The following is a 222,359-nucleotide window of genomic DNA, read 5'->3' on the forward strand; positions in this document are numbered from 1 at the left end:
CAGCTTCCTGAGTAGCTGGGATTACAGGCACATGCCACCATGCCCAGCTAATTTTTGTATTTTTAGTAGAGATGGAATTTCACTATGTTGGCCAGGATGGTCTTGATGTCCTGACCTCGTGATCTGCCCGCTTTGGCCTTCCAAAGTGCTGGGATGACAGGCATGAGCCACCGAGCCCGGCCCCCAATGTGTAGTCTTTTATCCCTCACCCCCTCCCATCCTTCCCCCCTACTCCCCAAAGTCCAATGTATCATTCTTATGCATCTGTGTCCTCATGGCTTAGCTCCCACTTATGAGTGAGAACAAATGATGTTTGGTTTTCTATTCCTGAGTTACTTCACTTCAAATAATAGTCTCCAATTCCACCCAGGTTGCTGCAAATGCCATTATTTCATTCCTTTTTATGGCTGAGTAGTATTTCATGGTATATATATCCCACATTTTCTTTATCCACTTGTTGATTGATGCGCATCTGGGATGATTCCATATTTTTGCAATTGTAAATTGTGCTGCTATAAACATGCAAGTGCAAGTATCTTTTTCATATAATGACTTCTTCTCCTCTGGGTAGATACCTAGTAGTGGAATTGCTGGATCAAACAGTAGATCTACTTTTAGTTCTTGAAGGAATCTCCACCCTGTTTTCCGTAGTGGTTGTTTTAGTTTACATTCCCACCAATAGTGTAAAAGTGTTCCCTTTTCACCATATCCATGCCAACATCTATTTTTTTTTATTTTTTGATTATGGCCATTCTTGCAGGAGGGGTAAGGTGGTATTGCATTGTAGTTTTGATTTGCATTTCCCTGATAATTAGTGATGTTGAGCATTTTTACATATGCTTGTTGGCCATTTGTATATATTCTTTTGAGAATTGTCTATTCACGTCCTTTGCCCACTTTTTGATGGGGTTGTTTTTTCTTGATGATTTGTTAGAGTTCTTCATAGATTCTGGGTATTAGTCCTTTGTTGGATGTATAGATTGTGAAGACTTTTTCCTACACTGTGGGTTGTCTGTTAACTATGCTGATTATTTCTTTTGCTGAGCCAACTGAATTATACAACCCCTTTTAAAAAAATCTTTTTTACTAACCTTATTATGACTTACATAGAACATTTACAACATGCTTAGACTTTCTGTTTTGTCCTAAATATCCCTTTTTCTTGAACAACCCATTTTATTGTAGTACAAAAATTTACCAAACAGGATTCTTTCTAGTATAAATTACTTTCCTTTTTACCTTTTCTATCAAAAGTACCTCTTTATATTTTTAACCTTTTTACATTTCTTATTTTTTGGTTCCTTTTATCTTGTTTTATAAATAACCCTTAAATAAGCTTTCAGTTAGACAAATCTATTTACCTTTTAATAAGAACATTAAAATTTTTTTCCTATAATTTTTAATTGGAAATTACCCAGATACTTAATATTTATTAATATCATTAGATTCTAAATTATATAACATGTTTGTTTACAGGCATTTATTCCATTACATTTACCTGATTGATTTATTAAATAATTTACCTAGATTATTTATAAAAACTGTGATAGTCATTCTTTATTTCCCTGTTAACTATTTTTACAGCTGTGAATTTTAGGTGTTTACTTAAGTAAGAAACTTAAGGTTAAATATAAGGGTATTTTTACCAATAACTTGAGATTTAGCTGTTTTCATTAAACCAAGAATATTCCATGTCTTACTTGTCAAAAATTATACAAGCAAAGATCATTCTGTCTTGAGCTGGGTTTATAGTTTTATAACCCTTATGGCTTATAGTATTCTGTAGGAGTAAGCACAAAACCAGTCGATCAAAAATGCTAACAATTTTTAAGACATCTCTAATATTATTTTACCAATAATTTTAAAGCCAGATTATTTTATTAAAATTTTTACTTAAATCACATTAACTTGAAAAAGCATTTGACTAGTCTTCTTTTGATTATCCGATTTAAGTGCTTTTATATTTTAGCCAATTAACTAGAGCTGTTTTATTTATTTTTAGTACTGAAACACTGTGTACACAACACATAAATACATAGACATATTTGTGCATACCAATAGAAATAAATCTTATAGATTTAGCTATGAGATAAATACAAATTCCCTGGGATGCAAAAAAAAAAAAACACCTGTTAGATCTAAACAGTGGTTTTTCTCTCAGTGGAAAAGTAACAGCAGATTTAAAGTAGGAAAAATGAAAACAGAAAAAAAAAAGAGAACTTAGGAACTCTGTCGTTTGCAGGTCGACCTTAAGGCTCTTTTTCCTTAGTGTAAATGTGCACAAAGACCATATTACTTCCATTTTACACAAACTCTGGCAAGTAGAGTCACCAGTGCTTGAAGAGGGGCTATTCTCCTTGTTTTCTCCTCATGCTTAGATTATTTGTTTCCCATACTTTATTTTATTTTATTTTTTTTAAGGAGGAATTGAGCTGTGGCCTAGGGCTTTTCTGGAGTGGATTGAAGTGTTTGCTGCTTGCGGGCAGGACTCTACAGTGAGTCACCACTGAGTCGTTGCCACTGTCTTATGTGTCTCAGTTTTTCTCTCTGGAGATCTAAGCCCCTCCAGATGGGCTCAAAGTATGAAGTGACCAGCTCCTATATGTCCTTCTTGGGCAAGCTTTTTTAAAACCAATTTTGTTGGGGGTTCCCTGTAGGGCTGCCACACCCCAGACACTCCCATGAGGCCCCTGGCCACCCAGAGGTGCCTTTCAGGTGGGAGGAGCAAATACCCTTTCTCTTTGGAGCTGAAGAAACGCAGTCTCTCATTTACCTATGGAAACAACAATTCACTTCCTTACTCAAATGTGCACCAACAAGCCAAATTGGGATTAATTTTTGGAGAAAAGCAATGGAGAAGACCCTTTGAATGCTAGAATTAAATTAGGATCTGAACTAGAATTAGGATCCTTAAACAACAACTTCCTAGGAGAAAAAAAACCAGCTCAGAATAAATCAAGGACCCTCAACCAAAGGGAGGTGCAGGGCTCAGGAAGACACATGAGCTCCACCAGAGGAGAAGCTCAAAGTCAGGGAGGCCTCAATGGGCCCCTGCTGGTACTTTAGCACTGAGTTTGGGCAACTCCTGTGGGGTCCTGAGTCTTCTCTGAGGCCCAATATGTTTGGGTGCCAAAATATTAATGAAAATAGTCAAACTGTAAAATATTTTGAAGAGATTTATTCTGAGCCAAATATGAGTGACCATGGCCCATGACACAGCCCTCAGGAGGCTCTGAGAACATATGACCCACAACTCATGTATTGATCTAACTTTATATTTTCCCGCTGTTCATCATCCCTGTATAGAAGTCCCACTACCAACTCAAACTCAGTATGACCCAAGTTACACGTCTCTCACTAATTTAAAAACCAGTTTTGTTCCCCTTTATTCCTGATCTCATTATCCACTCACTCAGGATATAAAATTGATTGAGAGCTCTAAGCTTTTATTTTCACTATATTGGGCATCTGCTGTTTTTGTCTACTCCATAGGATGGTTTCTTCTAGAAAATTATACTTATTTCATGTCAACCATGGGGTCCTCTCTTCATAGGAATGTGAATGTTACCCATACAGAACCAATATGTTTAATATACAGGTTGGATCCCTAATCCAAAAATCAAAAATGCTCCAAAAGCCAAACTTTTTGAGCAACGACATGATGCCATGAGTGGAAAATCCCATACCTGACCTCATGTGACAGGTTGAAGTCAAAATGCAGTTAAAAACTTTGTTTCATGCACAAAATGATTTAAAATATTGTGTGAAATTACCTTCAGGATGTGTATAAGGAATACATGAAATGTAAATGAATTTTGTGTTTGCACTTGGATCCCATCCTCAAGATGTCTCATTATGTATAAGCAAATAATCCAGAATCTAAAATCTGAAAACATTTTGGTCTTAAGCATTCTGGATAAGGGATATTCCCCTAACTTTATACTATACCAATGCTGGGAAAGAAAAGGCATTATTGTTTAGATTGTTAAGCTGGGAGGATGTAAACTTGTCATATGGAGACAGCCTGTTTGGCAGAATACAGTCAAATATATGAATAGAATAAGGATTAATATGTAGAGATATCCATCCTTGGATCTATCTAATCCTAAAACCATGTCCAACCTAAATTTTCTAGTTCTGTGACCTAGTAAGTTCTGCTTATTTTTTCTTATGCTAGTTTGAATTGGGCTTCTATCACTTGTATTATGCTAAAGAGTCTTAACACTTACCAAATTCTATAGATCTTAACATTCAAGTATCTGACTTGCATCCTTTCTTTTTTCTTCCACTGCTGATATACTATTGAATGACTTCCTGTCATTCTTCTACTACAATAGTCATCTCTATGCCAATCTATTGTTTCTCCAACACATCCATCACATTAGTATTAAAGTTACCTTATTAATAAAATGTGGGATTATATTACTTCTATCTTTAAATATCTTCAAGTTCTCCATTGCATAATAAACAAAGCCTGTATTTCTTAAGTGGCATTTAAGGTTTCCCCAAATAAATACAATCTGATCTGAACCTACTATTTATTCATTTGTTCACTCATTCAGCAAATATTTATTGAGTACCTACTATATACGAGGCATAATGCTGGATATAGTAGATACAGTGATGACAAAATCAAAATTCCTCCACATATAGCTTACATTCCAGTGGGAAAGTTGTAACTCTTACTACATCTTTCCATAACATCTGGTCTAGTATGACCTGGGGATAATTTCCATGGAAGCCTCTGCTCAGGCTGTTCTTAGTTCTCAATGACCTTCCCCATCTGTTAAACATCAAAATTCAATGCTAAATTATCTATGATTTAATGGTACTTACTTTTATGTTTCCTGAGTAATTGTTTACATTTATGTTATAGTACAAATTTATCTTATATAATTACTGATTTATTTATTCATCTTGCCTTACACAAAAACTTCTTGAGGACAGGGAACTGATTTTGTTCATTTTTGTCTCTTTCATAATACTTTGCGTATAATACAAACTCATTATTATTCTATTTGTTGTAATCAAATTTGTTGAATGATTGTTGTTGAAACATACACATGAGAAAATAGAATGTTATTGAGGACTGGGGGACAGAGTTATAGTTACTGAGTGCCTATCATATAACAAAAGTTATCCTAGGTGTTTTTCATAGACTATGTGATTTAATACATATAACTTTACACTACAGGAAACTAAGTCAAGGGAAATGAAATAATTCAGATATTTCGTAGATATTTCAACGTAGATAGTGGCCAAACCAGAACATGAACCCAGATATTTCTCACTAAAATGCTCAAAGCTTTTCTACCTCACTACATAACATTCTATTTTGTCACTACCAATCATATAAATGTATTAATAATTTAAATTTTGTGGACCAGATTCTCCCCTTTTCACCTTTATCAAAGATAATCTGATTATAAAGGCTGAGATTCTGTGGAAGCTTTTGTGCCATGTTTGATTTCAAAAATCAGTAAATATTTTGTAAATTTGGGTGTTATTTTTGTCTTACAGGTACATGTCAAAAAATGCATAACACAACACTGAAATAACAGAGATTTAGGCATAGTTTTTATAAATATACTAGTACAATTAGAATACCCCAAAGAAACATAAACTTTTCTGAAAGAGAGAATTTCATATTGAGAAAAAAAGTTGGTTTTGTGGCTCCTCACCCTGGCATAATATATATATATATATATATATTTTTTTTTTTTTTTTCCTTAAAGCTTTCAGTTTGTATCCCAGTCCCTCTGTGAAAGAGAGAAGCTATAATTCCACTTTGGCACTAGGTCATTTTTGTTAATATTCTGGTTACTCAACCAGCGTCAATTGTTTTAGTTTCCCTATCTGTAAAGGAATATCCAAAAAGATGAATACTGAAACTCAGATAAAAAAAATTCATCACTGAACAAAAGGATTAGAATTATGCCCAACAAGAAAACTTTGTACTGTATTAGAATGATTTAAAACAATTATCATATTTGTAATTTATTGGCCATAAAATTACTTCATCATTTTGGAAATACTACTTTGCCCTTTGCCTGGTATTTAATGTGGTATCTTTTGGTTTGGTATATACCATACAATAATAAAATATTAGACAACGTGGATGATTATCATTCAAAAAAATTGTAATTCTATGATGATTAAATAAATTCTCACTTGCATTTATTTCATGTAAAATATGATATAAAAACAAAATTAGCTTACTCCTGCTTTGGTTTAAGGAAGGTTATACTTTACAAGTATAGTTTGCTAAATAGTTTTTAATGAGTTAACATCTACAATCATGTATTTGTGATTACATACAAGTTGTTTTTCATCATTGGTCACTCTAAGAAAAACAAGTACTTCCGACATACTTTGTTTGAGGGTGTTTTACTTTAAAAGGACTTGGAAATCAAGTTGGCAATATAAGTAGAAACTACAAAATAAATTTGAATAAAAATTTACTAACTTTCTCCCCTTTTCTCACTCCTGAGTAAAGAGGTGGCTCTAGAAAGAAGAGTGCCAAGGTTCTTTGTTAATAAACCTTAGTTTTCTCATCTGCAGAATACAGATTTAAAAACCTCATCTTAATGAGGATTAGATTGTTTGTTTCAGAGTGACAGCATATAATCTAGAGCTCTGCCTCTTACCACTTGAGTGACCTTGGCCAACTTACTTCACTTCTTTGAACCTTTGTTCTACTCATTTGTAAAAAGGGGCTAACATAGTTATCTGGCTTATGTAGGTTTACACCTACCACTGGTATAATTTTCCCTTTTACACAGTGCTGCATGTTCTCAGATTAGCAAAAATATTATATGGAAGGGGACTCAGTCTTTTCTCTGAATGAGTCCCCTCTTACTGCATCTGCTTTCCTAGGGAAACAAAATTACATAGTTCCATCTCTGTCTTTGTCTAGGGTACACCAGTCATTCGTGGCAAAGGATAGAAACTGCCCCATGAAACCTCCAATTATCATGAATAACTGGACAGTTGAAATTCCTGCCCCCTCCAGAATGTTAAAAAACCAGTTCATAAAACATAGTCTTTTAGATGCTACATAAACAACGAATTCCTATAGAAAACTCTTCTAATAATGAAAAACAACTTGTTTGTAATTACAAATAAATGATTGTGCATGTTAACTAATTAAAAACCATTTACCAAACTATACTTTTGAAGTATAATCTTCCTTAAACCAAAGCAACAGCAAGCTAATATAAGAAGCTAATATAAGAAAAAAGTGGTATAAAGAAAAAAGAAAAATAGCAAGAAATTTAAATTGCTGATCACTTTTTCTCTATTATTAACAACTTATTTCCTTAACCAATAATAAAGTTAAATTGAGAAAGAAGGGGAGACAATTTGTGAAGCTGAATTTTTTGCTTTACTTATTAATTTTTCAGGCATAGTTATATTGTATCCATTTTTGTAATAGCTCTCAATTGTCTCCTTTGTAAATTAATGATTTACTAAGTAGATGTCTGCCCTCTTACTAGAGACCTAGAATTCAAAATTATGTTAAAGTGCCAAATTATGCACACAACCACTTTTATTATTAAAGTGGATTTATTTAAAAAGGTATACATTTAAAACTCATCCCAATGACAGTAGTATGAATATTCTGATACTAGAAAGATTCCCTCTAGAATATATAATATCAAAAGTTGTCTTTAATTTGGTATATATGTGGTTCAGTGCTATTTATTGAATTTTCTATATATGTATGGCAAAATATTACAACCACAACACAAAACCAAACGTGGAGATGACATTGTTGTGACACTGTTGCATGCTGACACAAAACCTCACAGCATCTAGTCCAAATCCTTGCTTCACTATTTTTATTTTATTTGAATTAATTGAAACCCAGAAAACAATATAATACATTTCCTTGGGACGTATACTCACTATGCATCTATCTCTTCTAGTCAATGGGATTTCAAATGAGAGAAAGCAATTTACCACAACATCCACAAGTTTTTGGTCAACATTATAGACAAAGGATCAGACTTTGGAGCCCAATTGCCAGGGTTCAAATCCTGCTTCCACCAGATAATAGCTGTGTAACCTTGGGTAAGTCACTTCTTTGTGCCTTAATTTGCTCCTAACTAAAATGATGACAGTAAACCCACCTCTCTCATAGGGTTCTTATGAGGAGCAAATGAGTTACTGCTTGTATAGAGGTTGTAATGCAGTATACATTATTAATGGAATTGGCAATAACAGGAAGTTTACTAAGAATCTTTTTATCGCTCCATTTTTCGTCAGTAATGAAAAATTTTTTAAAAGTCTGAGAAATTTCAAGTCAACAGGTATTCATAAAACACCTACTATACCTGGTGCCTTGGGAACATAGAATAAATTGGTAAGTTACAGTCTATTTTGAATTTGGAATAAATGGAAAACACAGAGCAAAGTTCAATGTAACATGCAACAACAAAAATGTTAGAGTGCCACATAATTTACCTAAGTAAAGCTAACAGCAAAATCAAGTACTCTAAGATTTATATTAGTAAAAACGCAACTAACAATTGGTAATGTATTTTCAGATCTACACAGAAGTTGCTAAATACAATGCTGTACATCAACAGAAGTTCTGCAGAAATAGTAAAATTTTTCTTTATCTCCACCTGGGAAATCTGAAAACATCATAGGGCTTGTGACTGGAGCCTAATAACCCCGAGGACAACGTGGTGGGCTGAGCAAATACCTCAATGCGCGAGGGAACGAAAGGCTCGAACCACGACCGTGCCTAGGGACCAGGCTTTTCCTGCGGCCGATACCAGGCAGATGCAGACCCAGAGGCCATCCTTGCGCGCGATCTCCAACCCGACGGTGCGGCTCCTCTCGGACCTGGAGCTGTAGGGAGAAGGCAGCCTTTTAGTGAGGAGCCGCCGCGTGGCGGGACGCAAGGAAAACCACCTGAGTCGCTGAACAGTATTCCGCGACTCCACTCCAGGGCATCGGGAACGCCAGGGTGAGGAGGGACTCTGCGTTCTGCAAAGCTAGCGGTTCCCACTCCACCTCCCACTATCTCAGCAATGGGCACCCGAGCGCCAGCCCGCGCAACCGCGGCGGAGGAGGCGGTCCACGCCACCTCAGGCCCCCGCCCCAGGCTCTGCCAGCTGGGGGTCCACCGCCCGCCCCCGGGGTCCCGGGCCTTACGTCACTTCCGGCGCGCGCGCCCGCCTGCAAAGATACAGTCGGGCCAGGGCCTGGCCCGGGCGCGCGGCTGCCCGGGGGCGCGCAGGGAGGGCGGGCCGCGCGAAGGGGGAGTGTCTGCCCGCCGCCGCCACTGCTGCCGCCGCAGCTGCCGCCGCCGCTGCCGCTGCCAAGGAGTTCGCTGGAGCCCTTTCCTCAGACCCGGCCCGGTCTTCGCGCCCGGACTCCTGGCGCCAGCGCTAGGCGCACTCATCGCTCTGACGGGTGCAGAAGCGGGAGTTGTCCCAGACTGTGGAGTGGCGGGCACGGCCCCAGCCCCCCCCCTTCCCTGACCCCTTCTTGCCATCGCCCCAGACATGGGGAACGCGGCGACCGCCAAGAAAGGCAGCGAGGTGGAGAGCGGTGAGTTGAAGGCCGGGTCTGGGTATCCGCTGGGCGGGCCGGCGCGGGGCACCGAGCGCCCTCCGGGTCGCAGCTTCTGAGGCCGCGGGCACGGGCCAGGCCTAGCAGCGGCCGCCGAGAGTCGTTCTAGGGGGACCAGCTGCCTTCCTCCTCCATTCCGACCCCCCAGCTCCGCGTTGAGGGCTGAGTGCGAAGGGCCGGATGTGGGGATCCTGGGAAGAGCGTTCCCTGGGATTCCCTTTCTCACTCCAGCGAGGAGGACTTGCACACGTTCTGGAACACTTCCCCAAATATGGTCCGAGGAAAGAAGTCCCTAGGGCCGTCCCACCCCTGCTTTCCCCCCTCGCCGACTCTTTGGGAGCTACAGGTAGTGCTGTGGGTAAGGTTGGCCCTTCTCCCTCCATCACTTGGGTCCGACCCAACCTTATCATAAGGCGGGGCTGCTAGTCTGGCTCTACGCAAGTGAGGCTAATCCTGAGTGGACAACCCTGCCTTAGAGATCCTTCATTTCTTCAGATTAGGAATGGAAAACATAATGAGACCAAACAGCAACTTTATCCATTAGAGAAAAAAGCCAGGCAGGTTTGCCTTTTCTCTAGACATTCAAGGATCTGCTACAATGCCTATAAAACTTAAAGGTCATTCGGAGTTGAAGTGCTTCCAGAACACGGTTAATTTCTTCTGAGAGCTGAAGGTGCGGGTACTCCACACTTTACATCAAACAGTAAAAAATCATGAAAATGGAATTTCTGTATGGCGATAAGGTGTGTGTGTGTCTGTGTGTTTGTGTGTGCATGTATACACATGCATATATATGTGTGTATATATGTGTCAGAATGGTTGTGAAATAAAAATTGGTTTGCCTTTGTAAAGTTCGTATATTTTTATAATTCAGAATGGCCAAATAACAGATGGTATTTGTTATATCACCAGGAGTGAATGACATGTTAGCACTTAAAGTGGGCCTGGTGATTTTAGTTTGTGTAAATATTACTTGTAATGTTTTCATGGTTGTAACATAAGAATTAGGCTAATTTTATAACTTTGCATGAAGAAAATAGCTTTCTTCTGTATTAATAAAGTAGAATTCATTTAGAAGGATTTAGTCATTCGTTTTGTTTAACATAAATAGATCAGATTATGTGGTTTATGTTTCATCAGCAAGGTTTTGGTGTTAATTTTCAGGAGCTCCAGAAAAGTTTGATGAGCTATTATATAAACCAAGAACACACAGTATGTCATACGGAGATTTAAAGAAGCCAGTGTAGAGGTAGAATATATGTTATTATTATTATTATTTTTTGAGATGGAGTTTCGTTCTTATCGCCCAGGCTGGAGTGCAGTGGTGCAATCTTGGCTCACTGCAACCTCCGCTTCCCAGGTTCAAGGGATTCTCCTGCCTCAGCCTCCCGAGTAGCTGGGATTACAGGTGCCCACCACCACACCCGGCTAATTTTTGTATTTTTAGTAGAGATGGGGTCTCACCATGTTGGCCAGGCTGGTCTCGAACTCCTGACCTCAGGTAATCAGGTAATCCACCCACCTCGGCCTCCCAAAGTGCTGGGATTACAAGCATGAGCTACTGTGGCCGACCTATGTTATCCTTTTAAAATTGCACAAATATAGTAACTAACTGTACAGGAAGTATAAAGAATGCAAAAAGTATAAAGAATTATTTTTACCTGATATGTTGTCATTTTTCATGTTAATTTAAAGCTCTATTAACTTAAAACGTGCTAATTGTGTTACAAAGGAGTGTGCTTGGAGAATGATTATATTAATAGTTTTCATTAGCAAGTGCTGACCTGTATAATGTTTATATTTTGGATAATGATAGTAGACTCTTCTGTGACCTATATATTTTTTATTAAGTTACCAAAACAATTCTCCCTTAGTATTAATTTGCAACTCATAGCTGTGAAATAACCTTGGAATATTTACTGAAAACAGAATGGAAACTTTAAATGTTTATCTGAACACATTTAAATTATTTCTATGGATAAATTCTTTCCTATGTTTTAAGTGTTAATGACAAGCTAGTTCTTAAGTATGTTAGTCTGCTTTTTGTGTAACTTTATTTATGGAAACTGAAGGTCATTATAATAGTTTAAAAAGCTGTTGTGAAATGACCAAAAAAAAAATAGCATGTTGTGTGTCATGGGGAAAATTATTTGAAATGTCATGCGTTGATTACTGTTTGTAATTTCATTTGGAACAATGTTATCAGGTATATGTTGCTGTTCTGTAGTGAAAAAAGAAATTGTATTTTAAACTTAATGAAAGAACTCTTATCATTACGTACCTAACTGTTGTGTGTATTTTTTAAAAGAATTATTCTTGAAAATTTGTTTTTCAAAACTTTTAGAAATATATGATGTTAGAGATCAGCCTGTACATTCATTCCCTTTCAAAGATCCTGACCTCTGAAGAAGCTGGAGTTGAGATCATACTGTTAGTAATAACAGAGTAAGGAATAGAGTCTGATGCCTGGACTCCATTCAGCATCAATAAATAATCAATTAATACGTTTATTTTCAAAATATTCACCAAATGTTTTCGTTTCAATGAAAGACTATAAGTAAAAGCTAAAAATAGTTACTGTCTAATGGGAAAGAAAATATGTATATATAAGAGTTACTTGAAAGGCAAAAATACAAGTGCTAACATTATGGAAAGTGGAATTAGAACTCTGAAAATTGCTGTATGAAAATGTTTGATTTGAAAAATTGATTAAAAATATCAAGTCAGTTAAGATTTCAGGTTCAGTTAGCACCAAGCTTCAGAAAGGCAGGTGATTCCAGAGCTTAGTTCTAAAAGTATTCCAAAAGAATGAAGTTAGGCATAAAGATAATTTAGAAGGGTCTTGGTTAGCTTTAACTATCTGATGCCTGTATTGTACTCTACTGAACCTTTTCCTTCTATTAGAATTAACATTTTCTGGGGTAAGACCTAAAAGCTAGGTGAGATTCCATCTTCATCTCCACAGGTTTTGGAGATAACATTAACGTAGGTACCTGTTGTTCTGGTGTATTGAATTAGGAAATGGTATTGATGTATCTCAAAACTTAATGAAAGAATAACTGGTACTATTATGTACCTAACTGTTCTGTGTGTGTTTTTAAAATTACTCTTGAAGATATATTCCTTTTAAAATTTGGGCATAGTTATTTAAACATCAGCTAATACAGAGAAACATAAACTTTTAGAAATATGATAAAATTCTCAGAAGTTTTAAACTCTTGTCAGTTAAGTTTGTTTTTCTTATCCAGTCTTTTACTTTTACACCAGCCCCAGTCACCAACACACCAGACAAACATGCTACTTCTTTTAACCTGGGAGGGGTTTTTATTTATTTCATTTAAAAAAAATACTATACCTCCAGGTTGCCTATGGGGCTTTGTGTTATACATTCATTGCAAAAATGTTGAGGCCTATGGGTGAAAAGTGTTAGTAGAGATTTGAATGTAGATTCTTTCATGACTGCAACTTGTAAAGTTATCATGTGACCTAGTATTCCCATATGATCTTTGAATGTTTTCCAGAGTATCTCTCTGTCCTATGGATTTGAAAGTCAATAGGAATTAATCAAAGAAAGCCACCAGTAGACTAGGTTCAACAAAAATGCGTTTCTTAACAACTGACATTTTTTGAGGACTAATATGTGCCAGGTTCTCTAATGCTTTCCGTGTATAAACTTTTACTTAATCTTTTATACTGTAAAGCGCTTGAGTTATTCCTTCATTTATGGATGAGGAAATGAAGGCTCTGAGAGCCTAAGTGACTTGCTTAAGGTTGCATAGCTAGTAAGTCAAGAAGCAACATTTAAGTTGAGGCAACTGTAACCCCAGAACCTGAAATTCTAACCACTTTGCTGAACAGCCTCTATATCCAATAGAATAGCCGATGCTAAGACACACAGAATAGCTTAGACAATTATAGCACATTTCAGTTTTCAAACATGACTTTATTTGGGGTATTAAAATCTTAAGTGAAAAAGATTATTTTTTTCTTGTACCATTCTCTGGATTTTTATCATCATTATCTTTTCAGATTCAATATAGTAGAATTTCAAATTAAACCACATAAAACTAATTTTATGTACTTAAAGCCTTAATTACTACAGTACTTATATTTATTTTTCCCATTTGTAAATGTATACTTTTCCCTTCTTGCCCAATAGTCAATAAAAAAAATTATTATTTGAACTTGTGTTACCATTTTAAAAGTATTGGCAAATTCTCATTTCACCATGATTAGAGTAGCCCTCTCCAATCAAACATTCTGTGATAATGGAAGTCATCTCCACCTATGCTGTCCACTGTAGTAGCTACTAGCCACATGTCTATTGAGCACTGGAAATGTGACTAGTAACACTGAGAAACTGAATCTTTAACTTACATTTGGCTAATTAGTTTTTGGTATATCGGACAACACAGATTTAGAACATAGTTGTTTTTACATTTAATAAAAATGCCAACCCATCTTTCTGTCATCTTGGTTATTTGTGGATCCTTACAAGTGTGTGTAGATGAACAGAATGCTGGATTTATTTTTTCTCATTTAAGAATTAACTTATTTCCTCAGAATAAGCGTTTATAAACTTAGTGAGCAAATTATTATAGTTCAATAATTTGTGTTTATTAACTACAAAGTTAAATTATTTTGGGGGCTGTACTAGAATTAAAATTTCGTGATTTTTAATAATCTCAGTGAATATTCTTCTATTGAAAAATTTTTGTAGATTTAAGTGCAATATAGTGATTTCTTATATCTTACTTAGGTCTTTGCACCTTTCAATTATCAAAGGAAAATCAGTAGCAGATATTTGTTCCAATTCAGTAGAATGCAGAGGTACTTGGGAAATCTTTCTTGGGTGTAAGACAAAAAAAAATCAAAACAATCAGTTATGCAATTTTGATGATAAATACATATGATCTCATCCAGTTCCATGATTCTGTGATTCTGTCTGTGGAGATTGTGTACTGCCTCAAATTATCTCATGTTCAGGAACCATTTTTCTTATTCTCCTCCTCAGTGTCCTTCACTTAGGCTGTAGACAGATTGTTGCTTTTTCATTGCCAGCAGCAGGATAATTAGAGGCATGAAAGCCAGCTTAGGCAAGTAAGCCATGGCTGAGTGACAGAAGCAGCACGTGAGAAGGTCCTAGGTAAGCCAGGATGGCTATTAAGATCCTGTCAGATAATTAATAGTTGACCATAATTCATTTTGGCATTCTATTAAATTAATTTTTTAAAATTAGTACAACTTATGAAGTTCTATATCTAGGTGATCAAATGTTTGTATATGTGGGTGATCAAATTTCCTCAGATTAATAAATCCTAAGTTCTTAGTGAATAACGTTGTGTTAAATAGAAAAGTGTGAAATTTATGAAAGGTAAATATGCTTAGGTCACTATCATTTTGGGTATTTAATCTTACTTTTAAGTGTATTCCTTCAAGAATGTCCTATATAGTTGTTTGTTCATTGCTTCATTCATTCCTTAATTATTCAGTACACATAATTGAGCTCCTAAAATGTGACAGACTCTACACAAGACTATGGGAATAAAGATTGAATAGGACACAGTACCTGCTCAGGGTGCCCATATTCCAGAAGGGGAAAGATAGACATGTCAACAAACACATGAAACCTGCCACAAATCCTTTCATTAAAGTTCAGCTGGGGAACCAAGGAAAAGAATCATCATTTCCACTGGGATTGGGAGGAAGAGGTTCAAAAAGGACTTCAAAGAGGAGTTGAACCCTGACTTGAGCACTGAAGATGATAAATGTTCATCAGATGGATTATAGGAGGAAGGGTGTTCTGAGTAGACAGAGCATTGATAAGTGAAGATGCAGAGGAGTGAAACCATGTAACATATTCAGGATAAGGAAGTAAGTTGCCCATTATTATTAAATGATGGAATGTGGGGTTGGTGATAGAGGGGACATTGTATAATGACAGATGAAACTGAAGAAACGTACAGAGGGCCACATAATGGAGAGAGTTTGAATTTTATCTTTTAGACACTAGGGAGCCATCGTGCACTTGGAAATAAGAGAGAAACATGATACAATTTGGGTTTAAAAGTGGTTACTTTGGTGGTGATGTGAAGATAAATCATTATGGAGCAAGTGGAATAGAGGCAAGATCAATTATAAGACTCCTGTGATAATCTGAGTGAGGGATTTTAAGGGTCTGAGCCAAGGTGGTAGAGGTAGGGATGGAGAAAAGGATCTGAAATGGGAGAAATTTGAAAAATTGAGCAGAATGTATTTTACTGATTGCATGTGGGAAATGAGGAAAAGGAGGATTGGGGATGACACATTAAGTTTTTAGCTTCAATGCCGTGGTAGATGGGTTGTAACGCCAGTAATAGAGTCAGGAAATGAATACAGAGGGCAGGAGTACATTGGGGGTTGGGGTGGGGACATACTGAACTTGGGATACCCGTGGCATTTCTGGTAAATGATAGCTGATTGGTTATTGTATGTGTGGATTGTCTTTTATCTCCCAGCCATGGGGGAAAATGACCTTGGATGGTCAATGGACCTTTTCCACATTTTATCCTCATTTTACTCTTTTCAAAGACAACTGTTTAGAAACTATAGAAACTATAACATCTGGCATAACTTATATAAATTAAGAATTCTATATACTAAAAGTTCAGCCGTTTTGTTTTGAAAAGAGGAAAGCCAAAGTACTGATGAGAACAATGTAACTTTTAAAGAACAAAGTAATTTAAAATCATAAAATATTACTTTTATAATTTAAGTGTGCGTCCTCTAAGCTATTCAGTTTTGTAGTTATACAGCGTAGTGGAAAGAACATGTAAAAAATAGCACCAACATCTATTATGTACTAAGTAAATGTTTTATTCCCCTAGAGTTCTTTAACATAGATGTTTAAAAGTTCAGATGTAATTTAGTAGTAAAATCATAAACTTGAGAGTAAGAAAAATCTAAATTGTCTTTTTTCTATTACATTCTAATATCTCACTTTGGACAAATGTTTTAATATCTCCGAGAGATGGTATAAAATCAAGAGGGATGGATTGGATAATGACACTGTGATCTCTTCTTCCAGCTTTATAATCCAATGCATCTATTATATTTATTAAAACAAAAAATACACACTTAGGAAGCAGCAAGATGAGGGAATAAATCATAAAAAGTGCTCACAAAATGTGTGGGCAGAGAAGTGGCAAATGATCCTCAATTGAGCAAATAAATATATGGTAATGTATTTAGGGAAAACTTTTGATCTACATTTAAGGAATGATAATAAAGGACAGGAGTGCCCTTGTCAGGCAGGGAGGGCTGGGCTGTGAATCCCTCTGCTCGCGCTGCAGGGAAATGTCTCAGTGACTTTTCCTGAGGAGGTTCCTGGCCTCGGTCGTCTCCAGGAAGCCCTCTCAGGATCAGTGGCCACCTTTCACTTCCGGAGCCCTGCAGACCCCACAGTGCAGTTCTGGTGGCCTGGCTGTAACACCCAACTCAGCCCAGACAATATACACTACCAGGATCTCCTCGATGACCGTTAATATCCAAGATGGACCTGACTTTCAAGACCAACAGTAAGATGCCAATGCCTGTGGATTTCCACGCACAGTGGTGTGGACCCTGCAAGATCCTGGGGCTGAGGTTAGAGAAGATGGTGGTCAAGCAGCATAGGAAAGTGCTGATGGCCAAGGTGGATAGTGATGACCACACAGACCTCGCCATTGAGTATGAGGTGTCAGCGGTGCCCACTGTGCTGGCCATGAAGAATGGGGATGTGGTGGACAAGTTTGTGGGCATCAAAGATGAGGATCACCTGGAGGCCTTCCTGAAGAAGCTGATTGGCTGACAAGCAAGGACAAGTCCTGGTTCCCTTGCCCCTGTGGGACCCCAGTAGAACTCGGCCCTTCCTGCTGCCTCCCTCCTGTCTGGCCCCTGGGGCCCAGGCTCTACCCATGAGTGCTTCCGAGCTGGCGGACTGCCCAGGGGCCATCAGAGGATGGTGCTGCTGCTGATCCAGGGACTGCCTTCTTCCCTCCCACATGCCTTTCGTCCCCTCCCTCTAGGGCCTGTGGCAGTTCTCTCAAGATGCAGAGAGAGCTCAGGCCAGCCCACAGCACTTCTGGTTAGGCAGCCACACCTTGGTTCTCATCTCTGGTCCCTTCCGATCTGAAGCCTTGTGCCTGGCTCATCTGCCACCTGCATTTCTCTTTCCTGCTGCTGTTTTGTAAAAAGAAAAAGAGAAAAGAAGCCCAAACTAGTGAGAATAATATATAACTCTCTCATTTTTCGTAGGTCTGTAATAAAGAACTTAGTCATCCCTTCCACCTCCTACTGTGAAGAGCAGACCCTGGGTGCCACACTCAAATCCCCTGTAGTCACCCATCCCCACCCCTCAGGAAGCCCCCTCCCAGCTAGCCTCCCAGGCAGGGGGCACGGAAAATGAGTGGTGGGCTGGGGAGCCCTGGAGAGCCTTGACTCTGGAAGGCTTGAGGCACCTCCTTTGCTCCTTAGCTGGCCTGTTGGTCCTCTGAGCAGGGGGCTTAACTGTGAACAAATCAGACAATAAAGCAAGGGTCTGCACCTAAAAAGACAAATTTATGAATCACTATACTGATCTTCGAAGATGTTTTCATGTTCTACTGCAAGTAAAGGAGCCATCAAAATGTTCGCCATCGGGCAGAGTCTTGAAAATGAAACATTCTACTCTTATGTGAAACCATTAGCGTACCATGCGTAGTTGTGGTGTTTTGTGTATGGCAGAACCAGAGGAAGTTTAGATCAGGGGCAGCTAACAGGAGTAAGAGCATGGGAAGTCTATTGTGTGTGAATAAAGTATATATATATATATATATATATATTATATATATATATATAATATATATATTTCATTTAATCTAGAAAAATTAAAGTTACATGATTAAAGTGTATAAAATCAAGTGGCATAGACAGAAAATCTGGGATTGCCCACCTAAACTTGAAACACTAGAACTCATGGACTATTCTTCCAAACTTATAAAAGCTAGCTGTAGAACAAGTAAAATGAATTATTGTAAAACCTTGATATAGACTGGGCTTAGACAATAAATGTATTTAACTGATTAGTCATTTATGTTTAAAGGTGAAACATGTGTTTACAAATTTAGGCAGTATTTTTAGCAATTTCAAAAGCTAGATAATGCTTTTTTACTCTTTAAAATAATTTTTTATTTTTACTTATTTATTTTGAAACAGAGTTTTACTGTGTTGCCCAGGCTGGACTCAACTCCTAGGCTCAGGCAGTCCTCCTGCATAGCTGGGACTGCAGGTGTGTACCATCGAGGCTTGTTTTTTTACTCTTTATAGGTTTTATAATCTCTCCAGCCCCCAGCACTTTCCAAAAGAGTCGTCAGTATTTATAAGATAAGTCTTCCTCTTGCTAATACTAAGGTTTACTACTATTATGCAAATAAATTGTTTCCCCTGATACAGTGGTATAGCTTAAATTGCTTTTAGTGGATTTCTTTATTTTAATTTACTATAATTAATTTATTGATTTAGTTCATTTTTATTCCCTAACCAGTGAAATAAGGAGTAAAGAGTTGTCTTCATGTAGCTTATAGTCTGGTAAAAGATTTAGACAAGTAAAAGCGCAATTATGAGAATATTGTAGGAAGTGGATTATAGGATGTGTTTTTTCGTAATGTGAATTAGATTCAGTAATGCCATGTATCTACGCAGAAAATTTTGCGAATCAAATTTGGGATTCTTATAAGTTAAATTGATACACTAGCATAATTGAAATTAGTTCTGCCTTAGAAAATCCAATGTAGATGCCAAATTTTTTATCTGGCCTGGTGTAACAAGGTATAAAGTCCCAGGCTCTGTGGCCATAGTTTAATGTTATATTCACTGTTGTCTTCTATTCATATGTTAACTTTTCAGGGACATCTGAAACTTGTTTTGTTGTAAGACAGCTGTGGAATCTAAACCTTTAGGTCTATGACAAGCCTGTTTTCTTGATCTGGACTTTGTCCTTTGAAAATTAAAGAGACTGTTCTTGTGATCTTATTAGTTTAGAGTCCTGTTTAGTAAAATGAATATTCCATTTCTATACTGTATTCTTCTTAAGTAGATGACCATATAGCATCAGCAGGCCATTGTTGTATGTGAGCCACAAACTTGAGAGAACATGTTGGTGTACATATTACTTCTTTTACAGGGTCTAGCTGTACTGGTAACTTAGCTCTTTCAATCTTAGCTCAGCTCCCTCTGAGGAGGAGCCATGACAGGTTAAACTGTGGAAGAATATGAGCCTCACTTTAGGCTATAGTCTTGAGGTCATGAATAAGCCATAGTTCAATTCGTAGAATGACAGGCAAAACATTCACTTATTTGTCTTCCATTCATTCTTAATCAGTACTTATTGAGCACCTGCTTTAAACCAGGCACTATGCTAGTCTGTAGACGCAAATAAAAATAAGACTTGGTTCCTGTCCTTAAATTGGGAGACAGATATAGATATTTATAGTAAGGCATACAATGATACATAGGTGCCTGAGATTAATACTAGGGTGAAAATGTAGCATAGGAGTTTATATAGGAGTAGTATAGAATTTCTGAGATCATCTTGGGAAATAGACTGAAACTGACTGAAATGGAAACTTGCTTTGAGTCCATTTTGGAGATATTTACATCTGTAATTGTACTACATTGCTTTTTCAACTCTTATCCCCACTACAGTGTGATCTGGCAAAGGAGCGTCTATGTTGTTTAGTGTTTTAATCTCTGGAATGTGGCACAGTTCTTGGCTCATGTCATGGTGGAAGCTAAAATCATGGATAGTTAAATAGATAAAAAATTCAAACCTCTTGTAGAAGTGTACATCCTCCTCCCTTTTCCTCCATTGGCAGGAACTTTGTCAGTAATGTATTGACTATTTGGGGGTAATAGTTGATTAATGTGATAAGAGAGTACCTCTTTCCCCCCTTTTTATAGTATATAGTAACTTCTTTGACATATATCAAAATTATATTACAGTTGGTATGGGGAGATTGGTCTCAGGCAGGTAGGAAGAAGACACTGGACTTGGAAAAACTAGAGTATTATGCTCCCAACCTTTTGAAAAATTTGTTATTCGAGGCATATATCATTCAACTGTGCCACTGTGTTTCTCATCCTTGTTGCTGTCATGTACCAGTCTCTTGCTTACTTCTTATTCATCAAATATTTTGGCATCTGGCCCACAATGTTTCTCTATACTCTAAGCTCTGCATTCATCCTGGATGGTTTCAAATTCTATGTTAATGACTCATCTATCATCACTGCACCTCTGTTCTTTGACCATGTTATCTCCTGTTCCCCTTTTGTTCATTCAGATGTCTGGTCTTGCCAAGGACCTTGTCATATTCATTAACTGCTCAAGAATCACCAATGTGTGTGATTCTTTGATCACAATTTCCTCTCCTTTTTGCTTGCTTTTTAAATATTCCCATTATGATCATTCTTCATCAGAACCTCTCATCCATTTATCCATCAGTCCTCTCACTTTCGTTTTTTCTTCTTAACCATTTTAGATTACTTGGTCCCAAAATTCCTTTGCACATCTGCCTCTTTATCAAATCTCTCTAACAAAACAGTAACTCATGATAAACTCAGCTATGTGCTTTCTCAGTGCTTTCAGCCAAGAGCTAAGCACAGCTAGAGAAAGCCACACAGAAGAACACTAGAAATTTACTATCATCAACCTCAAATGGGCTGACAACATGACTTTACAGTTTTACCACATTTCTCTGATAACACTGTCTCATTCTTCACAAGTTCTATTTCATTTCTCTCTCTTCATACCTCTGACTTCTCCATTATCTCTCTCATTCTAAGTCATGATATTTACATCATATTTTATAAGGAAAATAAAAGCTATCAGACAAGAACCCCTTTAACTTCTTCCTATTAAATGTTCACACCTACTGTATTTTAACTTGACCATCTTACTCTGTTATAATAGAGGAGTTGTCTGTTATATTTATCTATTGTTACATCACCTAGGACTCCTAAATTTAGCAGCTTAAAGAGTGACAACATTTATTTTACTTATGAAAGTAAGTAATTTGGGCAGAGCTCAGCTATGTGCTCTATATGACATCAGCTATCTTAGCTCTGCTAATAAATCACTGCTATGGTTTATGGGGACTAGAAACACAAAAAGCCTTGCTCATTTACATGTGTCCCTGTTGATGCTGGCTGTACAGGTAATTTGAACCTTACCTGGGACTGTCAGCTGAAGCACCTACACATGACCTCTACATGTGGCTTGGGCCCCATGTCATGTGGCTAAGTTCCAAGAAAGGAGAGAGCCAGGTATAAGCTGTATCACCTTTTATGACCTAGCCTCCAAAGTCAAGCAGTGTCACTTCAGCTGCATTCTGTTTGTTAAGTGAGTCACTTAAATGAGTCTGTATCAAGGGAAGTTGAATTAGATTCTGCCCTTTGATGGAAGGAGTTAGAAAAATTTGGGGACATGTAGAAATCACATTGTACATTTTTCTCTGCAAGCCCTATCACTCCACTATTACTTTGGATCCCAACCCCTCCTGCTTTCCCAGGAGTCTTTGTATTCTTATCTTTTATACGTATAATAATATGTCTTCTCATTTATTTAAAAAACGTGTACCCCTTTTCCCTTCACTTTCAGTTTTCTCTTTGGCCCTACTTTCTCTTTCCCTTTCTCATCGCTCACCTACTAAAGTGAACTGGCCTGTGATTTACCGTATGTGTGATCAAATCAGTTGACTTTGGTGCCCAGGCAGGTAATTTTAATGTGTCTTGGGTAAAACCTGAGACGAGAAGAAAGAAAAAAGAGAAAAATATTCTTTTTCTGCTCTTGCTGTATTATAGTTACTTACAATCAATATACAGAGAACTTAAATTTAATGTAGTTCAGCTTTTAGAATATAACATGTTTGAATGTTGTGTTCTGCATATTAATATTTAAGTATTAACGTGAAGTTATATGAAGTATGTAACAACAAAAAATGTCAAACTGGGTTACATGCACAACCTGGTTTAATATATAAGAACCTATTCTCTAAATACCTTTAGAATCTTTGACCTAACAATTTCTTGGTTCTTTATGATTAGATTTAACTTTCTTGTTTTTTTGGTTTTTGTTGTTGTTGTTTTGAGACAGGGTCTCGCTCTGTTGCGCAGGCTGGAATGCAGTGGTGTGATCATGACTCCCTGTAACTGCTGCCTCCTGAGGTCAGGTGATCCCTCCCACCTCAGCCTCCTGAGTAGCTGGGACTACAGGTGTGTCCCGCCCTGCCTGGCTAATTTTCGTATTTTTGGTAGAGATGGGGTTTTGCCATGTTGCCTGGCCTGGTCTTGAACTCCTGGGTTCAAGCGATCCACCCACCTCAGCCTTCCAAAGTGCTGGGATTACAGGCATAAGCCACCACAACCTTCTTGTTCTATTACTCACACAAGTTTAGCATGAGAAATAAACACGTTAATGACTTCTTATCTTTAATCTTTATTGTACTCAAGGGCATCAGTGACCCAAAAAATCTTCAAATGTTTTTTCCCAGTGATATCTGTGACAATAACAGTGGGAGCCATAGTGGAGGTAGAGTGGGCAGAAGGAAACTTTTTTGGTTTTTGTTATGATTGGTTTTTGTCGTAATCTACTTTATAATATTCTGTGTAGTAGAATTGAGAAACTATGTTACAGTAGTACTATTTTCAAGTAAAAATTTAAAGTATACAATACATTTCAAAAGTATTCAAATCCTAATTTATAGGCTAATGAATTTGATAAAGTGAACACCCATGTGAATTTTCACCCATACCAAGAAATAGAATATTATTGAAACCCCAGAAACTTCCCTCCTGCCTGTACCCAATCATTACTAGATTTAAAATGTGGAATACTGCATCATGTTTTCCTTTGTGACTGCCTTCTTTCACTTAACGTATTTGTGACACTTATCCATGTTTTTGTCATAGCAGTGATTTATTAATTTTCACAGATATATATCATGGTATGTGTGACAAAACATTTTTTCTATGGTTGATGTAAATTTGGGTTGTTTCCAGTTTGGAGCTCTTATAAATAATGCTTTGAACACACTTGTACATGATTTTTGGTAAATATATGTATGTTTTGGTGAATATGTATTTGATGAATATGTGTTATGTATATACTCATATACATACATGCATATATACATGCATATGTGTCTTTGTGTGTGTGTGAGAGAGAATGATGTTGAATTAATTGCTGGATTTCTGGGTCACAGATCATGTGGTTCTGGTAAATACCACCAAATAAATGTTCAGATTGGTTGAATCTGTTTCTAACCAGCAGTGCTTAGGGTTTTAATCACTCCACATCCTTCCCAAACTTGATGTTTTTCATATTTCTAATTATACCTATTATGGTAAACATTTCCTGGTTATAATTTGTACGTCCCTTATGACTGATAGTGTTGATCACTTTTTCATGTTGGTATTGGTCATTTGGATATCCTCTTTTTATAAAATGTTTTTTTTTTTTTTCAGGTATTTCCCCATCCCTTTTTTGTGGTATTCTGTTGTCTTTTTCAAAAAAATTGATTTGTAGAGTTATTTAACATGGGTACAGGATTTTACCCCCAGACATATGTACTACAAATGTCTTCTTCTGTTTAATAGCTTGCCTTTTCACTTTCTTAACAATGTCTCCTTCATACTGTTTAATAATTTTCAAACTTACAAATAATTTACAAATCATTTCCTTTATGATTTGTGTTTTGTTTGGCCTTCTTCGGTCTTCTTTAAGAAGTTCTCACTGCCCTAGGGTCATAGATATTTTCCTATGTTAGGTTTAGAAGCTTTCTTTTGCCTTTCGTATTTAGAACTACAGTCTGTCTGGAATCAAGTGTGTGCATCTTACTCTCTCTCTGCGTGTGTGTGTGTGTGTGTATGCGCTTCTGTGTGTGTGTGGTGAGGTAGGAGTCATTTTTTAATATCCGTATTTATTTGACACATCACCATTTAAAAGGTAAAGGAAATTGTCCCTTCCCCAAAGCACTGTAATGACATCTTTGTTATCAAAGGCTGAATATATTTGGTTTACTTCTTTTCTGTTCCATTCGTTTTGTCTATTTTAGTGTCAGTACAAAACTGCATGAATTCGTATAATTTTATAATAGAAGTCATCATAATCAGTAGTATGAATCCTAAAACTTCATATTTTACAATAATTTTGAATATTCTTTCTTTTTGATTTTCCTTTAAAAATTTTAAATCAGCTTGTCAATTTTCACATACATAATTATATACATGAACCTTTAGGAATCTTGAGATTGCATTGAATATATAGTAGTTTGAGAATAATTTTCAACTTTATGATATTGAATTTTTAAGTCCATTTATTTAGATCTACTTTAACTTCTTTTAGTAATCTTTGTAATATTCTGTAACTTCTTTTAGTAGTGCTTTGTAATATGCTGTTTAAATTTTAAATATAATTTAAAAATTACATTTATTCTTAGTTTCACATGCTTTTTTATGTTACTATAAAGGGTATCAGTGTCAAAGTTTTATCTTCTAATTTTTCATTGTGAGTATATAAGCATAGGGTTAGAAATTTTATGCTGACCTGTCTAGTGATCTTGCTGATTTTATTAACTGTAAGTTATGTATAGGTACATTTAGATTTTACATATACACAAGTCACTTTTTTCCTTAATTTTGACAGTGTAAATTTTTTCCTTTTAGTCCTTATACATTTTTTTCTTGCCTTATTGCACTGATTAGGACTTGCACTACAATAGCACATAGAAATCATGATAACAGCCACACTTGTCATATTCCTGGTGTCACTGAAAATCTTTCAATATTTTGGAACCAGGCAGAAAATTTTTAAGATATCCTGTTATCTGTTTAAGGAAGGTTTCTTCTATTCCTGGTTTTCTAATTATTTTTCCTTTGAGAATGGGTATTTAATTTTATCAAATGTTATTTCTGCATCTATGAGTTTTGAATGTTAAATTAATATTGCATACCTGGAATAAACCCATTCTGGTTGCAATATATTGTCCATTTCATATCCTTTTTTAATGTAATAGTGAATGTGGTTTGCTAAAATGTCTCAGTATGTTTTCTTTTTATCATTATTCCATTGTTTTTTCTTTGACTAATGGCTACATTGGTTAGTTTTCAAATATTTGGGGGTTTTTAGCTTAGTTTCACTGTGTTCAGAGAACACGTTTGGAATGATTTCAGTTCTTTGAAGTTTGTTGATACTTGCCTTATGGGTCACCGTATAGCCATATACAGTAGTCATTTGTAAATGTTCCAATGACTTTTGAAGAGACTGTCTATTCTGCTTTCGTTGCCTACATGTACTCTCTCTCTCTCACACACACACACACACACACATACACATACTAAGACAATTAATTCACACTGAATTCAAGGTATTCTGTATCATGTTATATTTCTTTAGAGAGGACTTATTTTACTTCTGGTGTGATTCAATATTATTTTTACTAATTACAGTCATGTGGTATGTAACAACATATCAGTCAAAAAGATACTGAATATACAATCATGGTTCCAAAAATTATACTACTATATTTTTAATGTACTTTTTATATGTTTAGATACACAAATACCATTGTATTACAACTGCCTACAGAATTCAGTACAGTGACATGCAGTATAGGATTGTAGCCTAGGAGCAATAGGCTATCCATATAGCTTAGATATGTAGTAAGCTATACGATCTAGGTTTATGTAAGTGCACTCTATGATGTTCGTACAATGACGAGATTGCCTAACGACACATTTCTCAGAATGTGTCCCTGGCATTAAGTGACACATGACTGTATTTAACACTCCATCATGCATTATTATTATTGTTCAGGGCCCTCAATATGTATTTATATTTATCCCATATTTGCTGTTTTTTTTTTCACTTACTCCTTCATGCATTCTTTGGTCTAAGTTACTTGTGCCATAAATAAGTCTTATGTAAAGGTGTCCTAGTGATGAATTATGTTAAGTGATGAATTATGTCAGTTTTTATTTATCTGGATTTGTGTATTTTTTACCTTCACTTTTTAAGGATATATTTTATAAGTATAGAATTTTAGGTTGGGAATTACTTTCTTTGAACACCGAAGATGTTTCATCATGTTTTGTTTTCCATTGTTTTGTTGAGAAATCAGCTGTTAGTCTCAGTGTTGCTTTTTGAAGGCAGTATATCTTTTTTTTTCTTTGGTTGCTTTGAGATTTTCTCTTTGCCTTTGGTTTTCAGCAGTTTCACAATATGCCTAGGTGATTTTAGTCCCCCTACTTTCTGTTTGCAACTTTTTAGAATCATGGCTCAAAATGTTTCATTTATTTAAGGCAGTTTTCAATAAGCATATCTTAATATGTTGCCTCTATCCCGTCTTTTCTTTCCTATTCTTCTGAGATACCAATTACATGTATATGTAAAATTTCTGATATGTAATTTCAATTATTGTATTTTTAATATCTAGATTTTCCAGTTGATTTTTGAGTTTCTACTTATAAATTTTTCTACTCATTTATATTCTTGTACAAATTAATCATAGCTATATTAAAGTTCATGTCTGAATTTACAATTTTTATTACCAGTGTGTTTTTCTGTAGTATGTTTGGTCTCTTATTTTTGGTTATTTGGTCTTATCTTTTGGCATGCCTGGGAATCTTTAATTGAATGTATTTTGTATCATGTTATATTTCTTAAGAGAAGACTTATTTTGGCTGATGGTTAGAGTTGGGTCAGATTGTGTTGATCCAGTCAACAATTAAGATGACTTGTTGGCTGTTCTCAGTCTTTGCGAGGCTTGGTCTATTTCCTATTTATCCTTACTCCTATCGATGGAGCCTTTCAGTGGTTTTGACTGAAAGCCTGGTGGTGTTTATCAGGGCCCTACCTCATGCTAGCGCTGAACTTCAATTTTTCTTTCCTCACTGTGAGATTACTGAAATATTTGCTTAGTTTTCTAATCTCCTAAAAAGGTGCTTCTCACTATCTGTTCTTTAGTGTCATGCCTTAGGTATCTTAAACATCTGAATGTTTCAAGAAGAAAAAGTAGTACAGAATGTTGGGATTTTTAATTCTGGTTTCTTGGCCCTAAAGTCTCTGAATTCCATTTTTTTCCCTTGTCAGCCAAATGTAATGTTGAATATCTGAACCTTAGCTTTTTGCATGTCCTTTCTACCAATTGGGGAAACGCCCTGAGGGCAAAAGCAGTAAAGACTATTGATCTCTAATCATTTCCCATCTTTTCACGACCTTGGTGTTCCTCAAAACCTGCTGACTCCTTTGCTAATACTTTCAAACAACTCTTATCCCCATTCCTACCAATGTTTATGTTATTTTAACTAGAGTTTTTTTTACATGTCACTTTATTGAAGCAGAAATCCCTTGATAGTATTTTTTTCTTTTTGTAAATCTGTGCAGTGAATCATAGTATAAAGTGTGCACATTTTTAAGCTTATAGACTGAAGAGATTTTGCAAATGAATTCCTCATATAATCATGACTAGATCAATATATGCAAATTAACAGCATTCTAGAAGCTTCCTTTGTCCCTCCAGTCAATAAGCATGCTTCCCTCAGATGTAACCACTATTCTCATTTCTGTCACCATAGATTAGTTTCACCTGTTTTTGAGCTTTACATAAGTAGAATAACAATTATACTGTTTTGTATCTGGGATTTTAATTTCAACATTGTTTGCAAAATTTAGTCCTGTTGCTGAAGGTAGGGTTCTTTACTTTTTGTTAATGTATAGTGTTCCATGGTGTGAATACACAATTTATTTTTTCTTTCTAAATTTGATGGTAATTGGGTTGTTTTCCAGTTTGGGACTATTATGAATAGCACTTCTGTGAACATTGTTGACCATTTTTGTGCATTTTCATACACATCTATACTCATTTCTGTTAGGTATATAGCTACAAATGGAATACTGTCATAAAGTATGTGTATCTGTTTTAGTAGATACTATCAAACTGTTTTCCAAAGAGGTTGTACCAATTTGCACTCACAGCAGCAGTGTAGGAGAGTTTTCATTGCCCCATATTTTCACCATCTTTGGTATTGACAGGTATTGTTTTGTTTTAGCCATTTTGGTGTGTGTATTAATAATGGTTCTCCAGAGAAACAGAACCAATAGGAGGGGTTTGTGTGGGGGGAAAGATTATTTCTATAATAAATCTCCTCTTACATACATATATACTTAACTATGGAAATTGACTCATGATTATGGAGGCTGGTAAGTCATATGATCAAGTTGGGGAACCAGGAAACCTGGTGCTGTAATGTAGTCTAAGTCCAAAGACCTGAGGAAAGGGGAGAGAAAATGGTATAAGTCCTGGGCTGAGTCTGAAGACCTAAGAACCAGTGGCACTGACGTCCAATAGCAGGAGAAGGTAGATATTCCAGTCTTAAAAGAAAAGAAGAAACAAAAACAAAATGAGCGAATTTGCCCTTTCTCCACCGTTTTGTTATATTCAGGCCCTCAATACATTGGATAATGCTCATCCACATTAGTAAGGTCGGTCTTCTTTATTCAGCCTACTGATTCAAATGCTAATCTCTTACAGAAACATCCTCACAAACACACCCAGAAATAATGTTTACCAGCTATCTGGGCATCCCTTAGTCTAGTCAAGTTGACACTTAAAATTAACCACCATAATGGGTGTATATCAGATATAATTATGCTTTTAATTTTTGTTTCCCTGATGATTAATCATGTTGAACACGTTTTTATGTGCTTATTGGGTTATTGAGATATCCTTTTTTAGGCCTATTACATTAAATTAAATCTTTTGCCTGTTTTTCTACTGGGAAAAGAAAATAGGAGTTATTATTTTGCAGAAATGTTATACGTACACATAGTTTATGAATAGAAATAAAAATATTTTCTCCAAGACTATGGGTTGCGTTTTATTTCTCTTAATTATATATTTTGATGAACACAGCTTTTAATCTCAATATACTGAGAGTACTAACTTTTTACACAGCCCATTTTGTTTCCCTTTTAACAAATCTTTGCCTACTCCAAGTTCATGAAGATAGTTTCTTTTGTTCTTCTAAAAGACCTATTATCTTTGTCACATTTAGGTCTGCTTGCATGTCTGAGAGCAGTAGAAAGCAATATTATCAGTTGTGAGGAAGAATTATGGGAAAAGTGTTGGAGGTTTGGTAAAGAGGAGAAGGTATAAAAGTCATCTAGAAGAGTGGGAGGTTGGATGGACTAGGGAAGTACAATATGATTGCCAGACAACAGTAAGTACACACTTGAGGTTTCTGGTTATGAACTTCAAATCATAAAAAGTTAGAGTGGTTTGTTTTTCTCCAGTCTTACCCAGCTGCACAAGTGCAGGCACAGTGTAGGTATAGAGATTTCACCAGGGTTCTAGTTTTGCCAAGCAAGTAAAGACAAAATGAGAGAGAGGCAAGTGGCTGAAAATGTATGCAGGAAGTGATTATAATGCTCGGCTTTGGAATTTGTGATTTTTAAGGAGGAAAAAAGATAATATTGGGATATCAAGGATCCTGAAAAGGATTAGAGATCCCGGTAAGGTTTAAAGATTGTTGAAGTTGAGATTTTAAAAGGGAGCGAGCTAAAAAGATAGAACATGGTTAGAGAGAAAGGGTAGAATGAAATGGGCTAAGGGTATGATCTTTGGAGTCAATGGCTAAGACAGGGTAGGGTGGGAATGTACATATTAAATGAATTTAGATATTGTATTAGAAAGGTTAGAGGATATACATATTCAATGAATAGATATATTTTCAATTAACTACAAATAGTCCAATTTTATTTGTAGTGTTAAGTGTGGTAAGAAATATAGGTTACAATACCTGTTTAAAAATTCTACAAAATATTTTAGCAAAGTACTTTTTAAAACTTTAATTTTTAACTTAATGTAATTTTCAGGTAAAAGGATAATATATTCAGTGCGTTTTAATGGCATGAGTTTATAATTAATGTTGTGTAGTCGAAGACATAGTAGTGTCATGTTAGTTTATATATTTTCTAGAATAACATATTTCAGTTTAAGTATGTATTTATTTTTGAATTTAAAATATTCATGCTTGAATAGTTAAATGAGAATGTACCCTTATTTCTGTGGAAATACAGCTTTTATTAACAGCAAATATAAATATATCTAGTTGAGAAAGTAATTGAATTGTCCCCCCCCCCCTTTTTTAATTAAATGAATATCCTGTGAGAATTTAGGAGCTAGCTACTTAGGGGACCAGAAGCTACTTACCTGGGCACTTAATATTATTAACCTGGTATATGGATCACATTGACATCCAAAAAGTAAAAAATATTCTCAAAGAAGCAATAATAGACATAACAGAGGATTTGTATCATAATTCACACAGTTACTTTCAGATTTTTCTCTTTTGCAAAATAGAAATAGTTTCTAGTTGTGAGGTTTAGAAATCCTATGTGATGTGTTACTCTTGGTACCCAGAAGATGCTCAATAAATAGTAAATATTGTTTTTAAGGGAAATCCTTAAGCATGGTCTATATAGATTAGGCTCATTTTAACAAGTTATTTGAATTGTCAGTCTGTGGACAACTAGAAACAACAAATTCATCCACTGGGAGTAATTTTATATTAGATTGTAGGGAATTTTGTATTTGTCCATTTTCACACTGCTATAAAGATACGAGACTGGGTAATTAATAAGGAAAGAGGTTTAATTGACTCACAGTTCCACATGGCCAGAGAGGCCTCAGGAAACTTACATTCATGGTAGAAGGGAAAGCAGGCATCTTCTTCAGAAGGTGGCAGGAGAGAGTGTGAGCACATGAAGGAAGAACTGTCAAACACTTATAAAACTGTCAGATCTCATGAGAACTCAGTCATTGTTACAAGAACAGCATGGGGAAAACCTCTCCCATGATCCAATCACTTCCCACTGGGTCCGTCCCTCAACACATGGAGATTATGAGAATACAATTCAAGACAAGATTTGAGTGGGGACACAGCCAAACCATATCAAATATATTTATATTCATATCCTCAGGATCATCAAGAATAAAAAGATATAAAAGTGAATGGGGACATTTTAGAAAGTTATTCACCAAAACTTTAATAATTACAAAAAGTGGCTTGTATCTCAGAATAACCCTATGTAGTAAGAATACTGAAGCTTAGAGAAGATAAGATCACACATGTAATGGCAGAATTTTGAATGATGCAAACTCCATCAGTCTGATTCTAGGCCCTCTGCTCATAAGCACCATATTATACCATTTCCCTAACACGGTGATGAAAATTTTCTTTTAAAAATTATGTACTTAGAACTCATCAAATCTGAAGGACCTTAGAAGGTCTATCTACCTACCTATCAAGTTTTTAGAGTATTACGTAGCTTTTTCTATGTGTCAGCCACTGTTATCAATCCTATAACAACTCATTTGATCTTTACAACTCTTTGAGGTGGGAACCATGATTGTTCTTATTTTATACAAGAGGTAACTGAGACATAGACTAAGCAACTTCTCCAAGGCCACACAGTTAAAAAGTAGGCAAGCTAGGACTTGAACCCAAACAGTGACTCTAGAGTGTTGTTAACCATGCCATATTGACTGCCTTTCTAAAAATTTGTAAAGTTTTTACTTCATTTAGTTTTCTCCTTATTATAATCTTTTCAATGATAAGAAACTCATTACTCTGTAAGGCTATGTGCCAGTCAAGGTTACACCAGAGAAACAGAACCAGTAGGATGTATCTGAAGAGGTATATTGCAAGAAATTGACTTATTGATTGTGGTGGCTGGCTAGGTAAGTCTCAAATCTATAGGGCAATCTGCAACGAAGGGCAAGCTGGACCTCTCAATCACAGGCTGAAGCTGTACTTTTTTTTTTTTTTTATTATACTTTAGGGTTTTAGGGTACATGTGCACAATGTGCAGGTTTGTTACATATGTATCCATGTGCCATGTTGATTTCCTGCACCCATTAACTCGTCATTTAGCATTAGGTGTATCTCCTAATGCTATCCCTCCCCCCTCCCCCCACCCCACAACAGTCCCCGGAGGGTGACGTTCCCCTTCCTGTGTCCATGAGTTCTCATTGTTCAATTCCCACCTATGAGTGAGAACATGCGGTGTTTGGTTTTTTGTCCTTGCGATAGTTTACTGAGAATGATGTTTTCCAGTTTCATCCATGTCCCTACAAAGGACACGAACTCATCATTTTTTATGGCTGCATAGTATTCCATGGTGTATATGTGCCACATTTTCTTAATCCAGTCTATTGTTGTTGGACATTTGGGTTGGTTCCAACTCTTTGCTATTGTGAATAGTGCCGCAATAAACATACGTGTGCATGTGTCTTTATAGCAGCATGATTTATAGTCCTTTGGGTATATACCCAGTAATGGGATGGCTGGGTCAAATGGTATTTCCAGTTCTAGATCCCTGAGGAATCGCCACACTGACTTCCACAATGGTTGAACTAGTTTACAGTCCCACCAACAGTGTATAAGTGTTCCTATTTCTCCACATCCTCTCCAGCACCTGTTGTTTCCTGATTTTTTAATGATGGCCATTCTAACTGGTGTGAGATGGTATCTCACTGTGGTTTTGATTTGCATTTCTCTGATGGCCAGTGATGATGAGCATTTCTTCATGTGTTTTTTGGCTGCATAAATGTCTTCTTTTGAGAAGTGTCTGTTCATGTCCTTTGCCCACTTTTTGATGGGGTTGTTTGTTTTTTTCTTGTAAATTTGTTTGAGTTCATTGTAGATTCTGGATATTAGCCCTTTGTCAGATGAGTAGGTTGCAAAAATGTTCTCCCATTCTGTAGGTTGCCTGTTCACTCTGATGGTAGTTTCTTTTGCTGTGCAGAAGCTCTTTAGTTTAATGAGATCCCATTTGTCAATTTTGGCTTTTGTTGCCATTGCTTTTGGAAGCTGTACTTTACAGGCTAAGTTTCTTCTGGGAAGCTTCAGTTCTGCTCTTAAGGGCTTTCAACTGATTGAATCAGACCCACCCAAATTATCTATGGTAATCTCCTTTACTTGAAGTAAACTGACTGTGGACTTTAGTCACATCTACAAAATACCTTCACAGCAACACCTAGTTCAGTGTTGAATAACTAAGGACTATACCCTAGCCAAGTTGACACATAAAAATGTCCTATAGGCATATTTTTTCCTTAAATCCTGACAGGTTTGGGGGTTGGTGGTTCATTTTCCCAAGCCAGAAATGGAACTTTCTACTTTGTTTTTAACTTACATTTATTACTCATTCTTGTCACCTCCTCACCTCCCATTACCACAGCCAGAAAAGATTTCAGGTGTTTTTTAATAGAAGGCATATATAACCTTTAAAGCAAAATTATAAATATAAGAGCCTTGAAATCAAAGGAAAGAAGATGGCTGAACCAATAAACCGATGTTGAAGCTAGTTACTGTATTTGAGCATAAAATTTAGCACTACATGGTGAGGGTACTGTATAAAGCCACTTTCCTAGTGCCAAATTGTAACAGGAATTTAATCTATCTAAATACAGGGAGCAGTGATTTACATAATAAATGAGATAATTATTATTTAATAAAGATTTAGAGAACTCTCTAGATTCCTATGTTCAAGAAGGAGGGCCTCAAAGCTGCCTGCAGTTATATTTTTATGATAATTATTAATATCTCATGACTTAAAAATTCTCTTAACAAATAAAATAACTACCTTTTAAAAAATACTATAAGACCCTTTGCTATGACCTCAGATAATTTAAAGTGGTGCCTCACAGACCTTTATTTAGACTGAAAGGCTTATAAAAATTTTGTGTGTGCCTGTAATCCCAGCACTTTGGGAGGCTGAGGTGGGCAGATCACGAGGTCAGGAGTTCAAGACCAGCCTGGCCAATGTGGTGAAACCCCATCTCTACTAATAAATAAATAAATAAATTAGCTGGGCATGGTGACGGGCACCTGTAGTCCCAGCTGCTTGGGAGACTAAGGTAGGAGAATCGCTTGAATCTGGGAGGCAGAGGTTGTAGTGAACCGAGATTGCGCCACTGCACTCCAGCCTAGGCGACAGAGCAAGACTCCATCTCAAAAAAAAACAAAAAACAAAAACAAAAACAAAAACGCAAAAAGAGAATCTTGTGTGTGGCTCATGTTACCCTAAATTAGACAGTTGAGGTTTTTAGAAATCTTAAGGACTTGTCCCATAGCAGTCTTACGTGAGGCCCAAGGTAGAGAAAGCCCTCTCCAAAGGGAATGTGGATGTGGCTTTTTGTCTATTGGAATATATTAGAATTTGATAATATGAGAAGCCCACAGAGTTTTAAAAGAAATTGTATTAATGTTGATTGAAAGGGTCAGAGATAATAAGGAAAAAAAGTGTACGGGCCCTCACCTACTATGGAAAGGAAGCAGGCTAAAAAGCTACTCACCTCTTCACATAGGCCATTTCATGTGGAAGAATGATTCAGAGAAGGCAGCCAAGAAGCCAGAGAGGACAGCTAAGAGACAAGGAGAACCACTCTCAGGACTAATCAAGGAATTAGTGACATGTACCCAACTGGACTTTAGAATTGCTATTGATGAGGGAGTGTTTATACCTCTTGTTTTCCCTCTTTTTGAGTGGGAGTATCCATTGCAATTTCTATTCCTATCTCACCATCGTGTATTGGGTGTGTATTGGGCAGATAACTTGTCTCTTTAGTTCATAAGTCTTTAGATTAAGAGAAACTAAGTATGAGGAGTTGCACTTAGGAAACTGGATCTGAGGGGCCTCTTCTATACCTGCGTTGATTTAGATTACATCCTGGACCTTAGGATAAGGCTTCTTGGGGTCTTGGAAGGAGTTAAGTATATTTTGAAAATGGAGGAGTATTCTGTGACAAAGTGAAGATGGCTACAAATTCTTAACCACCCTTTTCATCTGGAAGCATAGCATATTTCTTCATTCCACTGAATCTGGGCTGGGCTTCTCATTGCTTGAACCAGTATAATATGGTGAATGTGATGCTAGATCGGTTACAGGGTTGAGCCTCTGTCCTCTTTTAAGCGAACTGCTATGCAAGAAGTCTGACTATTCTGAGATCAACATGCTGTTCAAAGCCCAACTAGCCACTTGGAGAGAAAGAGACAGAGAGATGTGGAGGTGGGGGGTAGAGAAAGAGAGATTGGTAGCACTAGATAAGGTGAATTATTTCATGGGTCTTTTAGTCAGCCCAGCCTTCAGCTGAAGACAGATGAGAGAGTGACTCAGCAAACAGTGTGAAGTGAGCCAGCAGACCTATGACCTCATTTGGGCTGTTCCAGCTTCTTGCAGCTGTTGAGCCACCCAGCTTAGACCCCAGACATTGTGGTGTAGAAATGAACAGTTCCTACTGTGTGTTGCCCAAATTCTTGACCCAGAAAATTGTGAGCAAAATATGGTGATTGTTTTAAAACTAAGTTTGTTACATAACACAGACAACTGAAACACAAATAGAAAAATTCTATCACCTGCCCAACCTCACAGAGCCAGTAAGAACTGGTGCTCTCCCCTTCCCTTTTATTTTTAGTTGACACGTAATAATTGTACCTATTTATAGGATACAGAGTAATACTTTGATACATATGTAATGTGTAATGATCAAATCAGGGTAATTAGTATATCCTTACGATAAACATTTATCATTTCTTTGTGTTAGGAATATTTAAATCCTCTCTTGTAGCTGAAAATGTACAGTAAATTATTGTAAATTATAGTTACCATACAGCGCTATAGAACACTAGACCTTACTTTTCCTATCTAGCTGTGAGTTTTTTGTCAGTTAACCTCTCTCTAATCTGTAGTAACCCACAATTATCTAATTTTCTTCCAAACTTTTAATAACCACAATTCTTCTATCTACTTGTATGAGCTCAACTTTTAAAAGCTCCCTCATATGGGTGAGAATATATGGTATTTTTCTTTCTGTACCTGACTGATTTCACTTAACATAACATCCTCTAGGCTCATCCATGTTGCCGCAAGTGACAGGATTTCATTCCTTGTTATGTCTAAATAGTAGGTCATTGTTTATATACATATATATATACACTTTCTTTTTCTGTTAATCTGTTGATAGATGTTTAGGTTGATTCCATATCTCGATTATTGTGAATCGTGCTGCAATCATGGGGTGCAGATATCTCTTCAATATACTGATTTCCTTCCCTTTGCATTAATACCCAGCATTGGGATTGCCGGATCATATCTTCTATTTTTAGTTTTTTGAGGAAGCTTCCATACTGTTCCATAGTGGCTGTACTAATTTACATTCCCACCAAAAGTATATCAGAGTTCCCTTTCTCTGCATCCAAAAAGACTATTGTCTTTTTAACAATAGTCATTCAAACTGAGGTGAGATGGCTTTCATTTGCATTTCCCTCGTGATTAGTGATGTTGAGCATTTTTTCATATACCTGTGGCCATTTGTATGTAGAACCAATGCTTTTAATCACATGTCAAACTGCCTATGTCCCAGTCCTTTCCAGAGAGCCCTCTGGAACCCTTTTTCCATTGTAAACAAATTTATTTAAACCTACAGGTTTTCCATGGAATAGAAGTTTATTCTTTAGTACTTTGCATCTACTAGTTGGGCAGTCATGGTGAGCATATCTTTTTGACTTAATTCTATAATTATATAATCGGACATACAGCTGGGAAGCATTCTTTAGTTAAAAAGTCTCAAGTGAGACTCCCCTTGGAGTGTTCTCTAAAAAAAAAAAAAAAAATCATTTTCTTAAAGGCATTTAGTTAGCAGAGTAGAGCTGACTGAAAATTTCTTAACTACAATTCAGGATAGTTGTATAAATACCAAAAGGTAAATAAGCAATGTAGTCCTCATGAGACATTAAAGTTTTTTTTCAACTGTCTCTCTGACTGCACTGTTAACTGGAAGTCTTCTTTCTTGACCATTCTCTAGAACAGAATACAACTGCGGTCACTCCTCTCTTCTGGATGTTTTTTTCTGGACCATCCAATTCATTTCCACCCCCTTATTATGCAGAGAAACTTTCCTCTTTCATGGAAAAGTCATTCTGACATCAAGGCACCATGACTTGCTTTTGACCTAGAGTAAGCATATCAAACTATTTTTCTCAACACAATAATTTTCAGAAAAAATATTAAGAAGGTGAAAATTTCCATTCATCATTATGTACATGTAAGAAAAAAAGAAAAGAAGAAAAATCTCTACCAGAATCCCAGCATTTACAGATAACCACTGTTAGCATTTATTTATTTATTTATTTATTTATTTATTGAGACAGGGTCTCCCTCTGTTACCCAGGCTGGAGTGCAGTGGCACGATCATGGCTCACTGCAACCTCCACCTTCCAGATTCAAGCGATTCTCCTGCCTCAGCCTCTTGAGTAGCTGGGATTACAGGTGCACGCCACCACAGCCCAGCTAATTTTTGTTCTTTTTAGTAGAGATGGGATTTTGACATATTGGTCAGGCTGATCTCGAACTCCTGACCTCAGGAGATCCACCTGCCTCTGCCTCCCAAAGTGCTGGGATTATAGGCATAAGCCACCACACCCAGCTTGTTAGCATTTTTTGAATACTGTTGGCTTTCTATATCCACAGATTCAAACAATCAAGGATTCAGCCAGCCATGAATCAAAAATGTTGAAACAACAAAACAATAATAAAACAATAAAGTAGTAGAAATAATAATAACTATTTACATTACAGTATAGTAGGTATTATAAGTAATCTAGAGATTATTTAAAGTATACAGGAAGATGTGCATAGGCTATATGCAAATACTATGCCACTTGACATAAGGGACTTGAGCATTCATGTATTTTGATATCCAGAGGGGCCCTGGAACCAATCTCCCATGGATACCAAGGGGTGATTGTATATCCTGTTTAAAAGTATATGAGTGAGTTTCCTCCTAGTCAACATAGTGTTGGAAGTCCTGGCCAAAACAATCAGGCAAGAGAAAGAGATAAAAGGCATTCAAATAGGAAGAGGGGAAGTCACATTATCCCTGTTTGCAGATGACATGATTCTATATCTAGAAAACTCCGTAGTTTGCCCAGAAGCTCCCTGATCTGATACACAACTTCAACGAAGTTTCAGGATACAAATAAATATACAAAAGTCAGTAGCATTGCTATACACTAACAGCACCCAAGCTGAGAGCCGAATCAGGAATATAATCTCATTCCCAATTCCCACAAAAAAGGATAAAATAGCTAGGAATACAGCTAACCAAGGTGAAAGATCTCTACAGTGAAAATTACAAAACACTGCTCAAAGAAATCAGAGATGACACAGACAAATGGAAGAGCACTCCATGCTCTTAGGAAGAATCAATATGGTTAAAATGGCCATACTGCCCAAAGCAATTTAGAGATTCAGTGCAATTTCTATCAAACTACCAATTACATACTTCACAAAACTAGAAAATACTATTCTACCATTCATATGAAACCAAAAAAGAGCCCAAATAGCCAAGGCAATCCTAAGCAAAAAGAACAAACCTGGAAGAATCACATTGCCTGACTTCAACCTGTACTATAAGGCTACAGTAACCAAAACAGCATAGTACTCGTATAAAAACAGACACATAGACCAATAGAACAGAATAGAGAGCCCAGAAATAAAGCCACACACCCAGGAGGAGGGAGCGGTTCAGAAGAGAAAGATAAAAAGGAAAACAAACGAACAAACAAAAAAACCAAACCTGTTGAGTAGTATGCTTAGTACCTGGGTGACAAAATAATCTGTACACCACACCCCCAAGTCACAAGTTTACCTATATAACAAACCTACAGATATGCCCCTGAACCTAAAATAAAAATTAAAATATATTTAAAAACATATATAAAATGGATATATGTGTCAGTTTTGACAAACTGATATTTGACAAGGCTGATTAAACAAGCAATGGAGAAAGGACTCCCTGTTCAATCAATGGTTCTGGGATAATTGGCTAGCTATATGCAGAAGACTGAAACTGGACCCCTTCCTTAAACCATATGCAAAAATCAACCCAAAATGAATTAAAGACCTAAATGTAAAACCTAAAACCGTAAAACCCCTGGAAGATAACCTAGGAAATACCATTTTGGACATAAGAACGGGCAAAAATTTCATAACGAAAACGGCACAAGCAATTTTAACAATAGCAAAAGTTGACAAATGGGACCTATTTAAAGAGCTTTTGCATAGCAAAAGAAACTATCAACAGAATAAACAAGCAACCTACAAAAATATTTGCAAACTATGCATCTGACTAATGTATAGTTAGTCTGGGTCTAATATCCAGAATATACAGGGAACTTAAACAAATGTACAAACAAAAAGCAAACAGCCCTATTAAAATGCGGACAATCGACATGAACAGACACTTTTCAAAAGAAGACATACATGCGGCCAACAAACATGAAAAAATGCTCAATATGACTAATTATTAGAGAAATGCAAATCAAAACCACAAGATACCATCTCACACCAGTCAGAACGGCTATTATTAAAGAGTAAAAAAATAACATGCTGACAAGCTTGCAGAGAAAAGGGAACACTTACACAGCTGGTGGAGTGTAAATTAGTTCAACCATTGTGGAAAGCAGTGTGGAAATTCCTCAAAGATCTAAAAACAGACCTACCGTTGGACCCAGCAATCCCACCAAGTATATATCCTGAGGAATAGAAATCATTCTACCATAAAAACACATTCACTTGTTTATTCATTGCAGCAATATTCACAATAGCACAGAGATGCAGTCAACCTAAATGTCCATCAATGGTGGACTGGATAAAGAAAATGTACATATACACCATGGAATACTATGCAGTCATGAAAAATAATAGGATCCTGTCCTTTGCAGGAACATAGGTGGAACTGGAGGCCATTATCTCTAGTAAGCTAACAAAGGAGCAGAAAACCAAATATCACATGTTCTCACTTATAAGTGGGAGCTAAATAATGAGAACACATGGACAGAAAGATGGGAACAATAGACACTAGGATATACTTGAGGGTGGAAGGCGGGAGGAGGGACAGGTTTAGAAGAAAAAGAAGAAAAGAAAAAGAAAAACTATTGGGTATACCTGGGTGATGAAAAAATCTGTATGTCAAACCCCTGAGTCACAAGTTTTCCTATATAACAAACTTGCACATGTACCCCTGAACCTAAAATAAAAATTAAAATACTAAAAAAAAGTGAGTTTTAACAAATTGAGATTATAATGATAATAATATAGTGCTTATTATATACCAGACACCATTATAAATGCTTTAATCTGTTTATTTAATCCACCTGAAGACCCTCCAATAAGGAGTGTACTTTTATTAACCTCATTTGCAGATGAGAAACTGATGCCCATAGGTGTTAAGTAATGTGCTCAAGATCACATAACTGGGATTTACATTCACATAGTCTTGATTTAAGAACCTGCCCTAGTAACCATTATTCTAACCTGCCATCCATATTATATATTCTGACAAAATTTGCTTTTCTCATTTTTGAATTTTTCTGTGCATTCAGATAATCTTCTGTAAGGAATTTGTTGTACAGTCAGTATGTTAAATGTATTAAAAAATAAGTGTATGGAACTAATTTTTTATTTCCCCAATTCAAGGGTAACCATTCTCTCTACTTTGACAGGATTGATTACATTTGCCTCTTTTATAAATGTAATCACACAGCATGTACTCAATAAGTACTCTTTTGTCCCTGGTTTCTTTTTGCCTGACAGTTTGTTTGTGGGATTCATTCCAAGAGGAATAGGTATAGTTGGAAATTGTTCATTTTCTTTGCTGTATAATGTTCCATTGTGTGAATGTGTCGCAGTTTAAATGTTCTACTATTGATGGGATGTGATGTTTCCTTTTCGGGCCTACTGTAAATGGTGCTACTATAAACATTCCAGTACACATATTTTGGCGAACATATGTATGCATTTCTATTGAGTATATATATCTAGGAGTGGGCATTCAGCTTTAGTACATACTGTCAAATATTTTTCTAAAATGGTTGTATGAATTTGCACTACTAGCATTGCATGAGGGTTCTCATTATTTCACATTCTCATCAACTTTTGGGTTTTCCTTTCACTTTTGCTTTAGCCATTCTGATGGATGTTAGAGTAGCATTTTTATGACTATATAGTGTTCTCTTGTATGGTTATGTACTATCTTTTATAGACAGGAGTCCCTATTGTTGTGCATTTAGATTGTTTCCAGTCTTTCTTTGAAAAAATACAAACCGTGCTTACACTAATACTTTTGTAGACATACTTTTAAGTCTTGTGATACATGTTCCCATACACGATTGAAAAATAACAAGTGTGTTTCTCTGAAACATTATGAAAATGAGTTATAATTTTTGCAACTTCATCCAGTTACTAAGCAAAAGGTAGCCTCTCATATTTTTACTTTAATTTTTTTTATTTCCAGAGAAAGTTGAGCATTATGTTTATTGCTAATTTTTATATTGGTAATTTGTATATATTTAATAAATCACCTTGTCTCTTCTTATGCCCATATTTCTATTGAAGTATATGTGAATATCTTAAGCCCTTTTATTAACCCTTTTCTGGTTATATATGTTATAAACTTTCCCTATTTGTCTTTCAATTTTACAAAAAATTAACTTTTTATATAGTCAAGTGTACGTTTTATGGCTTTTGCCTTTGGTATCATGCTTTAAAAGGCCTATTCTTACTTTCAGCTTTTTCATTCTTCTCTGTTCTTCCCCAAAGTGCATGTGTATGTGTATGTGTACATATATACATGTATGTCTATTCAAATTTTCCCATAAAAACATGATACAGATAGCCCTCCATATCATTGGATTCAGCCAACCAAGAGAATTCAACCAGCCATGTATCAAAAATATTAAAACAACAAAACAGTAAAAGATAACAATACAACAATACGAAATAATACAAATAAAAACAATACAGTATAACAACTATTTACATAGCATTTACAGTGTATTAGGTATTATAAATAATCTAGAGATGATTTAAAGTATATGGGAAGGTGTGCATAGGCTATATGTGTGAGAGTGTATGTATGTTTACATATATATATATAGTTGAGTTTTTCCCATAATGTTCAATTTTCTCTGGAAAGAAAATGTAAACTTGCTTCCTCTATGATCTTATTCTCAAATTCTCTTCAAAACCAAACTTTTTAATTAGTAGGGTAGCACACTGCTTCCATTTTCTTACTTTCTGTTTACGCCTCAAATCCTCTGAGGCTGATATCTATTCCTTCCTGCCGTGGCAAACGTCATCAATAATTTGTTGTGAGTTTTTTCCTTTACTCTATAGTAGAGTTTCCCTAATCTATATTGTTTTCCCCAAGTGACTTATTCACTAATTACTTCATGTTCTGCCAGTTCCAATTACTTTCTATCTTTGTGACAACATATATCTCTTCTGTGCTCTGAGCGTATCTAATTTTTGCTGGATATGAACCCTGCAAAGTTAAATTGGGGAGATTATCTTTTCCTGAATCTATACTTCCTATTTTGGTGAAAATGATGCACCTCTTTAGTCATATAAGCCAGAATTTTGGGTGTCATCTTAGATTCTTTAATTTTCCTTGTCCTCTACCTCTCCTTGTTGACTGAGTCTTAGGAATTTGTCCCATCATTTCTAATTTCACTGATTCTAGCTTAGTTCAGGTCTTTATCAACCCTTTTGAGGAGATCTACAACAGTTTCTTAGCCATTCTCCCTGCCTTCAATTTCCCTAGTCGATCTTCCAAATCTATTCTAACTCCCTGCTTAAAATTATCTTTATGGTGCTCCATTGCATATAAGATAAAATCTTTTCTTAGCCTGACATATAAGATGATTTGGCCCCTTTATCTTGTTTCACTTTTTTCCCTATCACTTCTTAAAGTACTTCTTAAGGCACAATAAGATTTTGTTATTACTATGATTGCACCAGCATTGCTATGGACTTTAACACCCAAAATTTTTATATACAGAAATGTGCCCCAAACACAAAATGAGTCTTTCTGTACTGCTAGCTAATGTTTACTAAGATCTTACAAATTACTTCTTTTATTAGTTTGGAAAAAATATGGGGTTAGTTCAATGCTAAATCAAAATCGTTTGTCTGTTTTCTGCTTAAGATAATCTATAGTAATACCTTACATTAGTATGGATTATTAAAGATTTACTGTACATAATCCTTCCATTATTTGATTTTATAGAAACATCTCAAAGGAATTAACCCAAGGGTAAAATACTACCCATACATAATTTCCAACATTTTGATCAGATTCTACCGGGTAAGTATATATATTTTTTTAAGCTGTAATTCCTATAATCTGTGCAACAAACCCCCATGACACAAGTTTACCTATATTACAGACCTGCACATGCACCCCTGAACTTAAAATTTAAAAAAAAAAGTACATGTCCATGCCATAGAAGACAAAGAAACGCCGTAGAAATTTTCTAGGTTAAAGGCAGAGTAAAAGATATAACAACTAAATGCAAGACCTGATATATATATATAAAAAATATACACATTGTATGTATTTTATATATATATAATATACACATTGTATATATTATGTATATATATACATTGTATATATTATGTATATATTTATATATATTATGTATATATATACATATATATGTGTGTACATTTATACACATACATATATACACATACATATACACACATATATATACACATATATACACACATATATACATATATATACACATATATATACATATATACACACACACACACATATATATATATATATATATATATATATGACTGCAAAAGCATCTCTACTGACCCCAGAGAATGGTGTGGCAACTATTGTTTACAATTTTTATTTAGTATTTATATCTAATATAAGATTGGGAAAATAGCATCAAAATACAGCTGCTTAGTAGTCAAGAAGACTAATTGTGTCCCTGGAAATAATTACAACTGTGTACTTCACCTTCAGGCCAGAGTTTACTTATTATATTAATAAGAAACCAATATTGCAAGTGAGTCTTATGAGCCTAACTCAAAGACACAAGATTAAATGATTAGTTTTACAGAATGAGAATATAGTGATGCAGTAATGTATATCCATTGGTGACATTGCCATTAGCATGGGAGGCAAGTGTCCATTTCACAATAGATGGTGTCCTATGTTGGACTACTTCTTTTTTTTTTTTTTTTTTTTTTTGATACGGAATCTCACTGTCTCCCAGGCCGGAGTGCAGTGGTGCGATCTCAGCTCACTGCAACCTCCACTTCCTGGGTTCAAGCAATTCTGCTGCCTCACCCTCCCAAGTAGCTAGGATTACAGGCATGCACCACAACACCTGGCTGATTTTTGTATTTGTTTTCAGTAGAGATGGGATTTCACCATGTTGGCCAGGCTGGTCTCAAACTCCTGACCACAAGTGATCCACCTGCCTCGGCCTCCCAAAGTGCTAGGATTACAGGCGTCAGCCAACATGCCTGGCCGTACTTTTTAACTATGTCTTGCCTCATTTGGTTCCTGGCTAAATCTGGTTTTTCATTCTTCTCATCCATTCCATATGTACTCAATCTAATAAATTCATTTTCCGCTTAAATTGACTAGCATCAGTTTTTATTTTACATTTTTGCAACTGACAACCCAGACTAGTACAAGTCCTAAAGGGGACTCTAATTCACATGTCCTCCCAAGAAAGGCAGGTAGCAAGGTATCTTATTTGTATGTGTCTGATAGGGTTCCCAAGAAACCATTGGAAGGTACTCTTAGGACTGATAGTTAAAGTCTTAGGCACAGGAATCAAGGAACCTAAGACTGAGTGACAAAGGAATGTTTTTTCGAGGGAGAACTCTGAGATACAGTGTTTGAAATTCCTTAAGGAGGTTAGTAGGAAATATTTTCCAAGAATAAAACTGACAGAGGATTAATATCCAGAATAAAGAGCATTTTATAAGTCAGCATAAAGAGACTAAAAATGAAATAGAAAAACATAGCAAAGGATATAAATGGATAAATTACTAAATATGAAATTTAGATTATCAATTAACATATGAAAATATTTTATTTCACTAGTGACCAGTGAAATATGATTTAAAATGAGGTACCTTTTTTAATTCGCCAAATTAGCAAAGATGAACAAGTCATGTAGTATCACATATGACAAGCATGTCAAATGTAAATTGGGATAGCCATTCCTGAGACAATTTGGTTATATCAGTTAAAATGAAAATGGGCATAAACTGTGACCCAGGAATTCCACTGTTAAGTATCTTCTGAGTAGAAACATTTACACATGTTCAAAAGGAAGTATGTATCAAAAAAAGACATACTGTTGAGGATGCAAAGACATGGGAGCCCTCAGACATTGCTGGTGGAAATATAAAATGGTACAGCTGCTTTGGAAACAGTTTTGCAGTTTCTTAAAATGTTAAGCATCAGATTGCCATACCCAGCAATGTGTACTTCTAGAAAAATAGCCAAGAGAACTAAAAACACTCCTCCACACAATAATTTTTACTTGAATATTCATAGCATCATTATTCTTAGTTGCTATACAGTGGCAACAATTGGTAAATAAAGAGAATATCGTTTATCCATACAATTCAATACTATTCAACAATAAAAAAGAACAAGGAATCAATACATGCTGCAACATCATAAACCTCAAAAACATGCTAATGAAAGAGGTGAGACACAAAAGACCACACATTGTGTGATTTCATTTATATGAAAAGGAAAGGCAAATCTGTAGATACAGAAATATAGACTGATGCTTGCTCAGGGATAGGGGAGAGAATGGAAAATGACCACAAATGGGAGTGAGGCTTCTTTTTTGGGATGATGAGAAAAATGATACAGTATTAAATTATGGCAACCATTTCACAACTTATTTAAAATCACCGAATTTTGCATTTAAAACTGGCGAAATTTGTGGTAAATAACTTATCTCAATAAAACTGTTAAAATGATTAATAGCTAGGGACTTTATAAACATTGCTGTAACCTGGGATGGTAGACCAAGACTTGTAGGAAGGATAGCTGGAAGAAATCAGGCGTGTCATGTTAGGAGAAACAAAATGGAAACAGAAAGAAACAGACATGAACATGATGTCCATTATTGAATTATTTGTAATATTGGAAACTAGAAATAACCTAAAAGCCTATCAATAAAGAAACAGGTAAAATATAGTACATTGGAAAAAAGTAATTTGCAAAATATGTAGAGCATGATACCATCCAGGCAAATTACAAAAGTAAAGCAGTATATGTTTTCCACATAAAGATGTATGTAAAAGTATAAAAAAGACATTTGAAGGTTATAAGCAAATTCAGAACAGTGGTTGTTTCTAAGGGCAGAGAAGGAGAGTCAGGATGTGGATAGTAATCAGGAGGGCCTTTAGTGTTATTTGTAGTTTTTTTTTTTGTTTGTTTTTACAAATGTATGGGGTAACATGAATTTTGTTACATGTATGTAATTTATAGTGATCAAGTCAGGGTATTTAGAGTGTCAGTCACCCAAGTACAATATACTTTTGCTTACTTACCCTACTCTGCTATCAAACATTAAATATATTCCTTCTATCTTACTGTATGGTTGTACCCTTTAATTCACTTCTCTTCAGCCTCACCGTCTCCCTCCCCGCTCCGTCCTAGTCACCCTTCCCAGTCTCTGCTATGTATCTTTCCATTCTCTTGCTTCATGGGATCAAATATTTTAGCTCCCATCATATAAATGAGAACATGTGATATTTGTCTTTTTGTGCCTGGCTTATTTCAGTTTAAATAATGACCTCCAGTTCCAGCCATATTGCTGCAAATGACAAGATTTCATTTTTATATGGCCAAGTAATATTGCATTCTGCATATATACCACATATTCTTTATCCATTTATAAATCGGTGAACATTTAGGTTGATTCCATATCTTTGCTATTGTGAATAGTGCTGCAGTAAACACACAAGTGCAGATATTCTTTGATACACTGTCTTCTTTTCCTTTGGGTAGATACTCAGTAGTGGGATTGCTGGATCATATGATAGTTCTGATTTTAGGTTTTCGAGAAATCTCCATGCCATTTTCTCCATAGTGGCAGTACTAATTTACATTCTTACAAAAATATATAAGAATTCCCTTTTCTCCACATCTTGCCAATATCTGCTACTTTTTTTGTTTTTTTTTAATAATAGCCATTCTGACTGGAGTAAGGTGTTATCTAGTTAAGATTTTGATTTGAATTTCTCTGATGATTAGTGATGTTGAGCATTTTTCATAAACCTGTTGGCTGTTTGTCTTCTTTTGCAAAATGTCTACTCATATCATTTACCTGCTTTTTAATGGGATTATGTTTTTCCTATTAAGTTTTTTGAGTTTCTTGTATATTCTGGATATTAGTCCCCTGTTGCATGCATAGCATGCAGGTATTTTCTCCCATTCAACAGATTTTTTTCTGTGCAGAAGCTTTTTAACTTAATTAAGTTTCATTTGTCTATAGGTGTTTTTGTTGCCTGTATTTTTGAGGTCTTAGTTGTAAATTCTTTGCCTAGGCCGGGCGTGGTGGCTCACGCCTATAATCTCAGCACTTTGGGAGGCCGAGGTGGGCAGATCACCTGAGGTCTGGAGTTCGAGACCAGCCTGACCAACATGGAGAAACCCTGTCTCTACTAAAAATACAGAATTAGCTGGGCGTGGTGGTGCATGCCTGTAATCCCAGCTACTTGAGAGGCTGAGGCAGGACAATCTCTTGAACCCAGGAGGCGGAGGTTGGGGTGAGCCGAGATCGTGCCATTGCACTCCAGCCTGGGCAACAAGAGAAACTCTGTCTCAAAAAAAAAAAAAAAAAAATTCTTTGCCTAGAGCAATGTCCAGTAGAGTTTTTCCTAGGTTTTCTTCTAGTATTTTTATAATCTGTGGTCTTACATAGTCTGTATTCCATTTTGAGTTGATGTTTCTATGTGGGGAGAAATAGGGTGCTAGTTTCATTCTTCTGCATGTGGCTATTCAATTTTCCCAGGACCATTTATTGAAGAGAGTGTCTTTTCCCCAGTGGAAGCTCTTGTTAGGTTTGTCAAAGATCAATTGGCTGTAAATATTTAGTTCCATTATGTGTCTTTTTTTATACCAATACTGTGCTGTTTGGGTTACTATAGCCTTCTAATATACTTTGAAATCAGGTAATGTGATGCCTCCAGCTTCGTTCTTTTTGCTCAGAGTTGCTTTGACTATTTGGGCTCCTTTTAGGTTGCACATGAATTTTAGAATTATTTTTTCTAATTCTGTGAAGAATGATGTTAGCATTTTGATATGGATTACACTGAGTCTGTAGATTGCTTTGGGAAGTATGGTCATTTTTAACAGTACTAATTATTCTAATTCATGAGCATGGATGTTTTTTCATCTTCGATTTCTTTTATTTGTGTTTTATAGTTTTAAATGCAGAGCTCTTTTACCTTCCTGGATAAATTTATTCCTGGGTATTCTTTTTGTAGCTCTTGTAAATATGATTGGCTTTATTTCTTTCTCAGCTAGATCGTTATTGGTGTATAGAAATGCTACTGATTTCTGTATGTTGATTTTGTCTCCTGCAACTCTACTGAATTCATCCATCAAATCAGGGAGTTTTTGGTGAAGTCTTTGGTTTTTCTAGGTATAAGATCATATCATCAGCAAAGAGGGACAATTTGATTTCCTCTTCTCTAATTTCGATGCCTTTTATTTCTTTCTCTTGCCTGTTTCCTCTGGCTAGGACTTCCTGCACTATGTCGAATAATAGTAGTTAAAGTGGGCATCCTGGTCTTGTTCTATTTCTTAAAAGAAAAGTTTTCAACTTTTCCCCATTTAGTATGATGTTAGCTGTGGTTTTGGCATGTATGGCCTTTATTATTTTGAGATATGTTCCTTCTATGCCTAGTTTGTTGAGTTTTATTATGAAGGGATGTTGAGTTTTTTTTTTCAGATGTCTTTTCTCATCCATTGAGATAATAATGATTTTTTCTTTTGATGTGGTGCATCCTACTTATTGGTTCAAAGTATGTTGAACCATTCTTGCATTCCTGGAATGAATCCCACTTGATTGTAGCTTATTATCTTTTTGATGTGCTATTGGATTTGGTTTAATAGTATTTTGTTGAGGATTTTTGTGTCTGTTCAGCAGGGATGTTGACCTGTAGTTTTCTTTTTTTGTTCTTTGTCAGGTTTTGGTATCAGATTGATGCTGACCTTGTAGAATAAGTTAGGGAGAATTCCTTCCTCTTTGATCTTTTGGAATAGCTTCAGGAAGATTGGTATTAGTTATCCTTAGTACATTTGGTAGAAATCAGCTGTAAATCCATCCAGCCTTTGTCTTTTCTTTATTGAGATACTTTTTATTACTGATTCAACCTCTGTGCTTGTTATTGAACTATTCAGATTTTCTGTTTCTTCCTGATTTCATGTTAGTAAGTTGTATGTTTCCAGGAATTTATCGATTTTCTCTAGCTTTTCCAGTTTGTCGGCATTTAGTTGTTCATAATAGTCTCTGATGATCTTTTGTATTTTTGTGATATCAGTTGTAATGTCTGCTTTTTCATTTCTGATTTTGTTTATTTGCATCTTCTCTTTTCTTGGTTAGTGTAGCTAGCAGTTTATCAATTTTGTTTGTCTTTTCAAAGAACTAAACTTTTGTTGATCCTTTATGTTGTTTTTAAAGCCTCTATTTCATTTAATTCTGCTCTGATTTTGTTTCTTTTCTTCAGCTAATTTGGGGCTTAATTTGTTCTTGCTTTTCTGTTTTCTTGAAGTATATTGTTATATGTTAATTTGTAATCTTCCTACTTTTTTGATAATGGGCATTTATTGCTGCAAAACTTCTCGTGATGACTGTGCTCCCAAAATGGCACATTGCTGCAGCTGTTCATGCTTAGGTGGGAGTGAGTGAGCCAGCATGAATTCCTTGTCTGATGCAATGCCTTCACACAATCTCCAAGTCACCAACCATGCTAGTTTCAGCATTCCTGTTGGTAGAGGAGTTCTACTGAGGTTTAGTTCACAGCAGTCCATGGCAGAGATGTGAACTGCTAAAGTTCTGTCACTTATGCTGTCCCTGTAATATGGAGCCCTTCTAGGCTCCCAGCCAATCTTGACCAAGTGGGCCACTTGCTTCCTTTTCCTTCTGTGCCTCAAATGTTCCCTGTGTGTTCTCCATTGTACTCTAGTGTTCTTTCCTAGATGTTCTATTTATAGTATGATTTTCTATTCATAATTGTGGTTCTTCTTTCTGGAGAGAGCAAGTGTCTCACATCTCTAGTCAGCCATCTTGTACCAAAATCCCATTATTTGTAATTTTCTAAATAGATAATAGATAATATATTCAAAATGTATACATTTTAACATTACAGACAGAAATATGGACTTGAAGCAAATACTCCAAAATATCAATAATAGTATTTCTGGGTGCTGGGAATAAGAGTGACAAAAGAAAAAAATCTAAGAAACAAATATAAAACAGCCATCATTCTCTTTGGTTGCCTAATATAAAGCTTAAAGTGAAGAAGAAAGCCTGGAAAATGGCATCGCAGACCTGAGAACAGCAGAAAGAGTGAAACAACAGCTCCCCACCAAGGACACTGACCTTTGAAACACAGCATCAGTGACTACAGTAGGAAAACCTAGGACTCTGCTTGGAAACAGAGGGGCCTTAAGGATCACTTAAAATAATATTTACTTCTTCAGTTGAGGAAGGTGAGAAGTCATTTCTGTTGTTACCTAGCAGCTCTTAGAGATGAGTTTATATACCAAAAGTAGTTGACATATATATCAAAAGTAGGATAATCTAAGAAATACTCTTGTTTTTGGAATATGTATTCAATGAGTTTCTTTCAGTTGCAAGAAGCAGAGACCCTATTCAAACTGATTGAAACAGAAAGGAAATAATTTTTTAAGGTAACTTCAAAGTTCAAGTGGTGAAACAGCATTTAGGCATTGCAGTATCCAGGACCTCAAATGATGTCATTAGATTTATGTGTTTTTCTCCCTCTTTCTGTGTTTGTCTCTCTGCCTCTGCCATATCTTTCTCTGTCTTACAGTATGAATATAATTTTTTTCATTGTTCAGAAGCTGGAGCTGGAAGTGACTGAAATACTTCTGAGAAACCTTATTTCCATGACCATGCTTGTCATCAGAAATACACATTCAAATATCATAGAAGAGCATCTAGTGGGGAGAACTTTATTTTTATCCAAAACTTTAAGAACAAGGAGTCCAGGAAATATATTTTATAGCTTTCCAAGCTATCCAACTATTAAAGAAGGAGAATGGAAGGGACATTGAATGAACCAATTTGCAATATCCAGCATGGTCCACTCTTTTGGCTATTCATCACCTATTTATACCCTTCTACTGATGCTTTCAAAGAATGGCAATTACACTATGCTACAGCTAACTTAATGCTACTGTCCTTCCTATAAATGAAAACACTCAACTTCTACCCAAAAAGAGAGATCTAAAAATCCATCAGCCCCATATCAATTTCTGTTGATATGATATTCACTCATATCATTTAGCCATAATATCACCTTGACTTTCTGCAGCCCTGGTACTAAATTATAAAGTTAATGACCACGCCTTATGTAAAGTTCCTGGGGAAAGGCAAGAAGGAAATTGATGTGTTTATATATACACACATACATAGGCACACATATAGCATAGCAAGGTGGCATTTATGGGTAGCTGCTATAGTCCTTGTTCTGTTTGAAAGTTGCTATAAATTTCCCACTGCAGCATGTAAGTGTAGAAGGGATTCTTTTTCAGGGTAGTAGTTTAGACCATCATTCTTGAATCATTGAGACCTTGGTAGTGTTTCCTATATTGGAATACTGATGTCTTCTCTGTTTTTATACTCAATATGCAAATTACAAGAAAGTACCCCACCTCCATCTATAACACAACTTTATGTCTCAGTAATAACCAGGATTAATCACTCAAACAGAAGTAACTTTCCTTTTTGGCCTGTATTTTTCAGTGAAATGTGACCAGAATGCCCAGCTGGCACTCTAAACTTCTGGTTCAAGGGATTAATTGTTACAGGTACTCCCCATACTTGAAGAGCACTTCTAAATTCATATTTCTTGAAGAGTACTTCCAAGGGTATTAAAATTTCTCAACTGTTAGAGTCCAAAGTTACAGAGACAAGAAGTAGAAAATTTTCAAATGGGTAACTTATGATACTGTAGTTCATTAATTTTAACATACATACTTTTGTCTGACATTTTAGTGTATTTGAAATTAGGATGCATCCTAAAATGATGACATCAGTCAGGCAATTCTTGTGATGTGCTTGTTATTGTCTATGCATGCACAAACATGAAAATGAGTATCAGCAGGGGTTGGAAGAAAATATAGGAGATGGTAGTAGAGCGCCTCAAAAAATACTGTATCAATATTTTTGATATCACAAAGAACAATAATTGTGTAAAAACACACAATAATGACTGTGCACCAGAAAATAGTCTGGAAGAGTCAGACTATGAATATGAAAGCATTTTAGGAATTTCTTAACAAATTTAAATTTTTTTTTCACTTTATATGTGTACAAGAGTGATATTAAAAAGTTATGTCCAAATAAATCAAAAATAGTTCTCTGTTAATAGGGAAAAAATTTATAACTGACAAAGTATCTCATAGTTTAATTGCTGTACGTTTTTCTTTTTTTTTTTCTTAGTGGTACATGATATAATGGTGATTTTTATAATTGATAGTCATAGATTCAGTGAAATAGGGTGGTGATATCTACCACTCCCACCTCCACCTTCTGGTTCCCAGATACTTGTTTTTTATGGTTGAAGAAACACCAGGTAATGGTCCCTGAGAAGTTTCTTTTGTATATGAGCTACAAGATTTCAAGACTTTTCAAATCTTGATCTTAGGTAAATTTTGAAGTAACAATAATCACTAATAGTTTATCTCTAATGTTCTTGTACTAGCTATCATGAGTTTTATGTATCTTTGTTATTGTTACTATTTTGTGTCAATTGCCAAGAGACTTAAACATCTTTTCTAACATGTTCATATTCTCTTGATTAATTACATTATGAAACAACACGCCTATTCATTATTTTTATTTGGAATTTTTCCTTTTTTCATGATTTAGTGTATTTGTTATACAAAATAACTTGAATTCGCTTTTCTATATAGGAACATTTTTATTGATTTTATGTCTCATCTTTATAATCTGTTTCATATTTCATTATGTTTCTTCCAAATTTATCTTGTTTTTTTATACATAAATTTGAAGATGAAAAAGGGGGTACTCCTCATATACATTCATGTATTATACATATATATTCATATACATATATATGTACACATTCAAATCACAAGTCTGTCATTTTTTTACTTTTTAATTGAAAAATCCCCAAACTTCTTGCCAATCGTAGCTAAAACTGTACATTACCCCTCAACTTTCCCTTATCCAGATCTCTAAAATGCCTGGCGCCACTCCATTAGCACCTGACATAATGGAAAGTGTGAAGAAGGGGAAGTTGGAGAGAAAAGAGACAGCAATCTCAACCAATTGCTATTAAAATATCTTACTTTTGCAAGTCTTACAAAAGCATGTGTCCTTGTGAACACAATGCTAGAATCTCTCCCAGGGTATTAGAAGGGTCGCCTGCACTTGAGAGGTCCTGAAATTTAATCTATTAGCTTCACAGTAAACCTGCTGTGGCCCTCATATTTCAGTTCCCTTTGTGAGAGAAGACCTCTCCTCTGGCTGGCCATTTATGATTCCCTTGCCCACACTCTCTTTTCTGGGGTCTATAGGACATAAATGTATTTTCCCTGCTATTCCAAGTTGAGCCCCCTCTCAACACAATTCTTTTCACTCTGCCACTGTGCAGAGGTGGTTTTATCTACCATTTAGTACCTTTACATTTTGTACATTTGGTGAGTCCCCCAAAACAGTCCCTAACTCTTATAAACCCTAGCAGATAGGGTACATGTTAAGTCTCTGAGTGGTTCCCTTGAAGCCCCTCAGTTGATTTGAGGTAAGGGTGACCTCCTTCCCCGGATGTGTTGCATACCTCATAACTCCTCCAAAAGAATTCTCTCCAGCACTCTTCAACCTCTCCCTCTGATGTAAATTGGCTAATGTTGGCAGATCTGGCTTTAAAATCTTGTTTCTGTGGGTGGTTTTATTTTTCATTTGGGAAGGCTGGTCACCTGATAGAAAAATAAAAATAACCATGTTAAGACAAATTGGTGTTTTAGCTGTCTGCTTAATTGCTTTCGGACTTCAGTTTTCTCTTTGAAATCTTATACTCAATTGAGCAAATGTTTCTCAGTTGAGGGTTTATGTGTTCTAAGTCCTGTGATAGGTACCAGGAATGCAGAGATAAACAGATCCACTGTAAACAGTCAAATGTAATAGAAGAATCATATGGCTAATCTGCCATATATTAAGTCATAATGTCTAAACTCCATTAAACCAACTCAATATAAGAACAACTGTTTTCTTAAAAGTTATATGAGATTTTATAAAAGGTTTTACCTTGTCGTTATATAGTAATTATGATTGAACTTACCAAATTAAATGTAATGTAACATTTACTAGTATTTTTCCATTAAATTGTTAGTGAATTAAAAGGACATTTTGGAATTATATGGGGGATCTTTGGAAGACTTAATTTTTTCATGGGTTGTATAAATAGATTTATGAGAGAGGGAAAATGGGTATTAGTTTCTGATATGGTAGTTTATGTGAGAATTTTATAGTTTGATTTGTATAAATAAAATAATGTTATTGCATATTTCTAGTACGTTACATTTTTATTTGTATAATAAGCTAAAATTGTGTTTATCTTATATTGCCAAAATTTAAGGTAATGACAATAAAAGATTTTTCTGGTATGTATGTGAAGCCTAAATGGCCCCATTCTGCCACCTTCTGGCTAACTCCATAGCTTATAATACTGTGAGGTAAGTGTCATCTAACCGTTCTGCCATGGTTGGCAGCAGACCATACATTTGGGGCCTGGGTGATTTAAAACAGGGTCAGTTTAAGCAATAATGTAGTTCTAGTGCCTCAGGCTCACATTTATTTCATAGTTCTAAAATGTGTTAGAATTTATTGGAATAGGATACCACATAGTGATGTATGAGATTGTTTCTCCCAGAGTATGGAGTTGTAGTTAATTTTGACTTTTCTGCAATACTAAAGTTTCTTCAGATATTACTTGATAATTAAAACTATATCAACATTGTTAGCTATTTATCAGAATCACCATAAGATAGTTGCTTGGAGAGTGATATAGAAATGGAAGTTACTGAAATCAGCACCAATTCCTTATAGAGAAACTAATGGGTTCAGTAATCACTTACTGGAGTTCTAAAATAAAAGGAGAAACCATATGTACAACAAAAAGTACTAACAAAATCTTAGTAATTTAAACCTCTAGTTTTGTAACACTTCTATATATTGCCATTTATTTAAAAAAAGAATTTGGGAAGGCTTAAAACTTTTGGAAATGTAATTCATTTAAAATTGGTTTGATAAACTTCTTGGAGAGCGATAGAGAAAATAAAGTAGAACGCTATAAAATGTTGCAATTTGTGACCTTTTGCAACACACTTTACCTCTTTGTCACTCTGGAAAATGGGATAATAATATCCAATATAAAGGTAGATTGTTGTGAGTAATAAATGCTTTATTTACTTCATGTAAAACACTTAGAATGATATCTGACATATAATAAGTTAGCATTGTTATTATAGTCAATCTTACAACATTTAGAATATGTTACATAGTCTAATATAAGTGGATTCCAAAATATTCTAGGCAGTAAGCTTTGTATTTTCTTAACATTTTTACACTCAATAATATTAAATTAAAATAGAGAAATTGAAGACTGGAAATGCATAGCTCCCTAAAGTAGTGTAGAAATATATGTGATATATTGGGGCCTAATAAAGGGCCTCTATTTCTGTCTGTGACTCATCTTTTAGATACCTAAAGCTATCTCATAAAAAAGCTATGGTATCTTGAAGTAATTAATCAATTCAAAAACATTTATTGAGTGCATACTGTGTGATCATCAGTGTGTTAGATTCTGGTAAGAAATGATATGAGAAGCTCACAAAAAGAGTTGGAAGTATAAACATGCAATTACTACAATGTGGTCAATACAATAATGTGGGTGTTAATATATTTTAGGAACTAGAAGAGAAGAAATAACATTGAACTACACTTTGATTAACAAGTAGGAATTAGCTAGGAGAAAGTCATCTTACATAAATGGAACTTCTATGCATGATTTTTGACTACTGGTTTACCTGAAGTTTCTTACATTTTGTATTAGTATAACTTTACAGCCTTTCATATCCAGAATGCTTTTTCACACATTATCTGAAGAGTGAGGTTTTCAGGTTATTATCTGAATGGTGAAAATAGGGTTTCTATTGTAGTAATTATGGGTGAAGGGGAAATATGTGTTTTTTAAAACTGGACACTTGTAATGTTGCTGTCTGAGCCTATAGCCCCCTACCTTCACCTCTTTATGCTGTGGAGTCAGGGCAACTACACTAGCAGTCAAATAAATGTCTGAAGTTTGCAGTTTGCCCTTATCGATGCTCTTGAGGGTTCTCATGTGAGTGAAAGGAGTGACTATCCCATGCCCTGCACCATTTCTGTGGTGGTAGTGGTGGTTGAGGGGAAAAGTTTCATCTTCACATTTCAGGTATTTCGAAAGCCCATCTGGAGATTTAGTTATGGGACTACCTGGCTATAGTCTTGGCTAGGGCGTTAGTAGATCAGTGAAATTTTCTCATCAACACGAAGGGCTCTAAGTGTTAAAGGGAGACAGTGCCCACATCAACCATGACCACATGTCCATATTTTGTACATTTTAGTACTCTGGAAATAGAATCCCAGTTTCCTCATCCCCATCACCTTATTACATTTAAGTCTTGTGTTAATTTTCTATTATTGCTATAACTAAATAGTGGCTTAAAATAACACCCATTTATTATCTCACTGTTCTGTAGGTCAGAATTCTGGCAGGCTCTTATCTGGAGTTTCTGGGGAAGAATTTACTTGCAAGCTGATCCATATTTCTGGCAAAATCCAGTACCTTATGGTTATAGGACTAGGGTCTCTGTTTCTTCATTGACTGTCATCTAGGGGGCTCCCTTAGCTCTTAGAGCCCTCTCTCTGGTGCTTCTACATAGGCTGTAATATCTCAGAGCCAGTAATGGTGTGTTGATCTTTCTGACACATGGAATTTCATGACATCTTGCCATGGCTCTCTTCTGTTCCTAGCTGGACAAGGTTCTCTGCTTTCAAGAGCAAATTTTTTTAGATCGGGCCCACCTAAGTAATCCAGGGGAATCTATTTAGTCACTAATTAGTAGCCTTAATTACATCCTCAGAGTCCAGTTAGGCATATATTGAAACATATCCACAGTTTCCAGTTAGTAGACGGGATTAATAGGGGGAGCATTATGCTTATCAGAAATCCATCGGGAGTTTAGAAAGAAGAGGAAGTACAGAGAGCCTGTGACCTGTGGTATGCATTTCAAGACTCAGTCACAATTAAGAGGAGGATCTACTTAATAGTTAAAGAAAATTTAAACCATCTTTCTTCCCTAATACAACCAGAAATAGAAACTAGTTGTTAACAGATATGCGTATGATTAAAATAAAATTTAGAAGGCAGTGATGTGTTTCAGACTCATATTCAGCTATCTTTTTGAAATCTCCATTTGTATGTCTCGTAAGCATCTCAAATTTAATATGTCCAATAGAATTTTTTATTACAACACCCCTCCAACCCCTTCCTTCAGAAATGGGATAGTTCCCTTGACCCCTTCGCGGGACTCACAAAGGAATTAACTTGTTTACTCAGCTCGCAGCTCTCAACCCCTCACGGGACAGGGAGCATACAGGTGAGTAGGTACGGGGACTGGGACAAGTGCTTCTGGGCGTCTGCAGTAGTAGAATCCTGTGCAGTCCAGTGGCAGCTTCCTTGGGATGGGTGGGGAGAGGAGGGGAACCTGTGACCTCCGGAATCCTAGAGGGCATGTGTCATAGTGTGCTCATTTAGCTTTGCCATCCACAGACAACTTAAGTGTTTAACAGATCAGTGGAGGGTCAGAGTGACAGCCTTTTGCACCCACCCTCTTGGTACCCGAGTACTTGTCTGGCATCCAGGAAGAATAAGGTCACATGAATGAATTGAAGGGTGGTGAATGTGGAGGATTTTATTGAGCAGTCGAAGTGGCTCTCAGCAGGATGGGGAGCTGGAAAGCAGATGGAGTGGGAAGGTGGTCTTCTCCTGGAGTTCAGCCGTCCCCTGCCGAACTCTTCTGTGAAGTCCCGCTGTCAAGCTGTTCCTCTGAAGTCAAGCTGCTTCTCTTTGATGTCCTTCTGCTGCTTCTCTTCTCTCCTCTGCCACTCTGCCACTCTGCTGGTGGGGCTTGGGGTTTTTATGGGTACAGGATCGGGGAGGTGGGGCCGGCCAACGTGGTTTTGGAAAAGGCAAATTTGGGCAGGAAAACAGGAATGCATGTTCTCACTTTGGACTGCAGGTCCAGGCTTGAGAGTGTGGCCCTTGTTGGGGTCTGCCCTATTCTACCCAGTATTTCCCTGCCTCCTGTCTATATCACTTCCTCACCCTTCCCCAACTTAATAATAACTGGCATCACTACTTATCCACATGCTCAAGCCAAAAAAATATAGGAAATATCTTTTATTACTTTTATTAATTTTCTAGGTTCAATGAATCATCAAATCGCCCTGTTTTTCAAAAATATATATGAAATCTGTCTGTTTTTCTTTCCCACCACAACCTCAGTTCAGGTATCCATCATCTCTTGCCTGGACTTTTGCAGTAGTCCTTAACTATTTTTCATGTTTCCCTTGTTACCTTCCACCTACACAGAAGATTCCTGAATCCATTCCCTTCCTAGTAGTCATACTCTTTTTGCCTTATTCCTCTATCTGGGTCTTTAATTCTCAGCTTCATCTGCTTGGCATACTCTTCTTCTATCTTTCTATAAGTTCCTCTTTTCTTTATACTTCAGGTCTTGATAGCTGTGTATGTTACGTGAAACACATTATAGAAAATGTACATTTGTACATGAGATAAATAGGAAGACCAAAGAGTAGAATTATCTGCTAAGTTGAACAATTACAAAATAGTAATCAATCAAATAAAATCTTAAAATAGCTGTATGTAATTTAAGCTTATCATTGACAAGCTTCCTAATTTTCCCCTGCTCCTTAAAATTACCTATACAACATTGAGCTAAAGCATTTCTTTGTTGGAAAGAACAAAAATTGAAAACAAAAATGCTTGTGTATTCAGCTCTGCAGGAGGGATATTCAACTGTATCAGTATTAAAAGTCTATCTTTCCAGAAAAGAAGTATTTACCTGCTGGTATTACTAATAGTTTAATTAGGTAAACAGCATGAGTTCAAAACAATTAATCATCTGCCATAAAAGTCTAATTATTCCTGGCACATTACTGAGCTATTTTTACTGTGTCTGTGAGATAAATATGAATTTTGTGGGTTTTTTTTCTTTTTCTTATGTTTGATAGCTATAGACAATAAATGTAGTTCTTATTTTCTGTTGGACTCTGACTTTTGAAAAGTTATTTTGCTAACACATTCAATTGACTATATTTACTGTTTTCCTAACTTGATTACTACTTTATTTTACTTCTAGTGAATATATTTTATGTTTTGAAGAAAATATAATATTTCCTATATTTAAATCATAAAATTATTTTAAGGATAAATATGTAGTTAGTGGGAATTTTTTGTTTAAAGGAAGCCAATTTGCCAAATTTTACATTGTGTAAAAAATAAAGAGGCTTTGCTCAGGATTCCTCAGATTCCAGTCTATTCTTTGTTAGAATTATTTATTTATATATATATTTATTTATTTATTTATTTATTTTGGAGACAGAGTTTCACTCTTGTCACCCAGGCTGGAGTGCAATGGTGCGATCTCGGCTCACTGCAACCTTTACCTCCCAGGTCCATGCAATTCTCCTGCCTCAGCTTCCTGAGTAGCTGGGATTACAGGCGCCCACCACCACGCCTAGCTAATTTTTGTATTTTTAGTAGAGACTGGGTTCCACCATGTTGGTTAGAATTATTTCTGTAACGTATGTACCTTAGCTGCAAAAAAGCACAATTAAAAAAAAAAGATGTTTTAGCATACAAGATTTTTAGACAGTATAGGACACATAGAACTGACAGCTTTCATGTTGAAGAACAATATTGTCTTGATTTCACTGGAATTGTTCATTTGGGTCTATAGCATTCTGTCCAAATTGCAGAAATTGATTGTTATGGCATACCCACCACTTTCATCCTCAAATGTTATAACAGAATAGTTTTTAAAAATCTTGTTTGAACAGTTTGATTGTTTGCATGCTTCCAGTGTTTAGACTTTTAGAAAATGGTTTGAAAAAATATGTTATTGAAGTGTACTTTGATTTTCTTTAATTTAAATAAATAATAGTCATATACTTATTAATCAGATGTATGACTGTAATACAGTTTACAAAGAAATTTCATGTATATTCTCTTAGTTGAGCCGTATACAAAACTAGTGATATAGTCAGGGAAGTTATTAATGATTTCGTTCAGCAGAAGAGGAAACCAAAGATTATAGAGGTAACTGATTAGTTTAAAAAGTGGCATATCTGTCAGTATTATGTGTGTTCCTATTGCCCAGTTTTGCCCATGTAATTTTCTGTGATTATAGAAATGTTTGGTGTTGGCACTGTCTACAAATGTAGCCATTTAGCTACATGTGGTTGTTGAGCACTTGAAATCATGGCTCATGTGACTGAGGAACTAAATTTTTAATTTTATTTAATTTTAATTTACAAAACCATGTGTCACTAGTGACTATAATATTGGACAGTGTACTCTCGACTCAAACATATGAATAAAAGCAATTTGAATTCCTGGAAGAAAAATTAGAGAATACTTACCTTTCAATGTACAGCATATGTTTTGAGCAATTGAATATTCTTACATTAGAATTGTGAGATTAAATAAATTTCCATTTCTCTTTTTATGTTGAATGGTAAGATCAGTGTTTTTGCATATTGTATTAACTTATTGCTTAATATTCAGCACAGTTATAAACTTTTTTAGTTTACTTTGAGATATATATTAGTATTATAATTATAGGTATTCTGGTGAGTCCAAGGATAAAAAACATGGAGTGTAATTGTGGAAATTTGTTTATATATTTGAAAATATATCAGTTTGCCAAGTGTGAATCAATTTCATGTTAATAATGACACCATACTTGATAGTAGTAATTATGAAATTTTGTATAAAAATTACATTTTTTTAAAGAAATGTATGCATGTAACTTTTTGTCTCATAAAGTAGTGTGACAAAAGTACTACAACTTTACTGTGGATTTACTCAGAAAAATGTACGTCAATTTCATACTGAGATTAAGGTGAAGCATGTTGAAAGTAAAACTTTATCTTTTACATTTTGTATTTCTAAATCTATTATTAAATTATTAAAATCAGAAGTGATGAGATTAGCTTCTAGTTCCAATTAAGATGGAGTAAGTAAATGCACATCACTCTATTCCTCCCACTGATTATGCCTAAAAAAAAATTCTGAACAGAATACATAAAGTAGCTGTGGAAAGACTTTGAAAAGTAAACATAGTAGGAAGATTGGAAAGGGAAATCAAAACTTGAAAAGAGACAAATACAGTAGTGAATTTCCTGCTTTTAACAATTTCTTCCTACATCCTCCAGCTTAGACTCAAGGCAGTCCGAATTCCAGAACTGTACAGTGGATTCAGACAGAAAATGCTGTGGCTCACTCCTGTAATCCCAGCACTTTGGGAGGCCAAGGCGGGCGGATCACAAGGTCAGGAGATGGAGACCATCCTGGCTAACACGGTGAAACCCTGTCTCTACTAAAAATACAAACAATTAGCCAGGTGTGGTGGCAGGCACCTGTAGTCCCAACTGCTGGGGGAGGCTGATGCAGGAGAATGGCATGAACCCAGGAGGCAGAGCTTGCGGTGAGCCAAGATCACGCCATTGCACTCCAACCTGGGCAACAGAGCAAGACTCTGTCTCAAAAAAAAAAAAAAAAGAGAAACTGTCTTTCTCTAATGAGAGATCCTGTAAGGAAATCCCTGGTGACAAGGAAAAAAATGAATGAAATTCATTTGTTTGTTTGTTTTCTGGTCCTGCTTTGAGACAAGATATACTCCTAAAACTGCACTCCTGTGTCAGTGGCAATAGCTGCAATGACCAAACAAGTACCTCAAATTTTGAGAAAGAATGGAGATGACCCAGAAAAGAGTCAGTGAATTAGAACAGAAGATCGGAAGAAATTGTCTATTATAAACAACAGGAAAATATTTGTTTAATAAAGGGAAAAGAGCCTTAAGAATCTGTAAAACAATATAAAAATGTCTAACCCTACAGGTCTTTGAAATCACAGTAGGAGAGGAAAGAGATTGCTGCAGAAATTTCTAAAAAATTGAATATGTAATGGCTGAAAACTTCTCAAATTTGACAACTGACATAAATTTACAGATTGAAGAAGCTTAGTGAATGCCAAGAAAACAACATCCAAAGATATAACCAAATTACTGGAAACCAAAGAGATAATTCATAAACAGCAGTGCTGCTTTAAAAGAAATGCTAAGGAAAGTTATTTAAACAGAAAAGAAGTGATACCAGAAAGAAACTTGGAACTTCATGAAGGAAAGAAAAGCAACAAAAATAATAAATATCTGGATAAATATAATAGATTGTTTTTTCTCCTCTTAAGTACATTAAGATATGTATAATGGTAGAAATAAAAAGTTACAATATTGTCTGTTGGGGTTTCCAATGTGTGTAGATTGGAAACAACTAATAATATGAAGGAGAAGACTTTAAAGAGAACCAAATGTCTGTAAGGTTTATAAGTTACCCATGAAGTGATAAAATTTTAATTATAGCTGGGTGCAGTGGCTCACGCCTGTAAACCCAGCACTTTGGGAGGCCGAGGCAGGCAGATCACCTGAGATCAGGAGTTTGAGACCAGCCTGACCAACATGGAGAGACCCCCCTCTCTACTAAAAATAAAAAATTAGCTGGGCCTGGTGGCGCTTGCCTGAAATCCCAGCTACTCAGGAGAATCGGTTGAACCCGGGAGGCAGAGGTTGCAATGAGCCGAGATGGCGCCACTGCACTCCAGCCTGGGCAATAAGAGCAAAACTCCGTCTCAAAAAAAAAAAAAAAAATTAATTCTAAGTAGACTTTGAAAAATGAAGTACATATATTGAAATCTCTAGAATAACATCAAAAAAGGGAAAAAAGCAACTATGCAAATATGCAGATGTTCAAGTAATTCAAAAGAAGGCAGAGAATGAGAAATGGGAATGAAAAACAGAGAGAAGATACTCCATTTTCAGCACTGACGTGTAAAGAACCTAGAATTTATCAGTAGCATTCTTACAAGATAAAGCTAAAAAATTGAGAATCAGTGTTTTGTTGTTTTTTCCCCCCATCAGAGAACTGAGATTGCAGGGCAACCACTAGCCTGAAATCTGGAGAGAAAAGCAAATCCAGAAACTCATGGCAGAGATCTGCTTACCTAGAGCCAAAGCCACTGGAGCCAAAAATTGGTGGGAACATTTAAATGATAGTTTCGACAAATTGCTGGAGGCTGAGTGTGGACTAACGTGGGAGTGTGACACCTCTGGGAGCAGCAGTCTTAGGGAGGCCCCCACACTTTCATGGATTTTGCTTCTATGTATTTTATCAGGTACTTCATATTTTCATGAAGATCCTGGAAAAGGTCCCCTCGTAGTTCTTGCAGAGGGAGGGAGGGTAATCATTATGAAATATACCCAGAGTATTCTCCAACAAAGGTCTACTCTGTAAGGGAAAATACATTATTAGACCCCTATCCTGGTTTGGGGAGGGCATTTCTCCCGCTTCAGCTCCCTCTAGCCTTCCTGTGTCTGTTCCAGTGGGGGAAAATGTATACCACTGGAGAAATGCCCATGAAGGTCACAGCTCAGAGAAAATAGGCAAAGTAAAAAATAAAGGTTTAATCCTAAAATTATAGACTGTTTTTCATTCCCCATACCTTACTACCATACCAACAGAGTTCTGGTATAATAACAATGCATTTCAGCTGGAAGAGCTGCAAGGATGGACTCTTTTCTGAGGAATAGTACTGAGACAAGCTCAAAGTCAGTGGATGAGACAAACATAAGGATACTAGAGGAACTTGAAGTTTCTGACATCTATAGCAAACATTAAACACAGCTTACCTCCTGGCCAGATTAACAAATCCACATCATATGTTTACCTTTGTTCTTATTACTCAATGCAACATGGTGAACCTTCAACAAAAAAAATTAGAAGGCACACCTAAAGGCAAGAAAAAACAGTCTGTAGAGATAAAACAAGAATCAGAACCAGACTCATATGTTACAGATATGCGAATTATCAGCTAAGGAATATAAAAAAACCATGATTAATATGTTAAGGGCCCTAATGGAAAAAATAGACATCATGTAAGAGCACAGGAGATACATAAAGCAGAGAGACACTAAGAAAAGATCAAAAGGAAATGCTAGGCATAAAAAACACTATAACAGAAATGAAGAATGCCATTGATAGGCTTATCAATAGAATGGGCACTGCTGGGGAAAGAATCAATGAGGCAAAGATAGGTCAATAGGAACTCCCTAAAGTGAAATATAAAGAGAAAAACTAATGAGAAAACAAAAACAGAGCATCCAAGAATGGTGGGACATTTTAAAAAGGTATATGATTTATCTATCGTTGGAATACCAGAAGAAGAAGGAGGAAAAAGAAGAAATATGTGAGGTAATAATGGCCAAGAATGTTACAAAATCAATGACAGACTTTAAAATATAGATCCAGGAACCTCAGAAAATATCAAGCAGAATGAATGATAAAGTAACTAAACCATGCACATTATATTCAAAAACTGCAGAAAACCAAAAACTAAGAGAAAATCTTGGAAGAAGCAAGAGCTTGGAGGGGAAAATAAAAACTTACCTATAGAAGAACAGAATAAGAATTATGGCAGACTTCTCATTACCATGCAAGCAAGAAAAGAGTAGAGTAAAATATTTTAAAAGTTGAAAGAAAAAAATACCAACTGACCTATAATTATATATCTGTGAAATTAACCTGGAAGCACGGCCCAAAGTGAGAACATACATTCCTGTTTTCTCCAAAAAGTCTTATCAATCCTAAATATATGAACTTAGCAACAAAGTATCAAAATATGTGAAGCAAAAGCTGACAGAAGTGAAATGAAAAACAGCCAACTCCACTATTATAGTTGAAGACTTCCAACACTCCTCTTTCAATAATTGATATAGATTAAGCAGGCAGAAAATCAGTGTAAGTATATAATTGACCTGAACAGTACTATCAATTTGATGTAATTAGCATTCATTAAATGCTCCATTTAACAACAGCAAAATATACATTTTTTTCTTCAGCTTATAGGAGCATTTACCGAGATAGACCACATTCTTGGCCATAAACCATATTTAACAAATCTTTTAAGATAGTAATCATGCAAAGTATGTTCTTAGACTACAGTGGAATTAAACTAGAAATCAGTAACAGGAAGAAAGCTGGAAATTAGTTAAAGAACATATTTCTAAATAACACATGGGTCAAAGAAGCCTCCAGAGAAATTTTAAAATATTTTAAGCTAAATGATAATCAGAGTACAGTTTATCAGTTTTTTTTTTTCTTGCAATTTAGTAAAAGCAGTGCTTAGGGGAAATTTATAGCCTTAAATGCAGATTCTAGAAAAGAAGAAAGGTCTAAAATCAGTAACAAAAATTTCTACCTTAGAAAACTAGAGAAAAAAGAGCAATTTAAGCCCAACGCAAGCAAAAGAAAAGAAATAATAAAAATTAGAGCAGAAATCATTGAAATGGAAAACAATAAATTCAACAAAACCAAAAGTTATTTGAAAAAAATAAAATTGTTAAAATTCTAGCCAGGATAAGGAAGAATAAAAGAAGATAGAAATTACTAATGTCAGAAATGAAAGATGGATCTTCACTGAAGCATCCATGGGCATTAAAAAGATAATAAAGGAATACTATGAAAAACTTTATGCCCCAAAATTTGATAAATGAAATAGACCAATTCCTACAAACTATCAAAACTTACACAAGTGTAAATGAATCTGAATGCTTCTATAGCTTTTAAAAATTGAATCAATTATTTAAAAATTATAATTAATAATTTTGAGAAAAAGAATCAGGACCAGATGAATTCACTGGTGAAATATACAAAATAAAAATCTGTTCTAAGATAACAAACAACCCTATTAAAAAGTAGGCAAAAATTTGAATAGCCATCTTATTAAAGATATAGATGTCAAATAAGTATATGAAAAGATATTCAATATTATTTGTCAAATTGAAAATTAAAAACAATGAGATACCACTGTACACTTACTAGAATGGCTAAAACCACACACACACACACACACACACACACTCACTCTGACTGCCAATTGGTGACAAAGATGCAGAGCAACATAAACTCTTTTTCATTGCTGGTGGTAATGAAAATGGCACAACCACTTTGGAAGACAGTTTGGCAATTTCTTGAAAAATTAAATATAGTTTTACCACACAATCCAACAATCACTCTTGTAGGTATTTAACCGATTTAAAAACAATATCCACACAAAAACCTGCACATGAAAACTGCACATTATAGCTTCCTTCATAATTGCCAAAAACTGGAAGCAACCCAAATGTCCTTCAGTAGGTGAATGGATAAACTGTGATATATCCATTGATATGGCTAGGCTTTGTGTCACCACCCAAATCTCATCATGAATTGTAATCCCCATAATCGCTATGTGTCAAGGAAGAAACCAGGTGGAGGTAATTGAATCATGGAGGTGTTTTCCGCCATGCTGTACTCATGATAGCAAGTTCCCACAAAATCTGATCTTTTTATAAGGGGCTCTTCCCCGCTTTACTTGGCACTTCTCCTTCCTGCCACCTTGTGAAGAAGGTGCCTTGGTTCCTCTTCACCTTCTGCGGTGATTGTAAGTTTCCTCAGGCCTTCCCAACCATGCTGACCTGTGAGTCAATCAAACCCCTTTCCTTTATAAATTACCCAGCCTCAAACAGTTCCTTATAGCAGCATGAAAACAGACTAATACATCCATATGATCAAATATTATTGAATTATATAAAAGAGCTATAAAGCCATAAAAAGACATGGATAAATTGTAAATACATATTACTAAGTGATAAAAACACTGAAAAGTCTGTATACTTTATGATTGCAATTATATGACATTCTGGAAAAGGCAAAACTCAGCAATGGCAAAAAATATCACTAGGTGCCAAGGTTCAGGGAAACACAAGGGGATTAATTAGGGTTGTAAAATTATTGGATACATGGTATTATGCATTTGTCCAAATCCACAGCACTTACAGCACAAAGAGCAAGTCTTAATGTATGCAAACTTAAAAAAAACTCATTTAGAAGGTTGATGGATCTCAGGATGGAATGCAGGAGATGAGAAAATAATCTAACTGTAGTACAAATATATGAAACAACCTACTGAAGCAAATGGAGATGGAATGTGTTGACTTAAGTTACCTTGAAAATAAGTGGAGTCTGTAAGACTGGAGGCAAAAGAGTACTGCAGTCTAGTTGATAAAGTTATTTTCCATGGGAATAAAGTTGTTAACCTACCTACCAGGTTAACAATTCTGATATTTCTGTATGTATATACTGAAATTGAACAAGTAAATAAGTTGATGGTGGATGGTGGGAGCCAGGTTTCTCTCTGTTGGAGTAGGATTTACAGATAAGCAAGGGGAGGCAGCTAGAAGAAATCATGTAGTAATGCATTAGAGTTGGAAACCAGAATGAACTCATGCTTTGCTTATAGACACAGTTACATATGGAAATACTTATAGATAAGGGAATAGGCAAATGTTAGTATACATGTATATTTCCTTGCTCTCAGAGAAGAGGGCCTAGAAGCAACAACACCCCAGTAGATGAATGTACCCACTTGCTAGATCTTGATTTTTAAGACCGTTCTCCAGTAAAAGGAACTAAGGCTCCTTGGAGAAAGGCTGATTCTAAAAGGGCTGGGGCAGGAAATACACAAAGTGAGCATGGGGCATCTTGCAGTGCTAGAAAGTAAGGATGTGCTCAAACACATACACACGTATACACACATGCACACATACACAATGATGGAGGTATATCAAAGGGACATAGGAGAAAGTTGATGGAGCTTCTCATGGTCAAAGTGGAATAATTTGGCCAACAAAATAAATAATGTAATGTTGTATACATGCTACAGGCATTAAAAGAGTAATAAGTGTATATTAGAAACAACTTTATTACACAAAGTTGACAACTTAGTTGAAATAGACCATTTCTTGAAAGACACAAACTAACAATATTCATTCGAGATGAAATTGATAACTCAATAATTATCTATTGAAGACATTGTATTAGTATTTGTAATCTTCAAAAAAAAATAAAAAACAAAAACGAAAAACAAAACACTGTCCCAGATAGTTCTGGGAAATTCTACAAAACATTTAAAGAAGAAATGATACCAATTCTCACAGTTTCTTCTGGAAAAATATAAGACAGAATACTTCTCAACTTATTTTGTGAAGCCAATCTTAACCTGCTACCAAAATCATGCAAAGATGGCACATGAAAATAAAACTACCAAACAATGTATCTTTATGAACACAAACAGAAAAATCCTCAGTAAAATATTAGTAAGTTGAATCCAGCAATATATACAAGGAATATTACACCAAGACCAAAAGATGTTCATTCTGATAATTCAAGGCTGGTTCAATATTTGAAAATTAATCTGTGCAACCCACCATATTAGTAGACTAAAAAGGTAAAAACCACATGATTTTATCAACAAATGCTGAAAACACATTAGGTAAAATTCAGCATCCTCCTAAGATAACTCTCCACTAACCCAGGAATAAAAAAGGAAACTTCGTTATCTCAATAAGGGGCATATACAAAACAGTGTCTACAGCTAACATTATAGTAGTTAATGATGAAAAACTGAATGCTTTCTTCCTAAGACTTGGAATAAGGCAAGAATGTTCACTGTCACCACTCTTGTTCAACATTGCACTGTAATTCTTGACCAATGCAATAAGGCAAGACAAATAAATAAAAGGCATACAGATTAGAAATCAATAGTTTCTGTTGAAAGATGACATGACTGCCTACATAGAAAATTCCAAGAAATCTATAAAAAGAAAGTCTCCTAAAACTGAGTTTAGCAACAATAATATATAAAAATAATATATAGTAGCAATGCACAATATATTAGTTTGGCACAAAAGTAATAGAGGTTTTTGCCATTCAAAGTAATGGTGAAAACCGCAATTACTTGTGCACCCATCTAATAAAACATTTTTAAAGAACTGTTTACAATAGCTTCAATTTTTAAAATACTTAGGTATAAATCTAACAAAATTATGTGCAAGATCTGTGTGTTGGAAACTATAAAACACTGATGAAAGAAATCAGAAGACCCAAGTAAATGAAGAGACATGCTATGATTATGGATTGAAAGACTCAATATAATTAATGTCATTTCTTCCAATAAACATAATCCAAATAAAATCCCAGAAAGATTATATTTGTAGACATAGATAAACTGATCTTAAAATTTATATGGAAAGGTGAAGAAACTGTAGTAGCCAAAACAACTTCGAAAAAAAGGAAAAAAGGCCGGTCACTGTGGCTCACGCCTGTAATCCCAACACTTTGGGAGGCTGAGGCAGGCGGATCACGAGGTCAGGAGATTGAGACCATCCTGGCTAACACGGTGAAACCTTGTCTCTACTAAAAATAAAAAAAATATTAGTTGGGTGTGGTGGCATGCATCTGTAGTCCCAGCTACTCGGGAGGCTGAGGCAGGAGAATAGCTTGAACCCAGGAGGCGGAGGTTGCAGTGGGTCGAGATCACACCACTGCATTCCAGCCTGGGCGACAGAGTGAGACTCCGTCTCAAGAAAAAAAGGAAAAAAAAATAGAAGATTTACACTATCAGATTTCAGACTCACTAGAAAGCTATGGTAATCAAGACAGTATAGTATTGGTGAAAGAACTGACACATATATAGGTCAGTGAAAGAGAATAGAGAGTCCAGAAATAGACTCACACAAATATGGTCAATTGATTTTTGACAAAGGTGCAAATGCAATTCAACAGTAAATGGATATATAAATTGTGGTAATTCCATACAATAAAATTTAGCCATATAAATGAGTGAACTATTAAGATACACAACATAGATAAATCACAATTGCCTACTATACTAAATGAAAGAAGCCAATCTGAAAAGGTTACATAGCCTATAAATCCACTTATATATAACATTCTGGAAAAAGCAACACTATTACCCTAAAACCTTTATTTGAATAGCAGGAGTTATAGTCATGTCATTTGTCCTCTACGTGGAGCAAATACATCATTTACACGTTAAATATGTTTTCATGTTTTTCTTTTATTTAACCTTTAAACTCTAAAGTACATAGTTCTGCTTGGCCCCAAGATGATTGTAAGAAACATGGAAAATGAAATTGAATGGCTATAGGTGACCATCTTAATTAAAGCCTTCTCATAGCAGATTTTCAGACCTGGGACAATATACCCAAGAACGAATCTTACCCACCACTATTTTTTCACCCCCACTTCTTCACCCTTATTTGGAAAATAACTGCATTTAAAAATAAAATGTTTACTTCATGTGGTAATCAGTGTCTTGCAGTACAAGGAACCCTGATCTAGTAGTTTGAAGACCTAGGTGACTTTGGGCAAGTCACTTAATGTTTATAAGTTTATCTTTTGCATCTTAAAATAAGGATAATAATACCTGTGCTGCTTACTTTATTTGTAAGGATCTCATGTGTATTACAGTAATTTCACAATGGTTTTACAGAGCAAATCACTTTATATGTTGTAAAGTGCTTGGTAAATGTGTCATCACTATTATTAAATAAAATCAATATTTTGTGGTATTTTATGGCAATTAAAACTGGTTCAACTCTGAAAATTTATATAATTTTAAAAATTAATGCAGAATGAATGAGGAATAAAATCAACCTCGTGAAGTTGATTACTCTCTAGTTTTAAAATCTTATTTACAAGATAAGCTATTCTGGTAAATTCTGGGTGCATGGCGAGACGTTTAGTGCAAATTAAAGTTGTGGAAACACCACTAGGAAGAATAACAAGCAATATACTTCTTAAAGTTAATTGCAGTTATGAAGGAATTCATAGTTTTAGTTAAAACTGCAGTTGTTTCTTTCTAGCAGTAGATGCCAGTAGAGTTCTTCTTTTTATTTTTATTTTTTTAATCAAAAATCAAATATCCGAAGCACTTTTATAGCAATAGCTTCCTGGTCACATTACCATATATAGAAACATTGCTTTAAAGATTAAATATTCTATTTTCTGGAAGGACTTGATAACAGATTGAAACAATTTTATTTTTAAAACAGTGCAGATTTAAAATACAGTGTTTTCAAGATACTCATCTAGTGAAGTTTACTCTTTTTGCTTCAGTAATTTTGTTTTAAAGCTTATGCATTGTTTTAAATAAAGTAATCTACGTGTTCTAGTTAGGAATCTGCAACTTCTGTACTTGAGCAACATTGAATATAAATAAAAAATCTGGCTAGATGTGTTAAAAATGAATATGGTCCAGCTGAAATGTTAGGATTAGTTTGTGTATTTGGCAATGGAATACCATGAGTGCAATATTTTGGGGAGGTTAATATGTCAGAGACGTGAATGATTAAAGGGAGTAATCGGAAGCAGGGAAAACAAGTTATTTTAAGAATTCCACATTGGCACTGAGTAAAAATGTAATTCAAAGAATGAATAAAATTTACTAACAAATAGAGAAAAAAGGAGAAGTTCAATGATAACAGTTCTATTACTGTTGTCTCTATATATATGCAACTTGGTGCTTCTTGGATTATCTATAAATATGGTCCCATCGTAAATAAAATTCAAACATTTTCAAGTATTTGATGATTCTACTTAGACCTTTAAATTGTTAAAAATGAGTGAATACTTTTTTCTTTTAACATGTTTATTGGGTATGTAATACATGCATTTCATTTATGAATTCAAGTAACTCACAATTTAGGGTCATATAAATTCATAAACAGTACCTTTTAACATAATATTATGAAATCAGTGAAAACAAAGCAGCAAAGTTTGTTTTCCTAGGAAGTATGTTGCAGACTTCACTGAAGAGGTGACATTTGAACTGAGCCTTGAAGATGATTAGAATTTCCTTCAGTAGAGCAAATCAAGGGAATTCAGTAATTTTATCCACTTCTTCCCTTACAGAATCAGTCCATGCTCTGTAGATATTTATTGAAGACTACAGATACTTAATAAGTGTCTGTTTTGTGTAAGGCACTACCAGATGTTAAGAAACAAATTATTGTTATGCACACATAATATTTATACATAAAGCTACAAATTTAAGAATTCTGTCATATAGATGCTGTTGCATATTTGTTTAGATTGATAGAAATTTTATTACACAAAACAAAGTATACAGAAATGAGCTGTTACATGGCAAAATTCGTTGGTCAGTGTTTTGTTAACTGTTATTCGCACATAATATTTATACATAAAGCTATAAATTTAAGTTTATCTTATAGATACTGTTACATACTTGTTTAGATTGATATGAATTCCATTACACAAAGTATACACAAATGAACTGTTAAATGGCAAAATTCATTAATCAGTGTTTTGTTATTGGCCTTTTATGTAGTCCTAATTTGATTACATTATTGTTCGTATTTATTTTACTTGTCAGTATTGTTTCTATTTTTATGTTTGTCAAACAGTTGGCAGTAAATCTGAAGTAAGGTTTTTTCAGATAGATTGTTTTAGATAGATCTTTTTCTTTCTTTCCTTTCCTTCCCTTCCCTCCCCTCCCCTCTGCTTCCAAAGAGAATCACAGAAATTTCTTATCCTTTAGTGTCAAAAAACAAGTGCTCAAAATTTTTGTTAAATGCCACAGGTTACTTTCTTTCCTGAAAATTGACAAGGCAAGTTTTACTTACTTTTAATCAAAAGAGATGTTTTGGCCAGGCGCGGTGGCTCACACTTGTAATCCCAGCACTTTGGGAGGCCAAGGCGGGCATATCGCTTGAGGCCAGGAGTTTGAGACAACTCCTGACCTGGCCAACATGGAGAAACCCCATCTCTGCTGAAAATACAAAAATTAGCTTGGCATGGTGGCGCGCGCCTGGAATCCCAGCTACTCGGATGGCTGAGGGGTGAGAATCGCTTGAACCTAGGAGCGGAGGTCACAGTGAGCGGAGGTCGCACCACTGCACTCTAATCTGGGGGACAGAGTGAAACAACATTTAAAAAAAAATAGAGAGGTGTTTCTAAGTGAGATCACTGAATCAGGGGTTTAGGTAAGTAGTAGTCTTCAGTGGTAAGATTTTAAAATTAACATGTCTCAGCCAACTAGAAGGAACTTTTTTCTCTCAATTCAAATTTCTTGCTATGGTGGATTTTATCTAATTTAAATCTTGTATTTTGTTCTTTTCAAATTTTAGAATGTTTTAAAATGTACCCCTGGTAATAGACATATGTCAGCAGATTATAAGTTTGATAAGCAATACTGACGTACTAAGTGTATGTAGTTCCTGTATGTATTAGGCCTAAATCAATGAATTAGAAACATTCAATTTTTTAAAGTGCTTTTTCACATTGTTTTATTTATATGTGTTATAAATTTGTTTTGCAAGAGTTTTTTCATACCCATTTCATACTAGTTTTTTTTTATGAAAAGTTAGCTGCTTATAAGGATTCATAAAATCTGTGTATTAGTTGATTTCCTAGAAAAAATACAACCTGTCTTTAGCATGTTATGTTTGGAGGACGGCTTGGCCTTCAGTTGTTTGCATAGACTTGTCATACATGTTTAACTAGTTTTCCTTTATTTAAAAAATGTTTAGCCTACTATATATATAAAGCTTTATGTTTAATGCTCTTATTAGCCTATATATTAATATTAAAACACCCAAACATAAAGCCTTTTAGGCAGATATCACAAGTTTTTAAAATCCTCATCTCTAGCTGAAAAGTGTTTTGCTAAGAAAAGCTCAGTAATGTGCTGTTTTATATTAACAGGAAACAGAACAGCAGTAGTGGTTTGAATACCCTGCAAACAGGAAGTTTGACACATGCATAGCTCTTAGCTTCTGTGTAAGAAGTTGTGAGCTCCTTCTGGAAACATTTGCAGTTACATTAAGTAAAGTGTAAATGCACATGAATGGCAGCTTATAGAGAACCACCTTGTAACCAGTATACAGGTACAACTACAGCTCTTCAGAAATTGGAAGGTTTTGCTAGCCGGTTATTTCATAGACACTCTAAAGGTACTGCACATGATCAGAAAACAGCTCTGGAAAATGACAGCCTTCATTTCTCTGAACATACTGCCTTATGGGACAGATCAAGTAAGTTTTGTTTTTTAAAAGATACATTATAACTAGCAACTAAAATGATAATTGGAGTTTTACAATCAAACATAAAGAACCCTCTTTTGTTTGTTGTTTTCTGATTTTCACAAGGACATTTTGCAAGATGAAGTTGAAAGAATTCCATAAAAACTTGATTATAAGTTGAGCTGAATCATTCAGCTTTCATCATTGTATGGTTTTATTTTTGACTATTTAAGTTCAATATCAGTGACAAGGTTTTCTATAAAATTCTTACATCATTTCTAATGTACTTTTTTTGTTGTTCTTACATAAAAATGAAATACTTAAGTTTCAGAAACAACCATCTGTTTACTTCTTAAAATGTCTTGTATTTATAAGCTTTAAACTTTGAAAGGGGCAACAAGACTCTTGAATTTATAATTACATTTCTATTGTGTTTGCCATGGTTTTATTTTTAAATGCACGTGTGAAAGTTATTTCAGTTTTACAAACAGGAATTTCTAAAATAAAACATAATTATTCTATCTAAATTCTTACACTTATAACATTATGGATATCAAAAACTTTATAATTTTATGTTATTTATACATATGACTCAAATGCAGGAAAAAGTTGGTTATGCATGAATCACATTCTTTCCAGGCATGTTAAAATGTTTGGACTTACAGCTTTGCTAAAATGGTGCTGTGGAACCATTTTTGGTGCCATACACTCTAAAAGATAAATTGCATATATAAACAATACTAGTGCCGCCATTCTACATCTCACCTTGGACCCTCCTCAAGGTATTTCTGTGACTCCAATTAGAGGAACAATAGAATTACCCTTGAAACTTTTGCCCTCTTTGGTGTGTTTGTTTGATCATCAAATAGCACTAGGGTTTGACTCTTTCTGTTTATGTATTTGGTAGCAGTTAAGGAAGAAAACTCAGACAACCACAACAGCAAAATCAAGAATGGCTTACAAAATTTACTCCTAGGTTTATACAGCACCTTGACAGTGTTATAGAAGCTTATTTGAATTAATTTTTTATTGAATCAGAAATTTTTTTACATTCTTCAAACTATTTTTGGGAGATTGAGGAAGAACATGTATTTGTGCATTTTTTCCACTTCAAAGGTTTTGGGTTATTTATAGTCTTTACTGTATAGCAAGTTGATGGATGAGGAATATGAATATATATCTTCAAGTTAATGAACTGTTGAATATTGAAATAGTGGTATGTTATTAAACTTTACCATGTCACAAAAGCTTGTTAATTATTGTCCTTGCCCTATTCTTTTAAATTGCAGTCTTCTAAATCCTTTTGGAAATTATTTTTATGCATTTCAAATATCTTTTAATTTAAAGTTAAATGAGGAATGAAGACAGAATTGAATTAATTTATGTTTCATTAATACCTGCTCCTCATATAGTGGGTGTTTAGTAAAAGTGTCTCAAATAAATGAATGTTAGGGGTTTTTAATAATTAAAAGTTATGTTTGAACTAGACTTTCACCACTTTTTAAATGTATGGGACCTGTGATGCTTTCTAAAACATATTTTAAAATCTAATAATGGAAAATAGTATCATGAGCCATGATTTCTATTGGATAAAATGCTGTTTTTTTTTTTTATTGTGAAGTCAAAACAAATAGGATCCTTGTACACAAATAAAATTAGGAGCAAACCATGTAGCACTGCAAATAATATGCATGATGTAAGAAATACTTAAAGAGTAACTGAATGTTCATTAATTAAGTATTCCTCTACTTGACTCTCCTTCTTATATCCCTGAATACCATAATAGAGATAATAATTTTACATCTAAGGATGAGTATGGTAGCATGAAGCTATAATTTCCTATTATGAAATGTGTTATTGTAGAGGAGAAAACACTGATAGAGCTGAAATAGAGGAATCCGATCATTTCAAAATTCCAAGGTTTATTTTTGTGGTGAAAACACAATTTTTATTTATTTGGCGAATGAGTTATAGAAGGAGTTCTGACTGTACAAAGTTTCATATGAACCACATTCTTCAAAGCTACTTAAAGCAGTTTACTTGCATGACTCATTTGACAAGGGAATGTAATGTCTCCTGATGATAAACACTGAATATGTTTATTCCTAAAGTGTTTTTATAATGAAATAAACTAAGCATAGAAACTACATCAATTTACAAAAAAAAATTCATAAACCTTTGTATAAAGATCAGTTACCAATTTAGGAGACATGAAATGCAGCATGCTTTAATCCAAGTTTCTTTCGTGTCCAGTGACATATATATAGGAAGAAACACAGAACAAAGGCCACATAGTGGTCTCCAGGTGTTTCATCTTTTACTATTAAACTAAGTAACAGAAATTCCTGTTTGATTAAATAAATATGTAACAGCTAATTGCATGCACATATAAATACATGAAGTTCAAAGAAAAGCATGGAGGAATTCTGCTTTTTGTTCCAACTCAGAATGAATGAGAGCATTGACATGCGTTAAGTTCTCTTTCTAGCAAATTTATTATAGTTAGCTTTTTAATCTTTCTTTGATCTTAAATGTGTAGAGTTATACAATGCTGACTTAATGAAGGTCTAACTACAGTATTTTAGGAAACAAGTAGGTCAATACCATCAAATACTTTTTCTTCTCTTTTCCTATGAATTGACAGGCTGTTTCTCTTGTAAATACAAATCCATATTAGTAAATCTTAGATTTAAATATGACATTAAACAAATGAGCAGTTTTGATTATGGATGTCCTCTAGCAAAATCATAAAGTGATTACAGTAGACCACTTCAGTCAGTTTTACCTTTGCAAATTTTATACAATCTCTCAGACAGTTTACCTCCTATTTGTTAGCCCATTGAATCTGTATCATTTTAACTTCTCAGCTAAAAGACTTTCCACCTTTGTCTTTTTATCTGCTTTTTCCACTTGAAACTATTCCGTAAGCTTCTTGATAATAGTCAATTTCTACTCATTTGGTAAAACTTTTCTGAGTATTTACTATATCATAGTAAGTAAGCAAGTTTCCAGGAAAAATAAGATCTAGTTCTTACCCCGAAAAAGAAGAGTAGGAAGAGCAAACATAATATAATATTCAAGGCATAATGAAATAGTTGCTTTAAAATGTCTAAGCTTACTGTGGGAGCTAAGTGTAAGAAAAAAGTTGTTACTAAAGAGATAATGGGGGACTTCAAAAATATTAAAGAATGAATAGAATTTTGAGACCAAGAGAAGAAGGTTATTTTAAGAAAATAACGTACACAAGTATGTGAAAATATGAACATTTAGAACTTACTTAAAAGGTTTAGTAAGATACTGTCTAGAAAATTAGTTTCTGGATTTAAACTTTAAAAGTTTTCTATTAGACATCCAGAATTTTGTACTACGCTATATTAGTGGGGAGCCAATGCAGTTTTTTAAAGTGGAAAATAATATAATGCAACTTTTGTTAAAAGAGCCTAAAGATTTTAACTATCATAATACAGGATAAGTTAACTTACTTACTTTACTACAGGAAAATGTGTATAGCTACTATACATCTTCCGTTTTTGCTGGGCATTTAATTAGAACTAATGCTTTTGACGTGACAGTCAGCGTGGCATTGAATAGTCAGATAATGGATTCCTTTTACAATAATGCTTGTTCAAGATGCTGCTTCTGTCTGGAATTCTCTTTCTTCACTTCTACCAGTGGTGAGATTTGCCCATACTTTAGGCATCCTCTCAGGTATCATCTCCGTAACAAAACCATCAATGCATCCTATTCATCTATCCTTCATCCTTATTAGAGTCTATGCTCTTCCTTATGTTCTTATATCACCTTATACTTAACTTTTATTGTAGTTTATTTATAGTATTTATGTAGTATAGTTTATATACTATATATTATAGTTTATTTATAGTATTTAAAATGTATTACTATTAATCCTTGTGTATCTATCTCTCATGTTTGATTTTGAACTCCTTGAAGGCAAATAACTTGTCAGTTTATTTCCGTATTACTAGCATAATTTTCAATAAATTTTGAGTTATTTGTTAAATTAACATTAAACATCACTGCATATTACACAAATGAGCTTCTTACTAATTTGTTCTATTGTGATCTTTGCAATTTATTTTAAAAGCCCATGGCCATTAACCAAAAGCAGTCAAATGCTGACCTGGCTCTAGTAAATACCAATTTTCAGTGTTACCTGTGTATTTTTATCATGATTTTTAATAAAAATTTAAGTAACAAGCAGACTTTATAGTAAAACTAAAATAGTTGGGATATTAAATGATGTTGAAATCAGGAAATCATTCCATGAGCCATTTAGCAATGCAAGTACTATATCAACTGTACTAACATAACGAGAAGCTTTTACTTGCTTGTGCTTTGCAAAAATAGCCATATGACAGAGTTAGAAGACAGCTTGCTACTCAAAGTGTGGTCCCTGTCCAGCATTATTAGCGTCTCCTGGGAGCTTGTTAGGAGGAAGAATCCCAGGTCCCACCTAGACCTACTTAGTCAGAATCAGCATTTTAACAAGATTTCCCAGCTGATTTATATGCACATTAAGGTGGGAGAAGCACTTTTTCCCTAATAACATTTTAATATGATTTCCAAATGTATATCTTCACTGGAGAAAATTTTGAAACTATAGGAAAAAACAAAGAAAAACGTAAAAAAAAGTATACACAATTCTGCCAAAAGGTAATGACTGTTCATTTTTGTATATATACTCTATTTTGTGTATAGACACACAAATTTCTACCAGCTCCAATTTTTTTTTTTTTTTAAACAGAGTCTTACTGTGTCACCCAGGCTGGAGTGCAATGGTAGGATTTCGACTCACTGCAGCCTCTGCCTCCCAGGCTCAAGTGATCCTCCCACTTCAGTTTCCTGAGTAGCTGGGACTATAGGCATGTGCCACTATACCCGGCTAATTTTTTGTAGAGTTTCACCGTGTTGCCCAGGCCAATCTTGAACTCCTGAACTCAAGTGATCTGCCTGCCTTGGCCTCTCAAAGTGCTGGGAATACAGGCCTGAGCCACTGCACCCAGCCCAGCTCCAAAATTTGGATCTTTCAAAACGTAATGTTTAGTTAACATTTTTCTTTATAAGGAGTTGTTCTACAATACTATTTTGTATTAAATCATAAGGATATACTATAATTTATTTAACCAATCATTGGCCATCTAGGCTGTTTTTAATGTTTTGCTATTAAAAAATGCCATGATAAACATTTTTATAACTAAGTATTTGTACATATTTAGGATTATTTTTATATTTCATAGGATTAATTTGAAGAAGTTATGACCATTTTAAGGCTTTTGCATTAAATTAATCGAATCCCAGATAAACATGCATGTCCTTTTGGAGTTAATTATTATAATAATTATTTTTTCATAGATTATAGCACTTGAGAATGTGTGAAAATAATTATATAGCTACTATCCTTAATGATATTTTTAAAAACAAATTTAAGGCCGGGTGTGGTGGCTCATGCCTGTAATCCCAGCACTTTGGGAGGCTGAGGTGGGCAGACCACTTGCAGTCAGAAGTTCAACAACAGCCTGGCCAACATGGTGAAACCCTGTCGCTACTAAAAATGCAAAAATTAGCCAGCCTCCATCTACAGGTGTGGTGGCGCACACCTGTAATCCCAGCTACTTGGGAGGCTGAGGCAGGAGAATCACTAGAACCCAGGAAGCAGAGGCTGCAGTGAGGTGAGATTGCACCACTGCAGTCCAGCCTGGGTGACAGAGTGAGACTCTATCTCAAAATAAATTAAAATAAAATAAAGAAAACACATTTAACATTGTAAAATTTATTCTCAAAACAGTATATTGATATTTTTAAAAACTAAAAATACAATGGCCCATTATACTTCCTTCTGTTACAACTACCAGGGTCATGGTAAGAACATTATATGTTTGTCCCCTCCAAATCTCATGTTGAAATGTGATCCCCAGTGTTGGAGGTGGGGCCTAATGGGAGGTGTTTGGGTCATGGGGGAGGATCCCTCATGAATGGCTTGGTGTCCTCCCAATGGGTAATGAGCTGGTTCTTGCTTTATTAGTTCATGCAATAACTGGTTGTTTTTTAAAAACAAACATAGCACCTCCCCCTCTCTCTTGCTCCCTCTCTTTGCCTGTGACACGCCTGCTCCCTCTTTGCCTTCTGCCATCATTGAAAGCTTCCTGAGGCCCTCATCAGAAGCAGATGTTGGCAGTGTGCTTCTTCTACAGTCTGCAGAACCATGAGCCAAAATAAATCTCTTTATAAATTATTCTGCCAGGTATTTCTTTATAGTAATGCCAAAATAGACCAGTCCATAACAAAAATCTGAATGTGGAAAATATGGACTGGAGAATTTAACTCCATTCTTAATAAGTTGACACTGGAAAGTTTATTTCTTCCTCCCTCCCCCTCAGCTTTATTAAGGTATACTTGACAAATAAAATTGCATTTATTTATAATGTACAACATGATGGTTCAATATAAGTATACATTGTGAAATGACTAAAACAAATAATATCCACCTCACATAGTTGCTTTTTCACGGCAAAAAATTTAAGATTGAATCTCTTAGCACTTTTCATGTATAGTCATACCTCAGAGATACTGCAGGTCCAGTTCCAGACCACCACAATACAACTAAAGTCACAGTAAAGCAAGTCACACACATTTTTTGGTTTCCCAGTGCATTTAAGTTATGTTTACTCTATAGTCTATTCAGTGTGCAATAACATTATATCTTTTTAAAAGTACATATCTTAATTTGAAATTATTTTATTGCTAAACAAATACTAATGATCATCTCAGCTTTCAGCATTTCCCAATTTTTTTGCTGGCAGAGGGTCTTGCATTGATGTTTGGCTGCTGATTGATCAAGGTGATGGTCGCTGAAGGTTGGGATGGCAGTGGCAATTTCTTAAAATAAGACAACAAAGTGACACACTTGACTGACTCTTCTTTTCATAAAAGATTTCTCTGTAGCATGTGATGTTTTGGGTAGCATTTTACCCACAGTAGAACTTCTTTTAAAATTGGAGTCAGTTCTCTCAAACCTTGTTACTGCTTTACCAACTAAGTTGATGTAATATTCTAAATTCTCAGGTGTCATTTCAATAATCTTCACAGCATCTTCACCAGAAATAGATTCCATCTCAAGAAACTACTTTCTTTGCTCATCTGCAAGAAGCAACTCCTCACTCATTATAGTTTTATCAGGAGATTGCAGCAATACAATCACATCTCCAGGCTCCACTTTTAATTCTAATTATCTTGTAATTTTTTACCACATCTGCGGTGACTTTCTCCACTGAAATTTTAAATCACTCAAACGCATCTATGAGAGTTGGAAACAACTTCTTCCAAACTCCTGTTAATGTTGATATTCTGACCTGCTCCCATAAATCACAATGTTCTTATGGCATCTGGAATGGTAACTCCTTTTCAGAAGGTTTTCAATGTACTTTGCCCAGATCCATCAGAGGAATCATTATCTGTGACACCTTTAGCCTTATAAAATATATTTCTTAAATAATAAGACCTGATCCATGCCTGCAGAATGGATGTTGTGTTATCAGGCATGAAAACAACATTCATCTCCTTGTACATCGCCATCAGACCTCTTGGGTGATCAGGTGCCTTGTCAATTAGCGCTAATATTTTAAAAGGAATCTTTTTCTGAGTGGTTCCCAATGGTGGGCTTAAAATAGTAAACCATGCTGCAAACAGATATGCTGTCATCTAGCCTTTCACATTCCATTTATAGAGTACAGGTAGAGTAGATTTAGCATAGTTCTTGAGGGCACTAAGAGTTTCTAAATGGTAAATGAATATTGGCTTCAATTTGAAGTCACCAGATGTATTAGCCCCTAGCGAGAGTCAGCCTGTCCCTTGAAGCTTTGAAGCCAGGCATTGCCTTCTCTCTAGCTAGGAAAGTTCTAGATGGCATCTTCTTCCAATAGAGCAGTGTTAAGTCTGCATTGAAAATCTGTTGTTTAGTCTAGCCACTTTCATCAATTATTTTAGCTAGATCTTCTGGATAACCTGGTGCAGCTTCTCCATTAGCACTTGCTGCTTCACCTTGTACTTTTATGTTATAGAAAGGGCTTCTTTCCTTTAAACCTCATGAACCAACCTCTGCTAGCTTCAGACTTTGCAACTTCCTCACCACTCTTAGCCTTTATAGAATTGAAGAGCGTCAAGGCCTTGTTCTTAATTAGGCTTTGGCTTAAGGAAATGCTATGACTGGTTTGATCTTTTCAGACCACACAACTTTCTCTATATCAACAATAAGGCTGTTTTGCCTTCTTATCATTAGTGTGTTCACTGGAGCAGCACTTTTAGTTTCCTTCAGTAACTTTTTTCTTTTGCATTCTCAGCTTGGCTGTTTGGTGCAAGAGGCCTAGCCTTTGGCCTGTCTCAGCTTTCAACATACCATCCTTACTAAGCTTAATCATTTCTAGCTTTTGATTTGAAGTAAGAGATGTGCAATTCTTCCTTTCGTCTGAACACTAAGAGGCCATTGTAAGGTTATTAATCGGCGTAATTTCAGTATTGCTGTGTCTGAGGGAATAGGAGGGCCCAAGGAGAGGCAGAGAAATGGGGGATCAGCTGGTGAGTGGAGCAGTCAGAGCACACACAACCCTTATCAATTAAGTTCACCATTTTATTTGGGTTCAGTTTGTGGTGCCCTAAAACAGTTAAAATAGTAACATCTGAACACAGATCGCCGTAACAGATATAATAATAATGAAAAAGGAAATGTGAGAATTATTAAAATGTGACACAGAGATATGAAGTGAGCACACGCTGTAAGAAAAATGGCACCAATAGATTTGCTTGACACAAGGTTGCCCCAACCCTCAATTTGTAAAAAGTGCAATATCTGCTGAGTGCAATAAAGCAACACGCAATAAAAGGAGGGGTATGCTTGTATTAATGCATTATTATTAACTGCAGTTACCATTCTATACGATGAATCTCCAGGACTTATTCATCCTAAGTGAAATTTTGTACCCTTTAGCCAACATCTCCTAAATCTTCCTTCCCTGAACTCTCCTATCCTTCAGCCCCTGATAACCAGCATTCTATTCTCTACTTCTGCGAGGTTGATGTTTTTAGGTTCCACATGTGTGACATTATGCAATATTTGTCTTTCTGTGTCTGCCTTATTTCACTTAATATAATGTCCTCCAGGTTCATTCACGTTATCACAAATGAAAGAATTTCCTTCTTTCTTAAGGTTGATAGTGTATTCCACTGTGTAGAATACCATACGTTGATGCCATATCTTGTGAATAATGCTGTAATGAACATGGGAGTACAGATATCTCTTAGACATACTGATTTCTTCCTTTTGATACATACTTAGAAGCTGGATCATATGACAGTTCATTTTTAATTTTTTGAGGATCCGTCATATCATTTTCCATAATGGCTGTACTAATGTATATTCTCACCAACAGTGTGCAGGGGTTCTCTTTTCTCCAGGTCTTAACCAATGCTTGTTATCTTTTGTCTTTTTTATAATAGCCATTCTAACAGATGTGAGGTAATAGCTTATTGTGGTTTTAATTTTCATTACCCTCATCAGTAGTGATGTTGAGCATTTTTCATATGCCCATTGACCATTTTTATGTCTGCTTTTGAGAAATGCCCATTCAAGTCACCTGCCCATTTTTTAAATTGGGTATTTGTTTTCTTGATATTGAGTTGTTTGAGTTCCTTATATATTTTCAATATTAACTCCTTATTAGATATGTGGTTTGCAAGTATTTTCTGTCTTTCTGTAGGTTGTCTCTTCACTCTGTCGATTGTTTTCTTTTTGCACAAAAGCTTTTAGTTTGATGCAATGAACAAACCAATAAGGAATATGAAGACTTTGAATCAGTGATCAAAAATTCCTCCAACAAAATAAAACCTAGTAGTACTTCATGGCTTCACTGGTGAATTTCTATCATTTAAGAAAGAATTAATGCCAGTCCTTCTCAAACTCTCCCAAAATAACTGAAGAAGGGGGAATACTTCCAAGCTCATCTACCAGGGCAACATTGCTCTGATACCAAAGCCAGACAAGGACACTGCAAAAGAAAATCATAGGCCAATATCCCTGATGAACATAGATGCAAAATTTCTCAACAAAATACTAGCAAGTTAAATTCAACAGCACATTAAAGGATGATACACCACAATCGAGGATGGTTCAACATACACAAATCAACATATGTGATACACTATTAACAGAATGAAGGGTAAAAGTTATATATAATCATCTCAGTAGATGCAGAGAAAGCATTTGAGAAACTTTAACATTCTTTTATGATGGAAACTTTTTAGTTATGGAAGTGCTGTACTTCAACATAATAAAGGCTACATAGGATAAGCCCTCAGCTAACATCTTAATAGTGGTGAAAAGATGAAAGGTTTTCCTGTAAGATCATGAACAAGGGAAAGGATGCCCACTGTTAAAACTTCTACTCAATATGATACTGGAAGTCCTATCCAGAGCATTTAGGCAATAAATAAATAAATAAATAGCATCTAAATTGGAAAGAAAGAAGTAAAATCTTTTACATGTGCAAATATTATCTTATATATTAAAGACCCTGAAGACTCTACCAAAAAAACTGTTAAAACTAACAAATTCAATAAAGATGCAGCATACAAAATTAAAATGCATAAATCAATAGTGTTTCTGCATACTAACAATGAACTATGGAAAAAAGAAATCAAGAAATCACTTCTTTTTACAATATCACAAAAAATGCGTAGGAATAAATTTAACCAAAGAAGTGAAAGATTTGTACACTGAAAACTGTAAAACATTTATGAAAAAGTGAAGAAAACACAGTGAATGGAGATATCTAATGTTCATGGATCTGAAGAATAAATGTTGTTAAAATGCTTCTAGTATCCAAAGTGATCTACAGATTAAATGCCGTCTCTTCCAAAGTTTCAATGACAAGTTTCACAAAAATAGGAAAACCAATCCTAAAACTTGTATAGAAACACAAAAGACCCTAATAGCCTGAGCAATCTTGAACAAAAACTTTTTTCACTTTAAAAAATTGGTCAGTGGGTAATAGCAGATGGTCTGAGAGACAAAGAACTTTGAAAATAAGATGTCATTCAGAAAGAAGTAATAAGTTGAACAGGAAGAATGGTATGTGTCTGAGAGATTGAATATTACTTTCATGTCCTGAAACCATGGTTGCTTTCAGCTTTGGTGTTTCATTATTGTTATTTAACAAGAATGGCTCACTTGAGAGACAAATAAGTTGTCATCTTTTAAATATTCAGTTTAATCACCGGCACACTTACCTATTCAAATTAGCAAGAATTCCAAGGAGGTCTTTTCTTTGAGTCTTCATTCAGCTGCTTCAAGTATTGCTATACTCCTAGGAGTTTACTCATTCCAAGGATACTAATTTGCTCTCCAAAAGTTGAAGAAAGAGACGGGGATTTTTATTTTTATTTTTTGTAGACAGAGTCTTGCTATGTTGCCCAGGCTGGAGAGTAGTGGTGTGATCATGGCTCACTGCAGCCTTGTTCTCCTGGGCTCAAGCTGTTCTCCCACCTCAGCCTCCCAAGTAGCTGGGAATATAGATGCATGCCACTGTGCCAGGCTAGTTTTTTTAAGTTTATTTTTTGTAGAGATGAGATCTTGCTGTGTTGCCTGGGCTGTTCTTAAACTCCTGGGGTCAAGCAATCTCCTGTATTGGCCTCCTAAAGTGCTGGGATTACAAGCATGAACATATAAGCTAGTGATATCATTTTTAGCCACTGTTGATTTTACCACTGCTACATTGTTTCATGATTCAAAAGTGGCCCCAACAAATTTTATGTACCTTGTTTTGTTGATGTGGTACCACTGATCCTTGCAGAGACCTCAATGGTTCTTAATGACAGGATGATTCACTCTTCAGTATTATGTTCATTCAAAGGTTATGTCAAAGGATTTCATTTCCTTAATTTATACTCATATGCTTAGTCATCTTGGCTTCCTTGCCAAGTTGGATGTGTGAGAAGGTACTTTCAGCCCATCCCCACACTGTACCAAAATTAGCCTTTCTTTCTTGAAATCTAGTCCAGGGATAGAAAACCAGTGGTCTGTGAGCCAGATGCAACTTGCAGATATGTTTTGTTTAGTTCTCATGTATTTTTAAAAATAGTTGAATTTTATATCATTATATAAAAATATAAAATACCATGATTTTAAGTCAAGAGCTTCATATAAATATCTGGACTTTCATATTCTTGAACCATTGGAGAAACTGATTTCAGTGGCCTCTTATTCTCTCATGAGAAAAAATTGGTTGCACTGAATAATTGTCCTCTTTAATCAGATATACACTATCTGATTTGCTCCAGCATTCAGTATTTCTGTTGCTTTACCTGCCTGGCCTCTGTAGGCACTTGGATTTAGCCTACAATGTCTCTACTTTTCAGCCTGAATCACCAACCCAGATTATCATTTCCCCTTGGATAAAGCCTCCTTAAGCTCATATTCCTACTCGTGAGCCACAGACCTATCACTAAAATCTATGAAAGAGATTTTTGTAATTCTGAACCTTGAAGAGGATGGAGTCTAGGAGTTGATCCCTTTCAGAATTCCTGTTTCATTTTTTTATGCAGATCTATTTACCTTCTTTCCTTTAATTATCTCTGTTTACCCCAGAGTATTGAAAAGGCATGGCCCTTACGAAGCCTCAAAAGATTTTGTTAGATCATTCCCCCGAGGTAATGGATGCCTACCAGCCTTACATTTGCATAATTAAATTGTCCACTGAAATGATTCTTCCCACAGCAAAGATCTATTTCAAGCCAACTGTTTCCTCCTCGGTAGAGAAGCATTTGACAACTTTTTAAAATTGAGGTATGTTTTCATAACCATATAAATCACTCATTATAAGTGTATAATTCAGTATTAATTAGTAAATTTAAGGATTTGCACAACCATCAGCACAAATCAGTTTTAGAACATTTACATCACCCACAAGGTTCTTTTGTTACCCATATCCATTCAATCCCCACTCTCACCTCAACCTCAGATAAACACTGATCTGCTTTCTGTCTCTATAGATTTTCATTTCTGGATGTTTTACATAAATGGAATTATATAATATGTAATCTTTTGCTTTTGGCTTCTTTCACTAGAATAATATTTTTGAGGTTCATCCATGTTATAGAATATATTAATAATTGGTTCCGATTTATTGTTGAATTATAATATGTTGTATGGATATAATACATTTTGTTTATCCATTCTGCAATTGATGCACATGAGAATTGGTTTGTTTTTGGCTATTTGGATAATGTTGCTATAAATATGTGAAAACAAGTCTGTGTGGACATATGTTTTTATTTCTCTTGGATGGATATCTAGAAGTAGAATTTCTAGGTCATATGGTAAATTTATGTTTTAAAGAAATTGCCAAATTGTTTCCCAAAGTGGTGGTACCATTTTACGTTTTCACCAGTAATGTAAGAGGGTTCCAGTTTTTTCACATGCTCATCAACACTTGGTATCATCCGTCTTTTTTTTTTTTTTCCCCCTGAAACAAAGTAGCACTCTGTCACCCCGGCTAGAGTGCAGTGGCGCAAGTGATTCTCCTGTCTCAGTCCTGAGTAGCTGGCATTACAGGCATGCGCCATCACTCCCGGCTAATTTTTGTGTTTTTAGTAGACATGGGGTTTTACTATGTTGGCCAGGCTGGGCTTGAGCTCCTGACCTCAAGTGATCTGCCTGCCTCAGCCTCCCAAGTGCTGAGATTACAGGCATGAGCCACTGCACCCGGCTTATCAGTCATTTTGATTATGGCCATTAAATGAGTGTGAATCCGTTGTTCACAATTGTTTCACTTTGTGTTTTCCTAATAACTTTATGATGTTGAGCATATTTTCAAGTTTTTATAACCCATTTGTGTATGTACTTTGGAGAAATGTATTTTCAAATATTTTGCCCACTTTCAAAATTGAGTCATTTTTCTTTTTCTTATCAATTCTCAAGAATTCTTTGTATATTCTGAACTAAGTTCTTTTCCAAAAATATAAATTTCAAATATTTCCTTCTAGTCCGTCTTATGTTGTCATTTTTTAAAATGATGTATTTGAAGAGCAAAATTGTAATTTTAGTAAAGTCCAATTTATCGTTTTTCCCTTTTTGGATTGTACTTTTGGTACCAGATCTTAAGAAATTTGTATCTAACGCAAGGTAATGAAGATTTTCAATCTGTACTTCCTTCTAAAAGTCTATTTTTTGAGTTAATTTTTATATATGTTGTGAAGTATGAATTGAAGTTCTTTTTTCAACATGTAGATCCATTTTTTACTGTACTACTTGTTAAAAAGAATTTCCTTTCCCTATTAATTATCTTGGCATCTTTCTCAAAAATCAGTTGACCATAAATGAAAGGGTTCATTTCTGAATTCTCAATTCTGTCCCAGTAAACTACATGTCTATCCTTATTCCTATACTACACTGTCTTGCTTACTGTAACTTTAAAGTAAGTTTTGAAATCAAATAGTGTAAGTCCTCCAACTTTGTTCTTCTTTTATCAAAATTGTTTTGTCTATTTTGGGGTCCTTTGCATTTTCATATAAATTTCCGGATCAATTTGTCAGTTTCTAAAGAAAAGCTTTAGTAGATTTTCATAGAGACTATATATTGAGTTCATAGATTAACTTGTAGAGAATTGTTATTTTAACAATATTGAGTCTTGGAATCCATGAACATGAGATATTTCTCCATTTATTTACATATTCTTTAATTTCTTTAGTGTTCCAGTCTTATAAAAATGATTTCTAAGTGTTTTATTTCTGTTGATATTATTGTGAATGGAGCTATGTCTTAATTTTACATTTGGATTGTTTGTTGCTAGTATATACAAATGTTATTGATTTTTGTATTGATCTTATATCATCCTATGATGTTGCTAAACTCATTTTTTAGTTCTAGTAGTTTCTTTATAGATTCCTTATAATTTTCTACATATAGAATAATTTCATCTGCAAATAAAGACAGTTTTATTTCTTCTTTATCCTTTAATATCTATTTTCTTGCCTCATTGCACTGGCTAGATTTCCCAGTACAAAGATGCATAGAAGTGGTGGATGCCTTATGCCCTGTCTTAAGGGGAAAGCATTCCATCTTTCATCATTAAATATGACATAAGTATAGAGTTTCCCCTGCCCCACATGTCCTTTATCAGTTTGAGGAAGTTCCTTTCTAGTCCTTGTTGTTAAGAGGTTTTCTCATGGCTGTTGGATTTTGTGGAGTACTTCTTCTGCATATATTGAGATGATTATTTGGTTTTATACTTTATTAATATAACGTAGTTCATTAATTGGTTTTCAATGTTGAACCAACCTTACCTTTCATGGAATAAATCCCACATGGTCATTGTGTATGATCCTCTGTATATACTGCTAGATTAAGTTTGCTAGCATTTTGATAAAGGTTTTTGCATCAGTGTTTGCAATGGATATTGGTCTGTGGTTTTCTTTTGATCTTTGCCTAACTTTGGTATTAGGCCTCTTAGAATGAGTTGGGAAGTGTTCCCGCCACTTCTGAATTCTGAAAGAGTTTGTGTAGGGTTGGTATTATCTTTGGATGTTCATAAAATTAACCAGTGAAGCCATCTCAACTTGAGCTTTTCTTTGTGGGAAAAATTTTAATTACTAATTCAATATTTGTGTTACAGGTTTATTTACATTTTCTATTTCTTTTTTAGTTAGTGTTGGTAATTTGTGCCTAAGAGTTTTTCCATTTCACCTGTTGTCTTATATGATTGGGATAAGGTTGTTTATAGTATTCCCTTATAATCCTTTTAATTTATCTAGTATCAGTGGTGATAGCATAGTTTCATTACTGATTTCTATAATTCATATCTTCTCTGTTTTCTTTTTGTTTATTTTGTTTTGATATTTGGTCAGGCTAGTGAAAGTTTTATCAGTAAGACTTTTGGTTTCATTCATTTTTCTCTATTGTTTTTCTATATATTTTACTGAATATATTATATGTAATATAATACTATAATATATAATAATATATATAAAGCTTAATTTACTGATTTGGAACTTTTCTTCTATTTTACTCTAAATGGTTAAAGCTATGATTTTTTTTTTCTAAACCCTGCTTTATCTACATCCAATACATGTAGATATGCTGTAGTTTATTTTCATTTACCTCAAAATATTTTCTAATTTCCCTTGGAATTTCTTTGTGAGTTAATATCTAAATATTTAGAGATTTCTAAAATTTCTCCCTGTTTTTATTTCTAACTTAATTCTGCTGTGATTATAGAATATATTTTGAAAGCTTTAGCAAACCCTTCAAATTAATTGAGACATTCTGTTTTCTAGCATTTGCTTAATATGTAGAATATCCATGTGTGCTTGATAAGAATGTGTATTCTGCTGATGTTAAATTCTGTATTTTATAAATGTCAAGATTTTTTTGATGGTGTTATTTAAGTTATTTGTCTCTTTTCCGATTTCCTGTCTAGTTTTTCCATCAATTTTTGAGAGAGAAGTATGGAAATCCCCAACTATTAGTATTAAATATTTTTCTCCTTTCAATTCTGTCCGTTTTTATTTTAGTACTGTAGGGACTCTTCTGTTCAATGCATATGCATTTCTAATTGCCAAATTTTTCAGATATATTGGCCTTTTATCATTATGAATGTCCCTTTTGTCTCATAATTTTTCTAGACTTAAAGTCTATTTTGTCTGATATTGATATAGACATTCCAGCTGTCTTACGGTTACTGTTTGCATGATGAATCTTGTTTTTCTCTTTTTACTTTAGCCTATTTATATCTGTGAATCTAACATGTGTCTCTTATAGATGTTATATAGTTTGATCTTGATTTTTATCCAATTTGATAATTTCTGCCTTTTGATTTGTGTTTCTTCCATTCATAGTTAATGTCATTATTGATATGGTTGGATTTGTAGCTTCCACTTTACTGTTTTCTGTCTCATAGTTTTTGTTGTCCCTCTTTTCCCTTTCTACCACCTTCTTTTCTATTACATATATGTAGTGTGACATTTTAATTATTTGGTTTTGATTTTTAAAAATAAAATTTAAAAGGCATTTTCTTAATATTTCTTTAGGGATTATAATACACAAGATTATAATTTATCTTGTCATAGTTTACTTGAGGATAGTACTGACTTAATTCTAGTGGAATAGAACTGCTTTGATCCGATATAGCTTCATTTCTTTTCCAAATTTGTGTTTTTTCACATATATTTATATATTTTATAAACCCAGCAACATAATGTTGTAATTATTGCCTCATACAACTTTAAGTCTCTTAAAGAAATTAAGAGATAACAGAAAGTTGTGTATTTATATAGTCTTTTATTTATATATTTACTATTTTTAGTGCTCTTCATTTCTTTCTGTCAATTTGAGCTATTGTCTAGTGTTATTTCCTGTCAGCTTTAAGGACTTCATTAGGTATTTCTCCTTACAACAAATATCCTCAGTTGTTTCTCTGGGAATGTTTCATTTCACCTTTATTTTTGGAGGATAATTTTCCTGGATAGAGAAATGTTGGTGGACGTGTTTGCTTTCTTGTTTCTTTTAGCACTTCATTTCTCTGCCTTCTGGCCCTTCTTATTTCTAATGAGAAGTCATTAATCATATTCTTTTTCCCCTGGACGTGATTCGTCATTTTTCTCTTGCTGTTTTCATAACTTTTCTCCTTACCTTTCAACAACTTGACTATGATATGTCTCAGTGTGGATCTTCTGGGTTTTATTCTAGTTGGCATTGGCTGAGCTTCTTGGATCCATAGGTTACTGTTTTCCATCACATTGGGACATTTTTCAGCCATTAGTCCTTCAAATGTTTTTTCATCACCCTTTGTCTCTCTCCTTTTTTTCTAATTCCCATGAGATGTTTGTTGGTTCCCTTGATATCCCATAAGTTTCTCAGGCTCTGTCCACTTTTCTCCTGTCCTTTTCTCTCTGTGTTCTTCCAACTGGATGATTTCCATTGATCTAGCTTCCAGTTCACTGATTTGATCTTTTGCTCTTTTAAATCTGCTGTTGGGCTTACTATACTGAGTTTTAAAATTTTGGTTATTATACTTTTCAAATCTGCACTTTTTATTTTTAAATAGTTTTTCTTTCTGTATTGAAAGTTTCTATATGTTGTTCATTACTGTCATGTTTTCCTTTAGGTATTTAACACAATTTTCTTTTAATTATTTTCGTATCTGTATAATAGCTATTTTAAAGTCTTTAAAGCCTTTGTCTGCTAAATTCTACACCTGGGCCCATTCAGGGACATTTTTTATTGACTGCTTTTTTTCCTCATTGTGGATCACACAAGTTTTTGTCCAAAATGTGTTTTTTAAAATAGCATGTGGTAGTAGCTCTGGGTTTTGATTATTTTTTCCCTGAGGGTTGTTTTTGTTTTTTTTTATTAATAACTTCCTTTGTCTTAATCTATGGAATCTGTATCCCTCATGATATGTGACTGCTGATTTCTCTGCTTAATTTTTTTTTCTTATTCTAATTTTTATTTTTTAACCTGGTTTCCTAGGGATTGCCCTGTGTCTCTGTAGCTTAACTGTTATTTAACGATTGATCAGAGGTTGTACTCAAACACTGGGACCAGCCAGTGCTGATGGAACTGTGTGCGAATTGAGGAGCACATGCAGTATTTAGGCAGTTTGGAAGTCTGTACCAGCTTTAACTTTACACTGGGCCCTCTTTCGTCTCCTTTGTGCGTGTCATTACCTCCTAGTCAGATTGCATAGCAAGGTGGGCAGACTGGGTGGCCTGGTGAACTTCAGTAGCCTCTGTCTGCCTGTCTCATCTTCATTTACCCCCTGCTATGTTTCTTGCTATACCACCAATGTGTTGCTTAGCTCTACCAAGTTCATAGCCTTAGACTTGTTAATTTCTTTCAGTTTGCTTTTTTCGTTGACAATATCACTAATGAGTTTTTTGGCCTCCACTCCAAATCAAATCAGCTCCCTCTGGTGTCAGCCCCTTCCAGAAGTGAAGCTGCTAGTTTTCATGACCAGCCCTACCCTGGTAGAAGTACTCTCCTGACTGAGCTATAAATGAGTGGGAGCAGCCCCAGGCAAGAACATCTCTGACTCCCACTGTTTTTAGGCAGAGTTCAGTGGTTCCTCACAAATAAATGTTTCTCAATTTGTTGTTTATGACTGCTCGATTTCCAGAGCCATGAAATCATTGTTTTTGATAATTCTGTTCAGCTTCATAGTTGTTTCTTAGGGAGATTTCCTGACTGACTTCCACATCACCAAAAGTCCTGCCTCACATGGCAACTGTTAAAATGGCAAGTTCATGTGCTGAAGTTCTACTTAACAAGGAACCATTCTATAGATTATTGGTACCATTTTGGTACAAATTTTGGATCTCTGGTAATCAGAACAATCTGTTCACCATGCTACCCAGTCAGCCCACCTTGCTATACAATCTGTCATCTTAGTCCTGTTTCATGTGAGGCATTTTACATTTCTGCAGTAATTGCCAGTAACTTTTTTGTGTATTATTTTCTTTTGAATACCATATGGGTGGCATCTGACACTGTTTGTAATGCTGAATTTAATGGAAGTTTACAAATAGGTTATTCTATGATTCTCCTTTAAAAATGCAGATATACATATATGTATATAATATTATTCTCTTCCATAACACAGAATGTTTAAATGGTTAACATTTTTGCTGCAGTATAGCTTTCTGGCTCATGAAAAATGAAAGCTATCAGCGATCTGGGCAATAAGATTCATCGCCAATAGTCACTAGCAACAGCACACAGCATTTTAATATCAGTGAGGTCCACAGCTAGCAGTAAGAGCTGGTGTAATTGAAAGACGTTTAGGTGCAATCATTCTGCTGTTTGCTCCTTGCCAGGTTCAACATGGGATTGTGTGAGTATTTGAAGAAAACAGCAATTTTTTCATATCTTTGAAAGATGTAAAAAGCGTAGATTAGTGCTTAAATTTAAGAAATGTGGTAATTTAAAATCATGTGGCTCTAAAATAAAAAGGTATTTTATTTGTCTGGTTGATTAAAGCTTTAGAAAAGCTACGCCTTGGATACAAGTGAACCGATAATTCTGGTCTAATGTTGCCGTGGTAACAACTCATGCTGATATAATTGAGAACATCTTATACATCCTGGTTCGAACATTTTCTCCCTGCCATTTTGAGTTGTTCTAGTGGTATATGAAGGAGGCTGGGATTACTAGCTTGAAAGAAATTCAGTCTAGTTATAGACATCTTTGGCATTAATCTGATGTTTACTAGTGATATCTCATGCTAGGCAGTTATGCTTTGCTTCTAGGGGCTTCTCTTTTTAAAACAAAAGAAAGCTCTTTTCGTTTTCTGTGTGCTGCATGCTCCAGTGTGTGTGTTTACACCATCGGTTCTTCTCCCTCTAGAGATTAGCATAACTCCCTTTGCTGTTGGATTGTTGTTTTGAGCAATATGTTTTGGAAAGGTTGGTTTTCATCATGAGTGGTAAGTATGCTCTCTGAGACTCTGCAGCTGTTTATTTAAAAAAATATATTTATAAGAGGGAAAGATATTTTTAAAGGGACAGTTATAAAGCCACAGCTACTGTGAATTATATTTTGTGGTGACGCTTTTGTACTTAGGCATTATAGTAAATTGCCTTCAAAAACCAGTAAGAACTGTAAACAATTAATGGCACTATTAATAATCAATACCAATAATCAGTTTCTAATTTTCTTTATGGTTCGATTTATTGTATTTGTTGGGCAATGTTATTAATCGTGTTATAAATTAGTAAATAGACTAACCATAAGAGAGTATTTTCTTTTAGTATCTGATCCTGAAGATAATTAGTTTAACTTTCCTTTGATTAGCTTTGTCATCCTAATGCTAATTTTTATTAGATTATTTTTATTAGATTTTTTAAATAGTAATTTTGAAAATAAGATGCTGCCAAAATTTTGTTGATGTCTTGGTTGCTTTTACCTACAATTTATTGAGAAATAAGGATTTAATGATGAAATAATTAGATCATTTTGGTTTTGTAGGGTTTGTTAAAATTTTTAATAAACAGTTTTTTGGGGGAAATAATTTTTTAGAATAAGTACGCTTGTGACAACTAGTCTTTTTTGTTATAATGTGATCTATTTTTTCTAAATATTTCCAAAACTGTTTTTTTGAAAAAATATACTACAGTATGTACTGCAGTTTATCATAGGGTAAAAGCTGTCACTTCAAGCCAAACCTGCAGCTAAAAATAGATATCCTGTTGTTAGAGTGAAAAACATTTGCTTAGAGCATAATTCATTAGCATCTTTTGCTTAACTGCAGAATAAGATGCTTGGAAGTTAACCTTTGATTCAGATATTTTTCAGAGAAGTAGAATATGGTTTCTCTGATAACATAACAGTCCTATAATTTGCATTTATAAGATTTGGAATTGGAATTTGGAAACTGAAAGGTGGATTTTTGCTGTATAATGATAGAATTCAAAATTGACGAAGCTTTTCTTTCGTAACTGGAGATCACCTCATTATAACCAATAAATATTCTTTATCCTGCTGCAGTACAATATAAACCTCTTAAACACTGTTACATATTTGTTTATGGAATAATATTAGATATTAAAGGGACATTTTAACATGCAAAATATTAAGAATTAACTGGATTGTTATTTTCCTGTTACTGAAATAGATCTTTCTAATCTGCTGTTTTAAATTTGAACTAATATTACAACAACAACTTAACATTCCTTAGGATTTCTATGGATATCAAACTGAATATACCTGGTTATCATACATATATTTATTTGAATCAAGCCAATGTATATTTTCTCTTTGAAAATTTGGCATATAATCTAGAATCTTTAGGTAACCACCGTGGTGTTCTGGAGGTTTTACAACAGGATGGATTGGATTTAGCTGAAGGAAAATGTTATTGCTTCACTATTGCTTTATTTTTCTTTAAAAAGCTATGCATTGTAGATAGCATTTGATATATTTGATCATATTGGCCTTCTTTTCTAGCCATTTTATCCCACAAATAATCATAGTAATCACAACTAGGTGTTCTGACTTTGTCGAGAATGCCCAGTTTCAACTGATTTTAATCATGTCATAAATGGTTAAATGTCCTAGCCATTTCAACTTGGAAAATTACAAGAGAAGTGTGGTTTTATCTGTAAAAATAAGCAAATGCTAGGCCTTTTAATCTAAGTCTGTAACTACACATGTGGTATTTATGTGTACGTGGTACTTTTCTCATTATATGGGTATTCCTTTTATCCTTTGCCAATTAAATGTTGGTTTTCTCTGAGAATCTATCTTTGGCCTTCTTTTGATGCTACATTTTCTCCAAAAAATCTCATCCATGCCTACATCTTCAGTCATTACCTGAACATTCAGTTCAAAAGTGGATTTTCTTTTATCATCCCTAAATCTGCTCCATTTTCATTGACTCTGATATCTGTTAATGATCTCACTGCCCATGCAGGAAGTGAACACAGAAACCTTGGTCATTTCTAACTTGTTTCTTACCCTCAGACATGTACTCAGTCGTTAAGTTCTATTGATTCTACATCAAAAATCACTCAATATTCTCCAGTCTTACTGATACTGGGATGGCTTCTAGATCTCTTCTCAATCCTATTACAATAACTGCATTACTGGTCTCCCAGCTTCCAGTTTTATATCCTTCCAGGCCATTTTCCACACTGAAAATTTTAAAATGCAAATATGCCCATTTTTTAACCTAACATGAAAACTTTCAGTTACTCCCTATATTGCCTTTAAAATAAAAGTTAAGCTCCTTATTAAGTCACATGCAGTCGATGACTTACCTTTTTGGTTTTGTTTGCAAAATCTCTCTCACGAATTTTGATCTAGCCATACTATATTACATATAATTCCTTGCTACCTTTCCATATAGTCTTTATCATAAAAATTTAGAGAACCAGTCAGTACCTCCAACACTGACCCTGTGGAATTAGGTGATTTCTCTGTACTCCCAAAGCAAACTTACAAACTATAACAATTATTGTATTATGTTGAAATTATAAATTTGTGTGTCACTTTCTAATCTCTAAATGTTGAACTCAAGTCAAGGATAGTGCCTTGTTCATCGTATGTTTCTAGTAGTCACCCCAGTACCCCAAACACAGCAAGGTACCCAATAAATACTTAGAGAATTAATGATAAACTAAATATAATTCATTTTTACATACTTGAACAGTTTCCTTACATTGCCAGTGAAAAACATCAGTGTGGGTTTTGATTTGTTTTGGTTCAGAAAAATACAATAACCATAGTATTTACTTGTTCCTTTATCAACTTTGTAGGATGAAGTCATATAAAATGCTTAAGAAACTAAGTTGTACCAATCAGTACCTTTATCTTTCTAGTATTTAAAAAATTGGTTATAAGTGTGAAAAGAGCCTTCACTTTCTAAATATTTTTCTTACTCATAACCCTTTTTGTGAAGTTTTTGCTCTTGTAAAGCAAACAAGGTCTATAAAGAAATACTAAAGGAACTTCTCTAAAAATCAGTCAAACTATTGTAAGGCCCTCTTGTTTAGAGGATGTAGCAACTTACTCAAATGAGCTTAAGCAGAAGAAGATACAGGTATTATTAGGATGCAGAGGATGTCATGGAGCTCAAAGGCAAAAGTAGAGTTGAGCTGTCCCAAAGAATAGAATTGATTTGGAAAGCTGACTGGAATCATAATAGTACCTTTCTCAGTTTTTCTCTTTGAGATCACATGACATCTTTACTTTTTTCCTTGTATTTGCTTTATTATCCTCACTGTGTAGTGAACAGGTTTCTCTGATGCTTGTGCAAAATGGAGCTTAGTCATCTGAAAGTTTCAAAGTTTATGTGCTCTCCTAGTTCATGTGCTTTTTGATGTAACTAGCATCATTATATCAAAATCCTGGGTGAGAACCCTGGCCCAGCTGTAGTTGAGGGCAAATCTCTGAAGAAGAAGGTATGAATCTGCTATGAATTACAGCACCATACAGACTTGAATACTAACACTTCATTAATTTCCCTTTCTAGATCCTGACTGAAAATACTGTTAGAAAAAAAAAATTGGGAAAACAGTACATCATTTCTGAAATTAAAGATGGTTATTTGCCCAAATATGTACAGGATTTTGATGCTCAGACTCCAAAGTCTAATTAACAGTTTTAACTTGAGTAGCTTTTCTTTATGGAAAAGAAAGAAATAATAGTTTCACCCTCACTAACTGGGAGGGATGAGGAAAATAAGTGGAAGATCCAACACTGCTCATTACTTTCATTCTAAAACTGCTACAGTGGGACAACCAAGAATGTATTAGGCCTTTTCAAGTTGAAAAGTGGCCTCTCTTTAAATATAGAAGACTCTTTCCTGACACAGAAGGCATCACTACCAGCAAGGAATCCTACAGTCCTGGCCACATTCCCATTTATGAAAGTGACTGGATTACTTAACTGATAATGTAAATATGTGTACACTAAATGATGTGAAGAGTTTAGTCTAACAGCACCTAAACAGGAAGTGAGAAGGGCCAAAGAAAAACCACTTACCTTATTTGGGGCATTTGTAAAGTTTTGAAAAGCTTGTAATTGTGCTTGAATGAATATAAAAGAAAAGCAACAATGTGGAACCTATAAAAGAGGTTATACACCATAAAACGATAAAGTTACAGTCTCCAAGAGTTAGAGAATGAACTTATGTTTAGAAAATATTTGTGCAGGAGAGTATAAACACAAAAAATTATAGATGCCATCTGTGTTAATTCTTAAAATTTCAAGTGAGCATGGAGTTAGTGAACTAAGACATGAAACAAAGATAAAACAAGAAGCTAGAATGAAAAGATTACTGGCTGAGAGGCAGGAATGGAAAAGAAGCATAATGATGTGATAGGAAAAAGTTATAAGAAATAAACCTGGCATTTTTCGAACATAAAGCTGCATTAGAGGCAATAAAAAGCAGAATAATCACTGCAGAAAAGTAAATTAATAATGTGAAGATCTCTACAGATAGACCCTAATAGAATGTAGAGGAAATGGACAAGATAAAAATTATAAGATGAAAGTATGTTAAATAAAAGCAGGACAAAAAATTATAAAAGAAAATAAAAGGACATTTTACAAATTGAGTGGATAGCATTCCACAGAACTGAACAGATATGATTTATAGAACAGAAGCAATAATCAAAAATATGATTCAGGAAAACTTGTTAGTTGAAGAAAAACTTGAATCTTTAAATTGAAAGACCTCATTTTGTCTTAACAAGATTAACAAAGATGCCAATACCTAAATATATCCTGGTGAGCATTTGGAATTTCCAGCATAAAAAAATGAAATCCATAAACATTCTGATGTCTTTGCATCTTACAATCTAACATGAAGCTTGTCCTAAAAAGAAAAAAATCCAAAATTGGAGACTAGATAACTTAAAAATCTTTTGAGGGCAGAAATTATGTAAGATCAACAGCACCTTGAAATGCTGAATAAACTGTAACAACTGCCCCTTTAAATAAATACCTGAATTTACCCTTTAAGTGAATTCTAATTTAATTAGAATTAAATAAATTCCCAAAGTGCAAAAATTGAAGTGGTAAATGAAAACCAGAGCTGTAAGGGGGAGCATACTTCAACTGCCCTGAGGACATTTTTAGACCTCGGTGGGCTTTCCTTTAAAATGGCCTCACAGAGATGGGTGATAGGTTGTTTAGTGCATACAGTTTAGGATTTCTTAACCCCCTGTATAAAGCCAGGATCCTGCAAGGATCATAACCTCAGTGAAAGCATAGATTAGAAAATAAAACCTCTCCATTGACAAAAGGAGAAAATAAGGAAGCTTGTGTTTCTTGGCTTGGGTTCCTGGGAACAGGGGAGGGATGTGTGTGCATGTGTAGGATGCCTCTCCTGAGAATTTTTAATCAACTGCCTCCTCTCAAGCAGGTTTCAGTTTTTAATCTGTATTAATTGTGTGGTCTAGGAACAACCAATAAAATACATTATCAGAAGAGTTGCGGGCTTGTAACATACACTCTACACCAGACAGAAGCTAATACAAAACCCTATACTGGGACACATCCTCAGACCAAGACCTCCAGGTTTCTCACAGATAAAGCCCCAATGAACTTTTTGTTCACAATCCAAAAACAAAATACACACACACTTACACACATACTGCAAATGATATTTAGATACAACAGGATTAGAACCTGCCAATAACGTCAGTAGACATAGTAAAATTATCATATATGACTACTATATTAGTAACATAAAAATAAATATGAGGAAAAAATGTATATAATTCTAACAGAGCCTTAAAATATACAAAACAAAATTGACCTATGTAGGAGAAATTGTATAGATATAGACAGAGAATTCTTACCCAGTAATTGAAGAATACACAGGAATAGGTAGAACACTTACAAAATTAATTATATGACTAAAGGTATTCAACAAATTTCAAATAATTGATATATAGGCTACAGTATATCAATTCTTAATTACTTAATTACCACAAGGCAATTAAGTTCAATCAGTAATAAAAAGCTTAAAAAAACAATCACACAAATGTATACATTTGGAGATTTAAAAATTTTAAATAACTTACCAAAGAATTAACTCGTAAATTTAAGGTGTAACTATGTATCAGAACTTGTGGAGTGCAGCAAAAGTGGATATAGAGTTAAATTTTAAGTGCTCAAATTAGGAAAAAGAAAGACATTCATGATATAAGAAAACAAGTTTAAAAAGCCACATGGTTAATCAAAAGAAGAAAGAAACTAATAAAGACATGAGCAAAGATCAGTGGGTGGAATAGAAAATAAAGATACATGAGAATCAAAGGTTAGTTTATGGAAAAATATTTTAAAGTACTAATTAGAACTATACCTATTTTAAAAATTAAATCACAGAATCTTTGAACAAAATTAGGACTGGAGAGTTTTACATACAAGTTTTAGGAAACATTCAAAGAACAAAAATTTCAATCTTGTATGGAATTTTCCAGAGCATTGAAAAAGAGAAAATACTCTTAAATTCATTTACTGATTCTAGGATAGTTTTACGAGTCAAGCATAGGAAAAGAAAATTAGTTAGATACATTTTCTCTGAAGTTGGGAATAGGAAAAGGATGTCCACTGCCATTGTTTCTGTACATCATTGTACTGTTAGTCATAACCTGAGCAGTAAAACAAGAAAAACGTGGAGAGAACCAAATTGTCATTATTCACAAATGATTTGTGATTGGTTACATAGAAGACTCAAGTGAATCTACCAGTGTGATTTCAGAATTGACAAGAGTCTGGCAAGATTGCCAGATAATAAAAAAAAATCAATATATAAACATCGACTATGTTCTATACATCAGCAACAAACAAAAAAGGTAATTTTTTAAAATCTCTGTTTTACAATAGCAACCAAAGTGCTAAAGAACCTAGGTATAAATCTAATAAAAGTGTAATAGGACCTTTAAGGGAAAAAGTATAAAATTCTACCGCGGGATATTTACCTAATCTTTTAACAATCAGACATGATTTTTTATACTCATTATATTAGCAAAAAATGGAAAGTCCAACATTAACAAATTTTGTTGAGGATATAGAGCATCGAGGATATGGTGGGACAATAAATTGATGCTACCATTTACTGAGTCATTTGCTACCGCAGAAGTTGATACTGTGTATTCATTATCATCTAGAAATCCATTCTTAACTCTATATTGTCGGGCAACAAGACAAAATATTTGAATTCAGGCCTTTCTGGAAAATCTTTGACATATGATTGTAGTAGATATAATACTCCTACAGGAAAAAGCCTCATTGAACAATTAAGGAAGTAAAATATACTTCAAGGAGCATTTCAAAGATTGCCTGGGTCATTAGTTTTATGACTATAAATTTACTTTGAGTTTTCATTACAAAATTATGTAGGAAACATCACAAGTCAAACATGGCATGGATGGCTGACGAAATCCACAGCATCACCAGATGGAGAGGTATTGGGAGAGAAACATGTACAGATGATTAGTTGTGAATGAACACACTGTGTGAATTCATAGTGTATCCATCTATCCTTGTAGATGCTAGTCAAATAAGTTAATGTATTTCTTTCTAGAATGATTATTTAAATATTTAAATATATGTCTCATTAAAAGTGTTTATATTTTTCCATATAAAACTATAATAAAAATTTTTATTTTTCACAGTTTAGTGAGTCAGTCAATTATGCTGTTCACTTGTAACTAAGACTTGATGAAAAATTAGCAAGTAATAAAACACATCTACTGAGAGGAAAGAAGAATAAAGTAAATTTTGTAATAGGAAGTGTAACTTTCATTGCCTATTAAACTTCCAAATACTCATATATATGTGACTTTAGTCTTTATAGAAAGACTAATTAATCATCTTAGAAATCAAAAGTAGGCATAGTCCAATCCAATAAACTGTACAATTACAAACTGAAGTATTAAAGTTGTTTTTTATACTCACTATCATTTTTAAGGTTATAGTGAATTTAGTTTGAATCAGTATGTTTAATATGTTGAGGCAAGTGCCCCTTCAGCAAAGTGAACACAATTATTCTTCAGTTTCAAAGGACAGAAGATGATAATTTATTAACATATTTCCAGAGAAGAGTTTTGGGTGGTTAAAAAAAAGGATATCCAAAGAATTTCTTGTAATCCTTACATAAAACATTTTTGGTATGTATGTTCAATTGTTTTATCATTCTATTTCTATGTGCAGTACAGTAGTGAACATGTATGGATGGGTAACTTCTTGTAGGTATGTTATTTTATATGTTATTTAATCTCTGTTTATTCTTTTTGATCAAGCACGCAAATCATCAGATGCATCTGGTAGGAAAACCTTTTTTTTACAGAATAATTCTGTTACTTTGATTATCGTAAGCTAAATTTTTATGAGATATTTTGTGGCAATTAGAATATTTTGTGCTGAGTTTTTACAGTTCTGTTTACTGAAAATATTTTTAGTGTGTGTGTATGTGGGGAGGGGGAGAGTATTTTTAGAAATACCAAATAGAGGTCTAAAGAGGTAGATATTTGAATAGGGGTGGAAGAAGATGAACTAATGCATTCCCCTAGATTTACACTTTCCAGAGATTTTTCTGCTGTTATTTAATGATAGAACTTGGTATTTTCATAGGTAACTTACCTTAGTTTCCATCCTGTTTTGTTCTTTCTGGCATACGCTAAATAATTCATAATAGAATAATGCTTTTATTAAGGTAAAAGAGGGAGATGAAAATAATGACAAAGACAGTAGAAGGAACATGAATTTTTATCTTTTCAGTAACAAATTTTTAAACTGTTATTACAAAAATGACACTATTAAAAACATATTATTGCTTGTGGTTCCTAATATTTTATCTTTCTCTAATAGAAAATTTGTAATAGCCCTGTTCCTTATTCCCTACAAAAATAGCCATCAAGGTCTAACGTATTGAGACCTCTAATCCTCGTCATCCCTCATTATTTTATCCTATTCCCCTCTCCCTTAGCAAAAGATCTTGCCTTCTATTTCCCGGAAGAAATAGAATCTAGCAACTGTGAACTAACTCAGTTTACTCCTGTTTCTACCCATGCATTGAAAAGCATCACTATGCCAAAAAATACCTCCCTGATTCAGCATCTGCTTGCCTATGCACTTCATCTTCCATTGGTGTTTTACATGTACCCGATGCTGCGGTTATTACAAGTCAGTTGCTGTTTCCTGGATAAACCATGCTCTTCTTCCATGCCATTTATGTAAGATCACCTCAGCCTAGGAGGTCTTTTTCCCCAACTTTATCTGCCAGAGGAATTCTTTATCTTTCAAGATTCAGCACAAATGCTGTATTCTCTATTATGCCTTACCTTACTGTCCAAGAATTTCCCCCTCCCAGCTCTCACAGCACCTTATGATTGCCTTTGTTGTAGTCTTTGTCCTATTCCATTATGATGATTCATGTAAGCTTCTCATTTCCTTAACAGTGGAAATATGTTTATTCTATTTAGTATTCAGAGTCTAGCTCAGAATCTGACACCACTAAATGGTGCTCAATAAATATTGTTGAAAAGATTGTTAAACCAGCACTGAGGAAGTGGAATGACTGAAAAATACTAAAGTCTTTCAAAAGGAAGAAACCAGGTGTTATAATGCATAATGTCTTTCCTACAGTAGATTTTGACTGAATAACAGAACTCCAGAGATGGTATTGCAATAGTTACAGGATATGTATGTCAATATTTGCTTCTTAATATTGTTATGAGGACTATGGTTGTGAGAACGTAAAGTTTTTGTTAGTTGTTGTTTTAAGGAAAATAAGAAGGTTATTGATTTTGGCACTAAACGGTAGTTACTGATTTTATTTCTTTACCATTTAATTTGAAGATAACTTATTTGAATACATACAATCAAATAATTGAATTTCTATATTAACATTTTATTTCTGTATATAGTATTCTAAAAAAATGCATATTGGTGACTTCATGCTAATATGTTACTCATATAATTTAATCATTGTCTAATTTATTTTTTGGACACAAGCTTGCTCCTCTTCAGAAATATCTGGTAGGCAATTACTTTTTAATAAAACAAATATTACCTTTAAAATTTTTTATTGTTTGCAAGTTTTTATTTTCCTTATAAAGTTATATATTTTTAAGTATATCAAGTTAATGAAATATTTTCATTGATGAAGGAAATAGTTTGTTTAGTTTTGTTGGGTTTTATCTATATAAATGATTTATATTGCAATTTCTTGTGTGATATTTTAGAAAGAATAACTATAGCACCATGAAACAGTAGAAGATGTACAAGGTAGTAGAAGAAAGATTAATAAAGTAAAAGAAAGATAAATAAGTAGAAGAAAGATTTATAAACTCATAATACAAAGTATGAATGATACTCTTTTAAGAATTGGATAATGGTATACTATGACTAACAACATACTCTTTTTATCATAAGCAGTAACCTAGTTTATCTTACACAGCAGCCAAAAATACCTAATAAATACATTTGTTAAATGTTAATAGTGAAACATTCTTATAGTAGAATTACCTGAATTATATGGGATGAAGTTATGATGTGCCTGAATTTTCAGTCAGTTTTCCTAATGTTTAAAATAAACTTTAAAATATGATTTTTAAACTATGTTCTATGTATAAATACATTCAAAAATTTGAGGGGGGATAAGAACTAAGTTGTGTTTTTATGAACTTGTGAAAATGCATAAAAATTGTCTCTCTTTTTTTTTTTCATCTCTTGAATGTGGGTGAATGTTCCTGCAAACAAATCTTGGGTGAACATGTAGATTCCTTTGGTATGCTCATTTCCTTTAGAATGCAATGTGATAGACTCTTTAAATCATACAAACAGAAAAAATATATAATTGAATAAATTAATTTTTTGTGTGTCCTCTTTTTTGTAGTATCTACTTTGTTCAATTATTTACCAATAGAGAATAAAATGTATTTCAGAAAAATCATTCTTCGAAGTATTTTTTTTCTTAAGAAGAGTTACTAATCACTGTTAGATGCTTTGGAGATAGGTACCTATGATCACACAGCTAGAAAGTATTAGAGCTAATATTCTAACTCAAATGTGCCAAGCTCCAAAACCATCATAATAATTTAAATGGTTAAATGTAGATATGGCTTATATATTAGAACACAAGAAGTAAACTAAATAATTGGGAACTTCACACTATATGCTTTATAGGGAATTCTGGGTTGAATGTGGAGCAGTATTTGAATCTAGCTGTCTCTCTCACATCTTATTTTATTAATTATCTGCCAGCACTTTATTTCAGTGGATAGAAATTTTTTAAATAACCAGAGAAGAGAAAAGCATTTAGAAGTGACATCCACCAATATCTAAACATAATAAAATTCAAAGCAAATACATATGGTTCTAGATTGCTTATTGTTTTAGGGTTACACATAATCCAATATATTGTGAAATATTTTATTTTTGGTAGATTTGTTATTAAAAGATGTATATTTTGATTAACTTATATTTTTACAAAGAATTAACTGTGTTCATCTTTGCATCTACATAGTACACATAAAAACTAGAGATTTCATATGTGTAGATATTTTTATATGACAAAAAATGTTTCAGGAACAGGTTTTCCTCATAAAACTATTTAATAACATCATACTTAGTGCCCATCCTTTAATGTACTCGAAAAGAAAATCCCTTTATATTTTCAAGTAATTCACAAAATGTAATATATTTGATTAATACTCATTTCTGATAATTTTCACATAAGACCTTTATAAAAACTTTTACCTACTTTCTACAGTATTATTTGACAGTAAACTCAGGAATATTGATGAGTACAGAGAATATTTTAAAGAATTTCTTGCATATTCTATTAGTGAATAAAATTAAATAATACCTGAAACTTTTCTTTTAGCTTATCACCAGGCAGGGAAAAGGAATTTTTTTCAACTTACCATCTTTGACATATACTGTCAGTCCTTCCTTTGATCAGTTACTTTTTTCTTAACTCCAGATGCACTTAGCATAAAGTGACAGGAGAAGCTGAAACAGGATGTTAAGGTTGTTTTTTTTACCTTCTCTGACTCTTTTCTTTGTCTCTAAATTATGTATACTCATATAGGCATCTGGAGAGTTTATATTGCAACTTGATGTGCAAGTTCTGTAAATAACAGATAATTAAAAAAATTTTTCAGAAGAAACAAGAGGTATATTTTGGGAATCGCAAGTTGTTTTTTCTTAAATGCCACAGTGCATGTTGCAATAAATTATGTTTTTAATTTAATTTATAGCCATCATGTCCAAGTGAATGCCACGTGCAGATATGTCTGCTCCATGCGAAAAAAGAAAATCTTACCTATAAAATTACTCTTTTTCTGTTGTAACTAGCACATTAATTTTTAGAAGCAAGGATGACTTGAACCATCCTAAATTCCAAGAAAAAATAACAATTTGGCCAGACACAGTGGCTCACACCTGTAATCCTAGCACTTTGGGAGGCTGAGCCAGAAAGTTCACTTGAGCTCAAAAGTTCAGGACAAGCCTGGGCAGCACAGTAAGACCCTCATCTCTACAAAAAATAAGAAAATTAGCCAGACATGGTGGTGCACATCTGTAGTCCCAGCTACTCGGGAGGCTGAGGCAGAAGGATTGCTTGAGCCTAGTAGTCTGAGGCTCTAGTGGACTGTGATCATGCCACTGCACTCCAGCCTGAGTGACAGAGCAAGACCCAGTCTTAAAAAAAGTAATAGAAAGAAAAGAGAAAATGTGAGAATTTGCCACCCTTAATCCACCCCTCAGGAAGAATTAGATTATATTTGGATGATTGGGTGAAATTCTTTGATTCATTGTTTTAGTGCATCAGATTTTCCTACAATGGGAAAGTTCTAAGTTTAAAAATTCTTTTTCTCAGTTTTTCTAAAAAAGGCATTCTGAGAGTATTTTACAGTAAAATACAAAGGACAGTTTATAGAAAGTACTAAAATAATGTCTTCAGAGATTCATACTCTAATGTTACTTAAAAACTAATGTCTGCTCTTGGTGCCTGTCATCATCATTTTGAAATCTCAAAACATTTAAAATGCCAAAAGCCTTTTTGGTTAGTAACAGTATTTTCCCAAAGGTATGACATTGGTATGACATTTATAAACGAGGAAAAATAAAGTATGTTTTAAAATAGGTACCTATCTCACTTCAATACTACTGTATCATTGAGAATCTTAAATAATTTGTGAGCCCTTCACTAGTATAGTCAGGTTTTATTCTTATACCTAAAGATATGAACAACAGTACATTTTGTTAATGCTATTTTATCTCTTTGAAATATTTTTCCTATTTGTTTTTAAACACCTGAAGTTGTTTTCTAAGATAGCTTTTGAAAATGGGGAAACTTTTAACTGGTTCATCATTTAATTTACAAATTTAAAACTTCAAACCATAGCTCTATAAAATAATGTGGCTATTTTATACCCACATTATTAATCAATATACAAACATTTGGTTTTGAATTGCTTTACTTTAGTGTGCATTTTAAATTGGGTACTCAGACATTTAGTTTATGCTGCAAATTTAGAATGAGATTGTTAAACTGGATTTTTTGTTGTTGATGTTTTGTTCTGTTTTTAAGTCTTTGTTGGTGTCCTTTATGTGCTAGTCTGTGCTTTTATTTTTTCCCTTTGCCATTAGTAAAGAGAATACAAATCTAATACATAACATAAATCCTTACACCTGAAAACAGCTCTTTATCAACATCAACTATTTTTGAAATTCCACAAATCAGTAGGTTAATGTTCTCCAGATGTTTTCAATTCTTGTATCTAAAGGCTCTATTAATATTACTGATGGTCTTTTTACAGTCACTATTTTGTCCTAAATTAATTTCTGACTTTCTTACATTACTTTCTGGTATGTTTTCAGGAACAGAATTTTTGTTATGACATTTGAAATTATCAAAGTGGTTTCTTTATAGAACAATATTAGAGAATCTTAGAGATTTGAGAAGGTTCTTAGAGATACTAAATAGCTCTTTAATGTATCATGGTGATAAATATACATTTTATCACAATAGATGACATGTCTTTTTATATTTATATGCAATATAAATATCTTATACATAATATAAATATTCTTACAAGATAAATTTGTTTTTATATGTATATTTTCAGTGAAAGAGTTTCTAGCCAAAGCCAAAGAAGACTTTTTGAAAAAATGGGAGAATCCAACTCAGGTAAGGAATATTTAGGTTTTTCTACAATTAAAAATCTTGTGTTAATAAAATCAGGATTCTTGCCTAAGAAATTTATTACTTAAGAAATTTTAATTTTTATGTGATACTAGTAAACAGAAGCTTAAAATGGGAATTTTGCCATAGTTATACTCTGATGTATTAATAATCTTAATGTATGCCTAAATTGCAGAGGGAAATAATTGCCAGTATAATACCTAATTATAAACTTGATACTGATTCCAAGTTGCTATAAAATCTTAATATTTTCAAATATATTAATTATTTTAAATTTTAAGCCATGAAATCAAAATATGATGAAAACAAGCTATAAGTAAAACAGAATTGCCTGCTCTCTGTAATGATCCAACAGGAAGCTAAAATGGGTCTCAAAAGGCAAGATTTGATTTGCAATACAGATAAAATCCAACTACAGTGAACTGTAATACCTATACAGATTCCTCACTGGACAAAGAATCATATTGCATCACATTTTTCTCAAGCTAAACACTACGTATTGGGCCTTCAGAATATTTTTCTGATATTGTCATGGAGTTGTTTGCAATGAAACCTATTAAACAAATGGGTCAGCAATTACTACTTGTTGCCGTTTAACACATAATTTGTTCCTAATAATTTTCATTTTGTTGTGGCAGGAACAAATTTAATAGATTGATGCCTCCAGTTATTTGCTTCTGTGCTGTAGTCAAAGCCAAACAAAGATGTTTCCTTATAACAAAACATCTATTCAAGAAAAAAAGAGTCTGATTATTGTTCTGGGATTCTGGCTTTTGGTTCTTTGTAGAATGAGGAACTCTTCTTTCCTTATTGTTGTTGTTTTAGATAATACTGTGTTTTTATAATATAAAGAGAGAAAGCCACTAGGCTCTGTCATGCTGCTATTATCTAGTTCTATAAGCTTATATAAAGACAGAAATGAAGCAAGACTGATTTCTTCACAGGTAACTTTAGTGAAAGAGCTCTGATCCCTCAGTTTATCTATTCATTACAGTTATTTGCAAGTGCATTAAGTCTGTATGGCTTCTATGACTCTTTGTCGGTATGCCTCTGGTCAGTTTGTAATTATTAAAATATGAAACTAATTTATTGGAAGTTCAGTACTAAGATTAAAGTCCAATACTAGGAATGCATACTGGAATATAATCTTTAATATTTCAGCTGAGGCTCTTATTTCCTCCTATTACTATTATGCTCTGTTTTCCAATACATTCTCTCCTCAGATATTAAATCCTTTCTTATTCAAAGGGAAAAATAGAACCAATAAACTGGAATCTCAATAGCCTTTTTGTATTGCATTTAAATGGATAGTTATAAATGGGATTATCCATTATGATTATGTATTATTAAAGCATTTATAATTCCCGTAGAGTTTTTATGAGAATTTTAAATTGCATTTATGTATTTACATATAGAATAATGCCGGACTTGAAGATTTTGAAAGGAAAAAAACCCTTGGAACAGGTTCATTTGGAAGAGTCATGTTGGTAAAACACAAAGCCACTGAACAGTATTATGCCATGAAGATCTTAGATAAGCAGAAGGTGAGCGTATTTGTTGTTATTTACCTTCAGGGTAAACTTTAGTTTTATCAGCTAGACTATTAAACAGATTCAGTATAATCACTTACCATTGACAGCTTCAAATAATTTTATTATTAAATTTAATTTTTATTGTAACTAAATTTTTATTATAACTATATTATGCATAGTTAATATACAGTCAGCACTTCCATATCCATGGACTCCACGTCCATGGATTTAACCAATCACAGATTGAAGATATTTGGGAAAAAAATTACATCTGTACCTAACATGTACAGACTTTTGTTTCTTGTTATTATTCCCTAAACGATACAGTGTAACAACTATTTACATAGCATTTGCAATATATCAGGTATTATAAGTAATCTAGAGATGATTTAAAGTATATGGACAGTGTGTATAGGTTTTATGCAAAGCCTCTGTCATTTTATATACGGGACTTGAGCACCTGGGCATTTTGGTTTCTTCTGTAGGTCCTGGAACCAACCCTCAGGGATACTGATGGACAACTATAATTTATTGTGACAATTATGGACTAATTTGTTTTGTAACTATTACAGAAGTTAAAATGTATACAGTAGTGACCCAACCACTTCATGTTACAGATTTTGAAAACCTGAGGCCCAAAGATTTGAAATCATCTCCAGAGTCAGAAAGTTAGTTAAATAGAAGGCCTAGATTAAAACACAGATCAGACTCCTACTCAATTTATTTGCTCAATATTATCAGTATAGTCCTAATTTTATATATTAATACCTGGCTCGTATCTTTAATTACTTTTCTTATTTATATTTAAATTCTTGACTTCTGTGACTATCCTCACATTGACCATTAGACTCCAGCAAGAAAGAATGCCACCTTCTAATGATTTACACATACACAAGAAAATTATTTATATGTCTTGCTAAAGTCACCACTTCTTAAATTCAAAATAGAATCACATATGGAATAGAATCACAGTCTTTGTGAAGTCAAGATAAATTACTTTCCCCTTCTATTGAATAGAAAATCTAAAGGAAGCTTAAGTCTAAATGACCTAGGATACAAAGATAGTTTTTGTTATAAAGATAGTTTTTTCCCCAATATTTTGTGTGTCCCCTTCTATGGCAATATAAAATAAATTTTTAGAATTTATACCTATATTTATTTAGATATTATAAAATGAAAATTGTTCATTTTTACTCACTATTTTTCAATTATGGACTTTCTCTTCATTTTTAATTTTCTTACTCATCTTCTGAAGTATTTAAAATCACTATCTACTTATTGCAGAGATTTGAGCCAGCTTTTATAGAGGACTTTAAGTCATTAGGACCTTAGTATTTTCACATTAATTTTTAAATTACTTTAAGTAATTATATATTTGTTTATTTAAGTATAATTGACATAACTAATTTTTAAAGTAATTTCTTATGGGTTTGTTTCTTATTCCTACTCAGCTCTCACTTCTTAATTGAAACCGTAGTTGACCTTCCTAAGACCAAGTTTTAAATCCTCTATTAGGTTTTCATTTGAATCCTGTTATTAAAAGTAATGGCAAAAACCGCAATTACTTATGCACCAACCTAAAAGTTGGTAATTGTTATTATCTTCCTTATCCAATTCTAACAATTTTGCTTATCCAAGTTTATTACTATATGGAAAACTTTTTTTAAATGATAACTTTTTAATTTTGCTTAAATACATTAAGAGATATTTATCTCTCAATTACAGGTTGTTAAACTGAAGCAAATAGAGCATACTTTGAATGAGAAAAGAATATTACAGGCAGTGAATTTTCCTTTCCTTGTTCGACTGGAATATGCTTTTAAGGTAAATTTTAGTAATATGTAAATAAGATATTTTCAAACTAAATTTTTTTAAGATGAAACTATAAATAGGATTCTAAACCAGATGATAAGCCTGAAGAATATAAATAAACAAAACAAATACCTCTAGAGTTAGTGTAATTAAATCCTATTGTGCTTATAACTTAGGTAACGTTTGAAAAGGTTTTGATTCTCCCTGGAGAAATTGTTCAAAGGTGATACATGCAATTCTTCATGAGATGGTGTTACAAAAAGAAATACTTCAATTTATCAAAAACCGTAGGGATATCTTAATAACAATTCTTACGCAAATTCATACACCCAACACATTTTCTACTTTTATTAAGCCCTTTTTGCCACTATCTCATCTTCTTTAACTTAGTAATTTGAGTTCTAGTCTTTTCACTTATACAAAGCAAAATTTTTTTTCCACTATTCAAATGTCTGAAAAATTGTACAAGATTTATTACTTAAATTGTTCACTTTTCAGCTCTTTGGAATGATACTGGCATCTCTCTGCAATATTGAATCATATGAAACATTTTAATCTTTTTTCTCCTTCATTCTTTAAATTAAATGAAGACCTATGTATTTAAAATATTAAAACCATTAATCTTTTATACATAAAATGTAAATATTCTTATTAACTTTTTCAAATTGTTTTTTAACTTTGTTATTCTTCTGCATATATTATAACATTATTTCATTGCCTGAGCATTTAATTGTTCCAGAACTGGATGTTCTCTGCAAGAAAAGGAAGAGCAAAAGTCCCAGACTAGTTTGTTGCAAAAATAACTAGGAGGGGAAAAATATGAGTGTCTCTGTATAGAAAAACTAGAGCATGTTCCATTTATTCTTTATTTTTCAAGGTTATTAATCTGTCAGAGAGATTTTAAATTTTTCTAATTCAGCATTATATAATATTAAAATAATTTTGACCTAAGTTGAATAATTGTATTTCCTTTTTATTTGTTCATAGGATAATTCTAATTTATACATGGTTATGGAATATGTCCCTGGGGGTGAAATGTTTTCACATCTAAGAAGAATTGGAAGGTTCAGGTAACTAATGCTTTTGCTTTCTTCAAATCTTTATATGCTCGTGTTGTTTAACCAGATTTTTAAGTTGATGCCAATGCCAAAAACTTATTTTGTTTGATTAATATTTTGGCCATATGAAGCATCAGGTGGAAACAAAGAGGCCACATCATACACAAGTTTTAAAATTCAAATAAAAGGACTTCGAAGCCAATTTAAATGTTATACTACTGGTAGATATTGTGAGGGTCCACTACTTGAAGAGTTTTCAGAAAATGCAAAAATTAATTGAATTTTAAAATATCAATATTTATTAAACAAATATTAATAATACAACTCCAGGACAGAGGATTGTTTTAAGGATGAAGATGGAAAATAAATATACAGAGAAATAATAATAATGGTATTATGGTAATAAGATTATAAAAGTTTGTTTTTCACAAATTTAATTCTCCTTAAAGTTCTTGCTAAGCTTAGTTTTTAAAATATATACATAATTTAACGGGAGTTTGTACCTCATCAGGTTATGACTAATAAGATCTCACAGTTATTAAAATAGGTTATAGAATCTGATAGTTTTACCTGTACGTAATAGTTTATAAGCTTCTACTGTTCATTAATAATCACTAATAGAATAAAGCTAAAATAAAAAACAGGTACAGCTTCATTCAGTATAGTATGTTGAAGTCAAAATAAAAATGTAGAGACAAATCTCTAAATTCAACATTTTATTGAGGAAGCAAGAATTGCAGTTTGAGGCATATACACAGACTAGGTGGTCTTCAATGTGTCTAGAAAACAGAAAAGGTTGGAGGTTTTATAAAAAGAAATTTTATGTTTATTTGTTTTGAAACAAAGTTTACTAGCACTAGTTAAGTTTTGGGGAGCTGGCAAGCTCTGATTGGTGAGTGATGGTGGTGGGTCAAACTCGTGAAAGAGTCGCAGTAGGTTGTCTCAGTTGCTGTTAGAGAAAACTGGTTTCAGGTTACAATAGGCAGTTTCAGCAACTAGGCTTGTGGAAAATATAATTTTTTTTTTTTGAGATTGAGTCTCCCTCTGTTGCCCAGGCTGGAGTACAGCGGCACCATTTCGACTTACTGCAACCTCTGCCTCCTGGGTTCCAGTGATTCTCTTGCCTCAGCTGCCCGAGTAGGTGGAACTAGAGGTGTCCACCACCACATCCGGCTAATTTTTGTATTTTTGGTAGACACGGGGTTTCACCATGTTGGCCAGGCTGGTCTCAAACTCCTGATCTCAAGTGATCCACCCTCCTTGGCCTCCCAAAGTGCTGGGATTACAGGTGTGAGCTACCACACCTGGCCTTAATTCTTGGAGCAGGTGCTGTGTGCCCTGAGTGTGTTATTCCCCTGGCCCCTCGACTCTGATTTAGTTGGGTACGATGAGAATGACTAATTTGTATAATCAGCTTTCACATTTTTCCCTTTTGATCAAGATCTTTCTCTGAAAGCATTGCTTGTCAACCGTCTTGAAGTTAGGCTTAATTATTCCTTGGCGCTCAGATGGACTTGTTCTAGTTGTCTCTGTCCCACATATGAGAGAAGGTATCGGTTGGGGTGGGGATCTATATAGGGACCTGGGCCACGTTCAAGTAACCAAGAGGCCAGAAGGAAAATTGTTCTCAAAGTAGATTTTTGTCTGGAGTCCAGCCAGCATCAAGTTCCCACTTACCGCTTCCATAGGTATTAGCAGTCATCTTTAAGTGTTGGGCTAACGTTATTCTGTTGGGACAGCTGCCTTTACCAAGATTAGATAGGCACTAAGAACAAAGCTTACAAATGACAGTACAAAAAAATTAACAATATAGTAAAATGTATTTGTGCAGTGCTTTTGAACTGAAGCCCAGGCCTAAGGGTAAAAAACTAAACAAATCAAAGGACCAGGGGAAACTGGCGAGACCTACTATAGCCATTGACTAACATTTTATGACTGGGTTGAACTAAAGCAGAGAATGCCAAACTTTGCAAGAGGGACCAGCAGCACAAATTAAACAAAAAATTGTGTTAAAAATATTGTCAATGTTGCGGACTAGATGAACTGAAAGAATTTCTTAAGTCAGGTTTTGTCAATGGCTATAGCAGGTCTCACCAGTGCCTATAGCAGTTACTGATTGTGAATTTTAAATTACAATATTATTTGGTTAAGTGAAAAAGGCAGGCATTAAGAGGGTTTAGAGTTTCATTACAATATGGAGTCTTGTTCCAGTGTTTTGAGAAAAGCTGTTCACACCATGGAAAACATCAACTTTCTTGGCATTGTTTACAGTGTAAATGTCTCTGGCTAAGGCTTTGGGCAGTTTGATGAACTTTCTGTGTGGCCCATACATCAGGCATGAGACTTGTTTCTTAAAATCTATATAGTTTCAGCTTACAGGGCTTCAGGAACAGAGCGGTTCTCATTTTAGTAATTTTATGGAAGAAAGTTCGATTGGAGGAACCTAGAAGAATTTAGGACCTTGTCTAGTCTATAGGTAGATAACAAGACTCAAAAATAATGTACAGACTTACAGTCTAATAACAGGTATATTATAGTTATTCTTTAGAAACAACTTTTTTCTCTACATTGATTACATAGGAATCTTGGATTTTAAAACCTCTTGAGGCAAGGAAGCCGAACCAAGGCAGTCTTAGACTTTCCTTACAGTCTTAAGGTTCCTGGTCCTGCCAGGAAGTAACAGTTTTTATTTACTCATTGTAATGCTGAGAAACCCTTGAAGTTAGGCATTTTATGCACTTTTTAAATACAACAGTTCAGTTAGAGCCTCAGTAATATAATCAGTGTTTTCGTATTCTGCTATAAAGAGAAAGCAGATTTTTACTGGACCTATACAAATAGTCATATTCCCATAAAAGTACTTACAACTAATTTTTGAACTAAGGAGAAAAAAAGCAAATGCTTTTATCTTTTTTTACAAAAATATACTTGACCAAATTGCTATAAATTATAAATAGCTTAAGAGATAAATTTTTTTTAAATCTGGAAACCAAAATATTTAAGAACTAACAATGTTTTAAATGAAAGTTATGAAAATATTATTTTTATCAGTTCTGCTTGATCTTAATTAGTATTTTCATATACTCATCTTTTTTTATTAGGGTTCTGGAAATTTTTATTTAGTCTATTGATCTTAAAGTTATTAAAAACTTGTATTTAAGAGTACTTGTTGGGGTCTTTTCTTTTTTTTTTTATTATTATACTTTAGGTTTTAGGGTACATGTGCACAATGTGCAGGTTTGTTACATATGTATCCATGTGCCATGTTGTTTTGCTGCACCCATTAACTCGTCATTTAGCATTAGGTATATCTCCTAATGTTGTCCCTCCCCCCTCCCCCCACCCCACAATAGTCCCCCGAGTGTGATGTTCCCCTTCCTGTGTCCATGAGATCTCATTGTTCAATTCCCACCGATGAGTGAGAACATGCGGTGTTTGGTTTTTTGTCCTTGCGATAGTTTACTGAGAATGATGTTTTCCAGGGGGTCTTTTCTATGAATCTGATTGTAAATAATTTTGAGAATTCAAAATAATAACTCTGGATGACAAAAATCTAGAATAGCCATGGGTAAAAATCTGATGAAAGTTTACAATTAACAAGTAAACTTAGTTATTTCTATTTTATCTAGCATTTTAAGACAATAACCAGAATTATGAATAACATTAATTTCTATGAATTTATATAATTTTTGAAACATTCATATGAACAACATAGCCATAAATGCAACTAAAAGATCTAGTATCACATCATTTATACAATGTCTCTTATATAATTTAAAAATAAATCTAATTATTTAATATGTCTACAAGATGAGATCTATGTCTTCAAATGTTTTCCAAGGGCCCAGCTGGAAAATCCCAAAGCTAATTCTAGATTAAGAACGTTTAATTTAGGATTTGATTTTTGGGAAGTTTGTTAAACATCTTAAAAGACTTAAAACACTTGGTCAAAACAGAGTAACAGGTCACTGTAAAATAATACTCATTTATTTAACCAGAGTGATAATCAAAAGACATCAGATGTAATACAGAAAGTTATATGAATGTAAAAACTTTTATTATTTTTAAAGCTCAGTTTTTCGGAGTAATGAAAAACCTGATAAAGACAACATAGGATATTATCTTGATAAAATATAAAATCTAGTTTTTTCGACAAATCACCAAAATGGTAAAGAAAAATCTTCTGCAGTATGCTCATTTTTTCTTATTTCTTTTTCCCACTTAGAGTTTTCCATTAAAAAAATTACCAATCACCTGAAAGTTGATTGAGTACTTGAATTTAATCAGACACAGGAAGAATGTGTCCAGGGTTATGAGTGTACACTGTGTTATAGAAAAATATGAACAAGAAGAAGACTATCTTGAGCAGGGAAATACATGGCTCTCAGTAACAGCATGAGAAATTTCCTGGTTACATGAAATAATACAGACATACCAAGAAGAGCCAAGAATACGGATTCAAATTATACTGGAAGAAAACATTGCTTTTCTAGGCCTTTAAGATAAACATTTCAGCATCAGGCCATAACAAAGTTCAAACTGGAAAAAAAAAAAAAAGTTCTAGGAGTTGAGGAAAAAGGTTGAAGGAGGGAGTTACCACCCCAGCCAAGCAAAAAGATATACCTTTCAAGAAAAAGAAGGGGATGTATGACCTTCAAATCATGTGTAGTGTGATACAGCAAAAGTCGAACTTCTGAAATATAAATTTCAAAAGGAAAACTTTACCTCAAGAAATGGAATTACTATTTTTAATGAAGAGGACAGCATTTCAAACCTAAAACTAGGGAAATTAATTAGATCTCAGGAAGAAATGTGGCAGAAATAGAAACTGCACTTTGGAAGATGGCTGTCAAAGAAACAGATTTTATAATTAAAAATCACAACCTTTGGCAGTATTATTGAGAGCAGATCAATACTTCAAGAAAGCTTTGTTTAAATATAGAGAGCAAGACTCTGGTCCTGTGTCAGTGCACCCTTGACACCAATCATTAATTTTTAGAAAAATATGTAAACAATTTTCCTTTCCAATTTCTTTCCCTGTTTATACATAAAACTTTTTTCATAAGATCCATCCTTTCATTTTTCCAAACCCCCAGTCTTAATCTTATAATTTTTCTTTTCTTCTTCCTCTGTTTTTGGAACAGCCAATCATTTTACTTTAGGAAAAATATTTACCACCCAATACACTTTTGTTACAACATATTGTTTTCTTACATTCATATTTTGACTACTAGACCTCAATATACTTAAACTTTTTATAGACCTTAAAAACCCAATAAGTGATTTATATTTATTTAGCAATTTGTTTTAGTTTTTAATCTTATTTTGATATGGCCCAGACATCTAATAAGTATCTTATTATTTAATTTAATATAACATAACTGTAAGACTTTAAATTACATGAGACGTTGATTTATAAATGTTTATTTAATTAACATTCACCTAATTTATTCATTTTTATTAATTATCCATGGATTGCCTATGAAAATTGAGATATTAGGCAGAGTCATTATTTTAAGTTATTTTTATTAGCCAATTTTATAGCCTGTTAATATCAAATGTTTACCTAAATAAGAACTTAAAGTTAGATACATGAATATTCTGTCAATAACTCAGAAGATACAGATGTTTATTAAATCAATAATATTAAATTAATCTTTTTTATCAAATAATTGCATATATGAAGATCATTTTGTTTTAGTCTGGGTTTACAGCTTCATGACCTTAAGAAATTTATCAGAGGCAAATATAAAACTCTCTGACCAGGAAATCTAGGCAAACATCTATGTTGGCAATTTTGAAGACATTTCTCGTTTTATTTTATTAATAATTTTTTAGTGTAGTTAAGTCTTGTTGAATTGAACCCTTGATCTTTATGTAATGCCCTTCCTTGTCTTTCCTGATCATTTAAGTTCTGTTTTATTGTATGTAAGAATAGACTCCTGTTCTTTTTTGTTTTCCATTTCCATGGTAGTTCTTTCTCCATCCCTTTACTTTGAACTTGTGAGTGTCTTTATAGGTGAGATGGGTCTCTTGGAGATAGCAGACAGTTGGGACTTTTCTTTTTATCCAGCTGCCTTTTAAGTGGGTCATTTAAACCATTTACATTCAGGGTTAGTAGTGATATGTGAGATTTTGATCCTGTTATTATGTTACCAGCTGATTGCTTTGCAGACTTTATTGTGTATTTGCTTTATATTGTCTGTGGGCTATGAGCTTAAGTGTGTTTTTGTGGTAGCAGATACTGATCTTTCATTTCCATGTCTAGGACTCCCTTAAGGACCACTTGTAAGGCTGATCTGGTGATAATGAAATTCACTTAGTGTTCGCTTGGTGTCTGAGAAAGATTTTATTTCTCCTTCACTTGTGCAGCTTAATTTAGTGGGATATTAAATTCTTAGATGGAATTTTTTTCTTTGAGGATGCTGAAAATAGGCCCCAATCTCTTTTGGATTGTAAGGTATAAGCTGAGAGGTCCACTGCTGATGCACCTGATGGAATTCCCTCTGTAAGTGACCTGACATTTCCCTGCAGCTGCCTTCAAGTTAAATGTGGTATATATATACCATGGAATAGTATGCATCCATAAAAAGAATGAAATCATGTCCTTTTGCAGCAACATAGAAGCTGCTGGAGGTAATTATCCTAAGTGAATTAACACAGGAACAAAAATCCAAATACTTCATGTTTTTACTTTTAAGTGGGAGCTAAACATTGAGTGTACATGGACATAAAGATGGAAACAGTAGACACTGGGGACTACTAGAGAGGAGAGGGAGGGAGGAGAACATGGGCTGAAAAATTATCCAGTGGGTGCTCTGCTCACCACCTGGATGATAGGAACATTCATACCCCAAACCTCAGGATCATCCAATATGCCCATGTAACAAACCTGCACATGTACCCTCTGAATCTAAAATATAAATTTTAAAAAATAAATAATTTAAAAACCAATTAATTTATCAAAGATGTACTTAAGTCATGTGAACTAACATATTTTATATTAGCACCCATTTATCCAGATAGCATTCTTTAAGGGATTTCTAGACAACTATGTCAGATTTTATTATATAGACACAGCATACAATATATGTACATATGCATAAAAGCATCTAAACACCTATACAAATGTATAAATAAAAATATTACAGCTTTTATTTTAGAACTTTAGTCATGAGATAGCAAAACAATAAACCCATCAGTTTATAAAAAGAGTTAGATCCAAATTATTTTTCTAACAAAATGGGATGAGGCTAAACTTTAAACTTTTTTTAATAGGTAATATTATGAAGTATGTGAACTAAATTATAGGTAGAGTAGTTTGAGTCAATTAGCAATATACTGGATTAGACAAAGAATTGTTAACTGAGAAAATGTGAATGAATTATGTGAGGAGACCCAAATGATAGGAGTTATTCTAACTAAGTCTGTACAATATTTTCTTGTCTCAATTCTTTGTCCCTGAAGGTAAGATTATTGCCATTTCTTTTAGTATAGGGACAGTGTCCTTTACATTGTAATTTTATCTTAAAAACAAAACAGCATGAAAATCACAATGATTTTCTTTTTTATCTGATGATTTTCAAGTGTTTTTACTTAAATAGTATACCAAAATAGCTGAGGGTTTTTGGGAAAAGAGAGTTTAGTCTAGATTAGGATAAAGAAGAGGAATTGTAAATGTGGAGGGAAAAGCTCCGGAAAGGAACTTGTTTCTGCTAGCTTTGAGACAGTATTTTGTAGCAAGGCAATCTCTGAGTCCTGAAGTTTTTATTAGCCTTAAGATATCAGTTGAGATATGAGTCTTATTTGGAGTATATGATTTTATCACCATGGTCTTTTAGTTTTGTTGTAAGAACAACAGACTGTTTGAATGATTCCTATAATGTTTGAACATGTTACCAGCTGGAGTCTCAGAAAATATCTTGGCATGCCTTTAAACTTTGAGAGCCTATTTTTAACTAAATGTATTTAGGTGATTCGGTTTAATGCCAAATACATAAGAGCCAATTAAACACAAGTGCTGAATACACAAGGCCAAATAAACACAAGCGCCAACAGAAAATAAAGTATGTCCTTACCAGGAAGAACAATAAGCCTTCTCCAAATGAAGGGGAAAGTCTCCTCATCCAAACCTCAAAACTGAGGTCTAAACCTTACAGCTGAAGTCAACAGGGGGAAAATAACCCTCCCCAACAGGAGATCAGTTAACCAGGAGGCAAAAGACCCCTCTCAGACAGGAAGGAGAAAGAGAAAGACACCTTCCCAGCCAAATCTCAAATAAAATAGAACTCAACCAAAATTAAGAGTTTAGTCCAAAAGAGACTCACTAAGGGGAAAAGAGAGGACTCCCCAGAAGCAGCGGGACTGAAAGGGCTCCAATGGGGGTACTTCATGCTGTAGTTCCCAGGGCCAGTGATTCTCCCTGAAGTATGTCAGCTTTAGGATCCCACTTCTGAAACCAAGTATATCAAAGTCAAAATAAAAATATAGAGATGAACCTCTAGATTTGATAATTTTCTTTGAGAAGCAAGAATTGCAATGCAAGGCATACACACAGACCAGGTGGTCTTTGGTGTAACTGAAGAATAAAAAGAAGGTTGGAAGTTTTATAAAAAGGAGAAATTTTACGTTTGGGGACAAAGTTCATTGGCACTAGCAAAGTTTTGGGGAGCTGGCAAGCTGTGATTGGTGAGTGATGGTGGTGGGTTCAAACTAGTCTTAGAGTCACAGCAGGTTGTTTCAGTAGCTATTAGATAAAACTGGCTTCAGGTTACAGCAGGAAGCTTTAGCAGCTAGACATGTGGAAAATTGAATTCTTGGAGCAGGTGCTGTGTGCTCTGAGTGCTTTATTGCCCTGGCCCCTCAACTCTAATTTAGTTGGGTATGACAAAAATGACCCAACTTACACAATTAACTTTCATAATTAAATACTGGCATAACTAAAACACAAGTATGAACTGAAACAGGACTGATGATGGTAATTTGATTCATAAAATGATGGTGGCAGACTCAGAATATCACAAGATGATATCAAGTAATGAGCAAACATTGGAGTCATTTTAATTACCCGAGGCCTAAGCCAAGATTCATTTATTGACTTATTATGTACAGGGCAACTAATATAATTAATATAGTGTCAGGCACTGTGCAAAGTAGCTTCTGCTTATCTTTGAGAATTTTCTTTCCTCTCCTATCATCCTCTCTCTCCTACTGCCCCTTGTTCAAGCAGAATCCTCATATTGCCTTATGGTTATTTAAAGTTTTACACTAAAGTACCACACCTGAACCTGTTCTCAAAAAAGTTTTTGTTAACTTTATATAATTGGTAACTTCTTTGCAACTCCTCATAGTCTTAGTACTCTTTGATATTGACTCTTTAATACTTGACTTGGTACTAAAAGGATAGCAAGTTGAGTGAAGGAATTCACACTGAGACACTTGTCTTTTCTCATCTTTCACAAGTACTACATATACACTTGAACAATTGCCAGTGTCCATCTTAGAAGTTTTGAGGCAATAGGAATATGAGTTATTGTTTAGCATGGCTTTAATCAGAATCAAAGGAAGCATTATAATTCTCTACTTAAAGCTGTCTGGACTTAAAACTGCTACAGCATTAGCCCTTACCATTGTCTTCCTACATTCAATTAAATATTAAGTAGAAATACCCAATAACACTTTGCACTTAGAACATTTTACTTTCACCTTTCAAGAATTCGATTATAGGTTGAGCACAGTGGCTCATGTAAGCCTGTAATCCCAGCACTTTGAGAGGCTCAGGCAGGTGGATCACTTGAGCTCAGGAGTTCAAAACCAGCCTGGGCAACATGGCAAACCAACCCCTCCACACACACACACACACACACACACACACACACACACAAGTACAAAAAATTAGCTAGGCATGGTGGTGTGCAACTGTGGTCCCAGCTACTCGGTAGACTGAGGTGGGAAGATTGCATGAGCCCAAGAGTTTGAGGCTGCAGTGATCATGCTACAGCACTCCAGCCTGGCGACAGAGCAAGGAAAAAAGAATTTTATTATAGATCTATGTGATGTATGTGTTCCTCCAATTAAACACCAGCATATGGAAATTAATATTTTATAAGTAAAAAGTAACAATATTAATGACATTTTATGTTTACAGATGCATGTAAACATGCATTTTATGTTTACAGATGCATGGAGAAAGTAAGAGGGGGCCTCCCAGGTCAAATGTTTCCCAGTTTAAGCATAAATGTTGCAATGACCAGAATGATTATTTTAATCTCTGCTTACAATGTTCTCCTCATTCCTTGTCATTTGGCATACAATGTAGATTGACAGTGTTGGGATGAAGCTGAAACTGGAAGGGTATTACAAAATTTTGCTCCCCAACAGCATTTTTCTTTACATATGCATTCTTTCAACAAATATTTACTGAGCACTTGGGAAATGCAGTGACAAGCAAAAAAAGGCAGCACATAAAATCTTTTGTTGGAATTTGTATTTCTCTTGCTACCAGATCAAACTCATACCAACCATCTTGAGGGAAATCCTATTCATAGTTCAGGTTGTTCACTGAGGAAACAAATCTGAAAGTCATTGCAATTTATCAGGCAGATTAGTAGAATTCAAGTAACACATTAGAAGATAAATTAGAAACTCAGAAAATTGGTACATCCTTTTGGATTTTTCAGATTGTGACATCAAAATTACACTGATCTATTAATCTAATATATACATAAAAGAACTAGCTGGGTGCGGTGGCTCACTCCTGTAATCCCAGCACTTTGGGAGGCTGAGGCGGGTGGATCATTTGAGGTCAGGTGTTCGAGACCAGCCTGGCCAACATGGTGAAACCCCGTCTCTACTGAAAATACAAAAATTAGCTGGGCGTGGTGGTGGGCGCTTGTAATCCCAGCTACTCAGGAAGCTGAGGCAGGAGAATCGCTTGAACCCAGGAGGCAGAGGTTGCAGTGAGCCAAGATTGTGCCACTGCACTCAGCCTGGGCAACAGAGCAAGACTGCGTCTCAAAAAAAAAAAAAAAAAAAAGAACTGTACATATTTATACTAACATAGAGATTATACTTATGTCTGTGTATCTATGTAAACAAGCATAGTAGAAGATTTGGAAATTCCGATGCCAAGATTGTATCTATGGTTTCTGAATGGGATTATGAGTATTCATTATTCTTCATCAATATTTTATGATATTTTTCCATAATGAGCATATGTCATTTTTGTAACAGGAACTATTACAAAATGGGTAAAATGGCATTAATCTGCAGATAAATGCAGCTAAAGAGCTTCTACGTAGGGAAATTCTATAAACACTTGAAATTTGTGAGAAAAGTAGATGGAGCCTGTTAACTATAGCAGTGGCCCCGATAGACACTCCATTTGGCACATTTGCTTTCCAATTATTCTCAAGATCAGACATAATTAGAAAGACATCAATATATTCAAATATGGGCAATAATGATTCACAATGAGCTAACTATTTTAGGTTTATATTTTTCCTCAACATATGTTTCCCCATAAATTTATCAGAGCGTTATTTGAACACAATATAGAGATTTAATAAATATTTGAAAAGTAACAAGGTTCTTTACATACTTTTTTAAAAATACTTTTTGTTCCCAAAGTCCCTCTACTTCATATTAGTTTTTATGCATAATCTACTAATTAGAATGTATTAACTCATTTTTACAGAAAATCAATGGTTTTATTTCTTTGCAGTGAGCCCCATGCACGGTTCTATGCAGCTCAGATAGTGCTAACATTTGAGTACCTCCATTCACTAGACCTCATCTACAGAGATCTAAAACCTGAAAATCTCTTAATTGACCATCAAGGCTATATCCAGGTATGACTTTAACACATTATGTGTAATGTATATGAGAAAATACTAGGCAAGACATTGTATGTATGTAAACCCAACTTGGAATTTTTTTTGAAGAAGGCAATTACTTACTCCTCATAGTTTAAGTAGAGCTCAGAGTTTTGCTGCTATTATAAAGAAGCAAAAATCCTGTTATGAAAGGAACTTGTTTATATCTCCATTAATCTATAGTTGTGAACTGAGTGTAGTCTCTTGCATAAGGAGATATTAATAGCTAAATCTGTGAGCAGTAATTAGTGCCAGGCATATTCCAAGTATTTTACATGTATTAGTTATTTAATCCTGATAAACCTATGAAGTGGAAATACCATTGTTATCTTCATTTTAAGATTAACAAAACTAAGACATAGCAAGGTCATTTAGCCAATAAATGGTAGAGTCAGAATTTGAACCTAGGCAGTCTGATCCCAGAGTCCATGCCCTTTACAACTACAATATAACTGCCAAAGAATCCCTGACTACCAATACTGAACTCGTAGCAACGTTTTCTTTCCACTTCTACTACTAATAAAGTGGGAGCATTTCTTTTTACACAATTATCGATAGATTCTCCCATTGACGTTTTTACACTTCTGATGGTGCAACTAATGGCAGAGGACACATTGGGGTAAGGCAGACATTTAGCATTGTTTCATTTTTATTAATGCTATTTATTTTTACCCTTTATTTTCACTTTTTCATCCCTTGGGTCTAGGATCTTATAATAATGACTGAAAAGGGTTTTGTTGTTATTAATTTGTTCCTTTTCTTTGAGTTGAGGAAGGATTTCCAACTTGGATTGTTTAAACTTTCATTCACTAAATATTGATGAATGAATTTCAATTACGTGGACTTAATTTTTTTTCCATTTCTTTCATAGTTTCAATTTGAATTTTAAACTTCCAATTTAGGTGCAATAAATACATTTATTGTGAGGTAATACATTTTCACTACTATTCTTTTTTTCTTTTATAGGTCACAGACTTTGGGTTTGCCAAAAGAGTTAAAGGCAGAACTTGGACATTATGTGGAACTCCAGAGTATTTGGCTCCAGAAATAATTCTCAGCAAGGTATATTCATAATATCAATACATAAGAAGTAGAAATATGAGAAATGCATCCCTATGGACTTTTGTAAAAACAGTTTATTGATCTAATTTTACATTTTTAATTTGATCTAAGTTATGAATTTAAATCTATTTGTGCATGATTACTAAAGAATTATTATTTAGCATCTACCACTAATCCTGTAACCTCTGTCAATTTTAACTTTGGGTCTTAGAGATATAATATGAATAAATATGACCTCTAGATCCATGTTTTGCAACCAAAAACATAGTCTTTTCTTAATTATTCCTAGTAACGGAAGGGTAGATAAGACTTGCTCTGGATTATACCAAGAGGTAAATCTAGAGATGATATGTACTAGTTGTCCATTCTTTCTTTGTTTCAAATTTACCAGTTAAGTGAAAGGAATGTATGAGAAGTGTTTTTAAATTTTAAATAGGACTATTAACAGCAATTGAATAGTTTTAGTCTTATTGAAGGTAGCTCAACTTTTCGAAATAGTGAAATGTGGTGAGAGAAACTGTACCTATATCCAAAAGAATGGTTAACTTTTCCTCTGCCATCTCTTGGTGGAGAAATCTAGAAAGGAGAACCTAACAATAACCAGGCACAAATAGGAGGGAGGAAAAGGAAGGGGATAAGACACATGCTTCAGTGGTTTCCAAATGGAATCATTGAAATATGGCTAACTTATAGAAGTGTTAAAATAAAAGATTTCTTTCAACTTTTCTCTCATTATCTTTCGTAATTTAAATAATATATAACTTCTTGATGTTTTATAATCTAAATATCATTGCAGTTAACACATTTCTGTTTTGTACTTTAAGTTTTAGGGTACATGTGCACAATGTGCAGGTTTGTTACATAGGTATCCATGTGCCATGTTGGTGTGCTGCACCCATTAACTCGTCATTTAGCATTAGGTGTATCTCCTAATGCTGTCCCTCCCATCTACCCCCACCCCACAACAGGCCCCGGAGTGTGATGTTCCCTTTCCTGTGTCCATGTGTGCTCGTTGTTCAGTTCCCACCTATGAGTGAGAACATGCGGTGTTTGGTTTTTTGTCCTTGCGATAGTTTACTGAGAATGATGATTCCCAGTTTATCCATGTCCCTACAACGGACATGAACTCATCGTTTTTTATGGCTGCATAGTATTCCATGGTGTATATGTGCCACATTTTCTTAATCCAGTCTATTGTTGTTGGACATTTGGGTTGGTTCCAAGTCTTTGCTATTGTGAATAGTGCCGCAATAAACATATGTGTGCATGTGTCTTTATAGCAGCATGATTTATAGTCCTTTGGGTATATACCCAGTAATGGGATGGCTGGGTCAAATGGTATTTCTATTTCTAGATCCCTGAGGAATCGCCACACTGACTTCCACAATGGTTGAACTAGTTTACAGTCCCACCAACAGTGTAAAAGTGTTCCTATTTCTCCACATCCTCTCCAGCACCTGTTGTTTCCTGATTTTTTAATGATGGCCATTCTAACTGGTGTGAGATGGTATCTCATTGTGGTTTTGATTTGTATTTCTCTGATGGCCAATGATGATGAGCATTTTTTTATGTGTTTTTTGGCTGCATAAATGTCTTCTTTTGAGAAGCGTCTGTTCATATCCTTCGTCCACTTTTTGATGGGGTTGTTTTTTTCTTGTAAATTTGTTTGAGTTCATTGTAGATTCTGGATATTAGCCCTTTTTCAGATGAGTAGGTTGCGAAAATTTTCTCCCATTTTGTAGGTTGCCTGTTCACTCTGATGGTAGTTTCTTTTGCTGTGCAGAAGCTCTTTAGTTTAATTAGATCCCATTTGTCAATTTTGGCTTTTGTGCCATTGCTTTTAGTGTTTTAGACATGAAGTCCTTGCCCACTACTATGTCCTGAATGGTAATGCCTAGGTTTTCTTCTAGGGTTTTTATGGTTTTAGGTCTAACATGTAAGTCTTTAATGCATCTTGAATTAATTTTTGTATAAGATGTAAGGAAGGGATCCAGTTTCAGCTTTCTACATATGGCTAGCCAGTTTTCCCAGCATCATTTATTAAATAGGGAATCCTTTCCCCATTGCTTGTTTTTGTCAGGTTTGTCAAAGATCAGATAGTTGTAGATATGTGACATTATTTCTGAGGGCTCTGTTCTGTTCCATTGATCTATATCTCTGTTTTGGTACCAGTACCATACTGCTTTGGTTACTGTAGCCTTATAGTATAGTTTGAAGTCAGGTAGCATGATGCCTCCAGCTTTGTTCTTTTGGGTTAGGATTGACTTGGTGATGCGGGCTCTTTTTTAGTTCCATATGAACTTTAGTTTTTTCCAATTCTGTGAAGAAAGTCATTGGTAGCTTGATGGGGATGGCATTGAATCTATAAATTACCTTGGGCAGTATGGCCATTTTCACGATATTGATTCTTCCAACCTATGAGCATGGAATGTTCTTCCATTTGTTTGTATCCTCTTTTATTTCATTGAGCATTGGTTTGTAGTTCTCCTTGAAGAGGTCCTTCACGTCCCTTGTAAGTTGGATTCCTAGGTATTTTATTCTCTTTGAAGCAATTGTGAATGGGAATTAACTCATGATTTGGCTCTCTGTTTGTCTGTGATTGGTGTATAAGAATGCTTGTGATTTTTGTACATTGATTTTGTATCCTGAGACTTTGCTGAAGTTGCTTATCAGCTTAAGGAGATTTTGGGCTGAGACAATGGGGTTTTCTAGATATACAATCATGTCATCTGCAAACAGGGACAATTTGACTTCCTCTTTTCCTAATTGAATACCCTTTATTTCCTTCTCCTGCCTAATTGCCCTGGCCAGAACTTCCAACACTATGTTGAATAGGAGTGGTGAGAGAGGGCATCCCTGTCTTGTGCCAGTTTTCAGAGGGAATGCTTCCAGTTTTTGCCCATTCGGTATGATATTGGCTGTGGGTTTGTCATAGATAGCTCTTATTATTTTGAGATACGTCCCATCAACACCTAATTTATTGAGAGTTTTTAGCATGAAGGGGTGTTGAATTTTGTCAAAGGCCTTTTCTGCATCTATTGAGATAATCATGTGGTTTTTGTCTTTGGTTCTGTTTATATGCTGGATTACATTTATTGATTTGCATATGTTGAACCAGCCTTGCATCCCAGGGATGAAGCCCACTTGATCATGGTGGATAAGCTTTTTGCCAGTAAAATACTGGTTTGCCAGTATTTTATTGAGGATTTTTGCATCAATGTTCATCAAGGATATTGGTCTAAAATTTTCTTTTTTGGTTGTGTCTCTGCCCGGCTTTGGTATCAAGATGCTGCTGGCCTCATAAAATGAGTTAGGGAGGATTGCCTCTTCTTCTATTGATTGGAATAGTTTCACAAGGAATGGTACCAGTTCCTCCTTGTACCTCTGGTAGAATTCGGCTGTGAATCCATCTGGTCCTGGACTCTTTTTGGTTGGTAAGCTATTGATTATTGCCACAATTTCAGAACCTGTTATTGGTCTATTCAGAGATTCAACTTCTTCCTGGTTTAGTCTTGGGAGGGTGTATGTGTCGAGGAATTTATCCATTTTTTCTAGATTTTTTAGTTTATTTGCGTAGAGGTGTTTGTAGTATTCTCTGATGGTAGTTTGTATTTCTGTGGGATCGGTGGTGGTATCCCCTTTATCGTTTTTTATTGCATCTGTTTGATTCTTCTCTCTTTTCTTCTTTATTAGTCTTGCTAGCGGTCTATCAATTTTGTTGATCTTTTCAAAAAACTAGCTCCTGGATTCATTAATTTTTTGAAGGGTTTTTTGTGTCTCTATTTCCTTCAGTTCTGCTCTGATTTTAGTTATTTCTTGCCTTCTGCTAGCTTTTGAATGTGTTTGCTCTTGCTTTTCTAGTTCTTTTAATTGTGATGTTAGGGTGTCAATTTTGGATCTTTCCTGCTTTCTCTTGTGGGCATTTAGTGCTATAAATTTCCCTCTACACACTGCTGTGAATGTGTCCCAGAGATTCTGGTATGTTGTGTCTGTGTTCTTGCTGGTTTCAAAGAACATCTTTATTGCTGCCTTCATTTTGTTATGTACCCAGTAGTCACTCAGGAGCAGGTTGTTCACTTTCCATGTAGTTGAGCAGTTTTGAGTGAGTTTCTTAATCCTGAGTTCTAGTTTGATTGCACTGTGGTCTGAGAGACAGTTTGTTATAATTTCTGTTCTTTTATATTTGCTGAGGAGTGCTTTACTTCCAACTCTGTGGTCAATTTTGGAATAGGTGTGGTGTGGTGCTGAAAAAAATGTATATTCTGTTGATTTGGGGTGGAGAATTCTGTAGATGTCTATTAGGTCCGCTTTGTGCAGAGCTGAGTTCAATTCCTGGGTATCCTTGTTAACTTTCTGTCTCGTTGATCTGTCTAATGTTGACAGTGGGGTGTTAAAGTCTCCCATTATTATTGTGTGGGAGTCTAAGTCTCTCTGTAGGTCACTAAGGACTTGCTTTATGAATCTGGGTGCTCCTGTATTGGGTTCATGTATATTTAGGATAGTTAGCTCTTCTTGTTGAATTGATCCCTTTACCATTATGTAATGGCCTTCTTTGTCTCCTTTGATCTTTGTTGGTTTAAAGTCTGTTTTATGAGAGACTAGGATTGCAACCCCTGCCTTTTTTTGTTTTCCATTTGCTTGGTAGATCTTCCTCCATCCTTTTATTTTGAGCCTATGTGTGTCTCTGCACATGGGATAGGTTTCCTGAATACAGCACATTGATGGGTCTTGACTCTTTATCCAATTTGCCAGTCTGTGTCTTTTAATAGGAGCATTTAGTCCATTTACATTTAAAGTTAATATTGTTACGTGTGGATTTGATCCTGTCATTATGATGTTAGCTGGTTATTTTGCTCATTAGTTGATGCAGTCTCTTCCTAGCCTCGATGGTCTTCATAATTTGGCATGTTTTTGCAGGGGCTGGTACCGGTTGTTCCTTTCCATGTTTAGTGCTTCCTTCAGGAGCTCTTTTAGGGCAGGCCTGGTTGTGACAAAATCACTCAGTGTTTGCTTGTCTGTAAAGGATTTTATTTCTCCTTCACATATGAAGCTTAGTTTGGCTGGGTATGAAATTCTGGGTTGAAAATTCTTTACTTTAAGAATGTTGAATATTGGCCCCCACTCTCTTCTGGCTTGTAGAGTTTCTGCCGAGAGATCAGCTGTTAGTCTGATGGGCTTCCCATTGTGGATAACCCAACCTTTCTCTCTGGCTGCCCTTAACATTTTTTCCTTCATTTCAACTTTGGTGAATCTGACAATTATGTGTCTTGGAGTTGCTCTTCTCGAGGAGTATCTTTGTGGCATTGTATTTCGTGAATCTGAATGTTGGCCTGCCTTGTTAGATTGGGGAAGTTCTCCTGGATAATATCCTGCAGAGTGTTTTCCAACTTGGTTCCATTCTCCCCGTCACTTTCAGGTACACCAATCAGACGTAGATTTGGTCTTTTCACATAGTCCCATGTTTCTTGGAGGCTTTGTTCGTTTCTTTTTATTCTTTTTTCTCTAGACTTCCTTTCTCACTTCATTTCATTCATTTCATCTTCCATCACTGATACCCTTTCTTCCAGTTGATCGCATCGGCTCCTGAGGCTTCTGCATTCTTCATGTAGTTCTTGAGCCTTGGCTTTCAGCTCCATCAGCTCCTTTAAGCACTTCTCTGTATTGGTTATTCTAGTTATACATTCGTCTAATTCTTTTTCAAAGTTTTTAACTTCTTTGCCTTTGGCTTGAATTTCCTCCTGTAGCTTGGAGTAGTTTGATTGTCTGAAGCCTTCTTCTCTTAACTAGTCAAAGTCATTTTCCATCCAGCTTTGTTCCGTTGCTGGTGAGGAACTGCGTTCCTTTGGAGGAGGAGAGGTGCTCTGATTTTTAGAGTTTCCAGTTTTTCTGCTCTGTTTTTTCCCCATCTTTGTGGTTTTATCTACTTTTGGTCTTAGATGATGGTGATGTACAGATGGGTTTTTGGTGTGGATGTCCTTTCTGTTTGTTAGTTTTCCTTCTACCAGACAGGACCCTCAGCTGCAGGTCTGTGGGAGTTTGCTAGAGGTCCACTCCAGACCCTGTTTGGCTGGGTGTCAGCAGCATGGCTGCAGAACAGCGGATTTTCGTGAACCGCGAATGCTGCTGCCTGATCGTTCCTCTGGAAGTTTTGTCTCAGAGGAGTACCTAGCCGTGTGAGGTGTCAGTCTGCCCCTATTGGGTGTGCCTCCCAGTTAGGCTGCTCAGGGTCAGGGACCCACTTGAGGAGGCAGTCTGCCTGTTCTCAGATCTCCAGCTGCGTGCTGGGAGAACCACTACTCTCTTCAAAGCTGTCAGACAGGGACATTTAAGTCTGCAGAGGTTACTGCTGTCTTTTTGTTTGTCTGTGCCCTGCCCCCAGAGGTGGAGCCTACAGAGGCAGGCAGGCCTCCTTGAGCTGTGGTGGGCTCCACCCAGTTCGAGTTTCCCAGCTGCTTTGTCTACCTAAGCAAGCCTGGGCAATGGCAGGCGCCCCTCCCCCAGCCTCGCTGCTGCCTTGCAGTTTAATCTCAGACTACTGTACTAGCAGTCAGCGAGACTCCATGGGCGTAGGACCCTTCGAGCCAGATGCAGGATATAATCTCCTGGTGTGCCATTTTTTAAGCCCATCGGAAAAGTGCAGTATTAGGGTGGGAGTGACCCAATTTTCCAGGTGCTGTCTGTCACCCCTTTCTTTGACTAGGAAAGGGAACTCCCTGACCTCTTGTGCTTCCCGACTGAGGCAATGCCTCGCCCTGCTTCGGCTCATGCACGGTGTGCTGCACCCACTGTCCTGCGCCCACTGTCTAGCACTCCCTAGTGAGATGAACCCAGTACCTCAGATGGAAATGCAGAAATCACCCGTCTTCTGCGTCGCTCACGCTGGGAGCTGTAGACCGGAGCTGTTCCTATTCGGCCATCTTGGCAGCACCCCTCTCAGTTTCTGACACATTTCTTTAAATACAGTTAACAAATAATGTGACAACAAAATGAGCACTAAAACTTTTACAAATGTGTATATATTGTAAAAGTAATACTCATTGTACAAAATGTCAAAAATACAGAAAAACATAAACAAAACAAAAAAAAACCTATATGTAATCCCACCAACCTAGAGGCAGCCTTTATAAAAATATTCATATCTATATGTACATATATATGTGTATGTATATACACACACATATACACATATATGTGTATATGTGTATGTGTATACATATATATGCGTATATATACATATATATATACACACACACATTTTAGCTTTATTTTAGCTTTTATTTTAGGTTCAGGGATACATGTGAAGGTTTGTTACAGAGGTAAACTCATGTCATGGGGGTTTGTTGTACAGATTATTTCATCACTCAGGAATTAAGCCCAGTACCCATAGTTACCTTTTCTTATCCTCTCCCTCCTCCCTACCTCCACCCTCAAGTAGAATCCCGTATCTGATTTTTCCTTCTTTGTCTTCATAAATTCTCATCATTTAGCTCCCACTTATAAATGAAAACATGTGGTATTTGGTTTTCTGTTCTGTATTAGTTTGCTGAGGATGATAGCCTCCAGCTCCATCCATGTTCATGCAAAATACATGATCTCATTCCTTTTTATAGCTGCATAGTATTCCATAGTGTATATGTACCACATTTTCTTTATCTAGTCTACAATTGATGGACATGTAGGTTGATTCCGTGTCTTTGCTTTTGTGAATAGTGCCACAATGAATAAACAAATGCGTGTGTCTTTATGATGAAATGATTTATAATCCTCTGGGTATATACCCAGTAGTGGGATTGCTGGGTCGAATGGTAGTTCTGCTTTTAGCTCTTTGAGGAATCTCCATACTGCTTTCCACAATAGTTGAACTAATTTACACTCCTACCAACAGTGTCTAAGTGTTCACTTTTCTCTGCAACCTTGCCAGCATCTGTTATTTTTTGACTATTTATTTATTTGTTTATTTATTTATTTATTTATATTTTGGAGATAGAGTCTCACTCTGTCGCCCAGGCTGCAGTGCAGTGGCGTGATCTCGGCTCACTGCAACCACTGCCTCCTGAGTTCAAGTGGTTCTCCTGCCTGAGGCTCCCAAGTAGCTGGGACTACAGGCATGCACTACCACACCTGGCTAATTTTTGTATTTTTTAGTAGAAACGGGGTTTCACCATATTGGCCAGGCTGGTCTTGAACCCCCAACCTCAAGTGATCCACCCTCCTCGGCCTCTCAAAGTGCTGGGATTACAGGGGTGAGCCACTATGCTCTGCCATTTTTTGACTTTTTAGTAATAGCCATTCTGACTGGTGTGGAATGGTATCTCATTGTGGTTTTGACTTGCTTGCATTTCTCTAATGATCAGTGATATTGAGCATTTTTTCATATCTTTGTTGGCCGCATGTATGTCTTCTTTTAGAAAGTGTCAGTTCATGTCCTTTGCCCACCTTTTCATGGGGTTGTTTGTTTCTTGTAAATTTGTTTAAGTTCCTCGTAGATGCTGGATATTAGACCTTTGGCGGATACATATAGTTTGCAAATATTTTCTCCCATTCTGTAGGTTGTCTGTTTACTGTTGATAGTTTCTTTTGCTGTGCAGAATCTCTTCAGTTTAATTAGATCCCACTTGACTGTGTTTGCTTTTGTTGGAATTGCTTTTAGTGTCTTTGTCATGAAACCTTTGTCCATTCTTATATCCAAGATGGCATTGCCTAGGTTGTCGTCCAAGGTTTTTATACTTCGGGATTTTGCATTTAAGTCTTTAATCCATCCTGAGTTGATTTTTGTATATGGTATAAGGAAGGGATCTATCTTCAGTCCTTTGCATATGGCTAGCCAGTTATACTAGCACCATTTATTGAGTAGGGAATCTTTTCCCCATTGCTTGGTTTTGTCAGCTTTGTCAAAGATCAGGTGGTCGTAGGTGTGTGGCTTTACTTCTGTGTTGTCATAGTTGAAATCATAGTAAGTGTATATAGTCTTGTCTCTGACTTTTTTCACTTTTATAATAACAAGCATGCAAACATCATTCTAATGGCTTGTTTGCAAATGTACCGTAAAATATTTAGCCACTCTTCTATTGTTGAGTGTTCAGGTTTTATTTTTGATTTTTTTATTATTATAAATAACTATGATAAACATCCTTATACATAAAAGTTTTTTCCTTATTTTACATTATTTCCTTAGCATATACTCCCAGAAGTAGAATTACTGGGCCAAGGAGTCGGAACATTTTTAAGGCTTTTGATGCACATTGCCAAATTGCTTTCCAAAGTTATTATGCCATTTTACACTTCTACCATTAGTGTATTATAGTGCCTATTTCATAACACTATCACTGGGTATATTCATTTTTAAAAGATGTACTAATTTAATAGGCAATAAATTGTATCTCATTGTTTTAATTCTCATGTTTTTGATTTATTTTTCAAATGGTTAATAGCCATTTGGTATTTCTTTGTGTGTCTGTAAATTATTAGTTCATTTCCTTTGCCCATTTATCTATTGTAATTTAACATTTTTCTTATTGATGTGTTTTGATTTCTATACCTTGGGTATTAACTTGTGTCTGACATATTTACTGTAAACATTAGCACACAATTTAAACATATGAATCAAAAAGTTAAACAGAGTTAATGCCTATTGCTATTAGAAAACAAACTGCTATTCCTATTATACCACTCCTTCCCTTAAAAAGATATACACAGTATCAGGAAAAAAAAAAGAGAAAAAGAAAATCTCTATAGCATTAAAGTATTATATTTTTGCTAGAATTTTGAAAACTAAGTAGTTTGTAAAGCTAAAATTTTGACAAAAGGGTGGAATGCGGTGAGTCGTGATGGTAGAGGGTACCTCTGAGGGCGGTACAATAGATCTGGGTAGAATTCAGCTTATTTCTCTTCATGACAGGTTGTTGGGGTTGTTAAAAAATCTCTTGTGTCAGTTGATACTGATCATAGTTAATAAACTATATTAGCATGTTAATATGAACATGTTATTCTTATTTATTTTCTTATAAATACTTACAGATTTTAATTTTAGTAAGGTGAATATGAAAAAAACATAACCTTTGATTTTTACATTTGGTTTGCAAAGCACTTTTTACACACATTGCTCGCTTTCATTTGATACAGTCCTCACAAAACTCTGTGAATTCATTTTTTTCCTGCATACCTTTTAGATATAGGAAGTAAAACAGTAGATAGCAGAAGTAAAGTATACTTAAATATTTATATTAATTGAATTCTACATTAAACTTTTTGCTTTCACAAAATCCTATGAAGCAGATGGGATTATCCCTAGCACATTCACCCTCCTAATTCCAAAAATATAGAGTATTTTGAAGTCAACTTCATTATTTACTATGTAGTCCAGTTTCTATTATTTTCTTTGAAAACTTTTGATCTTTCTAGGCATGCTGTGGAAAATCTGATTCATAAGATTATGGACCTAGAATGGGCCTTAAGAAGTAATGTGGTCTAACTGCCTTCCTGTTATTGAGCGAGAACTAAATTATACCAGTGAAATAAAGAAAATTTCATTGTCTATAATATTCTTAATCATTTTAGGAAGAAGATTTAATAATCTTTCCTAATATCCAATTTCAATATCTGGAAATCCTCTCCTTTGTTTAATTTAAATCTGAGCTGATACATTTGGTTCATTTTTAAATTCTGTCCTGAATAGCTGCTCAGCAATTGCTTTAAAAAAAATTTTATATGCTTCCAGATCATTCTGAAATGACCTTTGACTTCATTCTCTTTTGAGTAACTTAAGTAACAATTGATATTGGTGTTGGTTTATCTCAGGGCTACAATAAGGCAGTGGATTGGTGGGCATTAGGAGTGCTAATCTATGAAATGGCAGCTGGCTATCCCCCATTCTTTGCAGACCAACCAATTCAGATTTATGAAAAGATTGTTTCTGGAAAGGTAAGTAAAACATTTTATTATTCCTCTCTTATTACTGTACATGAATTTTAAGCTTCATGAATTGAAACTATATTGTGTCATAATTATTATTCTACTTTGGGAAAAATATAGAAAAATCTACAGTTGCTGCTCTTACTAGCATAAGAATTGAATCATTTCAGTCTCTTAAGAAAAAAAGGGCAGTTTTATAAAGAAATTAACAAAACAGTAAAGCAATTTCTGTATTTAGTATTTTTATCACAAACAACAGGATCATAGCCATAATTCTCAATATTCCTTGAAATAAATAAAAATAGTTTATTATTTCATGTCTGTCTTAATGGAGAAAAGCTTTAGGGGCTGTTTTATATGCACTTCCATTTTCAGGAGAGACTTCTTGTTTTAATTTGTCCAATACTATAATATTGGAAGTAAAAGTAAATATAAAATGAATAAGCCTTTTTAAGATGGAAATTTATAGAATTGATTTTAACAGAATTGTTCATATAGATTGTGATTATAATTGTCATTGGTTTTTAGCAAACACGGAAATAACATTAATTTTTCTTGAACATGAGTAGACTTACTATGTTGTAATATTTTACATTTTGTAAATTTCTTCATAAACCTTCCTTCTTTTGCACTTATAACCTCTAATTTGCTTCAAGAGTGTTTTGTTTAGGGTCAGTCATTTGCTCTTGCCTTAGCTCAGACCTCAGATCTTTTTTTAAAAGACCATAGTCAATTCAATGGAAATGAGCTTGAATTTCCTACCATGCAGCAATGAAAAAATAGGCTTTTAAACATTCCCAGAAGGAGACCTTGTATACATTAATGACAAAATATATGGGAAGGGATATTTTACTTATTTTCCCCTCTTTCTGTTTCTACACGTGGTACTACTTTGTCTTTTCTTTCCCACATAGTCCCATTTAGAATATGATCAGGAAATAGAGCATCAATCTTGATATCACATTAGCCTGAGATGTTATATAGTTGAGGTTTTTTTGTTTTATTTTTTATTTGTTTGCTTTGTATTTTGTGACATTCTTAGGCAGAGACAAGCCGGAAGGAGACAGTAGAGGGATAGTCTTTATTTCTTTGTATCTCAGCCATATTCAAGCTCTACATTTAATGTGAAAGCTTACCCTTGGCATCTATCAACTTACAATTTCCATTGTTAACTATTCACAAGGTACCCTGAATGTCTACAATGTGGTAATTTATCTTTTTTGCCAACACTCAAATTGAAATCATAGATGCTGCACAGCTGGGCTGTAGGAACAAGACATTTGCCAATAGAATTAGTCTATCCAATCACCTAGAATATACATTTCAGCACAGTATTGTTCCCTATCTCATAGTACATATGCACTCTATCTGGGTCACAAGATTTTCCCTTATATTTTGCCACGTTTTATGTAGAAAGTTTTATGTATTATCAGTATTCACAAATTAGGAGACTGACTAAAGAATTTATACCCCAACTATGTCAAAGGTAAAAAAATAAATACCTCTTACAGATAAATAAACCTAGCTAGGTGTTGAATGCTGTGTACTGACAAAGGCAGTACAGAAAAGCAGAATGCAGTACTTACTTAAACAAGTATCAGTATCACTGCTGTTCTTGTTACATTTGTAGATCTCTGGCTTCAGACTTCTTATCTTTGTAATTGTTTTCCCCCAGCAGAACTTTTGATATGAACAAAACAAAATTTTGAGAAAAATTAACAGACAAGGCAGTGATTTATTTTTGAAGAATTTGAGAAGTGTAGACTCTCAAGAGGACTAAAGGTCATATGAAGAATGATGAGAGAACCAAAATACATTAAAATCACAAATGGAAGAAGAATATTTTACTAATACAAAAACTAAGGATGTAAATATTATAATAATTGTTTCAAATCATTTAATTGACAGTAATTATAAAGTTCTTGAATCTTTACTATATTTTATTTATACTTCATATAAGAAATCCAATTTTCTAACAAGGATACTGTCATAACTAAATTTACATTTATTAAGAAAAACTGCTTTAGTTAAAATTAATGTGTCTTCATTTTTATGCATTGGCCTCAATTTGCCAATCATTCTCTGTTGGTTAAAAGTTATATTCAGCAGTTTATGAATATATATTCATTTTATATCAAACTTTAAAATTTTTTATCTAATAATCAGCATATATTCTAAAATCATAACAGTCTAAATCCTGGGCACCTTAGAAGAATGACACCATAAAACCTTATTATATCACAATATTCTGTTTTCCCCTTCATTTATTTAGAAATATGACAGGATATTTGGTGTACTTTTGTTTTTTAACCAAAAGTACCGGATTATCTCTCCCATGTGGGATATAAAATTATCCCCATCTCTTACTCCCTTTACTCATCTAAAGTAGAAGTCATGAAAGCGGAATTTTTGCCATTAAAAGGCTCTGTATTTTGTGAAGTTAGATTGTATTAACCATTTCCCAATCAATCATCTGTTTCAACACTCAAATTCAAACTAGAATGTGTCTCTATTCACATTGCAAAAATATTATTGTCTCTCTGGTTAGTGGCTAAAAGCCAAATTGGAAACTAACTAGTTTTTTAAATTTTTTAAATTGTGCAAATTATTAAAAATCCAATTTGGTCTTATATTTGTGGATCCTTATATTTATATTTGCATTTGAACTTTTAATGGTTTTAATGATATATCATTTAAGAATATGCTTTTCATTCAGAATTATTTTTGTTGATTTTAGAAGCATATTATTTTATGCAACAGCATCTTATATTGATTATATCCTCCATTCTGAAGTCACGTTATAAAGATTATAGGTATCAATGACTTATCAAAGTTAAAGTTAAATTTATTAATTAAGTGATAAATTCACTAAAGTACATATATATGAATATTAAATTGTAAAATACTTTCTCTATTACAATATTTTAACTCAAGCTGGTATTTTTAAATGCACACAAAGATGATCAATCAACTTGTTAGATTCTCTCCTACACATATTTTGCCTTTAAAAAAATAGAGGAGGTGGTATTTAAATGTCACATTATTCATGCAATGTTAAGGTTTGAATCTACAAATTCATAGTTGAAAGAAAAGATTTATGATTCCTGCATTAACTATGCCTCATCCTAACAATACATATGCTGAGTTTCTGTATGTAGCCTTTAAATTTCATGCCTCAGTGTCATGTACTCCATGACAAGAATCAGTTATGGTCTCTATAGCAACTTTGTCTGGCTGCATTACCCATGGAAATATAGAAAGTTTATATTGCAGTCAAAAATTATACTTGCAAATAAGGTACTCAAGTTACAGCTACTATGGAAACCATAACTTTAGAGCCCTTGGCTTATGTAATTTAAAAAAAATTCTTAGCTTCAACATATCTAATGTAAATATTGTTCCACTCTTAATGAGTAACAATATATAAGGAGACATTATGCAAAATAGAGAAGTATAAACATAAGTATATACTGAATGATCAAAGAGTTGGTTAATTTTTCCTAAAGGGAAATTCAATATTTACATGAAGGGTAATTGATTATCAGCCCAATTGCTATTCCTTTCTGTCTCAGGAGTCCCCAAGACTATCTCTAGGTTTGATGATTCACCAGGAGGACTCAACAAGATTCAACATACAGTGGTACTTGAGGCTAAGATTTATTACAACAAAAGGGTACAAAGTGAAGATAGCAAAAGTCCAAAAGACACCAGGCACAAGCTTTCAAGAGTCCTTTCCCAGGACATTCGCAAGGGATGCACATAATTCCTTCAGCAACAAGCTGTGACAAGCGTGAAATTTTATCTACCAGCAATACTCATTAAATATTCAATGCCCAAGGTTTTCATTGGGGGTTGGTCACATATGCACCCTCTGCCTAGCACATGCCAAAATCCCAGCCTCCCAGAACAAAAGTAGATGTTCAGAATAAACTATGTTATTTGTACCAACAGTCTAGGCACAGTGAGCCACTCTAATCCTTTAGGGAAAGTTTCATGTTGGTATAAGGGCACTGGTACTATTCAAGTTGCCAGACATCTCTCAAGGGCCAAACTTGTAAGCAGTTCTTTCTAAGGGTAGCAGTCTCAGGCCTGCTATGTTAACTCTTTTCTACACACATTTGGTTTCCTAAATAACATACACTTATGCAGATATTCCACTATACTTTTTCTAAGATACTATTGTTAATGCTTTTGGGGAAATTACAATGTCATTTACTATTTTGCTATGGCCATAGTTAAAGAGACTTAGAAGTATTGAGAAATCAAAACACAAAAGCAGTTTTACTCTTTTCATAAAACCCAGGGCCAGTTTTAAACACTTCACTGTGGTTATTTAAAATTCTTATTAATACCTTCTTTGTGACAGCTCTTGTGGTCCTATGAGCAAATAATTGCAAAACTGGCTTCTTATGTGAGAGCAGGGGGAAGGAGAATGGGGTGGATCATAATCCTCTGCAACCTTGTAGACTCATTATATCTATCACTGTTTTTGCATAGGTAAGGAAACAGATTAGAGAGCCCACAGATGCAGTACCAATATTTATAAATATTTTTAATGTCTTAACTCTTTCTTTTCACATATAGAATCCAGGCTGATTAAAGATGCCCAGGTCTTATGAGGTAGTGTGGAACTCAGCACCATATCTATAACATGCCTAGTGTATGAAAAGTTATTATGCCTGTCGAAAAATTGTCTAATGTTATGTTCATTTTTTATCAATCAGTTCTTTACTGGGATTGCAGATATTTTGAGAACTTACTGTACCTAATTTATAAATAATTTGTTAAAATTTATCTCAACATGCTCGTAGCCAGTAGTTAATAGATTATTGCTTCTTGGCTGTATACAAACTCTTTTGAGTCATGTAAGCCTAATAATTTTATCCTGATTCATAAAAGATAATGTTACTAGTTAAATGATCATTTCTCATGCCAATAATTGCAGAATAGCAGTAAGATTTTTCCCTTTTTTGGAAGATCAACTTTGTAATTTCTATGATTAAGCTTAGTGTAAACAAATTTGATTTGGCCTTATTTCATTTTCTTCTTATTATTTTTATTTTTTATTTTTTTGAGATGGAATCTTGCTCTGTTGCCCAGGCTGAAGTGCAGTGGCACAATCTTGGCCCCCCGCAGCCTCTGCCTCCTGGGTTCCAGTGATTCTCCTGCCTCAGCCTCCTGAGTAGCTGGGACTACAGGCATGTGCCACCACGCCCGGCTAATTTTTGTGTTTTTAGTAGGGACAGGGTTTCGCCATGTTGGCCAGGCTGGTTTTGAAATCCTGACCTCAAGTGATCCGCTTGTCTTGGCCTCTCAAATTACTGGGATTACAGGCATGAGCCACAGCACCCAGTCGGCCTTATTTTATTTCTAAAAGAAAAAAAGTCAGAAAACCAGATAGTGAGTTTAAATCACTCAGTGTGGATACCATGAACAACATGAATGGATTTACTTTTTGGTTGTAACTTCATCTTGAACTTTTAGAAAATAATAGTTATTCCTAAAACTCAAATGTACAAGACTTTATAATCAGTGCTGAAAGCAGAAGAAATATTCTGTTGAGTTTGCTCAATTCAGAGTGAATTTTATAGTTCGTTTAACATATTACATAATGTAATTTGACAGTAGTTTAGGATATCAGCCATATCGACAATGGTGTCTTTATAAAACAAAGTTATAGTAAGACATTTTCTCCCTCACTTTATCAAACTTAGGACCTTAAGAAAAGATGAAAGTGTTTGTTCTATAAATTAACAGGTAGAGCCAGAGACAAGAAGAAAGGAGGAACTTCCTATACTTTCCCAATGACTTTTCTAGCACAGACTGTCCTTGGCGCATCTGTAAAAATAACGATAGATATGGCTGTCTTACAAGTTCTTTCTTTAATTCAAAAATTCAGTTTCAGATCATTAAAATAGTATTCTAATGGGAAGGCTTAAAAAATAAAAACTGTGTTGAATTAATGTCTACAAAATACTAAGCATAATACAAGGCAGTTTCATGTAAGTTACGTAATTTCTTTTCATACCTGCCAGATGAGATATACTCTCATTGTTTTATAAATGAGGAAACTGAGACTCAGAAAAGTTTTCCCTAGATTGCAGAGCATTTATGTAAGTGGAGTTCGGATTGGAACCCAGGAATTCTTTCTACTAAAGAAATAGCTTGGTAGAATTTTTTAGGTGGCAAGGATGTTCCCTTTTATTTCGTTTAACTCTCTCGTCCTATATGTAGGTAAATCAAAACTGAGAATTACCCAAAGACAAAAGGTAGTTTGTGGCAAAGCAAGAGATAGAAGAATCTAGTTCAGTGATTCATTTGTTATTCCTTCACTTGGCTTCAGTGACTTTGTATCACTAATCATTCCGTCTCAATCTCCTTGGCTTGATCCTCTTCTCTTGTTTCTCTGCGCTTCCTCAATGGGTGGTTTCATCCAGTCTCATGACTTAAATGCTCAGGACAATTCCCAAACTCATTTTTCCAGTCCATACTTGATTCCCAAATTCCATACTCTTGTATCTAGTTTCTAACTTGAAATCTTCACTTAGATATCTAATAGATACCTCAAATTCAACCTGTCTTAAACTGACAAGTTTTTGTCCTCTTTCCTACACTCCACCTACCCCCCTCCATGAAGCCTTCCCCGTCTAAACTGATGGCAACTCCACCCTTTCAGTTGGTCAGGCCAAGACACCTTGGAGTCCGCACTTCATATGTAATGCACAGGGAAACCATTTTTGCTTTGTCTTTAGAATTTACAGAATTCAGCCACTTCTTACCACATCCACTGCTGTCACTCTTAAGTGAGTCACTGGAGTGGTTCCTTAAAAATGTTAACTCATATCCTATTATTCTTTTCAAAACCGTGCAAGGATTCCCCATTTTCTTCAGAGTAAAAGTCGAAGACCTTACGATGCAAAGTTTCATGAAAAAGATAGGATAACATTGTTAAAGGATCACTCAGTTACTAAGTTTTAATTGTCTTCCTCACTAGAGTGTAAACTCCCTGAAGGCAGAAATCTTCATCTTATTTTGTTTACTTATATAATCCAAGCACAAATTCCTGAGATTTATTAGTAAGCACATAGTACTTGCTTAATTCAAGCATAACACATAGTAGAGGTTCAATCAATATTTGTCAAATTTCAATTCGTGCATTCATTAAATATTTAGGAAGCTCATAGTATGTGCCAGACCAGTTCCACATGCTGGATACAGCAAGTCAGTTGTGGTCTCTGCCTTCATGAAGCTTTCATGAAGTGTACTCTATCTTTGGTATCTCTCCTGAGAGATACTGACTCAAGAGGTCTTCTGTGGATTCAAAACTTTTTTTTTAAGTATCACAAGTGATTCTGATAAACACCATGTGTTGAGAGCTTGTTTTGTGTATCTGTACCTCACTGGGGAATTAGATTTATTCTCAAGAAAATATAATTAGAAAAATCAGAAGTAATATGGTCTCTAATGGTTGGAAAACAATCCTAAACAATAAATAATATTGAAGAAAAAATATTAAAGAAAACACCTTGGGAAGTGTATATATCACAAACACCTCTTTTATGTTGTACAAATACCTCTTCCATGTTAAATGATGCCAGTTTCCCACAACCTTATCTCTCAGACCTAATGGCTTAATGATTTTAGACGGTTTTTCTCTTTTCAATATCTGGCTCTTTACATTTACTTTCACATTATTTGTCTATCTTGGACTGGCAGAAAGCTCATAGGTATATGTCAGGAAGATTAAGTTATTTTCCCAATAATTCCACTAACGGAGTTGGTAGCCTCACAGGAGCTCAGATTCCTTATCTTTAAAATGAGAGTTTAGACTCAGTTAAACTAAGCTCCCTCTAGCTCCAATATTAGAAGATTCTGATTTCACTTTCTATAGTAGTTATAATTGATAGATAATGATAGAAGTAATACCCTTTTGATGTAGTTTTAAAGGAAAAATTAGATAGTCACTCTTCCCATCATAGAAATCTTTAGTGTCTCCAGGTTGATGTATTACAAATAAAGGTTGTACATTTGAAACAATTTTGTTGAAGTTATTTTCTGTTTTTCACTAATTCCAGTTTGATCATGGCTCTTTGAAAAGTTCAGTCAGCAAGGAAATTACATTTCAGGTTAAATTTCAGAATAATCATAGGAAAAAATACTTTCACAATGACTTTCATTATTTCTCCCCCAAAATACTTTAAATATGTGACGGATTCCCATTATTAACATGGACCACTCTGGGAGTGTGGGCTACCTATGAGAATCTCTGGGGAAGAGGGTGTGATATGGAGGTGAGAAGGATATGTCTATGATTTGAAAAGGTTCCCAAATCGTTCTGGTATCTGCTGTCACAACCCATCACCACTCCCCATTTGAGAATCACTGTCACACACACACACACACACAGTCAAGACCATTACTTTATTTGCATTCCAAAATAAAGAACTACATTATTTAGATGATTTTATTTTTCATGCATTCCACTGCATATTACCTGAATTCCAAAGATAACTTATATATAGTACATTACTGTCTGCCGTCTGAACATAATGAAAGAGATAACTGGTACATTACCATGGAACAGTTCACACAAATTTAATCCTAAACAAATATAGATGTACTTCAAATAAATTATTTCTTTGGAATCTAAATAAAGTTCAGATTTATCACTGGAAAAATCTGAGCTAACATACCCACTGGAAAAATGTCATGTTATTTTTAAAGTAGACAGTGTGCCTTTTGAAAACCCCTTATTCTCTAGTTATTACTTCATCTAGGTAAATGAGGAAATGTGAAGCAAAATATTTTTAAGATGAAAATTTCGGTCTTTTAGAAGGTTCCTGATAATGACTATTTTTAGGTTATTGAATCATGTAAGGAGAATTGATAATTAAAAATAAGTACCCTGAAGTCAGTGTACCCAGTTTGGAATTACACCTTTACTATTTATTAGCTCTGTAATCTTAGGCAAAATAATTTCTGTAGATCTCAATTGCTTCACCCCTACCTATAAAATTTGGATAATAATCATACCTATGTTTTGGATTTTATGAGCTAGTACATAAAGTGTTTAGCATAATGCCTAGCTTCTAGTAAACCATTGTGTCAAGAATAAAACTAGAGAAGGTAGAAGTTCACATATCTTATTGTTTTAGAACATAAAACTGCTCATAATCTAGGATAATAAAGGGCCTTGCAAAAATGAGATTTTGAGTTGCTAATTTATATGAGTTGAGCCTAAATCCTGGTCATTTATTAACTATTAACCCTTTAAATAGTCTTTAGTTGTTGATACAATATTAGTTTTCTTCTGGTATGATAATGATTTCCATTTACTGTACTGTATTATTTACACTTAAAAGTTACGATCTTTTACTAGCATAGAAAATAAAACCTCTGCATAAAGTAGTGAACAGAGTTGAGAATAGTGCTTTTCAAGCTTTTATGTACATATGAATCCCTCGGAGATAAAAGCTCAGATTTTCAGGCCCAATGCCCCCATCATCTGAGGCAAGCCACAGGAATCTACATTTTTATCCTTTTGTCTCCCAGTTTATTCTGATGTGCATGGGTCCTAGGACCAGATTTTGAGAAAATTTACTTATAGACTAGCACAAAAGTGGCAGTCAAAAGCTATGGTTATGAATTTAACTCTACTATAAAACCTATCTGCATGCTGATGATCTAACTTCTACTTTGAGAACATGAGAATGTATGTCAAGTATGTTGAGCTTTTAGAAAGTCAGAATATAAATTAAGGAGTCTATATATTTGAAGACAGTGTAATAAAGAGCAAAATTCATGAAGCTACAAATCATGACTAGATTTTTAGTCCCAACTCTGCCACTTTATGGCTTGATGACTGGGGAAGCTATACCCAGTAACATTGCTGAATCTTAGTTTTTCCATCTTTAAACTAGAGTTAATACCATATTCACTGAATTTGTCCTATCCAACTAGAATGTAAGTTCCATGAAATCAGAGACTTGCCTGGTTTTGCTCACTGCTATATATCCAGCACCTAGAATAGTGCCTGGCATATAGTAGGTACTCAATAAATAATTGTAAAATGGATGAACTACAGTATTTGAAATAGTCTAATAAATACTGATAATAAAAATGGCACAATACCTTCCCTCAGAAGCTCAGAGCCTGGGGGAGACAGAAATATGCACAAATACTATAGCATAGTTGAATAAATAAATATATTATAAAGAGCAACTGAGGTAATGTAATGATGCACTATGTAAGTTATGAAGTGGTGGTAGTACTTGTAGTGGTGGCACTTGTAGAGAAACAAAATAAGAATGCCGAGAGTTTGGGGGTGGGTCTCTTAACCCTTTAAAGTGTTTTCTACAAAGTGCTATGGTCAATTCGTAGTTGAGGCTGTAATAATCCAGATATGTATACACATACATGTGTGCATACATATGTATGTATGACAGGGAAGAGGGTAATGGAAGGGATTGAACACAAGTTGGAAAGGATAGTAGAGAGGTGGTAGTGATGACAAAAAAGAACAAGGAGGCATAGATGCAGCTATTCCTTCATCCTTTGGTGGTACCCATTTTAATTTTTTAGGTACCCATATCAGTGAAACAGTAAGAACCAGAAGTTAGGTTGGTATAGAGGAGAAGAATGTGTTTAAACAAAACAAAATGAAAAATAGACTTAGGTCTCCTATAAATGTTACTTTAACCTTATTGGTTGCCAAAAGTCTTCACTTATTTGGGGGTTTCCATTTGTTTTTAAGGCCAGAGGCCAGTCTAGTAATTGTAAAGTCTTCACAATTTAGTAGGTAGAAAAATGCTTTTAAACCAGTCTAAATCATTTTTATACTGTTGCATAATAGGAGAATTATTTTTAAAAGCCAACTTCTGATAAATGAAAAATGTTTTCCTATACTGTGAAAGGCAGTGTGGGTTTTTACAACCATTTTTAGACTTCCTTTTTGATAGATCTCTTTTCAAAATGTACATACTGATTTCCTTCATATGCTGGTTCTTCTATTTATATTACGAAGTTAAATTTGTGTATCTTTGAGACACAGATTTGTAATGTACGATCCAAAGAGATTGCTCTTAAAGATAGGTGAACTTTCTGATATTTTGCAAAAGTTCTGTAGGTGTGCACATTTTTCTGGGACTGCTCCATGTTCTTAAAGACATCATAACCAAAGCAAGGCCCTAAGAGAACAGGTTTAGTTCATTCACCCAAGTAATTCTCTTCTTTATGACTACTGTGGGGACTGTAACATGTAGTTAAAAGTATGTGAAGGTCATCGCTCCATATTTTTGTTTATATAATGGCTTGTTGCCTTAAAAAAAAACTTTGTGAAATCAAAACAGAAATATCATGAGTCTTAAAATGTATGTTTTACCAAATCGTGTGTTTGTGTAGGTCCGATTCCCATCCCACTTCAGTTCAGATCTCAAGGACCTTCTACGGAACCTGCTGCAGGTGGATTTGACCAAGAGATTTGGGAATCTAAAGAATGGTGTCAGTGATATAAAAACTCACAAGTGGTTTGCCACGACAGATTGGATTGCTATTTACCAGAGGAAGGTGAGACTTTCTTTTTTAATTTAAAAGCTTTTTTAAAGTTGGTGTTTAAATTATATGTGGTGGAGATATTTTCAACTTAACACATAGTTTTAATTTTTTTACCTTTTGAATTAATCTTCTGCAGGATCTAAAGTACTTTACAGCCCATAACTTAAAAATGAGTTTCCCCTTAGAATATTTTTTTTTTTTTTTTTTTTTTTTTTTGAGGTGGAATCTCACTCTGTAGTCCATGCTGGAATGCAGTGGCACAATCTCGGCTCACTGCAACCTCCGCCACCTCGGTTCAAGTGATTCTCCTGCTTCAGCCTCTCGAGTAGCTGGGACTATGGGTGCATGCCATCACACCTGGCTGATTTTTTGTATTTTTAGTAGAGACAGGGTTTCACTATGTTGGCTAGGGTGGTCTTGAACTCCTGACCTCAAGTGATCTGCCCACCTCAGCCTCCCAAAGAGCTGGGATTACAAGCATGAGTCACCACACCTGGCCTTACCTAGCTTAAAAAGAAAGCATATATGCTATTTTGACCATCAACCTGAAATGTTTCCTTTGTTAAATTTTTCCTATCTATGCTTGTTACGCTTCACAAAACTGTGGAAATTATATATTAGACAATGTCCTAAGGGTTTTCAAAACTGATGTGAAGCCACATTAGGAAGATATATAAATAAATGTAGTTGCCCATCCAGAATTGGCATGTGCCAGATATATAATAACATTAAATTGCTAGTTTCATCCCTTTTTAGTCTTCATTTTCACCTCCCTGTGGCATATTGGTCTCTCTTTAGAGATACAACTTTCCTTTATCCATTTGAAAGCTAATTCGAACATAATTCATACAAATAGGGGTTTTAATTCATGCTTTTTTGGAAGGTCAAAGCAAATTATCCGAAGTTACTACCTTTTTCCTTTTAACAATTATTTATTCATGTAAGATTTTTTCCAAATAGTTATCAGGTCCCTGCTTGTATGTTAGGTATTCTGAAAGGTGCTGAGAATACAATGATGAGCAAAACCAACCTTTATTCCTGACCATATGAAGCTTATACTTAAGGGGACAGGCAGATTAGTCAGATGGTCGTATAAATAAATGTAAAAGTCCTATACTGTGAGAAATGTGGAAATTCAGAATAACTTTGCACCTGAGTTTTTGAGATTTGTTTTGTTTGATCTTTTGTTTGACTCTTTGCTCACTAAAGGGATTCTTAGTGTTAGAAATTCAGGCAACTTGAAGACTTGAATATAAGTATAGATCAAGTTAATCGCTGGCATTATTATATTACCATAATAAAATGGAGAGCAAACCCCAGCTAAACTGTAGCATATGTAAAAGAAACTAGTATTTTGTTTTGTTTTGTTTTTTGCTATACAAGTTGCCAATATAACAGTTATGGTAACAGTAGTATATTAATTGATAGTAGTTATCATTTCACTTTTGTAATAATTTGAGACATTTAAGAAAAGATTTTGCTGCACTGAATTACCTTTATCTCTCATTTTGCTTCTTACATGCTTAAAGATAATTTGTATGAATAAAGTGTTTTCATTTTGAATATATTTAATTTTTTTCTTTTTTTCATAAAACCAAAACTTCTAATGTTTTAGAGACTTGTCATCTTTAATAATGCTGTGCGACTACATGATTGAGTTTCCTTAAGGAAAAAAAAAATGTAATGCACTAATAAATTAGAACTTTTCTAATTTATATATTTTACAAATGATTACAGTGACAAGCTGGGTGCCCTGGCTCACACCTGAAATCCTAACACTTTGGGAGGCCAAGGTGGGTGGATTGCTTGAGTCTCACTCAAGAATTTGAGACCAGCCTGGGCAACATGGCAAAACCCCATCTCTACAAAAAATACAAAAATTATCTGGGTGTGATGGTTCATCCCTGTAGTCCCAGCTACTTGGGAGACTGAGGCAGGAGGATCACTTGAGCCTGGGAGATTGGGGCTACAGTGAGCTGTGATTATGCCACTGCACTCCAGCCTGGGCGACAGAACAAGACCCTGTCTCAAAGAAAAACATAAATAAATAAAGATTACAAAAACAGAACAATTAAAGAATTTAAAATGCAGCAAAAAGAAAATATAGCCAGACCAAAACAATGTGAATGTAATACAGCCTATCTCACATGAGGGATCCAGAAACTGTCTGTTAAGTTCATGAATCATGGCTGTTAGCATTATTATCACAAATAGATGTGTTATATAGTCAATAACAAGATTCATAGCACTTTAAAATAGATTTAGATCTCATAAAAACTTTATTTTTTATATTTTTTCTAAATTTGCTAGCACCAATGCAATACTATAAAATTAATAAAAGCAACTCCCTATAACTTCGCTTTTCAGTCTCAAAATAATCCTGTGAAATAAGTGATACCATTTTCCCCATTTTACTGATGTGGATATCAGCTCAGAGAGGTTAATTTAAACATAATCATGCAGCTGCTAAATAATACCTATATTTGATCCCAGGTTCTTCAGATTCTCAATTCCAGGTCACGTTATCCCTTTAAAGTCCTTTTGACATGATTCTTAAAATGAAACTCCAAACCACTAAACAATAAATTGTTTCACAAGATTTTCATGAATTTTACGTGTATCATCTTCTTAACTTTTATGCTTTGAGCATTTTGGGAGTAGGAAGACTCTGTCTCAAAAGGCAGCAAAAAAAAGAGAATGAACTGTGGGGTTAGGTAGACGTTGATCTGAATCCTTGATCAACCAATCATTAGCAGTATGATCATGAACAAATGATTTAACCTCTCTAAAGCATCAGTTTTATCACCCTTAAAATCTGAATTTGGATAGAGAATGCAAAAGGAAGAGTAGTTTGGTGAGAAAGATTAGATAGATTGGCCCAGGCTCCATTTTCCTTTCTGGTTGAGATAAGTTTCATATACTTATAACCAGGTAATTTATTAAGCAAATGAATTTGAAATTATCATAATTCCACCATCCAAATAGAACCTAGTATTTGACATATGTCTTTTTACTTTTTTTCCTGTGCTCTTCATCACTGCAGTTCAGTCCTATGATCTCAGTAGCCAATTAAGATCTACCTCCTCCAACCCTGCACTTTACCATTTCCTTCAGTCTCTTATATCACAGTTGCTACATACTACATAATTACATCTGAATGACTTACTGCCATATTATACAATTGTTTTAAAACAGGCCGGGTGCAGTGGCTCACACCTGTAATCCCATCAATTTAGGAGGCCACAGTGGGAGGATCACTTGAGCCAGGAGTTCAAGACTAGATGGGCAACATAGTGAGACATCATCTCTTCAGAAAATAAAAAAGAATTAGCCAGGTGTAGTAGCACACACTTGGTCCCAGCTACCCTGGAGGCTGAGGCAGGAGGATCACTTAAGCCCAAGAGGTCAAGGCTGCAGTGAGCCATGATCATGCCACTGCACTCCAGCCTGGGCTACAGAGCCGAGACCCTGTCTCTGAAAGAAGAAAAAAAATCCTACTCCACAATAAGTGTATCTAGTGAACTTCTATTTTCTTTTAGTGCTTTCTGAACTCTAACTTATTTTTTGTTGTTGTATAATAATTAACCAGTTGTCCCCTCCATATTTATTAAATAATTCTTATTTGGCCTCTTATTTGAAATTCTACCTTTACTAATATTAAATTAATATATACATCTGTCTATTTCTGAACTTCTTAAATTTTTATTGCTGCATACTATTTTTATATATTCATGAAGTACATGTTATATTTTAATACATGCATAGTATGTGTAGTGATCAAAGCTGGGTATTTAGCATATCCACTCCCTTGATCGTTTATTGTTTCTTTGTGTTAGGAACATTTCAAATTTTCTGTTCCAGTTACTTTGAAATATACAATATATTATTGTGAAATATACAGTATAACCACCCTGCTCTGCTATGAAATGCTAGAACTTATTCCTTCTGTCTAAGTGTATGTTTGTTCTCAGTACCTTAGTTCTCTTCATCCCTTCCCCCACACACACACATCCTTCTCAGCCTCTGGTAGCTGTCATTCTATACATTACCTTTAAGAGATCAACTTTTTTAGGTTCCACATGTAACTAAGAACATGTGATACTGTCTTTCTGTGCCTGGCTGATTTCACTTTACAGAATGATCTGTTTCTATCCATGTTGCTACAAATGACAAGATTTCAGATTTCATTCTTTTTTTACAGCCAAATAGTATTCCTATATATATATTACATTTTCTGTACCCATTCATCTGTTGAAGGACACTTAGGTTGATTCCATATCTTTGCTATTATGCATAGTGCCGCAATAAACATGAGGATTCAGGTATTGCTTTGATATACTGATTTCCTTTGGATTAATGGAATTGCTGAATTGTATGATAGTTCTATTTTTAGATTTTTGAAAAATCTCTGTACTGTTTTCCATAGTGGCTGTACTAACTTACATTTTTACCAACAGTGTATAAGAATTCCCTTTTCTCCACATCCCCTCCAGCACTTGGTATTTTTTGCCTTTTTGATAATAGCCATTCCAGCTGGGTACGATGGTATCTCACTGTGGTTTTGATTTGCATTTCCCTGATGATTAATGGTGTTGAACGTTTTTTCATGTACCTGTTGGCCATTGTAAGTCTGGTTTTGAGAAATGTGTACACATATCCTTTACCCATTTTAATTAGATTATTTATTTTTGGCTATTGAATTATTGGAGTTCCTTGTATATTCTGGATATTAGTCCCTTCTTGGATGAATAGTTTGCAAATATTTTCTTCTCCCATTCAACAGGTTGTCCCTTTACTCTTTTGAATTTCTCCTTTGCTCTGCAAAAGCTTTTAATTTAATATAGCCCCATGTGCCTATTTTTGTTTTTGTTGCTTGTACTTTTCTGGACTTAGCCATAAAATCTTTTTTGTTTGTTAGGTTTTTTTTTTTTTTTTTTGAGTTGAAGTTGTGCTCTTGTTGCCCAGGCTAGAGTGCAACGGTACAGTCTCGGCTCACTGCACCCTCCACCTCCCGGGTTCAAGTGATTCTCCTGGCTCAGCCTCCCGAGTAGCTGGGATTACAGGTGCCCACAACCACGCCCAGCTAATTTTTGTATTTTTAGTAGAGACAGGGTTTCACCATGTTGGTCAGGCTGGTCTCGAACTCCTGACCCACCTCAGCCTCCCAAAGTGCTGGGATTACAGGCGTGAGCCACCATGCCCCACCCATAAAATCTTTGACTAGACCAATGTTCTAGAGCATTTCCCGTATGTTTTCTTCTAGTGTTGTTATGGTTTGGGGCCTTATTTTTAAGTACTTAATTCATTTTGAGTGATTTGGGGATATGGTGAGAGAGGGGGATCTAGTTTCAGTCTTCTGCATATGGATATCCAGTTTTTCCAGCACCATGTATTGAAGAGAGTGTCCTTTCCCCGCTGTATGTTCTTGATGCCTTTGTCAAAAATCACTTAGGTGTAATATGTGGATTTATTTATGGGTTCTCTATTCTGTTCCATGGGTCTCTGTGTCTGTTTTTATACCACTACCATGCTGTTTTAGTTACTATAGCTTTATAGTATATTTTGAAGTCAGGTAGTGTGATGCCTCCAGCATTGCTCTTTTTGCTCTGGATTCCTTTGGCTATTCAGGCTCTTTTGTGGTTCCATACAAATTTTAGGATTTTTTTTTTCTATTTCTGTGAAGACTATCATTGGTATTTTGACAGGAATTGCATTGAATCTGTAAATTTCTTTGCATAGTTGATCATTTTCATATATTTATTTTTCTGATTCATGACCATGACCATGGGATGTCTTTCCATTTGTTTCTGTCCTTTTTAATTTCTTTCATCAGTGTTTTGTAGTTTTTCTTGTAGAGGTCTTTCACCTTCTTGGTCAAATTTATTCCTAGGTATTTTATTTTGTTTTTTTTTGTAGCTATTATAAATGGAATTATATTACTGATTTCTTTCTTAGCTAGATCATTATTGGTGTATGGAAATGTCACTGATTTTTTATGTTCATTTTGTATTCTGCACCTTTACTTAATTTTTTATCAGTTCTAAGAATATACTGGTGGAGTCTATATGTAAGATTATGTCATCTGAAAGGATGGGCCTTGTATTTAGATACCTTGCATTTAGATGCCTTGTATTTCTTTCTCTTCCCTGATTAATCTGGCTAGGACTTTCATTACTATGTTGAATAGGAGTGGTGAAAGTGGACGTCCTTGTCTTGGTCCAATTCTTAGAGGAAAGGCTTTCAACTTTTCCTCATTCAGTATGTTAGCTGTGAGTTTGTCATATATGACCTTTATTATGTTGAGGAATGCCTCTTCTATGCCGAATTTGTTGAGAGTTTTTGTCAGGAGGGGATGTTGGCTTTTATCTAATGCTTTTTTCTGCATCTATTGAGATGATCATATGATTTTTGTTGTTCATTCTACTAAAGTGATGTATCGTGTTAATTGATTTGCATATATTGACCCATCCTTGCATCCCTGGGATAAATCCCACTTGATCATGTTGTATTATATATTTGTTGTGTTATTGGATTTTTGTTAGCTAGTATTTTGTTAAAAATTTTTGTGTCTATATTTCTCAGAGATGTTGGTCTGTAGTGTTTTTTGTTGTGTGCTTGTCTGGTTTTGTATCAGTACTGCTGGCCTCGTAGAATAAGTTAGGAAGAATTCTGTCTTCTTTAATTTTTTGGAATAGTTTGAGATGAATTGATGCTAGTTCTTCTTTATAAGGTTGTGCAGCCCTGGGCTTTTCTTTAATGTTTGATGGTAATCTTTTTATTACATATTCAATCTGTTCCTCATTATTGGTCTGTTCAGATTTTCTATCTGGTTCAGTCTTTGTAGGTTGTATGTGTCCAAGAATTTATCTATTTCCTCTAGGTTTTCCAGTTAGTTAGCATATAGTTGTTCATGATAGTCTCCAGTGATCTCCTGTATTTCTGTGGTGTCAGTTGTAACATATTTTTCGTTTCTGATTTTGTTAACTTTGGGTCTTCTCTCTTTTTTTCTTGGTTAGTCTAGCTAGCAGTTTATCAATTTTGGTTATTTAAAAAAAAACCTTTCATTTTGATGATCCTTTATATGTTTTTTCTCTATTTCATTTAGTTGTGCTCTGATCTTTATTATTTCTTTCCTTCTACTAATTTTGTTTGGTTTGTTCTTGCTTTTCTAGTTCCTTGAGGTACTCTATTAGGTTATTTGAAATCTTTATACTTTTTGGTGTTTATTGCTATAAACCTCCCCTTAGCACTGCTTTTCTTATATTCCATAGGTTTTGGTATATTGTGTTTTCATTTTTCTTTGCTTTAAGATTTTTTTATTTCTTTCTCAGTTTCTTCATTAGCCCAATAGTCATTCAGGAGCATATTTTTTCATTTCCATCTATTTGTACAGTTTCCAAAGTGCTTCTTGTTACTGATTTCTAGTTTTTTCCATCAGGATCTGAGAAAATACTTGATATGATTTCAAGTTTTTAAAATTTGTTGAGACTTGTTTTGTGGCCTAACATAAATGGTCTATCCTGGAGAATGTTCCATGTGCTTATTAGAAGAATGTGTATTCTGCAACTATTGGATAAAATGTTGTGTAAATGTCTCCTAGGTACATTTTGTCTACAGTGCAGTTTATGTCCAATTTTTTTGGTTGATTCTCTGTCTCGATAATCTGTACAATGCTGAGAATGGAGTGTTGAAGTCCTCAACTATTATTATACTGGAGTCTGTCTCTCTCTTTAGATCTAATAATTGCTTTCTATATCTGTGTGCTCTAGTATTGGATGCATATATATCTGTTATATCCTTTTGCTGAATTGATCCCTTTATCATTATATAATGACCTTTGTCTCATTTTACTGTTTTGACTTAAAGTTTCCTTTATCTGATATAAATTTAGATACTCCTGCTTGTTTTTGTTTTCCATTTCTATGAAATCTTTTTCTGTCTCTTCACTTTCAGTCTATCTGTGTGTTTACAGGTGAGTGAGTTTTTTTGTAAGCAGCATATAGTTAGATCATGTTATGTTTATATATTTAGACAGTCCATATCTTTTAAGTGGATAATCTGATTTATTTACATTTAAAGTTATTATTTATAGGTGAGGACTTATTCCTGTCATTTAAAAATCGTTTTCTGGTTGCTTTGTATATCGTTCATTCCTTTCCTTCTCTCTAATTGTTTATCATTATAGTTTGTTGGTTTTCTGTAATGGTAATAAATTTGAGTCCTTTCTTTTTCTCATTTATGTGTCTGCCCTACCAGTGACTTTTATACTTTCTTGTTTTCATGATGGTAAATATCATTGTTTCACTTCCAGATGTAGGACTACCTTAAGCATTTCCTGTCGGGCTGGTGTAGTAGTGATAATTCCCTCAGTTTTTGCTTATCTGGGAAAGACTTTTTTTCTCCTTCATTTTTGAAGAAAGGTTTCTTGGTTAGTCTAGTAGTTTATCTTTGGTGGCAGGGTTTTTTTTTCTTTTAGCACTTTGAATATATCATTGCATTTTCTCCTGGCCTGCAGGGTCTCCCCTGAGAAATCCACATTAGTCTGATGGAGGTTCCCTTATATGTGACTTGATGCTTTTCTCTTGCTGTTTTTAGATTTCTGTCTTTTCTTTGATTTTTGACAGTTTCAGTACAGTGTGTCTTGGAAAAGACCTTTTTGGATTGTATCTATTTGATCTTTGAGCTTCCTGTGTCTGGATTTCTAAATCTCTTAAAAGAACTAGGAAGTTTTCAGCAATTATTAAATTAAATGAGTTTTTCTATGTCATTACCCATCACTTTACCTTCTGGAAAACCCCAAATTTGAATATTTCGTTGCTTTAAGGTGTCCCCTATGTCATGTATGCTTTGTTCATTCATTTTTATTTTTTATTCTTTTTTGGCAGGTCTGTCTGAATTATTTCAGAAGACCTGTCCTCAATTCTTCTCCCTGATATAGTCTATTGTCAAAGCTCTCAGTTGTATTTTTCATTTCATTCATTAAATTCTTCAGTTCTGGGATGGATCTGTTTGGTTTTTTTTTTTTTTTTTTTTTTGAAATGGAGTCTCGCTCTGTTGCCCAGGCTAGAGTGCAGTGGCGTGATCTCAACTCACTGCAAGCTCCGCCTCCTGGGTTCACACCATGCTCCTGCCTCAGCTGGGATGACAGGCACCCGCCACCATGCCCTGGCCAATTTTTTGTATTTTTAGTAGAGACAGGGTTTCACCGTGTTGGCCAGGATGGTCTCAATCTCCTGACCTCATGATCCACCCACCTCGGCCTCCTAAAGTGCTGGGATTACAAGCATGAGCCACTGTGCCTGGCCTGTTTGGTTCTTTTTATGCTATCTATCTCTTTGTTGAATTTCTCACTCATATCCTGAATTGTTTTCCTGATGTCTTTGTATTGTTTGTCTGTGTTCTCTTATATCTCACTGAGCTTCTTTAATACCATTATTTTGAATTCTTTTTCAGACATTTCATCGTTTTTTGTTTAATTGGAATCTGTTGGTGGAGAATTATGTTCTTTTGGAGGTGTCGTGTTTCTTTGCTTTTTCATGTTTCTTGTATACTTACATTGACATCTCCACATCTAGTGTAACAGTCATTTCCTCCAGTTTTTAGGATTGGCTTTTGTAGGGTAAGACTTTTTTCTGTGGATGTATCATCATGTTGTTTTGTTGGGCAGTTTAGCTTTTATTCTGGGTGCATGCAGTAGTGTAGTCTCTATGATTTCTTCAGCTGTAATTAGCATCACTGGGTATCTGCGATTTCCTCAGTGGCTTAGGCCGCATTATTGGTGGAGCCTGTGGTGAGGCTTTGCTGGGGACAGGGACACCAGGCATCCTGATCCTCAGACCGCAGTGGTGGTAGCAGCAGGCCAAGCATACCTGCCTTTGGTCCCCTGGTGGCTATACACTGGCATCAATTTTAGCAGGTCTACAAGGGACAATTCTTAGGCCTCCATGTGGCTTGCTCAGGTACCAGCAGTGGCAGTGGTAGGCTGGGCATATGGATGAGACTTTAGTCTCCTGTGCAGCATGTGTGGCATAAGCAATTGTAGTAGTGATGGCAGGCCAACCCTCAGGCTCCCAGGCAGTACACACTGCTGCTAGTGATGGTAGCAACAGACTGGGCAAGCCAGGCCCTAAACCCTCAGGTGGCATATGTGGGTAAGCACCAGCAGTGGTAGTGGTGGCAGACTGGGCAGGCCTAGCCTCAGGCCAGTAGTGGGTGGGGCAGGGCAATCCCCAGGCCCTCAGATGGCATGCTTGAGCATTGGGGTTGCAGTGCCAGGTGGTGCAGGCATTTACTCAGGCCCTTCAATGGTGCACATGGGCACAGGCTGTGTTGGGCCAAGTGAGGCAATCCCCAGGCCCTCAAACAATGTGTTTGAGTGCAGGCAGTCAGTGGTTTGGGTCTGTTGTTAGACCTCCTGATGGTGCATGTGCATGCCAGAAGCAGCAAGCAGGGTGGATGGATCCCCAAGCCTCCAGACAGTGCACTCAATCACTGTGTGAGGTGCCACCAGGCAGGGAAGTCCTGTCTCCAGGCTTCTCTGTTGTACCTGTGGGGGCAGGCTGTGCTGAACAGGGCAGTCTTTGGGCTACTGGACAGCATGTTTTGATGCCAGTGGCTGATAGCCTGAGTCTTTTGTCATGCTTCCTGATCATATGTATGTGTACCCAGAGTGATAGACAAGAGGGGGGCACTCCCCAGGCCCCCCAGGTGGTGTGCTAAGGCACTGGGAGGGGTGGCACTTAAAGGGACAGGCCTGTCCTCAGACCCCTATTGGTGCACACAGATATAGACTCTGGTAGGCAGGGAAGGACAATTCCTAGGCCCCTGGATAAAATACTTGAGAGGTTGTAGGCAGAGTGAGTCTGTCCTCATGCCCCCAAATAGCATCCAGATGGGCCGGTTCCCAGGTCCACTGAAGGTGCTGCAAGTACCTGGCAGTCCTGTTTTGGGGGCTGGGCATTGCTATCAGTGGCAGTGGCCCCAGGCAGGAGGCCCTCACACTCTGGGGAGTGTATGCTTTGGCTTCCGGCCCCAGAAACAGCCTTCCCTAGTGTGCTGCCCTGCCTGTTGTTTGAAGTATAGGACACTGTGTGGGCTCGAGTGCTGGGGACCCAGCTGCACCATTGGGTCCAGCCAGCACTGTACCACTGGAGCCCCTTTGATAGACATGGGGCACTGTCAGTTGGGCTCCAGGTGTATAGAGATGCATACTATCTAATGGTAGTTGGCTTCTCAAAATGGCAGTGTGTTTCAGCTTCTTGGGTCCTGGGGGTGGGTGTGGGACCTGGAACAAACTCCCTCTCTGGAACAAATTCCCTCTCTGGAACAAACTCCCTCTCTGGAACAAAATCCCTCTCTGGAACAATGCTATTGTGTGAACTCCAGGCAGGTCCCTATACTTGTCTCAGAATTCACGAGGGTTGTGGGGATCTTACATGGCTAGGATTGAAAGAGTCTGTGGTGGAAACGTGGACCACTGGGGATCTCTCAGTTACCCTTTCCCCGTACTGGAGAACCTCTTGTGGCTGCCAGCTGGTCCCAGCCACGCCAGCTGCTTCAATTCCTTTTGCTTCTCTGCCTCAGATGTTCCCTGTCACTTCCCTGCTAAATTTCAGTGTTCTCTCTTAGAGGCTTTATTCAACATGTGATTATCTACTCACTGTTTTGGTTCTTCTTTGTGGAGGAGAGTTCTGAGTCAGCCATCTTGAAGCCCTGACCTGTATTTTTTAGGAGTTCTTTTTGTCTGTTCTTGTACTATATATGTCACTGCTTTATGTAGCTTTAAAATATTTTAATATTAGATGGGTCCAGTTTCTTCACCCTTGTTTACCCTTTCCAAATTTTCTGTTCTCTTGCCCCATATGTATTATTTTAGAGCCAAGTTAGGTAATTTATATTTCCTAGAAAATCATCCTTATCTCCTGTATGTTTTCTCTTTCTTTTTTGATTAGACTTGCCAATGGTTTGTGGGGTTTTTTTTTTTTTTTGGTCTCTCTAAAGATTTATTGAATTTGGGGATTAACAGTAAAGTTGCATATTAGGAGAGAACCTGAATCTTGAGAATTTACCATTATGAACATGTTGCTTCTGCATTTACTCAAATATCTTTTGTCATTCAGCAAAGTTTTAGAGACCACCCCTTCCTCCATATAGGAAGGAATTTATGTCTTAAAATTATTGCTTAAATTTATATTTTGGTTGCTATTAATGTGTTTGCTTTCCCATTATAGTAAGATATGGGCAAAACATCATTTTTATGTTTGTATTATAATTGACCATGTTACTAAATTCTGTTCTTGATCTCCACATTTTTCAGTGATTCCTTTGGATTTTTATTGACAATCACAGGAGATTGGCATACCATTTCGTCTGTTCCTTTTCAGTATTTACATCTCATTTCCATTTTTGTTTTAGTATACATGTTATAATGTCTAAAACAATATTTTAATGCAGTAGGGCCCTTGAGCTTTCTTGTCTTGTTCCTGCTTTGAATGGAAATGCCCAAGAATATACTTTCAGGGATCATTTCTATAGTCTGTTGCCTTTCATGTTTTACCACCAAATATAAAGTTGGCCATTTGGCTGAGATAGGTATTCTTTATCAGATTAATAAAACATTGTTGATTTCTAATACACTGTATTTTATCTTTTTTGACATGTTAGTGTGATGAATTATATCAAGGAGACATCCTCACTTTCCTGGAATGAATACCATTTAATCATGGGGTATTAACATATTAATATTTGCCTGAAATCTATTTGCCAAAATTTTATTTAGGGTTTTTACTTCTATAGTCATAAGTTTTATGAATCTATAGTTTCTGTTTTTCTGAAGTTGGGATTATATGGGATTCATAAAATGAGTTTAGAAAGTTTCCATGCTTTTATTCTGCAGAAAATTTAGGAACATAGAGTCATCTTATATCTATTCCTTATAAATTTTAACAGACTAATTCTTGGATATTGGTCTCTTCAAGTTTTTACTTTTTGAGTCAATTTAAGAAATTTATATTTCCAATAAAATCATCCATTTCCCTTTCTAATTATCATTGCTTATATTTATTGTTGTATTTATTGTTAATTAATGCTATTTTGAGGTATATTCTTTAGATTGCCTTGAGGCTTGTCAACTATATTAGTATCCTAAAGATTTATGATGTATTTGAATCTTTTCATATTTATATTTAGAAATAAAATCTTCTGCCAAATAGCAATCATTTACTAATCTATTCATATTATCTATTTAATTTTTAATAATTATTCCTAAAAGGGGATAGAATGGGACAGCCACTACTCATTTAAAGTTTACGTGCTTTTCAAAGGGCTTGACTTATCCCAGGTAGTAAACAGCTAACCTACCAACAAGTGGCACACTGTAACATACAGGTTGTAGTAATGGACAAATTGATTGACAGCCAAATCTTGATTATCAATGAAACAGATGTAAGGATCCATGGACAATTTACAAATAAAAATAATAGAGTACTTTAACCATTTGTTTTAATATCTTCTCAAGTATTATAACTATGCACAGCAGTGCAAAAATCATAGTAAATATGAATAGTTTTAATTGTCTTCTTTATTCTCTGATGCATCTCCAAATGATCAAGGAAAAAAAAAGGCAGAAGAAAGAAGTGGCCTGAACAACTCAAACTGTACAATCATTTTCTACACGTCATTGCCCCAATAGGTTTGTTATTCTAAATTGCTGGCTGGCTAGACATGAAGCAACTGTCTGCTTAGCTCATTCTTCTGGGTAGTGCAAAACAGCAGTCCTCAAAGCAGGGCGCGCAAGGCAACCAGCTCTCAAACAAAAAGATAATATTAGAAGTCCCATTCCTACTTATTTTTACCTTATTCTTTTTCAATACCTTATTTGTGTGTATATCTTATAATAGTATAGTCATGCATCTAAATAATTTGTAAGTAAATAACTATATATATATTGATTATGTGTACTAGAAAATGTTTTACTGAAAAGGATATAAATTAAAAACCCTTGGAGAGCTCTGGGCCAGAAGTGGAGAATCATGAATATGAAACCTGTTTTAGCCGCTTATCAGTCATGTGAATTTGGTCGACTCTTTTATAATCTGTAAAATGGGAGTAAGAACGCCTGTCCTTCCTTCCTCACAGTGTTGTATTGAGAACAGAATAAAGCAACTGTAATTGTTTGTAAATTCCATGAAGGCTGTGCAGATTATGATTTTTTTTAGCTTTTAAAATCTTTTCCTCAAATGTATTCAGTACCCACATTTAATCTTTATAGAAGACCATATTCGAATTAGTGGGAAGACATTTTACTTTTAGGATCAAAGGAGAAAAATGTTTAAGGTTTAACAATTCTCTAATTCTAAAAGAGATATATTTCTTTCCAACCTCTCAGAAAGTTTTGATGGCCAGATATTTTAAACAAAATAAACTTGGGAATTAAAAAGGAAAGCAATTAAAAGTAAGTCTGAGATTTAACTGTAACTTGAGGAGAAAAGAATTTTTACAAAAGGGATAGGAAAAGATAAGGTCTTAAAAACAAGGAACTAAAAATTAAGACTGAAGTTTTGTAACCTTAGGAGCCATGATTTTGATGCCAACAGTTAATTATCCCAGAAATTTCTTAAGTATTTTGTTGACCTGCATACTTCCTTGAATCAAAATGTTGAGGTTAATAGCTAACCTACTGCTTGCTGCTGCTTCTAGCACTATTACATTTTAGGAACCTAATGGCATCTAAGGATTTCAACATGTAATAACAGTGGGAATTTATTTTTCTTGGTGTTTGGAAACTCTCAGGAATTTTTTTTTCCTTTTTCTTATTTTTCTCTCTCTCTCAATTATAGGTTGAAGCTCCGTTCATACCAAAGTTTAGAGGCTCTGGAGATACCAGCAACTTTGATGACTATGAAGAAGAAGATATCCGTGTCTCTATAACAGAAAAATGTGCAAAAGAATTTGGTGAATTTTAAAGAGGAACAAGATGACATCCGAGCTCACACTCAGTGTTTGCACTCTGTTGAGAGATAAGGTAGAGCTGAGACCGTCCTTGTTGAAGCAGTTACCTAGTTCCTTCATTCCAACGACAGTGAGGTCTTTATTGCCATCATCCCGTGTGTGCACTCTGCATCCACCTATGTAACAAGGCACCGCTAAGCAAGCATTGTCTGTGCCATAACACAGTACTAGACCACTTTCTTACTTCTCTTTGGGTTGTCTTTCTCCTCTCCTACATCCATTTCTTCCTTTTCCAATTTCATTGGTTTTCTCTAAACAGTGCTCTATTTTATTTTGTTGGTGTTTCAAATGGGCAGTGTTATGGCTACGTTATATTTGAAGGGAAGGATAAGTGTTGCTTTCGGTAGTTATTGCCAATATTGTTGTTGGTCAATGGCTTGAAGATAAACTTTCTAATAATTATTTTTGCTTTGAGTAGCTCAGGCTTGGTTTTGCCAAAACTCTTGGTAATTTTTGAAGATAGACTGTCTTATCACCAAGGAAATTTATACAAATTAAGACTAACTTTCTTGGAATTCACTATTCTGGCAATAAATTTTGGTAGACTAATACGTACAGCTAGACCCAGAAATTTGGATGGCTGTGGATCAGAGGTTCTAGTTCCCTTTCCCTCCTTTTATATCCTCCTCTCCTTGAGTAATGAAGTGACCAGCCTGTGTAATGTGACAAACGTGTCTCATTCAGCAGGAAAAACTAATGATATGGATCATCACCCAGATTCTCTCACTTGGTACCAGCATTTCTGTAGGTATTAGAGAAGAGTTCTAAGTTTTCTAAACCTTAACTGTTCCTTAAGGATTTTAGCCAGTATTTTAATAGAACATGATTAATGAAAGTGACAAATTTTAAAGTTTCTCTAATAGTCCTCATCATAAACTTTTTAAAGGAAAATAAGCAAACTAAAAAGAACATTGGTTTGGATAAGTACTTATACTTTGCAAAGTCAAAAAATGGCTTGATTATTGGAAACAATATAGAGATATTCATATTTAAATGAGAGTTTACGTTTGTTTTGTTTTGTAACCGTTAAAAAGAAGTTGTTTCCAGCTAATTATTGTGGTGTACTATATTTGTGAGCCTAGGGTAGGGGCACTGCTGCAACTTCTGCTTTCATCCCATGCCTCATCAATGAGGAAAGGGAACAAAGTGTATAAAACTGCCACAATTGTATTTTAATTTTGAGGTATGATATTTTCAGATATTTCATAATTTCTAACCTCTTTTCTCTCAGTAAACAGAATGTCTGATCGATCATGCAGATACAATGTTGGTATTTGAGAGGTTAGTTTTTTTCCTACACTTTTTTTTGCCAACTGACTTAACGATATTGCTGTCAGGTGGAAATTTCAAGCACTTTTGCACATTTAGTTCAGTGTTTGTTGAGAATCCATGGCTTAACCCAGTTGTTGTGCTATTTTTTCTTTGCTTTTAATTTTCCCCATCTGATTTTATCTCTGCGTTTCAGTGACCTACCTTAATACAACACACGAGAAGAGTTAAACTGGGTTCATTTTAATGATCAATTTACCTGCATATAAAATTTGTTATTTTCAATCAAGCTGATCTTAATGTATATAATCATTCTATTTGCTTTATTATCGGTGCAGGTAGGTCATTCACACCACTTCTTTTCATCTGTACCACACCCTGGTAAAACCTTTGAAGACATAAAAAAATCCTGTCTGGGATGTTCTTTCTACCAATCTATATGTCTTTCGGTTATCAAGTGTTTCTGCATGGTAATGTCACGTAAATGCTGATATTGATTTCACTGGTCCATCTATATTTAAAACGTGCAAGAAAAAAAAAATACTCTGCTCTAGCAAGTTTTATGTAACAAAGGCATATCGTCATGTTAATAAATTTAAAACATCATTTGTATAAAATATTTTAATTTTCTTGTATTTCATTTAGACCCAAGATCATGCTGACCAATGTATTCTATATGTAAACTACAAATTGTATGGTAGCTTTGTTGTATATTATTGTAAAATTATTTTAATAAGTCATGGGGATGACAATTTGATTATTACAATTTAGTTTTCAGTAATCAAAAAGATTTCTATGAATTCTAAAAAATATTTTTTTCTATGAAATTACTAGTGCCCAGCTGTAGAATCTACCTTAGGTAGATGACCCCTAGACATACATTGGTTCTGAGGGCTATTCAGCCATTCCACTTTACTCTCTATTTAAAGGCCGTGAGCAAGCTTGTCATGAGCAAATATGTCAAGGGAGTCAATTTCTGACCAATCAAGTACATTAATTAGAATATTTTTAAAGTATGTAAAATTCCCAGTTTTAGCCACAATTTAGCCAAGAACAAGATAAAAACTTGAATAAGAAGTAAGTAGCATAAATCAGTATTTAACCTCAAATTACATATTTGAAACAGAAGATATTATGTTATGCTCAGTAAATAATTAAGAGATGGCATTGTATAAGAAGGAGCCCTAGACTGAAAAGTCAAGACATCTGAATTTCAGGCTGGAAAACTATCAGTATGATCTGAGCCTCAGTTCTCTTGTCTGTAAAATGGAAGAACTGGATTAAGCAGTTTGTAAGATTCCTCCTAACTTTCACAGCTGATGACAAGATTGTCTTTTTATCTGATATTTTGAAGGGTATATTGCTTTGAAGTAAGTCTCAATAAGGCGATATATTTTAGGGTATCTTTCTTCTTATCTTTGACAGTGTTCTTAAAATTATTTGAATATCATAAGAACCTTGGTGTCTGTCCTAATTTCTTTCTCACTCACCGATGCTAAATACCCAGTTGAATCAAACTGTCAACCTACCAAAAAAGATATTGTGGCTTATGGGTATTGCTGTCTCATTCTTGGTATATTCTTGTGTTAACTGCCCATTGGCCTGAAAATACTCATTGTAAGCCTGAAAAAAAAAATTCTTTCCCACTGTTTTTTCTGCTTGTTGTAAGAATCAAATGAAATAATGTATGTGAAAGCACCTTGTAAACTGTAACCTATCAATGTAAAATGTTAAGGTGTGTTGTTATTTCATTAATTACTTCTTTGTTTAGAATGGAATTTCCTATGCACTACTGTAGCTAGGAAATGCTGAAAACAACTGTGTTTTTTAATTAATCAATAACTGCAAAATTAAAGTAACTTCAATGGATAAGACAATTGATTGAGTCTTGAATTCTACTTGGTGCCCTCATCTCCTGATTTATTTTCCGCTGATACAAGAGATGCTTATAGATTCCTAGTGTTTATGTGTTTGGGTTGGTTTCTGGGTGGTGGAAGTAGAGCAAATTGGGGAGGAATATATCCACCAGTCTACTCACACTGGATATTTACTAAGAAACTGCCAGATTCATTTAATAGTTTCTCAAAAGTGTTTCTACTTCCTTCTCATTTCTCATATTGGTTCAGATTACTCCTAACATAATGTTCTAAATATTCATATTTAAAGGATTTGATACTTCAAGAGCGCTCATCCTTCTATTGTAACGATGAACTATTAATTTCTAATTTTTTCTTCAGGAGTGTTTTTGAGCTTCACATTACCTCTTTTCATTTTAGACAGGTAAATTAGTGTGTATTTCCATAGTTGTCTTTTACCTCAAGAAATAATCATTTCTTTAGATAATTATTTTAATGGCTTGCCATTTTGTATGATTGTTCTTGCAAACATTTCTATTTATGCATTTTATAACATGGAGCTTACTATTTTTATACCAGTGCTCGCTTCATTTTATCATTATCAGGGCTTAATATAAATGCAGTTTTCTCATTTCCTTGTAAAACTAATTACAAAAATCTACGTATGTCTTTACTGAAGAACTATCATCATTTGAAATCTATTCAGCTGTAAATTTTCTCTTGTGTACAAATACTGGATATGAAGTTAAGTACTTATTTTCATTTAAGCTTTCCTGAAAATTTTCCATATGCTTATTTAATAGCCTTTATGCCTTTTGTTATGGCCTGGATTGTGAACTGTGAACAAAATTCATATTGAAATTCTAACCACTAGTACCTCAGCATGTGATTGTTTTAGGAGGTAAGGCCTTTAAAGAGGTAAAGTAAAATGAGGTCATGTGGGTGGGACTTCATCCAAGATGACTGATGTCCTCATAAGAAGCACACAGACAAAGGGAGGACCACATAAAGACACAGGAAGAAGATGACCATCTATAGGGCAAGGACAGAGGCCTCAGAAGAAGCTGACTTTGCCAACATCTTGACTTGGGACTTCTAGACTCAAGAATTGTGAAAAATAAATTTCAGTTGTTTAAGCTGTCCAGTCTGTGATACTTCATCATGGCAGCCATAACAAACTATTAATAATACACCCGCTGAGCTAAGTATTCTCATGGTGAAAGACTTGCATTGATTTCCCTTCGTATGCTTTATACGTGGGCAAAACTGAATTTACCACAGGCAAAAAAAAAAAATCAGTGTGGTCACAAACCTCAGTGCACCTGCTGTCTTGTTTCTATTCTTCCTGGAATACAAGCAGGAAGTAGGAAGCAGTAGCCACTGAGATACTGAGAGTAAGGGAAAGCATGAGTAACTCAAACCACTACTAACTCCTGGTCAGACTTACCCATGGAAGGATAGCCCTCCTCTCAAAGCAGTGTTAATATAACATAAAATTAAGCACACCAGATTCATTGAGTTTACAGTCTCTGCTCATCTTTTAGTGGTGATACTAACAATGAAATGGCCAAAAGGAAAGTGGGAGTGCAAATAAAACGTTAATGAGAATACCCCAGCTGGTTCTTCCTCTCCTGATTATCAGGGGCTAGTAATGCTCACAGCAAATGATGACCTTAATGTATTAGTTTTCTACTGCTGCTCTAACAAGTCTCCACAAACTTAATAGCTTAGAACAACATAAATTTATCTTCTTACAGTTCAGGAGTTCTAACAACCAAAATGAGCCACACTGGGTTAAAATCAGGGTGTTGGCAAGCATGCATTTCTTTCTGGAGGCTCTAGGGAAGAAGCCATTTCCACATCTCTTCAACCTTCTAGAGGCCACCTGCTTTCCTTGACTCATGATGCCGTTCCTCCATCTTCAAAGCCAGAAACAGTGGGCCAAGTCCTTCTCATGCCGCATCACTCTCACTTTCTCTTCTGCCTCCCTGTTTCACTTTTAAAGACCCTTGTGATTATGTTAGACCCACCTCAGTAATCCAAGTTAATCTCCCTATTTTATCTATTTATTATTTTTAAAAATTTATTTTTTATTTCAATAGGTTTTTGGGGAACAGGTGGTGTTTAGTTACACGAATAAGTTCTTTAGTGGTGATTTCTGAGATTTTGGTGCCCCCATCACCCAAGCAGTGTACACTGTACCCAGTGTGTAGTCTTTTATCCCTCACCCCCCTCCCACCCTTTTCCCCGAGTCCCCAAAATCTATTGTATCACTATTATGCCTTTGTGTCCTCATAGCTTAGCTCCCAATTATGAATGAGAACATATGTTTGGTTTTCTAATCTTGAGTTAATTCACTTAGAATAATAGTCTCCAATCCCATACAGGTTGCTGCAAATGCCATTAATTCACTCTTTTTTATGGCTGAGCAGTATTCCATGGTGTATATAAACCACATTTTCTTTATCTACTCATTCATTGGTGGGCATTTGGGCTGGTTCTGTATTTTTGCAGTTGCGAATTGTGCTGCTGTAAACATGCGTGTGCAAGTATCTTTTTCATATGACTTCTTTTCCTCTGGGTAGATACCCAGGAATGGGATTGCTGGATCAAATGGTAGATCTACTTTCAGTTCTTTAAGGAATCTCCACACTGTTTTTCATAGTGGTTGTACTAGTTTACATTCCAACCAACAGTGTAAAAGTGTTCCCTTTTCACCACATCCACGCCAACGTCTATTTTTTTTTTTCATTATGGCCATTCTTGCAGGAGTGAGGTGGCATTGCATTGTGGTTTTGATTTGATTTCCCTGATAATTAATGATGTTGAGCATTTTTCCATATGCTTATTGGCCATTTGTACATATTCTTTTGAGAATTGTCTATTCATGTCCTTAGGCTACTTTTTGGTGGGATTTTGTTTTGTTTTGTTTTGAGACAGAGTCTCGCTCTGTCTCCCAGGCTGGAGTACAATGGCACGATCTTGGCTCACTGCAACCTCTGCCTTCTAGGTTCAAGTGATTTTTCTGCCTCAGCCTCCCAAGTAGCTGGGATTACAGGCATGCACCAGCACACCCGGATAATTTTTTGTATTTTTAGTAGAGACGGGATTTCACCATATTGGCCAGGCTAGTCTTGAACTCCTGACCTCAAGTGATCCACCTGTCTCAGCCTCCCAAAGTGCTGGGATTACAGGCATGAGCCACCATGCCTGGCTGGGATTGTTTGTTTTTTACTTGCTGATTTGAGTTCTTTGTAGATTCTGGATATTAGTCCTTTGTCGGATGTATAGATTATGAAGATTTTCTCCCACTCTGTGGGTTGCCTGTTAACTCTGCTGATTATTTCCTTTGCTGTGCAGAAGCTTTTTAGTTTAATTAAGTCCCATCTATTTATCTTTGTTTTTGTTACATTTGCTTTTGGGTTCTTGCTCATGAAGTCTTTGCCTACGCCAGTGTCTAGAAGAGTTTTACCGATGTTATCTTCTGGAATCTTTATGGTTTCAAGTCTTGATTTAAGTCTTTGACCCATCTTGAATTGATTTTTGTATAAGGTGAGAGATGAGGATCCAGTTTCATTCCTCTACGTGTGGCTTGTCAGTTATCCCAGCACCATTTGTTAAATAGGGTGTCCTTTCTCTCACTTTATGTTTTTGTTTGCTTTGTCAAAGATCAGTTGGGTGTAAATGCTTGGCTTTATTTCTGTGTTCTCCATTCTCTTCCATTGGTCTATGTGCTTATTTTTATACCACTACCATGTTGGTACTGGTTTTATAAACTTCTTAATAATAATATGACTGGTACTTATTTTTTTTAATCTGAAGTATATTTCTTTGGCTCTATTCATCATTACCTCTGTAACAAAATTATTCTATTAATACATTTTCTCAGTTGAAATACCAAGAATGGTTTTTATTTTCCTGACTGGACAACCAATTGACATTTCCATTGTTACCACTCCCTTCTACATTGTACTGAATAATCCTAGCCATCACTCTATGAAAAGAAACAACAATGGTAAAATGAAGACCATTCCAAATAAAAGAGAATATTTACTACCAATAGATTCTCATTAAGGAATTCCAAAATTGTACTTTAGGAAAAAGGAAAATGGTCCCACAAAGAAGAAACAGCCTCAGAGAAATCTGAAGGAAAGAAATAAAAAGAGAAACAACCCCCCAAAATAAACATCATTAGGAATAAGAATTTAGCTACAGAATAGCTTGTAAAACTTAGAAGAGAATTGTGGTCAGGTTAAAACTTTAAAGACACCAACCCATCCTTTCCTCCCTCCACTGTCCCTCCCCAAACACGCTGATACAATGATAGAGCATGTTTTAAAATATCTGTAATGACATACATTGCACTCAGAACAAGATAAACGTCTCCAGACACCAGATGCAGAATGGAAATGGTGTTAAGTGGTGGCTGAAGCCACGGACACTAATATACAGAAAAGGCTTTTATTATAGTGAGATAATTTCAGCAAATGCAAAAGAAAAAGATTAAAGAAAATTCAGAGATGGTAATGATATTGAAAACAAAGATGATCCACAGTATAAGAAGCTAATAAATAAAATGGAAAAATTATTCATATATATCATATAGAAAGTTTATCTCCAAAATGAAGGAAGAACTAAATTTACATGCTGAAAGAACACCTGTTTTTCAGGAAAAATTGACATACAGCTTTCAACAGCAAGCCATATTCTGGTGAAGGTTTTGAATTTTAACAATTAAAATATTATGCATAAAAATAAACCCCCAAAGCTGGGGGTGGGGGTGGGGAGGGAACCAGGCTGGCCTCAGAAGTCTCCACAATAATATTCCATGCCAAAAGATGATTACATAATGGCTATAAAGTTCTAGGGAAAAGAAAGTATAAGCCAAGAATATTATACCCAGCCAAGTTGCATTTAATTTAAAGGCACAAAGCAGACACCTTTAAATACCAAAAAGAAAAATTATAGAAAACCAAATGAAGAACATAGTAATATAGAAGCAGTGATGTAAAGCTTGTGGTAAACTCCGAATCTGTCTTAATGTAGTTCTAATTATAAGCAACTATGATGATTACAGTCATAGAACTGAATGTAAATGTTTTAAACCTTGGCCAACTTAGAATAATATAACTAAAAAAGTTGTAAGGTAGAGAAAGAAAGAAGTGAGAGAAGGTAGAAAACTTCTAACGTCCACACATTTTATAGCAGGATGTCAATTAATGGAGTCTAAAATTGAAGTTGGTTAAATAAGATAATGACTCTAACTTCTCAATTTTTTCTTTATGGTTTTGTAATTTTTTTGTGAGGAAGGAACATATACAAACAGTTTTCATTTTCCCTTCAACTTCTTTTTCTTGTGTTAAATTTATTTTCGTTTCAGTTTTTTCTAGTGAATTAGATTTTGTAATATAGACAAAATTAAACTGAACACTTTATATTAAAAAGTATAAGCCAGGTGCCAATGGCTCACGCCTGTAATCCCAGCACTTTGGGAAGCCAAGGCGGGTGGATCACAAAGCCAAGAGATCGAGACCATCCTGGCCAACACTGTGAAACCCTGTCTCTACTAAAAATACAAAAATTAGCTGGGCCTGGTGGTGCACACCTGTAGTCCCAGCTACTCGGGAGGCTGAGGCAGGAGAATCACTTGTACCTGGGAGGCGGATGTTGCAGTGAGCTGAGACCACGCCACTGCACTCCAGCCTGGGAGACAGTGTGAGACTCTGTCTCAAAAAAAAAAAAAGTATAATACAATTTTATAAAATTAGTGCTATCTAGGAGAGCGGCAGTGGCGACCGGAGCGGTAGGAGCAGCAATTTATCTGTGTGCAGCCCCAAACTGGAAAGAAGATGCTAATTAAAGTGAAGACACTGACCAGAAAGGAGACTGAGATTGACATTGAACCTACAGACAAGGTGGAGCGAATCAAGAAGCGTGTGGAGGAGAAAGAGGGAATCCCCCCACAACAGCAGAAGCTCATCTACAGTGGCAAACATGAATGATGAGAAGACAGCAGCTGATTACAGGATTTTAGGTGGTTCAGTCCTTCACTTGGTGTTGGCTCTGAGAGGAGGAGGTGGTCTTAGGCAGTGATGGACCCTCCATTTTACCTCCTTACCCTGTCGCTCATAATGAGGCATCATATATCCTCTCACTCTCTGGGACACCGGAGCCACTGCCCCCTCCCCTGGATGCCCAGTAATGTATGTCTACTGGTGGGAGACTGTGAGGACCCCAGGATTCAGTATTCCTGGCCCAGAGGGCCCTTGCTGGCTACTGGGTGTTAGTTTGCAGGCCTGTGTGCTTCCCTCTCTTATGGCTGTGTCCCTGTTTGTCAATAAAATATTTCCTGGCCTTCTGGAAAAAAAAAAGTTAGTGCTATCTAGTTAGGTACCTCTCTACCCTTCTGTCTCAATATGTGCAACAAGAATAGTGTAAGAATGTTATTAATGGTATGAGATTTGAGGTTATTTCCTAATTCTTCCCTTATACTTTGTTGAGTTGTTTGCATTCTTTGTAATGATAAAGTAATTAATCAAAGATAAAAAATAAACATGCCCAATAACAGAGTATTGATTTCTTAATTCATTTTTTTAAAATCATCAATCTTGTAAGAGTCCTACTCTTAACAATTAAGCCATTTTCACCAGAGTTCAGTCTTAAGAAACTTTGATTCTTTAATTTCTTTTTTTTTTTTTTTTTTTTGAGACAGAGTCTCGCTCTGTCACCCAGGCTGGAGTGCAGTAGCACAATTTCAGCTCACTGCAACCTCGTACTCCCAGGATCAATTGATTCTCCTGCCTCAGCCTCCCAAGTAGCTGGGATTACAGGCGTGCGCCAACACTCCTGGCTAATTTTTTTGTATTTTTAATAGAGATGGGGTTTCACCACGTTGGCCAGGCTGGTTTTGAACTCCTGACCTCAGGTGATCCATCCTCCTCAGCGTCCCTAAATGCCAAGATTGCAAGCATGAGCCACTGCACCCAGCCTAATCCTTTAATTTTAAGATGGAAAATGTGATACTATGTCATCAATATGCTTTTGTGCAAGCCACCAGATGTCACTAAAATGGCTTCTCTAGCATTATGATTGCCATGAAGAAATGTTTCCTCTCATTCTTCATATCTCAAACTCATGAGAACCCTTTCTTTTAACAGCCAGACCACCGTCATGTGAGGGAAAAAAAAACCCTCTTATCTTCACTGCCAATTTCTTCACCACAATATGCTAAAAACACATAATCAACACAACCAACTTTTTATTAAAGTTTTTACTATTTTTTAAATAGTGAGTCAAAGTCAGGAAGCACATGGCTGAGTTGGACCGTTTTCTGTCAATAAATCATGTGGTTAGTTGGACATCCAAAAAAAAAGCCTCTTTTATTCAAGTAGCAATGTCCTTCTTTGTCACTTACTTATCTGTTGATAACCTTATTCCTGTTTATACCATGGTTCAGAAAATAATCACTAACCAAACAGAAGTTTTCTTCCATGTGATAAAAAGTTGCTGAGTGTTTTTCCTTCGTATATCACCAACTCCTAAAATCCAATTCAGAATCTACTCATCAGCCATCTTACCTAGCTTTAAGGTAAAAATACATTGCTCTAGATCATATGCCACTGATAAGCTTTTTCTAATTTTGCTTTCCCTCCATAGATATCACTTGTCAGTTATTTGGGACTGGTTTTACAGATTTCCTAATAATAGTGTGTCCAGTACTGATTTTTGCTAAGGAGTTAGACTTTGAATCTTGCTTTTGTAGTTCTGGAATTGATAGTGATCAAACACCCTCTCCCTAGCAAGTGGCGGACCACACAATGAAAAGTCGTCTTTGCAAAAACAGAAAAGCAGCTGACTCTCATAACCAGGAAGGCTGAGGATGGACTTCTGTCCAGTAAGATCTAAAAGATCAGAAGATATAATCAGAGCTCAGCCTTTCTCTCTCCACCTCTGGGCCACGCTTTCCTCAGAATTGACTTCATCCTCAATAAGCACTCTCCATGGGGCAGAAAATGAAACCACCAGCTACTCCAGACTCACACTTTCAAAAGAGTTTTGGTCCCAATTAAAGGAGAAGGAAGTCTCCTGCACTATATCAAGCCCCAAAAAGGACTCTGATCGTCCAGCCTGGGTCAGAGCCTGCTTCTGTGGCTGGACAAGGAGAAATACATGATTGAAAGCCTCATCAGAATTATGTGCACTGGGAGAGGGGTAGTCCTCTAAAGAAAGAAAGATGTGCTGGTCAGACAAGAAAATAGCCGATGTTCACTAAAATCTCTTCTTCACCTTTAAAAATAAAACCCAACAATTTTGTATAGAAAATAATTATTTTAAAATAAAAAAATTTATTTTAAAATAATTTATTTTAAAAGTAAATAATTATTTCCTGTTGTTTTGGGAAAACTTTATGGGTTGACGAGAGTGATAGATGTAACATTTCACTGATACCATACCACTTGTTAAGAAATTATCCTAATAACATCATGGATGAGAAGCAAACAATTGCCCAATCCTGCAAAATCTTGCTCTCAAATATTTATAGTTTTTTCCTCCTCCTCCCACTTTTATTTTTCTACCACTTGTAAGAAATCATGAAACTCAAAGATTTGTTTCTCCTAATACATAGATTCAAAATTAATATTCTCAATAGAATCAGCTTCACAATTTAGTACTTAAAAATTATTATGAGTTAAAGTATTAATTTCATTATATTCATCACCACTTTTATCTTTTAATAAAAATTTTGAAGACTTTTTAACAATAAGACATTTAACACTAACATGTAATTAATGTGAAATATTATTCAAAACAAACCATACTTTGCTAAGTGAATGTTATTTTAGGGAAAATGACTAAACACTTGTGGGACATTATGGCAGTTCTAAACTTGTGTGCAGATTCTTTGACATTCCTCCTATTGAGAAGAGGCGGACGTGTCTCCTACTTTACCTCCCTTTGAACTTGTGCTTACCTTGTTGACTTACTTCTAACCCATATAGTGCAGGAGAAGCAATAGTGTGTGACTTCTAAAGCTGGGTCATAAAAGAATAATACAGCTTCAACCTTGTTTACTGAGATACTCCAATTTGGAGATCTGAGTCACCATACAAGAAGTTCAACTATCGTGCTTACGTCAGTAGCACATACACTAAAACTGGAAGAAGTTCAACTATCGTGAAGTACAATGCTGTGAGAAAGCCCAGGCCAAACATAGCAGCCGTACATAGTATTCACAGCAGTATCTTCATGTGAAATCTGAACCAATGGCCAGCATATGTAAAGATTCCTCCAGATGATACCAGCCGCATCCATTGAGTCACCCCCAGTGGTCAGTGATCCCAGCTGAGGCCTCAGGCATCCTGGGGCAGAGATAAGCCATTTCTGTTGTTACCTGTTTAAATTTGTGATCCATGAAATTTTTAAACATCAAAAACTGATTGTTTTAAGAGGCTAAATTTTGGAGTAATTTGCTAGGCAGCAATACAAAAGTGGAACAGATATGCCGAACTGTTAAGCATGTAATGGGTAAAATGACAGTAAAATTCTGTTGTGTACACATCAGCTGGGCAAAAACTGAACAGGCTAATGATATAACTATAGCAAAGACGTGGAGCAATCAAAAAAAGCTCTCATACGCTGCATTGGAAATGTAAATTGGTCAACCATTTTAAAAGGAAAACTTGGCAAAATCTAGTATTAATAACATTGCCTAAGCACATGTCCTGTGACCACATGTTTCACTTATAGGAATATAGCCTAGGAAAACTCATTTGTCTACTGGGAGATATGTATTTAAAATGTTCTTTGCAAAATTATTTGTAGTAGCAAAAAATTGGAAGCAATCTAAGTAGCCATGAAAATGAAAATGAATAAATAAATAGAGGTAAATTTACATGATTGAATTATATACAGGTGAGAATACAAATGAATTAGACCTACAAACATCAACGTGGATAAACTTCAGAAGTATAATGCTGAGTGGAAAAAAGATAATTGCAGAAAATGTTCTAAATATACAGTTTATGTAAAGTTTAATTTCTTATGAAATAAGACCATTATTACTTACCATAATATTTAAGGATATACATATATGTAGCAGCATAGTGGTTAATTAATTGCAGAGATTATAAAGCCAAACTAACTGGGTTCAAATTGTACACAAACATCAACTGTGTGTCTGTGGAAGAGTTACTTAATCTCTATGGACTCTTCTCACCAGAAAAATGGACCAGCCTAACCAACATGGTGAAACTCCATCTCTACTAAAAGTACAAAAATTAGCCGGGCCTGGGGGTGGACGCCTATAATCCCGCTACTCAGGAGGCTGAGACAGGAGAATCGCTTGAACCCGGGGGGCAGAGGTTGCAGTGAGCCGAGATCGCACCATTGCACTCCAGCCTGGGTGACGAGAGTGAACTCCATCTCAAAAAAAGAAAAGGGAATAATAATGATAATAATTATTATTATTATACCTATCTCATAGAAGATATGAGAAGTTAGCATTTTTAAAGCCCTTACAAGAGTGCCTGGAACATTAAAGTGCTCCTTTGGCTAATATTGTAAATTGAAAAATTAAAAGAAGTGCATGGAAATGATAAATACCAAATGAAGGATAATGGTTACCTATGGGGTGGAGAAAAGAAAAGAAATGGAGTTGAAACTCAGGCGCTGGGGGCACAGGAATTATCCTGTATATTATTCTATTTTATTTTATCAGTATTTCCTTTCTTAACTCAGATGACACTTATATGGATGTTAATTGTATTTGTGTACATTTCTGTGTGAAATAAATATTTCATAATAATTGAAAACAACAAGGACTATGAGATTTCTGGGAAAATCTTAACCAAATGTACATATTAAATCTAAAAAATGACACTTCTGGACTGAGACAATGTGGAAATGCTTCTATCAATAAATAAAAACATAGAAATGCTGGGCAAAACAGAACAACAGCTCAAATGCTCAGAAATTTTCAAAAAAAATAAAGAAAATTCCCAGGTGCTATAAGTGAAAGGGGTGCTCAAAGCCATGGTGCAAGCCAAAGCTGATACTCTTGTGGTTCATGGAGATGGTGAGCTAGCTAGAAGCTCTAGGAACTGGCCATTGGAGTTTTATTGCCCACTAGGATCAAAAGATGTTGCCTTAGGCACACACAAAAAGAGTAACGGTAATGGATACTTGCGCATTAAACTTGCAGTCTAAAAACTGAATATCAATGAAAAGGGTACTAGAAGTATCCAACCTGCATCCTTGGCCAATGGCAGGAAAGAAGTTTATCATTTGGTGGTAAAGGTAGGGAAAAAAAAAAAAAAAGTTCGAGAAATCACATCTCCAAGCCTGGAACTTACACAAATATGAGATCAAATGTACAATGTGAGACTTCAAGCAGAGCAATTGATATAGACACTTGTCTGGCTAGTTAAACCTCTTTGTCAGATACAAATGCAAATTCTTATGATGGTCATGCTTTCACAACCCAATATTTCACCTGAAAAAATAAACCTAAAAACTGATGTTAAATCGCAAATCACATAAGGAAATCAACTATCATAAGGGAAAGTTGGCAAATATAAAAAAACAGGAAATCAGCACTCCAACAATTTGAGGTAATAAAACAAAAAACAAAGTAATTTATCTTACTAAATTTTTAAAGGATGGAAGACTGGGAAAAGAACCAAATGGAAATTCTGGAAACAAAACATAACCATTGGGAGGTAAAACAGAAGACTATTGCATAGCTACCTATACACAAATGAAGACAGATCTTAGAAACTGGAAAGAAATGAATAAACAACTCAAATGCAGCATAGAGAGATTAAAAGTGTGTAAAATATGATAGTTTAAGAGACTTGTAGGATAAAATACTTTCTAGGCCTGCTGTTATGTTTTCACCTGAATTTCTTGTCCTTGAACTCCCGGTTCAAATCCACTATTTCTTACATTCTACATCTTTCACATATTTATATTGGTTGTTTTCCTCCAATCTCCAAGCAACTGTGTGAAAAATTACCAATTTAATTTTTTTTTACATTGTTTCACCTTCTATTCACTTGCCTTTCCTTGATTCAGATTCCTAATATGATTTTATTTGCCATTTACATTTTTTCTACTAATTGTTTATGTTCTTTGTGCTAATTTGTGTTTGGGTTGTCTTTTGCAAGAGCTATTTTATGTATACTGGAGATTAATCTTTTGTAGTACATATTGCAACATTTTTTCCAGAATATTATTTATTTTTAAAATTTGTTAGTGGAGCATTTTGCTTCCTAAATTTTAAATTTATGGTTTAAGACAGATCTAGTGGTGATGAATTCTTTTAGCTTTTGTTTATCTGCAAAAGCCTTTATTTTTCCCTCATTTCTGAAGAACAGCTTTGCCAGGTAAAGAATTCTTGGTTGGCAGGTTTTTTTCCTCAACACTTTGAACATATCATCTTACTCTCTTCTGGCCTGCAAGATTTCTGCTGAGGTATCCCATGATAGTTGTACTAGGGCTCCCTTGTATGTAGTATGTTTCTTTTCTCTTGTTGCATTCAGAATTCTTTCTTTGTCTTTGAATTTTGATAGTTTGATTAAAACATGTCTCACTGAACTCTTCCTTGGGTTGAATTGATGGTACATAAGAAGGAGAACTCATTTTTTTTTAACACTAGAAACATTTTGTTTTGTATTATAAGCAGAATAATGGTTCCTCAAATATGCCCATGTCCTAATCCTTGAAATCTGTGAATATATTGCTTTACATGGCAAAAAGGAATTTGCATATGTGATTAAAGTTAGGGAATTTTATTTTATAGTTTCAACTTTTATTTTAGATTAAGGAATATGCACGTAGGTTTGTTACATGGCTATATTGTGTAAAGCTGAGGTTTAGGGGTGTGAATGATCCCATCACTCAGGTAGTGAGCACAGTACCCAATAGGTAGTTTTTCATCCCTTCATCTTCTCCTCTCTTCCCTCTAGCAGTCCTCAGTGTCTATTGTTCCCATATTTATGTCATGTTTACCCAGTGCTTAGCTCCCACTTATAAGTGTGAACATTCCATATTTGGTTTTCTTCTCCTGTCTTAATTCACTGAGGATAATAGCCTGATTATGAAATTTTAGATGGGGAGATTATCCTGGATTTTCCAGGTAAGCCCAGTTGAATCCTATGAGTTCTTAATAACAGAGAACCTTTCCAGGTTATGGTGAGAGAGAGATGTGATGCTGGAAGAAGATATAGAGAAATTCGGTGTTTGTTGGTTTTCAAGATAGAGGAAAGGGACCATAAAACAAAGAGTGCAGGTGGCCTCTAATAGCTGGAAAGGGCAAATAAACGAATTCCTCCCTAGAGCCTCCAAAAAGAACCAGTCCTACTGACACCTTGCTTTTAGCCCAATGAGACCCATGAGACCCATGGCAGATTTATGACTTAAGAACTGTAGTAGACCTGTGTTGTTTTAGGCCACTAAGTCTGTAGTAGTTCTTATAGTAGCAGCTGTGTACTAGCTGCAGTCTGAGAGAAGCAGGAGTCATGATATTGACGTGTAGCCCTGCTGTGAAAAAATATTTCCACAGTTAAAATTGCATGAATTTATTTTTGGTTCTCAACCTTTTAGAATCAACCTACATGTAATGTAAAATAAGACTAAAATATGGTTACAGAACAGAAGATAAACATTAATGATCCAAATGACAGAAATTACAAGGTGGAAGGGGTAGCAGATGGAAGAGTGCCTCTGTCTTACAAAATTAGAGTTCAGAGACATCACTGAATGTTAATAGAGCAAGAAAGAGATATTTAAGTAGGTATGAAGTTACACAAAGGTATCCACAAAAGAACTAAAGATATTGGTGTTAACTATTAAAAATAATTAGGATGAAGAAGGAGAGGGGGACATGGGGATATAAGATAATATCTAGAATTTAAAAACCAGCAAATAGCAATATAAATGTAATTGAGTCACAAAGTTTATTTCACATTTCACTCAGGGCAGAGAAAATGTAGCTCCTTTACTTTATCCCTTATCAATCTGGCTTTTCTCCCAAGCCCCCACCATCTGGCTAAGGGAGGAAGTAATTAGTGTTTATACTATTCATTTTCAAGCATAATCCAGTCTGATAAATCAAGCATTTTCTTAGAAAATAGTCTCTCAGAGAGCACCTCTTCCACCTGACTTTCAACTAAGATGACATGTTTGCAGGTAGGGAGAGGACAGGGTTTATCTGTGTATCCTCATTACATGGGGGGAAAGGGGCCTTGCCTTGTGCTGGACTTTGGGAGTGACTGGCCAGCATCTGCAGCTCTTTGGCATGAGACCCATGCATGCCCTGCATTTTTCAGTTCCTTTGTTAAGCTCTTCCACATGCCAGACACTATGCTAGGCACTGGTCTAAGTCATCGCTCTTTCCCATAAGTTATCCCAGTCTGCTTCAGGCCCCTTGAGTTCCCCTTCCTCTCAGCTTACAGCATGTTTTGTCCACACTAGACATTTGGCTGACGCCTGCAGTGGTTCTCAGGCACAATGGCTCTGAGCACATGAATATACTGTCATCTGTTGTGAGATAACAGTTGGTATTTAGTTACTAATAACTAAAACACCAAAGATCCTCATTGATTTATTGTGATTTAACATTAAAGCAGATTTGAGTAATCCCTTTAACAGCATTTTCCTAGTTACTTGCATTCTAGTATAACACACTTTCCTGCGTAGGCAAAGAAAGAGTGATAGCTATGGCCCCACAAATACCCAGGGGAGTGTATCACACATGAGATCACTATCATTGTGTGCGTGATTGTAGATATGTGTGGAATTGCTGACGTGCTTCTTTGAGACAGCTCCTGTATTATCACGTTGCCTTTTCCTCACTGTCTGCATCACACCAGGTAGTGTGAACCTGGCAGGTAGGGGCTGGGTCTTAGTCCTCTTTGGATCAACCTGCAGTTTCTTCACATAATATATGTTGACTGATTGCCCAAATGTTGGGCTGAGAATGCTCTGAACCCACTGGCCCAACAAGGTTATAAGTGGGTGGGTAATATAAGCTGTTGATTCCGCTACACAAACCCCAAAATTTGATTTTTACAACTATATCAGCAGTAGCAAAAATGGAACAGGCATGGACTTTAAGATAGCATCTCCCTAGAACCATATCTTGGCCCTATCATCTACTGGTTGTGTAAAATTGAGCTAGTGACAGCCTCTCTGATCCCCACTCTCCTCATTTGTAAAATGGAGATTAAAAATGCTAATACAATTAAAATACATTTAGAAAGGAAAATCATCTAGACCATGTCTTGGTTCATAGTAGGTATCCAATGGATGTTCATTCTTTTCTCTTTCCCTCAAGGAAGACAGATAGATAATATGCTCAGGGACACAGGGAAGATAAAACTTCAAACATCAAAAAGGTGGCATCTAGTAACTATGTATGTCCAGGAGCTGGTCTTTCTTTTCTGCACCTGGCATCTGCCCTACAGTTGGACAGACTGAGTGACTAGGGGAGCACCCTTGAGGTTGATCTTCAGCCCAGCTCTTCTAGTCGGTCTACAGGCTTTGCTGGCTGGGCTCCCTGTGAAGACAAGTGCCCCTTTGTGCCTGTTCCTTCCATTTTTAGACAGATGACTAATCCTTTCTCCGTCTGAGAGAGCAATGCTGTGTAAATTGTGGTCCTTGCCCAGATCTATGACTGTATTGCAGAATCCTGCAAGGTTCACAGGGAGCTGGCACTTCCTGAGATGGCATCACCATGGGATTAAAAACCTGACCTGGAGTGGCCTTCCCCTGTGCACTTTAAACAGGAGGCTTCGTACCTGGACAGGAACACCTGGGAACACCAAGGAAACACGGAGGAAATAAGCAAAGCCAAATTCCACTCCTGTTAACCCTTTTATCCCTTCTGAAAAATCCCCTTATATGAAACATTAGCCAAGGGTTGTTATTTTATGTGGGTTATGGGGAAAATCATGTTATTCTAGAAAGGAAATGAAGTGGCATCTCTTGGCAGCCAATTTTGAATTCTGCATTTGAAATCACTCAAAGCACTTCTGCAGCTGGTGAAAGATAGCAACTTGTTCAAAGAGAGGAACAAGAAACTCATCAAAGAATTACACCTCCTTGGGGGTAATTTTGATCATAAACAGGACAGATGCCATCTGTCTAGTGTGACTTCATTCATTCACTTGTTCATTCAGAAACATTACTAGGCAGGTCCATTGTGAGGGCCCTGTGCTAAGTACTCATAATACAAAGATGCTAAGACACAAAGATGGGAGACATGCATGTGAACAAAAAATTAAAGTCACATGAGATAGGTGCAATAAAAACTCATAATCAAAACACAGTGATAGCCTGGAGAAGGGCTGTGGAAGTTGCATCAAGGAAAGAGTCAGGGAACAGTTCACAAAGTAAGACCTGGCCTTCAGTTTAAGGATGAGTAGGTCTCCATACGTATCAATGGGGAAGGGCATACCAGTCAGAGAGAACAGCAAGTGTTCTCTTATATCCTTTTGTGTATAGTGAGCTGCAACTAATGTTCTGTAATACTGGAACACCAGATAGCAATGAGAAAGTGGTAAGAAATTAGACTGGAGGGTAATGCAGAGTCATATCATAAAAGGTATGGAATGCCGTACCAAGGACTTTGGACTTCACCCTATACGTTGTTGGAAACCACTGAAGGATGTTAAGTAGAAGAGAGACATGATGTGATCTGAGCTGCCTTTTAGAGATTAGGTTGTGCTACGAACTGAATGTGTTCCCCAAAAATTCATAGGTTGAAATTGAATCCCCAATGTAATGGTATTTGGAGGTGGGTCCTTTGGGAGGTGATTGGGTCATGAGAGTGGAGCCCTCATAAATGGGATCATTGCCCTTATAATAAGAGGCTTGAGAGCTAACTGGCTTTCCTTCGGCCATGTGAGAATAGTAATAGTCGTGTCTTCAAGTCTGTAACCTGGAAGAGACCCCTCACGAGAATCTGACTGTGAGGACACTCTGATCTCACACATCCAGCCTCTAGAACTGTGAGAAATAAATGACTTGTTTATAAGCCACCCAGTCTGCAGTGTCTTATTATAGCAGCTGAAGCTGACTGACTAAGGCAGGCTGGAATCAGAAAGAAGAATGGATCCTAACAGATGAATTAAAAGAGAGTTGTTATAACCCAGTAAAGGGGTAATCAAGGCCCTAGGTAAAGTGCAAAGGAGGGAACGGATTGCAGGACTTGGAGACCATTGGATTAGCAAGCAAGAGACTCACAGGTTTTAGGCTTGAGCAGCAGGTTTGTATAGGGAAATAACAAGTCAGTGTGGCTGTCCAGCATGTGGTTGGAGATGTTGTTCTCAGCTTATCATAGAGGGGCCGGCTGGACCGATAGGCTTACACGTCATTGTGCACACTACATAATCCTTAGACATAATGTGATCATTTCTAGGGGGATCATAAAGAGCAGAGGTTACAAATGGACAACCCAAGGCCAAATACAGCAGCAGATATGTTTGGTTTGGCTTGCATAATGCCTTGAAATATTTAAATTCATTGCCAACATTTAAAAGTTGGGGGACATATTAAAGAAAATCTAAAGTTTTAGCTCTTCCAAAAAAATCAAATCTGGCAATGCTGGGCCCACATTCTCACATAGCAAAAATGACCATCCAGTTCAACACTTGTGTTTCCCTATCCAGCTTCACTCACTTACACTGCCTGTTGGCCTCTGTAGGTCTGAGTTTGCAAAGAGAGGGCTACAGAACAACAATAATAAAGAAGCTTTAGTAATAGAAGGCCCCCCACAAAAATGTCCACAGCAAAATCCCCAGAATCTGTGAATAGCTTATGAGGCATGGCAAAGGGGAAATGAAGACAGCAGATGAGATTGAGGCTGCTCATCAGCTGACCTTAAAACAGGGAGAGTATTCTGGCTTCCCCAAGTAGGCCCAATATCATCACAAAAATCTTTAAGGAGGACTTGGCCCAGATGTTGCTGGCTTTGAAGATGGAAGAATAGAAGAACCTTAAAAATGAAAAAGGGAGGAAGAAGAGCAGGTAGAGAAAGAGATGTGAGTACAGAAGCACAGTCAGAGCAGTGCGATGCATGAAAGACTCGGCCAGCCATTACGGGTTTTGAAGATGGAAGAGGACCACGAGCTGAGGAGTGTGGGCAGCCTCTAGAAGCTGGGAAAGGGAAGGAAACATTCTCCTCTAGAGGCTCCAGAAGGAATGCAGCCCAGCCAACACCTGGATTTTAGCCAGTCAGCCCTGGGTAGAACTTCTAACCTACCAAATTATAAGATAGCAACTTTGTGCTACTTCAAGCCACTAAGTTTGAGGTAGTTTAGCAACCCTAGAAAACTAATGCATGGCTGGTGGGAAAGCAGAAGCCAGGGAAAGAGATTGACAGAAAACTAGAGAGAGAGGAGAGAACCAGGAATGCAGTTAGAGAATCAAGACATGGCCCATTTTCAAGAATAAGATACCATCAAATGACACTGAGACGTCAAGTCCAGTTATGATGGCAAATGATAAACTGCATCAATGATCAAACCTAGAGGCATATCGGAATCACCCAAGGACATTGTCAGAAAGACCAGTTCCCAGGTTCACTGCAGGCTACTGCTCTAGACTCTGATATACAGCCAGTGAGATGGGCTGGTGTTTTATTAGCTAAATGAGCACTTCATACTGTTGACTTAATAATGCCCACTTTTAAGGCTTCTTGTGGCTTTTTAACAGAAGAAAACCCATTTAAAATTTAATAGCACATTCTATTAAAGCCATTTATCTGAAAATTTTGTCCTTATGTAGGTAATAAACACCTTGCAGTGTTGTAGGTGCTTGCTAAATATTTGTTGAATAGACAAATGAATGTAACCATTCAAGGACTCTATTGTTTTCTAAAGCTAGCAGAATGAGCAGAGATCATTTCTCTCATAAGCTCATATAAATTAAATAATTCAAGCTATTTAATGCACATTCACTTGTTATATGGGTGGGGTTCTAATTTTCTACTTAAAGACGGCAATCCTCTGCTCCTTGCCAGCTCGTCAGAACCAGCCAGGATTAATTCCCAGAGGAGCTCTTGGACCAAATAACAGAGCACCTCCTTTCACAGTCCCACTCCTGAAATGGTCTTTAATAATAATACGCTAGACCATATAAAATGAAATCCATCTCTATCCTAATCCTGGATGTTGCAGAGCATATTCCCAGTTCAACACCTAAAGAGCTAACCTTAGAGACTGGCCTCTGATACTTGCTGAGCTAAAAGAAGCAGTCTTGTGGTCAAGGGGAGAAGGCTGAGGCACAATAGCCATCCTCCTTGGAGGCTTGGCCTACTTATAAACGTCAAAACATGGCATCATGTGGGCCCTGGACATGCTAGATGATGACAGCCTGATCTACTTTGCCACATGGGACAAGTTGCCAAGGCTAAGGAGAATCTGTGCTGTGCTGCCACAGTCCCACTGCAAGAAAAGAATTCCAAACAGTCTGTGAATATAAGGCTAGAATTCCAAGCCACACTTTTAGCAAAAGGAAGCCCCACGAACTGAGATCCAGAGCGTAGAGTCTGGGAAAATGAGGGACATCCTGCCTTCTATGAGGAACGGGGGCTCAACGACTGTGTGGATTGAATGAGTGGGTGAAAGGGAGAGCTATATGCTTTCATGTCAGTGATGTCAGAGAAAACTGTAACAACGGTGAAAGAGCCGAGACAGAAACCAGGTGGCAGTGGGTTAACAATACGCTTCAGAAAGTCTCAGACAAGATGGGAAAGTAGGTCAGGGTGCTAGGAAGAAATGCCATAATGAAGGAAGATTTCTGTTTTGTTTGTTTAGTTGAATACTTGGTTTCTATTTTAGGATTAGAGACTTGAGCAAATACATTATCTGAGGAAGGGAGAGTCTTAAAACATAGGAAATAAAATGAAAGCAACAAAGATGAAGGTAAGGTGAAGAGATGGGATCAACACTAGTCACAGATGGGGTTAGTCAATAACTAGTTATTGAGCACTTACTGTGTGCCAGACACAGTCTTAAGTATGGGAATAAACAACACAGACAGACATAGTCCTTTCCTAGTGACATTTACAGTCTAGATAAAGTATATTTCCAGTCCTCTTTAGTTGCAAGTAAAAGAAACTCTACCAGCTTAAGAGAAAAAGAGAACTGACCAACCCATGTAACTGAAAAAACTCAGGAAGCGCTGCCTCTGAAGACTCAGCAAAATGTCTTCCGGACTCTCTCTCTCTCTCCCTCTGTCTCCCCGTCCCTCTCTCTCTTCTCTACATCTTCCCCCTCCCCTTCCCGCTTCTTTCCTCTCTCTTGGCTTCACTTTCCTCTCTGTTGACTTCATTCTCAGGCAGTCTGCATCCATGTGGTAGAAAAATGGTGCTTACTATGTCCATCATTGTATGGTCCTTAAGGCCCACTGTTTCAGTAAAATAAGTAGCCTGCCTTTCAATGGCTCTGTCAAGACTGGGTGGACTCTGGTTGACCCAGGCTTATGTATGTATCTCTTCTGACCCAAAAACTCTGCCCAGGGGGAAACAGTGTCTTGATTGGCCCTGAATGGTCTCATGTCCACCTCTGGGGCAGGAGGAGGAGTGGAGTCTCTGCCAACTCGATCACATGGGCTGAGAACAGAAGAGGGTGGTTCCAAATGGCAGTTTGGGCTTCTTGGCCAGAGAAGGGACACCAGAAAGGCAGAAAGAATATGAGTCTACTACAGAAGGATTGCTCTTGAACAGAAAGAAGTGCCTCTTATCTCCTCAGGCTGGAGGGGAGGAGGGAAGGGCTGGTGCCAAAGTAGACAACTTTGAAGATGCAGGCGTGACAATGAGCCCTAGCACACTGGGTTTCTCCACAGAAGTGGAGGCCGGTGCATGTGCAGAGAGGGTGGGAGCGGAGGTCAGTTGGGAGACTGGTGGGAAAGAGTTAAGGTTTAGAAGAGCAGCAGAGGGAATAGGAGAAGGAGCTGATAGTGACAAAAAGATTGTTATGAGTTAACTGACTTTCAAAACCATGAATTTGTCATAGCCCTAATCTGCACAATTGTACAATTCTCTCCACAGGCTCAGTCGTGAATAATGATAGCTATGGCCATTTGTGTAGAAAGGGCACAGTGAGGAGCCCAATCTTCCTACCCATTCTGGAGCAATTAGGCTATCAGGCAGATCCCTGGGAGTTGTATTTGTACAAGGGCTCTCAAGCCTCGTAAGAGAAAAGATGAAGAGGAACAGTGGGTGAGTTCTGTGACACAGGGTTGAGGTGACATGACCCACCACATCTCAGGAAACCCCCCACTATAGACAGGAAACTCATTGAGTGGCCTCACAGTGTCCAGTGCTTGGACTATTCTGGTCCCTGGCACATTAGAGATGACGACTGTGCAAGCTGCACCTTTGGCTGGCGCCTGGCAAATGATTCATGGCCCTGTCCCTTGTGCTTTTCTCCCTGTTAGCTGTCAACTGTCTTTTGTGATGTTCATACTGAATATAGGGCACATTAAATTTGACATCTCATTTAGCCCTCTCATCACATTGATAAGATGGGCCTTATTAGCCTAATTTTGCAGAAGAGGACATTGAAGCCCACGACGCTGATAAACTTGCCCAAAGTGACACAGCTAGCAAGGAGAGGGGCTGAGGTGTGTGTAAAGACAGGCCTTTGTCTGTCGCCTGCCCTCCTGCTTCCCATAACTGGAACATCCTAGAACGGTGTTCTAGAATGAACAGCATTCTCTAAATTGGGATCCAAATATTCCTGGAGGTCCTCAAAAATATCTTCAAGGTTTGTGAGAATGTTTTCCTCCTTTAAAGAGCCTGTAGTTGAGTTCCAGAGACCTTATCCTGGAGAACAGTGCTTGCCTGTGGGGAGATGCCCACACTCAGCCCTAAGCAGGTGTGCACAGGAGCTTCAGGCGTGAGTGCTGAGCTTGCTGTGGTGTGGATCACAAAGGACAGGGGCCACCCTGGCTAATGGCAGCATTACCTTTGCCAGGGGCAGGCTGGGGAGCCGGGAGAAGCCTGCAGGCTGCCAAGTGGAGAATGTCAAGGACAATCATGGTTACGGCAGAAAAAAAAACATGATTAGCCCTAAAAAAGCAAAGTTGAGAGGTCTCAGAATTTTAGTATAACACTCAAGAGGCTCAGACCAAATACCATTACAAGCATTACCCACTCCTCTGCTTGTCCCCAGGACTAAGACTACCTGGAAAAATGAGAATTAACCAGGGCTGAGAAAAATATTATGTTGAAAAACAATTTATACTTTTAAAAAATCTTATTTTCTCTTAGCAAAAGCCCCTCTGGAAAGGTATTATTAAGCCTATTTTATGGGAGCAGAAACTGAGCTCAGAGCCGTAAGTTTACACAGCAATATAGTAGCAGCCACAGAAATCAATCTTAGGCCCTCCCAGTTCAGGACATTATCACTGAGCCCACTCAGAGCACATTTCCCGGCAGAACTGAAGAGATCACTGTGGAGGTCAATTGCTGTCTCCTTGAGTTATCTAGTTAATATACTTCCATATCAACGTGCCATTTTCCCCTTTGGTAAACAGAGTGAGTCAACAGATGCCTTACAAAGGAATATTTGCTGGTGAAAAGTTGTAGAGTAGGACAAAGGGCTCAATGTCTCTCATTCAGATGATGGGAAATTTTCTCTGACCGCCCCACCACCAGGTGAGGCCCTCCCTTAAATAAAGCCAAATATATCATTTGCTTTCATTGCCGAGGTAAACACAGGTCAGGCATATGGATTTTGGTTTCTGTAACAAAGGAGGGGAAATGGGACTTTGGAAAGCACTACATGTGTTCAGCAGAAGGCCCACAATGCAGGTGCCCATCATTCAGTCCTTCCCACTGCTCTTTGTTTTCTGGACAACACTCCTCAGTGCCTGTCTGAGAAAGAGGTGGTGAACCAGCAGCCCTTAGGCCAGAGTCACCCGGCTGATGTGATTTGTTTGATCTCCACAGTTGGTTTTTTTTTTTTCCCCAACATTTAACATTTGGAAATCTTAATGTCAATATTTAACATCTGGGAAAGATCATTAAAAAATCAGATTTTCTACTCAACTTAACAACAAAACAACAACCTGATTTTAAAAATGGGCAAAGGACACGAATAGACATTTCTCCAAAGAAGATATGCTGACAAGCACATGAAAAGATGCTCAACATCACTAATCATTAGGGAAATATCAATCAAAACCACAGTGAGATACCACTTCACACCCATGAAGATGGCTACTATATAAACCAAACAATCCAAACAGAAAAGAACAAGTATTGCTGAGGACCTGGAGGAACTAGAACCCTTGTACATTGCTGGTGAGAATGTAAAACGGTACAGCCCTTGTGAAAAACAGCATGATATTTCCATCAAAAAATTAAAAATATAATTATATATGATACAACAATTTCACTTCTGAGTATATACTCAAAATAATTGAAAGCAGGTATTTATACACCCAGGCTCATAGCAGCATTATTTGTAATAGCCAAAAGATGTAAGCAACACAAGTGTCCATTGACAGATAAATGGATAGACAAAATATGATACATGCATACAATGGATATTATCCAGCCTTAAAAAAGAAGAAAATTCTGATACATGTTACAATGGGGATGAACCTTGAAGACATCATACCAAGTGAAATGAGCCAATTATAAGAGGCAAATCTTATGTGATTCCACTTATATGAGGTGAAAATCATAGAGACAGAAAGTGGAATGGTGTTTGTCGTGGGGTGGGAGGGGAGAATGAAGAGTTTTTGTTTAGTGGTCTTGGAGTTTCAGTTTGGGAAGATGAAAAAGTTCTGGAGGTGGATGGTGGTGATGGTTGCACAATAATGTGAAATGTATATTTAAAAATGGTGAAAATGGTAAATTTTGTGTGACATATATTTTATAATAATAAATAAATAATTGAATTTCCCTTTTTTTTTCTTGAAAAAGATAGGACTATGCAGTGACATTGGGTTTGACAATGTTGTGTCCATGACAACAAAGGAGGCATATGAACAAGGCCTCACATGAGCCCACATCTAAGCAGTAGATTACTCTGTTATCCAAGAATAGATTACCATTCCACCCATAAGCAGTCAAGTCCCAGAAGGATTAAAAGGACCTGTGCAGGCCAGGGACGGTGGCTCATGCCTGTAATCCCAGCACTTTGGGAGGCCAAGGTGGGTGGATCACCTGAGCTCAGGAGTTCAACATGGAGAACCCCGTCTCTACTAAAATACAAAAATTAGCCTGGTATTGTGGCACACGCCTGTAATTCCAGCTACTCCGGAGGCTGAAGCAGGAGAATCGCTTGAACCTGGAGGCGGAGGTTGCAGTGAGCTGAGATCGTGCCACTGCACTCCAGCCTGGGCGACAGAGTGAGATTCTGCCAAAAAAAAAAAAAAAAAAAAAAAAAGGCCTGTGCAGTAAAGGGGAATACACATGACAAAGCTTCAGACTTCAGTGTCATTTCTCGGGATGTGGGCTCCCCGCCAAGGCTCAGAGGACTAGTGACTGGCCGGGTGCACATCTGGACCACACCGTATATCCTTGCATCCATGCGGTACATCATAACATCTGGATCACAGGTATAGCACACAGATATAGATAGGTAAGACCTCATATTTTTTGAGCAGGGAACACCCTCCTCCATGGGGGTACTTTGTTTGGGCCTCGCTGCTCAGGTAGAACTCCACTTACCATACATGCTATGTCTCACTTGGGACCCAGGTCACCTGGAGAGCCAGAAATTCCTCTAACCAGAGCAAGAAACCAAGGAGCTGGCTGAGATCTCCCTGAAGCACGGGGGTGGGCCTCACAGCAACAGGGCCAGGAGCCCACCGCAGCAGTGCTCCCATATTGCAGGAGAGGTCTTAGACTAAGCAGGACACGTCAGTTACCAAGAACGGTGTCTGAAAGAAACATCAGATAAAAGAATAGGAGACAAACAGGCAAAGCATATGGAAGACGGTAAAAAGATAAGGAAGAAGGAGGAAGTCTATCAGTTGGAATAGAGTTACTAAATGGGAAGAACTAATGAAATGATAAATTGGAGGGAGAAGATAAGAGTTAAACTAGAGAAAGTAGAGTTCAAATGAGGTGCTGGGGTTCCTACGGCTGCTTCTATGTGGACCCAGAATCACAGAGCACCAGCCTGAGTATTCTGCCATCCGTGGGTGTGGGGTACTTCCTCTCCCCGGACCAGAGATGTCCCTAAGAAGGGGGAGAATTCCAGACACATCACAGATTCCACTCTGAAATACACTTAGGAAATTCAGTTATCCGAAAACCTCTCAGACAATATCCATTTCACTAATATCATAAAACGGTTTCTTCACAAGCAAAATTAAAAATAGTAGAATTAAAAAGACAATTACAGAAAAGTTGGACAAGTTGTGCAAATAGAAAATTATTCCGAAGGTCTTGTCAAACCAATATTTGCTAAGGAGCTCATCCTCATGTTTAGTAGGTGCTGGCCATTCAGAACCTTGAAGGTTTCAGGGATTATGGCAGTGGAAGAATTTCAAACTGAAGGCTGAATTTTTCCACGAACTGACTTCCTTCTACCCCTGAGCTGATTTCTTATGGCTGATTAGTAATTAATAGAATATGTGGTAATAATGTGCTAGCATATCATATAAATCTTCATACATTCAGCATTTGATTTTATTATTGCTGGCCTCCTGCGACGAAGATTCATTTCCAGTTAGGCAGTTTTTCCACAGTCTTTACTATCTTTAGCCCATTTGCAGGAAGTTGTATAATGTTTTTGTGATGTTACTACAAACAAGTATATTGATAGGCACCTAAGCATCTTATTAATTGTGAGCCTAGACTACAGAAGTTTCATAATTTTATTTCTTTCATTTAATGTGCATTTCACTGAATGGCAAAGTGAAAGAAATAAAAAACATTATGTGTTAAAATTAGTTGAGAAGGAAAACTCAGTCAATGCATTTTTTAAGTTAACTTTAATGAAGTGCTAATGCCTTGAAATGTAAAGCTAGAACCAGAAATTCTGTTACGGCCCACCGGATACATGCAATAGGAAGAGTTGTGTCCCAAAAGTTGATTAATGCCTCATCTCAAACTTAGGACTCCCCCAAATACTGAGCTGCTTCATTTACCTAACCAACAAATATCTAAGGAAACATTAGATGGTTCCTGGATAAATCAACATAGAAAGATAACAGTGAAAGCCAGAAAATGAGTACTGATTGGGCCAGGCACGGTGGCTCATGCCTGTAAGGCACTTTGGGAGACGGAGGTGGGTGGATCACTTGAGGTCAGGAGTTCGAGACCAGCCTGGCCAACATGGTGAAACCCTGCCTCTACTAAAAATACAAAAACAGCTGGGCATGGTGGTGCGTGCTTGTAATCCCAGCTACTCGGGAGGAGAATCACTCGAACCTGGATTCAAGTGAGCTGAGGTCGCGCCACTGCACTCCAGCCTGGGCGACAGAGTGAGACTCTGTCTAAAAAACATAAAAGAAAGAAACAAAATGAGTACTGATTAGACAGCTAATATGTGCAGGGATTCCCAAGGCTCTGAGGATAGTGGGGTGGAGATGAGGAGGAAGGATGGTGGGCAGGAGGAGTGAGTCAGGGATGGAGCTGACTCCACAATGGACAGAGATGAAGCAAGCAGTTCTCTTGTGTCCAAAGTTATCTGGTGCAGCCAGTGGCTGAGCCTACTGTGCTCATCACTCACATCCTCACTTCTCTAGTTTTAGGAAGCTCTGTTGCTTGGAAACGCACATAAAATGTGAAGTGGGAGTCTTGCAAACCAACCCACTATGCCCTGTTTTTATTACCTTTACAGGTTTTCAAGGTGAAAGTCTACATTTAGCCTCATCTTTTGCTTTCTCTGGGAAATTCTAGACAACTGCAGAGAAGCTGTGAAGCTGCTTTTGCCTCAGTGGGACCCTGTGCTTTCATACTCTGACCTACAGGAAGTCTGCAGTTCAGAGCCTGCATCTTCTTTAGGACAGTGAATAATCTGGGAGCGATTTATGAACCATGCATGACTATTATTCCCTTTATTGTCTCTTAAATTCCACAGTATAACCTCGGATATGGGAACTTTTTTAAGAAATAGAGGGATATATATATATATATATATAAAGTAATGACGGGTAGCTATTTCTAGACCAGTCTATCTGCTGTTGTGGGAACCTTCCCTAAAAAAAAAGACAGGATCTGTCGACATCTTTCATCTCTCCCCTCCCTTTCATCCCTTCTAATGAAAAATGCTGCTGTGGTAAAACTGCCTTTGCATCAATCTTAAGCTTCAAAAGCCATCTTGCTAATGCAAGATGCTGGCATTTTTCTGTGACAAGAAAATGAACAATTTGCTATTTTTTTAAGTGAATGAAAGCATTTCCTCACATTTTTTCAGAAATAGCAAAAACAAGAAGAGAGTTTTAGGAAAAAGATTGAAAACATTGCCAATATGTAGACATCTATATTTACCAGGAAGAGGGCATTTGACCCTTTTTTCACACCACTGCATATGTGGATTCATGACCTTGTTCCTGCTTTCTATTTGCTATCTCTCACACATCAGATCATAAACCATCACTCCACCCAAACCATGCTGGAAAGTGTCTCTAATTCTATAAAGCATACGATAGGTGGCTGCTCAATTAAAGGAATAAGGTCTAGGCAAGGGTGTCCAATCTTTTGGCTTCCTTGGGCCACAGTGGAAGAAAAATAGTCTTGGACCACACATGAAATACACTAACACTAATGATAGCTGATGAGCTAAGAAAACAAATTGCAAAAAATATAACATTTTAAGAAAGTTTACGAATGTGTGCTGGGCCACATTCAAAGCTGTCCTGGGCTGTATGTGGCCCACAAGCTGCAGGTTGGACAAGCTTGGTCTAGAGTAAGAAGATCTAGACCTGAGAGCTGCATACTGATTCCCCGTACAGCCCTGAGCAATGTTGTTGACACGAAGTAAGCCTGCTTTCTCGTCTGTAAAATGGGGCTAGCAGTAGAACTTTCTTCAGTTTCTTCCCCTATAAAAAAGAAATAATATTACATGACTCACTGGGTTAGTGGGAAGATGAAATGAAATGAAAAGGCATGCAATGTGTGAAGCACAGCATGCGCTATGCAGCAGACACTTAATCAATGGTAGTTATAAGGATGATAAAAACATAAAGATGGTGTCTAGAAAATGCTGTTCAGCTTAGGCTCAGACATCACGCTAACACAGCAAGAAGAGCTCTTCTCTGGCCCAAGCACACAGAGTCTCTTGACAAATGCTGAGAAGCTCTTGCTGTAGTTAGACTAAACTAAATTTATTCTACTCAGACTACTCATTAGTTATCTCTATACCTGAATGCCCCGTAGGCACAATGTATTCAAATTAGGCATCTTAACTTTTGTTCACCTCATGTGGACCTTACCTTTCTTTCTATATTTATTTAATGTTATCAATCCCTCCTGCAAACAAGCAACTTAAGAGCGGCCCTATGGCCTCCCTAACTCTCCCTCCTGAACGATGAACAATTCCACCTCCTGAATGTGCCCTGAACCCATCATCCTCACCACTCCTTGACCACTGCTGCCTTATATCAGGCCTCTCTTCTCTCTCCTGCGCTATTGCAATAGCTTCTTAGCAGTTCTTTCTCTCTAATCTCTTTGCCTTCTGCGCCACCTCCTTCCATGCACTCTTACTGCGGTGATCATTATAAAAAGCAACTTGGTCACGTTACTACAGTGACTAAGCCCCTGCAATCCCTCCCTATCAAGAAAATAATTATCTACAAACTCTTGGGCAAGTGTACAGGCTCCACATGCTCTAGCCCTTCCTTCCCATGCCAACCCCACCCCCACCAACCTCACCCCCACCAATCTTTCCTGGTTGCCTACATGTCAATAATGGAAAACTGTTTGTAATCCCAAGAATACTGTGGTAGCCAGACTCCAAGATGGCCCTAGTGATCCCTGCTCCTGGAGTTCACCCTTTTTGTGGTCCTCTCCCACCTCCACATTGTACCAGGGTTGGTCTGTATGACCAACAGCATGGCAGAAGTGAGGATATGTTAGTTCTGAGATTAGGTTATAAATAACTGTGGCTTCTGTCTTTGATTCTTTCTCTTCGATTACTCACTCTCTGGGAAGCCAAATGCCATGCTGTGTCCTATAAGCAACTCTGTGGAGAGGCCCATGTGGTGAGGCACTGAAGCCTCTCGCAGCAGTCACATGAGTGAGCTTAGATACTGCTTCCTCAGCCCCTTCAGATGACTGCAGCCCCAGCCAACAACTTGGCTGCAATCTCATGATTGACCATAGGGCAGGATAAGATGGTTAAGATTGATGACCCTCAGAAATGATGAACTCTTAGACACTTATTGTTTTAAGCTGCTAAGTTTGGGAGGTAATCTGTGACCTAGCAATAGACAATGAATGCAAATCTCATCTTCATTTATACTTCATTTTTCTCATGTATTTCTTTAAGAATGGTACCATTCACTGCACTATGCAAGCCTCAGCTAAGCAGCCACTTGCTCTATAAAACTACCTCGCTTCTCCTCAGTATCCTCTCTGATGTGTCGTTTTTGTTTACATAGCATCTAATATTTACCTCAACTGTAGCACTTGTCACATTGTCTTGTGATGGAGTAATGCCGCCCACCACCCCCCACCCCGCCAAAATATCCATATCCTAATCCCCAAAACTGTGAATGGTAAGTTCCTTTAAGTGACAAAAGGGAATTTGTGGATGTGATTAAGTTAAGGATCTTGAATTTATTGCACAGCAATGTGGCTAGAGTTAATAATCATCAATACCTAGCTTGTGTTACAACTGCCTGCAATATTCAGTACAGTGACCAGCTGAACAGCTTGGGAGCAATAGGCCATACCATTTCTCAGAACGTATCCCACTTGTTAAGCAATGCATGATTATGTGTGAATGATGGATATGTTAATTAGCTTGATACAATCATTCCGCAATGTATACATATATCAAAACATCACATTGTACCTCAGAAATATAGACAATTATTATCTGTCAATTAAAATATATATCATGAAAATATATTAAATATAAATAAATATATTAAAAAATAGATAGCTATATATATTTAAGTCAAAGGTCTTGAGTGAACCAGGAGGAGTCAGAGTGAGAGGGGAAGGCCAGTGAGGATGGAAGCAGAGATTGAAGAGATGTCCTTTGATGATGGAGGAAGGGCTATGAGCCAAGAATACAGGCGGCCTCTAGAAGCCGAAAAGGACAAGAAAACAGATGCTCCCATAATGCTTCCATAAGGGACAGACTCCTGACACCTTGATTTTTAGCTGAATAAGATCCCTTTTGGACTTCTAACTTCCATAACTGTAAGAGAATAAATATGCATTGTTTTAAGCCACTAAGCTTGTGGTAACTTGTCACAGCAGCAATAGGAAACTAACGCACCCTGTAATTGTTTGCTCACCCTCTAGACACTAGACTGTTCGCTCCTGGGAGACTGTCATATCTCTCTGTTTATTCTCAGCACCTAAAACAATGCCTGGCATACATCAATATGCCAAAGTGCTCAATAAAAAATGTGTCTTTTGTCGAATAAATGAACTATTTAAATCCTTCAGGCTATAGTTTAAATATTTTATTTATTATACAATCAAATGTAATGGCTTCCTTCAAGCAAATTTCTCCCCCTGGTGAAATAATTAGTTTCCTGTGATCCAGACAGACCCAGAATTCCTGGGTAGGGAAAAAAAATATTAAAGGCATATCCTTGGAGCAAGAAAGAATGTTGGAGGTCATCCCCTGGGTGTGACTGAGTAGATTATTTCTAGAGGAAGTCTTTATTTCCTTGAGTGCAAAGTTTAAAAGAAGCATACAAATGTGCACAGAGTCCAGTAAACAAATTCAAATATAGGTAAAGGGCTGGGTTCTAGATGGTGGCATCTGATCTTACTAAGGGTACATCCACTCTGCCCCTAAAAAAGCTGTGAGACCCTGGGAAAGCCACTTGTCCTCAGTTCCTTCACCTGTATAATGAAGTGGTTAATTAAGATTCATTTGGTAATTCATTCCACAAAGTTATTGAACATCTACTACGTATCAGGTACAGTTCTAGATTTCGGGAGCACAACTTTAAACAAAACTCCCTGCCTGGTGGATTCTACAGGGGAAGTTGGACAATAAATAAAATAAATAAGAAAGATGTACAGTATGTTACATGGTGACAATGCTATGGAGAAAGGAAAACAGGGAAAGGGGTAGTGGATGTGAGAGTGGAGGTGGGTGAGGAATTCAGTTCTCAGTCGGGCTCTCAGGAAGGTATCACTGAGAAGGTAAAGTTTGAATAAAGTCTAGGGAAGATGAAGAAACATCCAGATAAAAGGGGGAAATTTTTCTAGGAGTGGAAATAGCAAGTGCGAAGGCCCTGAGGTAGGAGCATGTCTCGTGTGCTTGGATCCTCAAGGAATGGCAGGGAGGCCAATGTGGCAGCAACAGAAGTGAGCAGGAGATAAGATCAGAAGAGGTTTTAGGGAGCGATCAGTTGCTATAGACCAGCTCTGTCCAACGGAAATATAATTCAGGCCACAAACATGAACCAGTTATGTAATTTTTAATTTTCTAGTAGCCACAGTAAAAAAGTAAAAAGAAATAAGTAAAATTGATTTTAATAATATATTTTATTTATCCAGTGTATCAAAAATATTATAATTTCCACATATAATTACTATGAAAATTATTAATGAGATATTTTACATTCTTATTTATTTTACATTATTTCAAACTAAGTTTTCAAAGTCCAGCGTGTATTTTGCATCTCAATTCCAACTGGCCCCATCTCATGTGCTCTATAGCCACACGTGGCCTGTTGTGACTGCCTTGGACAGCATGACTGTAAAGCTTGATAGGCTTTTGTAAGGCCTTTCAAAGTTTTTTACTTTGGAGGAAATGCAAAGCAATCAGAGGGTTTTGAGCAGAGGAGCAACACGATCTAACTTGTATTTTTTTTTTTTTTTTTTTTGAAATGGAGTCTTGCCCTGCCGCCCAGGCTGGAGTGCAGTGGCGTGATCTCTGCTCACTGCAAGCTCTGCCTCCCAGGTTCACGCCATTCTCCTGCCTCAGCCTCCTGAGTAGCTGGGACTACTCAGGAGTCCCAGCCACCAAGTCCGGCTAATTTTTTTTGTATTTTTAGTAGAGACGGGGTTTCACCATGTTAGCCAGGATGGTCTCGATCTCCTGACCTCGTGATCCACCCATCTCAGCCTCCCAAAGTGCTGGGATTACAGGCGTGAGCCACCGCGCCCGGCCCTAACTTGTATTTTAAAAGGACCACGTTGATTGCTGTGTTGAGATAGACTACAGGGACAAGGGAAGAAGGAGGGAGACAAGATGGGAGGCTCCAGTAGTTATGCAGGCAAGAAGTGGTAGGGAGGTGGGACAAGTGGTGGAACTCAGAGCACATTTCAAAGGTGGAGCCAGCTGGGTCTCCTGACTGACTGAATAGGTCATGAGAGGCAGTGGGGTGTTGAGAACGAACGAAGCCAGTGGGAAAAAACATTATGAAGCGTTTCTCAAGTTTTAATCACTCGGTCACAACACGTAAATTTTCCAAGCCCAAATATACTTCTCTGAAAAATGCAGACAACACTGTTCCAGGAAGAGGATCCCTAAGTACAGAAGCCCTGAGGCAAGAACGTGCCAGGTCTGTTCCAGGAAGGACAAGGAAGCCAGCATAGTTGCAGAGGAGCAAGCAAGGAGGAAAGTGGTAGGAGACAGGATCAGAAAGGTGATGGGAAGGTGTTTATAAAGGGATTGTGTTGCGCTTTCTACAATTTCAGAGTATACACGAGATAATGAGTAAACTCACCCACAAATGAAGCCTGTGCCACTGGGCTGTGGTTAAGAACTCAGCCTCAGGCTCTTCCGGGGCATGTAAAAGATAAACAAACCCAGATGTTAGTTAAAACAGTGAAAACTGATTTTGTTCAGTAGCTACTGACAACAAGGGAAAGGGCTGAGCTCCATTCAGATTTGCACAGAGGTGACTGGGTGTTTTTAAAGGAGAATGAGAGAGTAGGAGAGGCGTGAGCGGAGGCTCAGTGGAATCAGGGAAGTGAAAAATTACAAAAGGTTGGTCAATGCAAATACTGTTAAGCCAACTGTGAATGCTTGCTGGCAATTATTGAAGTTAGGCTGCTATCCTCCCACAGAGACCAAGACAGAGGGCCTATCCTTCCTGAGGATTACATTTCAAAGGAATGGCTTTCAAGTCCTTGAGAAAGACACTCCTGAGTTGCAGGAGATACATACACATCTGGAAGGGACAGAGGAAAGATTCACAATTGCAAGCCCTTTTTAGTAAATGCTGCAAGAAAGGGAGGTTAGGGACTGAACTCTTCCAGACAGGAACTCTAAAGGTGTTTGAGTCTTCCCAGAGACAAGGCTCAGGCTGCTAAAAGCCATGCTAAAGTATGGCTAAGTCTCTCAAGAAAGGGTGAATAACATGTTTGTGCCCAGAGTTTGTGCAATTCTCAGCCAAAATGATCCATTTCTATGGGAGTTTTTACCTCTTTTTATTTCAAAAATTCAATTTAACTAATATATATTGAAAACGTAGACAATTTGTAAAACAGAGTCTTTTGATTTTCTCCAAAATGAGAAAGTTGTACAGAGGTAAATCTGCTGTGAAAGTAATGAAGCTTAAGCTTTAGAATTCCTCATTTTTACAGACCTCTTCTGAGGGCCTTTGTACTTAATTTTATATTCATACATTGATTTTTTTTTTCCTTAAAGAGGCTATGTCCAAGTTGGATAAGCCTTAAGACCAACACAACCCCCTACTTAGGAAAAGCTTTCCACCTTAGACCTAGCCTAGGAATAAAAATAACTGACTTGGGTAAAAGTAGGGGAGAGGCTGGGACACACCTGTCTGTTAAGCATTCCTGGCCCGGGCCTGCCATTTACATAGCAGGAAAAGCAGCCAACACCTACCCAGCTGCTGCTCTTTAGAAAGGTGAAGTTAAACAAAGAAGACTATCCAGAAGATTTATATGTTTGCCCTTCCCAACCTGGTTAGTTATAAAATCAGGTGTGCTGCTTTTTAAAAACAAGTAGATTTTATCTTTTTAGAGCAGTTTTAGGTTTGCAACAAAACTGAGCAGAAGGTAGAGATTCCTCATATATTCCCAGTGCTGACACAGGCATTTTCAACATCCCCCAATTTTAACATCTTCACCACAGTGGTACATTTGTTACAATTGATGAAACTATTGACACAGTATTATCACCCAAAGACTATAGTTTGCATTAGGGTTCACTCTGTGTTGTACATTCTTTGAGTCTGAACAAATTCGTAATGACCTGTATCCACCATTACAGTATCATATAGAATCGTTTTACTGCTCTAAAAATCCTCTGTGCTCCACCTATTCATCTCCCTTTTCCTCTTAAGCCTTGGCAACCACTGATCATTTTACTGTCTCAGTAGTTCTACCTTTTTCGGGATCTCAGATACTTGGAACCCTACAGTATGTAGCCTTTTCAGACTGGCTTCTTTCGCTTAATAATATACATGTAAGTTTCCTCCACGTCTTTTCATGATGTGATAGCTCATTTCTTTTTAGTGCTGAATAATATTCCCTTGTCTGGATGTACCACAGTTTATTTATCTATTCACCTACCGAAGGACATCTCAGTTGCTTCCAAGTGTTGGCAGTTTTGAATAAAGCTGCCATAAACATCCACACACATGTTTACGTGCGGACATAATTCCAAAAGCGCATGATTGCTGGATTATATAGTAAGAGAATGTTTATTTTGTAAGAAACTACCAAACTACCTTCCAAAGTGGCTGTATAATTTGCATTCCCACCAGCAATGAATGAGAGTTGCTGTTGCTCCACATCCTTACCACCATTTGGTGTTGTCAGTGTTCCAGATTTGGACCAGTCTAATATGTACGTAGTGGTACTTCATTGTTGCTTCAATTTGCATTTCCCTGATGACATATGATATGGAACATCTCTTCACATGCTTATTTGCCATGTGCATGTCTTCTTTAGTAAGGTGTCTGTTAAGGTCTTTGGCCCATTTTTTTAATTGGGTTGTTTGTTTTCTTATTGCTGAGTTTTAAGAGGTTTTTTATTTTTTTGTATTTTGGAAAACAGTCCATTATCAGAAGTGTCTTTTGCAAATATTTTCTCCCAATCTTTGGATTATCTTCTCATTATCTTCACACTGTCTTTTGTAAAGCAGAAGTTTTTTAATTTTAGTGAAGTCTCGTTTATCAGTTATTTCTTTCAAGGATTATGTCTTTGGTGTTGTATCTGAAGAGTCATCACTATACCCATACTCATCTAGATTTTCTCCTGTGTTATTACATTCTAGGAGTGTTACAGTTTTACATTTTACATTTAGGTCTGCGATCCATTTTGAGTTAATTTTTGTGAAGAAAGTAAGGGTTGTGTCTTACTCATTTTTTGTGTGTATGTGATGTCCAGTTGTTCTGGGATCATTTGTTGAAGACTCTTTGTTCCATTGTATTGCCTTTGCTCCTTTGACATACACTATTTGCAGGGTTTATCTCTGAGCTCTCTATTCTGTTCCACTGATCTATTTGTCTATTCTTTTACCAATACCACACTGTCTAGATGACTGTAGCTTTATATTAATTATTGAAGTCAGATAGTGTCAGTCCTCCAACTTTATTCTTCTTCAGTGTTGTGTTGGCACTTCTGGGTCTTTTGTCTCTGCAGATGAACTTTAGAATCAACCTGTTAATTTCCACAAAATGGCTCGCTGGGATTTTAATTTTGATTACATTAAATCTATGGATCAAGTTGGCAAGAGCTGACATCTTGACAATATTGAATCTTCCCATCCACGAACATGTAGTATTTTTCCATTTGTTTAGTTCCTCTTTGATACCTTTCATTAAAGTTTTTCAGTGTTTCTCACATGGATCTTGTATATATTTTGGTAGATTTATACCTATTTTATTTTGGGGAAATACTGTTTTTTTTTATTTCAAATTTCATTTGTTCATTGCTGGTTATCATGGATTGAATATATCATGAAGAGAAATTTAATCCCCAATGCAACAGTGCTGAGAGGTGGGACCTATAAGAGGTGATTAGGACATGAAGGGCTCTGTTCTAATGAATGGATTCATGCTTATTGTGGGAGAGGGTTCCTAATAAAAGGATGAATTTGGCTCCCCTCCCCTCCCTTTCCCTCCCCCTCCCTCCTCCTTCCCTCCCCCCTGCCCTCCCCTTCCTTTTCCTTCTACATACATGCTCTCTTGCCATTCTGCCTTCAACCATGGGATGACACAACAGGGAGGGCCTCACCAGATGTAAGCCCCTCAACCTTGGACTTCTCAGCCTCCAGAACTGTAAGAAATAAATTTCTGTTCTTTATAAATTACCTAGTCTTGGGTATTCTGTTGTAGAAGCGTAAAACAGACTAAGACACTGGTATACTGGAAAACAATTGACTTTTGTATATTAACCTAGTATTCCTCAACCTTCCCATAATTACTTATTAGTTCCAGGAGACTTTTCTGCCAATTGTTTTCAGATTTTCTTCATAGACAATCATGTCATCTGCAAACAAAGACAGTTTTATTATTTCCCGCCCAGTCTGTATCCTTTATTTCTTTTTTCTTTCTTGCTGTATTATCTAGAATTTTTCATCTGCTGTTCAGAAGCAGTGGAGAGAGGAAACATTTTGCCTTGCTCCTGATCTTATGGGAAAGCTTCAAGTTTCTCATCATTAAGTATGATGTTAACTGTAGGGTGTTTGGGTTTTTTTTTTTTTTTTTTCCAGATATTCTTTATCAAGTTGAGGAAATTTCCCTCTATTCCTAGTTTACTTAGAATTGGGTGTTTCCCTTCTTCCAGGTCAGTTAGGAGTTGGTAAAACCCCTGAAGGTTAGGCTGTGGCTAAGCAGTTCCCCCTAAGAGCAGACCACGTTCAGAAGAACAGAGTGTTCTGGTGTATTTTTAAATAGTTCTTTTCCCCTTCCCCTGGCAGAAGCATGACGGGATTTTTCTCCAATATTCACTGTGGGGGTGTGGTAGAGCTTCTAAAGGTAAAACACAAAAATGTGGGGGTCTCCTAATGACTGGGTCCCCCTGGAGTTTTTGACTTGCCCACACTCAGCCCCCAGCAATTCATCAATTACAGTTAAGGTTTTCCTACATGGACACCGGTTGCTGCAGAGGTTACTACTCATGGTTTCCTGCTCACAGAGTTGTGATTCTCTGTATTCCCCTGTTGGTCTCTCCAATTTAGGGGACAGCAGTTTGCCCTGTAATCTAACCTCTCTTAGAGATCTAAAAAGAGTTATTGCAGAGTCTTACCCTCTCACCCAGGCTGGAGTGCAGTGGCACTATCATGGCTCACTGTAACTTCCAACTCCTGGGCTCAAGTGATCCTTCCACTTCAGCCTCCCAAGTTGCTGCGACCACAGGTGTGCGCCACCATACCAGGCTAAATTTTGTATTTTTTTGTAGAGATGGGGTTTCACCATGTTTCCTAGGCTTGTCTTGAACTTCTGGTCCCAGGTGATTGGAACCGCCTCAACCTCCCAAAGTGCTGGGATTACAGATGAGAGTCACCGCACCTGGCTTATTCAGCTTTTTACTTGTTGTTAGGGCTGAGTGACAACTTTCAAGCTTCTTACATGCCAGACTGGAACTGGAAGTTGGTGTGTTACTTTTTAAAAATATAAATTCTGGGCCTTATCCCAGACCTACTGATTCAGTCTCAAGGGGTAGAGCCTAGAATCTTTATCTTAAGAAATCCTCACCAGTGGGCACCCATGTATTATGGCTTCTGAAGCATAATTTTATAAGAATGAAACATAACTCTGGAAAATCCTGTAAGAAGAGTAGCCTTGGCCCCAGAAACAAGGTAGAAGGGTTCCTGAGCTGTTCATTACTGAGTGAGACACCCAATCAGGGATTTATAGTTTGGTTAGCTCTTCATCTACTGTCAAAGGTGCACCCAATAAAATGAAGGTCCAGCACCAATATCCCAAGACCAGGCACAGGCAAGAGGAGATGGTCACCAAGGGGCTGCCCTAGGTTCAAGGATGTGGTTGTTTTCCTCACCCAGGAGGAGGACCTGCATCAGAGCAGTGGGAAACTTATTTCTAGACTTCCAGTTTCCACACTTGGTATGACTCTGGCTGGAGCAAAAGAAAGAGCTGAGGAGAGACAGCCCAAGAATACCTGCTTACATGACAGCCGCAGTTTAGAGGAGTGAGGTAATTAGCCCAGGATCATCCAACCAGTAGGTAGGTAGATGTGAGATGATGCAAAAGAAGATATCAGCAAGAGTGACCCTCTGTCCCTATTGCATGAAATAAGTATGCTTTGCTGTAGAAAAGAAGGAAACCAAACAAATCATTAGTACAGATCTGGAAATGGAAAGAACGGGCATCCCCATGACACCACTGGGTCCCTGGACTGATACCTTCCAAGGCCAACCCCACATCTCTTCCTCCTACTCTTGTGAACCAATAAATTATCTTTTTTGCTTAAAGTAGTATATGAGTTGGGTGGCTATACCTTGAAGCCAGAATGTTCTAGTAAAAGTATTCCATATGTATTAAAAAGAATGGTTGGTCCTGATTCAAGGCCGGCACTTTGCTGAAGCTGTTGGTTTCAAATAGGAGACTAAATAATTGTCTTTTTATGGTCTGTTGGCCATCTTACAACTTTGGAAATGTAATGGCCAATTCATTAGAAAGAAACATCTGGAAAAAAAGAATAATGGACAAATATACTGATACAGAAAATGATCACAATAATTATTAAATGAAAAAGGTCAAATTACGCAATAGTGTTTTTGGTAGTATTCTATTTGTGTATATAGTGTTTTGTGTGATTTTTATGTTACCTTATTTTATTTCATCTTATTTTTTTTTTTTAGTAAATGACTAGAGAACAACTAGAAGAATACTTACCACACTGTTAGCAGGATATGGGATTGGGAAATCCCCCAATTCTGAACCATTTACTGATGATGAGCATGTATTACTTTCATAATAAAATACAAAATTAAAAAAGGAAAGAGAAGAAAGTTAGTCACTGAATGTACAAGATACTTGCCTGCCCCCAACTTCTTGGTTTCCTTGTTAGGGAGAAAAGATAGTTAGAGATAGCAAACAGAATAGGTTCCATGGTTAAGCCAACCACAACTATATTGACTGAGTCAGTAATTCAGTGAGCTATGGACAGATTTAAGTATGTACAACTGAGAGAGTCTGCATCACAGGGAATTAAATGCCCAGAGTCTAACCGGTCAATAAAAATACAAAAAGGATTAAAAAAGCGATCATTCATGTTGAATCCTCACAATCTAGGGGTGAGGAGTGCAGAATCCTACTCAAGGTACTGAATGGAGACTTCGCATCAACTATCTAGAATTTAGAGGGAGGCTTAGCAGGTGCTCAGAATGTGCAGCATCACCACTTCCAGTTATGTGGACTGCAGAAAAGCCCCATTAAACAGTCACTTAAAAGGGAGATATTAAAGGAGAGGAGCGCCTGGAGAGGGAGCAAAGAGGGGGTCAGCAAGTCAACGCACGTTAAGAAGGCTAATCCAGGCCGGGGGCAGTGGTTCACGCCTGTAATCCCAGCACTTTGGGAGGCCAAGGCGGGTGGATCACCTGAGGTCTGGAGTTTGAGCCAAGCCTGGCCAACATGGTGAAACCCCATCTGTACTGAAAATACAAAAAATTAGCCGGGTGCGGTGGCAGGCCCTTGTAATGTCAGCTACCTGGGAGGCAGGAGAATCGTTTGAACCTGGGGGGCGGAGGTTGCAGTGAGCCAAAATCGCACCATTGCATTCCAGCCTGGGCAACAAGAGTGAAATTCCATCTCAAAAAAAAAAAAAAAAGGAAAGAAAGCTAATCCAGAGGCAGAAGCCCACCCCAAAAATGGAATGGATTCCAAGGAGATGGTTTTGATGAATTCTGTTCCATTATTTAAAGATTCAGAGTAAAGGATGCCCTAGGACTCTGTAAATCATTAGAGAAGCAATGAGAAAGTGTGTATCTTTCCACTGATTCACATGACACCACTTCCAGGAATTAATAAAAGAAAGTTTAAATATCTTGGTAATAACTCACAAATTTCACACACAAAAAAAGGCATGTAGCAAACAATCAGAGATGAGTTGATTTTCTTAGAACTAATGTACCAGAGAGAATATGAGGAGAAAGGGACTGAGTCAGAGGCAGAATCAGGTACTATTTTCAGAAAACAGCAGCCTTGGACACAAACCAAAGAGCAGGAAATGTGTATGCAATCGGCACTGAGACCAAGTCCCACATCAATCTCTCTAGTAGCAGCTGCACACAGAGATAGCAAATCATCATCTTATCATCTAAGGATCTAAGATAAATATTGCATCACAACATAGCTCTTCCGCAAAGAAAACTTGTACCAATAGGCGCCTTGCCTCTGAGTTCAGGCTCTCTTTCCAGCCTCTCTGTTGATCTGCAGACTGTAGTGCCAAATTCGTCCCCAACCCAGAAAGCCCACTTGCCATACTAATCACATCTGAACATGCTCAGCTGTTTGGAAACTCTCCTATCCTAGCAGCTAGAGGTAGAGGCAGAACTCGAGCACAAGTCTTCTTAATCTGACTTCAAATTTGGCTCTTTTTTTGTCTTCTAAACTAGGATTTATTTCAACCCAGACCATGCATCCATCCACATCCACCTAACCAGGAAACTCTCAGGCACTGTGCCTGGTGGTGGAGAGACAGAGTCAATAAGACATTATAAAACCAGATGCGAGTGTAATGCTGCCATTATAATTATAGGGCCATGGACTTATTGCTTCACTTTCTAAGCCTCAGTTTCCTCAGATTAAAATTGTAGCTGAAGGTAGGTACTTTTGGCAGTTTTATTGGTGATTAGAAATAATGTAAGTAAATTCCTTGGAATGCTCAATTAGTAACACATTACTATTATGAAAGACTACTAGAGGAGGAGACCTAACTGAAGGTTTTGGTGTAGTGCAATTAGTGCCATGACATAAGAAAGCATGGGATGTTGCAGAAGAAGGGAAGGTTTCTAAATCAATATTGAGAAAAGGTGTACAATGAAGTTCCAGAATTTGAAGGATGAGTAGGAGTTGGCTAAATGGAGAAGAGAGGAAGAGCATTTCTGGCCAAGAGAAAGCAACGTGTACCAAGGCATGGAAGTGTGAAGTGCCATTATGTGTGGTTTTGGAAGATCCATAAAGATGGAAATAAAGAATGGGCTTAAAGGTTTGGATGGATGTGACGCTAGAGGGATGATGAGGGGCCAGAACATGAAGAGCCTTGTGTGGTAAGCAAATGCCAGTGTCACAGAGGCTTCCTATGTATGCCCCACACCAATCTGTATAGCCTGCCTCCTCGGGCAAATCATCCAGCTAAATTATGTGTTTATCCTTCCTTTGCTTTAATTTACATAGTTGCCTAAGAGTTTTTGTTTGCTTGTTTTAACGTGGATAAAAAATAAGTTGTATAGAATAATTTATCTGCAAACATTCATATTAGCATGTGTTTGTTCTCCATTAACCTGTAATTTAGCGAACTGTATTCATTTGATTTTCTAAAGTTAGACCATCCTGTGTTCCGAGACTAAACTCAATTTGTTTAAATAATGTATTTAATCGTAATATGTTATCTTCTGTGCATTGCTGGATTACATTTTTATACTTTTTTGCAGAGTTTTGCTTCTACATTCATGAGTGAAGTTGGTTTGTCATTTTTTATCTCTTGTATCATCCTTATGTAGTTTGCTGTATAAAATAGATATTTTTCCATGGAATGAGGCCATTATATTTTTTATTGGGGTGTTTTTCCTTGTTTGAAGTTTTTGAAAGTGTGCCTTACATTGGAATTACGTTTTTTAGGTGTTTATTAAAAGTCACCTATAAAGTCATCTGGGCCAGGACTTTGTGTAAGATTTTAAAGTTGGTGAACCAATTTCTTTAAGGACTTTACAATGACTCTGAATTTCTATTTCTTCCCGAGTTTGTTTTGGTAAGTTACTTTTTTTTTTCTAATAATTTGACCATTTTGTCTAAATCTTCAAATGTGATATCAAGTTGTTTGTAGTAGTTTACCATTTTTTTTACATCTCTGAATTTTTTTAAACTACTAACATTTTTGTTGTCATCTTTGTCTTCTTCTTCCTCCTCTTCCTCCTTCCTCTTTCTTCTTTCTTTTAGTTCAACCAGGCCAGATCAATGAATTTTACTCACTTCTTTGAAAATCTTAATTTTGGCATTGTTGATCTTTTTTATTTTATTCTTTTTTTCTATTACATTAATTTCCAGGCTTATCCTTATTATTTTCTTCCTTCTGCTCTCTTTAAATTAATTCTATTTTTTAAAATAATTTCTCATGAATGCTTAGCTCAACAATATTCAGCCTTTCCCAGTTTCTAGTATAAGCATTTATGACTTAAAATTCCCTCTAAGCCTCTTTTAACCATTTGTATTAGTGAAGTTGGTAAAGTGGACTTTATTATTGTTCGATCCTAAACATTTTCTATTTTGCATTATGATTTACTCCTTGATTGATGAGTTATTCAAAAGTTTCTGAATTTTCTAAATTTTTAAAACATAATCTTTTAGCTAAAGATATCTTTATTAATTGAATTGTGGTTAAAAATATAACGTGTTTAAGATGAGTTTCTTAAAATTGGTTGAGACTTGATTTATGGCCTAATTCATGATAAATTATGTAGTGTTTCTTGCATAACCAAAACTAATTTGTATACCTTAATTTGGAGTGTAGAAATCTATATGTTCAGTAGATTAGCTTTCTGTATTGCTTAAATTAATCATATCTTTAATGCTTTTGGTCCATTTTACCTATCAATTACTGAGGTATATATATTTAATGACTCACAATAGTGGAGAATTCGACAGTATCTCCTTGTAAGTATGTCAAACTCCCCTTTATCTTACTGAAGTTAGGTTATCAAGTTTTAAACTTTAGAATTTTTTCCACCTGGGGAGCTAAACCTCTTATCATTATTAAATAATCTCTTTTGTCTATCATAAGGATTTTTTGCCATAAAATCTATTTTACATTTTATATATATAGATATTCCAACTCTTTTTTCTTAGTATTTGCTTAAAATATATTTTTCTATTCTTTTACTTTCAACTATTGTTTCTCAGTGTCTTAGGTATGTCTCTTATAGAAAGCACAAATATAGATTTTGTTTCTTTTATCCAATAGATTTTGGTTTTTTAAATCCAATCTCACAACTTCCCTTTCAACTGGGTTTATTTCATTGATATATTTAAATTTACTCCTGTCATCAGTTTTTTAACTTTCTATTTTTTCTGGCTTTTCTGTTTCTTTTTTCTCCTTCTTGCCTCTTTTCAACTGATTAATATTTTTTTTTTTTTTGAGATGGAGTTTCACTCTTGTCGTCCAGGCTAGGGTGCAATGGTGTGGTCTCAACTCATTGCAACCTCCGCCTCCTGGATTCAAGCGATTTGCCTGTTTCAGCTTCCCCAGTAACTGGGACTAGAGGCACACCCATCACCATACCCAGCTAACTTTTTTGTATTTTTAGTAGAGATGCGGTTTCACATTGTTGGCCAGGCTGGTCTTGAACTCTTGACCTCAGGTGATCTGCCCGCCTTGGCCTCCCAAAGTGCTGGGACTACAGGTGTGAAGCCACCACGCCCAGCAGATTAAATTTCTTAAGTCCCAACTTTCCCCCCTCTAGTTTTGAAGGTATAGGCTTTACTTCTCTTCTGTTAAGTAGTTCCTTTGAAATCAGAACATGGATACTTAAACCTAACAAACTCTACTTTTACAATCTTTATAACCTTCCCAAATATGCAAAGAGCTAAGAATGTTTTTTTTTTTTTTTTGAGACGGAGTCTCGCTCTGTCACCCAGGCTGGAGTGCAGTGGCGCAGTCTCGGCTCACTGCAAGCTCCGCCTCCCGGGTTCACGCCATTCTCCTGCCTCAGCCTCTCCGAGTAGCTGGGACTACAGGCGCCCGCCACCACGCCCGGCTAATTTTTTTTTTTTTTTGTATTTTTAGTAGAGACAGGGTTTCACCGTGGTCTCGATCTCCTGACCTCGTGATCCGCCCGCCTCGGCCTCCCAAAGTGCTGGGATTACAAGCGTGAGCCACCGCGCCCGGCCGAGCTAAGAATGTTTTAACGCCTATCAGCACTTCCACTTTACCGCAATTATTTTTGAACGCCACAAGCTACACTTCATTGTTTATTTATATGGTTTTCACCAGCAGTATGTGTTCAGATTTACCCAACCGTTTGTCTTTGACTTTACTCAGTGTGTTTTCTGTATCTCAGACTTTCCTTTTCAGATCATTTTCCTTCTTTTTGAAGACATGCTAAGAAGTTCCATTATTAAGAGTTTTTTAATGTTAAACTTTTTAAGTGTTTATCTAAACACCTTCTATTTCATCCCCATATTGAAAAATAGTTGTGGCAGAGAAAGTCAGTATTACTGAATATCCATGTGATTCTCTATATTTCCCACTCTCCCTTGCAGTTAGTTTGGGACCTTGTGACTTATTCTGGCCAATGAACTATGACTGAAAGTGATAAGTTTCACTACTAGACAAAGGCAGCTGGGACCTGTGCTCCTGCACATCCTCTTTCCCTTCTGCAGTGATCTCACAGGTCCCCACAGCACTGGATGCTGGAGCTACAGAGGGCAGCACCCTCTCAGCCTGAGTCCCTAGTAATGGTGTGAGCAAAGCTCCATACAACCCATGCTGGATGTGTAACGTGAGAGGTTTCAGAGTTAATTTTTGATTGACGTGAGAGGCCACAGAGGTTTCAGAGTTAATTTTTTACCAAAGCATAATGTAACATATTCTGACCAATAATTTTAATGGGCAAATAATTATATTTGAGAGTTACTCTCTCAATACATTAAAAATATTTTCCCACAATCTTCTGTCTTATGTTTTTGTTGCTGAGAAGTCAGCTATCTAATTACCATTCCTTTATTGGTAATTTTATTTTCTCTTCAGTTAATTTTAATGTCATCTCTTTGTCTTTGGCATTCTGAAGTTTTCTAACAATGTGTTTAGGGGTGTGTGTGTGAGTGTGTGTGTGTGTGTGTCTGTGTATGTGTGTCTCTCAATTTATCTGTCTTACTAGGGATCTTTTGGGGTTTTGGAATTTGAGGTTATCTTTCATCAATTCTAAGAATGTCTCATTCATTGTGTCTTTAGTTATTGCCTCATCCTCTCCTCTGTTATCGCCTCTTAAAAAACTTTGGTTACAGACGTTGAAGCATTTCACTCTATCCTCCAAGCCCCTCAGCCTCTCTGTCATATTTTCCAGCCTCTGTCTCCTTGTGCTGCATTCTGTGTAAGGTCTTCCAGTCTATAATTACCATTCTCTAATTCTCTCTTCGGCTGTGGTCTTGTCTACTGTTAATTCTTCCACCGAGTTTTTAATTCCAATCTGTTTATTTTTTATTTATATAAGTTCTATTTTGTTCTTTTTCAGATATGATAGACATTTTTATGGTCTTTTTCTTCTTCCTTGCATTCTTATTTCTATTATATATTTGACTTTTAAATTTATCCTTGCATTTAAAAGATTTATACATTTTATTACTCATGTTAAGTTCTTTAGAGTAGGAGAAGTCTCCTCTCTATATTTTTACTTGTATTTTTATTATTTCAGATTGTTTATACCTTGAGATATAAGGAACATATCCCTCGGTCCTTCTCTGTCCCTAGATGCCTGATTCCTTTAGAATACCCACTATTGTAAGTAAACCAATATCACCTTATATTTGCTGTTTAATATATCTTTCTCTTGTCAGTGAGCTTGTCTTCAGCTGGTCATCCTTCTACAAAAAACTTCATTATTTTAATTCAGAAAGTTTATGATTCTTTCTACTGCTCAGAGACCTGCCCCTCTTTCCATATTTCTAGACTGCTGCTGTATTTTGCAGAATGTCCAGAAGTTTGACCTTTGGATAAAGGGATGAGGCTGTACAAACTTTTGCTTCTTAATACCATCCGCCTAGGAATAAAAACCTCTAGATAGGAAGAAATAAAGGAAGGAAGAAAAGACGACAACTTTTGGAAAAATCTGTAAATGCATCCTTCCCAGTAAGAGGACATGGAATACAGGACATATCCTGTATTCCAGTGATGACTTTTCAAGGACTAGCGGTGGTTTCCACAGAGAATTCGGTTTCCTTATCCATACGTTGCTATAAATCTTGGCATATCAACTACCTAAAATTATCGTGCATTTCTAACCGATTTATAGCTAATAATATATGTCACTCCAATTCTTATAGTAAGTATAGGTATCACCCATTTTGTAAACTTTCTAGACTAAATCATTTCAGTAATGTTCATTTATTACATATGATAAAACAGATCCCACACTGAGGAAGAAGAAAAGGAAGAAGAAGAAGAAGAGGAAGAAGAAGAAGGAGAGGAAGGAGGGGAAGGAGAAGAAGGAGAAGTCAGAGAAGAAGAAGAAGGAGGAGGAGAAGAAGAAGAAGAAGAAGAAGAAGAAGAAGAAGAACAAGAAGAAGAAGAAGAAGAAGAAGAAGAAGAAGAAGAAGAAGAAGAAGAAGAAGAAGAAGAAAAAGAAGAAGAAGAGGAGGGAGGGGGAGGGGAAGGGGGAGGAAGAGGAAGAAGAAGAAAGAAGAAGAAGAAAAGAAGAAGAAAGAAGAGGAAGAAAAGAAGAAGAAAGAAGAGGAAGAAGAAGAAGAAGAAGAAGAAGAAGAAGAAGAAGAAGAAGAAGAAGAAGAAGAAGAAGAAGAAGAAGAAGAAGAAGGAGAAGAAGAAGAAGAAGAAGAAAAAGAGAAATAACCCTGAACTTGTTTTAAAGTATATACTTGGCCCTTCCCCACATGTAGTGTGATGAGTAACAGCCCAAGTGTGAACCTCAGGTGTCCCAGTGTCATCAAGGATGTCAACCTTAGCAATATTTGCAGGTTTAAAATTTAAAGCGTATGCATCTATCCTCAATATCAGCATATAAAACCTACTTTAGTCACATATCAAACTTTCTACTGTCCAACACATACCAAATCTTGATTGAGAGAGCTAACATTTATAAAACATTGTTGACTTTTTTATTTTTTTGAGATGGAGTCTCGCTCTGTCGCCCAGGCTGGAGTGCAATGGCCTGATCCCAGCTCACTGTAACCTCTACCTCCCGGGTTCAAGCAATTCTCCTGCCTCAGCCTTCTGAGTAGCTGGGATTACAGGTGCCTGCCACCACGCCCGGCTAATTTTTGTATTTTAGTAGAGACAGGGTTTCACCATGTTGGCCAGGCTGTTCTAGAACTCCTGGCCTCAAGTGATCTGCCTGCCTCAGTCTCCTAAAGTACTGGGATTACAGGCATGAGCCACCGCGCCTGGCCTCTTTCTTTTCTTATGGGAAGAAACTGTACCACTTTTCTTCCAAAGATCAACAATCAATAGATCCTTCTTCTCTAGGAAAATATTACATCAGTTATACCCTTTGTTCTGAATTTTCACATTTCTGCATCTAGTGGCTTCTTCACTTCACTGTACAAACATAGTTGTCTCCTATCCCCAATCCTAGAGCATCCTTTCACATTAAGGACCAAACTTTCTCCTGCCCTTCTTTGCCGAAATTCCCCATTTGCCAAATTTCTCAAAATTTCTCCATTTCCAGAATTTTAAATCTACCTCAGTCTGTGTTCTAGAATATACTTTATTGAATCATCATTGTTTCTGGGCCTTTGTGCTTAGAGTAATTACCAGCTTGCCCCAATCCTCAACTGCATCAAAAAGGCTAAGTCCATCAAAAAGTTCAAGAGCAGAGATAGAGAGGACTGCACACTCTGAACAAGCCAGCCTGCTCCCGGCAGGAGTGATGAATAAGCATTGGCCTAGGAACTGAGTCGTCCTCTCCCCGGGCCTTCAACATTCCATCAACATGGATCAAGAGTCCACCTGATTCTCAGACCTCTTCAGCCCCATCCACAGAGTCAGGGAACTCAAACATTCATCAAAACCCCCCACACTCACAACCTCTTCACCATTTAATTTCTTGCCTTCTCTGGGACTTATTTCATTATACCCTTTATCCCTGTTTACGTGAGTCACCACAAGAAGTCCCAGACTACTAGGTCATCCCCTAAGTCCCATTCCTACAAGGCCTTGAACATACTTTAATGTATCTCCATCTTCTGTCCCTCCCTAACCCCTGAAACTCTTCCAACATGCCCTATAGAATTCTTGATTTCTTTTCCACATCCACACCATTACTTTTCACTGCTACCGCTCTAGTTCAAGCCACTAGTATTTCTTGCCTGGATTACTACAATAGCATCTTGCCTAGTCTGCTTCCACCATTGCCTCTTAAGATTTATCCTTGATAGAGCAGCCAGAATAATCCTTTAAATCTATGCCTGACCATGTCGCTCTTTCACTCTGAACTCTCCAACAGCTGCCCATTTCATTCAGAGTGAAAGATGAAATTTCTTGCAATGCCCACAAGCCCTACATTATCTGTTTTCAGCCCAGGGGTTTTCCTATCCTCCTTCTACTTGACCCCTGCCCATATTTAACCACACTGGCATCCTTGCTATTTCTTTTCTCAGAAATCCACAAGGCCATTCTCTTACCAACTCCAGATCTTTCCTTGATTATCACCTTCTCAATGAAGTTTACCCTGATCACTATATTTAACATTTCAACCCACAGCCTCTCCTGCACTCCCAACTGCCTTTATCCTCCTTTTATTTTTCACAGGATTTATAACTTTCTAATATAGTAGAGAATTTACTTATTTTGTTTATGCTTATTATTTATCATCTGCCTCTCCCACATTATGATATTAACTCCAAAAGGGCAATAAACTTTTTCTGTTTCATATATTGATGTATCTCAAGTACCCAGAATGAGTAGGGACTCCAGAGATATTTACTGACTGAAGGAATAAATAGTTCTCCATCTTGTCAATCTTAATGATCCCTTTCATAACAAATATGAAACAATATGCTTTTTACCATTGTGAAGTAGAAGCCATAAGCTACCTACCTATGTAATTTTCTAAAATTAAACCAATATCTTAACTATAATATAAAGTACAAAATAAAGTAATTTACGAATAAAATACTGCATGATCCGCCGGTGTCTCACACCTGTAATCCCAGCACTTTGCAGGCCGAGGCAGGTGGTTTGCCTGAGGTCAGGAGTTCAATATCAGCTTGGCCAACATGGTGAAACCCCGTCTCGGCCGGGCACGGGGGCTCACGCTTGTAATCCCAGCACTTTGGGAGGCCGAGGCGGGTGGATCACGAGGTCAGGAGATCGAGACCACGGTGAAACCCCGTCTCTACTAAAAATACAAAAAATTAGCCGGGCGTGGTGGCGGGCGCCTGTAGTCCCAGCTACTCGGAGAGGCTGAGGCAGGAGAATGGCGTGAACCCGGGAGGCGGAGCTTGCAGTGAGCCGAGATTGCGCCACTGCACTCCAGCCTGGGCGACAGAGCGAGACTCCGTCTCAAAAAAAAAAAAAAAGAAACCCCGTCTCTACTCAAAATACAAAAATTAAGTGGGCATAGTGGCAGGCACCCTTAATCCCAGCTACTCAGGAGGCTGAGGCAGGACAACTGCTGAACCCGGGAGGCAGAAGTTGCAGTGAGCTGAGATAGCGCTATTGCACTCCAGCCTGGACGACAAGAGCGAGACTTCATCTCAAAAAATAAATAAATAAATAAATAAATAAATAAATAATAATAAAACTGCATGATCCAACGTGCAACTGCTCAAGCATCTCTAAGCTAAAAGACACAATGAAGTAGTCAGATACTTGTACCATATGCAGAATCACCATGAAAGAGACAGCCACAAAATGAACTGTATTGGTGATTCAAATTCTGTAAATGATATTGCCATCCAATTTACAACATTCCAGGAAAATTTGATATAACTTAAAACTGTGTGGAAAACAGTTTATATATAAAATAGATTCTAGGCTCAGATAATTATAAACAGATTTTTCACCTACATAAATGAGCTGAGCAGTGGGACAACTAAGTCACACAGGATGCAGGACAATTCTTTGCTCTGCGCAACTGTCCTGGTCAATGGAAGATGTCTAGAATCTTTGACCCCACCAACTATATTCCAGTAGTGCCCCGCTCCCTCATATGGTTTGGCTCTGTGTCTCCACCCAAATCTCATCTCAAATTGTAATCTCCATGTGTCAAGGGAGGCAGGTGATTGGATCATGCAGGCAGTTTCCCCCAGGCTCTTCTCATGATAGTGAGTGAGTTCTCACGAGATCTTACGGTTTTATAACTGCTTGGAAGTTCCTCCTTCACAGCACTTCTCTCCTTCCTGCCACCTTGTGAAGAAAGTGCCTGCTTCCCCTACCTCCATGATTGTAAGTTTCTGGAGGCCTCCCCAGCCATGTGGAACTGTGAGTCAATTAAACCTTTTTATAAATTACTCAGTCTTGGGTATTTCTTTATAACACTGTGAAAACGCACTGATACACTCCCCAATCACTGGGACAAGCAAAATCACTCAGGTAAATTTCCAAAAAAAAAAAAAAAAACCCCTGGAAGCAGTTCAATCCCAATAGTTTCTTGATCTATAAATCCAGAGGCCTCTTTTCTGTTCTCATTGGCTACCTCTCTAGAGCATTTGACCTGTTAAGAAGCAACTCCTCATCTCTCCATCCTCCCTTGCATCCCATGTCACTACACCTCTGCAGCTTTCCTTTCCTCCTTAACTAATTCCTGCCTGGTATTATTATCTGACTTCCCACCTCCCCATGCCCACGCCTGCTGTCCTTGCTTTTTCCTTTCCATATGCTCTTCAACTTCCTCTCCTAAGTAATTGACTCTCAAAGTCCCATTTCTACATGAAAAATCCAAATCCACATTTCCAACTTCCACTTGGTCATTCACACAGATAAACCCTTAAGTTATGCATCTCCAAAATCAAACTGCAGGCCCCTTGGGAACATTGTGGGCTCAGTTCTAGACCACTGCAATAAAGCAAGTCGCACACATTTTTTTGTTTCCCAGTGCATATAAATGTTTACACTATATTGTAGTATATTCAGTATGCAATAGCATTATATCTTTTAAAAAGTGCATATCTTAATTTAAAAATACTTTATTCCTTAAATAATGCTAATGATCTTAAAGCTTTTAGCAAGTTGTAATCTGTTTGCTGGTGGAGGGTCTTGCGTCAATGTTGATGGCTGGTGACTGATCAGGGTAGTCGGTTGCTGATGGTTGGCATGGCTGTGGCAATTTCTTAAGATAACAGTAAAGTTCGCCACATCAATTGACTCTTCCCTTAATGAAAGATTTCCCTGTAGCATGTGGTGCTATTGAACAACATTTTAACCACAGTAAAACTTCTTTCAGAATTGCAGTCCATCCTCTAAAACCCTGATGCTGCTTTATCAGCTATGTTTATGAAATATTCTAAATTCTTTGTTGTCACTTGAACAATGTTCATAGCATGTTCACCAGGAATAGTTTCCATCCCAAGAAACCACTTTATTTGCTCAGTCATAAGAAGCACCTCCTCATCCATTCAAGTTTGATCATGAGATTGCAGCAATTCAGTCATATTTTCATGCACCACTTCCAATTCTATTTCTCTTGCTATTTCTATCACATCTGCAGGGACTTCATCCATTGAAGTCTTGAACCCCTCAAAGTTATCCATGAGGCTTGGAATCAGCTTCTTCCAAACTCATGTTAATGTCATATTTTGACCTCCTCTCATGAATCATGAATGTTCTTAATGGTATATAAAAAGATGAATCCTTTCCAGAAGGCTTTCAATTATGATGCCCAGTTCCATCAGAGGAATCACTATCTGTGGAAGCTATAGCCTTATAAAAAGGATTTCTTAAATAATAAGAATTGAGAGTCAGATTTGCTGCTTGATCCATGGGCTGCAGAATGGATGTTTTACTAGCTGGCATGAAAACAACATTCATCTTCCTATACATCTCCATCAGACTTCTTGGCTGAACAGGTGCATTGTCAATGAGCACGAATATTTTGAAAGGAATCTTTTTTTGTGAGTAGTAGTTCTCAACAGTAGGCTTAAAATTTTCAGAAAATCATGTTGTAAACAGATATGCTGTCACCCAGGCCTTTTTGTCTCACCTATAAAGCACAAGTAAAGTCAATTTAGCATAATTCTTGAGGGCCCTAGAATTTTCATAATGGTAAATGAAAATTGGCTTCAACTTAAGATCTCTGGGTGCATTAGCCCCTAATAAGCATGTCCTTTGAAGCTTTGAAGTCAGGCTTTGACTTTTCTCTGGCTAGAAAAGTCTTACATGGCATCTTCTTCCAATAGAAGGCTATTAAGTCTACATTGATAAACTGCTGATTATTGTAGCCACCTCCATCTACCTTTGCTAGATCTTCTGGATAACGTGTTACAGCTTCTCCATCAGCACTTGCTTCTTCACTTTGTACTTCATTGTTATGCTTCTTCTCTTCAGCCTCGTTTAAGAAACCAAACTCTGCTAGCTTCAAACTTTTCTACAGTTTCCTTACCTCTCCACCCTTGAGTTAGGGCCTTGCTCTGGATTAGGCTTTGGCTTAAAGGAATGTTGGGGCTGGTTTGATCCTCTATGCAGACCGCTAAAACTTTCTCCATATCAGGAATAAGACTGTTTCACTTTCTTATCATTCAGGTATGCACTAGAATAGCACTTTTAATTTCAAGAACTTTTTGTTTGCATTCACAATTTGGCTAACTGTTTGGCACAAGACGCCTTACTTTGGCTTATCTGGATTTCTGACATGCCTTCCTCACTAAGTTTATCATTTCTAGCTTTTGATTTGAAGTGAGAGAAATATGACTCTTCCTTTCACTTGAACACTTAGAGGCCATTGTAAGGATATTAATTGGCCGAATTTCAATATTGTTGTGTCTCAGGGAATAGCGAGGACCAGGAGAGGGAGAGAGGAGGGGAACAGCTGGTAGGTGGAGCAGTCAGAACACACACAACATTTATAGATTAATGGGCATGGTCTGTGGCATCCTAAAACAATTACAATCATAACATCAAAGATCAATGATCACAGATCACCACACCAGATACAATAAAAATGAAAAACTTTAAAATATTATGAGAATGCCCAAAATGTGACACAGAGACATGAAGTGAGCACATACTGCTGGAAAAATTGCACTAATAGACTTGTTCAACACAGGGTTGCCAAAAACTGTCAATTTGTAAAATAAACAACAACAACAACAAAAATACATTGTCTGTGAACTGCAATAAAGCAAAGCACAATAAAATGAGGAAAGCCAGTGGTCATCTTCCTCCAAAACCTGTTTTTCCATCAGTTGTATCTATTTATGAGAATGACAACATCATCTACTTAATCTAGAAATAACAACCAATTTGATTCTTCTTCTTCCCCACATCCAATTGATTGTACTCTGTTTTCCCTATCTCATATGGCAACATAGTTGCCTTTCTGTCAGTGTAGTTCAAGCTGTCATTGCCAGTAGCTTAGAGTATTGTCACAGCCTCCTAACTGGTACTTCCACTCCAATTTATTTTTTGATACTAACACAAAGAGAATTTCTGCAGATAATAATAGTAGATAACATTAATTGCCTATCATATGCCCAGCACTATACTATGTGCTTCCTGTGTCTTTTTAATAGGCACAGACACATGATAAAGTCAGAACTTTTTTTTTTTTTAATTTTACAGATGAGGCAAAAGAGGTTTGGGGAGGTTAAAGAACTTACCTAAGGTCACAGAGATAGCTCAGAAGTGACAACACCAGGAATCCAAGGTTTATCTGGCTTCTAAAAACCCTGTTTGTTTTGCTTTCTTTGCTACTGGCCTGTTTGCAATCTTCAATGTCTATCCCTATCCCATCTGCCTTTTCCTTCTCCTTCTGTTCTTCCAACCCATGAGTCCTTCTTTTGGTTTCACTTATTTCCTTAAAGATTTACTTGTTAGTCATTTCAAGGAAGTCTGTCACAGCAGGCTCCTCTTCTTCTACTGTGTCCACATCTGTCCTGAGCCCGCTTTCTCTCCACTCTCTCTTCCCAGCTGCTAAGAGAGGGTGGAGAAAGAAATGAATAGACAGGATGGCTCCAACCTCTGCAGATGCAGATACACAAAACTCCCTGCATTGAGCTGAGATCACGCTACTGCACTCCAGCCTGGGCAACAGAGCAAGACCCCGTCTCAAAAAACAAACAAACAAACAAAAAACTCCCTACATCTTTAGCTTTTCTCTGACTAACTCTCAGAGTTGCTTTACGGTTCTTATATAATGAATCAATCAAGTACAAAGTGCTTTGTAAAGAGAGCTATAAAGCACCCTTCATGTGTAAGGTGCAACTAACTACTCACCCTCCTTTTACATGCTCAGGGCTTCGACTGAGTTATTCTGTGAGCAAGAATATTCTGTGTGCATCCAAGCAGAGAATGGCACATCTGTGTTCAAGGTGAAGGGAGAATAGAACCCTAAATAATATGAAGTTGGCCGGGAAAATCTCTACTTAACATTACTGCCAGAGTCCGGCTTAAAACTTCATTGGGGTTGTCATAAGCGAGTAAGACAGGAAGAAAATGG

At 36.0% G+C, this 222,359-nt stretch overlaps 1 protein-coding gene, 1 non-coding gene and 3 pseudogenes across 14 annotated transcripts; all 5 read left to right on the forward strand.

Annotated features, from left to right (window-relative positions):
• Positions 1 to 9,222: 9,222 nt before the first annotated feature.
• Positions 9,223 to 167,793, forward strand: PRKACB (protein kinase cAMP-activated catalytic subunit beta). Of its 13 annotated transcripts, none has more exons than XM_063624205.1 (13): positions 94,887 to 95,005; positions 103,926 to 103,949; positions 105,640 to 105,663; positions 106,406 to 106,414; positions 109,761 to 109,822; positions 111,253 to 111,381; positions 113,095 to 113,193; positions 114,169 to 114,251; positions 125,962 to 126,088; positions 127,079 to 127,174; positions 137,972 to 138,094; positions 149,486 to 149,650; positions 164,476 to 167,793. In XM_063624205.1, the coding sequence occupies exons 1-13, from the start codon at positions 94,996 to 94,998 to the stop codon at positions 164,599 to 164,601; spliced, it is 1,077 nt and encodes a 358-aa protein (XP_063480275.1). In that variant the 5' UTR covers positions 94,887 to 94,995; the 3' UTR covers positions 164,602 to 167,793. The 13 variants fall into 13 exon arrangements, with proteins under 13 accessions (XP_063480279.1, XP_063480274.1, XP_063480275.1 ...); XM_063624206.1 differs by lacking the exon at positions 94,887 to 95,005 and adding an exon at positions 95,276 to 95,596; XM_063624207.1 differs by lacking the exon at positions 106,406 to 106,414.
• On the forward strand, positions 16,501 to 18,379 carry LOC134733697 (thioredoxin, mitochondrial-like; annotated as a pseudogene).
• LOC134734943 (uncharacterized) lies at positions 162,142 to 162,221 on the forward strand (annotated as a pseudogene).
• A 137-nt stretch (positions 167,794 to 167,930) lies between the features above and the next one.
• Positions 167,931 to 173,996, forward strand: LOC134733699 (NEDD8-like; annotated as a pseudogene).
• A 32,371-nt stretch (positions 173,997 to 206,367) lies between these two features.
• LOC134735019 (small nucleolar RNA SNORA2/SNORA34 family) lies at positions 206,368 to 206,504 on the forward strand. The gene has a single exon (XR_010117883.1). It is a non-coding gene; the product is annotated as a small nucleolar RNA SNORA2/SNORA34 family (small nucleolar RNA).
• The last annotated feature ends 15,855 nt before the right edge of the window (positions 206,505 to 222,359 follow it).

The sequence above is a fragment of the Symphalangus syndactylus genome, chromosome 12 (assembly GCF_028878055.3).
Source record: "Symphalangus syndactylus isolate Jambi chromosome 12, NHGRI_mSymSyn1-v2.1_pri, whole genome shotgun sequence".
NCBI classification, from domain to species: domain Eukaryota; kingdom Metazoa; phylum Chordata; class Mammalia; order Primates; family Hylobatidae; genus Symphalangus; species Symphalangus syndactylus.

Bases quoted from the DNA above. Each gene is read 5' to 3' on its own strand.
- PRKACB (XM_063624204.1), top strand. From the start codon at position 74,936: ATGGCAGCTTATAGAGAACCACCTTGTAACCAGTATACAGGTACAACT. The intron at 138,095-149,485 runs GTAAGTAAAACA...GTGTTTGTGTAG, and splicing joins AAAAGATTGTTTCTGGAAAG to GTCCGATTCCCATCCCACTT. The intron at 149,651-164,475 runs GTGAGACTTTCT...TCTCAATTATAG, and splicing joins TTGCTATTTACCAGAGGAAG to GTTGAAGCTCCGTTCATACC.